The 247,800-nt window shown below is 42.0% G+C and overlaps 1 protein-coding gene and 4 long non-coding RNA genes across 5 annotated transcripts; 3 read left to right on the top strand and 2 right to left on the bottom strand.

The window, feature by feature from the left end:
• Window positions 1-50,786: 50,786 nt before the first annotated feature.
• On the top strand, window positions 50,787-114,443 carry LOC140845225 (uncharacterized). Its single transcript, XR_012123999.1, has 3 exons — window positions 50,787-50,858; window positions 79,940-80,000; window positions 113,263-114,443. It is a non-coding gene; the product is annotated as an uncharacterized lncRNA (long non-coding RNA).
• A 7,345-nt stretch (window positions 114,444-121,788) lies between these two features.
• LOC140845224 (uncharacterized) lies at window positions 121,789-140,494 on the bottom strand. The gene is made up of 3 exons (XR_012123998.1): window positions 137,940-140,494; window positions 129,534-129,604; window positions 121,789-128,446 (listed from the first exon to the last, which is right to left on the bottom strand). It is a non-coding gene; the product is annotated as an uncharacterized lncRNA (long non-coding RNA).
• Window positions 140,495-149,047: 8,553 nt separating this feature from the next.
• On the bottom strand, window positions 149,048-160,556 carry LOC140845223 (uncharacterized). The gene is made up of 3 exons (XR_012123997.1): window positions 157,996-160,556; window positions 154,517-154,646; window positions 149,048-152,407 (listed from the first exon to the last, which is right to left on the bottom strand). It is a non-coding gene; the product is annotated as an uncharacterized lncRNA (long non-coding RNA).
• A 54,942-nt stretch (window positions 160,557-215,498) lies between these two features.
• LOC118968158 (uncharacterized) lies at window positions 215,499-230,156 on the top strand. Its single transcript, XR_005055663.2, has 2 exons — window positions 215,499-223,354; window positions 229,939-230,156. It is a non-coding gene; the product is annotated as an uncharacterized lncRNA (long non-coding RNA).
• Window positions 230,157-239,196: 9,040 nt separating this feature from the next.
• CLDN23 (claudin 23) lies at window positions 239,197-241,163 on the top strand. Its single transcript, XM_017643579.3, has one exon. The coding sequence runs from the start codon at window positions 239,731-239,733 to the stop codon at window positions 240,607-240,609; it is 879 nt and encodes a 292-aa protein (XP_017499068.3). The 5' UTR covers window positions 239,197-239,730; the 3' UTR covers window positions 240,610-241,163.
• The last annotated feature ends 6,637 nt before the right edge of the window (window positions 241,164-247,800 follow it).

The raw sequence follows: 247,800 nt of genomic DNA, 5'->3' as shown, positions 1-247,800 counted from the left end.
CCAAAAATTTGTCATCTGAGAGCAATTCCACTCTCAGATACCTACCTAAGAGAAACGAAAGTATGTCCACACAAGAACTTGCACCCAAATGTTCATGCAGCATAATTCATAATAGCTGAAGAGCGGGAACAATCCAAATGTCCATTGACTGGTGAATGAATAAACAATGTGTGATATATCCATACAATGCAATTCTAGTCAGTAATAAAAAAGAATGAAATGCCGACACATGTGGCAACATGGATAAGCCTCAAAAAATGTTATACTAAGTGAAAGGAGCCAGACATAAAAGACTGCTTAATATATGCTTCTATTTAGAGCAAATATGCAGAAGAGGCAACTCTACAGAAATAGAACGTAGATTAGTGGCTGCCTAAGGCTGGGGTTGGGAAAGAGGAATGGGGACAAGGTTTAGCTGTCAATGGGCACAGGAAACCTCACTGACTTGATGAAAATGTTCTAAAGCTGGGTTGTGTGAATGATTAAACAACTTGGCTAACTTACTAACAATTACTGAACTGCATAGTTAACGTGGTTGAACTTTATGGCATGTAAGCTATATCACAATGAAGTTGTTATAAAAGAATGGAATATTATTCACCTTCAAAAGGAAGGAAACCCTGACACCTGCTACCATGTGGATGAACCACGAGGACATTTTGCCAAGTGAAATAAGTCAGGCACTAAAGAACAATTGCTGTATGATTCCACTCATATGAGGAACTTACAGGAGTCGAATTCTTAGGGACAGAAAGTAGAACGTAGGTTGCCAGTGCCTAGGGAAATTAATGTTTAAAGGGTATAGTTTCAGTTTGGGAAGATGGAAAGTTCTGGAGAGAATGGATGGTGATGATGGCTCTATAATCACGTGGATATGCTTAATGCCATGGAACTGTACACTTAAAGTTAAAATAGTAAATTATATGTCACATATAGTTTATACAATTAAAAGAGAGAGACCACCTATATCTGTGTAAGTGAACTGCCTGCTTTTGAGAGATGATACAGCTCTAAGAAATGTCTTGTTTTCTTTAGATCAATGAGCTTTAGTCATTCAAAAGGCCATCAGATCCTAAGCTCCTGTAGGAAATACAATTCATAATTATAGAAAACTACAGAAACTCCAATGCTGTTGCTACCCAAGTCATGGATGAGAAAATGTCACATGCTTTATGGTGGCTCAACTGTCCCATCGCTGAACATCACGTTCCTCTTGTCTTCCCCAAGGCAGCTTTGGTTTCAATTTTACTAGGGCAATAGGCTTCTCAATGTCCTGACCTCTGCGTTGTTTTGCTGTCTTCCACCCAAAGGCTTCTGCATAATAGTACCTCTGAGACTAGTTATCATTTGCCAAAACCCAGCTATGTGAATGTCATTACATGGATCATATCTTAGGGGCTTTTTCTTACAAAGGTAAGCCAGCGCTCTCAATTAAGTGTTCCTGGGATTGTTCAATGGTCGAAAACAAAAGGTTTCTATTTATCTAAAAAGAACATGACATTTGCCATCTGTTGTAAAGTTTTATAAACCTGTTGAAAAACAAAGTGTTTCCTTTGTTTATTCAACCTTAAAGTGAGGTGGCCTTCTCTCTTGCCTTCTTTTTTTTCGTATGGTTCTCAAAGGAAATATACCATAAGAGGATCTTAAGACAATCTTTTGGACACTTAGAGCATTTTACGAATAACCATCACTGGCCCTTTCCACAAGTAAATTCCCATTTTGATACAGCCCAAGTAACTCTGGGGAAATGTCTTATTTTTCTTCACGGACACCACATGGTGAAACCCAAATAAGACTTTCACCTGCTTCCTCCTTTCTGAGAGCATAAAGTCAGTGAAGAGACAGATGGTGCCTGATTTCTGAGCAGGGCGGGGTGGGGCAGCGTGACATGGGGAGCAAATAAACTTTCCATCTAGGACCTGCATGTATATGCAGGCTTCCCTCAATCCCAGGTCCACAGTACATAATTGACTAGGTTATCTATACTATCTATGCCAACCCCAAGGCCTTCTACAAACACTGACCCCTATTAGCAAATTACTTCTCCCCAACTCATAATGTCATAGAGTTAATATTCCTATTTTGCATCTCAGTTAAGTGACACAGGGTGGACCTGCATAGATCAGTCAGTCCTCAAGTATAGAAGATTGAGTGACGTCTCTGTCTTCCAGATCCCCTGTTTAAACTCCCAGTTGGCGTCGTGCAGTCACTAGGGCCGTACTTTGTGGAGTCAGGGTGATCTGCTTGTTCATTTACATTCCTAACAGGTTCTGACATAGAGCAATGGTGGCTGCGAGGCTCCCAGAGGGACACTTGGTAGACTGTCCAGTGGCCACACAATGTAGCAGAGTCAACAAGCTTTGCAGAGACCAGTGAATGGGGGAAGGGGACACCATGTCTGGAAAGGGGGAAGGGAGCAAAAGCTTGAACTAATTTACTGGAAAGCCCCAGGCCTTGTTAAGGAGTCTTTAGGATAATAGCTCTTTTGACTGGCTGTTCATTTTTTTCCCTTTTAGAAGTAGCAGGGATGGTTGGCTGGAGAGATGTGGAGAGAGCAGGGTAGGAAGGGGGTCAAAAGACACGTGATGGGGCCGATTAACAAATAGGCTTTGTAAGCAGCGGCCTGGGGGACACCTGCAACTCTTGCAGACACACTTGCCCAGTAGGGGTTGTTTGAATGAGAAAACAGCTTCCAAAAAGATGTAACACAAGAACATAAAAGGAAAAGAAAAATGTGCATTTGTGAGGCGAGGGAACTATAGAGTTTTATCTCTGATTCTACTCTAAATAAACCTTTTATTATCTGATATTCTCACCCATGGGTCAGGGATCACAAGATAAGGACCCAGGACTTGTTACAAGGGTGCAGAGCTGGTATTTTGCTCAAAAAGGAATTTGGTTTCAAGCAGACATGTGTTGGCTAATCTCTTTTCCTTAAAAAAAAAAAAATTAAACAAACACGAAATCTCGTCCAACTCAGCTGACTAAGTCTGAATGGGGATGACAGCAGCATTCACATGCATGATCCCACAGAGCTAGTGTCCAGAGTGAAAAGAAATGTGACTTTTCATATCAGGGTATAATGTTGCTTTGTGTGTAATTCAGTTAAAAAATGGACACTACAATGCTATTGTAGGACAAAGGAAATAATAGAGAGACCCACGTCTTTTGGGGTTCTAATACAACTAAACCCATGCTTGTCAGATTGGCATCAGTATCTTGAGAGAGTCAGAAGGGGAAGAAGGTTCTTGGTTCCCAAGGGGTTACACTGGGGCGGGGGGCAGAGGGGCCAGAGAGCAAAAGGAAATAAATCCCCATACCTTCCTGGTCAACCAGCTTAACCCAGATCAATTCCAAAGGTTATGACTCATATTCATTAATACTTCCCATGGCTAATAGAACCTTGATGAGTATGAGTTGTGTCATCATATATGTGAGATTATCTATCTATCTATCTATCTATCTATCTATCTATCTATCTATCTATCTATCTATCTATCTATCCATCTATCCATCCATCCATCCATCCATCTACCTACTTTATCTAATGAGATGCTATGTTACCAGATAAGATCAAACACTTAAATTTGAAACCTGGAAGGAATCAAGTGGGGTGGCCCCATCGTCACCACTGGAAGGCCTTCCCTGCCTCCGGAAGCTGAGTTGAATGTCCCTTCTTGGTGCTTTCCTTGGATTCTATTTCCTTATCTATAAAATGGAGTGAAATTTTCCTTAGAAGTTTGTTTGAAATTAAGTAAGCTAAATTATGTAAAAATGTCTAGTTCAGGACCTGATGACTCATCGGGCTGCTATAACAAAATACCGTAGACTGGGTGGCTTATAAACAACATTTACTTCTCACAGTTCTGCAGGCTGGGAAGCCTAAGATCAGGGCACCACCAGATTTGGTGTCTGGTGAGAGCCTGATTCTTCATCCTCAGAAACGTGTCTTTTTGCCGTCCTCCCCTGGTGGAAGGGCCAAGGGAGCTCTCTGAGGTCTCTTTCATTGAAGGCACTAAATCCATTCCCATCAGGCTCCACCCGCATGATCTTATCACTTCCCAAAGGCCCCACCCCCTAACACTGTCACCCTGAGCTTTAGGTTTCAATAGATGAATTTGGGGGAACCCAAACAATCAGTCTATAGCACTTGGCATATGCTATGAGCTCAGTAACTGATGAGTGCTATTAGAGCATTCACCAGAAAGTTAAATCCATTCATTCACTCACTCAGCATGTTTTTACTGAGGACACAGCCTGTGCCTGGCTCTAAGCAAGGCCCTCAGGATGCAGTGATGGGCTAAATATACTTCCTGCCTTTCTGAATCAGACAGTATAGGGGTGGGAGTCGGGGCACAGCCAAATAGGACCATGCATTTTTGATGGCAGATTGTGATAGGTGCTCCGACAGGACAATACTTTGTCAGGTCATAGAGCAGGAGCATTGTCTATGGGGTCAATATGATCTTCTCCATGAGTGCTCATTGTTCTGAGATTGTAAGGATAAGGGCTGACACTTGGAGAGTAGGACATGGGACAGAAGCAGGATGTGGGAAAGGCTGTCTGTTCTATTGTGGTTTAATGTCATATTCTTGCAGGATCAGGATATTTATTGGCATGAAATTGCAAGAATAAATTCCAGTACTTTTTCTGGCATATGAACTGTTACCCTCTGATGTGACAGGGAACACAGACAATGCAAGGAAGAAGGTTGGGGGTCTGCAGGGAAGATACCTTGGGCAGATTATGGAGGCAAATAGGAAGGCCCCGACAGGGTCCTGGGGTCAACACAAGGAGCCGAGAGTCAGGAAAGCTGAGCCCTGCCCCTGGCTTGCAGTCCTAGTGTACAAATGAGAAAACTGGGGGTCAGAAAGATTGTGTATTACCCAGGATATACACCTTGTGGGTGGTGGAGCTTAGACTAAAACCCAGGCTTTTTCATTCCTGAGCTCTTAACTATGCCGCAAATGGAAGATTTGAGAAAATAACAGCTAACATTCCTTCCAGGTCTAAAGTTCAATGTTGTGAACGATCCTGTGGTTCTTCCCCCACAGTTAAAAAGAAAGAAGGAAAGATAAGGTCAGTAAGGAAGGAAAGAAAGAGGAGAGAGGAAGGAAGGAAGGGAGGGAGGGAGGGAGGGAGGGAAGGAGGGAGGGAGACAGAACGAGAGAGGAGAGAGAAAAGAACAGAGAAAGAAAGAAAGAAAGAAAAGCTAAAAGAAGGAAATTCAAAAATCTCAAATTCTGTTTATGACTTTACAACTTTGGAATATACACAATTTAATCATTTATAGAACCATTAAATCCCCATCAGAGCGATCACCAGATGTGTGTTCTGTCTCCATCCCACTGTAAGGGCAATCACTAAGAGAGACATGCACTTACACTGACTTCTCCACCTTATTATCATAATGGTTATTTCAACCAATGCTTGATTATCTGGTGCCAAATGTAGGGCAGGCCGTGGAGACACGAACCCCTCAGAGAGTTCAAAACTGTTCTGCGTCATTAGCTCCAATATCCTTGCAGCTCCCAAAGCAGGCAAGCTTGAGGTTTCCTTCCCTTAACCACTTCCATGCTACTGTTTTGAGCCTATAGGTTAAGAAATTAGAAACAGCACACAGCGAAGAAACCATTTAGTTCGTACCCAGGGCAGACAGCAAGTTGAATCACCAGGCTGACATTAGCATCTCCAGTCTCAGCAATGCTTTGCCTTTTTATTACTTGCTCCAAACCATCTTTTGGCCTCTCCAGGTAAACAGCAAATACACTTCTCCTGAAGGCCTTTTCGGCATTTCCTTTATTCCCTAAGCCGCAGCGACTGGAGACACTTTTTCATGCCAATGTCCATACCACTGCCCTCCCCTGTCACACACACAGGTTTTCTGTTTGCACTTTCCTAAAAAATTTGTGTTGCCAGTTAAACACAATATCAAAGTCTCCCGGGTGTTTATTTCTGTTTTTCTATTAGAAGAAAGGAATCATGAGAAAAATTGTGCTTCATGTCTCTAAAGGAACTGAAGTCATTTGCAAATAAAAGGTTGATAAGAGACACATATCTCCTCCTCACCAAAAAACTCTCATTTTATAAAACAAATGTTTAAAAAAAGTAGGATCTGCCTTTTCTGTGGAAAAGACTCAGGAGTGACATTGAAACTTGTTATTAACGATATGTAGCAACAGCTCCTGACTTTTCTGTGGTGCAGGAAAAGAAAGCTAGTAACTAAAATTGAGATGCTCTGATGTGGTATTACATACAAAAATAAATCATCTATGAAAACAGCATATTAATAGCATACTTATTTTAATCAAAGTTACAGTAAAACAGAAGGATCTTATCAACACTTTACCCAAATCCCATTATGCAAGACTTTTGGGAACAGTGCCAGAGGACTATCTAGAAGGTACATACCGGACAGTGCAGTAGATTTATAAGACTATCAAGAGAGAAGATAAGGTCAGTTCTTATTAGCATTTGAAGTACTGCAGAAAAAACTGGACACTTTATAAGGAGCATGTGACCCTATTTTGAGGAATGAGGCCATTAGAAAATGTTTCTGTTCAGAAATGTCATCGGTTTGTCACAGGATCCCCAGCCTAAAATGTAACTCAAGACCACCTACCTACATTGGGTCTGGTCACTGAGCATTCAGCTCATTTACTTTAGAAAATATCTTGTTGCCTTTGTGATGGTAATATCAGTTCAGGATGCAGGTACATTCCTAGATTCTCTTCATAGAAGCGTGTATCAACTATGAGTGTATAGTATATTCACACTTTTAAAATATATATATATAGTCTGTACCTTTTAAGGTTAACATGTTCTGTAAGATTTCTAACACTTTGCAAAGTAGTATTATTTTTACATGCTCCAAATGCTGTCATTTTCTATCTCCAAAAAGTAATTCTACTACCTTTTCAGAACAACTTAGTTGGGCTCACACAACCATTAATTTGTTGAGCCTGGATTTGAGTCTAGGCCTATGTAATGTCTTGGCCCTTTTCTCAGATCTCAGGGCCAGCCCCTAATCATATATCCTGAATATTTTTGAAAGATTGAAGACGATGTTTACAGCTGCCCATTCCTTGTGCAAGAAATGGCTTGGCTTTGCAAGGATGGAGCCGTCTTTGCCTAGTGAGCAGGGACTCTGGTTTTGGCCATGTGTGGGTGTGGCTTTGAGGGTCAGCTCTGCGCTCTGAATAGTTTAGTGCCCTTCAGCAAGTCCACAAATTTGTCAGGTTCTCTGTATCTTTATCTGAAAAATGGGAGTGTCAATAGTGCCTTCCTCATAGGGCTGTTTTTAACAATGAATGAACAATGCATGGAAAGCATCTAACACAGTGCGAACATAGAAGTCAGTTTTACACGTTATGAAAATACATGTGCTTTTTTTTAAACCTTGTATCTCTCTGATCTGAAGGGAGCTCGTGGGGTCCCAAGATATCAGTGAAGAGCCAGGTTATAGGGAAAGACCACGGGAAAGAGGAGGCATGAGCAGATTGATCCTCAGAAACTAGGCTTATTAGTAACAGTGGCACCTCACTGGCTCCAGCTAATTTCTTTGTTAAAGGTTATTCTCTATAGATGGTTCCGGTGATCTTTCCATCTTGCCCTCAGTGCCTAGCACAGAGCTAAAATGCTCTGTGGGTAAAATTGTAATATTTCCAGAATATCTTGCCTGACTTTAGTGCATCTGTGTCCTCAGGGATGGAGAGAAGTATGGCTTTAGTGCATCTGCATATCAATAGGCATTCCTCAGGGGTGGAGAGCAGTAGGTTATCTCCATGTTAATAGGTAATTACCTGAGCAACCAGGGCTTATCTGAACCTAAGAGGTTAAGGGGAGGGCTAGTTTTGCTTCTGCCAGAGCAGGAAAGAGAGATGGCCCCAGACTGCAGTTTGTAAGCAATAAATGGATTTTAAACTTTATTTCTCCCTTTGACTGATTTCAGTTTTAGAGGTGTTTTGCCCTGGGATTTCCTTTCCCTGGACTTATACGCTCACTGCCTGGTTTACCAGGTTAACGGTCTCAGCTGTGGGAAGAAAAGCACACACAGCTTTGAAAAGGCAGGGGTCTGTCACTTATACCAGGTGACAATGACGTGCTGTATTTTTCTGAGTATCTCTGAGCACAGTACAGACTGCAGTCCTACGAAAGCCAGCAGTACGTCAGGGCTGCTAAAATCCCTTCCCCACATTGCCCTGTGAGGAGGATGCATCGTGTGGTCTAATGACCCTCTTTTGTAGAAAAGAAGACAGATGTCAAACCCCAGCAAGTGAGGGGCATGCTCAGCACTAGAAAAGGAGATCTTTAAATTATATTCTGGAGGTAGCAACTCCATCACTGTGGATTTAATTCGAGATGCTCCCTTCCATCTAGAAAGACCTAGATGTCCTTATCTTCTGTTCACTCCCTTTCCCACCCTGTCAAGCCTCCTACTTCACTTCCCCTCACCTTCTTGTGACAAATGGGATTTAATCATACTGTTTTCTGTCTCTGCCTTTGAATCCAAATGCAACTTTGGCTGGCACTTTGGGTGACACATTACTGTTCCTGAAACTCCTTTCCTAACTTATTCTGGCAACCTTCTCCCACCATTTTTTTTTTAGTTCTTCAAGGCAAATAAAAGACTTACCTTTTTTTGTTTGCCTGGTATACGTCCCTGAGGTGCAGTCCAGAAACAGAAAGAGGGAAACTAAACTGACTCGGTTAGCATCCCTTGAGTGCCCTCATGAGAACATCTCTGGACTGGGAGCTCCCCTTCCAGGGAGATCTTTCCTACAGCATCTTCAAGCACTGAGAAGGTTTATGTTGACTTGATGTTTGCAAACTTCAAATAGATAGTGAACATGTTTAAAAACCAACCAAAGCCCTGGCAAGTCTTGGCAGAAGAATTTCAAACTGGATGGAGAACAGGGCTTATACCCTGCAGTGTCCCTTCCTCCTTCCTTCCAAGCCTGTTGTTCAGTGTTCTTACTGCACTGCTGATCTGAGCTCTTGCAGAGCACAAGGGTGAGTGAGGCTTTCACAATTGCCATTCTTTTCCCTCTAAAACCGTTTCCCAGGAATCATTGTCTTTTTCTCTCTCCAGACATTTGCATTATCATGCATCTTTCTTTTTTAGAAGTCACATTTATTAAGGCATCATTTATACACAGTAAATTCACCCTTTTCAGGTGTTGCAGTTTTATGAATTGTGACAAATTATACATACAGTCAGGCAGCCCCCACCACAACTCAGACACAGAATAGTTCCATCATTCCAAAACCTTCTCTCATGCCCTTTGGTGGTTAACCCCTTCCTACTGTCTCTAGGCCCTTGGCAGTCACTGATCAGACTCCCATCCATACAGTTTTGCCTTTTCCAGAAAATCATATTAGTTGAATCACACAGTATGTAGGGTTTTGAGTTTGGCTTCTTTCACTTAGCATGAGGCTTTTGAGACTCATCCATGGTGTTCCATGGGCTAGGAATTTGCTCTTCTTTATTGCTGAGTGGTATTCCATGATAGGGCTCTGCCACAGTTTGCTTACCCATTCACCAAATGATGAACATTTCATTTGCTTCTGGGTTCTCCTGATGTTGAATAAAAGTTAATTTCAAAAGGATTTTTTGCAAGTTAAATCAATTGTTTTGTAGCAACTTACCATAACATACTCATGTAGCGATCGGCAATTGGACTTTTAGTTCGATTTGGTAAGAACGCATTATCTCTTGCTTTTGCAGCTGAAGCATTTGTTCTGAAATAATGATCAAAAACAAGGCAGGCTGACTGTGGGAACTCGTCATCCGTCTTCTTTCTGCACTTGCCATTCCAGACTTTCCCCATGGAGAACAGAACACCATTTTTAATCCATATCTGAAAAAGACAAAATATTTTACTGGCTGAAGGGACTCAGAAGGTAATGGCTGAAGCTGCCAGGGGCCCTGTAGTCCCTTTTGCAATCAGGCAATGATGTAAATATTCCTATGTGAGTGGGTTTTCCACATCCCCCATTGAACCAAGTTTAGTTCTTCAAATTCTGTTACATTTTGAAAATTACATACCTGAGAAATAAGAATAAAAGTACATGTGAAGACATCAAAGATCTGAGGTACATTAAGTGCTGATTTGTTATATAGTGCATGCACTTAAAAATGGAATTTGCCTTTTAGATATATTTGCCTCTGGCACAATAGTGTTGCAACATGCTGGGGTATCACATTGCAAAACTTGCTAGTGAAACTTCTCTCTCTCCAACCTCCTTTTTCCCAGAGAAAGGGGGGAAAAGATGAAGGAGAGAAAGAGGGTAGAGAGTGGGCAAGAAGGAAGTAGAAACCCTTTTATCTGAGAACCTCAAAAGTTGTTTTCAAAATCAACTCACTTGCTCTTAACTGATTGTCAGGGCATGGGAAACTAGGGAGGAACTGGAAATAGGTTTCTGTGGAGAATCACAGTGTGATGGTTCATTTATGTACCCACTTGGCTGGGCCGTGCGGTGCCCAGATACATGGTCAAACATTATATTTAGTCAAACACCCACAGGTGTTATTCTGGGTACACACACACACACACACACACACACATCCTGTTGGTTCTGTGTCTCTGGAAAACCTTGACGAATGCACAACGCAAGTCAGTAGTAGATGGAGCACAGTGGTTACTGACAGGCTCGGATGCCAATTATCTGACTTCACACTGAGGCTCTGCCAATCACTGGCTGTGTGTTCAGTCTCCATATCTGCGTGGCAAGTCTCCCTCCTTTAACCTTAAGGAAATGCAAAGGATCAAAGGCTCCAGAAGCGTAGCTATACTTTCCATTATAATTAATATCTGAGTCCCAGGAGCACTTGCCTAGGAACTGCCCCACGCTGCCAAAGAAATATACTGCTTCTGAACACAGCCGCATTAGAGTTTTGGGAGGCCAGAGCAGTTAAAACTCCGCAAGCATTTCTATCTGCCAGTGTTTGGGTTCATTTATCTACCTGTTGTTGTGTGATTGCAATGCCTCTATCCCCTTGCAGAGTAGTTTACCTAATTCAGTCTTTGAAACAAACACACAAGGTAGGCATTATTATCCCAATTTTATAGGTGAGGAAACAGGCCAGGGAGGTGAAGACACTTATCTGAGGTCACACCCCAAGGCCATAGCACAGACCTTGGGGAACTTGTCACCACAATACCAAGCTGAAAGAAACACACACACATTTCCTAAAGAATCACAAAACTTCTGCATTGGAGAAAATATTAAAGACAATTTTATTCCAACCCTCCCCAGCCATATCTTTTCTCTAGCATCTACCTAAACACATGCTGAGCCTTAGCTGAATATTTTTGCCGGCCACTGGAACAACTACTTTTATTTTTGGAGAGCTCTCACTGCTTCACGTTGTGTTGTTTTGTTTGTTTCTTATAGTCAAGCGCAATCTATTTCCCAATGTCTTCTATCCTTTGACCCAATCCCCTATACCTGGGAGCCATGAGGGTTATTTGCCCACAGGTGTATATCTCCTGTGTCCAATTCATCTTAATTGGAATGAACTATGTGGCAGAATAATTTTGAAATATCAACTAGTTTTGTTGGTGTGTTTGTTTCCACCACACATCCATGTTCGCCCTTGTCCTTCCCCCATAAATCACCTAGCACCTTCTTGCCTACTGTCCCAGGGAAGGGAAGACAACATAGAAGACAGTCAATTCTGGGTACCTGGAAGGAGCAGGGACACAGCAGAAAGAGGCTGCATCAGGAGTGGGTGCCTGGATAGCAGCAAGGGAGAGGACGCATGGACCCATGGGCCTGGTGACCAGGGCCAGGCAGGACAATGGGACTCCCATGGATGCCAGCTAGGATGGCTGGTGACCAGAGTGTATGAAGCCCCGGCGCTGTCATGCCTTAGACACAGTGATGGGGCAAGAAAGGGACACGGCCATTGGCTGCGTTTAAGTCTCTACCACTGAGTAAAGGCACAAAACAAAATTTTAGTTGGGTTATAGAAATATCTAGTTACATTTCTTACACAGTGTATAGAGTGACATCTACACTGGCTTTTATGAATCACTGAAAACAAGCAAGAGAAAATGATTGAGTGCTCGATAATAATCCTGTCCCTGGAAAGGTCTGAATGTAAGGGTGGAAAATCATGGCCCCAAGGAAACACCCTGAGAGTTACAGGCAGGTGCTCAATCTTACATTGGTTCCCCAGTACGTTACATCCAGTTACCAGTATTCCTTCAAAAGACATTTATTAAATGTTTGGGGTATGCTAGACACTGTGTTAACCATCGGAACCCCAAAGACAAAAGAGCTCTTATTCTTAGGAGGAGAACACAAATGTGAGCAAGTGCAATTAAATGACAATATTTAACATTTTAAAAACATGTCAAAAGGAGCTCAGGTTCCTTTCCTATGCCAACCTGTGTAAAGGCGGTGGTTACCTGAATGTTCATCCTTAAAAGTGATCATTAGGTAACCAATGTGCCATGAATCTGCATCTTGAAACTTGTGAGACCCTGAAGGAGACAGCCAGGAGATGGAGATTCCAGGGAAATGAGCTTCCTAACGGTAGGGACCACCTGGAGAGTGAATTCATTCATAGTTCACAGTAGGGGAGGCAGTGCATGGCTTCTCGGTGATGATTAGGGCATTTTCCAGGACAACGTCAATGCATGAGATAGATAACATAATCTGACAGTTGTGTTCGGTGCTTGACACATATTATTTTATTTAATCCTCGCAACAACCTATGAAATAAGTACCCTCGTTAACCTGTATTATTGATAAGGAAATTGTGGCTTAGAAAGTTAAGTAACATGCCTAGCACACAGATAATTACTGACAGAGCAAACATTCAAATCAACTCTGATCCAGAATAAAATCCTTTACCCATTACATATTAGGGTACCCTGAAAAAGTGCAGGACAGGCATTTTAAAACCCAGAGAGTTAGAAACCTTTTCTTATACTTCTGCTATATCATCAGCTATAATAGGGATCAGCAAATCCTTTGCTTGTTTTTGTAAATACGGTTTGATTGAAACACTGCCATGGCCATCAAAGCATGCCCATTTGTTTACATAGTTTCACTGGCAACTTGTACGCAACAGTGGCAGAGTTAAACAGTTGTGACAAGGACAGGGTGGTCTGCAAAGGTGAAAATATTTACTATTTGGCTCATTCTAGAAGTAGTTTGCTGACCTCTGAACTATGATACGGGAACATATTGCAGTAATATTTCACAAGTCATTTGACTAGATGATGTTTTTTAAATCAAGAAGCACACTCTTCCACATCTGTGTTGAAGTTGGTCTCTTGTATTAGGTTTAAAGGATGTCAAAGGTATCAGACAATCCCGCTAGGAGGCCTCTATGACCCAGGGTATCACGTTTGAGCAGAAATTAGTCACCCCTACATCTTCTGGAGTAGTATGCTTCTGAATCTATTAAAACTGCTAACATCATGAGTAACAGACTTCTCAAGAATCTCATTTTTTATTAGTTTGGGGATTAGTAATATGGCCTAACTACCTTTGAGAGAAGGACAGGAATAATTATTTTAAAACTTGGAACGTTATCTGGGTTTGGGAGTGACAAGGTAAGTGATTCTGCAGGGATTGTCTCTTTTGAATGAGTGTCAGTCAGGGCATACCAAGAAAATTTCTCTCAAAGCAAAGGAAGTGTGTGTAGGGTGGCTGGTACCCTCCTTTGCAATACAGTTATATGCTGTGTGCATAGCTGTGTATCCACACCTATGTACACACACACATTTCAGCCACTCTCGTCTTCTCCCTGTTAAGATTTATTTTATTCTAATTCCTCTATGGCTTCCAAGGGACCACAGTTAGCCTTGTCTTCACACTGTGATACTTCTCTTCTAACCCAAGACGGACTCCATTGGCCTTGACCTGTTGCCTCTCGTGCTGAAATCCACACTGGTGACAGAGCAGGTTACATTCGGTCTTGCAAGTCATCCCCCCAAGAATTTCCTGCCACCTCTCATTGTTGCTATTCTCACTTCTCTTTCAAACTGTTTCCTGGACAAGTGCTTCAGCAACGGCCCCTGGAACTGTCACTCACTGCTGGAGTCATGGTACCCAAGGAAGAGTCAGGGGGTGCCCTTACCCCGAGGGTGGTGCCTGTTCCAAGATGTGATGCGAACATGGGGGCTGGGGATGGGGACAACTTGTTATCCCTGCAGAAGGAATGTTTCCAGGCAGATGTGGCATCTGATTAGAATCTTAAAGGATGAGTGATGGCTATTCCCTAGAGAATGAAGGTAACAGCAGGGAACAGGAAAGGAAGAGCTGGGCTGAGGGTGCAAATTCTGAGGGGCCATGGGAAGATCTGTGAAGCCATCCTGTAATGAGGAAGTGCCTTCTGACCTCTGACTTCTGTTAAGCCCTAACTTCTGTTTGTTGCTCTGGTAACAGGACCTCGTGGTAGGAAATACTATCAGCTTTTCCTCCACACACCTGGCCGGTAGGCACACCCTGGGTGGTGCCCGTCATAGTTACTCCACGGAACTCTATCTGGACTAGATTAGAGGCATGATCTGCTACTGGTGCTGGTTAATCAAAGCACTGCCTTCGGGACTTTCCTTACATAGTGAAACTATTGTTGACAAACCAAAATGGCATGCAGACTTGCACCCACAGTTTTCCCAAGCCAGGTAACACACTAAGGGCATTGAGTAAGTAGCAACTTCTTTCTTTTTCAGAAACTGTTGGCCCTGGAAAGGAAAGTTCAGATGTCAGCTTGATAGTTTCCTTAACATCTTCAATTAAGATTCAATGCTAGCAAATTTTCTACAGGATCCGCTGGAGACATCCAGTAAGGCACAGTGGGGCGTGTGTAATTTACATGTACATATTTTTTTTTTCCTCTAGTGTTCTAAAATTTAGAAATAGCTCTTCCTGGATTAAAGAATAGGTAAGGATTTTAATCAAAAAATTCCTTGAAAGTGTTCAAAAGCCTACTGCTATGTTTGGTGACTGCAAGACAGAGCTGATTAGTAATTGCAGAGCATGCATGTCAGTGTTTACGTCAGCAGGTGGCCCTTATCTAGCAAACATAAAATAGTTTTGTGCAGGGTGGGCGTTGCCTTTCCCAGTAATATTGTTGTCTGAGAATCCAATCCGGGGAGATCTCCCTGTGGACTAGATGAGACCTCAACCTGGAAAAGCGTTCTTGACTCTGATCAAGAAAGAATTCACAAGCAGGTTGAGCAGGTACAAGAAAAGAGTAGTTCGGTAAGGCAAAAATCCACACTCACGGAGGGAGTGCGGGCGTGCTGGAGAGGTGGGCAGCACCATGGGGTTCAGGTTGGGGGGCCTTATAGAGTTGAAGCAGGGGGTGGAATCTTCATCGGGATAGGAGGGGTTTTCTCAGAGTAGGGAGGGGATTTCTGGGAAGTGGAGTGATGCCCTCTTTTTGTCCTTAGACGGCCTACCTCAGAACTGTCATGACACCAAGGGGATTCATTTTTAGTACGCTCAGGAGTGTATAGTGTATTTGCAATTAAAGTCAGGGCCAACTTCTCCATGTTTGACCCAGTCAGTCTTGGTAGGTTTGGTATCTATACCCTCACTCCCCACATGCCACAAGAACAGTTTACATGGAATGTTTAGAATATAAACAAGCATCTAACCTTATGTAAACACCAGCCAAAGTCCCCAACCCCCTCCCTGCTCATGCCTGGCTATCTACCTATGACTGTAATACTGTGACGTGAGTCCGTGATATTCAGCACATTTTGGAGCAAAAGTGGGACACTACAACCCTTCTGATAAGCTTCCACTTTGCCCCTTGCAGGTTTATAATGAGGAGATTCTTTTTCCAAGATAATCATTGAGACCAGCACTATCAGATTATGTAAGCTAGTTATCACTTTGGGTTGATGTAAAAACCAGGAATCCTTAATCATTCACAACTTTAAAAGGACACAGCATTATCAGGGAAGAAAGTTTTAAAGAAATATATTTTTTAAATATTGCACAAACTTTCTAAACTCTTCAAGCAATCTGGTTTTCCACTCAAATATTTGGCTAAATAATATATGAAGCAGTTAAACTTGATCACTTTCCTAAACCCCTTCTGTTTTATGTATTCAATGTGGAGGGGGCCAGAGAAGAGAAAGAATTTCACTGCTCTTTCCAGGATTTATCACATACATCTTGTTTTTTACTTACAGGAAGTATTACAAAGAGAAACTGGGACATGACAAGATAGAAGTCTTGATTGATTCCATTGCATCTGATGCATTTGTGAATTGATTGGAATGATCAGATTTCAGATAATACCTAAGGGCAGAGGAAACAATCTCCTAAAAATGATAGCTGAGTGCTGGGTGAGGGAGGGGACTATGGACAGAGGACCCCTGACCCCAGAGTAACAGCCTCTGTCCAGTGATCCCATATTATAAGCATCCTTTGCATATCTCTAGCCTAAGATTCACATAATGAGTTTTAATTATCTACCCGTTGCTAAATCCTGGCCAGAGTAGATGCTCAATAAGCATTTTGAAAGAAAGAAAAGAAAGAAGGAAGGGAGAGGCAAAAGTTCTTTATAACATGTAGAACATGTAGTTTAGTTTGTGGTATCATTTTATTAATAACCAGCATTGATTTACTTAGGATTAAAACACAAGTTATAATTTAACTTGTGGGCCTTAACATAATGAAAAGTTAAGTGTAAAACATTTTAAAAGGCTTTCAGTTACTAAATATAAAACAAACTGATGAGATTTTTCATCTTCAGGAATTACATGGGATATTAGATTTGTGAAGAATAAAAGGTAAAAAGGGAGAAATTGCCGAAGTCAGGTGGATTATTTGCATAAATATGTACAGTCACCATAAACTTCCAGAGGATTTTAAAATCAAACAAGGAAATAGTGCTAAAACAAAGCAGCTTTACTTAGTGTCTTTGTACATTATGAAAACAAAATATTTTAGCAAGTCTTACTGATAAGTGGTTGATTTAGTTCTTGGTAAATGAAATTCCTTTTTTTTTTCAACCTGGATAATGTAAATATGTTAGTTAATCGTTAAAAGACTCCCAGGCTTGGTCTTTGTTCCACAGCTTAATCAAGAAGAAGATTGTAAATCCTTGAAATTTCCTTAGAATTATCGTAGGTAAAGTCCAAAGTTTAAGGTAGTGTTTCATAAACCACAAACCTAGCCACCAAAGTACCCCTGACGGCAGAGAGGATTCAAAGACATTCTGGAATGGTCCTTTCTCAGCTTGACTTCAACCTGTTTCTTTTAAGATTCATCATATTTGGTGTTTTATCCCATGACCTAGCTAGATTAAAAAAAAAATAAATCTTTTATGTTAGAACAGTTTTAAATTTATGGAAAAATTGCAGCAATAGTACAGAGTTCTCATGGAGTCTGTACCCAATATTCCCTGTTATTAGCATTTTATATTAGTATGATATGTTGGTTACAATTAATGGATCAATATTTTTATATTATTATTAACTAAAGGCATGGTTTACTCAGATTTCTTTAGTTTTTAACTAATATTCTTCTCCTGTCTCAGGATTATATCTGGGATACCACATTAGAATTATCGAATTTTCTTAGGCTCTCCTTGGCTGTAACAATTCCTCAGACTTGCCTTGTCTCTGAAGATTTTGGACAGTTTCAAGGATGAGGTTAGGTATTTTGCCTTTCCAGGCAAAATTATAACTTGTGTTTTAATCCTAAGTAAATCAATGCTGGTTATTAATAAAATGATACCACAAACTAAACTACATGTTCTACATGTTATAAAGAACTTTTGCCTCTCCCTTCCTTCTTTCTTTTCTTTCTTTCAAAATGCTTATTGAGCATCTACTCTGGCCAGGATTTAGCAACGGGTAGATAATTAAAACTCATTATGTGAATCTTAGGCTAGAGATACGCAAAGGATGCCTATAATATGGGATCACTGGACAGAGGCTGTTACTCTGGGGTCAGGGGTCCTCTGTCCATAGTCCCCTCCCTCACCCAGCACTCAGCTATCATTTTTAGGAGATTGTTTCCTCTGCCCTTAGGTATTATCTGAAATCTGATCATTCCAATCAATTCACAAATGCATCAGATGCAATGGAATCAATCAAGACTTCTATCTTGTCATGTCCCAGTTTCTCTTTGTAATACTTCCTGTAAGTAAAAAACAAGATGTATGTGATAAATCCTGGAAAGAGCAGGGATTTGCCTGATGTTTTTCTCATGATTAAACTGGGGTTATAGGCTGTTAGGAGGAAAATCACAGATAAAGGGCATCACTTATCACATCGTATCAAGAGAACTGCTGTTAATGTGACCTAACAGTGTTGATGCTGTTCTTGATCTGGTTGAGGTAGTGTTTGCCTTTTCTCCACTACACAGTTACTCTTCTTACTCTGTTCCAGACTTTTCTCTTTGGAAGGAAGTCACTACACGCCACCCACATTTAAGAAGTGGACAGTTAAGCTCCAACTCTTAGAGGGCAAAGTACAGAAATGGTTTTTCTGCACAGCAGACGTATCTCTTCTTCCTCATTTATTTATTTTTGCGTAGACTTACGGATATTTATTTTTCCTGTAAGTTATAATCCAACTATTTATTTTGCTGCTCAAATTGTTCCAATTTTGGCCATTAGGAGTTCTTTCATTTGGCTCCTGTGTTCCTTATACCCCTATCATTTATTCTTTTTTTTTTTTTTAACACTTTCTGTCACTGAAAGACTTCAGGCTCATCTTGTGTGTTTCCCGCTCTGGTTCTAGAATCAGCCATTTCTCTGAGTCCTGGTAGCTTTTATTGGCAAAAGCTGTAAGCAACCTGAGTTTTATGTAGGCTTGGTGTCCTTGCTTCTAGGTCCTCTCAAGCTGACAGAGTAAGGAAATATATATGTGAGTGTACTGATCAATAAATATATACACACGCCTATAAATATTTGCATGTGTAACCAAAGTATATACAGATACATCTGTACCTATATTCAGCTAAACATAAGTTCATACCATGTTTGCAATATGAATCCATTAACACGTGGATCATTCTAGCCTTCTCCCTGTGCTTATAAACTCTCATTGTGAACTCTCTTTGTAAACTCTTGTTGCAACACTGAGAAATCTGACTCCCACCCCTGGTCATCCATTTACTTAATTGTTCATTTCCAGTGTATAACAGTATCTGAATTGTTAATCTGTACCTCTGCAGGAAACAACTTTATCAACTAGAAAGCAAAGCTTGTGTACAGTTTCTCTTGTCTTTGGTCTTACGGATGCCACTTATTTCCGAAGTTACTGAGGTCGGCACCATCCTCCCCAACCCCGACTCCGCTCAGTGAGGATTGCTTCATACATTTGCAAGCCAGTTAGATTGTTCTATCACCTTCTGCATTCCATCCCTGGCATCCCTGATCTCCTGGATGATTTTTTAAAATTTGTGTACATTAAGGTTCATACTTAGTGTAGATTTGGCTTAACATCGAAATAATGTTTTAAATGACTTAACACCCAGCAAAACTGATAAACCCTGGAGATTTACTCATTCAAAAGATATTTCCCAAATGCCTGTCTTGGGTCAGGCCTCATAACAATGTTGCTCTGTGGGGCTTTACCCTGTGGTTTCCTTGGAATATTCCTGGTATATCCCTGCATAATCAGGGCATAGGGAGCCCAGTTTAGGAAGCACTGACTCAGGAAACTGGATTGTGATATTTATGGCCACATCTCTGAAATTCTAGGATTCCTTAAGTTTCTGCAGCCATGTCTCCCTCAGTGGGCCCAGAATCTGCAAAAATAACCTATTTGGAGAACTGCCTTTATATAAGGTTAGAACTGTTTTTTTTCTTACTGCTCTTTTACTCACAGTAAAAAAAGTAATATAAACTGCAGGGAGAATAATTGCTACTAAAGTCAATACTAGCTTTTGTCTAAAACCAGTGCCATCAGCACAACTTAAATTATAATCCCCTTTGTCAATCTGGGTTTGCTGAAAACAACAATTAAACTGCTGTACACTTGCAAGTGATCTACTATTTCGGTGTTTTTTATGGGGTTTATTTGTTGCACCAACCACATTATCTAAACAGCTAATGAAATTGCATGTTTAAAATGATGTCGATAAAAGAAGGAAAAGGCAGTTGGTGTTGGTTGCTCTTATCATTGGGAGTGGAGGTGGGGAAAGGGCTCGCTGGCCATAGCAAATGAGCAAATAGATTATCTTATCTTCCTGAAGGACATGAATGCCTTGTAAATCTTTCCAACTTCATCCTGCCTAACTCCTGGGATGCCATCTACACTCTGATGGTGTAAGGTTGTCCCCAGTAGGGATTAGTTATTTCTACTGCTGCCCCAACAGGTTATAAGGACTTGGTAACGTTCTGGAGTTATATGATTGAGTTGAAAAGTTTAAGAAAAACATACCTAAAATCTTAAGATTTATGTAATAAGACACTGGATGGTATCTTTTGATGTGCAAAACACTGGAAAGATGCAAGGGCACAAGAGACTTACTCTCTCTGTCATTCACAGTTTGCTCACACACACGTCTCCAGCCCCTGCTACACATGCATGGTCCAGTTCTCAGCCACGGGTCGGACCCTCCTCAATTCCAAAGATCCAGTGGCAGCAGGGGCAGGAGGGAGTCAAGTGGGAGTGGGGGGAGAAGTAGCCCAGTTCACAGGTGGGCTCTCCAGGAAGGGGGTGCAGAGAGCAGGGTGGGTGGGATGACCAGGGGTTAGGGAGCACCTGACAGCTGCATGGAAAGTAGGGTCCTCGGCTCCAGGTAGACGGAGCACTGCTGGTCCGTCTCTATGGAGCCTTTCTGAGCTAGGGTAGAGCGTCTAGGGAGAATGGGGACCTCCCATGCCATATCCTCTCTGCTGGGGTCGAGGACTGGCTGGCAGGGCAGGGCTCAGCTCTGGGACTCTTTGGCAGCCACAGCGTCAGGCTGTCTCCCAGCAGCCACATGATGAGGGCCCGGTCTTTGCAGGAGTCTCTGCTGAGAGTGTGAGGTCAGCCATGGCCTGGTCAAAGGTGGTCTTGGCCCATGAGATGGCCTCCTCAGGACCGTTGGTGATCTCATGGTGGGAGACAGAAATGTCCGGGCCAGGCCCAGGCGGTGGGGCTGGTGGTGCAGCTCCTGGCTGATGTCCATGGCCTCTGGGTAAGCCGAGACGAGCATCCACGATGTGCTTCCTGTCACCAGGGCCAGCCTGGCCAGGTAGCGGTACTCATCCCCCTTCATTTTCAGGTGGAAGACCTGGCCTTGGCATCACCGGCCTCTGACGGGGTGGGTGCGCAGCCGCCCGTGCACTGTGTTGCACTCGCCTGGACACCATCTCCACCTTCTCCTGGGGCTCTGGCACCCAGAGCCTCCTCTTCCAAGCCCTGCTACTTACTTTTCTGCTCAGTACTGGCCAGGCCCTTCCAGGATCCTTGTGGGCCAGAGAGCAGGTTTTGCTCCATCGTTTGGTATACTGGGGACACAGAGCTTCCACTTAGTTTTTGTCAGCTCCTTATCACTTTTCGATACAGTTTCTACCAGGAAAGGTATGCTATTGTTGCCCATCAGGCATAACTTTAGTACCTAATTTGAAAAAACAAAAAACTAGTATTTAAAAAGAGAACAATGTTACAAACATTTTAAGCTAATGGCAGGTTACAGGGGCCCCACGGCCCCTTCCTCTCTTCGCATTGCCCCTAAGGTATGTGCGTTCCTAGGCACACACTTCCCTGTTCTCTCTCAAACATCCTCAGCACAGGAGGACTTGCGTCTGCACAGTGCTAAAGCCTCTGACCATAACAGAGGTACTAAAATGTGCAGAGGAAAGCTCGCCAAACTTTTGCAGAGGGCGCACTGTCATAAGCACTTTAAAAAGATTTGATCTTATCTGAATAACATTTTCCTGCCGGTATAACTGCATAAATGTCCTCCTTTTTAATTTTATTTGTGAACAAAGGGATGTATACAACAGCTCATTTGAAAAGACCAGGCAGATATTAGTTCCTACTAGCTTTCTTGATTTAGCATAGAGGAGAACTCTGTTCAGTTTCCTTTTCTGGTATCACAGACCTTGATCTTTACACAAATGCATGAAGCGGAGCTCTGAACCGAGAGTGGAAGGGAGCTAATCATTGACATTCGAGACACTTTGCTACTTGACACACTTAAACAATAAATGCCCAGCTGCTCTGCAAACGAAGTTCCTAGTGGGGCTGGGTGTTAACCCCTTTAGGGCCGCACAGCTCTGCAGAGGTGTTTGGCAGACTTCAACCTGTCTGCTTTTTCTGGGTGTCCCTTGAGTGTCCAGCTCAGGGACTGGCAGAGGGAGTGGTTACTGTGTAATTGTTGGCAGGGAAAAAATAAGGTCATTGTGCCAAAGAAGCAGTTCCTCAGTCCCAGGTATTTGCTAGCAAACGACAGAGTAATTCTTATTTGCCATGTGATATGTTGATCATAATCCTATTTCACAGGTGAAGAAACGAATGAATGCTTTGCTATGGTAAGAAATATGCATTTGGTCTTTGTCCTCTGTTCCTGGCACTGAGCTCCTGACATCCTTGTAATTTCCTGAGCAATAGGGGTGATAAGAGCAGCTTTTGTTATGATATTTTATTTTAAGTCCCTGGTTCTAGACACAGAGCTTCCTCGTTCTTGGGATCTCTTGAGTGATAAGAAGGTCTTTTTGTATGGCTAATGAGATGACTAGATAGCTTCAGGGCTGGTTGCCACAAAGACCTGGGCAGAATGAAAGGGTTGGAACTTTTTTTTTTTTTTTGAGAGGGCATCTCTCATATTTATTGATCAAATGGTTGTTAACAACAATAAAATTCAGTATAGGGGGGTCAACGCTCAATGTACAATCATTAATCCATCTCAAGCCTAATTCTCGTCAGTCTCCAATCTTCTGAAGCGTAACGAACAAGTTCTTACATGGTGAATAAATTCTTACATAGTGAATAAATTCTTACATGGTGAACAGTACAAGGGCAGTCGTCACAGAAACTTTCGGTTTTGATCATGCATTATGACCTATAAACAATCAGGTCAAATATGAATATTCGTTTGATTTTTGTACTTGATTTATATGTTGATCCCGCATTTCTCCTATTATTATTATTATTATTATTTTTAATAAAATGCTGAAGTGGTAGGTAGATGCAAGATAAAGGTAGAAAACATAGTTTAGTGCTGTAAGAGGGCAAATGTAGATGATCAGATGATCAGGTGTGTGCCTACGGACTAAGTATTAATCCAGGCTAGACAAGGGCAGCAAGACATCCACGGATGCAGAAGATTTCTCTCAAAGCAGGGGGGGTGAGGTTCTGAGCCTCACCTCTGTTGATCCCCAAATTCTCACCTGATGGCCCCCCTGCGACTGTGCCTGTCTTAGGTTGTTCCTCCCTTGAGGAATCTTACCCGTCTCTGGCTAACCAGATCTTCTGGGGCCATACAGGGAAATGTAAAGTTGGTAAGTGAGAGAGAAGCCATATTGTTTGCAAAGGTTAGCTTTTTACTTCTTTGCAGATTTATGCCCTGTGGCTTCTATGCCCAGCACTTGTCTCGAGGTATCTTTACCATCTGGAGGAATTATGATACTCGGTAAATTCGATATGAGGCACGAATTCTATTTAAGGGTTGTAATTAGGAAGGAAGAAGAAAAGCTATAGATGTAGCATATGAAGGAAACATGGGAGGATTGGTTATTTCTTTGACATATCTTCTTGTAGAGTACCTTAAGTATGTATAGGTTTTAAACTACTAACTAATTTGCACACACATATTAACATAATAGGAATACGGTGACATAAACAAAGCAAATCTATAATTACCATCCATCTCCAGTGAAGCCAAGAAAACCACTTAGGCACCCTAGGCATTTGTGAAAATTTATCTATGATATGATGGATATTGTCCAACTGTACTTGAACCATCAGACAAATTAAAGCAGCCCATTTCTGGGATCTGTTCACATCCCATATGTTCTTTTAACCATAGATAGTCTATAGTCATGAGATTTTGGAGTGCTACAACTTGCAAGGGGTTGGAACTTTAATCCCCAACCCTTGACTCCTCCTGGGGGAGAGTGGTGGAGGGAGAGAGGTAATCACCAGTAGCCATGGCCGTGATTTAATCAATCAGGTCTGGGTAACAAAACCTCCATGAAAATCCCTAAACTAAGTGGGGTGAGGCAAGGGTCATAGATCCTCCTGGTTGGTGACCATATCAAGTTTCTGGGGGGAGGGGGGTGCTCCCAGAGAGGGCATGGGAGCCCCAGGCCTCCCTCCCCCTGTATACCCTGCACTGTTTCTCTCTTCCATCTTGCTGTTCCTGCAAATGTTGTATTCTTTATAAGAAGGTGGTGATATAGTGAGTAAAGTGCCTTCCTGAGTTCTGTGAGCCACTGTAACTCCGGGGACAGGAAATCCTGGGGGCAAAATACCTCTAAAACCGAAATCAATCAAAGGGAGAAATGAAGTTTAAAATCCACTTACTGCTTACAAACTGCAGTCTGGGGCCATCTCTCTTTCCTGCTCTGACAGAAGCAAAACCAGCCCTCCCCTTAACCTCTCAGGTTCAGATAAGCCCTGGTTGCCCAGGTAATTACCCATTGATATGGAGATGAACTACGGCTCTCCACCTCTGAAGAATGCCTATTGATATACAGATGCACTAAAAATCATACTTCTCTCCACCCCTGAGGATGCACTAAAGCCAGGTGAGATATTACAATTTAGAGAGGGCTTAGGGGCTCAAGGCCTCCCTCCCCGTGTATACCCTGCCCGGCTTGTCTCTTCCATCTTGCTGTTCCTGCAAATGTATTCTTTATAAGAATCCATTAATATAGCGAGTAAAGTGTCTTCCTGAGTTCTGTGAGCCGCTCTAGCAAATTATGGAACCCAAGGTGGGGGTCATGGGAATACCCAATTTATAGCCAATTGGTCAGAAGGATGGGAGGCCTAGAACTGGCACTTGGCATCTGAAATGGGGTCAGTTTTGTGGGACTGAGCCCATAATCTGTGGCCTGATGCTGACTCTGGGTAGCTAGTGTCAGAACTGAATTGAACTGGAATGTAGGACTCTCAGTTGATGTCCAGAGAGATGGAGGATTGCTTCATGTGGAAATCCCACATTTGGGGCAACAAGTGTTATGAGTAAAAATGGTTTATAGAGGTTCAGAGGGGTTAACTTGTTTAACTTCACACAGCATGAGAGTTGGCATGCTGGAATTTAAACCAAATTCCCCAGATTTTTATTCTGTAATACCATGTTATCTACTGTTTTATCTGTTTAACTTTGGGAGCACTTGTATGAATGCTGGTGCTGAGAAAAAAAATGCTTTTAAAGAGAAACCCACAGTACCACTTCAAAATGAACATTTTTTACAGCCTTTCTCAGAGAAAAACAAAACCTAAATACAGCACTGAATGTCACCGAGAGTTAACATGGCTGGAGCACTCTACCTGGAAATTAAGGCTCTAGCACCAGGTTCATTATAACTAAAAATATTGCTTCTCATAAAATATGTGGTCTCTCACTTTGGTTCATGTTCTGCTACTCGTTCAAAACATAAGCAACTCAGTATCTGTGTTTTTGCTTCTGACATAATGAAACTTCAGGAAACCACGTTGTTTCCTTCAGTGGCACCAGTTGGGAAAAGGGGTGACAGAGAGGTGAAAGGTCACACTCACTAACAGATGTTCCTCTATCACGGATGACATTGTCATCACCATCAGCAGCAGCATCTGATTTTCTTAGGCTACCACAAATGTGGTGATACTCTCTTCCTTATGTGAATATCACATTTATGATTTTCCTTTTGCTGAGAAGTTATATTCCATAATTACCCATGCCTGTTCAAACTTCAAATATTTTTAATGGGACTTTGACAGGATACAGACTTTTAATAAGTAAAAACAAATATCCCAGCAGCATTAATGGCAGAGGTAGTTTACAAACTTCTCTTTGATCGCTCAAATTCTTCTCATTGTTTATTGCAAGAGGTCGGCTTCAAATATGTCTTTGAAGTATGTTTGAATATATGCTTTTTCTGAGTCATCTCCCTTCCATCTCCCAAAACTTGTACATACACACTTGTTTCTATAACATTTAGTTCTCGCTTATGAATTTACATTATACAAAGATTTCCCTCATTGCCTGTTTTCAAGGTCCTAGGTTAATACTCGGTATGACTAATAAATAGGGACCAGACTTTGCTCTCTACATTGTAGCTTCTAATCAGTAATGAACTGTAATTGTAACAATAACCTCTATGTTTAAAAACTTAACTAGCAGATATGATTTAAGATTAATTTCCTTAACCTATTAGATTTTTTTTTAGGCATTTTTAAATTTTATTAAGGTATGATTGATATACACTCTTATGAAGGTTTCACATGAAAAAACAATGTGGTTACTAAATTTACCCATATTATCAAGTCCCCACCCATACCCCAGTGCAGTCACTGACCATCAGTGTAGCAAGATGCCACAGATCCACTATGTGCCTTCTCTGTGCTACACTGTTCTCCCTGTGATCCCCCACACCATGTGTACTAAACATAACACCCCTCAGTCCCCTTCTCCCTCCCTCCCTCCCCACCTGCCCTCCCACATCCCTCCCCTTTGGTAACCACTAGTTCATTCTTGGAGTCTCTGAGTCTGCTGCTATTTTGTTCCTTCAGTTTTGCTTCATTGTTATACTCCACAGATGAGGGAAATCATTTGGCATTTGTCTTTCTCTGCCTGGCTTATTTCACTGAGCATAATGTCCTCCAGCTCCATCTATGTTTTTGCAAATGGTAGGATTTGTTTCTTTCTTATGGCCAAATAGTATTCCATTGTGTATATGTACCACCTCTTCTTTATCCATTCATCTACTGATGGACACTTAGGTTGCTTCCAGTTCTTGGCTATTGTAAAAAGTGCTGCGATAAACATAGGGGTGCATATGTCTTTTTGAATCTGAGAAGTTGTATTCTTTGGGTAAATTCCAAGGAGTGGGATTCCCGGGTCAAATGGTATTTCTATTTTCAGTTTTTTGAGGAACCTCCATATTGCTTTCCACAATGGTTGGACTAGCTTACATTCCCACCAGCAGTGTAGGAGGATTCCCGTTTCTTTGCATCCTCGCCAGCATTTGTTGTTCTTAGTCTTTTCGATGTTGGCCATCCTTACTGGTGTGAGGTGATATCTCATTGTGGTTTTAATTTGCATTTCCCTGATGATTAGTGATGTGCAGCATCTTTACATGTGTCTGTCGGCCATCTGAATTTCTTCTTTGGAGAACTCTCTCTTCATATCCTCTGCCCATTTGTTAATTGGGTTATTTGCTTTTTGGGTGTTGAGGCATGTAAGTTCTTTATATATTTTGGATATGAACCCCTTGTTGGATATGCCATTTACAAATATATTCTCCTATACTGTAGGATGCCTTTTTGTTCTGTTAATGGTGTCCTTTGCCATACAGAAACTTTTTAGTTTGATGTAGTCCCACGAGTTCCATTTTGCTTTTGTTTCCCTTTCTCAAGGAGATGCGTTCAGAAGAAGTTGCTCATGCTTATATTTAGGAGATGTTTGCCTATGTTATCTTCTAAGAGTTTTATGGTTTCATGACTTACATTCAAGTCTTTAATCCATTTCTTAACCTAATAGATTTTGAACACACAAGCAGATATTGTCCTTTTCTGAATGTCAATATAAAAAGTCTCTAAGAATCTAACTGAAACTGTCCTCAAAGTCTGTGACATGTCTTATTTTACAGTGGCAAACCCTCTCTATTCAAAATGGATTTCATTTTTGAAAAAGACCTCATTCAGAGGCAGGCTGTTGAGTAAAGGGAATAATCAAGCTGAATATTCAATTGTTTTTTGGTTTTGGTTAGTGATAAGCTTTTACTAAAATTTAATGCAGTGATTCTCAGTGGGGAGTAAGAATTCTGGGTGATGCTTTTAAAGTCTATTTGCAGATTTCAAATTTATTTGCAAAATAGAAAAAATCTTAGTTTCCTTAAATGAGCAACAAAAAATAAATTTCAACTTGAAACTTTCTTGGGTATGATCAGTGATAATGGAGTTTAGGATAGAAAATAGCCCATGATCTTTTTTTCTCACATTTCAAAAAGATAGATGAATTTTAAAAGGTATTGTTAAATATTTTTTAAAAAGTTAATAAGACTGTGTTTCTTGTGTGACTCCTAACCTGACTCTAAAGGCAATTCACAAAATAAGACTCCAGAAATATTTTTGAGAAATGCCAGCTGCATTGAAATACAGACGTAGCCTTTGAGAATGACTCTGTAGAAGATTAATGCTCATTTTAATATTAAAGTTCTATTGTTCTTGCTTAAAATTAGGTTAATACTTGATAATCATCTTTCTTATCTAGATGTTTCCTCCAAGAGATGAAGGGTTTGGCAGATTTTAGACTAAAATTTTCCACAATCCTTATGAAAGAAGAGCAAGTTGTATAATATCTCTTTATACGGGTTCCCAGGTTCTCTAAAATTTCAGGTCGTAGAGAAATACGAAATGTAATTTACCACATTTTTAGTTGTTTTCATGGTTGGCATTTTTAGCCAGTACCTAGCCCCAGGTATTACATTTAAAAAACTGTGATCTTGCAACTTTTGTGGAAGTATGTAAATGCGCTCATGGTTTCTTCTGAGGGAAAGTGGATTTCAGAACCATTTCCCCGGGCTTTTCCTGCCCAAACAGAATCACCTGCTCTTATCAAGCACCATAAAACACACTGTAACAAAATTTGAGTAAAGAAAGTCATCTGTGCAGGTTCCTGCAGTTTCTCTATTGTCTAATCAGAGACATGCTTTTCCACACCCAAAGCAGAAGCACAAAGGTATTTCCTGTCCTGCGCAACTCCCCTATTCTGGACATGCAGGCTTTGCCAATGCCTAGTTTCTTAGGAAAAGAGCCAGTCCAATGTAGGGTCACCAGTGACCAATGTTTCTAAAATGGAAGGCCCTTTGTTCCAGTGCTGTGTGGCAGTTTTGAGCTGTTCATGCAGCTGTGCGTTCATGGCAATCCATTGAAGTCAGATGTTGGGAAGGAATGCCCTGATTGGGCTCAGAACACAATTCAGCTATTTTTAGGGCTTCAGCTGTTGACCTTACCAGTTCTGCATGATCTAGAAGTCGCTCTACTGCTTTCTATTGGGATAATTTGGGAAACGAATGTTTGATGGCATTATAGTCTCTGCATGTATTGCTATTGCTGCTTTAAAACAAACAAGCTCTTAGAATTCTTTCCACCAGACTGATAAAATCTAGTGGCTGCCTCAGTTTGGGGGGCGTAGGAAATTATGGGAAAATCAACTAAAGTGAGTTGAAAATCTCGAACCTCACTGCTCTCATGATTAAGTCAAAGAGTGAGCCTTCCCCTGGGCCCCCTTGCATCATAGATCTCACCTGGGCTCTGCTGAGCATCACTATAAAGGATGACAGATTGTGAGATTATGGGGTGGCCCCAGCCTCTGCATCCCTTGGGGTGCTTATGAAGATTTAGACTTTCAGATGCACCCAGACCATCTGTTCAGACTCTTCAGGGGCAAGAGCCAGTAACCTGCAACTTTTATGGACACCCTCCACTCTTGGGTGATTCTTACAAACATCAAACTTGAGAACCACTGCTGACTACAAGTCCACAGACCTAGCAGTTGGAAACTGGGGTTCTGGGCTGCCCCACCCCCATTTCAAATTTATCTATTTGGAATCACCCAACTGAAATCACCCCACGGGATCCCCCCATGCTTTCATTCCAAGAAATAGTTGTATAGCAAAAACCACAACCAAAAACTTGAGAAACAATTCCTCCAGCCTGAGTACCTGAGAGCGACCTTCTCATGCTGACCTTCACTGATGATGTCTTTCTGGGTAGAAGACAAATGAAGGCATAAGAAAGTGATTTTGTCTAGATAACTTTAGGGCCCAGAAAGCCACTTGCTTCATGTACAGCAAGGACACAGTTCTGCACCTCCAGCTGCAACTGATTTGCACAGATTAGGGGTCCCTGAAGACCCCTAGGGGTGTTGGCCTGGGTATCTGGGATTCATGCTTTACCCCTGGTCACATACCCAGGACCCCACTCTGAGCCAATACTCAAATCTGGCCTTCAGCCCAAGAGTTCCTCATTTCAGACAAAGATTAGGAATGTGACATATGCAAACATGATCACAGAATGCATTCCACGTGCTGGGTTTTAGGTCACGCAGAATGAAAACATTAAGAACATGCTAATACAGTTGCTTGTAAAGACAATTTTGTATCGTGCTTTTTGCTTTCCTAAATGCCTGAAGTATGTCTTTCCTAGTGTGTCAGATTTAGTAAGCAATCTAGAAGATGAAAGAAACCAGTGGACTTTCAAGTATTAACACATCCAAAACTCATATAACATTCTATTGAGTTTCATATGTTATAAAAACTCATTAATATGATCCAGATAAGTTTGGCAGTATAAAACACTTCAGATCCATAAGCTATGGTATGTTGGAACTCACATATGTTAATTTATTCATAAAGCACCTACTATGTTCAAAGCTCCACACTGTGTGTTTTGTGAGAACTAGAAAAGAAATAATACATGTGAGTCAGGACTTCAAGAAATGTACAATCAATCTGGGTAGAAAGGAGTAATGCTCATGCTATACTCTACAGCCAATGCAGAGCTCTGCTACCATACAGGAGAGAAGGGAACATACAGGAGAGAAGGGAACAGCAAGGGTAGGGCACACTGTTTAAAGATGGTATATTTTGCCCTGGGTTCCTTGCTGTATTTGTGTGTGAGTGTGTATATGTCTATCTTCCTGAATATTTGGTTCTGTGTATGTTTTTTCTCCTGCTTCTGTTTTATGAGTTTTTAAAAGAAATCTTCCTTTTGAATATATAATGCACTAGAAAATTCCAAAGTTAACCCAAAGACAATTGCTGTTGTCAAGTTTTCCATGTAGCTTTCAGAGATATCCTATGAGAAGAAGTACAAGCCAAATGAGTGTGTGTATTTTTTTGGTCCCTTCTTCTTTTGGAAAAACAATAAATAGTAGCACATGATACATACCATCTTTGCTTTTACCTTGGAAATATTTCAAAGAGATAAACAATATAGCTACTGCATTTTTAAAATGACTACACAGCTTTCTAGTATCTGAATTCTATTCATGAATTGTGCTATCCAAGATTACTTCAACGGATTCTCTACTAATAGTCATTTATAATGTTTCCAATTTATTGCTATTTGTGTAAATTCCTAGAAGTAGAATTGTTGAGTATATGCATTGTATTCCTTTAGTGGTGCCTTGGAAATTTTTAATATGTATGTAAACTTAAAGTCTGAAATTAATCAGTATCTTTATCACCCTCCCAAAAATCCAATCTATAAATAAACTCCAGTAGCCAACTCCTTTCTTCTGTACCAATGTTGTATTTTAGTTTTATCTTTTTTTATCTCTGAAAGAAGAATATATCGTTATTGCTTTCCACATTGAAAGTTTGCTTCTGTGTCCCACAAATTTACTGTTTCCTTTACACATCACTCTTTCTCTCATCCCAGACCTTTTGTGTAGAATTAGTTTCTTCCTATATGAAATGCTTATTGACAGTTCTTGAAGTAAGGGCCTGTTTGTTGGAAACTCTTGTTAGTTTTTATTTATCCTAAAACATCTATTTTATCCTCATATTTGAATGATAGATTTGTGGGTATAAAATTTTTAGATCTTGAGTTATCTTTTTCTCAGCATATTGAAAATACCGTCCACTGTCTTCTGATTTCTCTTGCTGCTGATAAGAAATCACTGTTAATCCTTTATAGATATTTTTTTCTGCCTGCATTAGAGACATCTCATTTCTCTTCTTCAATTTGATGATGATGTCTAGATTTTTTAAAACTTAATCTTCTTTGAATATTTTCATCTTTTTAATATTAGTATTGGAATCTTTCAATAGTAGCAAAAAATTCATAGCCATTTTCAATTTGAATATAGCCTCTTCTCCATTCTCCTTATTATGTCCATCTGAAACTGTGATTTTGTGATTCTACAATTCACTCTATACTTACGATAAGGTAAGTAATGACTTTCTAATTTTTTCTACCTTATTTCTCTCTGTGCTGCATTCTGCGTAATTTCTGCTGAGCTAGTTTCCATTTCACTAAATCAATCTTTAACTGTGTTTTCTGTGTCACCTGAATATTGGTCTTTGTCTTTCCATTTTGATGTTTTTGGTTTCAGACATTCTTTTGGAATCTTCTTGATTGATTCTGTCACTTCTCCCTCTGATGCCTTTTGTGTATGTATTTGCTACAATATTGAATGTGAACTTCATGTCCTTTGGGAATTTACCTGTAGTAAATTTCGAAGCCTTGGTTGAAGGTAAGTTCCTTCAAAGAGAATACGCATTTACTTGTTCCTGGCACGTGCAGGGCATTCCAAACCAGGGGCTACTTTATTCTGAGTTTGAAGTGGTGTGAATTTGGGCCAAATTTCCCATAAAATATGGGTTACAGTTATGAATCCTCGAGAGAGAGATTTTCCCCTTCAACCCAGCTCTGAGGTTGAGAGGAACAAAAGCTTTTAATAGTCCCTCTATGGGTTCTTAGCTGGTCTGATGTTTCTAGGTTACTCACAGGTATTCTTCTCAGACTCTTCTCTTTGGTTGGGCTTGAGGATTTGTTTCATGTCTCACAGCTGGCGCAGCTGACAAAAACAGGAATGATCAAAATCTGAGTGATCGGGGCTTAAATAATCCCCCCAGAGCAGAAGCCAGATTCAGCGCTTAGTTACCTATATGTGTTTCTACTTCTAATTAACTTTCACCCTTCATTGATTTTTTTTCTTGCTTGCTCATGAATGTATTTAGAAAGGGGGTTATTTAACAAACAAGCAAACAAACAAACAAACAAAAAAGGCAGCCACCCTTTTGTATTCAATTGAAGAGCAGATTACACTGTATCTTTAAAATGATGTCAAGAAATGGTAGTCCATAAAATTCTTAAGAGCAGAGCTTCAGTTTCTAATTATTTTCCACAGACACTTCAATTCTTGCCTCTCTGTGGCACATATTAAAATCATGATAATGGAAGCAGTTACAAGACAGCACGGCACGGAAAGAGGCACGTTTCTGATGGAAAAGTGAGGGTCTGCACCTGTCCTGAGCAGCAGGGCTGCTGGCTCAAGTTTGGGAGATGTTGTCTGTGTTCCTCATCCTTCCAAATAGTTCTGGCACTGCTGAAATTTGTTACCTGATGCTAATTTTATGACCAGCTTTGAAGAAAACATTTTTATGTTGAATGACTATATATATTTTTCTGTGTTTATAGAGTTCAGGGGTACGGGAATAATCTGGAAGATTTCTGAGAGTGCCTACGTCTGCTTGGGCTGCCAAAACAAAATACCACAGACTGGGTGGCTTACACAACAAAAATTAATTTTCTCACAGTTCTGGAGGCTGAAAGTCTCAGACCCAGGGCTGGCAGGGTTGCTTCCTGAGAGAACTCTCTCCTGGGTGTGCAGATGTCTGCCATCTTGCTGGGTGCTGCGGTCTTTCTCCAGTGTGAACATGTGGAAAGAGATCATGAGCTTTCTTATGTCTCTCCTCATAAGGACATTAAACCTATCTAATCCAATTGAAACAGACCTTAATTACTTCCTTAGAAGCCCCATTTTCCCAATATCGCCACACTGGGGATTAGGGCTTCAATATATGAACTTGGTGGTGGGGGGACAAAAATATTCAGTCCATAATAGAAAGGCCCTTATGAATTCACTTATATGAACACAGGTTATAATGTGAGGCAGTGATAGACAATTTCAGTGTTTCAAGGGACTTTGCTGTGATGTCTACTTGCTTACTAGGCCTATGATTCAAAGCAGGATGCCTAAGTCCCAAAGGGGAAGGGATAATTTATTTTTAAAAATACTATTAGAACTTTGTTTATAATTATTCTACCTCATCCTTTTAAAATGTATGTTTGAGGTTTTTTATAATCATGGGATGTATTAGTATAGTTTTCCACGTATGCAATTTACATAATCATAAATATACTATAACAAGGAGCACGTCTCGAATAGTTACTGATGAGTATGCAGTCCCAAAGGCTCAGAGATCCCTTGTAAGAAACAAAGATGGTCTCTTTCATGGTGTGGGAATCCATGAGCCCAGTTAAGATCCTAAATCTTGATAGCAAGAATAGATCACAAGAAAAACACCATCAAAGAACTAGACAGTGTTGATAGGAAGGAATGAAAAGGTAAACCATACCACCTCAGCCCTAGAAAAGAAGAGTGACATGAGAATGAAGTAGGCATTGTTTTTATTTCCCAATATCTTTTAGCTGTCTGCTTTGTTTGCCCTACTTATTCTATTTTTTTTTTGAGAGGGCATCTCTCATATTTATTGATCAAATGGTTGTTAACAACAAAAAATTCTGTATAGGGGGGTCAATGCTCAATGCACAATCATTAATCCATCTCAAGCCTAATTTTCAACAGTCTCCAATCTTCTGAAGCATAACCAACAAGCTCTTACATGGTGAACGAATTCTTACATAGTGAATAAGTTCTTACATGGTGAACAGTGCAAGGGCAGTCATCACAGAAACTTTCGGTTTTGATCACACATCATAAACTATAAACAATCAGGTCAAATATGAATATTTGTCTGATTTTTATACTTGATTTATAAGTGGATCCCACATTTATCCCTTTATTATTATTATTTTTTTTATTTTTAATAAAATGCTGAAGTGGTAGGTAGATGCAAAATAAAGGTAGAAAACATAGTTTAGTGCTGTAAGAGGACAATTGTAGATGATCAGGTGTGTGCCTGTAGACTATGTGTTAATCCGAGCTAGACAAGGGCAATAAAACATCCACGGATGCAGAAGATTTCTCTCAAAACAGGGGGGGTGAGGTTCTAAGCTTCACCACTGTTGATCCCCAATTTCTCACCTGATGGCCCCCTGCGACTGTGCCTGTCTTAGGTTGTTCCTCCCTTGAGGAATCTTACCCGTCTCTGGCTAACCAGTCATCTTCTGGGGCCATACAGGGAAATGTAGTTGGTAAGTGAGAGAGAAGCCATATTGTTTGCAAAGGTTAGCTTTTTACTTCTTTGCAGATTTATGCCCTGTGGCTTCTATGCCCAGCATTTGTCTTGAGGTATCTTTACCTCTTGGAGGAATTATGATACTTGGTAAATTCGATATGAGGCACGAATTCTATTTAAGGGTTGTAATTAGGAAGGAAGAAGAAAAGCTATAGAGGTAGCAGATGGAGGAAAACATGGGAGGATTGATTATTTCTTTGACATATCTTGTAGAGTAACTTAAGCATGTATAGGTTTTAAACTACTAACTAACTTGCGCACACATATTAACATAATAGGAATGCAGTTACATAAACAAAGCAGATCTATAATTACCAGCCATCACCAGTGAAGCCAAGAAAACCAGTTAGGCACCCTAGGCATTTGTGAAAATTTGTCTGTGATATGATGGATATTGTCCAACTGTACATGAACAGTCTGAGAGAAATCAGACAAATTAAAGCAACCCATTTCTGGGAACTGTTCACATCCCATATGTTCTTTTAACCGTAGATAGTCTGTAGTCGTAAGATTTTGGAGCACTACCACTTGCACTTCTCCTAATTCTTGGTTGAGTTACAACAGTATAGATCCAGTCAAATTTGTTGTTTTACTGTATGCACAGGCCAGCTTAGATATCTCCTTCTTCATTCCAATGGCAAGTCCAGGAAATGGTGGGATGGATGCAGCTACAACTGCAGCATCACCTGGATCTTTGTGGAGGTTTTTTGATGATCATCTTCTGGTATGAGTCTTCCAGAGAGTGCTGATGTTGGAAGTTCTTCTTCATATCGTATCTTAGTTCATTTTCTGGGTAGCCAAATTAGGCTTTGATCTTCTGTATAAAAACAAACAGACCCTTTGCCCACACTTTGATATGCCCTTAATACAATTGTGTAGAACTCATTGGAGATCACCACACAGGAACTGCTTTTTTTTTTTTTTTATTAAGAGAAAGGAATATTATCAGAAAAGTGTACCTCCATAGCCGATCATCTGACACCCTTTAAGTGATCAAAATTAAGGATATTTAAAGCATGCGTTAATCTTTGATTTACCATTAGTTTTATCCTATCAAGGAGTAATCCCCCTTTTCTTTCTTTCTTTCTTTTTTTTTTTAATCTTTAATCTACACTTAGATGAAGAATACTATTTTTACTAGGCTCTCCCCTATACCAGGTCCCCCCTATAAACCATATTACAGTCACTGTCCATCAGCATAGCAAATGTAGAATCACTACTTGTCCTCTCTGTGTTGTACAGCCCTCCCCTTTCTTCCCCCCACCATGCATGCTAATCTTAATACCCCCTTTCTTCCTCCCCCGACCTTATTCCTCCCTGCCCACCCATCCTCCCCAGTCCCTTTCCCTTTGGTACCTGTTAGTCCATTTTTGGGTTCTGTAATTCTGCTGCTGTTTTGTTCCTTCAGTTTTTCCTTTGTTCTTATACTCCTCAGATGAGTGAAATCATTTGGTATTTCTCTTTCTCCGCTTGGCTTATTTCACTGAGCATAATACCCTCCAGCTCCATCCATGTTGCTGCAAATGGTTGGATTTTTCCACTTCTTATGGCTGAGTAGTATTCCATTGTGTATATGTACCACATCTTCTTTATCCATTCATCTACCGATGGACATTTAGGTTGCTTCCAATTCTTGGCTATTGTAAATAGTGCTGCGATAAACATAGGGGTGCATCCCATGCTCATGGCTAGGAAGAATTAATATCGTCAAAATGGCCATCCTGCCCAAAGCAATATACAGATTTGATGCAATCCCTCTCAAATTACCAGCAACATTCTTCAATGAACTGGAACAAATAATTCAAAAATTCATATGGAAACACCAAAGACCCTGAATAGCCAAAGCAATCCTGAAAAAGAAGAATAAAGTAGGGGGGATCTCACTCCCAACTTCAAGCTCTACTACAAAGCCATAGTAATCAAGACAATTTGGTACTGGCACAAGAACAGAGCCACAAGTTTCTCAAACTTGGTTGCTGCATTCTTAGGGTAACTTCCTAGGAGTGGAATTCCTGGGTCAAATGGTAGGTCTGTTTTGAGCATTTTGATGAACCTCCATACTGCTTTCCACAATGGTTGAACTAATTTACATTCCAACCAGCAGTGTAGGAGGGTTCCTCTTTCTCCACAGCCTCGCCAACATTTGTTGTTGTTTGTCTTTTGGATGGCAGCCATCCTTACTGGTGTGAGGTGCTACCTCATTGTAGTTTTAGTTTGCATTTCTCTGATAATTAGTGATGTGGAGCATCTTTTCATTGTGTCTGTTGGCCATCTGTATTTCTTTTTTAGAGAACTGTCTGTTTAGCTCCTCTGCCCATTTTTTAATTGGGTTATTTGTTTTTTGTTTGTTGAGGTGTGTGAGCTCACCTCATTCTGGACGTCAAGCCTTTATCGGATCTGTCATTTTCAAATATATTCTCCCATACTGTAGGGTTCCTTTTTGTTCTATTGATGGTGTCTTTTGCTGTACAGAAGCTTTTCAGCTTAATATAGTCCCACTTGTTCATTTTTGCTGTTGTTTTCCTTGCCCGGGGAGATATGTTCAAGAAGAGGTCACTCAAGTTTATGTCTAAGAGGTTTTTGCCCAGGTTTTTTTCCAAGAGTTTAATGGTTTCATGACTTATATTCAGGTCTTTGATCCATTTTGAGTTTACTTTTGTATATGGGGTTAGACAATGGTCCAGTTTCATTCTCCTACATGTAGCTGTCCAGTTTTGCCAGCACCATCTGTTGAAGAGACTGTCATTTCGCCATTGTATGTCCATGGCTCCTTTATCAAATGTTAATTGGCCATATATGTTTGGGTTGATTTCTGGAGGCTTTAATCTGTTCCACTGGTCTGTGGCTCTGTTCTTGTGCCAGTACCAAATTGTCTTGATTACTATGGCTTTGTAGTAGAGCTTGAAGTTGGGAGTGAGATCCCCCCTACTTTATTCTTCTTTTTCAGGATTGCTTTGGCTATTCAGGGTCTTTGGTGTTTCCATATGAATTTTTGAATTATTTGTTCCAGTTCATTGAAGAATGTTGCTGGTAATTTGAGAGGGATTGCATCAAATCTGTATATTGCTTTGGGCAGGATGGCCATTTTGACGATATTAATTCTTCCTAGCCATGAGCATGGGATGAGTTGCCATTTGTTAGTGTCCCCTTTAATTTCTCTTAAGAGTTACTTTTAGTTTTCAGGGTATAGGTCTTTCACTTCCTTGGTTAGGTTTATTCCTAGGTATTTTATTCTTTTTGATGCAATTGTGAATGGAATTGTTTTCCTGATTTCTCTTTCTATTGGTTCATTGTTAGTGTATAGGAAAGCCACAGATTTCTGTGTGTTAATTTTGTATCCTGCAACTTTGCTGTATTCTGATATCAGTTCTAGTAGTTTTGGAGTGGAGTCTTTAGGGTTTTTTATGTACAATATCATATCATCTGCAAATAGTGACAGTTTAACTTCTTCTTTACCAGTCTGGATTCCTTGTATTTCTTTGTTTTGTCTGATTGCCGTTGCCCTACTTATTCTTAATAATCTCTGTGGTGGCGTGATTCCAACTAACCACAAATGATGATCCTGTGTAAGTGTTTTCATTTGCAGGGTACAATGATTTCTTGCAGAGGGCTCTGAGTTGCTCGCAGAGTTTATATGGAACCATCTCTGTGTTTTCTTCAAAGAAAGAACAATGTTTGGCCTTGACCCAAACATTCTCCCTGCTGGTTGATTAGCGAATGGAGAACCTGAGTTAACTGCTCTTCCATGGTACTCTTGAGGTACAGGAAAACCCATTAATTGTTTTCTCTGGGAAGGTATTTTAAAACTCCTGAAAAGAGGAAAACCAATCAAGTGACTGGCTACCCTGGAGTATTAGGGAAGGAAGGAGTCCTCTAAGGGCTTATAAAGAGGCTGAGAGCTTCAGGCCTCTCCTACCTGGCCCCCACAAGGCTTGTAGAGTTTTATGTGCAGCCCCCAAATTGCCCAAAAATCAGAGTGGCAGCTTCTAATCAGCTCCTGCAGACACTGTCGGTGCTTGTCTCTCAGAGGCAAATGCATATACACAATTCACAAAGAACAAAGTCGTTGTTAGCAACAAGCATTTGCAGGAAATCTGGATTGTATAAAGGGGAGAGGAAGATTTTCTATCTCTTATGGGAGCACAGAGACATATGGCTGCTGGGGGCTAGCGTGGGAGCAGGATGGGCCTCATTCAATTAATTTATTCTCTGCTAGTAGTTGAAGGTACAGAAATGAGTAAAGCAACTTCCCTTCCAGGAATAATTCACACATAGTACAGGGCTCATAATTTGCCTAAATTTGTATGACAAATGTTATGTGCATGTGGGTACATGCATTTGGTTTTTCCAGGCAGGTAGACATAGACTGCAGAAGGTCTGTGACCCCCCAAAGTAGTAAGAATGATTGTACTTGAGGAATTAGAACCCCACAAATATTTTGTCCTGGGCATCTTTTCATCCAGAAGGGATTATACTTCTGAGAATTAGAATTATTAAGGGCAGGCAGAGTGAATACATGGAGTGGACACACTTTTCCAGGCCTTCTCTTTCTCCACTGCTGAAGGGCATGATAAAAACACTTCCAGACAGATGGAGGCAGGGGCACTGGTGGTAGTGGGAGATTCTATTTCTAAAGACTTCTAGGCTTTTCTATTTTTTCTCTTTTTGGCATTCACATGGATGACTGATAGACGGCTCATCAAAGTCAAAACTTGTTGAAGCTCAGCATAAGCACTTTGAATAGAAAGAGAAGTCTCCATCATAATATTTTAAAACTTTTCTTTTTCCTTATACATCTTCAAGGAAGATGATTGTACAATAAGAATAATGTGTGTGGCAGGGTGTTGATTAGTGAGAAGTGGTCATGGTTTCATGGTTAAGGTCACAGACTCTGGAGCCAGACTGCCTGAGTTGAAGTCCCAGTGCCTTCCATTGGCTGCTACTTAGCCTCGATTTCTTCATCTGTAAAGTGGGAATAAAAACAGGGCTGCTGTGATTTAATGAGGTAACATGGGAAGCCCTTTTAGCAGTACCTGATTCATTGTACATGTTGTCTAGTGTTTGTTAACATTCCTCTTGACGCTTCTCCCTCCAATCCCCTCTTACACACTCCCCCTTCTCCCCATTCAGTGACTAGACTATGAGAAGGGATCATTGACACAGGGATGGGATGTGACAGGAAACTTCAGGAGGAAAAAAAAAATCTCGGTCGTGACCTTAGACTCTGAGGAAATGGAAATAGGACCAACAGAAAAGATTGGTAGGTATTAGGTGAACAGGAGGAAGGCACCCCTAAAACACGCTGGCTAGAAAAGGATGTCATAGCCGGGAGGAGAGGGAATTGAACGGGAGAGTTATGACAGCATACATGCTGGTGGGTCCCTGAAAAAAGAGGCCATGAATGCTGGTTCCCATGTCACATGTTAGGGATGCTGGAACTAATGCCAGACCAGAGCCTGCACCACCCAGCCAACCAGAAAACCCTCACATAAAAGCTCATAGGATCTGAGAACAGAGCGATTGCATGTCCTCTCTTTAGGGTCCTGGAGAAATGGCACTGAGTGTATAATATCGCTTGGCTGATGTGCCTTTAGTCAGCCTGCAATGTTCCCCAGGCCCCACCATATTTTCTTGGTTCCCAGATGTGGCAGACAGGATGGGAATGAGGCCCCCTCAGCAACCAGCAGGTGGACAATGATATTAAACAGGATGGGGCTCCCCAGTGGGGACTGAGATACACTGAAGATGAGGACTGGGTAAACTTCACCCAGACACCATGTAAACTCCAGGCACGCAGATACCACACTAGGGAAAGTGGAGAGGAGAGAGAACAGATTTGGCCACCCTCGGGGGAAAAAAATGGGACTTGAAACCAAAATTAAATTGAGTTATGAAAAAAAGTCAAGATATGTTTTTTCTGCACTTCTGAATTTGCAGCCAGCGAGTCATACCTGCTCTACCTGTTTTCTCCGTGACTCAGACATTGCCCTCATTCAGGGAAAATGAAGTAAGTTTTGGTTGGAAAGATTTAGTTCACCACTGACAACATGCCAGTTACCAGGGTGTCTCACTGCCTATCAAGGTCTTGCAAAGACGAGCAGACTGGGAACTTGGGAGCAGCTGACATGGTGCCGTTGGGGGCATAGCACATCAGGATGGGGACGTGGGGTGTGAGCGTGGGCTGGGGAGCTCTCCAGTGTGAGGATGGGGCAGGGGGACATTGCTCAGATTGCTATGTCTCCAATCAAGGCAGGAGCTATGGTAATCGCCATGCCTGTAATACTGGAATACTGTAATCCTATATGCTTATTCTGTTCCAGCCAGGATTCTCTAAATGAACATTGATTGATGTCTACTATATTCCAGGCAATGTGTTGGATGCTGGGAACATTCCTGGCTGAATAGGACATGGTCTCTGCCCCAGAGTGTCCATTCCAGGCTCACAAAGAGATTCTGCAATGTCGAGTGGGCAGTAGGCAGGCAGGAGCACAAGGTGGGGAGATAGTGTCCAATTTGAGGGCTCCAGAGCAGTTCTTAGAAAAGAGAACTCCTCACAGGGTCTTGGAGGATGAATTGGCGTTTACAAAGCAGACAGAGATGGGTGGAAAAGAAACTTCTGGCAGTGGACACAGTCTGAGCAGACGTGTGCAGGTGAGGAGCAGCAGAGAATTCACAGAAAACAAAGCACACAGCATCTTTGCACGGTCCAGTCAAGTCACTGGGTGGAGACAAGTGGGGTGTCTGGGCAAGTCATAGAGGGCCTTGAAGGTTATGATTAGGAATTTAGCTTTTATTCGGTAGCTGATGGGGAGCTACCACACTGACAGCTTTCCAGCAAGATAGTAGTATAGTTAGGTTTATGTTTTGCAAAGATGCATCTGGCAGCATTTAGGGACAGATAGGAGGGGATACAGTGGGTGGCAAGAATGCTAGTTATGACTGACCACTCGCTGACCAGCTCCAGCAAGTCCCCAGATTGGACCACAAGCTTCGGCGACCCATCCACTCAGTCTTGCTTGTCCAGGGAGGTCCGAAGCAGGTTTCTGACTAAATGGGAAATAGTTTAGGCTGAGGCGTATCTGCACCAAGGGCTGGTACTTAGGCTGGCTTCTAATGACTGGGAAGAACAGCAGACAGCTCTCCTTGGCCTGTCTCCTCTCCGGCACAGCAAGATCTTGCTTCCCCCACATCACTGCCTCCTGAATGTGCTGCTTTGTGGAGTTTATGATCCTAGCCCTTCTGACCATCTCTGTCCAGCTGCACCCTGCCCCGAGTGACAATAATATTCTTGGAATAAGCAAGCTGGCTGCCTCGCCGTCACTGCACTAGCTGGGCAGTGCAATGGAAACAGGCGAATGTCTTTCTGCACCTTCTAGAGCTCCAGCTTCAGCCTGAAAGCAGGGTCTGAAGCTTCAGCCTGCCTTTGGATGACTGAAGATTCTTACTTAGTCGTAACTGCATTTTCATAATTAAGTGTGTCTGGGGGATCCCGGGGGATTGCAGTAACTCGATACCACCTCTCGCTAAATCATTTGGCTGCATTTCTGAAATACTGTTCTCAGTTCCGACTGGCTTCAGTCTGGCTCCCCCAATTCATTATTCATGCCTGTGCCTCGGATTTTCACATCCTTACAGTCATCGGTGGCCCCACGACATGGGCTGGAAATGAAGAAGTGAGAAAAAGTAAGGGGAAATGGGAAATTACAAAGGAAAATCATGCCCTGGGTGGTGGGGGCACACGGCAGTGGGGCAGATCTGCAGGGATGGAAAGGTTAAAAAGGAGTAAGAGGAAACAAAGCCTGGCAGATGAGAGAACAAGGCAGAGAGGAGTGCAGTGCGGCCCTGGAAAAGGAAATTATGTGACATGACTGCAAGATCAAAATGCAGTGCTGACTATTGGTTAAATTAGTTTATCTCTGCCACACAGCTCTGGGCTGCAAAAGAGAAGTCCTAGCTGGGTGTGAACAGGGAAATGAGCTGCTCTGTGGAGGTCCAGGGAAAATTGTAGTTTTGCTGCAGGCCTGTGGTTTTGTTAGGAGCCATGATGCTTCATTTCAACAATAGATCCTGCCCTCTCCTCCCTCAAACCCCACACTCCCTAGGTTTGGGCAGTCCAGCATGTTGCAGTAAGTGCTTCGGCAGATGCAGTTGGAGCTGCAGCTCTAATACTTAGGCACGGGGACCGGTGGGCTGGGCAGGGGAAAGCTGAGCAGACAGAGCTGATCTGGGAGCCCCTGATCTAACAGGAGCAAGCCCAGCAGAGCTGGCCCTGGACGGACCTGGGTCACCTAGCTTCCCACTTCCCCAGCCTGGCTTCACCTACACGCACTGCGAGCCATTAAAAGAAATAACCGTGACTGGGTTCCACCCCTGGAGGTTTAATTTAACTGGCCTGGGGTAAGGCCTTGCATCACTATTTAAAAAAGAAAATCAAACAAGTCTGCTGTGCAGCCAGGCTGCAGACCCCTAACTTGGTCCAAACTAAGCTCCCAAGGTAATGCTTGCCCCACTTTTCACAGCTAAGAAATGCAAGGGTCCCCTAATCTCCCAGGCCAATGCTCGCTCTGTTAGGCTAGAGGGCTCTCAGCATGAGTGCCCTGTTTTGGCTTAACTTCTGACCCTTCCAAGGAAGATGTGACTGAGTAGTTACTCCCTAACGTGTCCATTTGGGGCTTAACCTCCAGAGAGGTTAATTCTAGCCTGCTGAATATTTTCTAACAGTCTGAAGAGAGGTTAGACATGTAAATAATCCCTTAACATGGGAGCACACACACGGAGCATCCCTCAGTCTCACACACACGCACGCAGCCTTCCCTTGTATTTGATAGCAGGTGGCTTCCTTTCTGAAATGTTGTCCCTGCTAACAGTAACAAACATGGAGTGAAAGACTCAAGTGGAGGGAGCTGCGCTGCTAATAGTCCCTTCCTGAAGCGTTCTCTTTGATTCTGGCTGGGGCAGGGCATTTCTTAGCAAGCTTCAGACTTCACAAAAGTGGCATGGTACTACTTCTATCGTAAAAGTAAACACTGATGTGGGGAACTTAGGAAAAAGGATGCATGTTTCTCTTTACAAGAAAAATTCAGTTTATTGATAGTTTGCAGGATTTCAAATATTGAACACACTGTATAGCTTTCTCTTTTTTTAATTTTTTAATTTTGTGACTTTCTGTCTCAAGTTTCTATTTTTATTTTGGTATCATTAATCTACAATTATATGAAGAACATTATGTTTACTAGGCTCCCCCCTCCACCAAGTCCCCCCCACAAACCCCATTACAGTCACTGTCTATCAGCATAGTAAGATGCTGTAGAATCACTACTTGTCTTCTCTGTGTTGCACAGCCCTTCCTGTCCACCCCCCCCAACATTACACATGCTAATCGTAATGCCCTCTTTCTTTTTCCCGCCCTTATCCCTCCCTCCCCACCCCTTCTGCCCAGTCCCTTTCCCTTTGGTAACTGTTAGTCCATTCTTGGGTTCTGTGATTCTGCTGCTGTTTTGTTCCTTCAGTTTTTCTTTACTCTTATACTCCACATATGAGTGAAATCATTTGGTGTTTGTCTCTCTCTGCCTGGCTTATTTCACTGAGCATAATACCCTCTAGCTCCATCCATGTTGTTGCAAATGGTAGAATTTGTTTTCTAATTATGGCTGAATAATATTCCATTGTGTATATGTACCGCATCTTCTTTATCCATTCATCTACTGATGGACATTTAGGTTGCTTCCATTTCTTGGCTATTGTAAATAGCGCTGCGATAAACATAGAGGTGCATCTGTCTTTTTCAAACTGGGCTGCTGCATTCTTAGGGCAAATTCCTAGAAGTGGAATTCCTGGGTCAAATGGTATTTCTATTTTGAGCATTTTGAGGAATCTCCATACTGATTTCCACAATGGTTGAACTAGTTTACATTCCCACCAGCAGTGTGGGAGGGTTCCCCTTTCTCCACAACCTCGCCAACATTTGTTGTTGTTTGTCTTTTGGATGTTGGCGATCCTAACTGGTGTGAGGTGATATCTCATTATGGTTTTAATTTAGCTTTCTCTTTTTAATGTCAAACTTCAAATGGCTTTTTTCTTCTCTCCTTTTACATGTTTTTTAATAAATAGGATAGCTTTGCAGCCTAATAATAGTCAGGATGAATATCCTCTGATAAATTATAAATAAATACTATTATATATAAATATATATTATAGTTATAATAAGTGAATTTATATTTGAATATTATATGAGCGAATTACATTTATAATAAGTAATTTGATTTTATACAAGGATGCATTCCATCTTGAAAGGTCTTTTGGTCACATTTAAGTGACAGAGGAAAAGATAACAAATGAAATAGCTTACCAGGAAAATAGAACATTTTCAGATATTTGTTTTAATTCACTCCTAAATCCAACTGAATATGATGTAGAGTAATGGTTTTTATAACAGAGAATTGGGCAATCCCCCTCCCCTGTGGAATGTTTCCAGCTACATCCTAAGCCTCAGATGATAGCGATGGATGATAAAAATAGCATCTCATTACACACCTGTTAGGCGGCAGCATTCACTCCTGGAAGAAATCTCTCCCCTAAATATTCCAGTGGGAGGCTTCATTTGCACATACCATGGAAGTCATATTCATGTGTGCTCCATTTAGGCCTTGTTATGTTTACAAATCTTTTGTTGAATGAGAAGTCAATGATCAGAGGAACTATAGATGCAGAAGTACACAAAAAATAGAGTGCATCATCCATGACAATAAATGCCAGCCTATATGTACAGTATTTCGGAGTTGAAAACAGTGACAAGCATCGAGCTAACTTGTGCAGTTACATGAGGGTAAAATTTGCAAATATTTATCTTAAAAGGGGATGCTGGAAAGTTAAATTGTCTAAAAACAGACACCTGGTGGGCACATTATTGAGATTTTTATGGGTTCAGTGGGCAGTTTCAATACTCTCTCAGTTTTCCAGGTAGAAATCTTTCCCAAGTTCTGTGAGAAAAAAGAGCTAAATCTCACACATGGCAGACCTCCAGGGGACCTCAGGGTCAGTGCAAGAGATGAGACATTACCTGCAGGCGGAACAGGTAATGTTATATAAAGGTGTGCCTCATGTCTCATCACTATGCATTTTTATCATTATAACCACTGTCATTTAGAAGTTTGAAACTTAAGAAAAAAAATTTTTTTTTTTTACGATAGTCTACCTTGTAGAAGCTAGGAACTATTGGCATAAATTTTGGGCTTTGATGACCCATTTGTGTTTTTTCATGTATTCCCAAAGTTGTTTTCTAAGGAATGTCTTGGTTCTCCTTTGTATGGGACTTTCTCTCTCTTTTTGGTGGAGGGGACACCTATGCAGATATAATTCCTTATTGTGCCCCTTAATTTTCATAAAATAATGCAAGGCCCCGTGAACCTTAATCAACAATGTTGAGTTTCTGCTTTTCAGTTTCTCACCCCAAAGTCTAAATCTGCATGTTTTCTCATCTGCTGAGATTTACTGGACCGTCCTACTTGAAACACCCAAGCTCAGAGGTGAGCAGATGATCCAGACCCTGCCAGTTATACTCCTTCATCGTTTTAGATCCAGTGATTGTCCCAGCAGGTCGGGACATGACCCACACTGGCCCAATTTAGACCTCATCTATGGGTTTTCTAAATTTGAAATGGGGAATTTTTTTTCTCTCTCTCATTGTGCCTCTTGGACCCTGAAGTGCCTGGAATGGTGCCTGGCACATACTGAGTGTCTCTTCTTATTATTGTTATCAGGCTCCCCCTTCAGAGTGGCTAGTGGCCTTAGCCCTATCCACGTGAAATAGCCTGAAAGAATGAGGGAAAATGAAACCAAAAGCTAAGATGAGAGGTGAAGAAAAGTTTCATTCATGTGAAACATCCTTATTATGGTCTGATTCTGTGAGCCAATACATCCTTTTTAAATTTAATCTCAATCTGAGTTTCTGCCATTATAATAAAAAGTTCTAACAATAAAAGTACTATGATTTTTTTTTTTTGCCAAATGCCTAGAAGTTTGGAATAAAAAAGGCTAAAGAATGATGCAGGAGTCCGTAGGATGGCCTCAGGGACTAAGGCAGAAAACACAGGGCGACAGGTTTGTAGATAAAGAGTTTTATTTTGGACATATTGAGTTTGAGGATCTTTGTATTTTTCCATGTGGAGCTGTCCTTTAGGAGTTTGGAAATCTGAATAGAAAACTCAGAAGAGTGTTCAGAGATAGGAACATAGATACGTGAGTCAACAGAACAGACTGTAGTAAAGTCCAGGGCACTAGATGAGGTCTTGAGTGAGACTGGACAAGGCAGAGGAGGAGAAACAAACAGGTGATAATGGAGAAAAAAGAAGAGAAACAGGAGGTGATGTGGCCCAGGGAGAGCAGGACAAGGAGAGTCAGGATCCACAGCATGAAAGAGCTCAAAAGAAGGTAATTCTATTGACACTCTTAAATGTTGCAGAGAGACTGGGATGGGCAAGAACCTAGAAAAGCCATTCAAGTTGACAAGGAGTTAATTGGCCGCCCCTGAGAGAAGAGCTCGGGTTAGCAGGAGCCAATCCCAGACTGTACAGGGCTGAGGAACAGGTGCAAGCAAGGGATGAGAAAAGCAGGGTGGGGGGGCAGCAAAAGGAGGGCAAGGGGTGGACACCTCATAATTTCGGTGGAATCAGGTCACCTCTTTTGTTTCCTTAAAAGCGGTTGTGATTTAAGAATATTTGTATGTTGAAGAGAAATCAAAAAGCAGAAAAAAATAAAGTCAAGTGGGTAATGACGGGAGAAGCAAGTTAGAAGAGGAAGTACCAAAAGATAAAGGAGGAAGCCTCAGAGAGGAGGAAATGTATTTCCTTATTTAAGAGAAGAAGGTGAGAGAAAAATGACGATGGTGATGTCGGGGATATTCCATGCAGAAGAGTGAACGCTGGCTGCCATTTCTCAGATGGTGTTGAACTCAAGAAGCTGGACCACAAGGTCGTGGGCTCCATGATGGGTGGGTGAGTGACTTAAGTGTGGACAGAATTTAGAACTTATGGGAAATACCAAGTTGATTATAATAATTTTGCAGCAGCACTGAGGTTAGAAAGAACAAATTGGCAGTGGATTCAGTCAAGTGCTGCTGGCCGCCCAAGATAAAGAATGGCAAAACCTGAAGCTGCGTTTGCTCAGTCCAGTGGAAAGTCAAGGAAGGAGGAAATTAGGGAGCTGGTGTCACTGAGTTAACGGATGACGTTTGTCTCACTTATTAGCTTGTCTTCCTGTGGGTGCCGTGGAGCACAGTACCCAGCACTTAAGGGATGTGCAGTAGGGATTTATTTCATGAAATAAAAGGCCTTTCTTATGTTTTACGATGTACTCTTTCATCTAGTTTCAGCTCTGAAACACAGGAATTGCTTTCTTCTTCACATTTATCCTAGAGGTTTGATTTTTATAAAACAAGATGTTTTGGGAATCATCCTGGCGGAGAGATAGGGTAGTGATGGACATGGAAAAATGTGAAGTAGAAATGCAAGAGAAATAAATTAATGTATTGTGTCAGCATTGAGAGGAAGGAACTCAGGATGTCTAATGCGAGCGTGTGTGCGTGCATGCGTGCATGTGTGTGCGTGTGTTCTAAGCACAAGTGCTGAGGGTTTGAGATGAGGGAGTGCATGAGTCATACAGAAAGGATTTATGAAGAAATAGATGGTGAGCAAGATCTAGGCAGTATGTAGAATGACTCACTGTCCCATTTTGCACAGGATGGAAGTAGATGTGGGACTTTGAGTGTTAAAATGTTAAAGTTCCAGAGAGGTCAGGATGATTAGTTATCCTAATATGTGCAAGAAACATGGGCAAATATGGTCAATATTTGTTTCTCCTGGAGACTTTGTGGAAGGCAGCACCCTAGGAAATCCCCTGAAAAGGAACACTTAATTTATATTGGCAGACTAAAAACTATTAACTCCTGCAACTGTGTGCATTTCTAAATGGAGCTTCTTGAAAGATTTCTAAAACTTTCAAGCAATTGATCTGAAGCTAAAAGTGTAAGCCTAGCCTTTCTGATGGCTTAGATATACTATCCTATTGTCCCATTTAAAAATAACATTTTTATTAGGACACATAAGTGTGGGTCCTAAGGCCTTTCACCAGCTTTCTGATTAGAATAGACTGATTCTCTTTTCCTCTCTACCCTCCCCAGCTGAAGAAACAGTGGTGAGGACCATCCATTGTCTCCAAAACTAAATACTATACCGGGTAAGATGTTTCAAAGGCCACAGAATACATGAGCCAGATGGGGCCTTATTTACATTTATCCCAGCTTCAGTGCTGATCTGAACCAAAGACTGAATAAAATTTATATATGTATCAAAACACTATAGGCAAAATCTGACAGAGACACACATATGACAGAAATACAATTGTCTTTAATTTGGAAACTCACAGATCCTAAGGGCCTGGAATGAATGGAGCCTCCTCTGGGATTTTCCTGAACATTAGTTGGTGAATTCAATAATGTTAACAATTCGATGGTGGCTGTGGTAGGTGAATGCTGGGGAGACAAGTGAATTCAGAACTTCTCTTGGGGGTACAGAACCTGCAGAGGACAGTTGAGGAAGTAGTGGTGGGAAACACAAACACGAAAGTTTTGAGCAAAGGAAATGCTCAGCATTCTGAGTCGACTGATACTCTCATACATTATACAGCATTTACACAAATGGTATGAATGACTAAATGCTTCATTCAAACTCTTGCTCCAAATCAGTAGACCCCATGCTTGGCTGCACATTGAAATTACCTGGGGAACCATAAAAAAGCTGGTGCCTGGGTCCAATCCAGAGATTCTGATTTAATTACTCTGTGTGGTAGACTTGGCACTGAGCTGCTTCTGTGCAGCCAAGACTGATAGCCACTGTGCTATCAATCAGGAAATCAGGAAAAATGGCCCAAGTCCTCAGTTCTCGAATTGTTTGTGTCTACGAACTGCCTGGAGAGCTTGGTAAACAATTTCCTGGAGCCTGTTCTCGGATGTTCCGATTCAGCAGGTCAGGGTGGGACCGGAGATTCTGCATTTTTAACAGGCTCCTGGCTCCTGCTGGTGCCAGGACCATGCTGTGAAGACCAGGAGCCCGGGTGAATTCTGCGTTCACGTGTCCTGAGACAACGAAGCCATTCAGCTTTTGTTGTGCATCCCCCAGAGCCGATAGGGCTCTGTGGACCCCCCGGCATGTGCCTGGAGGACACATCTGGTGTAACTTGTCCCATTCCCTTGGGCTGATGGGGGCCAGCCTTTCCTGTTCCAGCCCAGAAGGATAAGGGCTTTATTCTCCGCTGCTCTTGTTAATTTGTTGGAAGCCATTTAATTATCACTGTGGATGGCCAGTCATCCCGGGGACATGGTGTCCTGGACATGTGCCAGTCAGCTGCATGGAGCCCCTCAGACCTACTGGCACAGAAATTAGCCGGGGCAGCCTCTCTCCCTGCACCCCTCCATTCCAAGTGGGGGCCCCTCTCTGTGCTCCGGCCTTGCCCCAGTGCAGCAAACAGGGCCCACGGTGCCTTTGGAGTCCAGGCCGGGATGAGGCCCACTGCGCTCCGGGGCACAGTGGTGCAAGGCCCCTTAGGCCCGAAGTCATTTTCCGCGGTTTTATTGCCACAGAAGCAGAGGATCCTCCTCTGGAAAGTCGGTGCATGCCTAGCTCTACGTCACAATGCTGCGTCACCAGCGTGCTACGTCACAATGCTGCGTCATCCTCGGCCCGTGAAGGCAGTTCATACTCTCACGGCACCGCAAGAAGCAGGCTGAGTCCAGAGCAATAAGGTATTTGGAGAGAGAAACAGACCATGTTCACATGGCTTCTCTTACTGCATATTATTACGTTTGTTCTACTTTACTATTAGTTTTTGTTGTTCATCTCTTACTGTGCCTAAATTATAAATTAAACTGTATCGTATGTATGTATAGAAAACAACAGTATGTACAGGGTGTGGTACTCTGCAGTTTCAGGCATCCACTGGGGGTCTTAGGACGTGACCCCCTCCCATAGAGGGGGACTGCTGTAATGGTAATAAACCGTAGCTACCATCTGTGAGGCACTTCTGCTTCCTCTGCCAGACAGTGTGCTGGCACGTCACACACCTTATTTAATGTAACCCTCACGTCAGCCTTGAAAGATGAGAATTCTTATGCCCATTTTATAGATGAGGAAACTGAGGCTCAGAATAGTGAAATCCCTAAACCCTTAGAGTTAAGGAAGGGAGACGGGATGTGTGGCTGTGTCTGGCTCCAAAGGCCGTGCTTTACCACCATACCTTTCTGCCTCCCTTGCTACAGGTGGAAAAGTGTGGTGGGAAGAGCACTGGCACCCAGCTGGGAAATGGCCTGGCTTCCATTCCCAGGGGCAGCTGAGTGACCAGCAGCCCTGGACAGGTTGCTGCCCTCCCCCTCCCCACACAACCAGTGCCTCAGTCCTCAGATCTTTATTTATGAAATGAGGGGGTTTGATCAGATTGCTAAGTTCCGTTTCCACTCCTGTTCTCTCTGCCACTGAGGCAGCCGTGTTCCCTTGCATGGGACTCTGCCCTGCCTGGTGACCACATCGTGTGTTCTGCACACCCGTTTCCAGGGAGAGCCCATTCCGAAAGTCCAGGGTGGGTTATTGTGGCGCCACTCAGCCATGGTAGCTGTAGGTTATGTCAGCCTCTCTCAAAGCCTCTTGATGACAGTTAATAACCCAGTTGTAAAATGTGCTACCTGTGGTAAAACTTGGCGTTCAGTTATCTGGGATGGTACTGGAGGAAAGCTGCTCACCTAAAACCTAAGGGAGAGGTGGATGGAAATCAGACACACTGCAGTGCGTGCCCCCCTTGCCTGTCAGCCCAAGAGGAGCAGCCTCGGGGTGCCCTCCCAGAGGGGGCCAGGGATATGGTGGCACATTCTGGCGTGCTGGGCTCAGCTCCCTGCCACCCCTCCTCCAGGTCCAAGAGGTTGTTCTTACAGATTTTTTTAATGATCATTACCAATATTACGACTTACTTCTACTAATAGGATACAGAATGATGTGCTACTTTCTTCCCCCAAAAATGACATTAGGAACTTTAAATTGGAGTTGACTCTTCTGTTCAAATGGGCCCCACTTCTCATCAATGTGAGAGACACAATTGGCAAAATACAGAGCAGTGAGGGGATGGATGCTAGGAAGCCTGCTTTCTAAATAGTCAAGTCATATAATGATTTCTTTTTTCCTATTGACTATTTATATATTTATGTTTTAAATTGTAGCCAAGTACCATAACATAAAACTTTCAGTCTGAACCATTGTTTAGTGTCTGGTTCAGTGGCATTAGGTACATTCACATTGTTGTTACCATCACCATCGTCCATCCACAAGACATCTTTATATCTATAAAGATTTGTCAGCAATGTTTGCAGAGCACTAAAAATAGCATCGCAAAAAACAATAGTAGTTTGAATTTGTAAACCTTCTGTGTAGGAGGAATTTAAGGCATTTCACAAACATTATCTTATCTGTCTTCTCAGTGACCTTATATAGAAGCAGAGAGAATGGGAGAGTGGGCTGATCACACAGAAGGGAGGAAAAAGAGAGGGAAATGCAATTTGCTCAGTTTCACAATGACCCGCAGAGGCTCAGTGAATCACCTGATGTCTGACATCTCAGAACTCAGATACTTGACTTTTCGGTTCAGTTTTCTAAGATTGTGGTTGGGGCGTCAACCAGAAGGGAAGAACATGTCTCTAGGGTTTCAGGACAGTGGGGGCTCGCAGTGCCTTGGGAGGAGGTTTTCTTCAGGGATGCATTGCTAGGCTGGGCGCGTCCTTCTGGGGGTGGGGCTTGGGGAGGGCAGGCATGCTTTGGCAGAGGCGCCGGGGGTGCATTACTGTCTCTTAGGTTCTGCTGGTCTCTGGTGGGCAGCAGCTCATAGGGAGCTTTGGGTAGAAAAAACTTACTTGGTTATAAGGCCTTGAGAAGAGCAGTCACAAGTGTGAAAAGTTTTACGGCCTGAGAATTAAAGCTATACAGCTTCAGTTGTGCGTGCGTGTGTGTGCAGGTGTGTGTGAGAGAACCAGACTGAGCAAGCCATGTGGGATTCAGATAAAAAATATACGTAAGAACAAGTGTGTGATTTTTTTCTGGCTGTATATGAAGGATCAAATGGAGAAGTTAATCATCAAAGTCAAATGCATTTATTTTTTTCAACTTTCTAAGTCTTTTACAAAAAGTGATATTCCTTGTTGAAGAAGAAAATTGTAGTCCTGTAAAGGTGTGTTTCAGTTAGATTCATCCTTTTGGCGACTAGAATGTTTCCAGGAATAAGAACATGTCACTGTTCCCGGTGCAAAATTTAAATCCAGGGAACAATCATGTATAAACTGTGATTAAGAGACAGAAATGAACCTAAGAAACTACGTGGCAACTAGAGCAAAGCAAATAGCATACTGTCATTCAGCGTGGAACATACTTTTCAAAATATGCTGGGGGGAAAGAGGCTGCTTCTTAGTGAACAGAGTGTAAAGAGAATTGGTCTGGGGGTCTCCACTGAAGCCCTTACATATTTAATTGGTTTCTCACTGAAAGCAAATAGAAGCACACAATAAATACTAGCTTTGTTATTGTTGGTTTCTAAGTTGGCCACATTCTGGTGGGTCTAAAGGGAGGCCCAGAGTAGTGGGCTTCACAGTCTTTACTCTGTTTATTAAGAACCTGCTTTGAAACTGGTACTGTGTTAGGAACTGTGGGACGGGCTTTCAGTCTTGGCCTTGGCTGAGTTTATAGACTAACAGGAGACAGATGTGTAAATGTATCAGTGCAACTGAATATCTTTGGTGCTGTGAAAAAGTGTGTGAAAAAGTGCTGTGAAAAAAGTGGTTGGTCAAAAGATGCAAAGTTCCGGTTATAAAACAAGTAAGTCCTGGGGATGTAATATAGTATGGAAACTATAGTTAACAATGTCTATTGTATATTTAAAAGTTGCCAAGACAGGTCTTAAAAGCTCTCAAGACAAGAAAAAAAATTGCTCAACTGTCTATGGTGATGGATGTTAACTAGACTTAATTATGGTGATTGTTTTGCAATATGTACAAGTACCAAATCACGTTGTATACCTGAAACTAATATAATGTTATGTGTCGATTATATTTATTTTAAAAAAGTGTGTGCAGGAAGTATGATGAAGAAATTGGTTAACTTATTTGGATGGTGTATAAGGAACCAGGGAGAACTTTTGGAAGCGAGGACATCTGAGCTGTGTTTTAAAAAAAAAAAATTGGAATTCTCCAGTCAGGAGGCATTTGGGAGGATAGGTTAAAAGCACCGAAGGGAGAGGGGAGCAGCTGAGTGAAGGTTCAGGCTCCCTATACAATCTCTACAAAATTACCAAACAGAATGGGTCACTGCAGTCTGTACTGGCCGAAGGGAGCTGGCATCAGATCCTTAGAAGAGAAGAGGAAGGACAAATTGAATAATGGGAGAAAGGAGAATGATGGAAAGAAAAAGTAAATGAGAAGAGTTGAATGGGAAAAGAATCAAGACAAGTAGAAAGATTTAAATAAAATTGTATGGTAAATCCCAAACGAAGAACTACCAAGTGGTCAGAATTAGGCCTCTTATGGGATGAATAGACAGGTCTTTCCTGCTTAAAGCTAGGGACAATGTGGCCCACATCAGACGGAAATCCTAAACAGAAGTGGGATAAGGTGGGTGCCATCTAGGTGGCATAGTCTTTGAAGACCAGAAGCCATCATTTTCTGTTTATCAGATGCAGTCTGGTCCCAATGCCTGGTGGAGCTGCACCCTGCAAAGGCGGGAGGCCCCCATAGCTCCAAGGGGCTGCCTTTACCCTGTGCCCATAAACCACCCCCACGTCCTACCCGTGGGTGGGTATGACAGAGGGGGCCGGGTGGCCCTGATGCAGAAAGCCCCACTGGAATGTGGTTGCCCCTGGGAGACCAGTTGCCTGTGACCACTTCCCCTTATCAAGTCTGTCACAGCAGTTTGTTCTAGGACATAAAACCACAGAACCACAGAACTTCAGTGTGAGAAAAGAACGTGAGCATCTCCTCTAATTTAATGGCTTTCAAACTGTTTTGATCATCTGCCCTAAGCCATAAAAATAATTTGAGCATGTAGCCTCAATTTATGTAAATTTGTTCATTTTAAAATGTCATACTTATACTTCTATACTAGTATATTTATTTTAAAGCATATACAAAAATTATGCTTAAATGTAAATAAATAAAAGTTATAATATTTTCTTCTTTTATCCTAATGAATTGTTTTTGTCCCCGCTGGGCAACATGAAATCTGTTTTGAAGACAATTCATCAAATTCAACCAGATGTGTTCATCTTCTCTTTTTAACTCTCTTCCAAAAGGAAATAGAACTTTTTCTTGAACACCTAGAGGGACACCATTTAGTTTTTGGAAACTTTTAGGCGTTTTCTGGTTACCATGTCCCAGATGGCCAAGGGAGAGGCTTCCGTACAGAATCCCACCGGGAGTTTGGGCCAGAACGGAACACCTCTCCGGGCGTGCAGAGGGCAGGAGCCTGGCTCCGCATTTGGCTCTGCCTTGTTCTCGCCACAGTCTAAGAGCCAGAGCTGTGAAGACAGCAGGAAGGGCCTCTAGCTGCCACTGTAAATATTATCGTTGCCTCTGGTATGCAGAAAAGCAAGAGGAACAGCATTTGCCGCGTCCAGGTGGCAGACAGACAAAATGAGGGGAGGGGAGGAGGAGCTGGAGGGGTGTCTGGGAAGAAAGAGATCAATAAAACCTTCCTGGTGTGCAATATTTACCATAAACAGCCAGGGTTGTTTGGGGTGGAGAAAACAGTCCACACAGATCAGTCCTTTCTCAGTGACTGCGAGCAGGTGTTCCAGAGGGAGGGATGAAGATGGCAGGCCTGGCGGGGTCCGTGGTCAGACTGACTGCAGCCGAGTCACTGAAGGTGGCTGGCATGGCCTGGCCCGCTGCCACAGCACACCGGGCCCCCTGCCCCTTTTTAAACACACATTTCAAGATCCTCCATTAACGCAGCAGCATGTACATACTTTCAGATGATGGACTAGTTCTTCAGTTCTTTAGCAGTTTTTCCAAAGCACACAAATACCAGTGGCAGAGCTGTTTGGGGCCCAGCCACCCTTAACTGACGAAGAGTGCAGACAGGCCCGGATGGGGGAAAACGCCGGCATAGCCGACTACAGCTCAGGATGCTCAGAGGACCAACAGGAAATGCCGGTCCGCGCAGCTCTTTGGGAAAGCATTCGAGAGAGACTTTCTTAACAATTAAGCTTGTGGGGATGGAGGCTATTTCTGGCAATTTGAGATGAACTTTCTCCCTCTTTACCCCTCTCTTCCTCCAACTCCTTTCAAATGACAGATGAAGCTGGATCATGAGGCTACCTTTAAAATTACTGTGACTTTTAGTTTGATTTTTTACTGTTTGATAATGAAAGAATGATATTCTTTTTGAGGTGAGTGCCCTGTGTAGAAAGCTGCTCTGAGTTTGGGGGAAAGACAGTCTTCAGGGTCCAGAGAAGAGGATAAAACTCAGGAAAAGCAATCTGGTTTTTAGGCTGTGGTAACGGCCATTTTTGCTTGCCTAGAAAGGCTTTTCCTAACTCCTCCATTCCCAAGACATGCCCTGCCGCCCTGGCTGCAGGCGTTAAGTGTGTGTTCCAGGTCGCCGATCATATCCCATCTTCCTGACAACAGTGACCGGCCCAAGGATTGGACCCATGACCCTAACAGGGTCTTGCTAAGGACTTATACATAAATGTGAAGTACACTTTCCTGGTTGCTAAGTGGGGAGGTATGGATTTGAGACATCATGTTATTTCCTGCTGCATGGAGAATTAGAATGAAGCCAAGAGACAGGCAGAGAGGAAAGCTGGATGGATGCACAGGGAGGGACAGAGTGCTGGTAGCTTGGAATAACTCTCCTTGCAGAGTAGAATCCCTCCGTGAGTCCTTTTATCTCTGCCTGTGAAATAGAACCAGATGCTGATGCCCTGATGACTCATCTACACCAGACAACCTTAATCCAACCAGCGCAGTATCTCCCCTAGAAAGTCGCAGTGACCTCTCACCTGTTCTCCTGCTCCCACTTTGCCTCTGCAGGCCATCTGCCCTACAGCAAAGAGGGCATTTGGTTGGTTGCTTGCACGAAGTTTTGAAACCTTACTTAGATCCCGTCACTCGTCTGCTCAAGCCCTCCAAGGGAGTCTCACGTCCCTCGGAGTAAGGCCAAAGTCGTCCATGCTTTCCTCCAACCTGCCGGTCTCCCCACGGCTCCGGAGCAGTTCTGGGCCCTCTGACATGGCTGTTGTTTTCTTTGCACACTATGTACTTATCGCTCCTTTTTTTTTTTCTTCTTTAGGTTTTGAGAGAAATCAGTGCTTTTATTAGCAAATGGGCTACGTGAGGGGTATGAAGTGGGAGGCGTAGGTGGCCCTGATGCCGGGCCAGCTGTGCTTCACCAGCTTGTAGGGGTTGGAGAACTCGCCTGCCCGGGTAGTGGCCCATCATCTCAGGCTTGATTTCCACCTGGTTGAAGGTCTTGCTCTCTCTGTTTTTATTGTGGTTTTCATTGTAACCCGCATGTCGGGGGGACCCAGAACATAGGGAGCACCGTAAAGTCTAGACCTGGTCTCCAGGGCGCTGGTTCCTTCTGTCTTGCCTTCATCCTGCCGGCTTTCCCAGAGGCCCTCCCGGCTACTTGAGCTTACAAACTCCTTTATATGCTTCAGCTAGTTTGAATTGTGTTGGAGTGATGCTGTTTTTAAACATGGAAATTTGGAGCAGAGCTGTGAATCTCTATAAAGATGACATAAATTGATTTTCTCCCAAGTTTTGATATTGGTTCAACCTAAGGGCTCTAAAGATGCCAATAGTTTCACCTCCAAAAAACTTAGAGCTTATTAATTTTATTCATATTTTTATGCTTAAATTGTGTGCTCTTAAAATTTTGCTACATGCTTAAGCCTGAGTCTTACTGTGTTTTACAGTCAACTTTCACCTATGGGAATTTATGTCTGAAATCAAACTTAATTCAGTGAACAAATCAAGTTCCATTTGGAAAACTGTGTATAGTTAACTTCCAGATGGGTAACCCTTTTGTAAAATTAGAATCACTGTGGTGTTAATGTTCCATTTCTCTATCATCTGGATGGTACAGAGCTCAAATGGGGTGACTGACAATGAAACATTCAGAAATCATCTATTTTTCTAGCAATAGTTTTATTCCCTATTGCTGCTTCTGGGCTGTAGACCACTGGCTTTCCTTTACTGTAATTTAGAATTACCTGAGTAGCTTTTCAAACTCCCTATACCTAGGCTGCTCCTCAGATCAATTAAGTCAGAACTCTGGGGGTGGGAGAGTAACAACAATGAAAACACTAGGTCACATTTTTTTGAGCACATACTGTGTGCCAGGTTCCATGCTATGTGCTTTATGTGCACCATCTCATTTCGGCCTACAGCTCTTCTATAAGGTAGTACCATTGCAATCTCATCTAAACATGTAAGGGAATGAACCCAGTCACACAGAGCTTAAGTAGACCGCCCAGCATCCTGTAGGGATCCAATGAGAACTGGTTACTAATCTAGGCAGTCTGATGCCAGAGCCTAAGCTCTGTCATAATTTGTTTTATATTTTTTATTAAAGTTTGAAGAGTCAAATAATTCTCAAAGTTCGTTACCAAAAATATCAGTTTATCAGTCCCCTAACACCAACCCCCAGCTATCCTGTTTCCTCGTTCTCAAGGCTACCCTATCAATTTATTTTACATTTTCTTTTCATATTTATGTATATGTCTGTTATTATTTACAATGTGACTTTTGCTTTTTTAAGTTTTAAGCATTAGCTCTTATCTTCCCACGTGGAAGGTGAAAGCATGATTTCATTGCCCACTACTGCCTACTTCTCCCGATAGAGTTGCATCACACTTCTGATTATATGATAGCAGATTACATTGTTTGGATTATGTAGGTACTATTTATGGCTCAGCTGTGTAGTACGCTTGTTACATGGTTATGCTCTCCTTTCTTAACTCTATGCCTGTTTCTAAGTTGTAATGTCTGTTATCTCTCTGAGAGTAATAATGGTAGTTTTTATTTGTTTTTGACAAGGGTGGGGAGTAGTTCTCATGTGCTTGCACAGTTTCTGTTTGCACCAAGTTGCTTTTTTCTGTTTGTTCTCAAATCTCCCTTTCATATCTGAGACTGGCCTCAACCACCCTAATCCTTGGCTGTCTGTCCCTAAGGCCCAGAGAGGACTGCAAGTCAAACTGGGAGCTATGTGCAAGGGGGCGTTTGTGCTAGCTGCACCGGGCATTCCCCCAGGCAAGGCCAAGGTCAGCAGCTTTGGGCCTCTCCTCAGGCTGATCACACTCCCCAGAGAAGCAGGAGGACTGTGGTTGCAGCAGCCACCCAGGGAGGTGGGCTGGGAAGAGGGGTGGAGACTGGGTGACGGGGTGCCCACAAACTTGGTACCTCCCACGCACTGACAGCCTTAGGATATCAGAGCCCTAAGACTCAATGGTTTCTTAGAAAATGCTGTTTAGAGCACAGGGGTCACAGGTGGTGACTAGAGGGACATTCTGCTTGGTTTCTAACCCTGACACTGTTGCTTCCAAGCTTTGGGCTCTTGTTCCAATTACATAATTCCTCTATGTCTCAATAGCTTCATCAATAAAATCAAGATAGTGCCTAATTCCAAGTTCCTAACTCTGTAGGTGTCTGAAAAGATTAAATGAGTTAATGCATTCACAATGTGCCTGACGCAGAGTTAGCACTCAAGAAATGTCAGGTAATATATGTGTTTGTGAATTGCCTTTCAACTCTCCGCTGTCCTACATAGCTGTCCTCTTTCTTCAATCATGATGGAAGATGTCAATAGAACATACTTGAAAGTTTTGGAAAATTCCACTCAACTTCAAAGCACTTTGATGAATGATCATATAATTCCTGCCTTCTAACGGACAGAACTGAACTTCCACAAGCCATGGACAGTGACTGGAGCAAAACCCAGCCAAGGTGAACAGAAGGGAATCCATGCAGGGCTTTACCTCACTCCCCCAGGGAATTGACTTCTTTTTGCAAGTTAATGATGGAAGAGTAAGAGGGGAATTGCTTTTACTAGGGAGGGTTACAGCTTCACTACTAGAGAGGAGGTTTTCCTACTTGCATAACCCTTAGCCAAGATCCAGCAAGAACATAAATGGCAAAGACTGGGAGTGGCCTGAAGCAGACTGAAGAGAAACTTAGCTTTGAAGATGCGATAAGAGTTGGAGGGAGAGGGTGGAAAGGAACAGGGAGGTAGATTTACACAAAATATTAGGGATGGAAGGGGAGGGGGTGAACAAGGATGCATGGATCTTCTTACTAAGGACAGGTCCTTTTATAATACAGAGCTGTTGCTCAGGGCCCCAGGGACCTACATCCTGGGCAGTGGCAAACAGATGGGGCCTGGAGGGTCTGCAGATGACTCTGGGGAAGCTTCAGCTGGTGGCAGATGCAGCTGAGGCTGGTGGCCACCTGTGCTCTGGCGCCCACGCTACCCACCTGGCCCGTCTGCATGTACTCAGTCCACCAATTAAATCTTCAAAGCCCCGTGGGCTCCAGATCAAATTCTAGATGGCTGACATCAGACCCAAGGAAGGAGTGCTTCCTTTCTGTTCACATTCTAATCTGCAGTGCAGCCCGTGGCAGGCTGCCCTGAGTTGCAGAAACTGCGAGCAAAGTGCGACGGGGCTAAGTGCCCCCAGTTCTTCCCTGGATGTCCTGCATCTGTTTACTGTAAGCCAGATGTGTGAGCCCAGCCAGTGGCAGGAGGGTTGGGGTTTGCCTCACATCCTCCACCTTGCTGAAAAATAGCCCCATGCTTCCTGGAGGAGTGTCATTTTCATACGTAAAAGCAGGACATGGAACACGGCTGGGCATGAACCAACAAGAAGGAAGGTCAGCCTGCCTTATATTGGATATCTACAGCATCCCAGACTTGGGATCATAAAACACTTTGACATGAAAGAGGTAGATTGCTATCCCTTCTCTGTTTATCAGCTGCCTCAAGATTTGACCTTTAAAAGAAAAAAATTGGTGTTTTACCAGAAAACAATGGAGAAACTAGATAAGCCTGTTAATGTTACTTTTAAAAATCTGAGCACATAAAAATAAAGACTTACTGAATGATTGTGACACCAGTTGTGGGCCTTTGTCAAAATCCACTTCTATTCTTGTGATTCGTATGCTGTACTGTTAAAAAATTATAGTTCAGTAAAATATACAAAGAAATAAAAACAGTTAATGACTACTTTTGCATAATCCTACTCCTCAGTTTCTCTCCTTTCTGATTTAACAAGGAAGACGAGATCTGTGTGTGCACCAACTTTTTTTTCAGATTTTGTTCTCACTTGTTTAGCCTGTGCAAAAGTCAAAGGAGTAATAGCTAGAGGGACTGCAGAAATTTTCACCAATTTAATGTTACCTCTGGTAAGAAGGGATGGGTATGGACTTGCTATGCCTTCTGCTGTGTTCCTCTTAAAACATGGAATGCACTGTGATTGTTTCAAATAAACAGTTATGTACCACATCAAAGGACTGAACTGTGAAACCAGCTACCAGCCAAGGTTCCAGGCATCTCAATGGTCACAGAGCCTTAGTGAAGGGCAGTCTTGCTTCTGTGAGATTTTCTGTCCAGGCAGCAATTCACCAACCTCATCTTCTCCTGTTACAACCAGCTCATCCATCATCCAGGAGCTTAAAAGATGAATGGGTGGCCGAACACTGTGCAGTCATCTGTCATCATAAACTGAGCCTAAAAGGGGTAAACTGTGGTCGTGGATGGAGCTCTTTTTCATACACTTACCTCTTTAGCAACAATAGCTTTGGAGATTTAAAAATGGAACAGGTTGCTTTTCACATACAAAAGGAAGGCCACTGACTCTGGCTTGCTTATGAGTCAAAAGATAGATGCTGACTTGTCTTCTCTTTCTTGATCTGTTCCCCAAGGGCAATGGTTGGGTTTACCGACCAGGGTTCAAGGATGAGGACAGTGCTGTGGACTTTGTGATGAAGGTTATAGCCCCCAGCCAATGCACTGCTCCTGACTGTACTGTACTCCCGGGCTGGGGGATCTGTCCCTGGCTCTCTTCGTTACACTGTGTAACAAGGACTGTCATAATGCAATTATAAGCATAATTACCATTTCAAATTTGTGTTACCCCATATCTCTGTCAATTTATGCTCCCAGTTAGAGGGGATTGAGAGATTCAGCTATCTGATGGCCATGGACATAGCCAGCCTTTCATAATCTAACAATTACCCTGAGTAGCTAAGGTTTCTTACCCTTTCATTCCTGATACCTGGAAAGCATTATGGGGTTTTGCCTTGGGAGCTGTCTACACACTTGTTTTCATGAAGACAGGTACTTCCTTTCGAGCTCAGGTGCTCCACACACCTGTACAATACGTTTCAGATTCTCAGAGAAGTTGGATGATCTGATAGCTTTGAGGGAAGGAACAAGGACACAAATAAAAGTAGATAATTAGCAATTATACCAGGAGATGTCAAAAAACCTGAAACGTTCTCAGCTGGCTTTGGATGCTCAAGCAGAAATCTAACTCAAACTGTTCCTTAGCACATTTGTAAAATGGACATGCCCGTGACCACTGTATTTTTGTTTGGTTTGGTTTTCTGCTTGTTACTGTGTGACAAGTTGGTTGGGCCTTGAATCAGTCTGTTAAAGGCAGGCAGGAAGGAGAAGAATGCTTTCTGCTGTAGTTCGGGGCCACCCCTCGGGCTGAGGGCGGTGCCAGAGAGACCATGTGGCCCTGGATCAGCAGACTGGGAGAAGCAAACCTGCATAGAGCACAGGCCAGGACTCGTCTGGCCACAGCTTGCAGTCCTGACGCGGGAGTCTCTCCGTGTAACCACTCCCTTCTGAGGAGTTCAAATGCCATGCAAGCCCTCAGCCTCAGAAAGTATCAGCACTCACATTAAGAAGGGATGAATGCCTCAAGTATTAATTCAGAAACTCAGCACTTAAGTGACTATGCAAGGCATCAAGCTAGATGGCAAACACAATTTATATAAAGCAGAAATTTTACCCACCAGAGACTTATGACCTAATATGTCCCATGTAAGCAAAAGGTGAAAATACAGTACAGTCTTTCTTCTCCTGAGATTAGACTTCAAATGTTGACAAGGAACATGTAGGTAAAGGAAGACAGCCTTCACTTCACTGCAAATGTGGAGATTTGCATCCTGTCACTGACGGTGATGGAGAGCTGGGGATGTCAATGTTTACCTAAACAGTGGGCAGGGTCACTGCTTGTCTTTCAGCCTCTGGCACTTTGTCGCCTCTAACTTCCCATGCTGGCAGCAGAACTCAGGAGAAATGTGGCTGAAGACCGTCCCCTGAGAGGGTTAAGTCATTGCCATCAAAGGCATCAGTCCCCTCAGAGGAGGAGAATGCCCAGTGGCATAATCTAGCACCCTACATTAGAAAATACCTGTAAGAATCCAGGGCCTTTAAAAGTGAAACTCTATAATCAACAAAAAGAAAGACAAAAACCACATGATCATCTCCATAGATGCTGAAAAAGCATTTCACAAAATTCAGCATCCATTCATGATAAAAACTCTCAACAAAATGGGCATAGAGGGCAAGTACCTCAAAATAATAAAGGCCATATATGATAAACCCACAGCCAACATTATACTGAACAGCGAGAAGCTGAAAGCTTTTCCTCTGAGATCAGGAACAAGACAGGGATGCCCACTCTCCCCATTGCTATTTAACATATTACTGGAGGTCCTAGCCACGGCAATCAGACAAAACAAAGAAATACAAGGAATCCAGATTGGTAAAGAAGATGTTAAACTGTCACTATTTGCAGATGACATGATATTGTACATACAAAACCCTAAAGACTCCACTCCGAAACTACTAGAGCTAATATTGGAATTCAGCAAAGTTGCAGGATACAAAATTAACACATGGAAATCTGTGGCTTTCCTATACACTAACAATAAACTAATAGAAAGAGAAATAAGGAAGACAGTTTCATTCACAATAGCATCAAAAAGAATAAAACACCTGGGAATAAACCTAACCAAGGAAGTGAAAGACCTATACCCTAAAAACTGTAAGACACTCTTAAGAGAAATTAAAGAGGTCACTAACAAATGGAAACTCATCCCATGCTCCTGGCTAGGAAGAATTAATATTGTCAAAATGGCCATCCTGCCCAAAGCGATATACAGATTCAATGCAATCCCTATCAAACTACCAACAGCATTCTTCAATGAACTGGAACAAATAGTTCAAAAATTCATATGGAAACACCAAAGACCCCGAATAGCCAAAGCAATCCTGAGAAGGAAGAATAAAGTAGGGGGGGATCTCACTCCCCAACTTCAAGCTCTACTACAAAGCCACAGTAATCAAGACAATTTGGTACTGGCACAAGAACAGAGCCACAGACCAGTGGAACAGAATAGAGACTCCAGACATTAACCCAAACATATATGGCCAATTAATATACAATAAAGGAGCCATGGACATACAATGGGGAAATGACAGTCTCTTCAACAGATGGTGCTGGCAAAACTGGACAGCTACGTGTAAGAGAATGAAACTGGATCGCTGTCTAACCCCATACATGAAAGTAAATTCGAAATGGATCAAAGACTTGAATGTAAGTCATGAAACCATAAAACTCTTAGAAAAAAACATAGGCAAAAATCTCTTAGACATAAACATGAGTGACCTCTTCTTGAACATATCTCCCCGGGCAAGGGAAACAAAAGCAAAAATGAACAAGTGGGACTATATCAAGCTGAAAAGCTTCTGTACAGCAAAGGACACCATCAATAGAACAAAAAGGCCTCCTACAGTATGGGAGAATATATTCATAAATGACAGATCCGATAAAGGGTTGACATCCAAAATATATAAAGAGCTCATGCACCTCAACAAACAAAAAGCAAATAATCCAATTAAAAAATGGGCAGAGGAGCTGAATAGACAGTTCTCTAAAGAAGAAATTCAGATGGCCAACAGACACATGCAAAGATGCTCCACATCACTTGTCATCAGAGAAATACAAATTAAAACCACAATGAGATATTATCTCACACCAGTAAGGATGGCTACCATCCAAAAGACAAACAACAACAAATGTCGATGAGGTTGTGGAGAAAGGGGAACCCTCCTACACTGCTGGTAGGAATGTAAATTAGTTCAACCATTGTGGAAAACAGTATGGAGGTTCCTCAAAATGCTTAAAATAGAAATATCATTTGACCCAGGAATTCTACTTCTAGGAATTTACCCTAAGAATGCAGCAGCCCAGTTTGAAAAAGACAGATGCACCTCTATGTTTATCGCAGCACTATCTACAATAGCCAAGAAATGGAAGCAAACTAAATGTCCATCAGTAGATGAATGGATAAAGAAGATGTGGTGCATATACACAATGGAATATTATTCAGCCATAAGAAGAAAACAAATCCTACCATTTGCAACAACATGGATGGAGCTAGAGGGTATTATGCTCAGTGAAATAAGCCAGGCGGAGAAAGCCAAGTACCAAATGATTTCACTCATATGTGGAGTATAAGAACAAAGAAAAACTGAAGGAACAGAACAGCAGCAGAATCACAGAACCCAAGAATGGACTAACAGTTACCAAAGGGAAAGGGACTGGGGAGGATGGGTGGGAAGGGAAGGATAAGGGCGGGAAAAAAGAAAGGGGGCATTGCGATTAGCATGTATAATGTTGGGTGGGTATGGGGAGGGCTGTGCAACACAGAGAAGTAGTGATTCTATAACATCTTACTACGCTGATGGACAGTGACTGTTATGGGGATTGTAGGGGGGACTTGATGAAGGAGGGAGTCTAGTAAACATAATGTTCTGCATGTAATTGTAGATTAATGATACCAAAATAAAATTTAAAAAAAAAGTGAAACGCTAGAGTGGTGTGAATTCTTCATATATCTTCCCTGGTGAGCAAAGTGTCAGGCATCTCTTACCTTTTTAATTGGGTACCAATGAGTTTTCTCATGCATACTTGTTTCATAAGTCCTCACATCTCTCACCTCTCCACTTCAGGGATCTGCTGCAAATTTCTGCACTTGGAAAGGCGGTTCACAGCGTAGCAGGTAAAGCAGGAAATGTCAGTGCCAAGTCAACATACATTTATTTATTATAGACCTGCCATGTGTTGGTCCTTGTGGTAGAAACTAGAAGGATATATGGCCACACTCCCAAAGACTACATTAGGATTCTCCTCAAGGTGAATCTCTTACAAAATATAAGAAGGCTTCACTGAAGAAGGGCCAGAGCGCTTCTTTGTTAAGTACAGCTAGACCTCAGCGTCCACTGAGAGTTCCTTCATGGCTGTGGAGAATTGCTGCAGTCAATTCCTTTAAGGACAGGATGTTCTCGGTTATATTTTGCAAGTCATTAATAAATTCAGCCTGCACTGAACAGCCTCTGAACACATTTTATTCACATAATCAGAAATCCTAACATATTTGTAAGTAAAACTGTTATTTAAACCAAAATGAGTTAATGAATCCTGTGTGGTATATGGTATTTTGGGCTAGAAGAAAAACACTACAAGCCTTTCCAGCCCTCAGGGTCATACTTGCATTTTGTATGCTGTTATATTTAAAATATTTATAACTCATTTTTTAAATTAAACTTATTTTGAGATAATTATAAATTCATGGGCAGTTGTAATAAATAACACAGAGCCATCCCACATATCCTTTACCGAGTTTCCCCCAATGATAGCATTTTGCAAACTGTGGAACGGTGTCACAACCTGACAACCAATATAGAAACAGTCAAGACACAGAGCATTTTCACCATTACAAGGATTCTCATCTTCCTCCCACCCCATCACCTGTTTAGTCTCTGGGAACCACCCATCTTTCTTTCACTGTTATAATTTTCTCTCTTTAAGAATTATGCAAATGGAATCATACAGTAAGCAACCTTTTAATTACCTTTTCACTCAGCTTTATTCTCTGGAGCCCCCCGCCCCGGTTGGTTGCATGTATCAGTATTTCCGTCCTTCCTATTGTCAGGCAGTATTCCATGGTATGGGTGCACCATAGTTTGTTTAACCATTTACCTGCTGAAGGACATCTGAGTGTTTCCAGTTTTTTACTTCTAATAAAACAGCTATAAAACATTCACGTATAGGCTTTTATATGAACATAAATCTTCATTTCTGTGGGATAACTCGCAAGGAGTGTCACTGCTGGGTTATGTGCTAATCCATATTTAGCTTTTGAAAGATTTATAATATTTAGCCAAGCTGTTTTCCAGAGGAGCTGGACCATTTTACATTCCCGCCAGCAATGTATGAGTGATCTAGTTTCATCATATCGCCAGTATTTGATGTCATTACTGTGTTTAACCATTCTGATAGATGTGAAGTGATATCTCATTGTGGTTTTAATTTGCCTTTCCCTAATGGCTAATGCTGTTGAATATCTCTTCGTGTGCTCATTTACTATCTGTATATTCTCTTTGGTGAAATATCTGTTCATGTTTGGCCCATTTTCTAATTGGATTTTGTTGTTTAGTTTTATGATGAGTACTTTATATAGTCTAAACACTAGTCTTTCATCAGATACATGGCTTGCAAATATTTTCTCTTAGCTTACCATTTCATCCTCTTAAGAGGGTCGTTCACAGGACAAAGCTTTTAATTTTGATAAAGACCAATTTATCAGGTTTTGTTTTGTTTTTGCTGGGATTGTGCTTTTGGTGTCAAATCTAGAATCCTTTAGCCCTTGAACTTGAAGGTTTTATCCAATTTTTTTTCCAAAAAATTTTAAGTCCATGATCTGTTTGAATTCATCTTTGTGTAAAGGGTCAAAAATTTGCCTAAGGAAGGTTTATTTGCATGAAGAAGTCTCAGATTTGCCTATATTTGCTTAAGGAAGTCCAATTGCCTTAGACTGTTTGAATTGCTTTTGCTTCTCTGTCAAAAATCAGTAAGGTGCATTTGTGTGCATCTATTTCTGGATTCTCTGATACATCAGTGTGCTAGGGCTACCATAACAAAGTACCACAGACTGGGTGGCTTAACCAACAGAAATCTATTTTCTCACAGTCCTGGAGTCTAGACATCTGAGGTCAAGATGTCGGCAGGGGTGGTTTCTTCTGAGGCCTCTCTCCATAACTTGATATGTGTCTTCACATGATATTCCTTCTGTACATGTTTATATCCAAATTTCTTCTTGTCATAAGGACATCATATAGGAATAGGACCCACCCTAACAACCTCACTGTAACTTAATTTCTTCTTTAAAAGACCCTATCTCCAAATAGTCACATTCTGAGGTACTGTGGATTAGGATTTTTGATGGTTAATTTTATGTCAATTTGCCTGGGCCACAGGGAGCCCAGACATTTGGTCAAACATTATTCTGAGTGTGTCCGTGAGCGTGTTTTTGGGTGAGATTAACATTTGAATGGAAGCCTGCGTAAAGCAGATTGCTCTCCCTAATATGGATGGGCTCCATCTAATGAGTTGAGGACCTGAATAGAACAAAAAGGCAGAGTGAGAGGGAACACCTGCCTGACTGCCTTAAGTTGGGACATCAGTTCATTTCCTGCCTCTACACCAAAACAATGGCTCTTTCTAGTTCTCAGGTCTGCTGGCATTTGGACTGGAAGTTTGCTGTTGGCTTTCCTGGTTCTTAGGCCTTAAGACTCATACTGGAACTACACCCTCAGCTCTTGTGGATATCCACATTGTGATGGAGATGTTGGGACTTAGCCTCCATAATCCTGTGAGTCAATTGCTTATAATAAATCTCTTACTTTTCTCCATATATGTATATGTATACACACACATACATGTATGTGCATGTGTATATGAATATAGATGTATATATATGTGTCTCAGGCCTTTGGACTTGGACTGAATTAGGACACTGGCTTTTATTTTCTAGTTTGCGGACAATAGATTGTGGGATTTCCTGGTCTCTATAATCATATGAGCCAATTCCTATAAGAAATATATGTATTTGCAGCCTATTTCTGTTTCTCTGAAGAACCCTAACTAATATAGGACTTCAGTGTATGAATTTTTTTAGGGACATGGTTCAGCCCTAATCTGTTGCACTGATCTGTGTGTCTGTCCCTCTGCCAATGCCACACTGACTTGATTGCTGTGGCTATACAGGAAGTCCTGAAATTTGGTAAATTGTGTCTTCTCACTGTTTTTCTTTTCCAAAAATTTTTTATTCTAGATCCTTTGTCATTTCATATAAATTTTATAATAATTTTGTCTAAATTTAATGAATTTGAGGAAGATCAATTTATTGAGTCCTCCAATCCATGAACACAGTATGTCTCCCATTTATTCATCTTTGACTTCTTGTACCAGTATGGTGCAGTGTTCAACATACTAATCGCGTATATGTTTTATTAGATTTATGTTAGGTATTTAAATCTTTTTTGAGAGGATGAAAATGGTGTTTATTGTATTGCTACTTTCAGTGTCCACGTGTTCATTGCTAGTATATGGAAATACAATTAATTTGTGTATGTTTGTCTTGCACCCTGTGTTCTTGCTAAACTCACTCACCCTAGGAGATTTTGGAGATTCTTTGGGATTTTGTACATAGATAATCATGTTATATGCAAACAGAAAGAGTTTTCTGTCTTTCTAATCTATATACCTTTTATTTCTTCTTCTTACACTAATTGGCTAAAACTTCCAGCACTATGTTTAATTAGAGTGGTGAGCAGACATTTTGCTTTGTTCCTGATCTTGGGAGGAAAACACTGTTTTTCAGTGTTAAATATAATGTTAGCTGCAGCCTTTTTGTGCATAATCTTTATCAAGTTGAAGAAATTCCCTTCTGTTGTTACTATTTTGAGAGTTTTTATCATGACTGAATGTTGAATTATGTGAAATAATGATTTTTTGCATTAATTTGTATAATCAATATAATTTCTTTAGCCTCTTAATATGGCATGCTATATTGATTGATTTTCAAATATTGAACCAGCTTTTCATCCTTGGACTAAATCCCACTTGATCATAGTGCATAATTCTGTCTATATATTGCTGAATTCTATTTCTTAATATTTTGTGAAGGAATTTTATATCAATAATGATAATAGATATTGGTCTAGTTTTGTTTTGTTCTTGTTTTTTGGTGCTGTCTTTACGTGATTTTGGTATCAGACAAAGTTAATTTTACCTTCATACAATAGATTGAGACATGTTCATTCCTATTGTATTTTCCAGATGAGATTGTATAGAATTGATGGTAATTCTTTAAACAACTGACATTATTTTCCAAGTGAAGCTGTTAGGGCCTTGAAGTTTATTTTTTGGAAGTCTTTTTAATTATGAATTCAATTTACTTACTAGCTATAGGGTCATTCAAATTATATATTTTATAATGGGTGAGTTGGTAGTTTGTGGATCTTTTTTAAGGAAATTGGTTCATTTCCTCTAAGTTATCAAATTTATGTGTGTATAGCTGTTTGTAGTATTCCCTTATTTTCCTTTTGATATCTGCAAGGTCTGTAGTGATATTCCCGGCCTTATTCCTGATGCTGGTAATTTGTGTTTCCACTTATTTTTACTTTGTCACACTTGATAGAGGTTTGTCAATTTTATTGATCTTTTCAAAGAACTACATCATTGTTTTATTGCTTTTCTCAGTTTCTATGATTTATGCTGTTCATTTTTTTTTTTTTTTCTGGTTGTTGCTTTGGATTCATTTTGCTCCTCTCTAGATTCTTGAGATGGGATTATTGGCTTGAGCCTTTTCCTTTGCTAATGTATGCACTTAATGCTATAAATTCCTCTTAGTGCTGCTATAACTGTACCCCCCAAATTCTAATATGTTGTATTTTCATTTTTACTCAGTTTAATATATTTTGCTATTTCCCATGAGATTTCCTCTTTGAGCCACCAGACTCCTGAAGTTTCTTCTTTCATTGTGTCTTTTCTGTGTAGAAAGCTTCCTTTATCCCTTATTTTTAAGGTAGTCACCTGACAACAAATTTTATTACTTTTCCTTCATCTGACAATGTCTTCATTTCCTCTTCATGATTCAAGGAAGTTTTTGCTGGATACAGGATTCTGGATTGACAGTTGTTTTCTTTCATGGCTTGAAATACATTGTGCTACTTCCTTCTGGCTGTATGGTCTCTGATGAGAAATATGTTGTCATTCTAAGTGTTTTTACATAGGTTAAGTGTTGTTTCTCTCTTGCTACTCTCAAGATTTTTTCTACTTATTTATTTTTCGTAAGTTTAATTATGGTATGTCATTGTATAGATTTATTGGGGTTTTTGTGTTTGAGTTTCACTCAGGTTCTTAAAATCTGTAGATTTATACCTCCTGCCAAATTTGGAAAGTTTTCTGCCATCATTTCTTTAAGTACATTTTGATCCTTATCCTCTTTCTTCTCTCTTTTAGGATGCTAATGACATGAATGTTAGATCTTTTTAGAGGACCCACTTGGATTGCCATGAGTGGGGTTGGGGCTGCAGTCTTTTCTGAGGTGTTTGGCTGAAGAAGAAAGGTTGTTGTATACAAGTTTTCTGTCTTGCAAGGTTACACCTTTCCTGGTCCTTTGGCTGGAGAGAGCAGGCTGTTGTTGGGGATTTGTTTTGTCTACACCATTGGGCATTTCTGGGTTATTGCCTTCTTCAGCATCTAGTTTAGGACATATGAGGCCAAAAGAAAACCCCCAGAACTTAAGGACCTCACATTCTGAGGCCCCTATTTCTCCTCTTTATTTTCACCACCTCCAAGGCCTTTGCTTGTTTTAGTTGTACTTAGCAGGAGGAAGAGAGAAAAGACTTCATGTTCCTGGAAGTGGAATTCTCTGTGCTACCTTATTTTTTTAAACATTTTTTAATAATCAAAACTGGAATATCTCTTTCAAAAATTCTCTAAAAATTAAGCTTTTTCATTTACATTTTATTCATTTGTTTACTTAAATATTGAGCACCCAAGGTATGCCAAACACTGACCAAGACAGACAGGCCTGTCTCTGAGGAGCATACATTGTGGTGGAGACAGCCATTAAGCCAGGAACTGCACAGTTGTTCTGATGTGATCTGGAAAATAGAGGTCAGCATACCCCATGTGAGTTATCATCACTGCATGAAAAACATTATCATGAAAAAACATTCATTTGGGCCCTGTGGCACATAAGGCTGTAAAAGAAAAAAAAAACAAAACAACCAAATGTTAGGTTCTACTAATCTATGTAAGAAACAATTTTAGTCTTGGTCATGTTGAAAAAGACTGCTGCAAAGGTGACTGTTTTCTTTATACATCTAAATATAATGCCAATGAAAGAAGCTGCTACCCACATTTTATGACAAAATTGTCCTTAGTTACTTAGTATTAACCACTGAAAGCATGTAGATGATGCCCACCCCTGCTCCCTCGACCCACACAAATACCAAAATAGCCATTTTTTTTCCAGTCGTCCCCATTTCTGCAAGCAGCATCTCCATCCCCTGCACTGTTCAAGTTCCAAATTCAAAACTTCTCCTCTTTCCCTCACCATCGCCCTACCAGCATCTGGCCAGCAGCAAAACTTGTTAGCTGCACTCCCAAAATATCCTGGATCAATCCCTTTTCCCCATCTCACTGCTGTAGTTCGGACCTAATTACCACCTCCTCTGGTCAGGCTAGCCGCAAGAGCTCCCAGACTTGCCTGCCTGTGTTAGGTCTGCCCATGCTCATTCTCCCATGGCAGCAGAGCGTTCTCTTCTCATCTCCAGTTAGGTCATATCACTTTCCTGCTGAAAACCCTCCTAATGCTTGCCTAACACACTTAGAATAAAAGTCAATCATCTTACCATGGATTTCCAAGTCTGCCTTGAGCTGACCTCTGCCTCTCTCTCTCTCTCTTTCATCTGGAGCCTCAGTCCCCTTTGCCCACAGTACTCAGCCACAGGGGCCATCTTTCTGGTTTTCAAATACCACCATGCTTGTTCTTCTTCAGAGCCTTTTGCTACCTGGTCTTTCTGCCTGGGATGTTCTGCCTTCTAACCTTTCATGGCTGGCTGCTTTTTGATTTGAGATCTCAGCTTAATGTTATCTCCTCTGGGAGATCCTTCCTGACCATCTAATTTGATACAACCCCTCCAGTATTCTATATCAAGTCCCCTTTACAAAAATACAGTACAACATGTATCATCTGTTCTTTTTCTTGTTGATTTATTTGTTTGTACCCTATTTTGCCCAGTAAAATAGCTCCATGACAGGAGAGGGCCACTCTCATGTCTTTTTCACTGTCCACAGCAGTTGTTCAGTAAACTTTGTGAAGTGCATGAATGAGGAGTCTGGGCCCTTTTCTCATTGACGTGGAATACCAGATAAAGAGTAGACTCAAATGGCCATGGGAGATATAAAGAAATAGGAAGCATTTACTAAAAGCAAATGTTATGAGACAGTAAAATATATTTCCTTTGAAGAAAATGAAATCTCCTTGTTTAGTCTGTTTTATAGGATAGATGCTTCTCTTTTTAAAAAAAATTTCTGTTGTGGAAAATGCTAAGCAGAGAGAGTGGTAAAACACAACTCTATATGCTCATCACCCAATCTCGTCATCAAGCTTTGGCCAATCTTGTTTCATATCACCACCCACTATGTGCCTCGGTTTCCTTATCTGAAATGGGTACAGTTAATAGTGCCTATTGCATGGGGGCAGCTATGAGGATTAAATAGGTAAATATGTGTTAAGCATCTAGAGCAATCCTTAGGCCATAGTAAATGTTTATAAGTATTAGCTATGATTATTTTCAGAGGCAGGCAAGTGGGTAATATGCCCTGTCAAAGTCTTTTCAAGTTCTACAAACTGAATGAAATGTGAATTTAAATTTTATTAAAATTGAATGAAATTTGAAGGTCAGTTGAAAATGGATTTTGCCTCTTATTTCTCTTCTTAATACATACAATGGAACCAAGAGTAACAGGACTTTAATAGTGAAACTTTGGGCTATGCTGTGACTGTATTTTAAAGCCTTGAGAATGTCACTTAAAATCCCTCTAAGCCATTTCTGAGATGGGAGGCAGCATCTGTTACCCTTCCCCGCTGTGAGGTTTTGAGCAAGGCTGGTTCTAGGACTGTTGCTGCAGGGGGCAGACACCCGCATAGCTGGCATCCCCTTCCTTGGGCTCTAGGTGAGCTCTGCCTTCATCTGTCACCACCATATTACCCGCTGAAATGTGCCCTCAGGAAAGTACCAAAGGAACTCGCTAGGATGGCAGTGAGTGACTGGGGTGGCTACACACATTAAAATTACCAGCATCGTTTGGGTTTCCGCTATTTCAGACTTTCCTTTTGGCAGAGCCTCAGTCATTCATAAGACATACAAGCCTTCTCAGCATACCTCAAACCCAGGCTCTGTGCTGTGTGCATAGACACTTGCCCCCATTGTGAAAGCTATTGTGGCAGATAGCCCAGAAGAGCAGTCCGAACGGCAGACCTCCTCCCTTCTAGGACCTGTGCTTCTCTAGGGCTGGTGTGGCAGATCCTCACAGGTCAGCAGCCACACGTGCAAGGACAAGGGCAGCCACACTGGGAACGATGAAGGGACTCAGAGGAGTGTAACCTATATGACACTTTGCTGGAGGCCTTTGCTTACAGTTTACAAATACAGTTAACCTTGAACAACATGGCTTGAACTGCATGGGTCCACTTGTATATGAATTTTTTTTGATAAATGCATTGTAAAATATCTTGGAGATTTGTAACAGTTTGCAAAAATACTGTTTTTTCTCTAGCTTACTTTATTGTAAGAATAGACATATATGATACATGTATGATACATACATATATATGATACATGGCATATATATATGATATATATAACATACAAAATATGTATTAACTCTTTATGTCATTAGTAAGGCTTCCTGTCAACAGTAGTTGTTAGTAGTTAAGTTTTTGGGTCAATGTTTTACACAGATTTTTGATTGCACAGGGGTTCAGTGCGCCTAACCCCCAAAAGGCTCAAGGGTCAATGTATTTGAAAATGTGAGAGGGATTTTAGATATAATCATTCCAGTCATGGGTACAGTTAGCTTCTCAGTAGCTCAGATGATTGCATAATGGCCACACAGAGGGCTTTTAAAAATAAGTGGAAAGAAAAATTTAAAGTGTATTTTGTGGAAGCAAATGCTGTGGAAGTAAAAGTAAGGGTTAGGTCTTCCAGATTCTTACCACTCTTTCCTCTGACTGTGAAGGCTCACGGTACAGAAGCTGAGCTGGGCAACTCTGTGGATCAGAGGAGAGTGTTTAACAGGGAAACACTTTGCAAGTATCTGTTAAGCACTCCCTGCACAGAAAGAGTGCATGCTGTTTCTTCAGCATGACTGTCTCCTATCATGAAATCCAGTACCAAAATTAGCCCAAATTACCCTCAAAATTAGCCAGATCAAGGAGCTGAGCTTAGATCATATCTTCAGCAGAGTTACTAGCAAAAACCTCTTTTAATAAATCAATGCTCTTCGGGGACTTTGAAGGTCTATTATTAATAATAACAACAATGACAATAGCAACAATAATAAAAAAACATTTAGTAAGCACTTACTTGTGCCAGACAATCTTTCTAAGGATTTCATTATTAATAATAATATAAGTTAATACTTATGTTACATTAATAATAATATAGGTTAATATTAGCAAGTTTATATAAGTTAATATGTGCCAGTCAGTGGTCTGAGTGTTCTACACATATGAATATATTTAGCCCTTGCATTAGCCTTGATAAGGTAGGTGCTATTAATATGCCCACTTTGCAGATGAGGAGACTGAGGTCCAGAGAAGTTAACTGACTTGCTTAAGATCACAGAGCTAGTAAGTGGCAGAGCAGGCTTTGAACCCAGACATAATAACCCCAGAGTCTGTCCTCCTAAGATTATAAACTGCAGCCTTATAGCAACACAAGGCTTTTGTAACTGGCCCCAGCGCCACTCACACTGCTGCTGTTGTGCACACAGCACTGTTGTACATGCTAGGAGGTGGGGCTCTAAGCAGGGGAAGGGGAAGACAAGGCATAGTCCCTCCTCTCCAAACATGAACAATGCCGTGGATACCTGAGAGAACATTTAAGTCTCACCTCTTAACATCGCATGTCAAAAAGCATGGACCGAAAGTTTTCATATTTGCGGTCCAAATTCCAAATAGAGGGTTTTGAGCCTCTAGCTGTACCAACCATTATCCCTTGGCTGAATAATGTCTCAACCATATATGTACTACTCTTTTTAAATGTATGCAGATGATATGATTATGAAAATACTTAAAAGTTACTAAATTCAGGTAATCATTATGATGATACATTTTCTCAACTAACAGATATTAAAAGGAAATCACTAAGTAATACATAGAATTTTGTCACTAGAACAAAGGCTGGGAACCAGTGACTTAGTAAGTGTTTAGCAGTGCACAGGGAAATGAGAAGCTTTTATTGGCTGAAGTGCTTAAGAAGGCTTCATGAGAGAGAGAGGGAAACTGAACTGTGATTTCTGTTATATCCATCAGAGATTCCTGGTTCATAAACCACTCCCGAATCTCAGTTGTATAATATAATAAACATTTCGTTTGCTCACACCTCTGGGTCTGTCGATCTGAGCTGGGCTCAGCAGGGCTCACTCGCACATCGGCGCTGTGCTGTGGCAGTCCGGCTGGTTTTGGTGATCTTGGCTCTCTTCCAAATCTGGGGCCTTGGCTCCGCCCACAGTGCGAACTCTGCTCTGCTCCCTTGTCCCAGTCTCCAGCAGACCAGAGGGGCATGTTCTCACTGTGTCATGATGAGGGCAGAGGAGCTAGAGACAGCAGAAGAGTTCAAGGCCTTTTGAGGCCCAGGCTAGTAACTGTCACATTGTCCTTCCCCGTGCATTCTGTTGACCACTGTGAGTCATTAGACCAGGCCAAATTCAAGGAGCAAAATGGCCCCATCTCAATGTGAGCATCTGCAAAGTCATACATACTACAGCGAATGTGGATGTAGGGCGCTTCTTCAGCTATTTTTGCAGTTGATGTGCTGCATTTATTCAAACCAACTAGCTCATGTGATGATTCAGCATTTACAGGTGTTTTTGGTCAGTGAGAGTAGTGTGCTTTCTTGGCTACATTTCATAAACAATATGGGTTGGGCTGTGTGGCATGGGTGACAAAGAGGACAGTGAAGAGCCTCTGTCCAGAAAATCTTCCATTCAACATTAAGAGCCCTTCAGGTGCGATAGACAGAAAGGAATGCCATGTGAGGATTCTGGGGCCTTGCTTGGGCTCAACCAGAAAGAGGCCTTGGTTACTCAATGGTTGCCCATGGGAAAGGAAGGCAGGGGGGACCAGCAGTTGTGCCAGGCATGTGCCACATCTTTGGCACTTCCGCCTTGGGACATCTCTGTTTGAAGTACTGTCCTCTTATCACTGTTAAGAAAGGAGTGGCTATTTCCATGGGAAGCAAAATTCCACAGTGGCAAGATCACAAGGTCTAATCTCATTCTAAGATTAGAACAGAACCAAAGAACAAAGATTTTTGTGTGTATGTTCTGGTCATCATCTGAAACACTCACACACAGTGATCATATTGTTCAAAGCACATTTTATTACCCACAGTCCTAGCCATGGGTTTCTTTTTTAGAACCGTCTTTGTTTCAGATTTGCTGAGTATTCAGACTATTTAAAAGCTAAGGGCATGTAAGAGCCCTAAATCAAGTCATCTGTCTCGAATATTTCCTTCAGAGAAAGCTCCTTTTTTCATTCTTTCTGTCACTCTCCCCAACCTATTCTTAAAAAAAAAAAAAAATAGGAAGACTTCAAAAGGTAAATTGCTTTATTTTTCTTCTGATGACATCCTGAAAAGAAGAGGCAGCCTTTTGAAATGCACGTCTCTCTGTGAATGCCAGAAAAAAAATGTGCACAGTTGTTATCAGCTCCTGCCATCAAAATTCTTTAATTTGAAGAACTATTCAGCTGTCTGAAATTAGGATGCGAACTCTGGAGTTGAGTATCTGGTGGGTGGTATTAAACACCATTTAAGAACTGATACCAACCCAGGATTGCCAAAAGTGCAGACAGTGAAGGGTAGAAGGTTCACTGCATTGGGAGAGAGGGGAGGGTGGGTGCATGCATAGGTGAGCGGGTTAGAAGGGAAGGAATTGCCCCCAGAGCAGCAATGCTGTGACTCCCAGTTCAGACAGGTCACAAGCCATGTCGCCTCCTGCTGTAGATTTTGCTTTCGGTGTCTAGCAGTGGATAGAGATGCCTTTAAGCTTTCTCAAGGAGAGACCAAATTATGGAAAAGTGTTAACCCCTTCCACTCAGACCATCATTCCAATTTTTCTCTCTAGCTACTGCTTTAAAAATGTCATGTTATCCTCCAACAAGGGCGGTTTCTCAACCTCACTGCCGTGGACATTTGGGACTGTATAACTGTTGCAGGCAGCTGTATCATAGGCTGTTTACTTACCAGCATCCCTGACCTCTCTCACACTAGCAGCATGCCACCCGCTTCCAATGACAACCAAAAATGTCTCCAGACATTACTAAGTATCTTTGAGGCGACACAGTTGCCCCAGCTGAGAACCACTCCTTTGACACATTGAACCACAGACTGCTGAGAAAACACAAATTGCTGAGAAACCCTAAATAGGCAGGTTGAAATCATTGCTATCTTTTTTTTTTTTAACCCACCCAAGGAAGGAAAATATACAACCGGAAATAGATTAGTTCCTTTCAAATACAAGAATGATATAGCAAGGCAGTGTGTAGATCTGTAAGAAGTGTTGTGAACTCTGTGCCTTTTGGTTGATGTGGAATGAGGGAGCATGCGTCAGCCACAGCTGGCAGTTTTCAGGGAGAAACACAATTGTATGAAGAGCTTCAGGATAGTAGCTGGAACCCACTTCACTCACTCTGCCCCTGGGGTCACTGTTACAGTTCCATTTATTGTGTTGCCCTTATAACTGAGTCAGCATGTCACCTTGAGATACCGAATGGACCATTTGGTCCAGATGTGTATCTATTACCAGCACCTGTAACAGTTGATCCTCCCCACCCCTAAACATATTGTCCTTCTGTTGAAGCATCATCTCCCCAAGACCTAGAGATTGGGTCTTATTTTACTAGCACAATGCCAAGTAGGCCCTTCATCTAAATGATTAAGCCCTTATAAACTCACTATAGGTAGATCCCAACAGCCACAGAGTTCTAGTGTTTTATAAGTTACTTCCAATAGTAAATTAATACTTCACAGGTGGTGCTGTCTAAAATATGTTGGAAATTATAAACACAGATAACTTACATGTGGTAAATACACCCAAAGCAAGTAAAATGGCTTCCAAATCATATCTATGTGAAGACCTAAAATAGACATATATTTGTGAATATGTGCCTACCGTGAATATATCTCATAAGTGTGAGGGTAGTTTGTGTTTGAGCACTATTCATTTGCTTGTTCCAGTCAACGTGTTCTGAAATGATATGCTTTCTGAATAATAAGACAGTGCAATGAATACCTATCTTTTTATGCAAGAAAAGACATTTTTGGAGCATAAGATTAATGTTCTTTGTAAAAATACATATTTTTTCCCTCACATCCTGCATTTACTTACATCGCAAATAAACCCAGGGAAGTAAAATACTAGCTTACTGGGAAATCCTTGTCACATTCTTAGAAATCTCAGGAGAAAAAGTTCTGGTAAACCATAAATATGACAGCTAGTTTCAACGGCTACTGTCAACTACTACGCATGCTTCATTAACACAAGACGCTGAACTGGGAATCTGCGAGACTGTGACTGAATTAATAAGCCTGGCTTCCTTTCATGCTAATAACGTGGCTCCTTGTTCTATTTCAGATAGGGATTGTCAGCACAACATTTGAACTAAGACCTAAGATGTGAAATGGCCTATGCACTTGTAAGTTCTCCAGCTAGCTCATTGGTATATGTTTGAGTCTGATTACTGCACTTAAGCATTTAATGAAATAGGTGGGCCAAGTGGCCCTTTCAGCTGAAGGACCCTTTCAACCTCCCCCCAGGGAGTTACCTGTTCCCCACCCTGCCCCCCTACATCCTACTGCTGCCCAAGTAACTGGGGGAAAAAAAATGCTAAAATCATCTCCAAAAGTAAATCATGCTTTTAAAGTGTTTTTTTTCCTTAAGCGGATTTATAATATGATGGTAGGAAAGCTCAGTTGGTATTTGAATCATTGGTATTGAATCACTGAATCATTAGAGCTTCCATAGGCCAGGCGATGGCAAGTCCATCACAGGACGAGGGCCTCTGCCCCACAGGGTGAAGTTGAACCAGAAGCTGCAGGTATGCACAGGAAGGTGTAGCATTAACTCAACGTATGGTATAGACAGCAGTAGGGATGAGGCGTGGCCTTAAACTAGAGGATTCTAGAAATTCTGGCTGTATGAATAGGTGAGCATCTGTCAGGAAATACCAGGAAACCTGTTTCAGAGTAGATTTATTACATGAAAAATCTAATAAATATCCATATTACACAAAGATTCACTTTTGATTTTTAAGGTTTTATGTTCCCTCCAGGACATTTAAAATGCAATTGATGAAGCAGAACAGGAAATTTTCTTCCTTCAATTCTCTGCCTGTTTAATATTTTTTTCTGAAGTACACATATTACTTGTTTAAGGGGGAAATATCAAAGTTATTTTAGAAATACAGTTTAGTTTACAAAAGGGGCCTTTCCCCATACATTTTTCTGAAGTAAATTTTATTCATAGAGTCTTGGAGCTGGTGCCAGCATCCCCTGTGACAGCTGCTGTGTGCTCCCCATGCCTGACTCTAGCCTTCTCAAGGAATGAGGCAGCCAGGTCCAGGGAAGGCGAGCAGTGTGCCCCCAGACTAGAGCAGGTGGGCTCAGAAATAGGGCTCCTTTACCCAGAGGGACACACTGAAGTGAGAGGTAGAATGTAAAGGATGGTTTATGCTACACCGAGTTGCCAGGTTCTAGAATGTTTCTATTGTTATCAGACAAATCATGCCACCTCCTTGGTCTCTTTGGATGTCCACACGTATGTGTGACATCAGATGATAAGTAGTACTAACACCATCATGTTCATTAGCAGCTACTTGACTTGAGTACCTGAAACAATTACAATTAAGCTTTTCCTTCTTGGGAAAAATTTCAGCAGCGTGTTCCGTTTTCTCTATTGTGTATGCCAAAGCGGAGTCTGCAGCCGTATTATGTGATACAAATCAATTCACCAACACCTCCAACCTTAGTTTTCATGGGAAGAAAGCAATTAAGATTTAGAACAGGTGCTGCTTTGACTATTTATGAACCCCATGGAACACATTGAAGTGTGCAGTATAATTCTGAGGAACATCTCATTTTAAATTAGAAAATGTTTCCTTGCTTTTAAAAGGGGATGGTCTTTAGGCAAATTCAAGGTATAAATATTTAATGTATGTATTAAAAATGTGAGGCTTTCTGAAACTTAGGTTCTGAAAGGACTCAGTTCTATTAAATGACACCAGGAGTGAATACGAGGTTGGCTACTAGTCTGATCTGGCACATTAAAAATTTTCACATTCATAATCAAATCAAAGCAAAGCAAAGCAGCCCAAGTAGAGAGAGAGAGGGCTGTTGCCCATGGTGGGTGCGGTTCTGAGGTGTTCCCAGCTCCCAGGGGATACAGGAAAGAACAGAATGAAATTTGAGATACTGCAGAATGGCAGTGGGACTGGTTTCCTTTGGTCCAGTGTGGGAGCAGTGAACATGGGCACTTTGGTTCCAAGAAGCAGCCCCTGCCCAGGGGGCACGTGCAGTACCAGTTACTGACTAGTACAGCACCTTGAGAGCGCTCTCTGCCTCTCCCCCTACATCACCAGAGACACAGAAAGGCATAATATATCCAAGTAGGCAAGATAGTCTCAAATACAAATGTGAGCCCGTGCCAGAAGTACCTACATATGAGGTAAATAAACAACCTGAGAGAGACACCAAAACTTAGACACAAAGGAGCTCAAATGAAAGAAAACAGGGCTGATAGAAAAAAGAGGTGGGAACATTTAAAGAAATGTTATTATAAATAGTATCTATCTTTAGAGGGAATAAGAAAATCACATATCCCTAAAACAAACTTCGGTTATATGAATATTAATCAGGGAAACTGAACGTAAAAAATCATGATCATTGAAATAACAATTGCAACAGAGGTTCTAATAGTAAAAGACACAAAGCTTAAAAGCAGTGCACTGGAGAATAGAGCCAAGGAATTGTCTGAGAAGACAGTTCAAAAGGACAAGGAGAGGGAAAATGGGAAAATGAAAAGTCATAGAGAATGTCTCCAAAAAGTATAACATCTGTGTTGAGGAAGATATTAGAAAGAAACATAGGGAAATAATCTAAAAAACAGTACAGGAGTATGTCCCTGAGTGGAACTATAACATCAACTGGTTATAGTTTATTTCTACTCTCAGAAATTAACTCTATTAGGATAAAATAAGTGGATTACATTCACCAACTAAATATTCTCAGATGGGGTGAAAAACAAAAACAGGATAATTCAACTACAGGCTGCTTATAAGGGATACAGGTATAACACAGAAAGAAATCTTTGGAGAAAAGATTTACAAAACAGATGGCAACAAGAAAACCCCAAGTGTGGCAACATAATATCTGACAAAATAGAATTCAAAGAATTCAAAAGAAAAAGGCATCAAAAGAAAAAAAAGGATATATTTCATATTCTGAAGAGGGGCAATTATCCAGGAAATTACAACATGAATCCTGATGTAACCAACAAATTGCCTTAGCTCTATGAAGCAAGAACTTGTATAAGTACAAAGAAAAATAAAATTCGTAATCCCAAAGGGATATTTTAGAACATTTCCCATTAAAATAGACAGACAGATACAGATATATAGGATTCAAGTCATACAATTAATAAACTTAAACTAGTGTGCATGTATTATTGGTTACAAAGTATTACACAAAAAACAAAGTTACCTGTATGTAGATATAAAACATATACACATACTTTTTTTTTATTTTTTGAGAGAGCATCTCTCATATTTATTGATCATATGGTTGTTAACAACAATAAAATTCCATATACACATACTTTTTAAATATACATGGAACATTCCTAAAACTGTCATGTATTAACACAAAAAAAATCCTAACAAATTCTGTAATTTCTAATCAAGCAAAAATTAAACCACAGTCACTGATTGCAATGTAAGAAAATCAACATCAAATAGAGAAACAAAAAAACAAATTTAAAACAATCCAACAGGAATTAAAATCTCTGAAGTCTTTAACCTAAAGGAGAAATTAGGATAGAAATTGCTAGCTATTTAGAAATGAAGTACAATAAGCAAAAATGTATCAAAACCTACAGCATACAGGCAATGCTCAGAGAAAAATCTATAGATATATCTTTATCAGAAGACAGAGTAGGATTCCTTAATTTACAAAGGTCTGAAACCCAACTCAAACTTGCTTAAGCAAATGGGAAAACATACTGGCTTATGTATTAAAAAGTCAGACATGGTTAGATCCAGGAGCTCAAAAAAAAATATCATTAATTGTTGTTTCCTCCATGTTGCTTTTATTCTCAGGTAAACTCTCTAGATGTGAATGTAACATGAGGGTCACCTATAGTGCCTGGTGTACACACTCTCAGTTCAGCAACTGCAAGAGGGAGGGAGCCTTTTTTGCCAAGAGGCAATAATCCTCAGACTAAGTCCTGTGTGACCACTTTGAATGAGGAGTGGATCTGGTCCACTCCTGACAGAAATATTAAGTAGGAGTGGGTAGGAAAAAGGTCTAATTCAATAGGAAAGACTGAAAATAAACAAAGTATATACTCAAAGAGTGATAAAGATAACAAAGCAAACCCTTAGAAGGAAAAATGAAACAAAGCAACTCATTAAGCAAAATGTTATGAATATGAAAAAGTAGTGGGATTGACGAACAGAGCAAAAACTTAGTTCTTCACCAAACAGAGAAATCTTTGGCGAACCTGTTAAGAACAAGCGTGAAAACACATACACAAGCAAAATTAGGATTGAGAAAGAACAGAGCTCAAGAAATCTCTAAAACCATAAAGGAATACTTTTTGTGACTTGGTCTGAGATACAATGGAAAATACAAGTGCAAGTTATGATTTTTTGTGGAGATAAAAAATATTAGCCAAAATTTGGTCTTCTTCTGAGTCCTGAGATGCAAACACCTACACACACACTCAAAATCTGAAAAAGGCAAAGATATGTTCCTAATAAATGCCACTAGGTTTGGAATTTTGAAAAGTACATTCTAACAAGCTTTCAAGAGGAGATACCTCTAGTATTGTGAATACTGTTCCAGAGCTTAGAAAGATATATGATCCCACTCATTTCATTTTATGATTTTTGGCATAACTCTCATGGCGAAACTAGGCAAAGAGAACATGAGAAAATGATACGCAATCTCACATACGAACAAAGGTGAAATTCCTAAATAAGATACCTGCAAATTGATCCAGCAAGATATATACATTAAAGATTTACGTAGAAGTGAAGATAACATTAGACTCACTGGAACTAACCAGTTGAAAATTTCAATAAGACTCTTACTTTCAATAGAAATACTAAATAAAATCCTTAGGAATATCCTAGTAAGAAATATGCAAGATCCAAATGGAAGAGTCGATAGCACTTCCAGAAAGGCATGTACTAACAACTGAACAGATATAGTCCAAGTTCTTGTACAAGAAGAGGAAGTTCACCATCTTCCCCTTTAACCTGGTGCCTCTTCTAAAACTAGCTGTCTGAAGATGAGGAAATTACCTCCTCATCTGGGTGATGCTCCGAGCTTAGACCGTTGGCCCTCTGCTTCCTGGGGCTATGCACCCTAAGACCAGCAGGGTGGTTCTGCTGGCAGGTTCTCCTTAAGTATATTACATCCTCCCCATATCAGATGTTCTCCTTAAGTATATTACATCCTCCCGGTATCAGATTGCTCTGTTCTCCCCAAGAAAGCAAAGTCCTCCTATCCCCCTCCCCCCTCTTTTCTTAAAGCAGGTCTTATGTGAGTAATTTCTATTCTCAGATTTCCTGATTTCCAACAATTACATGCACATTTTGGGGTAAGGGGATTTCTAGAAACTGTTACAGGGACCAAATGACTCTCCTTTCTGCACCTTATCACTCCTTCACCCTTCAGCTATTTCTGATATCAGTAAAGAGTAGCATGAAGGGGTGCCGAGGCCCTTTAGTTACCCCGTGCGGTTCTTTTGAAGCAGTCAGGCCTCTTCTGGGCCTCTTGGTCACGCTGCAACAGCTGACCAGCACCCTCAGTGGACGGAAGGGAACACCTAGCTGCAAAGGCGACAAGCATCAGACATCCTCTTGGCCTTAAGTCCCATTTGCTACCCTTCAAGTCCCAAACCTAGAGAACTGGTCTGACCATCGGTAAAAGGAATGTTGTCTGGAACAGGGAGAAAAGGACCCCTGGTCTGTTTGCATCTAGATAAGAATTCCCCAGAAATTCCTAAGCAGGCTGGGGACTATACTTTGTGAAGACTGTTATCCACTGGCAAAGAAGTTGGTTTTTAATAGTCATTAATAGTCACTGTTATGGTCACTGTGCTTCTGCCCCTATTTTCCCTTTTCTCCCTTCTCCCCTACTACTGCCCTTCATTCCTCAACATTTTCAGCTCTTCATCTTTCCTACCTGCTTCTCCATTTTTTTCCTGTGCTTCTTCAACCCATGCCAGACTCACACCCACACTGCTCTTCCTGTTCTTTGTTTTCATTTTTAGTTTTACTTATGCTTTCTTGGTTCCTGTATCATGGTCTAACTCAATTCACAGCTTCTTGAATTGAGGCCAATAAAGATGTTGTCTTTGGATCATCCATTCTGCTTTCCTCCTAGCCTACCCTTCTCCCCAGCGCCCCCACCTCACTTCAGGCTCAGCTGTTTTGGGAGCCAAAGAGCCAGAACAGGGAGAAGGCTGGAGGGGAGGCACAGGAGTTGCAAACTCAAATAGCCACAGGGTCCAGGCAGGTGACGTGAGTTTGTGAATGGGCCAGATGGCAAACTGGCAAGCACATGCCCAACAAAGGGAGCAGCTGCTACTCAGCTCCCCTGATTGGTGCCAGGTGGGAGTGCCAGCCTAGAGCTGCCAGAGCTCTCAACTGGCCATCAACTGATGATTGTTGAAGCTGTGAGACGGGCGTACATATGGGCTGCTTAAATCATGTCTTATCTCTATGCTTCTGTGTATATTTGAAATCTTCCATAATATAAAGTAAAAAAAAAAAAGAAAAAAAGAAATGCATCCTTTTTGCAGCAGTAATTGCAAGTAAAAGATATTTTCATGACATAGACTAGTTTCTTAAGTCAGCAATTATCAAGCCAAGGACCAAGTATTCTTCAGGATTCCTGAAAATTGCATTTTCTTTGAAATAGATACATATAACTTTCAAATACAAGAAATGCCAAATGCTACTATATTGTTAAATATATACTAATGTAACATAAATGCTACCAGAACTTTAGGAATACTGGAAATCTATTTCTTTGAAGTTAGAAAGGATAAGGACCTTTTTTTGGATTTTCACTTATGTGGGTGGGTGGCAGAATTCTCAGACCATGCAACCAGATAGCTGTTTATACCTCTAACATTCAATAGAGTAAGTTCCAAGACTGCTCTCAGTTTAACAAAATGTGTTTGTCCTGGACGTACCCACTGAACTGGAATGTACAGGACTGGAAATCTCCTCATCACTCCAAAATGTTGGGCACAGCAATGGTGATGGCAGTGGGCCCTGACTTGTGTGTAAGCTCAGAGGAGGATATTACTGCAGGCTTCCTAATGAGAACATGTCCTGCCCCGGAAAAGCAAGCATTGCCACTGGCTGCCCTCCGAGCATATGCATGGTCGTCATCTCTATATATGTTCTGGCCTCCAAAGGCAGAACAACTTTGCTCCTCCAAGAGCTTCCCGTAACTGGGCCTAATGAACAGTCAAGGGAGAGGAAGAAGGAAGACAGCATAGTAATTGCACAGTATGTGAAAGTTGGACAGAGAGAAAGCATTGGATATGGTAGGTAGTGGCAGGGCATAAGGAAGTGCCCTTGGGTGGCACTTGGTAGAATTCATGCTGTAGATACAAATGCTTCCCAACAGTATGTCCAAGGTGGAGGTAGACATTCATGGATGGTCACCTTCACTGAAAGCAGTCATGCTTGGGTTCCAGATTACTTTCAGGTGACATCAGTGTACTGTACAATGCTGCCATTTGTCATAAGTAGCACGATCTGAAAAACATACTATATAGAACTTTTATTTCATTTGCTCAAAAACAGCCAACCAGACCCAAGAATCCATTGCATTAGCTTCATAGAGGGAGGGCTCCAGCTCTCAGCCTGCAGGCCTCCCTGGGGTCTACAGGGAAAGGACTCGGTGCCATGCTGAGTTCACGCTACCCACATACATCACCATGTTGAGACAGGCATTGTGTGTGATTGGCAAGGCACATTATTATTTTCTCTCATGGAGCTCTGCCTACTAGATTCTCTATAAATATGATTAGTTCACTGTCGAAGCTACACCCCATAACTCAGGTAGTGTCCTACCAGGAAGACTGAGGAATAGTTTTGTATCTGTTAAAATACTTTAAAATATTTATGGGGGAAAAAAATGTGTAGTCCCTTTAAACATTATTTTTTATTATTTTTTATTTTTTATTTTGAGAGGGCATCTCTCATATTTATTGATCAAATGGTTGTTAACAACAATAAAATTCTGTATAGGGGACTCAATGCACAATCATTAATCAACCCCAAGCCTAGTTCTCAACAGTCTCCAATCTTCTGAAGCATAACGAACAAGTTCTTAGATGGTGAACAAATTCTTACATAGTGAATAAGTTCTTACATGGTGAACAGTGCAAGGGCAGTCATCACAGAAACTTTTGGTTTTGATCATGCATCATGAACTATAAACAATCAGGTCAAATATGAATATTCTAAACATTATTTTTTTAAACTCAGCTTTTGGATTGGAGATCTTGGTTTCTTTTCTTTTTTTCCCTATTAAACATATGAATGATTTTTAAAAACCTAATCAAGCTATTAGGAAGAAAAACATTTTGGTGCACAAATAGTAATTAATCAGCAAATACAGTGAGCTGAAATACCTCATAGAGGAGGGAAAAATGATCCCAGCTGACTAGGGAAAGGAAGTGGGCATGTACTAGATAATGTGTGTGATCCTATATCTATAACATGCCTCTTCTTGGATTTTATTTTGTTTTGTTTTAAACAAGGGACTATCCATGATGAGTATAACAACAGCGTTGGATAGCCAGGAGTAAGAGCTTGGAGGAGGGAGCTGGCAGCAGCTGCCTGGCATGGATTCATGGTCATGAGATTAGCAAATTTCCAGAAGGGATCTGCAGCACAGTCCAGTCAGCCTGACTGCTTTGCCGCCACTGGTTTCTCTGCCATGATTACATTTGTTAGTGGGCCCAAGGCCCTAGACATTCATTCTGCAGCAGTTCAGGGAGGCAGACAGGGAGTAGAGTCCAAATGGGCATGCCAGGGAGCCCCCAACCAAGAAGGGGCAGAGATGCATGGACTAAATGAGCTTCTAGGGATTTGAATCAAGAGGGAAGGAACAGGCAGGAGGTGGAACCCTAAAAAGATTCACCCCATTGTCACAATAGTGCCACCATGGTGGGCTGAGTATGGATGTTAGCCACCTCTGCCCCAGTTCTTGGTGGGTGTGGGGAATCTAGAGGTAGCAAGTGTGTGCTCACACTCAGAGAGGGACAGGGCTTGCTGGGAAGACCTCTGGGCCACTGGGACAGGACAGAACATATACCTACAGGTAACAGAGATGGGGAGGTCTTTTAGCTGTAAGTTCAGAAGGACAATGTGGCCTTCCTTGCAAGATCCAAAGAGAGATTTCCTGTTAGAAAAAGACTAGATATTGTCTGTAGCAGTACTTCTTAAATTTTAATATGTGCACAAATCACTCAGAAATCTAATTAAAATGTGCAGTCCTGATTCAGTAGCTCTGGGGCAGGCCTGAGATTCTGCATTTCTGATGAGTTCCTTGATGATGCTGGTGTTGAAAACAGTGTGCTCTGACCAAAATGCCAAAATCTAAAATACTCCCAAGAAAGATTTTTGAGTTTAAGAGAAGTCAATTAGTAAGCTAGTTTTACCTTGGTCCTGAGTATGACCAGGACTAGATTAAGTAATGATTTTTAACAGGTTGAGAATTGCTTCTAAGCGTAACAGTTTGTGCCTAGGTGTTTGTATTTATCTTTTGCTCTAATAGCAATTAGTTTGTGGTAATATTTTTATGTCATTCTTAGTTCAATTAGAAAAGAATTATGTTCTTAGAAAATTGGTGCACAGTAGGTGTTCCGTGAATATTTATATTTACTGAATAAACAAACAAGTGAAAAATGCATTGTGTATTCTGACTTAGACAAGCTTATGGGAAACACCTCATTTCCAGTTGTAATACCATAATCTACAGCTTCTCAGGGTCCTTCCCAGCCTCTACATTCTATTGAGGTTTTATCTGACTCAGAAACAGTAAGAGGTGTCTTGGCTTTGAATTGCAGCCAGAATCAGGGGCCTTTGCCTCTGCAGCTGTGGGTGCTGCTGGCCAACCTCCACATCCCCGATCATCTCTGAGCCTCCCGAACATCCCTGAAGATCCCTGAGCATTCTTAGCTTCCCTGAACATCCCAGAGCATCCTGAGCACCCCTCAGCATCCTGAGCATCCCTACACATCCCTAAGCATCCCTGAGCATTGCTGAGCTTCCCAGAGCATCCTGAGCATCCCTAAGCACAGCCCACTGGGCTCCTCATCAAGCGGGGAGGTGCTCCCTCACTCCCCTAAGGACTCTCCCCATTTCTCTCTCACCACCTTCAGTTTTCACCTTAGCGCTTACCCCCTCTGACATTCCACATATTTACCCTTCTGTCTTTTGTCTATCCTCCCCTCTGGAACATATCTCCATGAGCACAGGGACTTTGTCCACTGCTGTATCCCCAGCTCCGAGAGGAGTACCTGGCACACAACAGGGGCTGGAGAAATCTTTGTCAAATGGATGAATAAGTGAGAGAATGAAATGGGCTAATTGTGTCTGACCTTCCTGTTCCTTAAGACAAGTGTCCAGGTGACTTCTCAGTCCCACTGAGTAAATGAATTCCATGCAGGCTTTTCCCACCAGACTTGTCTGGATGCCTGTAGGGACCAGAGCTTAGCTGGAACCTCCTCCTGGCCCAAACCATTCTGCTTCATCCCCACCCTCTCATCCCCCCTAGTGATTTCCCTGCGCATGCCAAAGGCCCTTAACTTTTAGCCTTTTGTCTCTCTGGCCAGAAAAAAAAAAAAAAAGAAGTAACTTTGATTTCTAGTATCCACTGTTGTCTCTTTTAAGAAAAAAAAAGGGTGTGTGTGTTGGGGAAAACCAAATAGTAAAAAAGAAGTAAATGACCTAGGGAAAGCATCTAAAATTTTTATTTTTCTCTGAGTAAAGAGAAGAGAAATTTGTCAGAGTGAAGGAGACAGAAGAAAGGCAGTAGTTATCCAGAGAAACCATTATTTTATTTTAAAAATAAAGTATTGTTTTATGACTATGGTTTGGAACCTTCTCATTAGCTTGTTTCCTTGGCTTTGTTTGCTGAGTTTTGGTGTAGCTTAATCCCCCCCTGATCTCTGTAGATGATAACCGGAGTGCCCCCACACGTCGAATAAGACAATCTGTGACTTCCTGTACTTACCCGTGTGTGCATATTACCTGTGGAGACAGGCCTGCATGTCTCTGTAAAAATCTATCTATAAAATTCAAGACCTGAAAGCTGCAGATATGTAATACAACCAGAAAGTGTAATTTTTTTTTAAATTAGAATATCTGAAACATTTAATTGTTCTTTTCACACTACCCCTTCCGTACTCCCCTCTGTCGCCATAAATATTTAGATATGGAAATGTGCTATCACAGATGCCCTAGTTCCATTTACTTATAAATATACATCTGTTAGCCTGGGGACTTGGTTAGGGAAAGAGCATCTGTCTCATGGAGGAAGAAAAATATCTCCAAATGATTTCCGCAAAGGAGCAAAAGTCATGCTGAAATTTTGTCACCCGGGCCTTCTGCCCAGCATACCTGCTTGAGGAGCCATCGTTAGTCTTGGTGTCTAAAAAAGACCATGAGGAGTTGTGGGGCCAGCAGGAGGCTGCCCTGACAAAGAAGGAAGGGGAAGGTCAAGTCTAGGGAGAGAACAGCTCTGCTCACCCAACACCGGGAACTTCATACACATAGGCTGATTTCTTGGAGGGGTTCTGCTCTCAGAGTTATTTTTTAGGGAACCGTTGCAACACTGTATCTGTGCATTAACATGGGTTCTTTACACACAGACCACCCTTGAAGTTGCTAGGCCCCTCATAGAGACAGTCTGTGTCACAGTGCTGGCCCAGGCAGCGCAAGCCCCTGCCACCACCTTCATGATTGGAAGATTTCAGTCAGAAAAATGCAAGCCTGCCTTCACGAGTAAACAAGCAGGCCAGTAAGTCAAAATTAGCAAGAGATGTTAGAAATTCAGCCAAGCCAATGAGGAATTCCCCCCCGAATCCTCTGCCAAAATACTTTTATTCAGTAACATAGAAATGATATTTTTAAAAAGGAAGAAAACATGAAATTTTGGGGAAAATTATCTTTGCTTTGGTAAGAGATGGTGCTGTTTTCATCTTTCTAAGTGTTGAAAGTTGCCTAAGAGTTGACTTTTCCCAAGCAATGGAAACATTCACATTAGAATCTTTTGTGGATAGAATTCAAATGATCTGACACTGACCTAGGCCCATGGTTCTCAGACCCAGATGTACCTCAGAAGAGCTGGTGGCAGAGCTTTCAGGTAACACGGTCCCAAATTCCACTGCAGCCTTAGGATCAGAATCTTGGGCTCAGATTGGCCTCAGCCAGTGGTCCCCAGTGTGGGGGATACATTAGAGAATCCACTGCAGAGGGAGAGAAAAAGATTAGAACTTTTATCTTTGTATATTTATCTCATCTTTCAAAGTAGTATTTATTATATATGCTCATAAATATTAAATATATATTCAGGCTTCCCCCAATATCCTGAAGTACAGCTTTCTTATGAAACCTTCCATAAGCCAAATGGCATAAGAAGCAATTACCTTTAATTTATATGGAAAAAAATTTGAGGATTCCCAGACCCAAAAAATAACCTCTCAGGCTTTTTGATACCTTAGGACACATCTTCCTAACAGATGCACACAATAAATGGAGGTAAAGCCCAGAAGCTCATCACACAGTTCAGAGCCGTGGCTGGACCTGAGGTGCTGAGTGTAGTTCCTAGGGAAGGAGCTTGGCAAGCCTCTCTCAGTGCACGGGGCACGCTGCCTCTACACGGGCTCATTGCAAAACAAACCCTGAATGCTGTTCTCTCTTCTTATTTTTTTTTTTTATGAAAATGAAAATCCTCCTCAGATTTCTTTATGGTAGTGAAAACAGGTACTAATGAAGCTCTTTCATAAAAGCAAAGTGGTATAACATGAACTTTTGAAAAGTGGAGGCTACTTGTATCCATGTATTTGAATTATAAATAATATCATTTATTTTATATCAAAATACACAGCAGTGATAAAATATCACTTATAAATAAATATTCACATTTTGGGGTCCATGTTCAAAAACTTGCCGACACGGGTGTATGACTAAAGTTTTGAAGGTCAGGGACTTACATTACAGCCTTATTTGGTTGACTTCTATTCAACATTCACAGCTCAGTCTGGCTGTTGTTATTTTACCTGCTGGGCCACCTATCTGTGTGCTCATAGCCACCAGACTTGCCACTATAAGTGACTGTCATAATGCACAGTAACTGTCCTATGATACTGTAAACTTTTGGGCAGGTTTATCTTACACTGTAATTCCAGTGCCTAGCATATAATAATAGGTTATTATTCTACTCTAAGTAGAAACTATTCCATTGTCATTTTTCTAAACAATAAAAGTGGGTCCTCTTTGGGTAGTTAGCCCACACCTCCCGACATTTGATGGTCTCATACCAAGAACAAGGGAATTCACAGTTTCTGTGTTTCCAAATGCACAATTCCAGGAGATTAATTGTATAATCAATATAAAAACTAGAGGATGTGTGAATGAGTCTCTCATCCAGGCCACCAAATCTCATCAAAGGATATTTTGACCATTGGAAATAATAAAAGAAAAAGGAGCAAAGGAGGAGCCATTTCAAGAAAGATCTATGTCCTGTTCTTTCTGGAACCTCAAAGACTACATAAAAGTTATTATTTTGCAACACTGTATTGTACACCACTCACCATGTGTCAGTTAGTATAGAAAGGTCATTTAAAAAGATGGCCAACAGGCTCACTTCCCAGCCAACAACAGTTTATAAGAATGTAAGACAGACTGCCTCATGTCCACCCAGGGTGGAGCCACCGACTCTCATCCAAGACATTGTCGTGACTTTCTAGTTTATGTGGGAGACAGGAGCAGAGGTTATCAAGTGACACAAATAAAACAGCATGCTTGAAGCCCATCCAATCCCAGAATATCATTCCTTCCATGGTTTTCTGACATGAGAAGTCTATATCCAAATGGGTCAAAATTCCCCTAACTGAGTTCGCATGGGCTGGAGACCCGCCCACGGTTTGAGAGCAGCTCCCGCAGGACTCTCAACCCTGCATTCCAGCTCTATCACTGCTGAGGGAGCAGCGGTCTCGGGACCTCCATTCCACTTGGTGACGTGCTCGGGGCCACAGCACTACACTGCCTGCCCATCCATCTCCTCAAGGACACATTCCTGTTCAGTTTAATCACTGCTCTAAGTCCAAGTATGGTACCCCTGCTGTCATTACCAGCTTATCACATCCCCATCTGATTTCCCTTCTGAACCAAACTCCGCCCATTCTTCCCCCTCAACCCTTTCCCTGTGTCCCCTGAAGTTCCAGAAGCCCCACAATACCTTCAGTCACATCACCGAACGTGCTCTTGAGTTCTTGGCCTTCTCAGAAGCCAGTACTCTGGGAGCACCGCTTCCTCTGGTGGCCAGCCCAGTGCAGGCAGTTCTCCCCACAGCCCCCTTCCTGCAGAGTAGGATGGAGAGCTGGTGACTTCCTCCAGGCGCTGGCTGCTTCCGGACCAGTGCTCACCATATTGGTCTGGTTTCTCAACAGCCAAGCACAGAAACAGGTACCAGTATCTGCCTTTAATTCCAAGGAATCTTCTAGGGGGTTTCCTTTTGAGAAGAACAACACAGGAACCAAGACTGGAGCAAGTGTGTGAAGTGGATCACTGCATATAGGAGTAAGGGGTGTCATTCCACTTCCCTGCTCTGGTTCCCACTCTTATTCTGTCTCCGGGAGAAACAGCTCTGTGCACATTGAGTGACTGTTTCCCAGTGTTTGCCTGTTGTACCAGGAAACGATTAATAGTGCCCCTTTACCTCTGACATTATGCTGTCCTCCAACTACTTAAACCTGAACTCCTGACTCCCACCCCACTCTGACCTCAGGTGCGTCCTTTTCTCAGGGTTTACCATCTTGATAACCAGCCCTCTATCCATCCAGTCACCCCTGCCTGAAACCCGGGTGTCTTTCAGAGCCTCTCACTCTCCCTCATTCCCCGTGTTAATCACTGACCAGTTCCTCCTCCCAAATACCTCACGAACCATCTGTCTTCCTGTCTCTGCCGGCACCTTGCCCAAGCTGGCCCTCTCTCTCCCTGCATCACTGCTGTGGCCTCCCTTAGCTCTCCTGACACCTGCATTACTCTTGTTGTCCACTCACATCCAGTTACTTTCTCTATGCAGCTGAAGAAATCATGTTGACAAGACAAGGTGGGCGGTGCAACTCTAATGCTTACAGCTCTTCAAAGGCTCCCCGTTGCATTTTGAGTAAAATCCAAATTCCTTCAAGGCCCTGGAAGATCTGGGCCCTGCCTGTCTCTTCAAGCTCACCTCCTGCCAGGATCCCTTATGCCCAGCAAACTCGCTCAGCACTGGCCTGCTGTCAGTCCCTAAATCAGGGAATGCAGATTCTCTCACCTCAGGGTCCTAGCACAGACTCTTCCCTTTCTTGGAAGTCTCTGGTTAATTGAGGCGCCATAACTCCGTCCTTCAAGTCTGACTTACCATCAAGCTCCTTGGGGGGCATCCAAGTTCGGGACCATTGTTCTCTTTTACTGTGCCCTGTATTTTTCCTTTAGGGAAATCACCACAGTTTGTAATTATACATATTTTTAGATTGTTTGTTAAGTGTCTGTCTCTACACTTGAGTGTTCCAGGTCAAGGGCCCTGTTTGTTTTGCTCTGTGTAATTTAAATTATCTATCCTGATCCTAGCACATAATAAGGTTTAATAACTCTTATTAAGTTCATAAGTCTGTTTGATATATAAATTGTGCATTCAAAATGTTGAAATTCCTTCAGGAAGTATGTATTGAAAACTATTATGTGTGCAGTGCCAGATGCTGTACTAGGCATTGGAGACGCAAGGGGAACACATCTTCGTTCCTGCCCTCAATGGGCTCCTCAGTGGAGAAGGACTGGCTAATGGTGTGATATGACTCATTAGAGGAAAAAACTCAGATCTCTACATAGCCCAGAAGAGCAGCCAGTGCTCTCTTGGGGAATCAGAAAAGGCTTTCCAGGGGACGGGATGTCCAAGATACATGCTTTCAGGCAGGACAAGTTACACAGTTGGCAGGACCCAGTGCAAAATGAAAATGTGAGGCCCTTTGCTCAAAAATTATTCAGAATTTCAAGGCAGTGACCGCAGAATATTAAACGGAGCGTAGGCCCTTCTGAGTATAACTGATGTGTAGCCCTGCTCTCAGGGTCCCTCGGACACAGACGAAAACATGGATAAGCAAGAATCAGTCAACTACACAACCTGAGATTTTAGAGATTGTGTCCAGCCTCCTATTTGAGTGAGGTGGTAGGTATCCTCTCATTTTAAAGTACAGCTGACCCTTGAACAAAGTGGGGCTTAGGAACGCCAGCCCCCAACCCCTTGCAGTCAAAAATCCACTTACAACTTCGCACTCCAGAGATGGCAGAAGTTGCCTCCAGCAGAAGTGTTGGCAGCACTTGCCTTTGCTCACTTAGTGTCCTCCCTCCATTGCATGGCCTTCTGACCCTCCCCAAGGAATGAGGAGGTAAGAGGCTGAGAGCTTTTCCTCTGGGCCTTTGAGTCTTTTAATAAAAAGATCAAAAGTAGTCCTTCATGCTGGACTCCTGGGTCTGCTTCTGTCACGTGCCAACGAGGATGGAAAGTGCTGGCTTTCCTCAGCAACTCAGAGATGACCTGAAGGCAAAGAAGATCGTGGTGGTGGGAGGCAGACACATCTGTGATGCAAGAAGCCTTCGAGCACCCATCCTGCTGCAGAGGCAGCCACCCATTGCCCATATTCACAGGCATGCTCTGCCTGCAGAAAGAGCACTAGTCTGTCTCCTCAGGAGACTTGTCTGGGACTCGTGGACATGCCTGGGGTCGGCTGAATAAGACCAGCCAATGTGAACAGAATGAGCCAGGACATGTCAGTGGAAAGACTGGGCTGGAGCTAGACTGGGGACTGCCAGGCAAGTTAGGCCACCCCTTCCTCTTTGGGAGAAATGGAAATCTCTCAGAGGACAAACGTCTGTGAGCATGGATGCTATGATCTAAGAAGATGCATGCTTTTGTCTGGGGGCTGCAGGATTCTTTGGGGTGCCAAATAGGATGAGGGCAGACTGTGGCTTTGGTTTAATTTAATGGAGACACAGGAACTTTAAGCTTCAGGCATGTGTGAGTATGTGTTTAAAATTCTGTCACACCCAAAAATGAGTGCCAGGAAGGAAACTTCACATTTTCCATGCCCTGCAGCTTCTTTGCCCTAAGATCATCTCTGAGTTGCCAAGGAAAGCCAGCACTTACCATGCTCATTGGCACGTGACAAAAGCAGACCCAGGACTATTTGGTGAATGCATGCATGCATGCATGAATGAATGAATGAATGAATGAATGAATTTATTGCTGCTGTACTTGGCCACCAACAGCTGGAAACATGAAGGTGTAGTCTGTCAAAAGCAAGTTGATTGCTCCAGTGAGGTACTATATTGACTCTGAGAAGGCTGAACTTCCTACAAGTGCTAACTAGATTGCTCACATTTTTGCATAGTAATAGACTTTTGTAGTCTATTATATAGTGTATATATTAAAAAAGAGGAATGCTTTAATTAACATTTACCTATTTTATTGTTAATGATATAATGTGTAAAATGCCTTGGGATTCACTAAGATGAAAGCAAACAATTAAAACATGAGATATTATTATGTTTCTTATAATTACAACATGTGTATACAGCACTTCATTATGAGCACCCATCAAACAAAGTAGCCTGTCATACTGCTGTAACAAAGGGCAATTGTTGGAAGGGTTCAACAGGGCCAGAGGATGCCATTGTAAAAGGATTTGGGTTGACTCACTATTTACAGGAACACGTTGGTGAGTCAGGAGCTTCAAATTCCATTGGTCCTTGAACATTGATTAATCTTTAACAAATTCAAAGAATAAAAATCAGCTCTTCCTAAACTTCCCAGGAATATTCCTTTTGTACCTCCCGAGGCAGAGAGCACTTAAAGCATGGACAGGTCCCCATTTCTCTCAGGTGTAGCCTGAGTCGTTTCCAAGCCGGAGATTGGGCATGGAGACGGCAGTCAGCCCTGTCCATTCCTCGTGGTTCTGTGGACCCATCTTGCATTGACCCTTCATGTGAGTTTTCAGTGAAGCCAATATGTCCCCCAAGGTAGCAAAAAGTGATTTTGGAGGGGAGCAAATAAATTCTTAGCTTTTTGATGTATAAAGCACAGGTGTACATATAGTATTTAAGAACAGCTCTTAATGTTTCTGTGGTATTAACATTTCATGGAGGAGGAAAATTAGGAAAAAATTTTTTGAGGTTCCTTAGCCGAGTGATAATGAAGAAAATGGTGAAGAAACATTGCTCTCTCTCTAAGAAGAGTTTAATTAATAGTGGTTAGATACCCAGTTTCTGCTTTCTGTGGGAGGCAAGCCACAGGGTGACCATGGAACCCTGGGAAGAGATAGTCCTCCTAGGAAACCATCAGCCCATTATTTAATGGAAACCTGGCATTTCACGATTATGGGTTGTTTTCTTCTAACCTAAATTTGAAATCCTTGCCAAAATGCAAATATGTCTTGAGTATGGTAATACTTTAAATTTTATCATCCACTTATATCTTGGCATAAAGATCTATCAGTTCCTTTCCTGACATCAAATTTTAATAGGGGCAGGGGAGACTCTGAGGGTATTTGGCACTTGGTAGGGGGGAAGGGGGCTCAATTGAGGGCAGGGGGTATATGAAAAGGAAAGGTTGAAAATGACTGGGCCAGTTACAGAGCTCGGTCTGCACTCTGTTCAAGAAATGCATTTATTTTCTAGAACTCTACTTAAATTTTTAAAGATTTCATTCTGCAGGGGAAAAAAATGACAATCAATTCAAGGTGTCCTACATTTTCTAGAATTGGGCATGAGTTTCCTGGCAATTGTGTGGTGCTAGGGCTTAGAGGGTAGGGCATGCTGGAACCTGTCTTCAGTATCATCTATCATCTCATCTGGGTCAGGTCCTCGGTACATGTAGGTCAATGCTGAGTCACCCTCTCCAGGTCTTCCAGGCTTACTTGGTCTCTGCTGGGAACTTGGTGAGATTCTCTGGCCCCATGAGTTGAGGTACACCACATTCTTCCGATCTTCCTTCCTCTCTGGGTTTCTACCCAGGAAAGGGCACAGGGCTTTTCTAATTCCCAGTATCACCCCAAACCTACCTGGGGTTTTCATCCTTTACCCCCACCTATGGGAGGCTCAGTTTGAAAAGAGCACAAAGGGGTGTTGAAGCCACCAGCCGCCCCTAAGCTCTCATCACCCCTCCAACCTCCCCCCTCCCTGCAGCCAAGGAGTGGCCATCAGCTTTCCAGGCTGAGGACCATCCTCAGCAAACATTCTTCCAAATTCATTACTGATGCATACCTGTCCTTTCTGGCTTCCTGAAGTCCTTGGCTGTTGAGTCAAAAGCTCTGAATTGACTTTTTTTGCTGCTGTGTCACATGTGCCCTGAAGCAATGTGTTCAGAAGTGCCAAGCTGATGGGACAAGGACAAACCAAGAGGAAGAAGGAATTGAAGAAGGAAGCAAAAATCAGTTAATATTTCAAAAATATCTCACCTCCAAAATAAAAAGAAGGCACCATTTCACAATTTGTAGGTTGATCCGCTACCCCAGCACTGTTTTTGTGGACTTCCATCCTAGACTGCATGCAGAGAAAATGCTGCGAATTTTAGTCATGCAAGTGTATCCTTCATACCACAAACCTTATGAAAGTTGTCTCTCCTTTTTTGCTGAAATGCACTCGTGGAATTGTCATAAGTTTCACAGGGATAAAATAATGAAATTGGGGGTTAAGCTCCCAAGGTGAGATTGGCATTAAAAAAAAATCATTCAGGTGACTAACATATAACAGTTTTAAAAGTCTATAATTATTTGGGTGTGAAATAATTGCTATTGAGATAAATTATTTTAGGTCTGATAAGAATAAGCCGCCTTTAAATGTCGCTTTGAAGAATAGGTTGATCATAAAGCCATTGTAGTGATCCAAGTGGAAAGCTTGCTCATCATTCTGTCACATGGGAAGCTACTATTGCTCCTCGTGTGAGGTGACATCTGTAAATGCAGTAGACACAGAACCAAAGTTTTTAACAGCATAAGCTAAAGTATTTTGACTTAGCTTTTCTGTGCATGCAGGAATATTTGTTATTGCTGGGAATGCTGTAATCACAGGAGAAATCTGACATTCACACAGGATGCTTTCAATTCACTTATTGAATTTTTTTTTTTCCTTCTAAGTGATACTGTAGATACGAGGTGGGGGAGATAGCCTGATTCTTGTTTTTCACAGTCTGATATCCTATATATACAACCCACGTGTGCTCCTGAGGAGGAGTTTGAGGTATTTTCTGGTATGTCATCTATATTCCTGTATTCAGAGATATTGATGGGGACCGGAGGCAACAACCATTTGTAAGAATTGTGAACATTTATTTAAAGAAGAATAAACATTTTGGTACAGTGCAATTTCTCTTTCATGGCCATGTTATGAAACTGAGCAAAATATGTTTTGGTAATTCTTCCTTTCACTCTCACTCCTGAATCCTGCAATCTTCATAAAGGTTGGAGTTTTTCTGATTCCTTTTCTCCTTAGAGCTTATCTGGTTAACCAACAAAACAAAACAAAACAAAAACTAAACCTAAAAGACAAAAAAAAAACCCCACCCATTCTTCTGACAAACGAATGATTTTTAAAGTTTAGCTTTTTTGCCAACTCACTGTTCTTCCCACTAAGGTGGAATTAGAATGCAGTGCTTGGAAATAGTGCTTGGAAAAGCTGGCAAAAACAAGTGTGTCCTCCCAAGTTACAAAGAAAATAAAGGCACTAGAGAAGCCTCACCAAGTTTTAGCATGTGGAAATAGAAATGCATTGAACCAGATCTTTGGAGGCTAAATCAAGGGGGATAAAGCAATAGAACAGCTCACTTCCATGTGACAAACCAGCCCTGAGAAGTCAGATAAGGCCTTTGCTTCATAAATGCTACAAATCTGTTTTCTGTTTTCCTGAAAGTCCTGGCAATTATTCAAAGCCAACACATGAAACAGACAGGAGACCTGTTTCTGGCCATAGTCTGTGACAGCAGAGGCTCTTTCTCCAGGCAGTATCAACAGTGAGCATCTTCTTTTGGGGGTGGTTGACTGACTTCTCCCGTAGAACCCACTGTAAGGAAAATAATTTCTAGCAATGAGAAGCTAGCTTCAAGACAAATCCACTATCAGGTATGATAATAATAGCTAAGACTTATTGAGGGTTTATTATATACTAAGTACTGTTCTATGCATTTTACATGATGCTCTCCCCTATTATTTGCAATCACCCTATGGGATGGGACTGTTCCTGGGTCCGTTTTACTAATAAGGTAAATGAGGCCCAGAGAGTATAACTAGGTTAAAGGAGTATAGTTACTAGTAGATCACCTAGGAGCTAATACTCTCCCCTACCTAGATGCTAGTATGAATGTGACATATGTAAGAAACAAAATGTCAACTTGTGGCATACTTTTAGAACACCTTAAATACTTGAACCATCATTGAAAATGAATGTTGAAATTTGAGGGGTAAAAGAAGTAAGGTAAAAACAGTAGCCAAACTTTTGTTGGAGGACATAACTGGATGATCAAAGTATAATTTTCAAAGGGTTAAAAAACATGACTTTCATACAACTGTAAAGTGAAGACGTGCACAAAATTTTATTCAACTTATTAACTAATGAGGGAACCAGAAAGATATTAAAACTGGTCAAAAAGGCATTTAGAAAGCTCCATATACATAGGCAATTTAATAAACTGCTAGGTTAGATATAGAGCTGGTTAATGTCCAATTCAGCTTAAAATGTAACCTTTGGGGTTATCTGTTCCACCAGAGAGAAATTACTTACATCTCTACTAGACAAAAATTTATAAGTTGATCTCTGTCTCTACAAAGGTGCAAATTAGATCAGTAAATAGAAAGTCAAGCCTCACACCATGCTGAAAAACAAACAAAAACAACAAAACCCTATCCACTGTTCTCTTTTATTTATTTGCAAGTTCATTTAATTTTTCTGATGGTTCCTACTGAGGTAGAGAACCAGCCTTGTATCTAGCAAGCTCAAAATTGGGGGAGTGGGGGTGGAATATGCTCCTAAAGTAGGTAAGAAGTATTCTTTAAAATTCCTTAATAAAAATATTATTTATCTAATGATCAAAAAGGAATAAGCCACTGGCATATGGGAAGGGGACAGGAAAATAATGAAAAGAAAGAGCAAAAATCTCAGTGCTCCATCGTGCTTTGGCATAAAGTACAAAAGATAATCTGGTTATCTAGGCAGAGAATGATTGGTGATCAAATTTTAAAAGAGGGAGAAAAGATTATAAGAAGTCAGTATGCTTCTAGCATATGTCCCACTATATCCTTTTTAGTCTCTTAACTACCCCTCCAATGCCATTTCATCCCCTGATCAAATTAAGTCTTTGTTTCTACTTATCTAAGGAACATGAAATTAAATAGGTTCATTTACCCAGGGTGATGTAATCTGATAATAATTCAAATCTCTTCCTTGAACTAGTTCTCACTTTTGTTTGTGTTACGGGTAAGGAAGAAATATGAGGCTTTTCAGTAACTACTGAAGAATTTGCTAATTCTAAGGGCTTAACATAAGCAGACTCATGATGTCAATACTATACTCGCAGACTTTTTAGAGAAATCCAGGAGATTTTTGAGGTTGGACTTTTAAGATGCCAATTGCTTATTCCTATCCTTATAGCTATGACATAACTACAGTGGCCTAGGTTTTATTCCAATTACTAGGTAAATATCTTCATGCTTTTTTTCTCTCAAGTGAATGAAATGCCTCCCAACAAAATTCCCTCCCCCAAAAATAAAATCAAAATGTCCTACCATAGAAAACTACAAATGGGTCAAACTCCCATCAAACAAGGTTAATGTATACTTTCTTAACCTAGAAGAACTGGACATCAAATCTTGTTACAAGCATCTCTTTTTCTCTCAGTTCTGTGAAATCTGGAACTAAGCTTGAGAAAGAAGATTAACTTGTCAATTCAGTTGCCTTTTTTGCCTTTTCAGTAGGAAAACATAAGTTGGTAATGTTCATTTCTGTAAGATTTCAAGGCACTTTTACTGTTTTTTGTACTGAAATTTAAAAGTTTTACAGTAAATATTAAGTATTTCTAAAATGAGAAAATAGGCCCATACCACTATTTTCACCTATTTATTCCTTATGAACTTAATTTTTAAAAAATTTTATTTAAGACTTTTTTTTTTAAAGCAACTTAAAGTTCTCAGCAAACTTGAGAGGAAGGAACAGGGAATTCCCCTACAGTACCTCTCCTCCCACGCACAGCCTCTTCCATATGAACATTCCCACCAGACTGGTACATTTGTTACAGTTGATGAACCTACACTGATACATCATTATCACCCAAAGTCCGTAGTTTACATGAGGGTTCACTCTTGATGTTGTATAATCTATGGATTTGGACAAACATATATAATGATATGTATCCACCATTATGGTCGCTGCCCTAAAAATCCTCTGTGCTCTTCCTATTCATCTCTTATTCTTACACACAATCCTGAAACCTCTGGCAACCACTGATCTGTGCACTGTCTACATGGTTTTGCCTTTTCCAGAGTATCATATAGTTGGAATCATGTAGTATGTAGGTAGCCCCTTCAGATTGGCATCTTGCATTTAGTAATATGCATTTAAAGTTTCCTCCGTGTTTTTTCATGACTTGATAGCTCATTGCTTTTTAGGGTGGAATAATATTCCGTTGTCTGGATATATCACAGTTTGTTTATCCATTTACCTACTAAAGGACATCTTATCTTGGTAGCTTGCAAGTTTTGGAAGTTATGAATAAAGTTGTTATAAACATCCATGTTTTTGTGTAGACATAATTTTTCAACTCCCTCAGGTAATAACCAAGGAGTGCCATTGCTGGATCATATGTTAAGAGTGTGTTTAGTTTTGTTAGAAACTGTTAAGCCATCTTTCAATGTGGCTGTCCCATTTTGCATTCACACTAACAATAGGAATTCCTATTGCTTCTTATCAGCATTTGGTGTCAGTGTTCCAGCAACAGTGTTCTAGATTTTGGCCATTCTAGCAGTCTATCACTGTTTTAATTTGAAATTCCCTGATGACATATGATGTGGAACATCTTTTCATGTGCTTATTTGCCATCTGTTTATCTCTTTGGTGAGATGTGTTAAGGTTTTTGGCCCATTTTTTAATTAGGTTGTTTGTTTTCATATTGTTGAATTTCAAGAGTTCTTTGTATATTTTGGATAACTGTCCAAAACCAGATGTGTCTTTTGTACAGTTTTATATTTGGTGTTTCTTTTTCATATTGAAATAATTATACCTAAGCATTTCATCTATACCTAAGTATTTCACTTCTACCTAAGTATTTCATTTTTTGGGTGCCGGTGTGAATGGTATTGTGTTTTGTTTTCTCAAATTCCGTTCCTACATATTCATTGCTGGTATATAGGAAAACAATTGACATTTGTATACTCACCTTATAAGCTTTTTAATATGGAAACTTTCAGACATGAAAAATTAGAGTAACTATTTACTCACATCAACCATCTTCTCTCCATCGTCAGATTTATTTTGAATCTCAATATCATATTATTTTAGCCTCGTTTCAATAAGCCTTGCTAAAAGATAGGGACTCTTGAAAAATAAGTAACCACAGTGCCTTTTTCACAATCTCTCCTCAGCTTAACAGTAATTCCTCAGTATCAGCCACTACTCAGTCGACATTTACATTTTCCATGTTGTTTCATAGTATCTGCTTTTTTTTTTTACAATTCATTCAAATCAGAGCTCCATATGGGCTATATATTGTAATTGATCAATATGATTTCTAAGTCTCTTTCAGTCTATAGACTCCTTTTCCTCCTGGTCCTCCTCTTCCTTATTTTTTCCCTTGCAATTTATTTAATAAGGAAACTTGCCTTCTGTATTTTGTTGACTGAGTTGTTCTGGTGTCACTTAATATGTTCCTGTGTCCTAATTTCCTTCGAATTGGTGCTGAGATCTGGATATTCTATAGGACTCAGGCTCAAGTTTGGCAAGACACTTCATATATGATGTTATGTATTTCCATCAGGTGCCAAAAATATCCAGCTGTCTCTTTATGTGTGATGTTAGTAGTCATTGATCTTTACTGCCTACATCCTTTAATTCACTAAGAATTGCATAATAGTGAGATTCTGATGATATCATTCTTCCTCCTTCTCAATGAGTTCTCTGTAATGATCAATAGAGAGAAAATTGCCCTAATTAACTATTTGGTTACTATGTGGTATTAAAGGAGATGCTCATTCCTTTTCTTTATTTACCACTTCCCAGAATAATGAGTTGGTTCTCTTAGCAACCTCCTAAAGAGAGGATGTTTGTTTTGGGTGTCATTATCAGCTAATAGATTCAAATGTATTTGAAGTATTTTGGTCTATTGTAGTCATTATTCTTTTGATTCTTAAATTGTCTCAACTTTGACCAGTGTGGTCCTCAAGTTTGCCTCTGTGTCTTTTTGACACTCATAGCTGTTCATGGCTCACTTGCTTTCCAGTTCAAGATATTCCAGGCTCATTTTAGTGGTAAATGGTATCAAGAGACCACAGTCTGGGCCCCAGGAAGTGTATTTTCTTTTTGAAAGAAAAGGTTTCCCATTTTGCATGGTCGCTTTCTTCCTTTGCTTTCAAGGAAAAAATGAACTGTCATTGGACAGACGGGTGTTGGAGTAATAGTAGAGCTGCACAGTGCAATACAAAAGCAAATGTGGCCTGTGATGTGCTTTCTTTCTGAGTATCATTTTCCTGTATGTAATTTTTGATGAACTAACAGGGCAGATGAACAGGGCTTGCATTCTAAAGTGAGGCCAGGGAAGTGAGAGATGAAGACAAAAGCTTCTGCCAGTCTATTCAAAGCCCCATGGTAGACAGCTGGTCTCAAGGACCATTCTTGGCTATGGCTCTGTCTTCCCCAGATCCTACACTTCCTTAAGGCAGGCCCTACTTCTTGGCTGGTTGTGCACTCTTACCTCTAACCCCTGAGGACTAAAAGGTCAGTGAGATTATAAAAGTCCTGTCCTTTCTTTTGAACTTCCAGGTAGAAGAGAAAGTACATGTGTCTGCTTGGATGCCTAAGAGGAGGCGTGGCAGCCAGGAAATGAGGCCTGGAGTTTGGGCTGGCTGTGCCTTCACAGGGGTTAAGGGGGTGGGGGAATAGACGGTTGTGTGTGTGTGGTGGTGGTGGGGGGCGGGGGTGGAAGGACCTTGAGGTTTCTTCAGGACCAGTCCAACTCAGCTGTTTAGGAGAACTGGCAAAGTTGAAGGGCAAAAACCTTAGCCAGGAATAAAATGCAGATATTTGATTGACTATGCCCAGCATAATATCCCTCAGGAATCATTTTCTGATTGTATATGAGTATATTAATTACAAGCCCTGCCATGTGACTTTCTTGATAACATCTGGGTAGGAAGTACTCAGGGCTGGAGGTGGCATGCAAACTCACTGGAGAGCTTCCAGTGATAAAGGCAAGAGTAGGTTCATTTTCCTGGGACTTTATACGTAATGCTGCAACATTAGCAGGGTTTCTTGATTTGGGTGTAGATACCATTCTAACCTCAGGCAGGTTTGAGATTGCTAACATCAGTGATGCTGATGAGGCAGGGCAGGGACACGGGACAAGCATCATGATTAACTTTTCCTGCCTCTGATTAAAAATGCTGTGATTAATAGTATAGTAAGAACAGGAGGAACTCTATCTTAACGCTAAGATTGCATTTTAAAAACCAGGCAATTAGGAGGAGAGATTCCTAACATATTTTATGGTAATCAGCCAATAACCAACTCTATCTTAGGGCAGAGCAAGTAGTCCTAAATGATATGTCCCCACTGCTTGAGGGTAACCACTACCTTGGAGAAGAACAGGATCAATAAATTCCTTGTGTTAAGCTTATTTTACAGAAGATCGAGAGGACAGACTATGGATGGTAACATAATGTCTCTCACTGGAGAGAGAAATCATGAGACAGTATGTCAAGCCTATGTCGCCCCCCCACCTTGCCCTTTGCCCCATTCTTGAAAACCTTAAAAGACAGAATCCTAACCCTTTAACCACACCTCCTCTCTGAGGCTGCCCACACTTCCCTTTTTTCGAGTGTATACTTTTTGCCTTAAATAAATACTTCTCACTGCTTAACTTACTGTGTTTTGTCCAATGGTGAGTGTCTTTGTTACTTTGCTATTACATTCCATTTTCTAGACTTCAGCACAAGTCTTCACAAGTCTCTGTTCTACTTCAGACAAGTAGGGAAGGGCTACTGAGATCTCTGATTTGAGTTCCCGTTGCCTGGATGACTCAGACAGAACTGCAGCTGCATGATCGTGCTCTTTAGCAGCCTGTCTGAAAATCTTTCTTTGCCTTTGGAACGTTCTCAGAACATAGTCTCACTGCATCCAGTGCTCTGTACCTCCCCCAAATCCTGGGGTGGTAGGGGCTTAGTTCCCACACCATGCAGGTTCAAGGGGACACTGGACACCAGGTGACCCTGCCTTCAGGAGTTGGCAAGGGATCTGCCAAATGCCAAGCGGGAGTTTGGTGAGCTTCCCTTTCCTCCCCCTATTCTTCCTTACTCTCTTGCTGCCTGCATGGCTGCTGCCATTCACTGCTACTCTCGCTTTAACAAATTCCTTCCTTACTCTTACACTCATTCAACCTGCTCGAGAATTCTTTCTCAGTCAGAGTCAAGAACCCTCCTTTGTCCAGGTTGAAGTTTCACCTAGTTGTGCAGGGGAGACCTGCCCCAGATGCAGCCGCCCAACAGCATTGATATATGATATTGTATACGATGATATGGCCAAGCTGTTTCTGCTATTGTTACTGTTATTAATATTGATAATGATATTAACAATAAGAGGCATGACTTGAGTACTTATTACATGCTATAATCTCAGTACATATGGAGAAACTGAGGCACAGAAATTAAGCAAGTTGTCCAAAGTCATATAGCAAGTAAGTACCAGAACTGGATTTTTAATCCAAATTACTTGAAATCTCCCTGGTTCTCCTCTTTAGATATTTCTCAATGGAGGTTTCAATGTGTAGTTTAGGGAGTTAACCTCTTCTCCCTCTTTTAAGGGCAAGCTGACATGTTAGTTACATCTGGAACCAACAGGGGAGAGGCAGCAAGAGTGAGTTTTATAGGATTCCAGTGGTTTATCCACAGATTCTCAAAGGCACCGGATCATGAGTTCTACATGTTCAAAGACTGAGATTTTCTTATACTAGACTGAGAGTAGGAATATGTTGGGAGAATATACAAAAGGTGTTCGATTGTGACCTCTACTGCTGGTAATACACAGCCAAAGGCATCTTCCCCTTCCTCAGCCAAGGGTCCTCCTGGCTTCTGAGTCTCAGCGAAGCTTAAGTAAATCCTGGTCAAAGGGTGGAATCAAAATATTTAGCATAGAAGCCTTGAGCATTTTTCATTAAATCAGTGAACAGGTATTTAAAAGGGTGTCTCTCTTAAATGGGGAATTAAATGTCTTCTAGGTGGAGGTTAAGTAAAACTTCAAGGAATTCATAAAACTTCCAAGAGCTAATGAAGAATTTTAAAAAGCTTATCCATGGGACACCCTGTTTCTGAGAATTAGGTTTTTTCAAAGCAGACAAGTCTTGTTTTCTGTGGATAAGACAATTTCAGAGCCTTCACATGAACCCAGAAGCAGTTCTGAGGAGATAGTTGGCTTTGGAAAAAGAACAACACATGGAGAAAAAAATGAGATTGGTTATAAAAATAGAATTTTATTTTACAGTTAAGACAGAAAGAGTGGAAACATGAAACAAAATGGGAAGGAACAAAATAAGTTTGGGCAAAAGTCTTGAAGATAGAATTTAGGATTGTATGTGTGTGTGTAGAGGTTGTGGTAGAGATCAAGTGAGCTTAGCATGTGCTAGGCATACTACTAGGTGTTGGGAAATGAGGGAGTCCTGAGAATCTAGGGTGATAGCCAGGTTTCTGATGTGGCAAAGGGGTTGGATTAAGTTATCATCCACTGGGTAGGACAGTCTTGGGAAACAGTTTTCAGAGGTAGCTCTAGTTAAGAAAAATGTAGAGGTGATTTTTCAACTGCTAAGGGTAAAAAAAAATACTTATTTTTAAAAGAGAGAATTCTCTAAGATTTGACAGCTGCTAATCTAAGCTCCCAGCCAGTGCCAGAGGCAAAGAAGGATGCTCAGGAGGAGGCTGTGGTGGTGTTTGGGCCCTGACAAATTTCTTGTGCTCAGACTGAAGTTTTTAATCTCAAAGTGGCAATTGCTGGGTTTTGGTGGCCATGACTATCAGTGTTGACTGCAGAGGATAGGTGAAACATGACTCCAGTTTCATAGATGAGACACCAAAGCGTGAGAAGTCCAATGATCACAGGGGTTGACGGCAGACCACAGTAAGAGTCTGTGGTTGGAAAGTTTACTTCTCATCTCAGAGATACACTCAGACAACTTTGCCCTAGCAATTGTCAGATTTTGACATGATGCATGTAACTCCGGGGGGAAAATCCCGGGGCAAAATACCTTTGAAACTGAAAGCAGTCGAAGGGAGAAATAAAGTGGGAGAGATCTGTTTATTTCTTACATGCAGTCGCCCACTTCTGCTCTCCCATGTCTCCTGCGACCCAGCTACAGAAGAAGAGACCCCACCCAGCCTCTCAGATACAGATATGCCTTCACTCGCCCTCATAATTACCTCTTGATATGGAGATAGATTACTTCTCTCCACCCCTTGGAAACACCTATTGATATGGAGATGCACTAAGTCCTAGCAAGAGATTCTGGAAAATTGCAATTTTACCCACAATGCAAAAAGGCAAGCTGTCATAGTAATGTACACTTGTATTACTAAGAACTTTTCTATAGTAGTGAATATGAAATAGCTATGAATTTAAAAGCCTGATGCAATTCTTGACTATATTCCTTACTCTTGGTTAATAGATATCCGTCTGGCCTTTTCTCTCCCTCCATCTTCCACAACTTCTCATTCTTCTCCATCACTACTTCTGTTCCTATGCTCATACCCTCCTTCTGCATTTTGCAGACCTAAAGCTCATTACTTCCATGGTGAATAAGCAGACATATTAAAATATTCCCAGGGCAGCTATTCACTCCATTTGATCAGATGTAAAATGTCTGGAAACCAGATCAGCATTGCAGCTCTGGAAAAGAATTTCCAGGAAACCCTGACCGAGAGTTTAAAAGTTAATGCATCTGAGCATTCCTCTGGACTATGAAAATGGAAATAATCCTATTCCCCCAGGATTAAAGAACATCCAGAATGTCCTCACAAAATCATCAGATTTTCTACAACACACTCACAGTTAAGCGCATGACCCCATCATTTAGTGGGATCTTGGTGGATTTTCTGAATGGAGGCTAACTCTTTGTCTGAGCTTGTTCTTTTATTCCTATGGATGAGCAGCTGCAAAGATACAGCACAAGTCCTGCTTCCCCAATACTAAAATACAATCTTGAAACAAAAGACAGGAAGAGACAGGGTTGAGCTCTCAGCCTGGATAACTTTCAGGAGAGCATCCTGTTTAGAGTGGCCCTGGCCTTGGTTCCAGCAGGGATGGGATGTTCCACTACTGACAGGGCTAGCACGGTGTGGGACCTGTGGACAAAGCTGCCACAGGTTAAAGTGATCAGATCAAGGATCATGCCCAGAAGACGAGCTGGGGCAGGTCAGAGACCAGGTCAAGTCGGGACACAGACTTCAGTTCATTTCAGCAAGTCATCCCAATCAGAGGGAAGGCTGACGGTGGTAGGCCAGTGGGGGACAAATTACTAAAGTGCTCTCAGAGACCATGGGTGAGTGCTCTGGGGGGTGGGTGCTTCCCTGGTTCGGGCTCCTCCTCAAATTTTTTTGTTTTCATTTCTTAATTTGATTTAATTGGCCTCTGGCTTATTCTTAGTAGAGCCAACTATTCTTAAAGATTCAAGTTTGTGTGCAATGTGCACAAAGGACTTGCTGACTGACCTTGACTTTGACCCTTCTTTGGATTTGGGTCTAAGGAAGAAAAAGGAGAAACCTTTTTAAATTGCCTAATACATTTCAGTTTTCTTCTGAATAAATCCTTACCTCAAGAAAATGGAAAGTAAATATAATCATCCCCACTTCAAAACATGGTGTAGCCAAGGGTTAAAAGGTTAAATAAGTAACCAAAAATCGACCACTTGTAAGTAGGAAATCCAAAATTGAAAAACAACCTGTTTCAAAAATCATGCTCTTTCTTCCCTGCCATGTTACTTACTACATCTTCTGGAGGAGCAGTTTTCAATGGTTATGGTTTCAAACATTAAGGTCTACTGCTTTACCTTCTCAAAAATTGCTGAGGTCCCAACACAGGTTTTGTTTATGTGGGTTATATCTGTCAATACTTGTCATACTAGGAATTAAAACATATGTGTGAGTTAAAGTAATAAGCCATTACATGTTACAATTTTTTTGTGTGTAAAAAATGACCATATTTTCTAAATAAAAAAAAAATAGCAGAGTAGCATTATGCATTTTTGTAAGTCTTTTTAATGTCTGGTTTAAGGGAAGACAGCTGGATTTTCCTATCTGCTTCTGTACCCAGTCTGTTGTGCTATATTGTTTCGGTTGAAGTATATGAAGATAATCTGGTTGAAAGAGGGAGGAGTATTTAAATAGCCTATCAGACAACTTAGGGTATTTTTATTTGAAGACTGTTGGAATGTGGACCCTGAAACCATATCAATGAAGATTCTATACTATGTAACATTAAAATCTCCTCTTTATCTCTTTTCAAAATATTTTAAAATCTCTTTAAAAGTCTGTCTTGCACTTTGAGTGGATTTCTTACACATGCTTTGGTCATTTGGTCATTTGTAATGCTTTGCTAACTCATGCCAATGGTAGCACATTTATTACCTACTGCTTAAAAGTCACAATTATTAATACCAACTCTGATCACTTCAAAAAGTTGTTAAGAACTGGGAGGCAGTGAAGCTCAAAGTGGCAGATACTAGTTTTCCAAAATTCAGTTTTCACTTGAATGGCCGAATCTTATCACTGGCAGCAAACACTGTCAGTTTTTCTTGAAGTGACACATCCTTTTCATTCATTTTTTGAGAACATGTCTGCCAGATATCCAACTCCAGTAACCACAGTCTCCCTGTCAGTCATTTTTTTTTTTCAAGTGAAAAATAGTGTTCCATGAAAAAGCAGCCAACTCAACTCACAACCCAGTCGTGCAGGTGCTTTTCCTCAAGACGGCAGCCAGTTACCCCCAGGCCTGTGGCGGAGTGCTTCACGTGTATTCCTACTCAAGATTCCTAGTCTAATAGTCCTTGGATATTAAAAATACACGTGTCGCAGGGTCAAGATCTTTAACATGAGTGGCTTTTTATGGCTTTATCAAGGGCATTTGTAAGTGAAACTGGCATCTTATTTTATTTCCTTTTATTTTTACTGCGAGTATATGACTAAGGAAAATGACTATAAGTATAGCGTGTTGCACCATCTTGATGCATATTAAGGTACCAGCGATTTTTACCCACCTGTAGCTTTTAAATGTTAATTCAGTAAAAAAGGAAAATTATTATTAAAAAAATTAGACATTGTGAACCCACTGAAATGGTCTTGGGGACCCCAACAGGGTCTATGGATTATACTTTGAGAATCCCTGTTCTGGAAGCATGGGATGAGTGCTCAGAGCGTGTCAAGGCCGTTTCCTCCTCCTGTGATCAGAGTCCAGTGTGCCCAGTCATCCATGTGCAGCTGGGGGCAGGGGACCCAGGACCGGAACACAGTTCTCGGCGGGCTTGGTCCTGACGTATTTCCACTTCTCAAATGATATCCTTTTCTGTCCTCATGGAATTTACAGTGGGGAAAGACAGGCAATGAACAGAATGAATTAAGTAAACTGTATAGTGTATCGGAAGGTGGTAAGAGCAATAAAACGAAGGGGGCTGAGGTGGGGAACAGTTTTGATATTTTAAACGGTGTGATCACAGAAGCCTACCTTAGACCTTGATTTAGCCTCAATCACTTGATGAGGCAAATATTATTCCCCTTTTTGAGCTGCGAAAACGGAGGTTCAGCTAGACTGAGGGATTTGTTCGGTGTTCCATGGCATCCAGAGTGTCTGAGTTGCTTCACTGGCACGTTATTCTCACAGGTCCCTAACAGGTCTCAGACGCTACAATGACATTTCTAATTTAGAGACCCAGCTTCAGAGTTCTAAATCTCTTTAGGGAAAAGAGATGACAATTTTCCAAATAAAAAATTAAAAGTGAGTGAAAAGGCACAGTAACTTCAGAAGGCACCAACATGTGCGCTCCAAGGAAAATCGGGATTTTGAATGGGTTTCTTTCTAGACACTGAATTTCTTTTCTTCATTTTTTTCTATAAGTATTTAATAAGCATTTTCTTTGTGTCATGCCCTGTGGCAGGTGCTGGGAGCGGAGAGAGTTCCTGGGCTGGAGCAGCTCACAGCTTTGGAGGGGAGGGAAAAGGAAGAGAACGTTCCAAAGGCAGAGAGAAACTCTTGAAGCAGCAGTGTCAGAAGGTGAGTTTAATCTGGGTAAAGGTTAAACACAGATGCGTGTGTGAACATGTACACCCACGCACACAGCTCATTCCCATGTCTGAGATCTAGGACATCCTGCGCCTGTATTGGATGGAACTTTTAAAAGGACAGAAATGACTGCCCCCTCTGCACGACCCACTTTCTCCCATTCTGTGGATCCTTGTGAAGAGGTTGAAGCTAGACACACCCTTTTTAATTCTAACAGCCATAGAAGGAAGAAATTATTTGTATTTTACAGATGAGGAAATAGAGGCTTACAGGGATGATTTCCTCTATTGTATCCCATTGCTTCAGGCCTACACAATCACGTGAATGTCCCCAACACTCATAGAGAGAATGAATTTACAGGCTAGTGCTGCAGTCTTGCTCACAGGAGGTCCCTGGGCCCAGGCATCTCGTGCCCTCTTAGCTTTTCACTTTCTGTCTGTTTTCTGTTTCATCACCGCTCCTACTCTCTCTGGCTGCACCTTGCGTTCCCCAAACACTTGCTCACCTCTTACAAGTGATGCCACGTTTGGTTCTTCTGGCTGAACCCTCTGTACTGTGTCCCTTACCCTTTCTTTTGTTTGGGTCTCCTGGTTTCTTTTCAGCCTTCTATTTTTGCTGGTTCTCTCTGCTTCTGGTGACCTGAGGTCAGCCTCTCTCCACCAGCCACACCCCCTTAGCCCCCAGAGTTGGCCTCCTTTCAAAGCCCTGATTCTCTGCCTCTCTCAGGGCCCTGCAAGTGCAGGGTTGCTCCGACAGTGAGGCCTCCTTAAATACTACTCCCTCCCCTTTGCCTTGCTCCTTCCTAGTCCTGGCCTTGTGAAAACGGGGTGCTTAACATCAAGAACTCCCAGGGATTTTTTTTTTCCAAAAATTATATTCCCCTGCAATTACTCACCCAATAGAGGATTTGTGTGTACAAAATTACCAGAAAGAGTTTAAAATCAGCACAACCTTCTCTGAATCATAATTGGTTGTTCGCATGCATTCATAGGCATCCTTGGATTCTTTTCTCTGAGCCTATTTTCCTTCTCCAGTAGACAATATTTTTAATGAGTCAAGAAGCATAAATCATTGATTTATTCATTAAATTATTCAAACGTTTATTAGCACTTCCTATGTGCAAAGGTTTTTGACTGCTTCTGTTTTTATTGTTCAATGGATAACTGAACAAGTAGGATTTATGAAGTGTGACAATAAAAAGTTTTATAAAGAAAAATTATATTTTCTTCCTCACTTCTTCACATGGGTTGTATTTATTGTTGGGTCCCTCCCTTGATCCTGGATGTAAATTTGGGGAGTTCCATGACTTTCCTGATCACTCTTAAGTAAAAAAAACCCAATAATCAATTTAAATAAGCTTCAGGTTTTAGGGTGTCTAGTACAATGTATATTTAACACTTTGACCTTTATTTCAAAGAAAAACTCCATCCTCCCTCCCCTGGTTGCAGATTAGTCAACTGCCATCTATGACTCCTATGGGACTAGAGCAGGAGAGGTGAACGGGGTGACAGGTCCCACTTGACTGTCCTAAGTGTGGAACTGCACACTCACTGGCCCTGGAAGTTCTTAAGAAGGACTCTGTCATTGCCAGGTCCTTCCTTGGGCAACTCCCTTGTCTGGGCAGGGCCTCTGTTTTGGGTGGCTGCTCCTGCCCCTCTCCAGCTCCTGCCCCAGGCAGGTTGCTCAACAGTGTATTATCCATTCTTCCTCATAGTGTATTATCCATTCTTTTGTTGTGGGGTAGGGGCAGATCTTTTCAAGGTTCTGACATTCTGTAAGGGTGGTACGATGAACTGTCATGAGGCAAACGATTTTTACATTGTAAAAACAACTCTTCAGACTTCACCTTCAGCATTCTTTGCTATACATTTGCATGGATTCTAACTTTAAGCTGTTTTAGTGTAAATTTAAATCTATAAACTTTTTCTTCCAAGTAGTAGTTGCATTTTAACTATAGAATAAATGGTTTTGGTCCCAGTAAAGAAATTTTTAGGCATCAGTGAGTAAGCTCGGGTTATTCTTCCGTCAGAGGGACACAGAAATCAGCTGTTTCACAAACTGTAATTTATAGGTGATGCTTGTTTACAAGTCAGGTTTTTACCATCTGGCACACTCATTCTGTTAGGATTAGACTTGGCTCAGTTGTTCTGTTAGAAACAACAGAGAGAAACACAAAGTTTACATGTGTTTAACTTCTGCCCTAAGGAAAAAGTTGGTACATTAAGAAAGAAACTGGTGCAAGACTCCTTGTACACTTACAGAAGACTACAAGATTGAGGGAGTTGGCTGAACCAGGGCTCAGGTCTTGCTGGGGTCTTCAGGAAGACGTGAGTTAGTCCCCCTGGTCAGCAAGTGCTCTGTACCTCGAGGTCCTCAGCCCTGTGGCTTATTTTACTTAATTCCACAATTGTAAGCATCTTCTCCTTACTTTGCTTTTTGTTGTTGGTGGTGGTGGTGATTTAGCTCGATCCTGTCCCCAAACATTTATTGAGCATCAGTTAATGCAAAGAATTTCTTGAATGAATGATATATATGAATAAGATAATACTTGCCACTTACAGCTCTGATGTAATTGAAGAGAAAGATAAACAACTAATTCTAACAGAAGGCAGAATTAACCATGTATCAAATAGAGGTGAAAACTATGGCTCAGTGGGGAGAGTCATCAGTTTGTTCCAGTGGATCAAGATAGTCTCTGGAGGAGTTGTCAGAATTTTTTTTTTGGAGTATGAGTGGTATTTCTAGAAGTAAATAAGTAAAGGAGCACACTTCATTTTCAGTAACACAGCATGAGTAAAGGCAAAAAATATAATAGTATACTTGAGGAAAAGTGGATTCTGAATTAGGCTAGAGATAAACTGGATTCTAGAGGTGAGCTCCTCAATCACTAGCCACCAGCCACATGTGGTCACTGAGCAACTAAAATGTGCTACGTAAAATACACACCATATTTTGAAAACTTGGTGTGAAAAAATAATGACCTTTATGTTAATCAAATTTTGAAATGATACTTTGGATATATTGGGTCCAATAAAATGTACTATTAAAATCAATTCCACTTTTTTAATGTGGCTACAAAAAAATTAATATTACCACTGTGATTCACATTATAATTCAGTTAGATAGTGCTGGTCCAGATATGTGAATACCATGAATTTTAAGAGGAGATGGAATGTCCTCCTCTAAGCAGTGGAATCCTTTGATTATTTTTGAGCAAGTAACATGCATTGTATCCCCAAATCAGTAAGGCATGTTTTCTATATCTTATATATTCTGATCCTCTATAGGTATTTAATGCTTGTTTAACAAATGTCTTCATTGAATGTACACATTTTATCCAAATGATTCTTGATAAAAATTAGCCTGCAAAATTCTTTATTGTAGCTTTTTCTTTATTGCATGTTCATTAAACTCAGAAAACTCAGCTAAGCAAAAAGGATGAGTTAAAACTCACCCAGAATCTACCAAGTCAGATAGCTACTACAAATATTTTAGTATATACCCTTCAAATACAGGATCATGCTTAAATAATGTTCTTAAACAGCTACATTGAATTAATAGTATGGTGTAGTTTCCCATAAGAGATTTTATTCTGCACAAGATTTTAATGGCTGCATAGTATTTCATTGTATTGCTATAGCCACATATTTAAGTAATCCCTGTTGTTGGACATGTGTTGCTAATTTGCACTATGTAAATATTTGTCAATCCTGTATTTCAATTAGTTAAAATCAAAGGAAAAGCAATAAAAATAAAGCTGTTAACGTAGACTTTCATCTCTCTAAAGACATATAACAAAACAGGTGCATGGAAGTCAACAGCTTCCTTAAAAGCCAAGGCTAAATTTGGTAATGAAGCAGCTTGTAAGTGTTCTCATAGGCAGAGTGATCAAAGGGATTCTAAATCATGGGTTTCCCTCCCTCTCTCTCTCCCTTTTCATGTGTATACATTTATGGGTCATACAAATAAAGCATAAGACAACTTTTTCTGGCTGAGTTAGTGCTCCACTTTCATTATTCCTGTTTGAAAAACTCACATACCTCTATAAAAGGTAGAAATAAAGTACAAATAACTTTTTTTCCTGAACCATTTGAGGGAAAATTTCAGACTTAGCACTAAGTCACTGCCAGATAATGTAGTGTCTATTTCTGCAGACAAAGACATCCTCCTATGTAGCTATAATAAAACCACCAAATTAAGGAAATTCTTTTGATACAAAACTCCTATCTAATCCTTGGACTCTACCCAAGTTTCTCCAGTCCTCCCAACAATGCCCTTTATAGTAAAAGGACACAGTTCTGAATCACATTATGCATTTAGTTGTCATGTTTCTTTGGTTTCCTTCCATCTTTCCTTGATTTTCATGACCTTGACATTCTGATTACATGCCAGTTATTTTGTAGAATCTCCTTCTGTTTGGGTTTGTCTGAGATTTCCTTGTGATTAGATTCCAGTTATGCATCTTTGGCAGGAACACCACGGAAGTGATGCAGTGACTTTCTCATTTCATCCTATCAGGTGGCATGCAATTTCAATTTGTCCTGCTATAGTGACATTCACTCTGATAGTCCCTGGCTTCTCCACTGTAAAGTTACTCTCTTCCCCTTTGAAGTTAGTATTTTGGGGGGAAGTACTTTGAAACTGTGTAATTGCTTGGGCCCCCCTCAAACATTCAATGTATTCATTCACTTATTTATATCAATATGAACTCATTGTTTCTTATTTTATTCAATTTGTTATAACCTGTTACATCATTACTTATTTTGATGTTCAAATTATGTCTGATGTGGCCAGTAGGAGCCTATTCAAGCTGGCTTCTGGGTCCTCTTAATGTCCAGTCATTGTTTGAGCATTTCTTTGCTTTGTGGTACATTTTAGACTCAATGCGTATTTACCCTGCCTTAGCCTTGGAACCAGCCCTTACTTGTTTTAATGGAAAGTGGTGTCTAGAAGCCAAGATCTGAGTACTAAGGATGCTCATTGCTATTGCGGTATCATGGTCCCAGGTCCTCCCAGTGGACAGAGCTAGGAGCACACATAATCACAGACAATGACCTCTATGTTTATTTCTGTACCTATCTTGTATATGGAAAGCGATGAGTTCATCCTGATTTCTCTAATTCCAATCCAACACCACAGGATTCATTTTGTTTTCTTCCTTTCTATGTTTATAATGCCCTTCTCTTGCGGTAAGAAACAGGGGTGTCATTATTTTAACTATTTATATATGTGATCAGTCTCCCTGTATGTACACAGTTTCAGTTATTGCTGACAACTCCTCTCTAATTACTGAAGACTGCTTACTCTCCCTCTTGGGCCCTTACACCCATGCCAGGTTCCCCTCACTCTTGGGGACTCCCTTCTCTCCTGCTTATGCTCTGACTTCTGGTGCTGAACTACCCGCCTCCTGATTGCCCTCCTCACCCTGCTTGGTCTCCACACCATACCAGGTTGCCACTCTCTATTTGAGCTTTGACACCCCATTATGGGCTACTGTGAGCCCCCACCCCACAGCTCCTCTACCTACAGACAGCTTACCTAATGACTTTAAGGCTGAATTGCACAAGAACAGAAGGAAAAAGAAAGGGATGAGGAAGAGCTCTATTATATTTTTTAAAATTCCCTATCCTTCTGACCCCAGTGGAAATGTATTACTCAAATCAAGGTATAAAGAAACAACCTTTCTTGACTGGTAGATATAATACAAGACTCTGTACTTTTCATTTGTCCTTATTACTCCTTATCTACTATGTAATTTGTTAAATGAGGGGAAGAAAGTTTAAATTCCCATATACCAGTAATAGCAAAGGAGAGGAAATATTCAGCCTGAATGGCATTAAAGAAAGGATAATAAGATGAATATATTCCATCCTTGCGGTCAGCAGATCTGATATATTAATTTGATTATTACGATGTCACAAAAGAAGACTCATTGCTTGGAATCTGTGCACTTTTTAAAGCCTCTTAGCAGGCTTTCAAGGGTTCCCAGAGCTATTCTGACAGGCCTCTTCCATCTCAGATTCTGTAGGTCACAGACATCCGGCACTGCCTTCTTTGCTGTAAGGCTGTGCCCACTAGAATGTGCTTCCTGGGCTCTCTTTGACCTCAGTAGATAGCTCTGTTACCTCACAGACACAGTATGGAGGGGGAAAGCATTCTTGTGTGCATGATAGTACTTAGGAATCAGTCTAAGCTCCACCGATGCAGATGTGTCATCCCCACTGCCCCTCCTCCACATTCTCATCCCCTGTCATTCCTTCTGAATGCTGAATTCAGAGGAGCTGGCCTGGAATAGGCAGCCACACAGCTCCTCACTATGACCTGGTCAGTGTCTACAGTGTAGGGCCTTATGACATTGAGTTTGGTCAAGTTGCCAGCATCAATGGGTACCAGTATGGGAACCTAAAAATAAACCAAACAGAGGAAGCTTCAAAGACTTCCTGGAAGGTGAAAGGGACTAGAAGTTACAGAGGGCAGTGGGATGACTTCTATTGGTCCCATGGCAGCCATCAGGAATTCTTAAATTTCCAGGAATGTCATTGAATACTGTACATGCTGTCTCAAGTGGGGACAGGACTGAGCATAGTGAATATACTAGTTTTTCAGAATTCAGAACATTGAAGCGTGTGTGTATATATGCGTGCGTGTGTGTGTGTGCATGTAGAGAGGGATGCCTTGTGGTGTCTGCTCTCCAAGGAGAGTTTGATGTAGTCAGATCTCAGGCCTTGATATCCTCAGAGCCCAATTTCATCAAGAAATGATTTACCAGTTTTTCATATCCAGTAAATACCTGACCCTAGGTTTGGTGTGCAATTCCACCTGCTTATTAAGGCTTTCCTTTTATCTCATGATGCCAAACTCAGTATGTCTAAACCAGACTCATGAATTTTCCTCACAAAACCACATGAACCCTGGGCTTTTTCTTTGGCAGTGATAGTTACACAGACTGAAAAATCAGGACTCACGTTCTATTCTTTCTTCTCTGCCAAGGTCTCTCAGTACCAACAACAGGTGAGTGTTTTCCAACATCTTTGCCATCAATCTTTTAATTTCCTACTGCCTGGTTCTTAGTTCAGACACTAATTGTCTCACACCGAACTGCTCTAACTTAGCCTCATATTTTAGCAAATATTTTTTATTTAATGGAGAAATGTTTACACCTATTTATTAGAGCATTTCTGTATACTGGTACTATAACCTATGGGTCAGTTTTGGGTTAATTCTTCACAAAATTAGAATAATTAGCATAAAACCATTTTCTCCGTTATGTTATGAAGTTTTATGTGCAGTCATGTTCTATTTTGGAATAACAATTTATATAAATTTTATGAAAATCATAAGGCATATAGGAGGGCCAAGTTTTCCCACTCAGCAGTGCTCTTAGTCATTCAGCCAAGTGTGCCTGGGTGAACTGAACCATAAGAGGAAGTGGGAGGTGAAAGGGGTTGCCAGTAGTTACTGTTTTTTTCACTTGATCTTGATGCATATCATATATGTGTTTATGGTTAAAGGCTGCTGTTGTCCATTATAACCAAATGAGTATAGTCTTTATTGGAATCTGGCAATATTTATCAAAAGCAATATAAAGATCATAAGTCCTGATTGTAAAATAGCATCTTCCCTTATAAAATCTGTTTTAGCTTTACAAGCTAAGTAACAGATGTGGAGGAACATAGAATGGATTGTTTGAGGCAAATGAAACTACCTTAAACTCACATGAAAAAAGTAGAAGCTGCTGCTTCTTCCTCATCACGTAATGCTGAGCATTTATAGTGTCAAGAAATATTTAAGAGGTAGAATAAGGCCTGGTGGTGGATTTGAATGGATGGCACAAAATAGAAATGAGGTTTTTTGGTTTTGCTTTTATTTTGATTATGAGAAATAATACTGAATCATCATCATAATAGAAACAAACTTGTTTGGAAATCCATCAGCCCGTCTAGGCACTTAAACTCTGTAATGAAAAACCTTACTCCTTCTAACTCTGCCACTCCAAGTGCCTTTGGAAAAATAACTTATTTACATTACATAAGACATGATCACATTCGCCACCAGATATGATTGCAAAATTCTTTTTGACCCTTTATGAAAAGTTCTATAGAGACATAAGAAATGAAAACATCCTAGAGTACGCAAATATTTAAACTACTAGAAAAAATAATCATTTGCTTCACTTAAGTTGTCATCAGTGCATTTATAAAGGATTATAAGAATTTTTGTAAGTCGCAATGGTATAAGTAAGTATCTAATATTAAAAAAGTAAATCCAATTTCATTTAAAGTTAAAGGCAGGAGGTGAAATATAATGGAAATACTGCATAACTACTTTAATGCTTTTTTAAAAAGCCATCTTTATATTTTAGCTAAATACTTTCTAAGCTTAAACAGTTGTTATTGTAAGTCCCTAAAATACAAATGGCTTTGATCTTTTAGGATATTGTTTTGAATTTAGTTACCACTGTAAACTTTAAGGGTATGATTTTGTTTCTTATTATCAAATACCTCCTTCTTTCAGCCTTATCATAAGAAAGACACAATCCTTAGCTCCAATATCAAATAGAATAAGTATGACCATAATTTCATACAAAGAGTGAATGACAAGGTCAGATTTAAAAGCCACATGGAGATTAGATTGGCACAAATGAATGTATGCGTGTATTATATTCAATTGAATAGTTGAATTCTGTATATGGTGTATGTGTATCAGTGGGTACTTTTGGAAAACTGTTCTCTTAGGTAGCAATTAGCTGTGGTTGACTGAGTTTGCAAAGTACAGCAAGGTTAGTAAATAAACAATACAGTAAGACATTCTGCTTAACCCAGATTATAAATGAAATCAGTCACAGGCTGTTTATATTTGTGATGTGGGAGGCATACTGATAAAGAGAAGAGATGAACAAGGGTTACTGCTAAGCTTGCGCTTTGGTTATTCTACAGAAAGAGAGAGAGAGGCAAAGACAAAAACTGACTAACGGCGTGAGGTCCGTTCCTCAAGGAACCCAAATCACAAGTGCTGTCCTAAAGCTTCCCCGCTGGTTATAGTTTTAAAAGAGCTCAGTTACCTTCTGGAGCTGTCATCCGGCAGGCAGCAGGGTCTGTGCAGAGGGAGAACAACCGCAGAGCAGCGCAGACCACAGCACTTCCCAGTACCACAGCCTGCCTGGGACCAGGGAAATGCTTCGGTACACCAGTTCTGCACTTCCGCACAGTTCATTCATAGGGTTTACACTGAGAAGGGGGTAGTTAACAGGGATGCGGCCATCTGTGCAAGGGGAAGTCTGAATATATCAAATAGTCAAAGCATCTTGGAGTCCGTTGGTCATATGCTTTCTTAGGAGGAGTTTGTCAAGATGGACTCTGATGAAGTCAGGTTCTTCTGTCTGTGGGAAATAAAATGGAAGGTCTTGTTAAAGAGACCTCTAACGTCAACTTTCCTCAAGCCTGGAAGCCCTCAGTGATGGGGTGGGGCCGAGGGGAGGGTGTCAGGGTAATGGAGATTCACTATCAACTTTCTGATTGATGTGCATCTCTCCTTAAAGAGGGAGTAAATCAACCTTCAGTTAAAAAACAAATGCAGTACAGACCTTGGTAGTAAAGAAAAACAGAACCTGTCAAGTCCTTATCCCTGAGATATGAAAGTTGAGGTTCATTCACAACTAGTTTGCTCATGACTGACTTCCATCCTGATGGCAAAAGTCTATTCTGACCAGTTGAGTCTCACATACCAATTGTAACTGTGTTGACCATTTTTATCTGCTGGAATTTTTGCCAGCCTATGGCCGTTAAGGAGCCTAGGAAGTTCACAAAACTGTTAGCTGCAGTTACTGATTTGGAGGGATGGAGAATGAATTGACCATACATTTTGGATCCAAAGATGCAAAGAATTTAGCCATATTTTTTTCTGGGTAGGAAATGAAGTATTTTCCTCCAACCAGAGCCAAAGGCAAGAGAGGAAGGGTCTGGGAGGATACAGTGTCTGTGGTGCGCTCCTCCTAGGCATGCCCCGAAGGAGTGCCGAGTGTTTGAGCCTTCCCCTCCCTCATCCGTAAAGCACTTCCCTTCAGATTAGTTCTAATCCTTTGCTCCGTAACATATGCTGCTTTTTACTACTGGTTATAATTTTAGAAATGTGTGTGTGTGACCCTTGATGGTAGAGAGGAAACATGTCTTATTTCCTGTTGCCTTTGTTTGCCACACCTTATATATTGCATCACTTTGTTGACTGATGAATTAATACAAATAAACAGTCTTGCCCAGGGGATTCCATTCTTTCTAAGCTAAGACTCCAGAGAAATAACCATCTCCCATGCCCTCCTCTCGTATTCCCTACTTTTTCCTGAAAGATGAAGGCTCTGCCAATGACCTCAGCAGGCCCCGGTGTGTGGTTGAGTGGTTCTGCAGTGGTCAGCCGCAGTTCCTGCTGTGGGGAAGGCCGTGGGGACGGGAACATGGCCGTCAGTCCACACATGCCAGAAGAATGACTAGTTTCCAGGCAGAGAAGTGGGTGGGTGATTATTCTTTGCTTATACTTTTCTAGGGGAAGAAAAAGGACTGACAAGCTTCAATGAACTAGTTCAGCTTCCAGTTAACCTTTTATACAGAAAGTTCAGTTTCATGTCCAATCAGAATCATTGTACCACAAATTAAGCCAAATTTTTCTGGTTTTTCTAGAGATAAATCAGAGGTAGGTGCCACCCTGCATTTTATAACTGGTTATGGATTTAAAATGCATGGGACATCTCAATTGTTTATTTAATGACATTTTATTAAAATGAGTATTTTACCAGGAATCCCACTTGAAGTCTTTACAAGACCTAGAGAGGAAAAAAGAGCTCACATCTTGTGAAAGTGTATTAAATTCACAAAGGGGAGAGGTGTCATGGGACGATCTTTTCTTTGACATGGCTTGGGTGTTCTGTTTTGTACTGTTTGGGTAGGTTATGTGGGAGATAGGGTGGATTTGTTCAGCTGGTTTAGATGTTTGAGGTGGGGATGTGCGAGGGATTGAGTGAGACTTCGGTGTGATAATGCACAGAGAATCTTAAAGCTCTCTCTTCCTTACCTGCCTCTATGGAAAAGCACCCAGTCAAACTCAGTCATCAAGGCAGTGACTCTAAGTCAGACAGGAACCACAGGAAATATTTATACAGGATGGTCTGTTGTGTGGAATCTGTGGAAACCAGACCACCCTTCCTATGGGTCGGCTGCCAAAGTCCTGAAATAGCTGGAAGCACCGGGACCTTACCATTCTGGTATTTAGCCTTGCTATGCAGCACAGAACTGGGGGGAGGGCTTCACTCGCATTGTGCTTCCCTGTGGTCTCTCCAATCCCCAGTTTGTTACCATCCCTTCATTTCCTCTCACACCCTTTCACCTGTTTAAACGTGGGAGAAAACAAGGTAAGAGGAAAGACAGGAAGGGGGATCCAACAGGCCTTCATCTGAGAAGACAGCTACCTGCATCGAGCGCTGTTGGCGGCTTCAGGCCTTCCCCGGGCAGCTCCAAACACCTCCTCCAATTGTTGACTCTTACAGAAAGTTCTTTTTCCCTGTCACGTCCAGATCTCCACCATAGATTTTGTCATTCCTTGTGCATTGTGTTTATGTAATCAATTTTATTTCCCTCACCTCTCTCCCCTATATACAGACACAAAAATCCCTGTAAGATATTTACCTATATTTTAGAATTATAATAGAAATGTACATCACTCTAGTGAGTACTCCTCAAGACAGCACCAACTAGATGGAGTTTAAAGGTGATCTAGGACAACCCTCTCCTTTAAGAGGCCCAAAGCTGTAAAATGACCTTCCCCAAATCAAATGCATCCGAAACAAGGGAACCCAAAGTAGAATTAGTACAAATGCTTTGTGTAGGACTGTCTGTCAGCCATGGCCCCGCAGTCAATCAATGAATGACCAATAATTGCAATGTGGCTTTGAAACAAGGTATTCAAACTCTCTAATAATCAAGAATGATGAGGACAAAGATGAGGAAGGGCAAAGGTGCCTCGGGCTCAGGTACACTCTGAAATGTTAAGTCTGCTGAAACCCACAAGAATATTAATGAAGGGAGCTTTATTCTGGGGCAGAAACAGCTAGATAGCTATTGTAATAGTCAAGACAAACTCCTGACCTTTCCATCTGTCAAGTTTTATTGCCATGATTTAAACATTATGGATCTGTGTGAGCCGTCATCTGCATCTCTCTTTGCTGTAAATCACACTGAGAACGTTCTGCAGAGTTACAAGAAGGAAAAAGGAGCAGCTATCAGTAGGACAGACAGCTTGTTGTTGCCAAAGCGTTTTTCAATAACGGATAAAAATTCAGTCCCCCAAACCACATGTGTCCCTGCTAGTGTTCCCCATTACATCCTGCTGCCCCAGTTCAGAGGATTACCCACCAGTGACAGTGATTTGTCAAGTTCAAGTGTGACATGTTGAAAACCAGGGTACAGACTATCAGAGCTTTTAGGAAGTTGCACATGCTTTTGTAGAGATGCAGATTGTTGGAGGGGCTTCTCTTAGCAGTGTTCTTTCTGTGGAGTCCTAATGAGAATGTCTACTGCTAACAGTTTCTTATATTAAAATATTCCATTAATTTTTTTAAAAAGTGTGAGCAGCAATGAAAGGGAATGGATTCTTTCGTCTGATACCACCCTGAATTAAGAAAGACAATAAGGCAAATGATGCTATACTTCTTTCATTTTTCAATGTTCAGAAATTCTTGAGCTTAAAATCAGTATATTACATTATTTTGATAATCAGTGGTCATGCTTTCTTATAGAGGGCCTTTAATTTCAGAGATGAAAACAAATGTTAGGGGATACATTGGAACTAAATCACTATAATCTAGTCTTCATAGATCATTGAAATCCACATTTTTTTTCCAACTCTGTTATCCTGGAGTAATCAGGAGGTACTGTCAATAAATTAATCTCCTGGCCAATCACATATATTCGCATTGCTTCAAATCAGTAATTCTGATTGACTTATTTTTCATCTCCTTAGTGATCCAATCCAACCTTTTGTCAGGGGTACGATGGCATCAAGAGGATACTGTCTTAGGGGCCAGGGCATATGGGGCCAACTCCTAACCTTGAAATGGACTAGGGACCTCTGACAAGTCAGTTTACCTCTGAATCTTGTTTCCTCCATCTGTAAAATGAAAGCGTTGAATTAGACAAACTATAAATTTTCTTCTAGTTTTAGCATTCACTGTGTCTGAAATGGAAAGAAAAAAAGCAGAAGAAGGGAGCAAAACAGCAGGGATAGGCCACGTGATAGATACTTCATGCCTGCATAGCTGGCAGTGAGCAGCACCAGAGAGATGAAATCCTGCCTCTGGCGTCATCTTAATCTGGAGTGAGAGCACCCACTTCCTTGCTAGGACCAGATCTTCTTCCATATCAAAGATTACAGTTCCTTCAAAAGCTAAATTTGAATGAGTCATAATGCAGGAATCCCAAGGTATAATCAGGATTGGATCACAAGTCAATCACAGAGTTGATTGCTGTATCTAACCTCTTCCAAGATCATTTTCTATACTCGTGCATGAATTCTCATCTCTCTCATTGTCGCTTTCCAGACAATCATTGAACTAGGTTTTAAAATAATGAACTAACCTTCTGCAATTGCCTACTCTGATATGAGGTACATTTTAGCTAAGGGTAGTTTTTCTGGTCATTTAGCCCTTGGGTGAGTTGTGCTCAGTCATATTTATGTATAAATGCTCCATCATTTTACACTGAGAAACTCATGCCTGGTGAATGTCTCATGAAATTAATTTTGCAAATTAGCTGTATTTCTGGCAATCCAACCCAAAATAGAGGGCGCCTTCGCAGAGTATGAAATGGGGGTTAGGGCAAGTGGCATCTAGTGGGCTCTCAGAATCAGAGTTGCCGAAGAGAAAACTTGCCTTTGGCATTCCTGAAGTGGGAATACACCATATTTCTGTCAATGTCCTGGGGCCTTTCTATCATGGAGACCCATGAAGTTCTTCTTGAGAGGTTGTGATAGCTAAAACAAGAATAAGAATGTGACTTTTTTGACACCAGTGACTACATTCCCTTGGATGGGGTCCAAGATTGCTTGGTAGCAGGTTATGTCATAGTGAAGCCCCAATGGATTTGCCACTAAGATTCTCAGCAAGCCATCCCTACACCATTGGCAATCATTCTCCTGCTCTTGATGGCAGCATGATGTAACAGGGCACATCTAGTTGCACAAACCCAGCAAACTTTACTGGGTACCTGTTTTGCATCAGGCAGATTAACTTAACTGAAACCGTTAAGTTAATCACCAGTAATCTTTATCCCTTAAGAGCACTAGTTCAAATCTGGGGTCCACAGAAACCTTTCTGGAGCAACTGATGCCTTCAGTGAGACTTAAAGGAGGAAAAAGAGTCAGCCACGTGGACAAACCCAGGGAAAACTTTCCTAGAGAAACCTAGAACAGGGCAGAGTCTGGAAAAGCTCCACCTCTGCAGGGAAAGGCAAGCAGGCTAGTGTGAGCAGAGCATGAGGCAGCACTTTTTCTGTAAAGGGCCGGCTAGTAAATACTTCAGGCTTTGTGGTCTGACACTCCTGACAGACTCAGTTCTGTTGGTGTAAGAAGAAAGCAGCCATTTGCAATGTGCCAGTAACATTTTATTTCCAAACCAGGCAGCTGGCAATATTTGGCCCAGGAGCCATCATTTGCCAGCCCCTGGAGAAGTGCATCAGTTGCTTGTAGGCAGAGCAGTATGGTGACTGGCAAGGCCGAGGTCTGTGGTTGCAGGACTCCTTTGCCAGGCCAAACAGCCTGGATTTGCAGGACTTGAGAAGCAGTTGGGGCCTGAGCTGCCCATAACGAAGCCGAAGGCTAGGTGGTCTTCTTAGCTCTTGCTGAGAGGAAAATAGCAAAGGTGTTGGCTATTTATCTCTTCTCACAGCATGCCCAGACTTCCTCCAAGGCCTTGCTTGCTCAGTTGGCACAGTAGGCGGTTCCAGGCGGGGCCAGGCTCTTTCCTGCCTGTGACTGTAAGCACCAGTGTCTCTTTCCAGTTCTCTGCAGGCATCTGGAGACTGGGGCATAATGGGATTTTTTATGACATTTGTTCAGCTCAAGAACAGGGGAAGGGGAGCAGGGGCTCTGATAGCACCAGGGATCTTTTGAATACATGGACTTTCTTCACTCACACAGAGATTTAGGAAATCACAAGCATTTATGCAATCAGCTCACTGTCTCATTGTGTGACAATTTGGCTAGCTCCCTGCCACACGGTCATGTACCTGAAGTGAAATCATTTCTGTGCTCTTCTTGTAGTTCCAGGTAAGAAGGGAACTGCAAGGTTGTCAACTCTCAGAGGAGCAGGACAGGGTTAGACCCAACTAGACAAGGAAGGCTTAGGGAATGAGTTCTTTGGGTAATTAAATTCTCCATTTAAAATAAAGGGTCCTACAACCAGAGGGAAGGGAAAGGGGAAACCAACACTATTACCTACGCTGTCTTATTTGATGCTCCAGACAACCATGGAAGGAGGTACGTAATGCCCCTATTTTCTGATGAGGAAGCCGGGCCTTTGAGATGGCTAAGCTAGGCTTCAAAGCTAGGCCAGTAGCACAATTATATTTTCAGCATATGTTTTTGCTTTGACAAATTAAAACAGTTACTAAATTTATGAGCCAGTATCATGAAGACTGAGATAATATCGAAAGGTGATTGGCATGCAGTTTCACAGTATTACTAGAAGTCAAGTCTGTATCATAGCCTCCCAGGGAGGAAGAAAGGTTATCTAAGCTAAGCATTAGTATGGGGTCACTGGAGCCTTGGCAAAGCTGGTGGGCACGTGCTGGTAAGCCTGTGAACTACTCTACCGTTAGAAATGTTAAGTGGTGGTATGGAAGCAGTCCAAACTATTTTGGGGTTTGAAATAGAAACTTGGCTGGTAAAGGTAGCAGTTAAAAATGACCCTTCGGAGCACTGCAAAGGATGGTAGGAGTTTCAGCCCATGGTACTTATAAGTATCTTTCAGTATTTCAAAGCTTGAGATGATTGGGAAACTAAATAATCAGCTTGAAATCTCTATACAGTTTCTCAGGGCCTCATGTGAGAAATGTCACCTCTTCAATTATAAAAGGATATAGTGGGACCTACCATAAGGTCACTTACCCCTAGATGTGAGGAATGCTGACTCCATAGTGAATTCTGCCTTCAGATAACTCCCAAGTCTTCAACTTCAGCTGAAATGCCATGGAAAAAAATTTTTAAAGGGCATGAATATAACTGTGAAAGAAATCCCTAAAATACATGGGCATCCACAAACAGTGAAGGCTTTTTGAAAGACTAGAGAAATGTTTCACAGAATATAACTTTAGACCTTGAGTTTATCCTCAGGCCGCTCAAAAGGGTACACTTCCTCCAAGAGATAGAGGGGATGCTCACATTACTGAAGGTAAATGCTTCCTCCAATGTCAAGGAAACTCGGACTCTTGTAAATTGTTTTTAAAAATGGTCTACACATAAATATAATTCAATTCAACAATTATGAAATGAAGGCTGGGATAGGTTCATAAGTTTTAAGACAACCTTATATATCAGCTATTGGTCAAAAGTCTCTGTTAGTGCTAATTAAATCTTTAAAGGATTAATCATCTGTTGAATTCAGTGTGACCGTTAGCTATGAAAATAGTCACCAAACTGAAAATGCCTAATAGCAAACCCCAAATGTGAAGTCTCTTGTTAAACTAGTTTTTAACCTTATCAATTGCAGTTGATAAAAGGATAAATTGATGTTAAAAATATAAATGAGCCCCAAAGCAATATGCATATTTGATGCAATCCCTATCAAATTATCAACAGCATTCTTCAACGACCTGGAACAAATAGTTCAAAAATTCATATGGAAACACCAAAAACCCTGAATAGCCAAAGCAATCCTGAGAAGGAAGAATAAAGTAGGGGGGATCTCGCTCCCCAACTTCAAGCTCCACTACAAAGCCACAGTAATCAAGACAATTTGGTACTGGCACAAGAACAGAGCCACAGACCAGTGGAACAGAATAGAGACTCCAGACATTAACCCAAACATATATGGTCAATTAATATACGATAAAGGAGCCATGGACATACAATGGGGAAATGACTGTCTCTTCAACAGATGGTGCTGGCAAAACTGGACAGCTACATGTAAGAGAGTGAAACTGGATCACTGTCTAACCCCATACACAAAAGTAAATTTGAAATGGATCAAAGACCTGAATGTAAGTCATGAAACCATAAAACTCTTAGAAAAAAACATAGGCAAAAATCTCTTGGACATAAACATGAGTGACTACTTCATGAACATATCTCCCCGGGCAAGGGAAACAAAAGCAAAAATGAACAAGTGGGACTATATCAAGCTGAAAACCTTCTGTACAGCAAAGGACACCATCAATAGAACAAAAAGGTACCCTACAGTATGGGAGAATATATTCATAAATGACAGATCCGATAAAGGGTTGACATCCAAAATATATAAAGAGCTCACGCACCTCAACAAACAAAAAGCAAATAATCCAATTAAAAAATGGGCAGAGGAGCTGAATAGACGGTTCTCCAAAGAAGAAATTCAGATGGCCAACAGACACATGAAAAGATGCTCCACATCGCTAGTCATCAGATAAATGCAAATTAAAACCACAATGAGATATCACCTCACACCAGTAAGGATGGCTACCATCCAAAAGACAAACAACAACAAATGTTGGTGAGGTTGTGGAGAAAGAGGAACCCTCCTACACTGCTGGTGGGAATGTAAACTAGTTCAACCATTGTGGAAAGCAGTATGGAGGTTCCTCAAAAAGCTCAAAATAGAAATACCATTTGACCCAGGAATTCCACTTCTAAGAATTTATCCTAAGAATGCAGCAGCCCAGTTTGAAAAAGACAGATGCACCCCTATGTTTATTGCAGCACTATTTACAATAGCCAAGAAATGTAAGCAACCTTAATGTCCATCAGTAGATGAATGGATAAAGAAGATGTGGTACATATACACAATGGAATATTATGCAGCCATAAAAAGAAAACAAATCCTACTATTTGCAACAACGTGGATGGAGCTAGAGGGTATTATGCTCAGTGAAATAAGCCAGGCGGAGAAAGACAAGTATCAAATGATTTCACTCATATGTGGAGCATAAGAACAAAGAAAAACTGAAGGAACAAAACAGCAGCAGAATCACAGAACCCAAGAATGGACTAACAGTTACCAAAGGGAAAGGGACTGGGGAGGATGGGTAGGGAAGGGAGGGATAAGGGTGGGGAAAAAGAAAGGGGGCATTACGATTAGCATATATAATGTGGGGGGGGCATGGGGAGGGCTGTTCAACCCAGAGAAGAAAAGTAGTGATTCTATAACAGCTTACTACGCTGATGGACAGTGACTGTAATGGGGATTGTAGGGGAGACTTGGTGAAGGGGGGACTCTAGTAAACATAATGTTCTGCATGTAATTGTAGATTAATGATAACAACAATATATATATATATATATATATATATATGAGCAACAGAAAACAGAAACAGTAGGACATTGCTAACCTACAGACAGCACTCTCTAGCTTTATATTAAGGGTCTTGGAATACAAGTTTAAGAACCAGGAAACAGGTCATCATCAAGGTTCTTGGCTTGTGCTTAACTGCATCTGAGACTGTCAGCTCTCACAACCCAGAAATCTTTACAACTCAACTCAGAAGTTGTGAGTGGTACCATGAACTCTGGCCCAGGCTTTTCTGGAAACCGATTTGGGTACCCTACTTTCACTCTGTCATCCTAATTTTTAGAGACACATTCAAAATACCATAAATTAACCTACCTCATTTAAGATATGGGCAAATGATGCTGTAGGAAAGAAAGGATTCAAAGTATAGCTACAGCATCGCAGCAATTTCCTAAGACGTTTAGCTTAGTTCTCAGTGCTGGGATTATGGATTATTTTCTCTTCTTTTTCATGGTTTTCTACATTCAACAAATGCTACTTTAATAGAAAAACACTTTTAAATATTCTGCAATTAATAACACTTCTAAGAGAAAGTAAAAGAGATAAGCTTGAGAAGTATTTAAACTTACTGGTAATTAAAATAATATTATATCATTAAACTGGCTAAATAAATAAAATGTATTAAATCCAAATTTTGGCAAGGCTATTTAGGAACTGACAGGTTCAGACATTGCTTTTAACAGTTTAAATTGATAGGATATTTGCAGAAAAAAATCTGTAACAAATAAAAATGTTCTTAACATTTGACTAAGTAATTATAATGATAGATACTGTCCTAAGGCAAAAATTATCCTTAGGAATTATCCTAAGAAAAAAAATGAAAAAATGAAAAAAAAAATAGGCACAAATCTTTTATTATTTTTAAGAACAAGAAAAGTGGAAAAATATGTGTTGTGACATGTAACTTAGTAAAATAGTAAGTAGCCACTAAAATATGAATACTAGGTGAAAATGTGAAAATTATTTATCATAACACTAAATTTGAAAAATGAAAAGATGCCCACATATGATATGGTTAAAACATGTACAATTGTGTATACTTGTGGATAAAAAATAGAAGGAAATCATGATACCTGTTCTGGTCCAGCCATCCGGTTTTCCCTGTTTCTGCTTTAATCAGTCCACCCAGAGGTGAGCATGATTGCCCACCAAGGAATTTCTTTGTATGTCAAGAGTGATGACACAACACATCACAAAGGAGTATGAATAAAATGTATTTAGTATTCGCAACAAGCTGGGGTTTCTCAGGAAAAGAAATTTCACTCTGGGTTTGTTGAGGGAGTTGACCAGGAGGGTTGGGATGGAGATGGGGCTTTGAGCTTTTATTGTGGGTGATGGGTAGAGCTGGGTTGGGACCATGCACTGAGCCAGAGGCCACACTGTTTGAGATTCCTGGCTGACCACAGAGGCATAGAAACACCCACAGGTCTTCTTAAGTTGGTTGCCTAGATATGGAACAGGCAAGGAAGAAGGGTGGGGACCTCAAGGTCGGCAGTGGTCGAACATAAACAGTGGACTCAGTCTCTTCATTGCCAGCCCTTTGTGTTATCCTGGTTTTCAGTCCACAGAGCTGAATCTGTGAGATCTCAGGAATCTTCCACTGGATTCCTCTTCATATTAAGTTAACCAGACTTGATTTCTGTTGCTTGCAATCAAGAATCTTGATTGATACCAGCAGAACCAGCAATTTTGGAAAACTTTACATGCCATGTCGGAGTAAACAAATGGACAAACAAAAAACTGTGAAAAAAAATATATTTCCACAAATGCATGTTCTTTGTGTAGCAGCAATCATAGCAATTCTTAGGGATCACAATGTTGGAAGACATCTTAAGAGGTCATTTAGTTCAGTCTTGGGCACAAAGATGATTCAGATGCATGGAATCCCAGAGCTTGAAAAAGCCCAAGAGATTAAGAAAAACCTTTCATTTACTGATGAAGAAACCACCACCAAAAACAAAATACTTTACCAGTCATATCAGACATTAATGGAGGATCAGACAGCAGGCATTCAAACTTGTAGTCAAGGGACCTTTTATCATAGCTAGCAGCTTCTCAGAATTCAATTCAAGAGGGTTTCTCATACCTCATGCCTTGGTGCTAGGAAGAACAGAATCTCTCTTCACAATATATAAAGGCTTTATTCTATATCAATGCCACATTGCTCTGCAGCTGCCTGGCTCATTTATATAGGCTAATGTATTGATGAAGTCAAGGTCATAGGCTGGAGTCAGGGAGCAGCAGCCACTTAGGCTCATGTTCTGTCACAGTGTCTGAACACTGGCCATGCTGTGCAAATAGGGCCTGGTTGGGGGTACCTGGGCAAGTGTGTGTGAATGACTCAGTGAGGTCTATGACTGCTGATCAGAACACAGGGCAGAAGCATGCACCCAAAGGGGTTGAGATGAAGACAACAGCATCAGCTTTAAAGAGAGATGTAACATCAAACCCTGTGCTTCAGGAAAAAAGTGAATTTGACAGAAAACAGTGACGAATTCCATTTGCTACAGAAAACAGCTTTGCCACTTATGAAACTTACTTTCTGTTGGATAAATGTCAGGTATTTCTTCCCTTGGAACTTTCCTATTCCTCCTCTGCTGCCTGCTCCAGATCATGCCTGCCATTTAAAAGGGAACAGGGGAGCAGCCCTACGAATATGTCATTGCCATGGCCCTGCATTGCCAGCACCCACTCACCGATGTCTTATTGGTGGGATGCATTTGGAAAGAATCAGGGACACCAAATGAATGCCTATAACTGACTTAGTAAATTTCAAACAAGGAAGATGTCACTCTGGGATGACCTAATTAAGAATTATTTGGCTGGTTCTTAAAGAATGGGGAGGATTTTTACAGAGACAGAGTGGAGTGTGGGAGACATCCCAGTACTGGAGGAGCCGTTTGCCAGCAAAGGTGCAGGGGAAGGGTGGGCCAGCATGTTCCGGCATCCTTCAGGGAGCTGACTGAAGAGAAAGGTGCATTTAGGAGAGTGGGAGATGGGCGTGAAAACAGCAGGCTGGGGCCATATGGTAGGAGCCTGCAGTGGCAGCCTAAGCAGTGTCGCCTTTACTCTGTAGGCAGTGGGAACTATTTGAAGCTTTTCAGGCAGGGGAGGAATGAGGATCAAAGCCATGTTTAAGGATGAGGAATCTGACAGTAGTGTGTAGGCTGTATTGGAGATGGGCGGCAGGGAGCCTAGAAATAGCAATAGTTCAGGCAAAGTGATGAAAAATGATCTAAAGTCTTGAGGGACAGTTGGTGATCCCAGGTCTGCAGCCCTGATGGGTCATGAACAGAGAGGGAGGAGAATTTACTCATCTCTGTTAGGAAGCAGCTCTGGTGTCCTGATTGAGTTCCAGAAGATGTGACCAAGACACCAAAGACCCCTGCTCTGTTCAGCGAACCTGGCCCTGTGTACACAGGCAGGCAGCCAAGCCAGTGTGATCCCAAAGCAGACAGGCCACTCTGGACCACACAGTGCGTGGCAATGGTATGTACTTAATGAGGCTTTGTTAGATGAAAAGTTCTGACCGAAAACAGTGTGTTTGAAGAAAACAGTGAGGAATCCCACAGATGCCTTCATCTACCTTGCCAGAATCTACTCAACCAGATAGGACCTGAGACCCATGAAAAGCAAGTTCATTTCCTGCAGGGTGATGGGCTCAGCGTTCCTGCCCCTGGTCCTATTGAGCCTGGCCTCCCAACCTACTGTTTCCCTACACATGAGAAGCTAATTGCACCTGTTACCAGGCTACTGTGGCTGCCGGACCTGTCCTAACACCCCTTCCCCACCCGACTCCCATCTCACACACACAGTCATATGGGGCTGGGATGGGTAAGAGAGACATTCACATTTTAGTGTGAAATCCTTTAACTAAACTATATATTGATATTAAGAATCAGGGTCACTTCCAGTCTGTGTTCATTTTGGTCTACTAGTCAGACTATTTTGTCTGAATTAAGCAGTCTTCTGAGTAAAGCAAGTGGTCTAATAGATATTTTATAGAACCGACCAAATAGTTTACCGTATTGTCTGTACAGTTCCTATTACTGAAAGACAGACATTCCACCTTCCTGAATATCTGTAGGAAGACTCAGACCTTACTATCTTACCACCACATTTTTAATAATGATCTTTTTTTCTTTTTTATTGTTGCCTACATCCAACACATTTATGTGTAGCAAGTATATCTTCCTTGTCAAAGAGCTTTAAACTCACTAATCTGTTAGTTCATAAGCCAAAAGGAGAAAACAGGTTACCAGCCTTGACAAAATTAGTAAGGGAAAAGCATGAGACAAGGGAATGCAAACATGTTTGTGATTTGGGCATCTTACTGCAGCCAGTGTACACCCAGGGCTCAGGAGACAGAACAAGGAGGTCCCTGGGCATTGGCTCCCAGACCACAGAGCAGAAGCGAAGGGACCAGCAGACCCCGGAGAACTACGGGCTGCTGCGCACATCCTTTCCTCCTGGGTAAGCAGGTGCCGCAGGAGCAGCAGCCACCTCCTTCTGTTTCTCTCCCCTCTTCTGGCTGTGGAGGGTCCCGAGGAATGCTGGGTCTCCCGGCCCACTTCATCAGCACTCCCGCCGCCTACCCCACAGCTGAGAAACTGCAGATTTAAGTGGCAGGAGCGTTTCTGGCACGTGCATGGAGTCAGGGGAAATCACTGCCTGCTCAAGTTTGCTGGAATGTTCAAGAGGCTGGTTTCATTTGATTAAAAGCTCCATCCACCAGGAAAGGAGCCAGGTCAGTGGGAGCCTAACTGCTAGCAGAATTCCATAGGGAAGCATGAAGACAAGTGACAGGTTTGGGCTTGGCCGCTACCATTTTGCCCCAGAGAGCTCTGAGCCGTTCCAACCCCAGGCCAGTCCTCAGCTCTCCCTCTGTGCTCCGGGCACAATCTGTGAGCCTTGTGAAAAGCCAACTAAGAGCAGGCAGGTTAACTCCTGGGTGATCTTTTCTAGGGCCATAGTTGGGGAGCATACTAGGCCCAGGCCCAAGAAAGAATGGTGCTTTTTAGCCTGGTATATCTTATGTATTCTCTGTTCTGTGGAGTCAAGGAGGCTGGCAAGGGAAAGGGCCCTCAAGCAAGGCTCTGCATCCTGCCCTGCTTCAGGCAGAACAGCTCCATGGTGTCCTCTGGGCCCTCCCGGCCCTTTGAGAGTTAGGTAAGATTGCCTAACTCCTTAGGCAAGGGGCTTTCGATTCCAAAGCCTTCAACTCTGCAAAGTCCTCCCCTAGATGTGTTCAGATCCCTGGAGGATTTGCAGTATTGTGGTTCTCCCTGCTGAGTAAGATCCTGCCTCCTTACAAAGTTCTGCATCATTTTGCTGAAGGCAGGAAAGTAAGCTACTCCTCTGATTTCCATGGGGAAAAAATAAACAGAAATAAACCCAAAGCCTCAGCCATGAGAAGCACATGTGAGCACAGCAGATTTTTAAAAAGAGCTGGAAATCACAAGGAGAGGTAAGAGTGTACCCAATATAGCAGCAAGAAATCCTGAAACTCTATATCAGACATTCCTGTTTTTGAAACACCATTTTGGTCTCCCTGTTGCTGGGATCTGCTCTCCTGGCCCTTTGCTGAAGCAGCCCCTTTACTGAAATCATGTCCCTTCCCACCAACAGCTCCTCTCTCCTCTCCTTCCCTTCTCTTTCCTCCCTTCTTCCCCCTGTCTACTCCAGTCCTGTAGGAACACAGGCATTTCTGCCTGCGGCCCTAGAGTTTCACCACCAAACTGATGGCACACATCATCTAGATATTTTTCCAAAGATACAATTGATTCTTGTCATTCCCAGTAGTTATATTCTATAAAATCATCGCAAAGTCAGTATTGATGAGCTCTGAACCACTGCTCCTAGGAGAAATACAGGGCCAGGTTCCTGCAAGCCTCTGGCCACACATTTGTCAACCAGTCAATATATAACTTTGTTTTATGTGTGTGTCTGTAAAGACACCACATAAGCGATGCCAATGCTTCATTAACAGTTCATTAACTATTGAACTCATGGCCAGCAGCACTGTAACTTACGTCTGAAGGAAGCTTGTCTAACATATATTTTCTCTGTGAGGCACGTCACAGGCTTCTTGGGTCTAGGAACAGACAGCACTTGAGCACTATGCTTGGGGGCCATTTTAAACAGCAAAATCCCCAACAAAAAGCACAAAAATGCAAAAAAAAAGCAGGCGAGGAGCACTAACTAGCCCTCTAAAAGGACACCTTGTTGATCGTATCAGAGCCAAAATAAGAAGGCAGAGCATGGCCTTGTTCCGTCTCAGCTGGGAGCGCACGTATCGGGTGACTTCATTCTTCCGCTGCCCTGCAGACATCTGAGAAGGACCGCGAGGGCATTCCAGCTATTGATTTTAGAGCTATAAATACATTTTAGCAAGCAGGTGAATTCACGAACATGGAATTGGCAGATCATTGGAAGCAACTTTTCTAAGAAGCATAATGGTGCCAACTGTTGAGATAGCAGTTTTAACATTTTATAATACACGTTTTGGCATATGATTTCATTTGAAAAATCAGTTCTGCTATTTGAAGGAGATTTGAAAGCCAGTGCTTTAGGAAACTTGATCCATGGTACATTTAATTTGGATTATCCATCTTGTCTAGTGACAAGGACTTGATGAAACTTGTCAACCAGATTGAGTCTTGTGTCTACAGGGAGAATAACCCACAGATGAGAATTTTACATGAAGCAGGGAGGCTATATTATTATGTAGATTTCTATGTGATAGAGAAGATAACCACAAGGTCATGTTTTTATTGCCCTATAGGACATTAACCAGTTTTGTATCTAACATAGGATTCTTATTCTAGAATCCCATTTTTTCCAAAATGCCTATAAGATGGACCCTAAGAGTCTAACCTTGCTCTTCCTTAAGAGCATTCTTGAGATCTTTCAGAGTCTCCAGGCATATTCTGCACGTTGTCACAAACCTTGGGAACATCCTGTCATTTCAATTAAAAGACAAGAGCTACTATAATGAACTCAAGTGTAGGTGTTTGTGTTGAAAATCAGCACCAATTTCTCCATGTGATAAGTTTACCCTGAGGCCCTGGGATCATCCCTGGGTGAAATGCAGTAAACTCAGGTTGATGATAGGTTTACAGCCAGAGATTTTATGTCTTTGGAGCTTCCCCAAGGTTCCAGGTATCTCACCACGAACTGCTTCCACAGCTCCCCTCTGTTTGCTCTCAGCCGTTAGACATAGTTGCAGGACAGATGGGTGGGTGTGCAAGCATGTATGCTGTTTTCATTTTAGTTATCTGAACAGCATTTATAAGCCTCAGTCTTCTGTTGTCCACAAGGCATGATTCTTGGCTGTGGAAACCTGACACTGGCCCATTCTCCGGCAGCTGACCACAGGCTTGTGCAGCAGTCATGTTTACAGATGGCATTTCAGTCACACCGCTTACACCTCCCTCCACTGACACCACCATTCTGACAGAAAGGAGTTGCATTTACTCCATTTTGCAGAAGGTGAACGGCAGCAGTGGCCTGCTAGGTTTTATAGAGTTGGTGAGAACAGCATCTAGTTCAAGGCCAGACAGACAAAGAAGTAAGTGATTGCAGATGTGAATCAAGGAGACCTGTTATAATTCGAGAATTAGTTGATACTTTTTTAGTTTGTTGAGAAAAATTATTCCAAACTTAGAAATAAACCCAAGTCAAGCACATACACTCACCATGTCATTTTGGAGCATTATTTAACACGGTCACCCAAAGGTCTTTAATTATTTAGGGCAATAAGTTTTAAGCTTCTCATCACCTTGGAAATACCTGTGGATCCTCAAAAAATACAGATGCCTGGTTCCTCCTGGACATTCTGATTAACTGATAAGGGGTGATATGGTGGGCCAGCTAAGGCCCCCCCAAAGATGTCCATGACCCAGTCCTCAGAACCTGTGAATGTATTGCCTTACATGGTCAAAAATTTTGCACATGTGATTGAGTTCAAGATCTTGAGACAGGAAGAGTGCCCTGTTATCCAGGGACATGCAGTGTAGTCACACGCACCTAAGAAAGGGAGGCAGGAAGATCAGCATCAGAAAGAGAAGATGGAAGCAGAGGTCGGAGAAGGTCAAGAGGACCCTCTGCAGCAGGTTTGAAGATGGAGGAAGGGGCCACAAGCCAAGGAATAGGCGGCCTCTAAACCTGGAAATGGCAAAGAATGGCTTCTCCCCTAGAGCCAGAAGGAACACAGCCCGGTGAACCCATTCTAGACTCTGACCTCCAGAATTGTAAGAGAATGAAGTGTTGATTTAAGCCTCTATGTTTCTGGTAATTTATTACTATGAGAAACTAACACAGGTGGGACCAGGTTAAAAAACATCAGAATTTTTTAAATCTCCCCAAGTGGTCCTCATGTGCAGTAAAGTTTGGGAGCCCCACTGACCAAACAAAATGTACCTGCGTCTGGCTTTGCCATTAACTATTTGATCAGGACCAGATACTACCATGAGGTTCCATGTTGCTCTCTAGATTTCTATTTGTTAGAGAAGATAAACTCAAGGTCATGATTTTATTTCCTCTAAGACTCTAGCCAGTGTTGTATCTAATCTCTTCATCATATTCCTTTTTTTCCAAAATAGCTATAGATATCTAGTTCTTCAAAATGCATTTGGAACCAGCTTTACCATGCTACCTCCCTCAATAGTTGGATACATTTTTGACATATATTCTATACTTCTATGAGTGTCATGCTTTAAACTCCTTTAAAACATACTTTTACATGTTTAATAAGTATATGTGAGGAGGCAGAAAAATGGCATGAGGATACCAGTTCCTCCACTGGGCAGAGCTTGCAGGAAGGTTGAAGAGTTGCTTCCAAAGCTCTGGAAATAAAGCCAGATCAGTCCCTGTCACTGAGGCCATGTAGGTTGGTTGGGATAAAACCATCCCCTGCAGCCTCCTTCCTGATTCTCAGGATCTGCTGTCAGGCAGGGCTGGCCTTAAACCCTCACTGTGCTGCTTAATAGCAAAATGATCATGAAAATCTCTTCTTATAATCTCTATTTATTCATCAGAAAAATTGTGATCGTCTACATCATAGCATCATTCAAGTTATTCAGGGGGCGACTGCACCTAAAGCATGCAGCCCAGTCCTGGCACCTGGGTAAGCCTCAGTGCTCACATTGCCCAGACCACTGAGTGGCGCTGGCCGCAACTCCTACTTTCTTTACCTCAGGCTGTGCCAATGACAGTAGTGATGCCACTGACCACTGCAGGGGTGGGTGCATTACATTAAGTGGCTGAAAGAGTTTGACTCCCAGAAGGTCTAGACTGGCCTCATAGAAATTTCAGCTCAAGGGAGATCCTGACTCCATGTGCAGGTGCTCTCAGGCAGCCTGCGGGGCTTTGCAAGCTGATGGCCTACATTTCACACTGGGGAAAGGATGCCATTGTTGGCCTTCTTCCCCTTTGACATTTCTGCCATTCACATACGTTCCTCTCACTGATGTGCTGGGCTGGCTTCAGATTACATGCTGTGGCAATTACATGGCAATGAATGGGCTTTGCATTTCTTCCCGTAATTATCTGTCAACATGGCTGAAATAGTGGGCACTGGGTGCACAGGAAAAGATTCTCTGGCTATACATTGAGTGGACAGCTGAAGCTGCTTGAGTTTATAACCCTTCTTTGCTTGGCTGCAAGTGACAGCATGTCCACACACATAAAGATATCCAGGTCCTCATCAGGGCTGAGACTCAGGCACCTCGCAGTTGAGTCTGCAAAACTGTCCCCTGGGCAGCTGAGGTTGAGGTCCGGTTACAAAGGCTTGTGCCTGCAATGGGAAGGAAGTGGACCCAGCAAAGTCAAATGATTAAGAATCTGGAGAGATTGATTTCAGGGCTTAAATACCTACTCTGTTAGTTGATCTGACTGTGAATCAAGAGAGATAGGTATGATAACCATGCGAGGAATGTTGACCAGATAAAGTGCTAGATAGGTAAGGCTCTCATTAAAGGTCACCCAGAGGTTACATGGAAAATAGGTGAAGCAAGACTACAGCCATCACTAGAGAGGAGAACAAAAACGTGTCATGTACTGAACGTACTGAGCATGAATGAGAACAGCAGCCCCTCATTGGAGTAAATTATGTAGACATTAAGATAGCTTCATTTACAGGTATGAAAAATTCATTAGTTAATTTAGTTGGTCAATTTTTCAACAAACATTTACTGAAGGTCTGCAAACACCAGGCAATGTGCTGAGCAAAGATAACTAGAAAGCACAGCCAAGCTCAAGAGCATTGTCTGTGCAGTTAACGTAATAAATACTACTGGAGGTATAGACGTAGTGTGGCAGAGCCCTAGCAAGGCGTGATACCCTGCGAGAGGCTTTCAAAAATTTATGGTTGTTTTATGTAATGGAGCATCTCCTTCTATATAGTTAGGTAGCAAACTTCTTTCACTAGTTCAATTTTAGGAGACTCTCTCAAAACAGGAAAAGAGAGAGAGCTCTGAGCTGTCCTTCAGTGACTAGCAATCAGCAGCTGTTCGGTTGCAGCCAGAGGATGCTTTCAGATGATGGAAGCACAGTGGGTAATAGACTTAGTTTGTTTCCAGGTAGAAGGTGTGTCTATTATATTATTTGAGGATATTCAACTCTACTATAAAAGATAAGCACACACATAGGATGGAGGAAACTCATAAGATGTGTTAGGTATTGTACCATGTTGAATAGTGCCCACCCCCAAAATTCATGTTCCCTTGATGCCTGTGAATGTGACCTTATTTGGAAATGGGGTATTTGCAGAGATAACTAATTGAAATGAGGTCATGCTAGATTAGGGTGGGCCCTAAATCCAGTAGCCGGTATCCTTATAAGAAGGCCACATGAAACACAGGAGACAGAGAAGGCGGCCACTGAAGGCAGCAGCAGAGATTAGAGTGACATGTCCACAAGCCAAGGAACACCAAGGACTGCCAGCATCCCCCAGAGCTGGGAGAGAGGCATGGGACTCTGCCCCAGAGCCCACAGAAGGAACCGACTCTGTTTCAGTCTTCCGGCCTCCAGAAATGTGATACTGGGGCACGACACAAGGTTTGAATACCAGGAAGCAGGGATCCTTGGGAGCCTTGTGATGGTGGTGGCCACAGAAAACAAGTTAAACAGGTGAATCTTCCCCAAATCATTGTCCTGTGGTTTTTTATATATTCATATTAAGATTAGTAAGCCAGTTTTCCCAGTAGAGACTTCAGTCAGCCGTAGACTCAGAGCCATCAACCTGGGACAAAAAGTAACATTAGGAGAACTAGTATAGAAATACATTCAGTTGAAATATTCTGGTGTGGCACTAAGAAAAGTATCCAGTACCAAAATTAGTTGTGAGGCAGAGAGCATCAGTTTTTTTAAAGGAAATATCTGAAAACTGGTTGTACAAGTTGAGCTTCTCACCCAAAGGCCATTCCTACAAATCAGAAGTATAAAAAGGTCAGGAGAGGGGAATTGGGAAGAATATGTGAGGAGGGTTTGCTGGAGTGAGCACTATTGCTATGCATAGTCCTACCTAAAGGAGGTGAGCAAGAGTCACTTAATGGATTGTTGGGAGAGCTTGAAATGTGTTCTCCTTAGTTGGAGGCCAAAATGGATAGATGTCTGACTGTGCTCAGGAAATCTGGAAGTCAAGCAAGATATGCCGGTGAATGTTGGGTATTTTGTGCAGAAGAGTTGCCAGTTTGGGATTGCTCTGAACCTCCGGAGTCTGCCTGGGCAGAGAATGCATGTGTTCTTTTGAGCAGAAGAGGTCCTGGGAGCAGAGTCATCCTGGATCCCTTTAAAATCCAGGTAGAGGCCCATCTTCAAGAGGAGGAGACCAAAGGAGAGATTCTGTGTTGCCTGAAGCAATAAAAAAACAAGAGCTGAGCGAGGAAGAGCCAGCTGATGAAGCACTGTTGTCCATTCTGCAGGAATGGCAGCCAAAGACACAAAGAGAAGGAATTGCCAAATAACCCACAAAATGGCTTATGAGAGTCAGATTCAGATATCTACTGGCTCAGAGAGTGAGCCATCTTAGACCAATATGAGCTGAGCAAGAACTTTCTGATACCCCAGGCTGTCTCCCTGCCTGGATGGCAAGCTAGGGCAGTGGGCAGGGGAGACCATCAGGCAGGAAAAAAGAGAAAGAAAACCCTTTCTTCACGCCACACTCCAGCAGCCAGGCAGTTCACAGGAGGTCCTAGCGAGGGAGGCAAAGTTTAATGGTAACTCGGGTTTGAAGCTTATTACCCGACACTAGACACGCCAAATCATTGAAGTTATACTGTGCGTCTTAGGGTGGTTGAAGGACTGTCTCTTGTTAAAAGGGTAGTCAAGTGTTTTATTCCAGAGGCAGGGTTGTAACAGATGCTAAGAGACAAGATAAAGTTATTTATATGATTCTATCCTATGATCTCTTCTTGTTCAATTTCTAAGTTTCACTAGAAACCGCCTCTGTATTTGAATTCGGATCATTTTAACTATGAGGCTCTGGCTCCTTCCGAGGTGAGTTACAGCTAGCACAGACAGTATTGTCATGATTATCAAGCTCAGAGCTTGGCAGAAAAACAAGTGAACTTGACAGTAAATGGAGCCCAAATGTCACTTGTCACATGCCTGTAGGCCTGAGACTGTGACTTCAGTTCCTCTCAAGGCCTTGTGACAGGTTCTCACTCCCCCACTTCAAGTCCCATTCAGCTACTGGCCCTTCACTCATCTGTCCACACAACCATTTATTCCCTCAGTCACCCTTTTCAGAGCTTCTGCCACATGCCTGGAACCCTCCCTTCCACTCCTGAGAAAACTGTGTTTTGCAACTAGTTCTTTCCTCTGCCGCCAAGATTTCTCCCAGGCTCATCAGCTCATCTGCACTGAGCCGGTGGCAGCTTTCCTGCAAGAAATATTTGGATAGGTTTAGAGAAAGTGAGTATTATATGTAAGTGTGATATGACACGGGCTTGGGAGGTCTACCATATACATAATTATATATGAAGATGTTTTTAATACATGTATAGATATGTACATCTATACATATAAATAGACAATCATGTTTACATTTACATAGATGCATAGATATTCTTAGTGGTACAGTTAGACTTGCAATCTGGGAGTTTAAGTAAAAATAATATTTTATATATTCCTAATACTTTACAGAATGCTAGCTATTTTCTTCCTAAGAAAGCCATCCTCTCTTTTATAGTCCAACCTTCTCACAAACCAAAGATCCCTAATCCATGTTGGTGAGTAGCAAGGAGGCTGGACCATTTAACACTTTGATAAACTAATGCCTTCTGCTGCATAGAACATTTTAAATGACATTTTTGGGCCTTTTTTAGGAAGATTCTTTCCATAACTAAAAAGATGTCTTTTTTCACATATATGATATTTATGTAATATTTATATAATAAAACATCTAGATATTTAATATTTCTGAAATTAATTTGGATATATATAATGATAGATGAGAATGCATCATATCATGATTTCAGACATGATAGCCACATTTTCTAACACCACATATTGAGTAGTCCATATTTGCCCCACTTATTTTGAAAGGAAATCTTTAACAAATTCTTTATTTCTGTGGCTCCATTCCTGTATTCTGTTTGGCTCTATCTCCATGCTGGTATAAAACTTTGAATTACTGTAGCAGCACAGCCAATTTTGCTTCCTCGTAGCTGCTCAGTGTTCCCTGAACACCTTCTGGCCCAAGCTTCTCCCCTCAACCAGAGTGCCTTCACCTCCTCTCCCAATCACCCGTCTGTGATTTAGCTCCAGCAGGGGACACCTGGCTTTGCAGCAAGTTTAGCTGGAAGAGACACAAGAGTTTTGGGTTGATCACAAGCTTGCTACTTATTTACAATGCAAGGTGTGACTGTAGCCTAAGGCAACATTAGGCTATAGGAATAGATGAATTGTACCTGGAGAATGATGAATTACGGTCACTAGATCTTTGACCAGGACACAGCTGGAGGGCAGGGCTCAGGGCAGCAGCATTCCCTGACTAGAACACAGCCAGAGGATGACTGGATTCTGAGTCCTGTGGGGAAGAGGGAACGACAGCTGGTCAGGAGAGAAAAGGACCCGGGGCTGCTGGCAGTTGTCTTCAAGTCTGAAGGGGGTTAGACAAACTCTCTTTTGTCTGGAAGGGAGAAAAAGGAAAGGAAGTTAAAGAAAGCTAAATAACAGCTTTATATTAGGGAGAATTTTCTAGAAAAACAACGTCCTTAAAATAAACGGGGTTGATTTGTGAGGTAAGGGATACTTGGTACCAAAAGTATTTTAAAAGAAGTTTGCTGTGGAAAAAGGGTTTCTGTTTGGGACGAGGATGCACTTGATGCTTCTGTGGGTCTCTCCACCTCCCAGCATTCCCCTTCCCTGCCTTGCAACTGTTCGGCTCACAGTACTTGAACCCTCTTCCCAACGAATATAGAACTTCTCGCCTTCATGCCTCTGTCTTTCAACACTTCTTAAGCTGATTTTTCTCTTCAGTTAAGATTTATACTGTTACTCCTGTTTTCCTTTGAGGGCAGAGACTCTTTCCCTTTCCCTGCGCCTAGCCCAGTCCCTTGCCTCTGAAGGTCACTGGATGGCCGTTTACTTACTGTTCAACAGCACGCTGACTGATGAGCTGACTGTCCTGCCTCCAGGCACCAGGAACTTAGTAACACAGGTTGGCAGGGTTCTGTTTCAGAAATGCCCAGCTCCTTAGGTGACTCTGTCATTTCCAGTCCTCATTCATGTCCCCCACTCTGTTTGCCTTCCCATTTTTTTTTTAAAGGAAGAATGATCTTTTGCTGAAATTAAACCCTTTTGTATGCATGTGTGTGGTCAGAATCATAGACAGGAGGAGAACAGATGGCAGAGTTTTAAGGAGACAATTCCAGGCTGCTGAGGCTTAACAAAACTAATAAAAGGTCATTTACCAAAGACTTAGAGAATCGCTGGGCATTTGAGATTCTTTAAAAGCCCCAAGCCCACTGCCCTTGCCAACGCCTCCCCACTACCCTCCCACAGACCCTCTGTCCTACCGCAGATGTGAGGTTGCCAGGCTGCCACTGAGGTTCCATTCTGAGGCTCTGCTCTCCCCAGCTCATCTGCTGGGCTGTCTGGGTAACAGGCTTGGGCACCATTGTCTTTCAGCTGATGATCTTGGCACCATTCAGCTGCCCAGGCCATGGCCCTGTGCACCTGGCTGGAATCCCAGAACCCCTGGAGTGAGAGTTGCACAGACAGTATAATGTAGCTTTGGCATCTGTATTTTGCTGTGGGTGGAAGGCCTTGTTTGGATTCTCATTTCATTTTTTCTCCTCCCCAAAGACTCAGCTTGATGCTTCCTACATCTGTTCCTTTGAGCAGGTACGTCCAAAACCTTTTTTTATTCTGTTCCTGATATTCTTTGAATAGAACGCTACAGAATGGCCCCATCTGCTTCTCTGAGACTCTGTCCATGGAGGCAGCCTGGGCCTATGTCAGCCACAAGGGCCTGTCCCTTTGCTGCTCCGCTCGGGCTGGGATTCTCCCGGCCGCAGTCACCCTGCGTGGGGCAGACACCAGTTCTGCCAAGACAAAATGCCATGTGTGCTTTTGTTTTCCTACATTAGGGAGAGAAATACTGCAAAACATACATGACTCACTACAGAATATCCAGGGTCTGGAGGGACACTCGGAGCCCAGGTTGGCTGAAGGAAGGCAGAGGAAACGTGAAACCAGTGGGGAGAGGGTCTTAACTGCAGGGGGCACTCACTTCATCTAACCTCTTTCGGTTTCACTGATGAAAGGTGCTGCTGTCTCCTGAGGAGGATACAGCTTTAGATTCATGCAGACCCAGCTCAGAGCTTTCAAATCAGAGCAGCAAACACTTACGGAACTCTGTTACCTCGCGTGCTGGCAATGTGCTGAGCCCTCGTGTGGGAGGAGAGACGAGTTTATATTTGGTTCCAAAAGAGACAGACATCAGCATGATGTGAGGATTGATGGTTAGGAGGGGGTATGCATGGGAAACTGGGTGCACACCGTAGGGCACTCAGCCCACCTTCTCGAAGAGATGATTTCTAAGGTTGGACTAGAGATCAAATTCCCATCACTCAGGCAATCCAGTGGGTGGGAACGGGACTTCAGGACAGAGGAAGGAAACATGAAACAGGTCATCTAAGACCCAGAATCATGACCCAGCCTGGTGGGTGCAGGCCCCAGCAGGCAGTTTGGAATTATTAAAAGGTAGAGAAAGGCAGGTTCGTATCACAAAAGGCCTCCTGTAGTAAGTGAAGGGGCTGTAGGTAATGGGGCACTGCTGAAGGTCTTCGGTGAGCAGTGACAGGGTCAGGTTTGCAGTCTGTAAAGTTGACTCCAGCAGAAGGATGGACTTAAGAGGAGAGGGGGTGCTGGACGGGGGGAATGCAGTAGTAGGCAGACGGCTCAGGTTGCTTAGCTCTCTACTGTGCCTCCTCTACTTCTCTCACCACAACCCAGCAGTCCTTGTAGCCTTTCCAGAAATTGCACTGGCTTTACTTTCAAAATGTTTCCAGAATCTGTCCTTTCTCACCACCCCAACTGCTACCCTATCCCAGCCAGAGCATCTCTCACCTGCATTAGTGCTACAGCCTCCTGCCTGGTACCCATTTCTCTCCTGGTTCTCCTCAGTCTATTCTCAATATGGCAGCCAAAATGATCCTTTAACAACACACATCTTTTTGAAACATGCATCAGGTCCCATCATTCCTCTGTGCAAAACCTGGCAGTGATTCCTGACCTATTCAGAAAAAGCTGAAGTTCATGTAGGAGACTCTGACCCCATTTCTGACGGCACACAAACCCCACACCCCCCAGCCCCGCTTGCTCCATTCCAGCTGCACTGACCTGGCTGCCTCTTAGCACCCCAGTCACTGCCTCACATCATGGCCTTCCCCACCCCCAACACACATCCCCCCCACCACACCCCCACCTTCCCCCCCATCCAGCCATACTGTTTTAAAGGGCACCGCTGCAGCCTCCCTGCCTCCATCCCTCCCAAAGCTCCTACTCTATTCCTTTTTTCCATATGATTTTTTAAATTTGCTACATAATTTATGCATTTATTATGCTCTTATTGTCAGCCTTCTTCTTCCCACTAGAATGTAAACCTTCATGGGCAGGGATATTGGTATATTTTGTTTGCTAATTGCGCCCCAAGTTCCTAGAATAGTTCCTGGCCTACAATATATCCTTAGCAAATATTTTTTTATCAGTAATTATCAATAGTTCAAATGAGCGATGATAAAGGACAGAACTTGGGCAGTGATGTGGGGCAGAAGAGGAGAAAGACTTTAGGTACATTGATGATACTTTCTGACTGATTGAAAATGCTGGGTGAGAGAAAGAATGGTCAGGAATGAATGTCGAGCTTGGATGAATAACTGGGGCAAAGGGCGACCCTGGTGTTGGGGGAAAGGGAAGATAATTAGCCGCCTTTCAGGACATTTTAAGATGGAGCTAGCTGTGGAATACTCAAGGAAAGACCCAGCAGGCAGTTAGAATTCAAGCAAAAAACTCACTGGAGGGATCAGAACTTGGGTGCAGAATTTGGAGTCATTGGCATTGGCACTGACTTACAAATAAGCTGACTCACTCAAGGGACTATGTTACCAGTAGCCAGAAAAGCCTGCACATTCTGTTACACGCACACACAGCAGAGCGAGGGTCCAGGTAACCTTCAGAACTATATGCAGAGGGGATGGCTAGATTCATCTGTAGTTCAAATTTCCTTCTCAAAGGGGAGTTTTCCCTGTGAGGCATGATCCGTCATGCCCTAAGGTGAAGCAAAGCTAAAGCTGAAACGTTGTTGGAGTAATTATATTTGATTCAACTGAAGATGCTAAACACACACAAAAATAAACTGAATCACATTGTTTCTCTCAGGTAATTACCTAATGTTGCTGAAAGGGCAAAATATCATTTTTCCCTCCAGATGAAAACACAACTTCTGCCTGGGAATCTCACAGATTTTTAAAAGTCATTTTATCAAGGCAAGTAATATTATCTCCCTTTACAGAGGGAGTCAGGTCACAAAAAGGTTAAGGTAATTCCCAAGGATTGTACAAAAAGTCAGAGGGCAACTCCTGGAACAAATCTTAAAAATCTTGGATCCCGGTCCAGGGTCTCCCAAATTGAGGTCATCCTTCCGGTCACAAAGTATAAGGCAGATTTATGAGACAATCAGAAGTAGCAATGATGTAGGATTCTTGGTTTGAACACTAATAGTTCACTGTTTTCTCTGAAGCTTAAAAGCTCATCTTTCACTTCTGTCTTTAAAAAAAAAAGAAGCCTAAACTCTCTTCCATCTGCATCTTCTAGTCCTGGATCCTTCTGACCCAGAAGGATGGGGACAGAGGATGGAGGGGTCTTCACACTCTCTCTGTTGTGGGAAAAGTACTCCCAATTTTTTTCTAACAATGTGAAGCAATGGGATCAAAACCCAGGAACCTGGAATTCTGGGCCCAGCTCTGGCCCTAAGGATCTGATTGTGGCTGGGAATATTGGCCCTATAGGCCCCAGTTTCTCACACTGCAAAATGAGGGAGCTGAATGCCATCTTTTGAAGTTGTTTCTTCCTCCAAAAGTCCATAACTCTATGTTAAATTAATGTCTGCTTGAATGATATATCAAAATGTAGCCAATTCCATTCAAGTCAACCAAAATGACTAAATATATTTCAGTCAGTGCTATTTTTGTTCTCCAGAAACCTAGGAATTCCACTGAATGGACTGAACACAGTTGAGTTGCTCCCCAACTGAAGGGAGAGTGAGGGGTGAGGCCAGGGAGCCTGCAGGGTCAACACGTAGCGGGGAAGGTCATTCATCCGGTAAATGGGCTTTGGGAGGTGTAGGCAGAGAGACGTGTGCTACACAAAGGGACTTTTCTCTATGACATCATGAAATACAAAGAGAGATTATATTGTTCATGAAAAATACAGAAAGGGCAAGGCTTTATGTTCAGCTTTTGATCCCAACTTGACTCAAGGTGGTACACCAAAGAATCCATGGGCTCAGAAAATAGGAACGGGAAAGCAAAAGGAAGATCTAGAATTGTGAGGAGGACTCTGATGTGCTCCAGCCCTAGAATAAGAGTTAGAATCCAGCTTTACCTAAATTCTTGAGGAGCAAGGTGGCCCTGAGTGATATGTAATGTCATGCAATGCATTGTATGTATATAATACATTAAGAAATATTTTAGACCAAACCTCAGAACTCTGTGCCCAAAATACTAATATAAATACTGTATCCAAGGAAACTTGAGTCCTAATTTAAACATAAAGTTAGGCAAAATAATTAGTATTAATCACTGCAGCTTTGCTCAAACCTAGTACTAAAACAATGACATACATAACGTAAAACATCCCTAAAATCAAATACATGAAGTCATCACAAATGTTTATGTATCTCTGTATTTATTGACAGGGGAAAACAACACAAGGTAGCATTGAAAAAAGAAAACCAATACAAAACCAAACCCAGATGGCATTGCAATTAGCGTGAATTTATTTTTAAAATACCTGTGTGTGTGTGTGTGTGTGTGTGTGTATTTGCTTGGGAAAAATATTGAGAAGGATTTATATGATAGATATAGTACTGTCTGTCTCTGCATGATAGGATTTCAAGTTTTATTTTTAACAGGTTTATCAGCGTATTTTAACATTTTTACTGTGTTCATGTTTAGTTTCAAAAAGTTCATTGCAATCTGAAAAAAGTAAAGTTGAAGGTAATTCCTCTTTACTGGCTTCTTTCCAAGGAGGCAGGGAAAACCTTCTATCGCAGCACCGCTATCCTTATAAGAACTCAGACTTGATTCCCGAAGCCAAAAGCCTACAGCTTACAAAAAACTCAGTATAACCTACAACAGTGTCCAAAAAGAGTGAGGAGAGGAAGCCTTTCTGGCCCAGGTTTTTCTCTTCCTGGTCTGTCCCTTAAGACCGTAGTTCCCTGCTGGGGACTAAATAAAGTTTCATGTTCCTCATCATCTCCAGGGAACATCTTGGGTTAAGTGCCTTCTTATGTCAGAATCTGTTCTTCACAATGAAAGGAAAGGAAGCCACAGAGTGGGAAAACTGGATGAAGAATGTGGGTAAAATATAAGGTTGTGTCTTTGGAGGCCCATGGAAACATGAAAAATAATGCAGCCTTTCTCATCAGATTTTGAGATCTCTCAGGGTCAAACAAAGTGTCTCATGTGCCTTCAAGGAGGCGAGGACTTGGGCTTCAAAGACATCGAAAGCCCATGGCTTATCAAAACAAAAAGAAGAAGTGTGGTTTGGGGTTATTTCTGGGCCGCAGCAGGGCCAGTAGTCATCTTGGATGAAAGTTCCATATGGCTCTCACTTCAAGCAGAGCTAATCCATTTGAAATAGTCAAGGGCATTTGTCAGCAATCAATCAGTGAATATTTATCAAGCATCTTGGACAGGAACTGGCTTTCTTGTTTAAAACATGTATGAAACACTCTAAGGCCTCATCAAAAAGGGTTTCAGAAGGAAATCTGTAAGGAAACAGGGAGATGTAAAAGCAGCCTCAACTCAGCCCTACCCCCAAAGCCTACAGAAGTTTATTTTTCCCCTAAGAATTTCAATTACTCCTACTATCATAAAGCCTAACTCCACCCCTTTAAGCCCCTGGTTCAGACTTGGACAAAAATGCCTTTTCTTGGTTCCCTCAATAAAACCTAGACAGCCTGATATTGGCAAGAACAACTTTACCAAACTTTACCAAATATGGGCAGACCAGAGAAGAAGTGGTCATGACCCCAAAGGGAGCCCGTGAGACCACGGCTGGCAGGCACAGCTCTGGAGTCATTCCACAGGAACTTCTTCCCTCCTGGCTCCCTGGCGGCAGCCTCCGGCCGCCGCCGAGCCTTCCTCGGTCTGCTGCCCAGGCGATGTCTAAAGACCAAGGTTCTTTTGCTTCCATGTTCTATTCCCTGTGGAAGCACAGGGCCTGTTTAACTGAGGCCATGGCAAGTGTATAATAGTTTGATATGTATTAAAGAACATCGGTCTTGCCTCCTGGCCTTTCTCCTCATTTTTAATATGTTATACAAACTGAAGACGGAACTTAATTTTTGAAAGAGGATGGTTGACACTTCTAAAAATCTTAGTCCAAGCCAGACCATAGTAACAAATCCTAAGCTCAGATAGTATACATACAGTTTTTGATTAGTAGGAATTGAGTTCAAGTCAACAACTATTTATTTAGTAACCACTGTTAGGCTGGAGGAAGGAAAAACAAGGACATGCCAACAGAACAGAGAGATGCCATAGGGGGAGAACAGACCAGACCCCAAAGTCCGTGCTGTATATGGAAAGGGCACAGCTCTCCCTGAATTCCATCCTGATGTGCCAACTAAGACCCGGATGTCAGCCTCCTCCCTCTTGGAAGGAAAAAAGTTTCTAGTTGTCTATCATGTCACCTTTAGCCAATCATACCTCTCCACACCCCCTAGGATAGCTTGCCCCCTCCTCCCCTCCTAATCCCTGATAAGCCCCCCACCTCCCCAACTGGGGGTGACTTCTCTGGCCTGTGACAAGAAGGCCACAGAACCTCACCCGGGGGTATCCAAATAAATTACCTGGCCCTTTGTTGCCTCTCTTTGCCTGCTTGTTTCGGCTAGAATTTATCTTACAACCACTCTGTGCTAAATAATGTATAAAACATAGAAAGGCTTCTAAAGATAAGTATAACATAGCTTTGTCCTTCGAGAAGTTTATAATCTAATCATGGGAACATGACAAGTATGGGCTTGTCATGCACCGAAAGTCTCGTGTGTGCAAAAGCAGCTTAGAGGAAGAAGAGGAGACATCCAGCTGGAAGCGGAGGAAGGACTTCTGAGAAGAATCAGCCCTGGAATGAGCGTTGAAGGATGAGTGAAGAGGAATGAGAGGCAGTCCAAAAAGGAGGAATATTATTAGCGCGGCCCAGGGTTGGACAGGCATGGCAGTACTCACGCCGCTGGGCGTGTGGGGGAGATGAATCCAAGAAGCATCTGGAAAGCAGATTCAGAGACAAGAGCTGTGCTTGATTCCACAAGCAGCAGTAGATGGCTAAGGATTTTGGAACACGGGAATGCAGTGATCTGAGCTGTACATTAGGTGAAATAACTGAACATAAACATATAGGACTGACCGGATGGAGGCAGGACTCAAAGCTGGGCAGTCAGCTGAGGTCAACTGCAATGGTCTAGGCGAGAAGAAATAAAAATCTATAAACAAGGGAGGTGTCAGAGGGCACGAGAGACGATGAGCATGAGGGCCCAGGACAGGTAGTAGCATCTGCAGGACTAGGAAACCATCATCACATGTGGGGGGCAAGAAAGAGTAAGAAATCAAAATGAGCCCAAGGTGTCTAGCCTGAAAGGCTGCAGGGGGTCATCACCAGCCACCGTGACAGGGAAATCAGGAGAAAGGACCCATTTGGATATGAAAACTTTAAAAAACAAGCAAGCAAAGCAAGTGAAAGAAGACCTTAAAAGGAACAGAGTTCTGAGACTTGATCCCATTGCTTTGCTCTTTTTCATTCCATGCAGTGTTCGAACACCGATAATTTCCTGATTCCGGTACCTTCTGTGGGGGAGGGGGGGGAGCTGGAATGAGACCTTGTAATTGGTAGTTGCCAAACATTCTTTCCATCTGTGATCAGGTTTGAGGCTCTCAGAAGATTTGATCCTCTCAGTTCAGCTCCAAGGATCCTCTAATTGTTGAAAAAGGTGAAATGCAACCTAGAGACTGGGGAATCAAAGTATATTTAAGAAGTCATTGATTTAGAATCTTTTGTGAAACAAATCCACTGGGCAGAAATCTAATTTGCAAATAGAGTTCTTAAAGTAAGAGTCCAAGCCCAGAACCAGGCAGCGTACAGAATGCTCCCGATTATGTGCTTTGGAGGTGTACTGGTGAAGGCTGGCTGCCTTCCAGAATGCTCCAAATTCTTGCTCTGAAGTCTGTGGTCCAGAAAATAAGCCCCTGTGCCAATTTTACAGAGAAAAACTGTCCTCCCAGTGCTCCTTCCTAATGTCAGTGAGAAGCAGGGTACCAGATGGTCAGGCATTCGGGAATCTCTTTTTGCAATTACAGCAGAGAAAACTGCCTCTGGGGCAGCCCCAAGCCAGTACCGTCTGTGTCCTTAGCGTCTCCTTGTCTCATAATTGCCTTCAATTACTGTCCCTCTTCTTCAGACCACCTCAGTTTCCCTGGGACCACCCAGGTTTGGGCCTTGATCCCATATCATTTTTAAGTTAAAAGTTACATATGGGAAAAATATAACCCTTGTGTCTAATTCCATAGGTTTTGACATATGTATCCATCTGTATAAGCAATAACACAAGATATAGAACATATTTCTATGATCCCTCAAAGTTCCCTTATACCCTGGTCCATTCAACCCTCCCAGCCCTGCAACCCCATGCCACACACACTCGTATACAGGCAACCACTGTTCTGATTTTTATCACCACAGATTCCTTTTTCCAGATTTTGGAGTATAAATAATCTTCATATAAATGGAATCACAAAGCTTGTACTCCTTTGTGTTTGGTTTATTTCACTCAGCATAGTGTTTTTGAGATTTTCCATATTGTTTTATACCCATTCTTTTTAATTGCTGGGTATATTTCATTCTTGATAGGCAAGTTCACTGTTTACAGTTTGGGGAAATTGTGCATAAAGCTGCAGTAAACTTTTGATACAGTCTTTCCAAAGGCATATCTCTCATTTCTCTTGGATATATATATACCTAAGAATGGAATTACTGGATCACAGGGCAGGTGTGGGTTTAAGTTTTTTTAGGAAGCTGGCAAACAGTTATCCAAACTGAATGTTTCATTTTATACACTTACATGTATCATATAGCAATATATGAGAGTTATAGTTACTCCACATCTTAGCCAATATTTGGCATTATCAGGTTTTTAATTTGGCTATTCTAGTTTGTGTAAAGTAGCACTTAATTATAGCTCTTACTTGCATTTTCCTAATGACTAATGCTATGTGTATGAGTATCCACATTTTTTAAATGAAATATGTGTTTTAAGCTTTTGTCTATTTTTTAGTGGGTTGTTTGTTTTTATTATAGATATATAGAAGTCTGTTACATGTTATTGATTCCAATCCCTTATGAGATATTAATGTATTGAAAAAATTATCTCCCAATCTTTGACTTAAATTTTTGTCTTCTTAATACTGTCTTTCCAGAGGCAGAAGTTTCTTCATAATTTTTATTTTGAAATACAGAATGTTACAAAGATAGTATAGAGATACCTCTGTATTCTTCACCTAGCTTCTCCCAATGGTTGCGTCTTAAATAACTATAGTGCATATTGAAACAGGAAATGGACATTGCTACAGTGTACATATATAGTTTTATGCCACCTTTATCACAAGTGTAGATTCCTGTAATCACCATCACAATCAGGGTACAGTACTTTTTATCATCACAAAGATGCCACTCATGCTACCCAGTCACACCCACTGTCCCCTCTCATCCCATCCCTATCCCTTGGCAATTTGTTCTCCTTCCTTATAAATTTTTCCTGTTAAAAAAGATCATATAGTGTAGAACCTTTTAAAATTAGATTTTTTCACTCAGCATAATGTCCTTGAAATCCACCCAAGTTGTTGGGTGCACTGACAGCTCCTCCTCAGTAACATTCCATGGTATAGGGGTACCATAGTTTGGCCTACTGAAGGACATTGTAGTTGTTCCTAGTTTTGGGCCGTACAAATAAAGCTGTTGTCAACATCCATGTACAGATTTTTGTGTGGACAAAGTTCATGTCTCCTGGATAAATGCACAGCGCATGGCTGACTGTGTTGAATAGGCCTTAAAGAAACAGTCAAATTGATTTCTGAAGTGCCTGCACCATTTTACATTCCCACTAGCAACGTATGAGAAATTGTCACTGTTTTTAATCTTAGCTGTTCTAACAGATGTGTAGTGACCTGACACACCTAGTGTTGTGATCTTAAAATTTTCACGTGCATCTTTGCCATTTGTATATATTTTATGATTTTCAAATATTTTCTCCTAGTTGTAGCTTGTACTTTCATACTTTTAACAGAGTCTTTCACTGAGCAAACATTTATTCTTGATCAATTTCTTCTTTTATGGATCTTGTTTTAGGTCTGTAAGAACTCTTCACCGTCTCTGGTTCTGACAGTTTTCTGATGATTTTTCTCCTTTTAAAAGTTTCATAGTTTTATGTTCTACATTTAAATCTATGATCCATTTTGTATAAGAGTTACATAACAGAAATAATGAGGAGCTAGTGTTCAGTGGATACAGGGTTTCAGTTTATGAAAATGAAAAAGTTCTGAAGATGGATGGCGGAGATGGTTTCCCATGTGAATGTGCTTAACGCCATTGAACTGTGCACTCAAAAATATTTACAATGGTCAGTTTTATGTCATGTATATTTAACCACATTTTAAATCCTGTGGTGATCCAAAAGTGGGTTTATTTCTGGATTTCTGTTTTTTTCCATTTGTCTACTTATCTATCCTTATGCCGATATAGTACTCTCTTAATTACTGAATAATACATGTATTTGTGTAGAAGTATGCCAGATAGTTCACATATATTATTTCACAAAATATATATATATATATATTTATATATATAAAAGAGGAAAGCCTTCCAGGGTGAATCCACGATTATAGCTGTCACTGCGATAAAGACTTACCACAAATGTCTCATTGAACTTTCACAACATCCCTATGAAGGGATTTCTCTTAACCCAGGAAAGTAAGAGAGAGAGATTACTACCTTGCCTGAGGCCAGGCAGCTGGCAAATGGCAGGGCTGAAATTCAAATCCCTGCAACCTGACCCTAAAACATTTGTTTTTAACTGTGATGCTTAACTGCCCATCTCCTCATGTGGAAAGCAGATAGAAAACAATACAAGTTTCTCATAGGAACTTGATCACAGGGATGCAGGTGGAAGAACCTAGATCTCTTATTACTTCAGCCATTCACCTCAGAGCTACCATTTATTGAGTGCTAACAGAATTTTCCTGAAACACTTTACATACATGCCTGTTTTTACTCCTGAAACTGGCTTTTCCCATTGTCAGGTCTTACCTTACTGGCTCTGAGCATGACTTCAGTGCCATCTGTGGCCCATTTGGTGTGGATGCCCCTCCTGAAGCTTATACTGAAGATTCAGCACATTCGCAGTTTCCCTGCTTTGCTCACTCCTGGGTTTCTGAGAATCATACCCTTCCCTGAGGACAGTCCAGTCCCATCCTGGGTCCTGGGAACCCTGACCACTGGAGCGGCTGAGACTGAGCCCTCACCAGTGCAGGGGGGCAGAGGGTGAGGCAGTCTGTGCCAGCGTCTTCAGGAGCGTGCGCTGGAAGCAATGTCTGTAAACATGCACAAAGCATTCTGAACTTTGTACAGTGACCTTGTGCTCCTTTCTACACCAGCTCTGGGTGGAATCCGGGTCACTACCCGGTGGGGCAGCAGCCACACATCCAAGGCAACCTGAAAGAGCACACAAAAATAGTATTATTCACTGGGTTTCAGACAATATAGCCAGGTGCCGAGTGGAGGGACAGTCTGAGGTTTAGGTGAGAACCAACATTCAGGTCTTGAGTTCAAGTCATGACTGATAAAATTTTGTATCGGTGGGTGACAAAGAAAAGAGAACATGAGATCACTCAGTGCGCCTGAGATAGAAAACTCGCCAGCTGGGACTTCAGCACCATTTTGTCCCTGATGTAAATTTTATGATCTTCTCCTAGTGTGTCTTTATGGATGATTAGAGGCCCTTGATAATGGTTTGCAAACACTTTGTAAGCTGAAGCTTTGAGCGGAATACTATGTCAGCAGCAGCCAATATGATTTCTACATACTATTTTAGGATTCTTCAGATTATAGTTCTTCGAGCAGCGTGCCTGAGTCTCACTTTCACAGGGAATTCTCTCTGAAGTGTTTGTGGGCTCCTTGTAAGTTGATAGCACAGAGACATCACGACAAATCAGCCCAGTGATTTAGGCACCTTCAGATCCAGAGCTCCCGTAAAGGGAGCTTGAAGGGGCTGAGGGGATGAATACCAGACCTGCCCCTGTCCTCTGGGCAGAAGCTGATTATTTCCCACAGTCTCCTGGTCCAGACACAAGGCCTTTAGAATGGAGCCAGGAATGTTTCCTGGAGTTTAATCATGGGTGTGATGTTGCACAATGACTAATGACAGGGAACACTTAGTCAGGATTATATTTAATTTATACTTAGGTGTTGGCAATGTCTCGTAGACAATTATTTCTCCAGAACATCTCCTCATCGCCCCTGAACCATATGCCTGTTACTGCTCCATGTGTACTTGGGATCTGGGCCTTCAGGAATAGTCAGTGGAAGACAAACAGGACTGCCAATGTGTCCCCTGCTGCCACCTGTCCCCTATTGTTCCTGTGTTCCTCTCTATTGTATTTCCTCAAATGGTGTCACTTTCCTCTATTTATAGAACTGTTCAGCTAATTGAATACTATATATAAAAAAAAGCATAACACAGAACAAAGGGAAAAAATGAGTGTCCTGCTTTATCTGTGTTCAAAGTCAGTGTGTGAAATGTGCCCTAGGATTCTGAGTTACTTTACCTTAAAAAGCCATTCCTTGACAATTTTAGACTTGGCTCAAAATGTAGATAATAATATCAATCCCTTACATTTAAAAATAAATTTTGATATAAAAATCTGAATCTCTGGCTTTGCTTTAAGGAAACTGAACGTTTCCCTATTTACTGAAGTTAACTTGTTTATTTAAGTAAATAAGCAGCAAACAAAAAATGATCATGGGGGAAAAATCACTCTAACATGATCATATTGACTTGAAGATGAAAATCCTGGGACTTCTATGAAAATAGGTGATCTTCCTCTCAGTGCTGTGGCCAGGCAATGCCTACAAGAATTTAGTCACACACAGTACATCCTGTCTTTTATCTACCCAAGCTCATGCCGTTACTTTATTCTCTTAATATAAAGAGGGTAATCTAGGGTTAAACTATAATTGATTTAGCTGTTTCCTTGTTCACTGACCTATGAGTTGAGAAAAAAAATCAATCTCTAGAAACCTGAGTCAAATGCATCTTATCATCTTCTCAGAAGTTAGGTTTGATCCAAAGCCCTCCTGCATGTGTACTACATCCTGGGGAAAATAAGGCCAACTCTTTAGAAATTAGTACTTTAAAACTGGCTATTTTATGCTTGAGAATAGTCAGTTGTCCAAATAGCATCCTAGGCTTAATTCTGAAATTAGACTCATTATCATTATTGAAACTGGAATTTCTGGATTAATTTTAAGTAACTTATTTTAGTGTATCTTGTGCCATGAAAAGATAGACATTGCCTACTATAGAAAAAATGGAGTACATCTCGATTGCCTTCAGAAACTGGCATATTAGGCAGAGAATCCACAGTACACTAGAACATAAGCAAGACTGCCAAGATTCTTGGAAAACAAAGAACTGATTTTTGTTTTTATTTGTGGCCTTGTAGAACGTATCTGAGTGATTTAATTAACCTCTCGGAGCATAATTAAAAAATAGAGCTAACTCGTTCATTATAAGGATTAAATAGGAAGATGCTTGTACTGGACACATGGTAAGCACTCAATAAATATTAGCTATTAATATTTTTTTTTTTTTTTTTAGAGGGCATCTCTCATATTTATTGATCAAATGGTTGTTAACAACAATAAAATTCAGTATAGGGGGGTCAACGCTCAATGTACAATCATTAATCCATCTCAAGCCTAATTCTCGTCAGTCTCCAATCTTCTGAAGCATAACGAACAAGTTCTTACATGGTGAACGAATTCTTACATAGTGAATAAATTCTTACATGGTGAACAGTACAAGGGCAGTCATCACAGAAACTTTCGGTTTTGATCATGAAATATGACCTATAAACCATCAGGTCAAATATGAATATTCGTTTGATTTTTGTACTTGATTTATATGTTGATCCCACATTTCTCCTATTATTATTATTATTTTTATTTTTAATAAAATGCTGAAGTGGTAGGTAGATGCAAGATAAAGGTAGAAAACATAGTTTAGTGCTGTAAGAAGGCAAATGTAGATGATCAGATGATCAGGTGTGTGCCTATGGACTAAGTATTAATCCAGGCTAGACAAGGGCAGCAAGACATCCACGGATGCAGAAGATTTCTCACAAAGCAGGGGGGGTGAGGTTCTGAGCCTCACCTCTTTTGATCCCCAAATTCTCACCTGATGGCCCCCCTGCGACTGTGCCTGTCTTAGGTTGTTCCTCCCTTGAGGAATCTTACCCGTCTCTGGCTAACCAGTCATCTTCCGGGGCCATACAGGGAAATGTAAAGTTGGTAAGTGAGAGAGAAGCCATATTGTTTGCAAAGGTTAGCTTTTTACTTCTTTGCAGATTTATGCCCTGTGGCTTCTATGCCCAGCACTTGTCTCGAGGTATCTTTACCACCTGGAGGAATTATGATACTCGGTAAATTCGATATGAGGCACGAATTCTATTTAAGGTTTGTAATTAGGAAGGAAGAAGAAAAGCTATAGATGTAGCATATGAAGGAAACTTGGGAGGATTGATTATTTCTTTGACATATCTTCTTGTATAGTACCTTAAGTATGTATAGGTTTTAAACTACTAACTAATTTGCACACACATATTAACATAATAGGAATACGGTGACATAAACAAAGCAAATCTATAATTACCAGCCATCTCCAGTGAAGCCAAGAAAACCATTTAGGCACCCTAGGCATTTGTGAAAATTTATCTATGATATGATGGATATTGTCCAACTGTACTTGAACCATCAGACAAATTAAAGCAGCCCATTTCTGGGATCTGTTCACATCCCATATGTTCTTTTAACCATAGATAGTCTGTAGTCATGAGATTTTGGGGTGCTACAACTTGCACCCCTCCCAACTCCTGGTTGAGTTCCAACAGTACAGATCCGGTCAAATTCGTTGTCTCACTGTATGCACATGCCAGCCTAGACATCTCCCTCCTCCTTCTTATGGCAAGTCCAGGAGACGGTGGGCTGGATGCAGCCACAACTGCAGCATCGTCCGGATCCCTGTGGAGGCTTTTTGATGATCATCCCCCGGCACGAGTCCTCCAGAGAGTGCTGATGCCGGAAGCTCCTCCTCATATCGTATCTTAGTTCATTTTCTGGGTATCCAAGCTAGGCCTTGATCTTCTGCGTAGAAACAAACAGACCCTTTGCCCACACTTTGACATGCCCTCTATACCACTGTGTAGAACTCATTGGAGGTCAGCACACAGGAACTGCTTTTTTTTTTTTTTTTAATTAAGAGAAAGGAATATTATCAGAAAAGAGTACCTCCATAGCTGATCATCTGACACCCTTTAAGTGATCAACATTAAGGATATTTAAAGCATGCGTTGATCTTTGATTTACCAATAGTTTTATCCTGTTAAGGAGTAATCCCCCTTTTCTTTCTTTCTTTCTTTTTTTTTTTAAATTTTTAATCTACACTTACCTGAAGAATACTATGTTTACTATGCTCTCCCCTATATCAGGTCCCCCCTAACAACCACATTACGGTTACTGTCCATCAGCTTAGCAAAATGTGGTAGAGTCACTACTTGTCCTCTCTGTGTTGTGCAGCCCACCCTCCCCTTTCTCCCTCCCCCCCATGCATGCTAATCTTAATACCCCCCTTCTTCTTCCCCCCCCTTATCCCTCCCTGCCCACCCATCCTCCCCAGTTCCTTTCCCTTTGGTACCTGTTAGTCCATTTTTGGGTTCTGTAATTCTGCTGCTGTTTTGTTCCTTCAGTTTTTCCTTTGTTCCTATACTCCTCAGATGAGTGAAATCATTTGGTATTTCTCTTTCTCCGCTTGGCTTATTTCACTGAGCATAATACTCTCCAGCTCCATCCATGTTGCTGCAAATGGTTGGATTTTTCCACTTCTTATGGCTGAGTAGTATTCCATTGTGTATATGTACCACATCTTCTTTATCCATTCATCTACAGATGGACATTTAGGTTGCTTCCAATTCTTGGCTATTGTAAATAGTGCTGCGATAAACATAGGAGTGCATCTGTCTTTCTCAAACTTGATTGCTGCGTTCTTAGGGTAAATTCCTAGGAGTGGAATTCCTGGGTCAAATGGTAGGTCTGTTTTGAGCATTTTGATGCACCTCCATACTGCTTTCCACAATGGTTGAACTAATTTACATTCCCACCAGCAGTGTAGGAGGGTTCCCCGTTCTCCACAGCCTCGCCAACATTTGTTGTTGTTTGTCTTTTGGATGGCAGCTATCCTTACTGGTGTGAGGTGATACCTCATTGTAGTTTTAATTTGCATTTCTCTGATAATTAGCGATGTGGAGCATCTTTTCATGTGTCTCTTGGCCATCTGTATTTCTTTTTTGGAGAACTGTCTGTTCAGTTCCTCTGCCCATTTTTTAATTGGGTTATTTGTTTTTTGTTTGTTGAGGCGTGTGAGCTCTTTATATATTCTGGACGTCAAGCCTTTATCAGATCTGTCATTTTCAAATATATTCTCCCATACTGTAGGGTTCCTTTTTGTTCTATTGATGGTGTCTTTCGCTGTACAGAAGCTTTTCAGCTTAATGTAGTCCCACTTGCTCATTTTTGCTGTTGTTTTCCTTGCCCGGGGAGATATGTTCAAGAAGAGATCACTCATGTTTATGTCTAAGAAGTTTTTGCCTATGTTTTTTTCCAAGAGTTTAATGGTTTCGTGACTTACATTCAGGTCTTTGATCCATTTTGAGTTTACCTTTGTATATGGGGTTAGACAATGGTCCAGTTTCATTCTCCTACATGTAGCTGTCCAGTTTTGCCAGCACCATCTGTTGAAGAGACTGTCATTTTGCCATTGTATGTCCATGGCTCCTTTATCAAATATTAATTGACCATATATGTTTGGGTTAATTTCTGGGGTCTCTAATCTGTTCCACTGGTCTGTGGCTCTGTTCTTGTGCCAGTACCAAATTGTCTTGATTACTATGGCTTTGTAGTAGAGCTTGAAGTTGGGGAGTGAGATCCCCCCTACTTTATTCTTCTTTTTCAGGATTGCTTTGGCTATTCGGGGTCTTTGGTGTTTCCATATGAATTTTTGAATTATTTGTTCCAATTCATTGAAGAATGTTGCTGGTAATTTGAGAGGGATTGCATCAAATTTGTATATTGCTTTCGGCAGGATGGCCATTTTGACGATATTAATTCTTCCTAGCCATGAGCATGGGATGAGTTTCCATTTATTAGTGTCCCCTTTAATTTCTCTTAAGAGTGACTTGTAGTTTTCAGAGTATAAGTCTTTCACTTCTTTGGTTAGGTTTATTCCTAGGTATTTTATTCTTTTTGATGCAATGGTGAATGGAATTGTTTTCCTGATTTCTCTTTCTATTGATTCGTTGTTAGTGTATAGGAAAGCCACAGATTTCTGTGTGTTAATTTTGTATCCTGAAACTTTGCTGTATTCCGATATCAGTTCTAGTAGTTTTGGAGTGGAGTCTTTAGGGTTTTTTATGTACAGTATCATATCATCTGCAAATAGTGACAGTTTAACTTCTTCTTTACCAATCTGGATTCCTTGTATTTCTTTGTTTTGTCTGATTGCCGTGGCTAGGACCTCCAGTACTATGTTAAATAAAAGTGGGGAGAGTGGGCATCCCTGTCTGGTTCCCGATCTCAGTGGAAATGCTTTCAGCTTCTCGCTGTTCAGTATAATGCTGGCTGTGGGTTTATCATATATGGCCTTTATTATGTTGAGGTACTTGCCCTCTATTCCCATTTTGCTGAGAGTTTTTATCATGAATGGATGTTGAATTTTGTCAAATGCTTTTTCAGCATCTATGGAGATGATCATGTGGTTTTTGTCTTTCTTTTTGTTGATGTGGTGGATGATGTTGATGGATTTTCGAATGTTGTACCATCCTTGCATCCCTGGGATGAACCCCACTTGGTCATGGTGTATGATCCTTTTGATATACTGTTGAATTCTGTTTGCTAATATTTTATTGAGTATTTTTGCATCTACATTCATCAGGGATATTGGTCTGTAATTTTCTCTTTTGGTGGGGTCTTTTCCTGGTTTTGGTATTAGGGTGATGTTGGCTTCATAGAATGAGTTTGGGAGTATTCCCTCTTCTTCTATTTTGTGGAACACTTTAAGGAGAATGGGTATTATGTCTTCTCTGTGTGTCTGATAAAATTCCGAGGTAAATCCGTCCGGCCCCGGGGTTTTGTTCTTGGGTAGTTTTTTGATTACTGTTTCAATTTCTTTGCTTGTAATTGGTTTGTTTAACTTTTGTGTTTCTTCCTTGGTCAGTCTTGGGAGGTTGTATTTTTCTAGGAAGTTGTCCATTTCTTCTAGGTTTTCCAGCGTGTTGGCATATAGGTTTTCATAGTAGTCTTTAATAGTTCTTTGTATTTCTGTGGAGTCTGTCGTGATTTTTCCATTCTCATTTCTGATTATGTTGATTTGTGTTGACTCTCTTTTTCTCTTAATAAGTTGGGCTAGAGGCTTATCTATTTTGTTTATTTTCTCAAATAACCAGCTCTTGGTTTCGTTGATTTTTGCTATTGTTTTATTCTTCTCAATTTTGTTTATTTCTTCTCTGATCTTTATTATGTCCCTCCTTCTGCTGACTTTAGGCCTCATTTGTTCTTCTTTTTCCAGTTTTAATAATTGTGATGTTAGACTATTCATTTGGGATTGTTCTTCCTTCTTCAAGTGTGCCTGGATTGCTATATACTTTCCTCTTAAGACTGCTTTCACTGCATCCCACAGAAGTTGGGGCTTAGTGTTGTTGTTGTCATTTGTTTCTATATATTCCTTGATCTCTATTTTGATTTGTTCATTGATCCATTGATTATTTAGTAGCATGTTGTTAAGCCTCCATGTGTTTGTGAGCCTTTTTGTTTTCTTTGTAGAATTTATTTCTACTTTCATACCTTTGTGGTCTGAAAAATTGGTTGGTAGAATTTCAATATTTTGGAATTTACTGAGGCTCTTTTTGTGAGCTAGTATGTGGTCTATTCTGGAGAATGTTCCATGTGCACTTGAGAAGAATGTATATCCTGTTGCTTTTGGATGTAGAGTTCTATAGATGTCTATTAGGTCCATCTGTTCTAGTGTGTTGTTCAGTGCCTGTGTGTCTTTACTTATTTTCTGCCCGGTGGATCTATCCTTTGGGGTGAGTGGTGTGTTGAAGTCTCCTACAGTGAATGCATTGCAGTCTATTTCCCTCTTTAGTTCTGTTAGTATTTGCTTCACATATGCTGGTGCTCCTGTGTTGGGTGCATATATATTTAGAATGGTTATATCCTCTTGTTGGACTGAGCCCTTTATCATTATGTAGTGGCCTTCTTTATCTCTTGTTACTTTCTTTGTTTTGAAGTCTATTTTGTCTGATATTAGTACTGCAACCCCTGCTTTCTTCTCACTGTTGTTTGCCTGAAATATGTTTTTCCATCCCTTGACTTTTAGTCTATGCTTATCTTTGGGTTTAAGGTGAGTTTCTTGTAAGCAGCATATAGATGGGTCTTGCTTTTTTATCCATTCTATTACTCTATGTCTTTTGATTGGTGCATTAAGTCCATTTACATTTAGGGTGACTATTGAGAGATATGTACTTATTGCCATTTCAGGCTTTAGATTTGTGGTTACCAAAGGTTCAAGGTTAGCTTCTTTAGTATCTTACTGCCTAACTTAGCTCACTTATTGAGCTGTTATATACACTGTCTGGAGATTCTTTTCTTCTCTCCCTTCTTATTCCTCCTCCTCCATTCTTCATATGTTGTGTGTTTTGTTCTGTGCTCTTTTTAGGGGTGCTCCCATCTAGAGCAGTCCCTGTAGGATGCCCTGTAGAGGTGGTTTGTGGGAAGCAAATTCCCTCAGCTTTTGCTTGTCTGGGAATTGTTTGATCCCACCATCATATTTAAATGATAGTCGTGCTGGATATAGTATCCTTGGTTCAAGGCCCTTCTGTTTCATTGCATTAAGTATATCATGCCATTCTCTTCTGGCCTGTAGGGTTTCTGTTGAGAAGTCTGATGTTAGCCTGATTGGTTTTCCTTTATAGGTGACCTTTTTCTCTCTAGCTGCCTTTAAAACTCTTTCCTTGTCCTTGATCCTTGCCATTTTAATTACTATGTGTCTTGGTGTTGTCCTCCTTGGATCCTTTCTGTTGGGGGTTCTGTGTAATTCCATGGTCTGTTCGATTATTTCCTCCCCCAGTTTGGGGAAGTTTTCAGCAATTATTTCTTCAAAGACACTTTCTATCCCTTTTCCTCTTTCTTCCTCTTCTGGTATCCCTATAATACGAATGTTTTTCCTTTTGTATTGGTCACATATTTCTCTTAGTGTTGTTTCATTCCTGGAGATCCTTTTATCTCTCTCTATGTCAGCTTCTATACGTTCCTGTTCTCTGGCTTCTATTCCTTCAATGGCCTCTTGCATCTTATCCATTCTGCTTATAAATCCTTCCAGGGATTGTTTCACTTCTGTGATCTCTTTCCTGACATCTGTGATCTCCTTCCGGACTTCATCCCACTGCTCTTGCATTTTTCTCTGCATCTCATCCCACTGCTCTTGCATTTTTCTCTGCATCTCATCCCATTGCTCTTGCATTTTTCTCTGCATCTCTGTCAGCATGTTCATGATTTTTATTTTGAATTCTTTTTCAGGAGGACTAGTTAGGTCCGTCTCCTTCTCAGGTGTTGTCTCTGTGATCTTTGTCTGCCTGTAGTTTTGCCTTTTCATGGTGATAGAGATAGTTTGCAGAGCTGGTACAAGTGACCGCTGGAGGAGCTTCCCTTCTTGTTGGTTTGTAGCCTTTTCCTGGGAGAATAGCGACCTCTAGTTGCTTGTGCTGGGCAGCTGTGCGCAGACAGGGCTTCTGCTTCCTGCCCAGTTGCTTTGGGGTTTATCTCCACTGTTGCTGTGGGCTTGGCCTGGCTGGGGCTGTTCCTCCAAAATGGTGGAGCCCCGTTGGAGGGGGAGCGGCCAGGAGGCTATTTATCTCCATAAGGGGCCTCTGTGCTCCCTGCTGCCCAGGGGGTTAGAGTGCCCAGAGATCCCCAGATTCCCTGCCTCTGGTCTAAGTGACCTGTCCTGCCCCTTTAAGATTTCCAAAAAGCACTCTCCAAACCAAAACAACAACAGCAACAATGAGAGAGGGAACAGAAAGAAAGAGAAAAAAAAAAAGGAAAAAACAAGCGATTTTTTTTTTTTTTTTTGTCCTCAGGTGCCGGTCCCAGGCTCCCGCTCACTGGTCCTGCTGCCCTGTCTCCCTAGCACCAGGGTCCCTGTCCTTTCAGGGCTTCCAAAAAGCACCCACCCACCGGTCCCGCAGGGAAGGAACGCTCGATATTCTTTGTCCTCAGGCACTGGTCCCAGGCACCCGCTCACCAGTCCCGCCGCCCTGCCTCCCTAGCACCGGGGTCCCTGTCCCTTCAAGGCTTCCAAAAAGCACTCGCCAAAAAGAGAGAAAAAAAGGGGAAAAACGCGCGATTTCTTCTGTCCTCAAGTGCCGGTCTCAGGCACCCGCCCACCAGTCCCGCAGGGAAAAACGGGGGATATTCTTTGTCCTCAGGCGCCGGTCCCAGCCACCCGCTCACCAGTCCCGCCACCCTGCCTCCCTAGCACTGGGGTCCCCGTCCCTTCAAGGCTTCCAAAAAGCGCTCGCCAAAAAGAGAAAAAAAAAAGGGGAAAAACGCGCGACCTCCTCCGTCCTCAGGCACCGGTCTCAGGCACCCGCCCACCGGTCTCGCAGGGAGAAACGCGGGATATTCTTTGTCCTCCGGCGCCGTTCCCAGGCACCTCCTCACCGGTCCCGCCACCCTGCCTCCCCAGCAACGGGGGCCCATCCCTCTAAGGCTTCCAAAAAGCGCTCGCAAAAAAAAAAAAAAAAACCGCTCCGGTTTCTCTCCACCCGCCGGGAGCCGGGGGGAGGGGCGCTCGGGTCCCGCCGGGCCGGGGCTTGTATCTTACCCCCTTCACAAGGCGCTGGGTTCTTGCAGGTGTGGATGTGGTCTGGATGTTGTCCTGTGTCCTGTGGTCTCTATTTTAGGAAGATTTTTCTTTGTTATATTTTCATAGCTCTATGTGTTTTTGGGAGGAGATTTCCACTGCTCTACTCACGCCGCCATCCTGGCTCCGCCCCCTAGCTATTAATATTTTTTAATGAGGATAGATCAGTTACAGCCTATGAATAGATTCCCTCTCTCCATTCCAAACTGTCACATATAGGGTGACTCAAATCATACTTCCCTTGAAATTGAGGGTCATAGTCTTTTATTCCAAAACTGCCTGAAAGCCCCATAGACTGAAGTCAAAGGGCCATGAGTTCTCAAAAGATTTTGGCCCATTGAAAATGATTCAGGGTGACCTTTCTACTGAGTCTTGGTAAAGAAAACCCAATGTAAGTTAAGCAGCGATCCATCACAGCTAAAGCTTACTTGCTACTCAGTTCTAAGGCACATTTTTTGTTTTAGACATTTTAGCATTTTATAGATCAGTTTGCCTTAATCAATATAGCTTTTAATCAAGTTTGCCTTTAATCAGTTTAGAGCTTTTCTCTTCTGCCCCACCCCTTTTTTGAAATGATGGCATGCCCTAGAATCAATGTTGATGTAAATTAAGTACAGTATGTGGGTATGTGGGCATATGTTATAATTTACATTTCTTTACAAGTTTTGTAACTTCTTTAAAAGTACCAATTTCTTTTGTAATAATAATTCAGAGATTATTAGCACTTATTATGATGTTTGTTATAATACCGAGTTGATTCTGATGGAAAATCTTGATTGATTACATCTTGGCCCACCTTTGCTTAGTTATCCATGGAAAACTCATGTGGATGAGCTGGGTCAGCGCTTTTCTGAATCACAGGAGGAATGTCTAGGGGGAAATCACACTTCTGAAATGAAGCCTTGCAGTCCCTGGAATGTTTCTCAGTGCCAGCTCAGCTGATGACCCATTATGACCTCACTGGCTGCTCATGCCAACTCCTGCCAGGCAAAACCCCACCCCGGCGGGGGACTCTCTCGACTCTGCTTCTGCTAATCCCCTTATGCTGGGGCCTAAGAGGAGTGAGAATGGTTTTCCATGAAGGCAAGTATATGAGGACAGAGCAAGATTTTTCTGGCTTAAAATATTTACCATTCCTTTCTTTCAGTATTAGCAAATCTTGGCTTTAGATGATAGTAATATGTATGGGTAAGAAATATATTATCATTGTAAGCATCTTGATAAATATTAGCCATATCAACTATGAAATATATCAACTCTATATATCTAATATATTAAATAATATATTTATATTACTAATATAGTAATCACATATGTTTATTTTTATATCACCATCAGCAGAGTCTACACTAGACTCCAGACATTACATAGATGGGTACATTTTGGAATTATAGATTGTTAATCATATAGATCCATATATATTCTTTATCATTTGTCAATTAAGTGAGGGTCTGGCTTAGATTTGTTTTTTATTAATTTGAACTCAATTTTGAAAGTGGAAGGAATTAAAATTATCATTCAATGTTAAAGTAAGAAATATGATGTTTGAGAATATTGCTATTATTCTTGACTATAACCTTTATAAGTGGCAGACTGGCTAATTTTATAAGGAGTACAAGGCCCTTGTTAGAATAGAAAAGAGACACCCTTCCTATTCCACTTGGCTTAAAATTTTCACTTTTTGGGAGCAGTGCCTTGGGTGAGGGCAAGAAAATTACAGATATGGAAAAATACTTTGATAGAAAAGTAGAATAAGGGTAAGAGATAACAAAAGGAAGAATACATATTATGGTCAGTTCACATATGAAAATGTAAACTTAATAACCGGAGCAATGCGATAACAATTATAATTTTAAAGTATAATTTTTGCCTTTCAAACACAGATGCAAAAAAATGTATTTTCACCTGATGAAAATATTTTTCTTCATGGTAAAATAAACATTCTCATACACTCTCTAGCCCCTTCTATTTGGACATTTTACAATGATTATTAAAAGGCTTAAAAATCTTTAGGCCCTTTGACCCAAAAAATCCACTTCTAGAAATATATACCAAAGGGAAAAACAAAAAGAGATGCATATATATATATATTTAGATATATAAATATTTAGATGCATGTAAACACAATATTATTTATAAGAGTCAAGTACAATATTATTTATTAAGAGTCAAAATTAGAGGAGTTAACACATGTCCCACAATGGAAAAATAAGCAAGTTATAGCATCCACCTGTGAAATAGTATATAGTAATTAAAAATAATTTTTTCAAGTGTTATTTAATGACATGGGAAAATGTTAATCATCAGTGAACTGATATTTGTGTGAAAAAAGCAGGGATATGTACCTATCATACACTCTATTTCCAATTTACTACACAAACAAGTGCCCACAAATTTGCCTGGGACTAACACTGTGGCCATATTTTTTAGGGACACGGGAATTGTCACACGGGTCAGATCCAAGTTCAAAAATCCAGAGAGACTCCAGGCCCCATTTCAGGAGGACAGAATTGTCCTTCCTAACAAATGTTTTCCAAACAGTTTAGGTTTAATAACAACAGCAAAAACAGCTTCTTATTCTTATGAAGCACTTCACAGTTTATGAGATTTTTCAGATATATTTTCTCTCTGGATCCTCAAAACAATCTTTGAGGTTGGCCATACAGTAGCATCTCCATATTACAGATGAGAAAATAGAGGCTGGGGGAGCTGCAGAGCTGGCAAGACAGCTGTACCATTACCTGGCCCCCCTTTTCCGTATCAGCCATTTCCTCTGGAGATGTGATTCATTAACACCTCCCGTCACTGGTGGAGCTAGTTTCCATTATGAGCGCTTCCTCTTCAGAAAATGCATCGCTTACATTTAGTCTGCCATTTTTATCCTAAAATTGCCTAGTTCCAATGTCCGTGGTAGAGAGTAGTTGTATAATTCTATAATGTACAATAGACATAAAGTGTAGTAAGGGTGAATCTGATTAGACCAATCACTACCACCAGCGAACATGTTTGCAGCCCCCTCTCTAAGGAACATAAGAGGGATGGCAGGAAAAACACCCATTTAAGAGAACTTGGGCTCAGGAGAACTTCCAGGAGAGCCCTGAGAATCAAGAGTCCTTATGAAGATGTGCCCGCCAAAAGTTATAAACCAAAGCTGAATTCGGCCTCGGTATGAGGCCCACAGGACATCTTTTGTCTCCCCTGGTTATTCTGTCCCACCCCATGGCTGTCTAGGTTAGGCTTCTCAAGTTGCATTGTGCAGATGAAAATCACTTTGGGATCTTGCTGAAATGTGGGCTCTGATTCAGTAAGTCTGGGTGGGGGCTGATATTTTGCATTTCATAGAAAAGTAGAATAAGGGTAAGAGATAACAAAAGGAAAAATACATATTATGGTCAGTTCACATATGAAAATGTAAACTTAATAACCAGAGCAATGCAATAACAATTATAATTTTAAAGTATAATTTTTGCCTTTCAAACACAGATGCAAAAAAATTGTATTTTCACCTGATGAAAATATTTTTCTTCATGGTAAAATAAACATTCTCATACACTCTCTAGCCCCTTCTATTTGGACATTCTATTTGGACAAAAAAAGCAAAGTCCTCAGCGATGTTGATGCTTCTGGTCCAGACCAAACTTCCAGTAGCAAGATCTAGATCACCAGAACCTGGCGTGTTGAAACCGAGATTCCACTTGGTTCTCATTCTGTAGGATGCTTTTCTGTAGCTAATTCCTCTTTGTTATCCTGGTATTCCTTTCTAGTGACTCTCAATCTTGGCTCTACATTATAATCACCAGGCAAGCTTTGTAAAACTTTGATTAATGGGTCACACATCAGTAAAACTAAATCAGAACCTCTTGAGGTATGATCATGGTTAGTCCCTCATCAGGAAGATGAAGAAGACGGAGAAGAACCCCATAAATTTGGCTGCAATTTCTAATGGACAGTGACTGCAATGGGGTATGGGGGGGCGACTTGATAATATGGGTGAATGTAGAAACCACATTGTTTTTCATGTGAAACCTTCATATAGAGTGGATACCAATAATACCTGAATTAAAAAAGGATTTGACTGCAATCTAACTGCCAGCATTTTTAAGTCTGCACCTTTCCTTTGTCTTTAATGCTGACCCAAAAGTCGGCTGGAAGTAATTCCCTCAGAAGCCTATTTGCAAAGACAAATTCTCTTCTCTGGAAACAGAAGGTCATTTCAAGAAGATACCAGTAGAGGAAAGTCCCTGTGGGAGTTAGAAGACTAAATTTTTCCTTATTTCTCTGAGTTAGAACTGTATCATAAATTCATTCAGGATTTACCTCTCATTGCTATATGAACCTATTCTTTGAATCATTTTGGAAGAAGTGAATGATTTTGTTTTTCTTTAAGAAGGCACAAGCACTTTAAGACAAAAGTCCAACTAATTATCCAGGTAATTAAATAATCACAACCCTTACAGATACCCAAGGAGCACCATGACACAGGGTTTCCATAGATGAATTATTAAGGAGAGAAAAGCCTTTTGCCTTTGAAGTTGGTTCATTCAAGCAAACCAGAACAACAGGAGCCATGTTATTTTAAAAGTAAAATTGAAACAAAGAATAGTTTAAAGAAACATAAAACCATGATATTTATCATAGTTTTCCATCCATCTTTTTAAGTATCTAATGATTCCCTGATTATTGTGATTATGCTGCTTGCAAAGAAAAAAGAAGAAACTCCTTTTCTACAAGTCAACCCATATGTGATACATACATTAAATTCCTATAATTTGTTTAGGAGTTTTTATTCTTATGACCTTCCAATTTTTTTTATAATGTCCTCAAGATATAGGTACCTAGGACATTTGTCCCCACATAACAGGGAAATACATTGGTAGGGAAACAACCACACCCAGGCTGAAAAAACCAGGCTCATCTCAAGAAATTAGAGGAGAGTTCGCAGCTCTGAGCCAATGTGTTGTTCAGCCCACTAAGCATCTCTAGCAATGATTGTCACTTGATCCTTAAAAATTAAGTTTTCAGAAATGCCCCCAGAGCATATTCACTCATTCATCCATCCATCCATTCATTCAACAAGTATGTATTGAGGGCTAATTATGTGCCAGGCACTCTTAGAAACAAAATAGAGAAGTCATTCCCTTGTCCTCAGGAGCATAGAGGGAGAAGCCATCTTATAAGAACAAAGAGGCAGTGTGGTATAGCAATGAAGAAAGCAGGCACAGTGGTCAGATAGATGAATATTTGAATCCCAGCTCTGCCACTTTCTTAGCTTCACGATTTTAGGTTATTTACAGCCTAAGTTTCCACATCTATAAAATCTGGATAGAAGTACCTACTTCAGAGTGTTGTGCTGCAGGTCGAATGAAATCCACCCTGTAATGCCTTTTAGCCCAGCACCAGCCATATACTAAGTAAGCCAAGAATGTGAGGCCATGTACAGCTCAGTGGTAGCACACACAGAAACAGGAGAGATTGATCTGCCTGCATGGACAGAGGCACTTCTGTTTTGAGACTTTATGAATATAAATAATAACTGTGTTGAAGCCAGCTATGCAAAAACAGGGGGAAATGTCTACAGTAGCTCTGTAGCCACAGAACATTCAACTTAAGAAAGACAGAGAGACCCAGTTATCTGTGGGGCTAAAAGCAGAGAGGACTGATTACACTCAGGGTGCAATAAGATTTGATTTTTCCTCTGTCCTTTTGAACATTCAAATCCTGATAGTATATACTTCCTGTACATGCTTATCTTATTAGAAAATAGATATCATAAGGGTCTTATCACAGTGTGAATACTGTCAAATAAGAGAATGCATGTGAACTTCTAAACAGTAATGCATTGTACAAAATATATGATTGCACTAATTATGCAAGACAAAATGAAGTCCTCTCTCCTAGAAGCATGCCAGGCAGTCCTGATAAAGCACCTCCAGACCTTTTCCAGAGCCATCCAGCTGACCTCTGCTCTTCCTTGCTTGCCCCCAATTCCCCACCTACCTATATCTGAGTTTTAAAAAAATCATAGCCTTCTCACCCAGAGAGTCCTAGGCACAGCTGGTAGAGGGTTGCCCTGAGAATACTAAGAAAATTCAGTTAGAAAGAATGAGTCAAGGAAATTCCACAGACTGTCATAAGTAGAAAGGGCTTAGGATCCAAGAACCTGTCTCCCTAAGGGAAAGGGAAAATGCGTAAGGAATGCATGGAATTGCCATTTGCCCGAGGAGGGTAAGTCAGAGATTAGAAGATAAGAAATACACTTGCCTGGAAATGTAGAGATGGGCACACACTGGCCAGAGTAACAGGAGTTAGGGTGGCTCAAAGAGCCTATAACCAAATGAATGGGCATGTGACATTAAACACACAGTGCTGTCCTAGACACCATTGTGGACAGGGTCCCATATGTGGGCTTTGTCTTCTCTGCCTGCCTGCCATCTGATACCTACAGGAGATCTATCATTGAGTGAATCTTGGGATGAGAAGTCTCTAGGATTCTGAGGTGGGAATGAGTGAAACAAAGCAACACATTTCTTCCCTGTCTCAGTGCTGGGCATGCAGTGACCAGTGACAATAATGGCATGTCCTAACCAGCCTACTTCTGTGCTGGACCTGGGCTGAGCCTTCAGCCACCAGCTGTTCTCTTATCTGACCTGGGCCACTGGCCTGCGCAAAGACACATTTCTAAGAGCTGCCTGCTCCCTCAACCTTTTTGCTCCACCCCCTTCACCTCTAAGGTGACTTTTTAGACTTTTTTAACTGCTTAATCAGGCCCCCCACTCCCTAGAATTTTAGTACCACCATATCCAGTGTATCTGTTTATACACTATGGCCCATTGTAGAGCTACAGACCATTGTGATACCTAAGCTTTTGTCCGCTCTGCCAGAAACAATGTTCACCTGCTTTCTGGGCAATATTGCCCCCACTGAGATAGCATGTAGTCAAGTCCCCTTCTGCTTACGTGGGCCGGAGTCAGTCTTTCGTATTTGCAGCTATGAACCTTGATAAGTACACCTTACTTCTTGCTGTTAAACCCAAATCCATAAAGCTGATGTTGCTCTCTCAATATCTTACACCACAGCTTTATAGGATTGTTGAAATTCAAAACTTTGGAAATTGTTTTTTAAATAAAATAACAACAGCTCACTCTGTGTGTATCAGGCCCTGTGCCAAGTATTATACCCGTTACCCTCATTTGGTCCCCACACCACTCTAGGCGTGCGTCATTAGCTCTGCTTTACAAGTCAGGACACTGGAGTTCAGGAAGGTCAATATCTGAGTCAAGGTTCCTCTGCTTATCGGTGGCAGAGCCAGGAGGTGGGTCTTAAACCGCAATGCTGTGTCCTGGCAAGAGGGGAGACTAAGGCTTGCTCTCCTCACCTCACTTCATACGAAGTCTGAGAGCTGGCGAGGGAGCGGTTCTTGCAGAGGAGTAATTGTTTTAAAAATATGCCTGTGGTTTCTGATATGCAGATCGGTGCCCCTTACTTTCCCCTAGGCAGCCTGAGATAAGGAAATGGAGTAGGGGTGAAATTTCAACGGTTCCAAAACTAGAGCAGTGCAGATACTAGACAGTCAAAACAAATCAGTCACCTACCAATCAGAACAGACTGGGCACCAGCCAATCACGACAGCCTAGGGCAGGCACTCAGACCTGGGGGCCCCTCTGTACCTGGTGTTACCCTCCCCACTTCCTCCTGAGGGAAGGGCTTGTGTGGAGGGGGAGGGACAGGAACTGGGCTTAGAGCAGCAGCTAGTCACCTACCCATGTGCAAGCATCTTAATATTCACCTGCATATGTTTGTATATATGAGGGAATTAGGGTTACAGAGACCCTGCAGGGGATGAGCCCCACACCGTTTCCATGCCCTTCCATCTCTGCCCACCACCCTCTTTAGCCCCCTGGGTCTTAGTGCTTGCTGGCCTCTTTTAGCTCAAAGGAAAGACTCTGACATTGGTTATTTGTACTGTATTTCAAATTAGGGCAGGCACTGTTCTTAATTATTATTTATATACTTTTTAATATTGCTTTATTATTTTATTTGATTATGACTTAGGAGATTTTTATCTAATGTTAAGGTTATACACCCTTTGCAGATCTCCTGAAGTCCCAGTGCACAAGCACTCGGGCTTTTAGCTGATTTTTTTTAGGCTGACCCTTATAAAATTGCCAATATTCAGTAGTTTTTGTCTTACAAAATGGCAGTTTCATAGAGTCCAACCAAACAGCATGCTAGTGTCACGAATTTTCCTTCTAGGAATCAACTGAGTGACCATAAAATATTTATTAAAAGTCAAAAGGCCAATTTTAGATTCTTGTTTTTATTAAGGAAAACTATAGATATGTTGTGCCCTTCCCTCCTCCCGTTGCGCACAGTGAACTGATCCCACCTATTATTTGTCGAAAGTGTAGAGAGAGAAACTTTTAAAGCACATCCCTTCCCCAGTTCAGCAGAGCCACATTTAAATATTACAGGGGAACAATTTTATGAACCATCTTTTACTTCTTTCATTTATCCACTCTGGAGTAGGGATTTTTTTTTTAATGAGTTTGAATTCTCCTTCAAATGGAGTGATAATGAATAAAATCAGACTTACTCTTCTTTGCACAGAGCTGGCGGAGGGAAAACAGAGGGAGATTAGAAACCATGTTGTTAAGCTGTAAAGCAATATATATGCCGATATTAGGTCAACCACAAGGAGTTACACGTTTCTCCCTGGCTGTCGGTGAAGGCAGAGCCATCACAACTCCCTGATGTTGAAAAGGGTGTTTACCCTTGATTTTCTAATGTGATGGTGGAAATATTGTCAGCCACTGTCAACTTTAAAACCGCCTGTAATTACACTTACTGCAAGAGAGATTCTAATTGTGTATTATGTGCCAAAGCCTTGTCCCCAAATGCTATTTCATGGTAAATCAGAAGGGAGGCCAAAGCAATCGCTAACATAAGGAATGTGTTAGGCTCCCTGAAGAATTTTCCTTTAATTGATGAGTTAGATGCCATATGCCTCTGATGGAGGCCATCTTAATCATTTTTCTTTTTTACTGGAGTGAAAACCTTTCACGTGTGGGATAAGTTCAACATTGGGGAGTATTGTCAGTGGAGTTACTAAAGTTCAAACTCTAAGCTGTCTACCAAGTTATGTCACATTTTTGAGGTTATAGACACAGGATACTCTATCAGTATAACCAGAAAGTTCTGATTCCCTGTGACTCAAGACTGTCTTAGAGATTATGCTTAGCATTTATTACTATTTCTTCCACTCCCTTGATACTTAATCAAAAGTACCTTGTGATATATCTTGTTGTGTTAATTTCTAAAATTTCTCTTACATTGTAAATCCAGTGAGAGAAGAATCCATGTGCTCTACCCCAGAGCACCTCTTTCAGTGCTGGACATAAATACGTGCCTGTTGAGTAGTAAGTGAACCTTCACTCACAATTAGGACTCCCTACAACTCCAAGAACCCAGGATAGGCCACAAGTTAGCACTGTTGCTAGGAGGTATTGATTTGAACCCTGGATTCAAATTCCAGGCATTAAACTTGATATTTTTCTCAAAATAATGGGGGATTTTGAGGAGCAAATGCAAAGAAAGCTTTCTACATGTGGACATTACAGAGAGGCACACGGGCTCCTTAACCAAGGTTAGATGATTTTCAAATGCAAGAGGAAAAGGAAGGCAGACCACTAACAGTGTGTCCCCTGTGTCCTCCCTCAGAAAGGAGCCCCGGGCTTCTGGCCTTTCAGCATCTCTCCCGCTCACAGTGCCTGCTGTGTGCTACAAAACGGATTTTGCTCCGGTCCCTTGGCAAGATCTCTTCTCGTGAATTCTCTGATAATGTCTCTACAAGATTTCCGTACACCAAAGAAATAGAAAACCAAAGCTATCACAGGAAAAGTCAGAAAAACCTTACCCTCAGCTTCACCCCTGGGGACCAAAAGTTCAATGTCAGAGTTTGGCACTTTAAAAAAAGGACGCGTTAAAGAAAAGCCAACCAAACCAAACAAAAACAGCCCACTGGTTCTTTGTCCCTTCCTGATCTTTCTTTCTTTGAAATGAAAATGGCACCTCAGAAATAAAAAATAAATAAAATAGCCAAAAAACATAAAATTCTCCTCCATTCGCTTCTAGCACTGAGCCTCCACCCAGTGCCCAATGCTGCATTCAGCAGATAACCCCTTCCAGCAGTAAAAAGCTCCACACCCCGACAAATCAGTCATTCTGAAAGCTGGGGCTTCCCACAGGGAACATCAGAGATTATCGGTCAGGCAGAAATGTTCACATCCATTTTCCCATCATTGTGAGGCCTTTTGTTCACGCAGCTTTGTCTTTGCAGAAAAGGCACAATGCCCTGCTTTATGGGGACATTTTATGCAAACAGCGGTAGACTGTGTGAAACGACTCATGTCAGTCACTGTAGCCCAGGAAAACACGCCTTACGGAAGGATTTTCACTCCACTACCAATCACTCCACTACCAAGTCACCTCACGCGGCCGTCAGGCCGTTGAAGGGTTGACACCACATATCTCCACCCCAGGTGAAATGATCAGGCTGTGAGCAGGCTGAGCTCTCAGTGGTCACCCAGGTTATGGGGGTGGGGGAGGCTCTGTCCAAGGAACTCCTTGTCTCCATTCCTGAGGGTGAAAAGCGGGTCAGCTCCTGGGGCCAATCTAACACTAGGGGCCATGGGATTTCAGAGCTGGAAGCGCCATCACAGTCTCTCCCCTTACATTCATAAGGAAACGGAAGCCAGGGAGGGTCAGGTCGTGGTCCTCGGTGGGAGAACCCATTCATAGTGAATCAGGCCCAGAATCTTTATTTATAGGCCACATATTTTCTGTATCCATTCATTTTCCTTAATAAGTAAAAATTAGTAAGGTCAGAGCACTATGCTGGCCTCCAAAGAGATAACAACGTATAAGGTACAATCTCTACCCTCAGAAGATGCTCGCAGTCCAGAAGGGGAGGCCAGAGTGAAAAGACAGTCATGGAGAAAGGCTGAACAGCATCAGTGCCTATCACCAAGGAACTGGTTAAATAAGTTGTGGTACATCCATATTGTAAAATAGTGAGCAATTGTTCCAGCAGTCCTGGGTGGATCTTCCTACTAATGTGGCGAGATCCCCACGTCATATTGCTGGTTGAAAAAAGCCAGGTCTGTATTTCTCAAAGGTAAAAATGAGAGGTTGGGATTTGATCAACAGCATTTCAACCGGATTTTAAAGTTATGGTAAAATACACATAACGTAAAATTTACCGTTTTAACCAATTTTAATTGAGAAGGCTTGAAAACCACTAGACTAGATAACCCCTGGGCACCTCCCAGGTAACAGGCCATATTTACATGTAAATAAACTACCAAATAAAATATAAATAAAAATACTACCAAAGTGTAATCTGCATAAAGGAGAAGCTAGTTAACGTGAAGAAATGTTCATCAGTTTATTTTCCAAAGGCTTTCTGTGAGGCTCACTTCCTTCCAGGAAGACCCTTCAGTTTAACGTGTAAGTCAGATGTATGCAGTACTCTTCTGAAACCCTGTGACAAGTTTGTCTATTCATGTGTGACCAGATTCTTGTAGTGAATCTGAGTGCTCAGCAGACCCTTTAGTGCTTGGTTCAGTGTGTTCATAGGGTTTTTAAAAAAATAATTTGCTATGGAAATATTCCTGTAGTACATTGATTGCAAAATTTTCTATAATTTCTTCCCTAAATGTGACCTTGCAGCTCCTCCCATCAAGAAGTGGCATTTGTTCTCCATTCTCTGAGTCTGGGCTGGCCTTGTGATTTGCTCTGATCAACAGAAAGAGGGAAAAGTGGGGTTGCCAGTTCAGAGCCTCCTTTCTGCCCTCATTCTTGGAATCCTGTCTAGCCACAGTCAAAACAAGCCTGGCCTAGTCAGCCTGATAATGAAAAACACATGGTTCTGTCACCTTGTGGCCCCAGCTCATAAGCAGCCACAGCCACACATGTCAGTGAAGCCATCCTAGCCAATCGAGCCCCAGCCACTCTACCCAATGACCACAGACATACATGCGAGCCCAGTGCAGGTCAGGGGGACTGTCCATTGGCCCATGGCCTCAGGGGTAATGATGGATGCTTCTTGTTCCGGGTCACTGAGACATCGAGTGGTTTATTACACAGTGATACCTGGCTGATATTATCACCAACTACTTCTTTTTATTTATTTGTTTGTTTGTCTATCTATCTGTCTATCTATCTATATCTATCTATTTATTTATTTATTTATTTTCATTGAGGGGTTATTGATATACACTCTTATGAGGGTTTCACATGAAAAATAATTTGGTTGCTACATTCACCCATATTATTGTGTCTCCCCCATACCCACTGTAGTCACTGCCCATCAGTGTAGTGAGATGCCACAGAGTTGCTATTTGCCTTCTTTGTGCTACACTGTCTTCCCCCTGACACCCCCCACACCATGTGTGCCTACCATAATACCCTTCAATCCCCTTTCCTTCTCTCCCACCGGCCCTCCCTCTCCCACCCCTCCCCTTTGGTAGCTGCTAGTCCCTTCTTGGAGTCTGTGAGTCTGCTGCTGTTTTGTTCCTTCAGTTTTGCTTCTTTGTTATACTCCACAAATGAGGGAAATCATTTGGTTACTTGTCTTTCTCCACCTGGCTTATTTCACTGAGCATATCTTCCAGCTCCATCCATGTTGTAAATGGTAGGATTTGTTTCTTTCTTATGGCTGAATAGTATTCCATTGTGTATATTTACCACATCTTCTTTATCCATTCATCTACTGATGGACACTTAGGTTGCTTCCATATCTTGGCTATTGTAAATAGAGCTGCAATAAACATAGGGGTGCATATGTCTTTTTGAATCTGAGAACTTGTTTTCTTGGGGTAAATTCCTAGGAGTGGAATTCCCGGGTCAAATGGTATTTCTATTTTTAGTTTTTTGAGGAACCTCCATGTTGCTTTATACAATATCACCAACTATTTCTTATAATGAAACCCAAAATGACAAGAAGGTGGTAAAGAAGAGATAGCAGTCCTGGGATCTTACTGGATCCTCTATAATTTCTCTCTCTCTCATTCTTATTCTTCAACAGGTACTTACCTTTCACTCTCAAAAGGCAACATTACAACTTGAGTTTAAGGGGGTTTGCATAAACCACAAAAGGGCCTGGAGGGAATTTCTCACTTCAGAATATTTAGAGATGGATGGAAGGAAGATCTGGGTCTAGCAAGAACATAGGCCTTGGAGGAGTTGGGTCTCATAATCCCATGTGCTGCATTTGATAAGCCACATTTCTTTTCTTTCTTTATTTTCTTTTTAGCTTGTTGAACAGAATCAGTTCTAAACATCAAATCAACTTAGAATTCAGTAAGTTATATTTAAAACATTCAAACTCATCACCCCCTAATTATTTGACTACATTTTACTATCAATGTTTTTGAAATTATTTATGTGTTTTATCTGTATGAGGGAAATACCACATAATGCTGTCCTACTGTGCCTTTCTCCTCAACTCCACATTCAATCATGTCATGCAGGTAGCTTGAAATTACCTATGGTGGGAGTATTTACACCATGGAAATCAGTAAGCCACATTTCTCTATCGTATCCTGAAGCTTCACCAGCAGTATTTCAAGAAAACATCTAAAGTGACTTCAGGTAACACACGCATTTGTTTCTCTTTGACTATAGTGAAAAACAAAAAGCAAATAAAAATAACATGATATCTAATGCTTTTCCAAATCAGAGAGCACAGGTCTACAGTACATTAAATATTCAACATCCCCAAATACGTGCTGTCCCTGCAACAGAAATCGAGGATCCTGGAATCTGCCTTCTCTGTGGGGCAAACAAGGGTCCCTTCTCTGTGTCAGTAGTCCAGTACATTCCCCTGCGGTCACTGCCATGGTTAATTACAGGCCAACGCTCCTCAGTGTCAGATGGTCACCACCTCTCAGGCTTCTGGCCTCCATCTTCTCAAAAGCTGGGAGGCCTTCCTTTTGAGAAAGAGTTTAGCAGGAAGAAAGAAAATGAGACTAATCTATGCAAATGTATGCAACATAAATCAGATTGTGTCTGCCAGATAGCACAAATCACTGGGGCAATTTAGTATGTTCCCTCTGCACAGAAAGAGTTCCAGACACCAGCTCTTTAGTTTGGGGGCTGTGTATCTGGGCCACCAGCTATGTCTCACTACAATTTGTTTCTTTACCTTTAAAAATAAACAGGCCCAATTCAATCTCCCATCCAACTTGAATAAGTAAATGCACAAAGGGAGTTGCAGTGTCTAGAAGAAATTAACTAGGCTTGCAGAAAGGTAGAATCAGGGAAATTTTTTTTTAATCATTAATCTACAATTACATGCAGAACATTATGTTTACTAGACTCTCCCCTTCACCAAGTCTCCCACACAATCCCCATTACAGTCACTGTCTATCAGCGTTGTAAGATGCTGTAGAATCACTACTTGTCTTCTCTGTGTTGTACAGCCCTCCCCAAGCCTCCCCCGACATTATACATGCTACTCGTAATGCCCCCTTTCTTTTCCCCTGCTCTTATTCCTCCCTTCCCACCCATCCTCCCCAGTCCCTTTCCCTTTGGTAACTGTTAGTCCATTCTTGGGTTCTGTGAGTCTGCTGCTGTTTTGTTCCTTCAGTTTTTCTTTGTTCTTATACTCCACATATGAGCGAAATCATTTGGTACTTGTCTTTCTCTGCCTGGCTTATTTTACTGAGCATAATGCCCTCTAGCTCCATTCATGTTGTTGCAAATGGTAGGATTTGTTTTCTTCTTACGGCTGAATAATATTCCATTGTGTATATGTACCACATCTTCTATATCCATTCATCTACTGATGGACACTTAGGTTGCTTCCATTTCTTGGCTATTGTAATAGTGCTGCAATAAACATAGGGGTGCATCTGTCTTTTTCAAACTGGGCTGCTGCATTCTTAGGGTAAATTCCTAGGAGTGGAATTCCTGGGTCAAATGGTATTTCTATTTTGAGCTTTTTGAGGGACCTCCATACTGCTTTCCACAATGGTTGAACTAATTTACGTTCCCACCAGTAGTGTAGGAGGGTTCCTCTTTCTCCACAACCTCGCCAACATTTGTTGTTGTTTGTCTTTTGGATGGTGGCGATCCTTACTGGTGTGAGGTGGTATCTCATTGTGGTTTTAATTTGCATTTTTCTGATGACTAGCGATGTGGAGCATCTTTTCATGTGTCTGTTGGCCATCTGAATTTCTTCTTTGGAGAACTGTCTGTTCAGCTCCTCTGCTCATTTTTTAATTGGATTATTTGCTTTTTGTTTGTTGAGGTGCGTGAGCTCTATATATTTTGGATGTCAACCCTTTATTGGATCTGTCATTTATGAATATATTCTGAATTGGAAATTTTAAGTTAAAAAAGTAGATTAAGAAAGAATTTTGAAAGCAAGTTTCAAGAACATGCTAGTAGACAGAGACTGAAAGTGCCAGAGAGAAAGGGAACAAAAGATGATCCTAAAGCAGGCAGGGTGAGATGGGATTCATGTTTAAGATAAAGCAGATTTTAAACTTACCCCTCAGGTGTTCAAACCTATAACTTTATCTCCTTGTCTGCAATGGAGCCCCCATTTCAACTCAGTATCTGTGTCATTTTTGGTTTAAAGTTGGGTCAAGTCACGATTTCAACTCAGGTCGTTGAACAGTACAGATTGTCTTCCTCCTTCTTCCCCCCACTTCCCCAGGGGATTCTGAGCTTCCCAGAGGTCTTTCTGTGTCCTGGTACCTTGCCTCCACCACAGTGTAGCCGGTTATGCTGGCCCTGAGCGTCATCATGCCGTGGCGCATGCTCCTGGTGTCTGTCATCCCGCCAGTTTCTGTCTCATGTTCCATTTACTCTGCATTCTCCTCAACTGGACCCCACAGGGACTTCCATGCTCAACCACATTCTGGCAGACAGGACCCTCATCTGTCCTACATCGGGCTAAGGGGCTGCTCTCAGGCCCACCTACTCACCACACCCCAGCCATTGCTCAGCCATTGCACACATATACGCATGAAACTTCTCTATGGGACTGAACTTCTCTATGGGACTGGTAGAATCCCCAGCTAATTCCTGGTAAGCCCAGGAATTGTCCCTTCTGTCTGGACTCCCTTAAACTTTCCTGGGGTCTCCGATGGTCACCCATGAGCCAGCAGATGCAGGGAGACTCCTTCTCGGGTGATACCCCAGCCATGAAACTCCAGCTGTTTTCCCTCCATCCTCCCATTGGAGCTCCCATGGCCATTCCCAGTGGGCAGATATTGTTGCTTGGATTTGGAGGAAGGTATGCTCATGGGCTTAGTGTTTTTATTATTTAAAAATACTGACAATGACTGACTATGAATTGTACTCAAGAATCTAGAACAGATACAACTAAATAAAAGGTTGGAAAAGAGGCATTAGTAAAAGCAGTGGTCAGCTTGTTCACTGCCGGTTCCCATGGGCTTCCTTCAGGTCCCATTCACTCGCCCTGGAGACCCTCAGCCATCCTCTTCCAGAAAGCTATGTCCCTGTTGGCATCCCATCTGTGTCAACACAACTGTTAAGAACTGTAAAGAGTCTGAGATTATATTCTCCTTGCAAGCTAATGCATTAACCTATGACAGTTTCATGAATGTTCTCAGAAGACAGGAGACTCGTAGGTCAGAGACAAAGAATTTTACTATAGCAATAGCAGTAGCTAGAGCATAAGCATGTTCTTTATTCTCTAAGGCTTATATCTCACAAAGGACATGAAGACGGCTGGGTGTTTCCTTCAAATGCTGTGGATTGAGTTATCGGACAGGATCCCTGAGCTTAGGGAACTCAAATTTTTTATTATGGGCAGTAAGCATGCCTGCTCTTTGTTCTGTAGGGAAATATTATCTCTATCTTCCAATACTGTTTACTATACAGACACCCTTGAAAATATTGTCCAAAACAGATGCAGTCTGGGTCTCTGTTCATAAGATGTGCACAAATGCAAGAAACCCATGGAGAATTGTCTCCCAACAGGGTGGTCCCGTCTCTACCATCAGTAATCTATAGAATTTTTACAATTACATCATTTCATCATTTCATTGAGAACTTGGGAGAAAAAAGGAACCAGGAGTATGTGTTTGGAATGTCATCTTTGTCTTTAAAATCCTGAAAATTGCCTGAACTTTGCTATAATGATAATGGTTTATTTTCAAAAAGAATTATTTTCCTAATGTACATGATAGAATTAAACGTCGCACAGGTTTTACTATTTCATTCTGTGTGCTTATGATTTCATTTTAACTAGATGGCCCTACTGAACATCACCTATCATCTTTATTGCTGTAACTGGAGGGAGAAGTTGAGAGAAGCTGCTCTTGAAATCAGAAATGTTGTATGGAAATATAGCAGTCTTGTATCAGCCATGCTATGGGAACAACTGTGTCAGATGTCCCCATTTGAACCAAAATTCTGTAGGAGAAAAGTCTCCCCAGGACACAGAAGAGAAGCTCTTGTTTCCAAAGACAGCATCCCCAGGGGAAGTTGAATCTCTGCTTTGGCCAACCTGCCCTTTCACAGGATCAACCCCTTCCTCCATTTTTAATATGGCAAAAATCTTGATTTGATTTAAAGAGAAAAAGTGGCTGTGTTTCCATCATTCCTTCTAAACCATCTGCAGTAGCTTCTCCTCTGACATCCCTGGAATGTTAGGTTCTCTAAATTCCCATATCCAGACTCTTTTCTTTTCAGTCTGTCTCATTTTGGTTGGACTTAGCTACTCCCAGGCAATCAATTACCTTGTGCTGATAGCTACAATGTATTCCAATGTAGTTGCCCCACTGAGCAAGATACTGACATACCCAAGTCACTCCTATTTCAGATGACCCACCAGGGTTTAGGCTGGTTTGATGATTTGTAAAGGTTGTGTCATATAGCCCTCTCTAGATCAAAGGTATTAACCTTTCATGCATGAACTTCGGCATATGATGGGCCCTTCATAAATATTTATTGAATGAATGAGTGAATGAGCTAGTTAAGAATTAAGGGACCTAAGCTGACAGTGGTTAATGATAATATGTCTTTATTTATATATAGTGTTTTTATATATTATAATTTGAAGTGACCTGTCCTTCACACATATATATGTGCTCCTGTTCCACAATTAATGCAATTTTTTCCTCCCATGCTGGCGATGAAATTTATGGCAAGTGGTCTACCATTACTCTTTTACTGGTCGTCCTTGTAAAATGATGGCACATCCTAATGGATCAATAAAAGAAGCTCTCCTTACACACACCAATTCAGTTCAGGATAAGGTAGTTTGGTTATGAAGCAGAACACAATTAACTGTGTCACGGGGAGCCTGAAATCCTGACCTCATGTGTATAACACTTGTAACCAGTGAAGAGATGATTAATCTTCGCATTTGCAAGAGGCTAAACCCTCAGTCATTAGAAGCATGTCTTGGGAATGTGCTCCAAGGCTAGACAGGTAAATACTCTAACTTTTTACTCGCAGCCAAATTTCTGAGCTTTATACTCAGTTATCGGTTGTAAGGAAAATCTTGAAATATCACCGAAGTTGCCTAAATTTCCTGAATCTGTAAATCATGTATCAGACAGGAAAGAGAGAGAGGGAAAGAAGGAGAATGTAATTGAACTGAAATTTTCATGCATTGTCTGTATATTCTACAGTTTCTCTCTTTTGGCCAAAATTACTCTCAGAAAGTATTAGTTCTCTATAGTCAGCTTAAAGCCTTCCTGGAATATCATGGCTAAAAATGAATCAAATTCCTGGCTAATTTCCTGCAAGGCAAGACAGTACAAGATGACATTACACTGCTTGCTTCTGCCTAGAGCTCCTCCTATCTAAAAATAAATAAGTATATTTAACATGAAAGAAATTCTAACCCCTAAAGAAATCCTGGTTTTACTTGTTACATGAAACTCTTGCTTGCCTACAATCAGCTATATTGGTCTTCAGTTTGTCGTGGTTTGAGGCTTCTAGGCATTCCAGAAACATCTTGCTTAAATTACCAATGTTCTGTGCTTTTAGGAGACACTGGATTAGGAACAAGGCGCCTCCGCCAGCCTCTTCCTGCTCCCTCTGAGCATCGGTCAAAACCTCCAGACAAGCTGGCAACTCCAAACAAATGTCAAGTATTTGAGAAAAGTGGATGCCATCTCTTCCCTGTTGTGTCACTCAAGCCTTAATATTGAGGCATACTTTTTTTAACTATATTTTTCTGTATTCTTTATATTTTCTGTGTATTTTATATAGAGAGACAGATTTTTTATATATTTTTTTCCACAGTTTGATATATGGGCTCTCCATTCAGTTAATTTGTACCTTAGTTTGGAAAGCAAGTTGGTACATATCCCAAGTCTTCAACTGTTCATAGCTTTCCTCCCAGTAAATCCATACCTACGAATCTTTCCTAAACCAAGCATTCTAAACATCCCAAACATTATTACAGCAGATATTATAATATTGATATATTGAAAAGGATCCAAATGTCCAATAGGAAGCTACTAATTAAAGCATGATTATATTTACAGAAGGTTTTTAATAATATTAGCAAATGTTTGTTATTCTAGTAACTGAAGAATTAGATGCAAAATGATATTCCCTATATAATCACAGTATACACAATGCAAGCTCAGTCCTCGTACATAGTAAGCATTTTAAAAATATTTGTTGAATGAACAAAGAACTGATTCACAACTATGTTAAGAAAAACTCGTGCAAAAAGGAGGCTGAAACAATTGTTTTGCAAATATTATTTATCATAATCATACCTAGCCTTTACTGAGTACCTAATTATATCAGGTGCCCAGAGAATTCTGTACCGCTGTTGTGTGGGTCTCAGCCTGTTGATAGTGATGCTGTAGGCTAGGAATGCCTGAGACGCTCACCTGAGCCTGAGGCGGCCCCAAAGACATTTCCCCATCCGGAGCCAGTGTTGTGGCTGGACTGGCCCTTGCAATTCTTGCTATGATTACAGGACGCACCTCAGCAAACACCGTAAAGGAAATCTGAAGAACAAAATGTATTACTCACAGGTCCTGGAGGACTTCCAAGGGCTACACAGCGAGGTCACAGGTGTTAAAGAACGCAGCCCCGAGCTCTGCCTTTATTAGGGCCAAGGGTAGGGTGCCAGGGTTTCTTGGGTTGGCTCTTTACTGGTGAATGTGAAGCATAAGAGCAGAAATTAGGGCGCAGGAAGGGAGAAGCAGGGTGACCAAGAGGTCAGCTGTCTAGGTCATCCAGGGCTTCCTAAAAGGGGACCTTCGTGGGTGGGGCGGCCTGGCTTCCCCTCTAGACAGTGTGCTAATAGCTGTGTTATACCACTGGCGATATGTTTATTCAGGATGGATATCTCTGAAATGGATGCACCAGCCATCAAAACCTTAGTGTCAGGTACTTCCATTATAGTCAAAAAGCTTAGTGACAGGCACTTAACGCTACAACCACTTAATTTCATTTAATTTTCATTTTGCTCATTCATTCAATACATTTTTTGAGTACCTACTAAATATAAGACACTGTTTTTAACATAGGAATATAAAAATGAGTAACAAAGGGTCTTTTACCGTGAAGGAAACAAGAGGAGATTTTACCTTAATCAAACAGGACAGTGGTGTTACGGGTGCTGACAGACATTTGTGGGGACACAGGAGGTCTCTTCATATCCAGGTTAGAGGTGAGGGTCACAGGAAGGGCTAATGAGGTTAAACTGCAGGATTAAATCAAAGCTGGTCCTGGTGGAAGGAGAGGAAGCAAGTCTGGGGCAAAGGGCCAGCCTGGAGCCACGCGACCTGGCTCCTTCTCCGGTGACCACGGGTCGGGAGCCGGGCTCTCCCCAGCTCCCTGAAGGCTCCCCGTGCAGACATTCTAGAGATTTCCATTTTCATATATATGCTTTTGTACTTTCACGTGCCATTTTACCAACAACATGCTGGTTTACAATCCTTTCTTCTCTCCTTGTAATCCTCTATGTGTATTCTTAAAACACATGATTAAAAAAAATTTTTTAAAATTTTGATATCGTTAATGTACAATTACTTGAACAACATTAGGGTTACTAGACTCTGCCTATTATCAAGTCCCCCCCACATACCCCATTACAGTCACTGTCCATCAGTGTAGTAAGATGCTATAGAATCAGTACTTGTCCTCTCTGTATATACTGTCTTTCCCGTGCCCCTCCCCCTAAAAACCTGCTTCCATAATGACATCAGATCTTGCTGACAGGCCCCTGTTAGATATTTAAATGAAATGGTTTCCTTAAATTAAGGGAGTAGGAGAGAAAAGGGTAGAAGATGGGTGTTTCTGCAGGCCCTGTGAAAAACCTTAGAGTGTAGCAAAACTATAACTTCTTGAGACCTAAGTTTATATTGATTATTAAATATATCTAGCACTGACCACACATTCAAGCTCATTTATTAATGATGACAATAATACTACCCAACATTTAGAAAAAGCCATCTGTATGCCAGGCACTATTCAAAATTCTCGACAAAAATGGCCACCTTCTAATCCATGGCAGAAACACCTTCTAATCCTCATTCGCCAGTGGTTAACTGTAAAAACTCCATTCGTGTTAACTGTTTTCATTAGCCATTTGATATCTACAGTAAACAAAATCAGACATGCTATAATGAGTGAAGCAGTTTCTAAAGAAGTGATTTAATTGCACGTCAGCTCATATCTTCTGCTTAAACACTGAGGATTCTCCTCCAGTGATCAGAATCCACTAACTCTAGTTAACTACTTTCATGTGGCAAATATAACACCTTAAGCCTGGGAGACATTAACAGCGTCTTTATATATTTGTAAAACATTCTGCCTGTTAATGTGCTGTCATAAAAATATTCTCACAGGGATCCGTCTTCAAAGGACGTGGGCCTCCAGCAGTGACCCCGGCAGAAGCAAGTGAAAGAGGAGGGGTCAGGCACTCCAGAGGGGTCCTCACCACTGCTGTTTGCAGCGATGTTACCTGGGGGCCTTCCAGTTACTAACTCTGGGCTGTTTTCAGGGACTGCCAAGTACAGAATTGAGGGCTCTCCCTGTTCCTATGAACTGGATTATAATGGTGTCCAGGATTAATACACAAACTCAGAATTTAGGACAGGAAGCAGCTAACATATTATAAATCGTAATGCCCATGACTTTGCCATCTAAATAAATAATGGTATTTTTCCATGAGATGGATTTTAATAGTCCCAGCAGAATGGAGTTTTTAAGGAATAGAATCCCCTTGCCCTTGGGGGTCCTTCAAATCCTTGAGGCCCCCTCCAGTTCTTCCTGCAGGTAGAGGAAAAAATAGTAGAGCTCTAAAGGTGCCTAAGGGTCATCCGGTAAAGTACAAGTTCTTCAACAGACAGATGGGAAGCTAGACCCAGGATTCCAGGAGTCAGGCTGCTATGGAATGAATAGCTGACCAGCTTCCTCCTTGATTCTCTTCACAAAATACTACTACAGGGGATTTAGAATCTGCTACTCCCAGAGCAAGGTCCTTCTGTTAGACCCAGTAACCGGTGAGACAGATGATGGGAAGGGAAATGGAGACTTCAGACGTGGGCCAACAAAGAGCTTGAAACAGTTGTCCATTCAGAATCAGAGATTCTGATTCATTTTTGATGGGCAAGTGGCAAAAAAAAAAAATGCCGATCCTGTTTGTTATTTGGTCTTTACAGGATGTATGTTCTTGATGAAGGGATGGAAATAAATAAAACCTACATGTGTCAGTGAGGGCTTTTTTTTTTCACCTTTACACACAGGAGATCCTTTAAAATGTGTTGACCATGCTTCTAATCAATGAAAATCAAAGATAGCCAATGAAATCTATTTGAGAAATCCTAATAGAGCTTTTAAAACATCTTTCCTTTTATAATTCCATTTAGTAGATTTACTTTGAATACCAAGCTGGTATATTTGCTAGCCAGTAACTTACCAGTAACATAATGATCATAGGACTTAAGTTGTCCCTTGAAATAGGAGCTGGATGTCTGTTGGTTGGTGGGTCAGCTAGTTAGTTAAGAAATTGTGGTTAATCCTCAGACTTTTCACCAAGACTGTAAAATGAAGAAAGGTAAATTGAGATTAAAATAAGGCAATTATTTATTTATCCACTTTGAAAAGGGAGGTTTGTCATCTGCATGCCCTTCACAGTAAACGTGCATTGAGTACCTATGTGCAAGACACAGCTGGCCTAACAGTACTTGATGAACGAGGTCATGGCCAGTTGGGGAGAGAGCTGGCCACCCAGAGAGTGATGAGGGAACGGAGTGAAGATGCCGTGAGCGAGGCAGGTGGCAGAGACAGCCTTGTACCACTGAGCTGTGTGCTGCGGGGAGTCCAGCATGGGGAAGCTATGCTCATCCTCAGGCCGCTCGAGGGACTTAGTGCCCTGGCAGAGTTTTGGTGAGCTTCCTAGCACTACACCACAAGAGTGGAAAACTAGATCTAAGGCTAGAATTCACTGTTCCATCAGTGCTGTAACTTTCTTGGCACCTACAGGTGGTGAGTGTGAGAAAGGAAATGGCTAACTTGCTCATCAGGAATGTCAAGGAGCACTTGCTAGTATATATAGTATGATAAAATAGGTGGCACTTATTGAGAGCTTGCCTTGTGCTTTATATAATCCCCAAAATTCATTTAACCTCCAAAGTAATCCTATGAGGTAGGTACCCCTATCTCCGTTGCATAGATGAGGCAGCTGCACTACAGATGTTAATTTACATATTGCAAAGAGCATGGTCTTCTTCAAAATCTGCTTTCTGAACCTTTCTGCTGCTCTGCACATTATTAAGACCAACAAACACCTACTGTAATTAAAGTAATACTCACACAAGCAACTTCTATAATCAGGCCTTTCTTAGGTCTCTGCTTACTAACTACTTATTTTAAGTAACAGTAAATAAGAGAATGTTGTAATGTAATCAGAAAAGCCTATGATCTTTGGATGTTCCTAATAATGGGATTTGCATTATGGCCAACCTACTCTACTTGGTCAGAAAGAAGTCAGGGCTGGAGGTGTGATTTACTTTTTCCTTGGACAGTCAAGGCACTCTGACAAAATGAAACCATCTAAACTTCAGGTCAAGATGTTTGACAAGCTCTTCCTGTCTCCTCTGAAATGTAATTTTGGCAGCAATTTTTGACAGGACATCAATTCAAATACATAAATAGAAGGACATGGATTATCAATCCCAAAGAGGACAGTCGTGAGCTCAAATATTTCCTATTTATACAATACATTTCTGGCTTTGCAGCCACTCAGCTGGTGGTCCTTTGTTATGGCAGCCCTAGCAAACTAATGCTCCCACCATCCCCCAGAAGCAGAAGCTGTCCCACCGGAAGAACCCTGGGTCCTCCTCACACCTCCTCGCGCCTGCTTTATACAGAAAGGCCAACCAGAGTCATGCCGGTTTCATAGATGGGCAGACATGGCCCAGAGAGATGGAATGGTTCATTTGAAATTGCTTTCTTACAAAATTCTTTAAAAGAATGAAATTGAGCAAAGTTAGCTCTGTTGCCATGTTAACTGTCTGCCAACTGTGAGCTCGCATCTGATGTCCCTGCCCTCCTGAGGTTGTGCCCTTGCCCTGTTCTTGGAGGTGGAGTGGCCGCATAAGGAGCAAGTCCGGGGTGATGAAGAGTCATGCTGAGCTGAGTCTCATGAGAAGCTGAAGGACCCATTTATGTCAAACCTGCCAATAGAGAAGGGAGTGTGCACCTGAAGTATTTGTTTTCATGCTATGCAATGCCAACCACTGCTTTGGATTTAACAACAACAACAAAAGGATTTTCCATCTAGAAGGCGGAACTCTCTGGGTTCCCGGTTCTTACGCAAGTATCTGGATCACAGTCACATATTAAGAGCGCAGCCGTGGGGGATTAAACATACAGGGCTCTGAATACAGGCTACAAGGATTGAGGACAGAGCAGCACCCTGGAGCCGAGGTGCGGTTGGCATTCCAGCTCTGCTTTTATGAGGGGCTGACATTGGGCAAGACGTGTTCAACACCTCTGGTCTCACTTCTATGAGGGATGACCAACCGCACCAAGTTCCAGAGGGCTCCAGTGGACTAACGTGTACGGAGGTGCTTTATGAAGGGCGAAGTCACTAAGTAGCACAAGATGTGGTATGAGGACAATTCAGAATTCCAAGGCCGCACTGGGGAGCAAGCATCCTGGTGTCGACCCCTGAGCTCACGTGGAGATGGGGCTGGAGCTCCTTTTCAGCAGCTCTGAGGCAGATTTCTGCCTTAGAGACCTGGACAGTAGAAAGGATTTGGGAGAGCCAAATTTGAAATTTTTGTTTGCAAAAATGGATGTAGGTTCATTTTTCTGGGGAAAGAATCCATGGCTACAGGGGTATCAGGGGTATGTGGCCACTCATCCTTCTTAAAAAGGGTGTGGGGGGTGGGGGTGCCCAGGTAAAATGGGAGGGAGGAAAGAAGCTGGGCACCTTAAAAGAAATACAAACAACAGCCTGAGACCTGTATTCATCAAATCAAATCAATCAAATCGAATCAAACCAAGTTAAGTCGATAATTCCCTCTTCTGGTCTTCCCCACCTGACTGAACAGCCTATATGCCTCCCCTCCAGCAGCGGCCTTCCTGGGACTCCTCTTTTTCCTCAAGGTTTGTGGGGAGGGAGGGGAGATGACACTGGAGTACGTAGTATCATTTGCTTCCTATATATATATATATCCCCCTTACTGAGGCTGGGTGCCCTCTGTACACCCCTTGGAGGCTTTGGTGTCAGAGGGCTGCTGCCACCCCTTTCCCTCCCCTCCCCCAGGAAGAGGTGTGAGAAAACCTGAACACAAGAGGTTGATCCTGCCAAGCTTCGTGTGTTTGTGGGAGAGTTAGAAGGATATCGGCTGGGAGCTGGAGTAAGGTGGGCGGGAGGGAAGGAAGGTGAGAGGGCTGTGACTCATTCTGAAAGAATTGTGTTGTCTAAATTTATAAATGCTCAGGGGCTGGGAAAGCAAACACAAATGACCTCAAATTTAGCTTGTAGAGAACATTGATTCCCTTTATGCAGTGCAGCCAAATGCATTTAGCTTCCACTTAAATATTGCCAGCAAGTATTTTTTAATTCTTACGATAAAATCTTCTTTTTAGGTCACCTTTAAAATTTCCTATCTGTCCCTTTGAGAAGCTGCATTCAGTGGTGATGTCTCAATTCAGGAAGGCATCTGAGTGTTAATTATACTTCCATTATGCATTTTCCTCCTTCCTTTTTTGGAGAGTAGACAGAAAAAGACACTAATTCTTCTAGAGTTATTTTCTTGTCCTGTGTTTATAGCACTACTGCATATATATGAACCCCTTGCTGGCAGTCTGCCCCTAGGCTTACCTGTCCACCAACCATTCGGCCAAGCCCAACAATGGTATGTGTCAGTAGCAGCAAAGTGTGGCTTAATACCAGAAACAAACAGAGAAAGGAGAAAGTATTCTTTTTTCTTAGCTTCCCTGGCTGCACCGCATCGTAATTCTCATTTCATATTGCCTCTATAGTCCTCTAATCTGACTATAGGTGACAGTACAGCAAGGAAATGATACTTTTACTCACATATGCCTTAATATTAAAATGTATATAGAGTCCGTGAACTGACAATTATCAGAAACCAAAGAATATTTTATTATCAAACTAGTTATCATTGTTATATTTAGTCTCACAATAGGAAATTTTCAACATCCCTCCCCTGTGGAAGCTGTCTAGGAAACATATCTCAACAGTTTGAGAAATTCTCATGCCGTGGGTGTTCCTGGCTTCCTGCGATTTCCTCACTCCTGCGCCCCTTTCCCCCCATGCTAATGAATATTCAGCCTGCATCCTTCAACCAGGATTTTGAATAGGATGCTTCCTGTTTTTCCTATTAGAGATTAACTGGGTAAAAGGGATTGTTTGGTAAGACCTTGCAGCTGGGAATTCCTGTTTATTTTTTATTGTGACCCTGGTACAGGGGCAACATAGGTCCCATCATTTCAAATAATGCCTTGTCTATTCCAATGTTTTGTTAGCCCTGACTCTATACTGCAAATATGTATGTCTTTTAAACCTACCTACCTCTTCTATCTCACTGTGAGCAGTTCAAAGGCAGGGACCAGGTTTTATTAATTTCTCTTTTCTGGTGCCCAAATAGTGCCCAGGACAGAGCAGAGGCTCAATAAAATCTGTTGAATGGATGAAAAGGCATAGTGATTATAAGTTCCAGAGAGAGTGGTCATAATCATCCATCTTTGTCCTTAGGCTAGAAAAGGATAAAGAGAGATGAAGATTCATTTGTGCCTATTGTGTGTACTTCCTGGCAAAGCCGTCATTACCTGGGCATGCTGCAGCACGGCCCATTGGGTCTTGCAATTGGGTTTTATTCGGTCTTTTCCAGCAGTGGGTTTTTCCATACGTCTCCCAAGTGCTTCGTAGCTGCTACAGCTTTCCTCTACTGGGTCACAGGGGCCCCTGGGTCATGGCTGCTGCTCCTTGCCTGTTATGTACCTGGGGAGTCAGTCACTGAGGGTGCTTTTGAGAACCCTCGGTGGTGGTTATCTGGGTAGACTGGGGATGAATTCACAGACAGGTGATGGTGATGTCATTTTACAAAGATTTGTGAGCAAAAGCAGGTGTGGAAGTAGGATTCTACCAAGGCAGTGTGGACCTAAAGTGCGTAGACTTTGGATCTATGGCTTGGGCCTCATGGGATTAGCCACGAGGCAATGTCCGGGGTCCCCTTCACAGTTGCAGGAGATCCATGGGTTTCTTCCCTGAAGACCTCATGATGATGTTTTGCACTTACCATCTGGGGGTGGAGACATAAACACCTGGCATTTCCTTCTTACCCATTTTTAAAAGCTGCAAATGTACTTTACAAACATTACTTCATGAATCCTTAAACCAAGGCTCTCTGCTCCTGGGAACTAGTAGACACACTTAACACTCACTGACACCTTTCCATACTGTCCTTTTGCCCTGGGCTAAATCCCTCCCCAGCCAGCCTCTGCCTCCACTCTCACACCCTCCCGGCACTCAGCCGCGGCAGCTGCAGCGCTCCCCAGCCCTCCCTGGCCTTCAGCCTTCCGTGCCACTGTTCCTTCTTCCAGGAATACTCCTTCCCCTGCACCAGGTTAGGTCCCCTGGCTATCTGCTTCCTCACAGAGGGAGCTGCAAAGAGAAACTAAAAGCCCACCATGCATATATTTTCAAAGTGTAATCACAACATTTTTAGTTATTTTAGATTGTCTCCCAGTCCTGGAGGCCAGAATCCACCCTGGAAGTGTCAGCAGGGCTGTGTTCCCCCCAAAGGCACTAGGGCAGGCCCTGTCTAGGCGTCTTGTAGGTCGCTGGCTTTGTGCAGCCTACTGGCTTGTTCCAGTCTTCCCATGATGTGTGCTCTCTGTGTGTCTGTCTCTTCACATAGCATCCTTTTTTTTTTTTCCTTGTGAATGTTAAGGAGACAGGGACCCTGCTGTGAGAAAGAAATAAGACCAAGAAAGTACTGTTTAATAATATGACTTGGACAGAAAAAATATTTTATTTATTTTGTTATCATTAATCTACAATTATGTGAAGAACATTATGTTTATTAGGCTCCCCCCTTCACCAAGTCCCCCCCCACCCCTCATTATAGTCACTGTCCATCAGCATAGTAAGATGCTGTAGAATCACTACTTGTCTTCTCTGTGTTGCACAGCCCTCCCCATGCCCCCCCCTCACATTATACATGCTAATTGTAATGCCTCCTTTCTTTTTCCCCACCCTTATCCCTCCCTTCCCACCCATCCTCCCCAGTCCCTTTCCCTTTGGTAACTGTTAGTCCTTTCTTGGGTTCTGTGAGTCTGTTGCTGTTTTGTTCCTTCAGTTTTTCTTTGTTCTTATTCTCCACATATGAGTGAAATCATTTGGTATTTGTCTTTCTCCACCTGGCTTATTTCACTGAGCATAATACCCTCTAGCTCCATCCATGTTGTTGCAAATGGTAGGATTTGTTTTCTTCTTATGGCTGAATAATATTCCATTGTGTATATGTACCACATCTTCTTTATTGATTCATCTACTGATGGACACTTAGGTTGCTTCCATTTCTTGGCTATTATAAATAGTGCTGCAATAAACATAGGGGTGCATTTGTCTTTTTCAAACTGGGCTGCTGCATTCTTAGGGTAAATTCCTAGAAGTGGAATTTCTGGGTCAAATGGTATTTCTGTTATGAGTTTTTTGAGGAACCTCCATACTGCTTTCCACAGTGGTTGAACTAATTTACATTCCCACCAGCAGTGTAGGAGGGTTCCCCTTTCTCCACAACCTCATCACCATTTGTTGTTGTTTGTCTTTTGGATGGTGGTCATCCTAACTGGTGTGAGGTGATATCTCATTGTGGTTTTAATTTGCATTTTTCTGATGACTAGCGATGTGGAGCATCTTTTCATGTGTCTGTTGGCCGTCTGAATTTCTTCTTTGGAGAACTGTCTGTTCAGCTCCTCTGCTCATTTTTTAATTGGATTATTTGCTTTTTGTTTGTTGAGGTGCATAAGCTCTTTATATATTTTGGATGTCAACCCTTTATCAGATCTGTCATTTATGAATATATTCTCCCATACTGTAGGATACCTTTTTGTTTTATTGATGGTGTCCTTTGCTGTACAGAAGCTTTTCAGCTTGATATAGTCCCACTTGTTCATTTTTGCTTTTGTTTCGCTTGCCCGGGGAGATATGTTCATGAAGAAGTCACTCATGTTTATGTCCATGAGATTTTTGCCTATGTTTTTTTCTAAGAGTTTTATGGTTTCATGACTTACATTCAGGTCTTTGAGCCATTTCAAATTTACTTTTGTGTATGGGGTTAGACAATGATCCAGTTTCATTCTCTTACATGTAGCTATCCAGTTTTGCCAGCACATACGGCATCCTTTTTATAAGGACACCAGTCATTATGGACTAGGGACCCACCTACTCCCTCATGACCTCTTCTTAGCGAATTACAAATGCAGTGACCCTATTTCTAAATAAGGTCACATTCTGTACCTTCATAAGATCCTCTTTCCATGTGTCTGAGAATACGAGAAAACTCTTGGCCCTCCCCTCCTTTCCCAACCCCCAGGAATCCCAGGTCCTTGCAATCAGTCCACCTCGGTGAGTCACACACTTGATCAGGTCACCCTGAGGGTGACCATAGCTGCTGGGGAGATTTGTTCCAGAATCCAGGCAGGTCAGAGGTCAGAGAAACTCAGGGGGCCACCTGAAACAAGGATATAGCCATTCAGCTGCACCCTGTCACCTCCTAGCACAGACACACACACACACACACACACACACACACACACACACACACACACACACACAGGTCAGAGAAACTTAGGGGACCACCTGAAACAAGGATATAGCCATTCAGCTGCACCCTGTCACCTCCTAGCACAGACACACACACACACACACACACACACACACACACACACACACACACACACAGGTCAGAGAAACTCAGGGGACCACCTGAAACAAGGATATAGCCATTCAGCTGCACCCTGTCACCTCCTAGCGCGCACACACACACACACACACACACACACACACACACACACACCCTCTGCACTGAGACGAGCCAGAGAAGACTTTCAGTATATGGAGCTGCCATCTGCTGTAAAGCTGAGATGTTAGGGCCTGCTATGTGCAGTACAGTGCTAAGAGTACTCTCCCAAAACTTTCTGCCTGCTAGGATTTGGAAGTATATCATGAGTTATTTTGGTAATTCTGTCCTAAGAAACACACTTGTAGAAAATAGTTCTATACACATACACAATATATAGTTGACCCTTGAACTGTGAGTTCACTTACATGGATTTTTTTTCAATAAATATATTTAAATCATTTTTGAAGATTTGTGACAATTTGAAAAAACATTTTCTTTTCTCTAGCTTATTGTAAGAATACAATATGTAATACAGATAACATGCACAATATGTATTAATTGGCTGTTTGCATTATCAGTAAGGCCTCTGGTCAACAGTAGGCCATTAGTAGTTTAGTTTTGGGGGATCAAATATTATACCTGGATTTTCAATGGCACAGGAGGCAGTGGCCCTAAACCCCATGTTGTTCAAGGGTCAACTGTATGTATGTGTCCAAAGGTCAGCAGTATGCATATGTACAGTATGTATGTACATATACCATATGTATATGTCTGTCTATATATGTAGAAAGGTGTTCACTGGCACTTTTCTTTAATGATAGGAAAAATTAAAAGGCTAAGTGTTAGCAGTAGGAAATGATTTAAAAGGAAATATGAGACAGCCAATTTAAAAATGTACTTTTGCAGATTTTGCAATGTTTTTAGAAAATGCCTACAAAATAATTACTTAAAAAGTAGCCTATAAAACTATACTAAAACAATACAATTCTCCAAAGGGTTAGTGGCGTTTGTCCTTGAATTCTAGCATTATGAGTGTTTTGGTTTCCTTCTTTAGAATCTTCTGTGTTTTCTCAATTTCTGATAATGTGTTGTACTTTAAGATATAAACTGACAATAATGGCAGCATAGAAGATCCCCGTGGGTCTTGCTTTCCCTTAAGCCCTCCAGTCCCTGCCCTTGGCCTCCTGAGGTGGAATTTCCCAACTTTTTTCCCCCCCCAAGGCCCTCCTGAAAAGCAAACGGCTCCCACCTGATACCAGGGTCGGACTTGCCTTTCTGCAGTAAGAGGAGATGCTCCGGCGGGATTCCTCCCCTCCCACTGCGGTCTCCCACCGAGCCGCCACCAGAGCACCCGTTAGCCACTGCGAACAGCAGCCTGCCCTTGGCACCATGGCCCTCAGAGGTCCAGGTTGTCTCAGCCAGAGTTAAATCCCACCAGAGGGAGAAAGACAGGACGTGGGGGGAGAAAGAGAGCTCAAGTACAAGAAAGAGCCAGAGAGAGAGAAAGTGCATCTGGAATTCGGGCTTCCTGGGTGGAATCTGTCCAGCAGGCCACCTGAGCCAGGAAGACAGGCCCTGTGCCGCCGTGCCCAGGCCCAGCAGTGCATTCCCTCTGACCTCCTGGTGGACTGCATGAGGGAGGGTGCCTTAGCCGAAGGAAGTGGCACAAGTTTATTTATTTATTCGAGTCACAGGGTGCATCTGTACCCCACCCCTCTGAATCAGCTGGATTGATGAATCAAAGGCACCTCCAGACAGCTGGGTCCCTGGTGTGGATGGCTGGGTGGTGTGCAGTGTGCATGAAACTGCACAGCTGGAGAGAGGAAAGGCCAGGGATTAGCACTCAGATTTCCACCTTCCCACGAGCTTTAGCCCATCACACAGAGCGAGACCCATTAAAAGAAACCATCCCAAAGGCGGCTCTTCACATTCTGGTTTCCTTTCTCTGCCCGCACCCACCCCCCTCCCTGTCTCTCTTCCCACAGACCATAAACCACTGAACAAAGGACACAGCTTTGTTGTACCTCTCACCTGTTCAAATACGTCGTAGGCTGAAATGCCACAGGGCCCATCTCTGATGTGTATTAGTATTCAGCCTCTCTCCTCCCAGCGTCAGTGTCTCCTCCAGACCTCAGAAGTCAGCCTCCCCTCCCTGCCACACCGCTCCAGGTCCCCTTTCCCACACCCCACAAAGGGCTCATTCCTGCTTGCCTTCCTCCTTTCCCAGACAGAGGCAGTGTGTTCATGCGTCCGCACCCGAGACAGTGGAGCCTTTGTTATACCTGCAAGATCCTAAATATTACCATCATTTAATTGCTCCCATTCTTCCAGGCCAGCTTCTTGGCAGCAAGCTCCCCTCTAGTTAAACAGGCTTTTAAGTTTTCCCAGGGAGGCTGCTTTAGAGGGAATTAGTGAATGGAAGCTAATTTGGGGTGTTGCTGCTGGTTTTAAGGAGGTGACTTAAAAGAAGAACTGGGAGAAAGGTCATGCATTTCCTTCAGGCATACATCACCTTTGGAAACAGCGGCCACCACTCTTAGATCCAATGTCTTGGGCACAAACCAGTGGACTACATTATTAACTGGCCCAGACTCAATTCTTTCTTTTTTCCCCAACACAAGTTGGGCTGGGTCATGTTCACTATGCCTTTGGGTGCCAGGAATTGTGCTCCTGCTTGTGTGCTTAGACAAAAGAACAACTTGACTTCAGTCTTCTGAAGGCATGTCAACCCGGAGTGTCTGGTTGGCCCTAAAAGGTGTCGGAACCTTTCACGCTCTGAAATGTCGCTTTACTATGAATGACCAAAGTAGCCCACACCTGAAATGACAACATCCCAGGCAAATCGGCCAGCTCCCGGCCTTTGAATGGGAGCCCTGGGTTGCTGTATTCATTAATTACCATGGCTCCAGGAACACAGGCGCAGCTCACACTGCCTGGACATTTCTAACTTTATTTGGTCAGGCCATAGCCCTCCCATGTCCTTATGATGTTCTCCTGGCAAGTTTCTGATTTCGGATTTCTTTAGTGCTCCCCGCTGGAGTGATTCTTCAGTTGCACTCATTTTTAGCCACCTAAACTGGAAAAAAAAATCACCTTCTCTCCCTGACCATCCTTGATATTGGAGGATGGGAGAGAATTAACACCTGCATGCCAAGCGTTTCTCTCTCCATACTAGTCTTATTATTACTGAGATACAGTTGACATTGTATAAGTTTAAGGTATACAATGTGTCGATTTAATGCATTTATATATTACGTTATGATTACAACAGTAGCCTTAGCTAACACCTCTATCATGTCACCTAATTATCATTCTTTTCTGTGATGAGAACAATTAAGATCTACTCTTCAGCAACTTTGAAGTTTATAATACAGTACTGTGGACTATAATCTCTATGCTCTGCCTTAGGTCTCCAGTACTTATTTCCCCCAAGAAAATAGTGCAGCAAGATCCCCTTACAACAAGACCAGCCATGGCCACAGAGCCCTAGCAATCAGCTCTTTGTGCCTCATGCGTAAGTATGTACAGGCAGAAAGCCAAGGATCACCAAACGTTTGAGGAAATCATATAAAATAAAATACAAAGACTTAATCCATGTTTCAAAACAACTTGGAGGAGGCAAAGACTATGTGGAGGGTAAGAAAAAAAGTATTGAATATTAATATTCTCAGAGATAAAGCAATATATTAGATCCATAAAGCAAAAATAAATAGGCTATGAAATGAACATTTATAAAAATTGTTTATTTGTACAATAGAATTACATATGGCAATGAGACTGAATAATTACTGCTGTGATGAATCTCACAAATATGATGTTGAGTAAAAATGCCAGATACTAGAAAAGTACATCTCTGTGATTCCGTTTATATAAAGTTCACAAAAAAGGCCACAGTTTTGGAAGTCAGCATGGCAGTTACTCTTTGGAGGAAAAGTTTGGAGAAAAGACTTCCAAATTTCCAATATGATAATAAAAATAAATCAGGTTTATACAAAGGATCAAAAATCAGAATGGCATTAAGTTCTCAATAGCAACTGGAAACTGGAAGACAATGAAGCAATGCCTTTAAATTTCTGAGGAAAAGGGATTTCCATATCTAGCCAAATTATCAATTCCGAAGCACACTAAAGATATTTTCAGGCATGTGCAATCTTTAAAGGTTTGCCTTCCTTTTACCTTTTCTTAGCAAGCTACTGGGAGCTCTTGGAAGCTGGAAACACTAGAAACATACCCAGAAAGAGGAAGACAAGAGGGCCAGGGAACAGATGCAACAATAGAAAAGAGAAACAATAGCAAGTCCCAAGATGATGGCTACGGGAAAGCCTACGGCAACAGGTGTATGGCAAGCCGAGAGAGCCAGCAACCAGCAACATGGGCTAGAAGGCTCTGAGAGAGATGTCCTCAAGAAGATGAATTGATAGAATATAGAGAAGGGAGATTTACACAATTAGAGAACAATTAGGATTAAGTAGATACATAGATATATTTAAATTGCATACATATACTATCATAACTAATATTATACACATTATAAAACAAAATATAAATAAGAGAAGTTTGAAGTAAAAATAAATATAAGTAAGAGTTCTATTAGTTTTTCCCTAATGCGTCTTTGTGTTAGTTGATCAGATTAGCCAGAGGAGATCACGCCTTAAGGAAATGGGCCGCAAGAAGGGTAAATGTTGATAACTGGGAAAATCAGACAGGGGTAGAAGCCAAGCTCCACTGTGGTGGGTCTTGCTGGACCTGGGGATCAGAGTCATAAACTCTTGGGAAAAACAAGTGCCTTTAAAACCATTTCAGTTATATCTTTCATTTTACCAGTGAGAATAATTTACACTTCAGAAATCTTGCCTAAATCTAGTTTTAAATCCATTTAACATATCTGCCTTTTATGGATGCCCAAATACGTATATGAAAAATAAGTAGAAAGAGATACTATGTATGTTTAATGTCCTGTCCTGGTCATCTTCCGTGGCCCACCCATGGTACCATATCTCCATCTGCTGCCATCCAAGGCGTGAGCCTCCCCCCCTCGGTGACTCTGCAGCTCTCACACAGGCTCCCCCGGAGCTGGGCAGTTTCTTTAGAAAACATTCTCTGAAGTAATTTTGAAGAGCTTCACAGAGTTCTCCTTATCTAACAGACCAGAAATCTGCCTGCAAGTGTGTGTTTCTTTTCTGTTCTATCAAAAGAAAATAAAGATGAAAAGCCTTCTTATGAGCATTTATGTCTTATTAAGACATTTTAAAAGTAAATAGCTTTAGTCATAAATGTTATATGCAGTCTGCCTAAACAGAATGTATATTTAAGTGGCTAGATTTAATAAATTCCAACTTATGAATTGAACTCATTGCTTGCAACAGTAGGCACTGAACACAGAGACTAGCATAATTGTGATTGTAACTCTTATTAGTATTCATAAATAAAATTAGAGCCATTTATTGGACTATGTTGGAAAGACTCCACTGAAATTTCTCTTGGGAAGACATGAACAGCACACGACCTTATGCCAGGAGCAGCATCATACTTCGGGGCTGGACTGGCTCTGGGGCTTTTAACCTCCTCATGTCCCTCCCATCAGCGCAACGCTGTGTGACTATTCAATATGCATGGTAAAGATGCACTGGCTGAGGAATTCTGCGTCTAAGATGGAGTGACAAGGGCAGATTTTGCCTGTTCCTACGACATACACACACACAAATAAAAACAGCAAAATATATGACACAACAGTTTTCAAGACACTGGCAATGATCTCTGAAAGACAGGAAGCAAATTGAGCTCAGCCGTCGCCCCAGCCTTGACAGTTTCCAAGCTGCAGCACAGGGTACGGGGCAGAGGCTGGTGGACCACCCCCAGGTGAGGAGGTAGGGGGGGGCAGCCCAGGCAGACCACGGCAGCTGGAGCGTACAGAGCACCCACGAGGAGACAGCTGCCCAGGAGGAGAAACCTGGAGATCCGGAGGAGGTCCCCACGTGTTCAGCGGAGTTCTGATCATTACGTGTATGTGAAGATACTACTCAATGCCAGGGGCAAAAACAGTCAGACAGGATTAGATGAAAGCATCCAGTGCTCGCAAAAGGCCAAGAATATAGCCTGTTCCCACCAGTCAGCTTGGAAGAAAAATCAGGCTTTTCAGGACACTGGGCAGAATACTCACGAACATTCAGCCGCAGTTAGTGAGAAATACTTAAGACTCAGAGCAAATGCTGCTCCAGACCCGCCTTACAAATCAGAAAACGGACCTGAGGAGCTCAGACTATTGAAGTAACATAATTGCATCCCAGAGGAAAGCTCAAGAATAGCTCCGAGGAAACAAAATATCCAGCATCCAAAGAAGGTAATAATCACAACAGCTGGCATCCAGTCAAGGGTTATAAGACATTCAAAGTATAAAGAAAATATACGTTATAATGAAAATGATCAATCAATCAAAACTGACTCAGAATTGGCACAGATATTAGAAGTAGTAGATAGGGACATTAAAACAGTTATTTAAACTATTCCAGATATTCAAAAAGTTAAGTATATGCTTATGCTTATACATACATATATATATATTTATTTATTTATATACTTATAACACATGTAAGGATTGTTTATTTAAAAACACACTCAATTGAACTTCTGCAGATGAAAACTACAATACCTGAAATGAAAAATTAACTGATGGATCAATAGTAGATTAGACATTGCATAAAATTACATTTGTAAACTTGAAAACTTAGCAACAGAAACTATGCAACATAAAATACAAAGAGAAAAAAACTAAAAAATTAAAAGAGTATCAATTCAAGCAGTCTAATATATGCATAGTTGGAGCTGCCAAAGGAGAGGGGAGAGAGGTGATGGGACAAATCAAATATCTGAACAAATAATGGCTGAAAACGTTCCAAATGTTATTAAATCTATAAATCCACAGATCCAAGAAACCCAACAAACTCCCAAGCAAATTAAGCATGAAGAAAATTACCTTAAGGTCCATCACAATCAAATTGCTAAAGAAACCATTGATAAACAGAAAGTTTTTAAGCAGCCAGAAAAAAAAAAATCCAGACGTTGCACAGAGTCAAAGGAGGAGATTTTTCATCAGAAACAATGTGAGCCGGAAGGTATCTTTAAAATACCGTGAGACAGAAACTCTCAAGCTAGAATTTTACACCTGCAAGATTACCTTTCAGAACCAAAAGTGAAATACAGATGTTTTCAGACATACAAAAACTTAAAAATTAATTGGCAAACCCATATTACAAGAAATTTTAAAGAAAGTCTTTCAAGCAGGAGAAAAATGATACCAGATGGAACTAGGGATCTACACAAATGAAAGAAGAGTACCAGAAAGGATAACTATGTGATTTTTTTCTTATTAAATCTTTTTATGTGGTAATTGTTTAAACAATAACAGTGTATTGTGGAGTTTATAATACACATGTATGTAAAATATATGACAACAAGAAGGAAGGAGAAAAAGAGCAGAAGGGGGAAATAGAAATACTCTATTTTAGGGTCCTTCTACTATGCATGAAGTGGTAGATTATCACTTAAAGGAAGGCAGTGATAAGTTAGAGTCTATATACTATATATTATAAAGTATATACACTATATTTTAGCAGACATTAAAATAACAAAGATTTACACCTAATAAGCCAACAAGGGAGATAGATGCAATCATACAAAAATCGGTTAATCCAAAAGATAGCAAAAAGTAGGGAAAAACAAATAAAGAACACTTGGGACAGATAGAAAACCAGCAGCGAGATAGTAAACTTAAACCTAACAGCGCAAGTAATCACGTTAAATGTAAATGACCTAACCACCTCTGATTAAGAGGCAGAGATTGTCAGTTTGCCTAAAAAAAAAAGACAAAAATGAGTGCTCTCTATAAGAAATGTGCCATAAATATGGAGACACAGACAGGTCAAAAGAAAGCTGGAGTAGTAATATTAATAACAGGCATATAAATAACAGAGCTTCAAACCACATAAAGCAAAAAGTGACAGAACAGCAAAAAAAAATAAGCAAACCCAAAATGATAGTCCGTGATTTCAAGGGTCAGCTCTCAACAATTGATAGCCAATTACAGAAGCTGTGACACAGTCAGTGCTGTTGTTTTACTTCTGTTTTTGTGGTAGTATGTTGCGCCGCAAAAATCTAAGGCACTTTTATCCTACCTGGAACATTGTTTCAAACAGGAAGTCTAGGTACTCTATGTCTGAACAAATGTTAAGTGCCGAGACCATCTCAGAATGTTTCCTAACAAAGCTCTTTGTTGGTTTTTGTTTCTCTGAATTCCCAGTACAGAATTAGGGAAATGCCTCCAAGTTTCAAATCTGCTCCACACCAACTTTCCAGCCCTGCTGAATGTGGCCGCTCATCTCCGTGCCGTTACCATCTGCTTCCTTATTTCATTTCCTTTGCCCCTCTGGTTCATCAAGCTCACTGAGTTTTAGGGAAGGAAGTTAATCAGATTATATTATTACATTAATATTTGCCCATGAATCACTAAACTTGGACAAATAGCAAGTCTGGTATAATTAGTCAGCTCGAAGCAGCAGCCACATACAGCCACCCATCAGGCCACGTTAATGTCGTCATAAACTGACAGGCTGTTTTTCCCCAGATATGACAGTTGTCAAAAGAAAGCATGATTTCCTGGTGGGGTAGGAGAGGCACCACACACCGCTAATCCACGTGTGAGGAGATGGGCCGCGCAGGGGCCTTATCTCTTGGAAAGCTCTTTGAGAGAAAAATCTATTGTTTGAGAAACACCAGATAGAAACAGGCCCCCTCTTTGATGCTTAAACACTTAATAAAGAACAATCCTCATGCTTATGTGAAGCCATCATAAGATTGCTTAACCATGATACTTGAATTAAAAAAAAAAAAAGACAATCCTAGTTTGGGCCGTAAGAAACCTGTTGATTTAGTTTATGGCAGATTTTTCCCAACTTATTTGCTGTGTATCCTGTCAAAGTTTCATAATGGAGTTCAGTGGAGGTCAAAAGAGGTGTGTGTTCACTTCACACAGTAGGCAGAGCCATATCTTCGGCACACCTGTTAGTGCCTGGAAACTCAAATGTTTTTGTTTGGAAAATATTTTGGGGCATGTGGATCTAGAGATTTACATGCATTGTGTGTCTGCTTATCCTGTTCCTTCTTCCTGGTGGTACTCGACTCGAGGTCAGAGGTTGATAACATGTGAATTGGTGAGAAAAATTCCTAGCATAACTTCTCTCCAGTAGAAATTGCCACGCTAGCCTCTCCTCAAGCTGATGCGGAGCGCTAGTTCGGTCCACAGTCTCCTGCGATAAAACGCATCCCCTGAAACTCAAGAATTCCAGGCGTCACTCATCCATCATGGTTTATCACCGCACAGCCTTCAACAGACATCTCAGCACCTGCTCAGGGGAGGTGCTGTGCCTTACCAGCAGGCTGGCGGCACACCAGTTGTGTAAGGCCATACCACAGAGGCATCCAGGAGCTGTGACAACTCGTGGGCACTTCCAGGGATGACGATGGGCACCCAGCTGGAAGTGACAGTCAGGCCCAGTGTTGAGGAGAAAGCTGCCCTGATGGCTGAGGGGCCCTGGGTAGGCCTGGAGGAGGGGGAGGACTCACCCCCAGAAAGCAAAGCCGATTTGTAGCAGACTTGAGGTTCAATCAACCCCTGATGGGAATTTCTTCTAGTTAAGAGCAAAGGAGTAGGGAAGAGGGAAATATAAACAACACAACTGACAAATCATTTACCATTTTGCACTGATTCTAAGGTGCCTTTTCCCCTCACATTTTAACATCTCTGAACTCTCTGAAACTGAGATGCAGCTTATGACCCAGAGCATCTTACAGGCACTGCCCTGCAGCCATCAGCATGACGCACTGTCGTTGTCCACCTGTGCCAACGTGCTCACAGCTGTTGTCCTGTCATCACCTGAACGGGATTACATGCATTGCTGGTGTGACAGGGGCCCCGCTTTAAGTACCATGTGAAGTGTTTCCAGCAAAGTTACACCATGACTCAGTGTTGAAAGGAAAATGTACAATGTGTTCAGAAAGACAAGGAGACAGAGCACTGGGGCATAAATTGGTTATTTGTGAGGTGAATATTCATTAGAGGAGAGTGAATGCAGTTCCATTATGTCTTGGAAAACAAAACAAGTGCTTTGGACTTGCTACTCAAGGTGTGGTCCGTGGACCGGCAGCGTCACCCGGGAGATTGTTAGAAATGCAGAATCTCAGGCCCTGCCTTACCTACGAATCCCCAGGTGACTGACCTACACTTAAGTTTGAGCAGCACTGCTTCAGAGGACATAAGGTGAAGCCGAGTTACCCGGAATTATGGAGACACATGCAAGGGAATGCTCATCAGAGCCAAGCCGTGCAGCTTTATGAAGGCAGAGGAAATCCGATGGATTCAGCACAAGGAAAGGCCGCTGTCACCAGCCCACTCGCCGGTCAACACTGTCATTAAGACACTGTGTCATCAAGACAGTGTCTCCGTGTCAGGGCAGGTTCTCCTTCTCTTTGTGGTACATGAAAGAATGACTTGACTTTAAAAGGAGGGCATTTTAGATTCAATTAAATGTGGCAAGTAATTGTCCAGGGGCACTGTAAGAAATTAAAATCAAGGCATATCCTTGAGCGGTGAGGAGCTGGGAGGCGGCAGAACAGGACAGTGCCTCTGAAGTCTGAGGAAGCCAGGACATGGAGAAGGCTGCAGGCCGCCAGAGGCCTGGTCAGGGGGAGGTAGGAGCCCCAGGGGTGCTGCTGGGGGGCACCCCGCCCTCCCCTGCTGCAGCTGTGGGCTCTAGGGCTGCAGGACCCCCCACTAATGACAATGACGACAGCTGACTACTTATTCTTTCAAACAAGTTTTATGTCCATTAGTTTGTATTTCTTTCTTTAACAACTCTTACTGTATTTCAGCCCCTTGTCATCTCTTTGAGCCCCACAGCAAACCATAGGGAGAAGCAGCATGAGCTAGAAGTCTCAAGTTAAGACAGTGTTGTCATTTCCATTGTAGAGATGAGGAAAGTGTGGCCAGATTTCTCTGCAGGTGGACAGCAGATTAGGGATTAGAGTCTCGGGCTTCAGACTATACTCGGAGAATTCTAATAGGAAGGTGGGTATCTTGGCGTTTTATGCAAGAAAACCTGAGGCTCAGAACTCAAGTGACTCATGCATGCAGGAGACTGTCACAGCTGGGGTCAAAGCCCAGTTATCCTGCATCTCATTCACTGCTCTTTCTTCTACTCCCAGATAGTCGGCAAAATCTGCTTAGCTATTAATGATTTGAAGAGCTTTCTGTTTTGACTTTAAGGTAAATAATTTAATGGTTATGTTAACTTCATTAACAAGCATACATAGTGCTCAAAAATACTTAGGGGAGTAACCAGGTATCACTCACATATACCTTTGCAAACACACTTAATGCAAGGAGTATAGTTGGTGAATAGCCCATACCCGTCACACCTTTGACCCACCTCAGCTTTCATACCAAAGCCACGCCACAGAGAATAAGTGACCAGGGCAGGGATATTCTGGAGCCAGGCCATTCCTGCCCAACCTGGGAATCCTCCGTTGGTCAGTCTCTGCTCTGCAGCTGCCCACCAGCCTGGCCAAAACTTTCTCAGAGGTGTGGACTGAGAGTCCTTCTACCCACCTCCATAGGTGTCAGACCTGCATTAGGGTCTGAAGGTCTCTGCTGCTCCTGCCTCCTCCCGGATAAGTCTCTCCACACCCCTTTCCTCCATAAACCTCTTGCATATAAATTCCATCTTGGCACTGCTTTTCAGAAGACCTGAATTAAAACACTGCATCTTAAAAGGAAACTTCCTATTGAATATGATTGTATGCTAATCCCATAAGTAATTACAATCATTAATATTTATTTCTCAATTCACTTTTCAGTTCTTCTCAATTTTTTCACTAATTTATTAAGAAATCTATTTTTTTTCTCTGAAACCATTGGTAGACAATAATATACAAACCTCTGGAAAATGAAAGTCAAGAGGGATACTAAAAATTAGAAAATGAAAAAATATATATGTTTCATTTCCTGAGCTTTGCTGACACCTGCTGACAAATGGAAGGGCGGTCCTGAGTATGTTTTCGGTCAAAGGCCCTGGGATGCTGCTGGGCAAAAGCTACAGGGCAGAGGAGGCCCACCCACACTTCACCAGAGACAGTGAAGATAAAAGCAGAGAACGCTAGGAACGCACCAGGAGAGCTGAGGCTGCCCGAAGGTCTCAGGCTAGGCAGTTAGAGGCACAGGATCTGCATTCGTGCTACATAAACATTCTTCTGCCCCGTGAGGTGGTTTGACTTGACACAAGGTCGAATGTTCTGTGTTCTGAGCTGCAGGGAAAAAGATGATTCATTTCTAACAATGCAGGTGAAAAAACTCAATGAGTAACTGAGCAAATTATTCCCACTCTTAGCCTCTACTTTCCAGTAGCACTCAGACTTAGATATACAGGACACGTTTTAGAGTAATTGTGACTAAATTCTTATTGATACAAGGTATGTTTAGATTTATGACAAATATAAACACACAAAAACGCCATCCCTTCTACTGGTAACAACTGGGTCTAAACTACCAGGTCTGCTGGGTTTTCAAGAGACTGCAGTACCATTAGGGTCCACTAGATGGAGCCAAAAGATCAGTAAAGCGTATTTCAGGTGGGCTTTCCAAGCCCTTGACAAGTATCTTCCGGCGCTGCTGAGCTTTACATTTGTTGGGATCAGTGAACAAGGTGATAGGGAGTCGGCATCCGTCTGCCTCATTCACAGTCCCCCCACATCAGCCATCCTTTTATTCATAACTTACTCTTCCACCAAAACCACCTCGCTGTGTATCGGCGAGACTTCCCACCTCCTGAACTGTGCCTCCCTCCCGGTTGCCCTCACCGCGTCTCCCTCCAGTCTCAGGCCTAAAATTGCCAAAATCAAGGTATAAAAATACTACAGTGTTCCACCCCACAGGTGCTACTTCTCCCTCAACCGTGCTGACAATAAAGAAAAGGGAGTAATGTTTATTGTATCTGCTGTATTCCAGGCATTTCCACATCCCACTTGATCCCAGTAATAACAGTAACAATAATAGTTGTTGTTTGGAGAGCATGTACGTGAGCCAGGTACCATGCTGAGTGCCGGCATATATTATCTCATTTAATTCGCTTATGCCTACTAGGAAGTGGTGTCATCATTCCTACCTGACAGCTCCAGAGACCAGAGCGGTTGGAGGAATTCCAGCCAGTCGTGAAGTCCTGGCTGCCCGGGGGAGAATGTGATTCCAGAAGGACAGAGTGGGCACTGTACAAATGCTGCTCTGAGGGACAGAAGGTTGACCAGAACTTAACAGATGGAAGTCACTGATTGTTGGGAGCCTTTTCCACGGAACACTAAGGACCAAGAGCCGAGAGCCCATGGGACTGACAAGGGTGGGAGTGGGTGAGAAGGCAGGCCTTGGGGCAGCTCTTCTGAGACTTGGTAAGAAGCCCCGTCCTGGGGCTGTACCTGAGGGGGATATACATGGTGGGTTTATTACCTCAGTGCTTATGATGGCGCTGTGATACAGATAATGTTGTCCTCATTATTAAAACTAACATGCTAATATTTACTAGACCTGAATGATTTCCTCTAGATCCTAACGCCTCCTATTAAAGTACAAAAAGGCAAAGCTTAAGTGCTTCTGTTTTCCTGCTCAACACAATGACACAAGATGAATGCCACGCAGTATAAATGGCCTTATTTTTATCTTCATATTGTTTGTTGACTTTGAATCTTTCCTTAAATACAGAAAGGTTTTTTGTTTTGGTCACATTAAATCGCCATTCCATTCGGTGTTTGCCCTGACCACGCTGGAATCTGGTTTTCAGCTGGCGTCTTCCTTCTAGCTTTACCTCCTGGATCTTTCATAGGAAGTGACATGCATTTTTAGGTCATCAGAAATTTTTGTTGTATTGCTGCTTAAATCCTTAAAATTAGTAAGCTCAGTAACACTCTAGATTTCAAGGCTCATGCAGGTTTGGAAAGTCCAGTTGTGTTTTTGACCACGACAGATTTCCCTTATGAGGCATGACTCAATCATTAATTTTGCTGAAGTTAAAATTCAGTATTTATTGATTCATTCATCCATCATTTGCTCCACACCAGGGGCACTGGAGGAGGACCTGAAGGCCCTGGTGCCTTGTCGGGATGTGAACAGGATGCCCCGCGAGCAGCCAGGAGGATGGGGCCAGAGAAAGTCGGCCGAGGCCGCAGTGCGTCAACGGCGGCCTGTTCGGTATGAACTGAGAAGATCCTTCTATTGCATTTCCGTGCAAAAGAGCAGATCCGTTACACATGCTGAGGCAGTAACATTTTCATTTGTTTCGAATTGTCCTAGAATTGATTTTTTTTACTGAGTTTCTATAACTTTTACATTAAATATTATATACCTATAACCATTCAGAACATAATACAAATAAGCTATATATATATATATATACACATAAAACTGTGTTTATATTAAGTAGTTTTCATTTTAGATAATAAACTTAAATCAGTCATCTTTGGGAAGAAGCCACAAACCTCCAGTGCTGGAATTCCAACGGACAACTAGGGCCCCGCCCAGCCGCTGGCCTCACGGGGAACGCAGCTGGGATTGCTCTGTGCAGCTCCATGGGGTGCGTCTCAGGGACACTCAACAGAGACAGGGTGTGCCAGCGGGAGTGGCTTTATACAACTTGCTCTTGAAGCGTGGCTGTGACCAGCCTGCATTCTGCCAGCTCTGTACGGAGCCGGCGGGCACCACGTTGGCTGTATTCCCCTGGCGTTTGGGCATCCCAGGCACCTTCCTCATGTCCCTGCTCCTTCCTCTGGCTCTGCTCTGTCCTGACCTTCTTTTCTTTCAGCTCAAGTCAAGTGGTCGACATTTAAAAGGCGAAAATTCTAGGAGGAATAGCCAAAGTAATTCGAGGCTAGCAATGGATGAAATGCCTGCGTCTCAGGGAGGGATCCCAGGCCGCAACTCACAAGGGCAGCGGAGGCGGCTCGGAGGCCCTTAGCTTTCCTCACAGAGGGGCCCCGTGTGGGTGGGGGTGCAGCAGGAGCGGACAGCACCGCATCCGAGTGTCCTGGGGTGGTGGTTGCCCGGGCCAAGGAGCCCCTGGGAGTGGGGGTAGGGGGTTGAGGACTCTGCCTAGAAGACCACCCGAAGGAAGCGGGGAGATGGCAGCGCCCTGACCTACTGGAGTCAGAATGGGTACCAGTCAGAGGGCTGGGCGGGGCAGTGTAAGTATAGTGACCAGCAGACGTCTCCGCGACCACCAGGGGCCCCCAGAGACTCCAGGCCCTCTCTGGGCATCTGCCACACCTCACTGGACAGGTCGTGACCCAGTCAGAGCCAAGCTTTCGGCCCCTCAGCCCCTCGCCTTCTCTTCCTTGGACCCCAAAGGAGCACAGTGAGTCTGGGGAGAGGAGTAGAAAGTCAGGGTTGGGGGAATGCAAGGAAGTCAGCCCTGGCCAGCCAGGCGGCCTGCTTCCCAGCCTGGGGCAAGACGGAGGGAAGGAAGCAAACAGCTGTAAATCAGGGGTGTTGCAGGCGCTCTGTTAATGGGCTGCGTTGGACTGGTTCATTTCCAAAAAGGACAAGAAAAGCCGGGGACTTGGAAATCCATCCGGGGGCCGGGATGAGCAGTTTGGTAGAAAAGCATGAGGACAGCCAGTGCTGGGGAAGAATCTCCCCCTGCGGGGTCCAGCTGGCAGGAGGGGTCCTGGGGGTGCCGGGCAGGGGGAGCAGCCCTCATGCCCTCCGCCTGCCAGCTTCAACACTTGGTCTGGTGTGGCCTGGGGGGGCGGGTGCAGGTGGCAGAACTGGTTCTGCAGAGAGCGTCTGGCACCTACTGTTCTCAAGCTTTGAAGCCTCTGCCAAATACAGGAAGAGCACAGGAAAACTCGCATTCAGCATCCTGTTTGGAAAGGATCGGGTGAGTTGGTGTGAGCGAGTGTTTTGCACTGTGCCTGGCACACAGTAGGCATCAGGAAGTGGTAGGCATCCAGGAACGGGGCTCCCCACACTGTGGTGTTAGGGGCACCTGACAGAATACACATGTGTGTCCAGGACAGTGGTGGGTGGGTGGGTGGGTGGGTGGTGCCACTCAGGAAAACCAAAGAAACAGCAGGACAAATTTTTTAAATGGCAAAAATGGAAGCAAACTAAATGGAGAAGAAAATAGTCATAGAAATGAGAAGAAGGAAGCAGGTATGACAACGTGGACATAGTTTTAACTCACAAGATAAGGAGAGGAGGTGATTTCGCATCCTTTCTTTCCAAATGGCTTGCTGTGACATTCTATCCAAATTTACTATAAGCACTGAAATAGCACAATGAAGCCTTTTTAAAAAGGGCCATTTGTGTCCAAGTTCACCAGGAACAAGTAGCTTGTCAGGTGTTCAGAAAAGAACCTGATTTCCTTAATATTCTCAACAGTGCAACGTCTGAATGAGGATGTGGGCTAGTAAAAATAAAAACAGTGTTTGATACATTTTTTTCCATCTATCTGCAGGGATGAAAAGCTTAGCTAGCCTGCAAGCTGGCATTTTAAAACTCCCAGGAAACACCCTTCCTAGTTACATATGTAGACAATGAGGAACGCCTGACTCTGGGCCAAATTCCAGCAAATGATATTCAGATACACTGCAAGCAAGTTAAAGGGCGTATTTCGATGACAAGCAGGAATGTGGTAAACAGACCAAGGGTGAAGCAGTAGAGCCCTCTTCTGCCATCTTCTGTCCCGAAGGAAATACATCAGTTCATTTCACAAGGGCAGATCATCTCCTGTTGGGGATTATGCTCCCCTGTCCCTTAGTATAAAATTCATCAGCAGTGAAATTTATATCATATTAAAGAGAAAACAGCAGAAAGGCGACAAAGTCTAAATTCTAACCCTTCTAGCGAAATACTACAAAAGGTGTCCTTTTAAAAGTCACAGACTGCAGCTGGAACTTCTTGCAAAAAGGATGGTAAGGAGTTGGGATTGAGAAGAGCTGCAATTGGGATTCTCTGGAGGAAGGCAGTCCGAAACGGACCAGAAGGATTCGGTCCACAGAAGGTAAGGCAAACCCCGCCAAGACCGGCCATCACCAGGCAGGACAGCGCTCACACCTCCCAGGCGAGGCTCGGCCTGCACATTTCTGGGCTTTTTGCTCCTTCCATCTCTGCCTAGAATGTTCTTTCCTAACCTACTCTGGCTCGAAAATATCTTACTAATCCTCCATGGCCCAGTGCAAATGTCACTTCTGTGACACACTGTGACCCCATGTCCCCGGAAACAGCACCCTGAACCTTTCTAATCAGGGTTTCTCTCTCTGCATGACTGAGTACTTCTAATTCTCCTCTAAACTGAGCTGTGTCATCTCTCTGTCACCAGCAGTGGGCTCGGCACTCCGGGAATGCTTGGCGAAGGGCTGAATACACTGATGCATTAATGGAAACTACATTTCCGCACACAAGCCTGCCGATGTCACCCCTCACCTAACCTCTCCACGTATCCCTTTCTCAGCAGGAAATGCGATGAAATAATTGCTCCAGGACTGTATGGCAGTGTTCTTCTGTGTCAGTTCATTGTCTGCTCGACAAACCACGCCAAGAACGAATGGTTTACTATTTATGATTTCTGTACAGTTGGTTAGTGGTTCTCTGCTGGTTGTGTCTGGGCTCACTCACAGCACTGCCTTCTCCAGACTGAGATGGAAGGGCCAGGAGGGACTCTCACGGGGAGGGGCCCCGGGGCCAGCTCTCACCTGGGTGTCCTGGTTCTCTGGCAAGCTTCCTCTCATCCTCCATGCACTAGACTAGCTTGCTTACCTGAATGGGGCCAGTGAACGTGCATATCAAGCCCCTTCGATGTCGTACCTGCCAGGGTCCCACTGGCCATGGTAAGTCACGTGGTCAAACCCCAGTCAGTGTGGGGTGAGGGAAGGGGGGGACTTAGACTCTAGCTTTTGATGGACAGAGTGACAAAGAATTTGTAGTCATTTCTAACCCATTACAACATGATAGAAATCCTATTAAGTTGTTGCCACCCTTGTGAATTGGATTTATTTTTTCCTATTTTGCTTCCTTCTTGCAATATTTCTACCTTTAAATTTAGGTTCTTATCTAATTTCATGTGTGTGTGTATGGTGCCAGGCATGTGTGTGTGTGTGTGGTGCCAGGCATGTGTGTGTATGGTGCCAGGCGTGTGTGTGTGTGTGGTGCCAGGCATGTGTGTGTGTGTGTGGTGCCAGGCGTGTGTGTGTGTGTGTGGTGCCAGGCATGTATGTGTGTATGTGGTGCCAGGCATGTGTGTGTGTATGTGTGTGTGTGTGTGGTGCCAGGCATGTGTGTGTGTATGTGTGTGTGTGGTGCCAGGCATGTGTGTGTGTGTGTGTGTGTGTGTGTGTGTGTGTGTGTGTGTGTGTGTGGCTGGCAGGGGGTGACGGCCCTGCATACAGACTGTCAGTCAAGCCCAGCCTTCCCGCCCCCCTTCTCCTCCCTGGCCCACTGTTAACATGTGCATCTGCACTCTCCAGTACAGTGGCGACTACCCAATACAGCTACCGAGCCCTGGAACAGAGCGAGCCTGAACCTGGGTGGTGCCGTAAGTATAAAGTACATATTAGATTTTGAAGCCTTAGTACAAAAAAAATGTTAACTCTCTCACTAAAAATTTTTATACCAAGTACATGTTGAAGTGGCACTATTTTGGATATACTGGGTTAAATAAATCTGATAGTAAAATTAATTTCATCTGTTTCTTTTTCTCTCTTTTTAATGTGGCTACTAGAACACTTAAAATCACTTTTATATTTATGAATACATATATACATATGTAATTACATGTATCTGTATGGACAGTACTGATCTAGATGAATTCTATTCTTTGATTGTAAATATTCCTCAGATATTTTGATAATCCCATTCAAAGATAGCCGAACAGAGTTGCGATAGACGGTTGGTTCTCATCTGTACCCTTGCCCTGGGAAGATCCTCGTCGGCACCCACTCTGGGCTCAGCCGGGTGACTGAGCTCATGTGAATGAACAGAGGCCTGGGAAGGAGGCCTTGTGCATTAGGGCCGCCCTTTGTTGCTGCTAGAACCAGGAAACCCCCTGTGAAGCAGCCCCAGGCAGATGTGGGATCCTAAGGAAGGCTCCCAGCCGAGCCCAGCCCCCAGCCCAAGGTTTGCAGACATGGCCACGGGACAGAGCCCCGGGCAGGATCAGAAGTACCACCCAGCCCACCCACAGAATTCAAAGAAATAACAAATGGTTGTTTGAAGCCATGAACTTCTGATGTAATCTCTGTGCAGCAAAGGCCAACTGATTGGGTACTTTAAGATAGAAACCATGTTACATGTATGGTGAAGAGTGGTTATCATTGGATGTAATTATATGTAAAAATACACATTGCCCAAAGCTCTAAAGTCTCTTACAAATGGATTTTAAACTAGCCAAATTGGTCACCAGAATGTCGTTTCTTACCAGTGTCCTTCCTCGCCTTCACCTGCCTTGTCATGCAGTCCAAAATTCAGACTTTATAGGTTTCTCTCAAGGCACTTCCTTCTCCCCTGAGCACTTACAGATAAGCACCCTTGCCTGTGGGAGCTAAGTTTTATTGTCCCTGCAAAAAGTAACTTTTCAGAGGGGATGTGGCCGAGGAGTGGCCTGGGCAGGACTTGTGAATCCTGTCGTTACTTCCCCTGGGGAATCTCCCAGCTGAGTGATTCTTTGAAGCCAGCCTCATCCCAATGGGAGCGGAAGGTATTCCCCTGGCAGAAGAGGGGGAACAGCTTGCAATTAACTAAATCTGTTTTTTTCAGCAGAGCCGGCAGCCAAGGAACGTGATGACTAGAACTGTTCATGAACTGCACTCCAATAAAATCAGTTGTCCAGGCAATTTAAAACATGTTTACATCAAAAACACAAATAACATGTGGCTGGGGTCTGATAGTAGCATAGGGGATGGACTGGTTATCCTTCCTGGCTTCTTAAAGAGAGATTCTAATCCTAATGTGTTCACTTTCTTTTGATTCTCTGCTTTCCTCATTGTACTGGCTGTACTTTAACACAGTGTCATTCAAATTTGGAATTTTATATTCAAATCATCCAATTGCCTATAAGCATCCTACTTTCAGAAATGCTCCATTATGTTTTCTATGCTGAGAAAAAAAATTTGCTTAGCTTTAGACTTCTGTGTCATAATTGGCCAGAACCAACTTCTAAAATTTTAGGTAACTCCTGCAAAACTAAATCAATTAAAAAACCATTTAGACTTTCAACACTTGAATCCAATTTACAGAATAAATAGCTTAGGTCTAAAGACACATGGAACCAAATGTTCCGGGTATTGTTACTGCGCCGTGCTCTACGCTGATCTGTAGACCAGACGGACTTGTGTTCAGGCCACTGCGTCATTTGTTGTCTCTTTATCTTATACCCCATAATGACAGAAAACCAGGTACACCTAAATACTGCCTTTCAAGTCCTCCCACATCACCAACATGGACACACTACTCTCCATCACACTCTTACAGCTTCTCATTTTAATGTAAATTTTTGAAACACTAAAGTGTGTATGATGAGGTTTAAGCACCGTATCACCCAAATATAGATTAATCCAGTTTAGTGAATATTAATAAAAGACACCAATTTTAAGTGCCTGCGATGTTACCTGTTTTATAGAGGTCACCTCATTCATCCTCATAACAATTAGGTTGCGTAGTAACGAACTGCTCCATTTTATAGTCGAGGGAAAAAGTTAAGACCCTGAGGGCTCAACTGGCCCAAGGGCAAGCGGTGCGAGGCAGCGCCAGGTTGACATTCGGGGCTGTTCCTGGCAGAGCTGGCGCTGATCACCCTCTACCCTGTCAGTCTGAGAGCCGCTGCTGCCCCCTGCACCTCCCAAGTCACAGCGGGAGAGGAAGGAAGTTAGAGTCCATATCTGTCTGGACAGCCCTCTACTGTTGGTTTTTGTCCAGGGCTCTCTGAGGTGTAACAGGGTCAGGAAATGCAGTCTGCCCATTGCTGTTTACACGATATGTTATTGCTGATCCAGGTGAACCGAAAAACTGATAAAATGCCTGACTGATGGCATCTAACTTGAGAAACAACTGACAAGTTTTGCAAGTTGAACAGGTTCTGTTTTGAGCTGTTTCTGCAACACAGAGGTGGCAAAGAATACAGAGATGAAAACAGGGTCTTTCCCAAATGCTTAGGCTCAGACATTTGTCTGTTCTGACATTCCTCCTGTAGCTCCTAGATGAAACAAATCTCACACCAATCATGAGGTGAGTGATAGGCATTTCTGCGTGTTTCCATAGGCTGTGCGTGTGAAATCAGTGTCTAGATACTAGTGATGTACAACTCCCCTGTTCCTCATATTGTAGTTATTTCAGTGAACTTCACCCCATTCTTATCATTTGATGGGAAACAGAACTGTGAACAGGAGTGAGACAGGCCAAGGAACTTTCCAGCACAGTCTACACTGTTTCCTACTCTTAGCAATAAGTGGCAGAGAATGAACATGTCCTGTAACTCTGCAGCCAAGGGGAATCATCTTTGCTGTGAAAATAAGGAGGGAAACACATTTTTTAATACTCCTTTTTTCATTCTCAAGTTCAGAGGATCCATCAGTCAAAACAAATGCTTGTTAAATCTATTAATATTAACTTTATCCAAAAAAATTAAATCCTATGGGTTTGGGGTTGGGGCTATAGTTCCCTTTAAACTAATTCCCTTTAAACTAGTTCTCTCTAGACTAAAATTTCTCCTTTAATCTAATTTAAACTTCCTTATTGAAGTTTATGGACTAGCAGTATATAGTTTTTGCCTGTGTCACTAGGTCTAATACGTATATTCAGAATTCACATAGCATGACATTGTAAACATAACATTACGCCACTCATAGTATTGTGTTTGTTACCTGCTTAGCAACCACGGGGAAGTGTGTTTAGAGTTCCAGGAAGAAAAAGAGAAAATAAGTTTCTTAATATTTCTAAGTATATGGCATCACCAGTAGTATGAACATGATATTATTAAAAATGACCTTCTGAAGGAAGAAATAATATAAAAACGAGAAAAAGGGATGTATAGTCATTGTTTACCAGTTTGCAACATATTTGCCAAACAAACTCTTGAAGTTCAGAATCAATGCCAAAGGTGAACTTTGAGACTCATGACTGATTAATATGCTGGATTTTGCCCTTGCTATTTATTTCTACCTAAAGTAATCTCTCTATAGAATGAATAAACATGAAAAATACTTGGCAATACAGAAAAATACAGCCCAATTTTCTTCCTAGAAGATGTGCATATTGTTTATTGTGCATGCATTTCTGACTGACTTGAAGTTACATCAGAAGAAAATTCAGCTCTTCTATACTTTCCAGATAAGATGGTGCTATTAAAGATGGTACATGAATAATTATGGAGTAAAAATTTGTGTGATAAGAATATGGAACTTGACTTCAAAGTCAGAGAAAATGAGAAACTTAACTGGCTGTGACCTTACAAAAGTAATATTTTCAAATTTTAAAAATTCTCAGGAAAGGAGATTTTGAAAATTTATAAAATGTCAAAGAAAATAAAAATCAATTGCAAATCCCATCACTCCAAAAACAGCAAACTTTCTGATGTATCTCCTTCTAATATTTCTATAGACATATTTTTAACCTAATTTGTTTCATGCTGCAATATTATTTTATAGTCTACTTAGTATAAAGGGCACTACAGTGAATATCCTTACAGATAAATCTTTCCATGTACTCTTGGAGCAAATACCTAGAAGGGTAATTGAGAAATCAAAGGGAAGGCATGTATTTCAGGCTTTTAAAAATAAATCGTGATACCATCTCAGAAATATACTATTTACCCTACCTCCACTTTCCTTGTTTTATTTTGCATTTAGGTGAATAAAAGGGTCATTTAATTGATCACTTTTTAGTAAGCTTATTAGATGTTTATTTTCTTCTGTGATTGTGCATTTTCATTGCCCATTTTTCACTGTGATATTTAATGTTTTTCCTGCTTTGTCAGAGAGATATGAAATATTAACCTCTTTTCTGCCACTGAAAAGATTTGTCCTGGTTTTGTTTGAGGCATTGTGAAATAAAAAAATGTCAAGCTTCCATTAGGTAAGTCTATCAAACTTTTTATCTATAATTGCCATCTTTGATGATTTGCTTAGAAAATCTTTCCACATCCTATGTATTTATCTCTCCTTCTGCTTCCTTTTAATTCTTCTAGGATTCTTTTTTATATGTAAGCGTGCACTCCACCTATTTTGTGATGTAGGAACTTATATTTTTTCTTCTCCCAAAGTTAAGCAATTGACCCAACACTACTGAATTGTCATGCCTTGCTCCATGATTCGAAATTCTACTTTATTATGTTATAAATTTCAATATTATAAGAGTCTACTTTTTGGTCCCAACTGTGTTTTATTGATCTACCTTCCTAGTCTAGTGCTTACATCACAGTTTAAATTATTACAGCTTTATGTTACATTTAACAGCTGGAGTGTGCAGGCCCTTTCCTCACTGCGCCTGTCCAAAGTTTCTTATTGTGTTTCAGTCATTCATTTTTTTCCAAATGAACTTTGAAATTACCCATTTAATCCCAGTATAACTTTTTATTGGAATTAGATTGAATCTTTACATTAGTTTGGAAGGCATTATTATCATAATAGCAGTTGGTTTTTCCATGCAGGAGTTTGCCATAGTTTCCACGTAGTATACATTTTGGGGGGAAAAAACTTGTAAAGAAAGAAAGCATCAAACTGAAAACTGCCTCAAAGACCTTAATAACCTAGTCTATGGCATGGTAAATATTTTTGCTCCACAGAAGACAGGAATGGACAGTTGAAGAGAAACAGGCTGTGTAAGACAGTGACAGCAGCTGATTGCCGGGAGCACCGCCCCCCCACTGTGCATTCCCACGTTTATAAAGGAGGCAGCCGTGACGCTAAGCCAAGAAGGGTTTGAAAGCTCTAGAAGGTAAAACTCAAGCAAGTTTTTTTTTAATAACGTGGCATGATATCACGATACTTTCTGGTAGTATGATATGGATGGTAAGTAGGTTCTTGCTGTAGGTGGCCAATCACCATACAGGATGAAATAGAATAAATTAGAAATAATGTTGTTATCATAGCAGCATTATTCACAATAACCAAAAGGTGGAAGCAACTCAAGTGTCCACTGATGGATGAATGGATAAACATAATGTGGTATATGTGTACAATGGAATATTATTGAGCCTTAAAAAGGAAATTCTGACACATGCTACAACATGGATGAAACTTGAAGTTATGCTGGCAGAAATAAGTCAGTCAGGATGTATATATAAGTCATTAAGTCAGTGCAGGGTAAATAATGTGTAATCCTGCTTATATAAGTCACATAGAGAAATCAAGTTCATGGAGACAAAATATAGAATGGTTGCAGAGGCTTGAGGAGGAGCGAATGGAGAGTTGTTTAATGAGAATAGAGGTTCAGTTTTGCAAGATAAAATGTTCTGGAGATTGGTTGCACAACATTGTGAGTGACCTGGGTGCTACTAAACTGCACACTTAAAGATGGTTAATGTGATAAATTTTACGTTATGTGTATTTTACTAGGATTTTTTATAAACGATGAATGTTGTATTTTCTTTTTGTGTTACTATGTAGAAATCTGATGAAACTTCCTTCATTTACATAACACATATTTAACTGAGTACCTGCTGTGGGCCAGGCACTCTTCCAGGGGCTGAGATAGAGCCTCAGACAAGACCAGCAAGGTCCCTAGTGTTTGGAACTTACAGTGCAGGGGGAGAAGCCATATAAATGGCCCTGTGCCAACAAGGGAAGCCCATGAAATGTTGAAGGGCCTCAGTTGATTCCGGCTGTGTCAATACCCTTTTAAAATAGAGAATGATCATAGTACCATGGTTTTTCATAGTCAAATTTTGTTCTATAACCTATCAAAGTGGATTTGCCATTGGAAGACCAGGGACAGTGTTTAGGACCTTATTCTGTGGAAAGAATTAAAGACAAAGACCTAGTATAGAGACTCTAAGGATGCCTCCTAACAGCGCACTGAGTTGTGGGCCCCTTTGCCCACCAAAGTTGGTAACATGACTTCCACCATAAAGTGACTGCAGGAGATGGGAGTTTGTATGAGGTGGTGTCTGAGCCCCAGCCTGTGCAGGCTGCCAGAGGGCCAGCAGGAGTCCCCTTAAATCAGTCACTGGGAGCCACCGTCCATCTGGAAATGGGGCACGGTGAACAGATTTGTGCCTTACCATAGGGCCGTTCTTCCACAGCTGGGCTTTCTGGCCTTTTTCTCAGGAAGGGTTGATGCAGCAAAGAAAGCTATTAAGAGAACCTGGGTATCTGCTTACACAGACAGGTACTAATTGCAGCAGTAATTCATTCCCACCACACCATGATTCGTGCTGTTTGTCACTCACCTTACCATGAACTCAGAAGAGGCAGCTGCTGCAGAGTCCCTGAAAGGAAAGGAGCGACACACAGCAGCAATTCACCGGAGAGTTCCGCTTTATTAGGGAAAGGTGCTGGGTTATATAGGAAGGGGCATGAATTGATTGAGGTGTCACTTCTACGGGGCTGGTGGCTGTTGGCTAGGTGCTGGGATTGGGAGGGGGGCGAGAGGTGATTGGGCTTCAGGTGGCGCCTGCGGGAACCGAGGACCCCGAAGAGAAGCCGGAAGTTTGCCATCTTACTGGTGGGGGCCCTTCAGTCCCGGTCTACAATTAGATGTATACTTAGTGCAACCATCCCTCCCTCTTATTACCATAGAGAGTTACCCCCAAGGACTATACTGCTTGGTCATAAATACCTGGAGCAGGTTACCTATTATCATACTGTTTTCTATGCTGGGGAAACCAAACATTCAAAAAAAAAACAAACTTGTTTACCGAAATGCATTAACCATCTCTTTTGGCCCAGCAGTCATAGGTGACAGAATTCTGTGGATACAGTTGATTTGTTGAGTGTCTTCTGTGTGCCAGGCACCAAGGATTCCAGGGCAGGGCAGAGCAGAACTTGACGGAAGTTATCCCTGCAGACAGAGATTTACAGCCTAGATGATGGAGGTAATGAAGGACTGTAGCAAGGGTTAGGGTAGGAGAGGGAGTGTGTGGAAGTACACAGCAGGGAAAGGGAGCAATCTGGGTGGGTGAGAAACCCTCTCAGAGAAAATGGCATCTTAGCAAAGATCCGAAGGGGGCGTGGGATTGGGAAGTGTAGGCAAAATTACAGTATTTCTAGAAGCTCTTAACCAGCTTTAGTGCATCTCCGTATCAGTGGGTAATTCCCTGGGCAAGCAAGGGCTTATCTGGACCTGAGAGGTTGGGGGGTGGATTCGTTCACTTCTGCTGCGGCAGGAGAGAGAAAGATGCCAGATGGCCATTTGTAAGCAATACACAGGTTTTTTTTTTATTGAGTGAAACTTTATTTGAAAAATATTCTTAAAATTATAATGCTATGCTTACTTGTATTAGGCAGGAAAATAGAAATGAGCAGGGTAGAAAGAGAAAAAGGCCAGAAAGTCCACTAAAAAGACCCAAAATTAATCGATCAAAGCTCAAAAAGCCAAGAGCAACTTGGCCTGGAATGTTTGAATATTTCCCAGATAAACGAAGGTACCTCAACATAGCCCACATCTTTATTGTGTTAAGCATGCAGGCCCAGTTTACTTTTTAACCTTTACCTATATGTTGTTTTTTTTCTCCTTCCAGCCCTAATTAAGTAGTTTATAACCTAGGCACCTAATTTAGCTTGCAGGCCCAGCCTTAAACAACGTAGTGAAAGGCAGGAAGGATTCCATCTTAAGGATTGTATTTTAAATACCCAGGAAATTAAAAATGTACGATTCTTAACTTACTCTTTAGCAAACAGACAATAACGCAGCCCACCTTGGGGGCTGGGCAGGCAAGCTGTTTGATCTGCTCCCAGACCAAGACGCCTGTATCCCAGGGAGAAATCAGAGCAGGAAGTTCCTTGTGTTAATTCTAAGTATTCAAAGATCACCTAACAAGTCTGCACCCCCAGCGCTTAGTCACATTCCTAAAGAATCCTTAAAAGGCGGAACCCCCAGCTTTCTGGCGTGTTCCTCTCTCTGAGGTCTCCCGCATTTTCTGAGTGCGTAACCTTTTCACTTTAAACTCTTTTCAACCTTTCAGGGGGTGCTCCACTCTCCGGGGTCACCCGCACTTTCTAGGTGTGTATCCTTTTCATCTTTTCCCAGCCTTTCAGGGAGCCTCTTCTCTGGGGCAGCCCACACTTCCCTTTCTCCAGTTGTGCTCTTTTTGCCTTAAATAAACTTAAACGCACTGTCTCTGCTCCTTTCCAGTAGTAAGTGGTTTGTTACTTTGCTGTGTCATCCTAATCCTCCAATCTCTGGCTTTAAACTCACTCTATTCTACCTCAGACCAGTAAGGAGGGGCTGCTGAGAGCTCAGACCTGGGCTTGCAAATTATCGCCGCCTGGGTGGCCGGGACCTGCAGCTCACAGTCATGCTCTTTAGTAACCTGCCTGAAAGTCTCCCTTCTTTACCTATAAGAAGCTCGCAGAACATGATCTCCCTCCATCCAGTGCTCTGCGGCTCCCCAGAGCCTGGGGTGGGAGGGACTTAGTTCCCACGCCCACCTTGCAGATCCAAGCAGATGCTGGACGCCAGGTGACCCTGGCTTACAGAGTTAGCAGGGGTTGTGCCCCACGCTGAGTAGTTGCTCAATGAACTTCCTCTATTATTCTATTCTGTCATTCCCTAACACTCTCACTTTAATGAATTCCTTCCTTACTGTGTCCTCTGACTTCCCTGTGTCACTGAACCGAACTCTCCCTAACACTTGGATAAGGGAATTGTAGTATCAGTTAAATAACAGTAGCTAAACCCAAAAGACATAAATTAAAATTATTTATTACAGAAACACCTGCAGAGCTGTGCCGTGGCTGTGGGTGGTCAGGACCCAGCTGCCGTGAGCTGAATCACAACTGCAGGTCACCCCTGCCTCCTGGGCCTTCACGGTGACACCCTCCTCCTTCTTGGGGGGCCCTGAGGATTCAGGGGATCCCCAGACACGTTGTGGCCTCCGTGGGCTGCAGGTGGAGCAACAGGAGCAGAAGTGCCACTTGGGAAAGGCTGCAGGTGGGCCTGGGCGTCGGCCAGCGTTTGTCTGATGCTGTCTCCTTCTCTTAGCTTCGTGAAGTTTCTCTCGGTCTGCACGGCTGCCTCCCAGCTTTTCTGAGCCCTTTTCTCATGCAAGAAAAACTCCATTTGGTAGAAGGACCTGGTTCTCTCCAATCCTTTGCCCATGTCTTCAGCTATCTTCTTGTGCAGCTAGAGAATCTGAAACTTGGAGTTCCAATTTCTGAACAAGTCGATCAGTTTCTTCTCAATTTCTGCACACCTCTTTTCCTCCTTAGTGATTTTGGCAACCTGAGAAGGTTGCGTGATAAGGTCCTGGTGTAGTTCAAGCAGAATCTGGAGCTTCAGCTCAAATTGACTCTCTCTTTCCAGCTGTAGGATTTGCAGAGATGTTTCCTCTGCCTGGAGGGCGGCTGTTTGTTTTCTCAGCTCTTCATTCACTTTTGTTGCCTCAATGATCTGGCTCTCTCAGGACTCTGAGGGGACACAGGGGAGTCAGCATCGTGCATGTCAGCCTTCAGTGCCGCTTCTGCCCCGGGGACGGGGTGTTTGCTGTTTCCCACTTCCCGCTTTTGTTTGACTTCCAGGCTCCCGCCATCCAGGAGTCTCAGGGGCGCAAGTGCGAGGACGGCGTGGAGCAGCGTCTCAGCCACTGACAGCAGTCGGCTGACTCCCTCTTTCAGGACCTGCTCCGCATGCGCTCCACCCCAACAGTCCTTCCTCCTCCTCCTCCTCCTCTTCCTTCAGCTTCTGCCTGCATCTTGCGATGTTCTGGGCGAGCACTTCTGCCCTTTTCTGGAAAAGCAGTGTTTCCATCGCAATCATATAGCTTTTTCTTCCCAAGTTGTTCTCCATCCTTCTGTGATGCACGCAGGGTCAGTTTCTCATCAGTGGCCCTGGGAAGTGTAGGAGGCTGGCTCTCCCATCCCTTTGCCAGAAGGCCCAGAGTGATCTGAAGGGACAGCATCAGGTGTGTGGCCACCACTGCCAAGCTCAGGCTTTGTACGGTGGGAGGACTGGCCTCCCGCGCAGGTGGCCTGCCGGTGTCATCGGCTGGAGTCACTCGTTCTGCAGTGTCTCTGCAGTGTCTCCACGGTCTCCAGATCCTTCATGGTGGGCAGAACAGCTTCTGCCCTGAGCCCTGGGGCCTCGCGATTTCCATCCTCTGCTTACCATGAAAAGCAGCCCCTCACAACAGGCCAGGGTCTCCCAGGGGAACCCATGGAGTCCTGTTGGGCATCCCCAGCTCTCAGCGATCGCCAGGAGAGGCCCCCACAGGCACTCCAGGATCAGCTGGCACATGGGTCTTGTGGCAGGCAGCAGGCCCCCCATGGCTGTGGGGCCTCCACAGCTCAGCCTCCGAGTGCCAGTGTCTGTGGTCGGAGGGGACTGCTTAGAACCCTGTAGAGTTCCGTCGCTAGGGGCAACAGGGGCCCTGCCCAGAGGGCAGGTCAGTTAGGTGGTGGTGGGGGGGGCGGCCCGCCAGGTTCTAGAGCCCTGCTCTGCCTCCCTGCTTTGCCGGAGGAAGTGATGTCACCTGCGCAGGCACGTGGGGCAGGAGGGAAAGGCCTTTCCCAGCCGGAGCCCTGACACTCTAGGCCCACCTGGCCCTGCGGCCGACCTAGGTGACGCGACAGGGCCAGGCCAGGGCCCTCTCTGTGTGTGAGGGCCTGTCCAGGCAGAGGTGCTGGGCCACGTTCCAGCTGAGGCCCTATCTCTTGGTCTTACATTGTGTTCTGCCTCAGGGATTTCCACTGCTGTCCACCAGGGTCCCAGCATCTCCCTCAGCCGAGGCTCCCTCCCTCCTCGTGTTGGTCACTGTGGGTGTCATGTGAACATGTTCCCAGCCACTGTTTATGGAAGGGCACACCACCGCCATGCTGTCTGCTGCTCAGCCCAGTGGTGGTCTGGGTTTCAGCGGCACATGTCCACAGACTAAAATGTGTGTGCCCATCTTAAGATGCGCTTCTCAGGGGTCCCTCAGGAAGGGGTGGTGGCCACACAGAGACAGGCCTGACTACGTAGCCTGCCTGCGGACGAGGGCTCAGGCCAGCCATGGGGATGGTGATCCTGAGTCTGACTTGGGGCGCTGCTGAAACCTCCACCTGGACGGAGTGGGGGTGGGTCAGGAAGCAAGATCACGTTCACACCCATCACTCAGGGGGCAGTGTGTGTAGTTCAACCCAAGTGTCTGAAGTGCGGGGATCGGGGAGGACCTGACCTCCTGGTCCACAGCCTTGCTCTGCGTGGTACCCCATGTGTGGGTGCCCAACAGTGTACCAACATCCTGGGCACCATGGAGGTCACCAGAGATCACCTGGCCTTAACCATGACCTCCTGTGCACTGGGGGCTTCACCAGGTGCAATGCCAACCCACGCCCCTCCCAGGAGGAGTCCATGGGGCTCACTCCCTCTCCCTCCCTGCACAGGACTTGGACACCTTTGCTGTCTGAGGTCGGAGTTGACATCTGCCAGTCATCCTGTGAGGGGTGGACTTGCTCCTGGACAAGGCCGGAAGGGCCTTAATTTCAGATCTGGAAGGTGGTCTTCATCCAGTGTTTTGAACATTGACAGAATTTTATTTTCCAGTTCACTGTTTCTCTCTTCAGCTGTCTAATCTATCCATTAAACTATTAATTTCAGTGTATTTATTTTCATTACCATAGTAGTATTGGTATATGTATAAGTAATAGAATTGGTTCTTTTTCAAATATGCCTGTTTTCTTTTTCTATAGCCTTTCATTACTTGTTCATATTTTAGATTTCTTCTGTTATTTATTAAGAACCCTGTTGTTTTTACTGCTGACTGGTGCTCATATATGTAGTTGGATTATGTATTCAGAATCAGCAGGATTTCATCTCTAGGAGTCTTGTGGGGCCTGTGTTGATGATGTTTGTGTGCAGGGAATACTTGTGTGGGGTTTTTTTGTTTCTTTCTTTTTTGTTTTTTGTGTCTTTTTTTACCAAGTACCCTGGGACAACTTTGTTTATTTCTCAGCTTGGGTTTCCTGCTAAAGGTAATGTGAATTCAAAACCCAGACTGAAAAGGCAGGCCTATGGTCACAAATTCTCGGGGGAGACTATTTTTCCCTACAATCTAGAGCTACGGTGAAGACAAGTCTCCTTGCCACAGTTTTTTACATGAAGGCTTATTTGTTTCCATCCATGTCTTTCTGGATGTCTAGCCTTCCAGGTCTTGGGTTTATCTGGAGACGTTTGTTCTAACTTCTCACTTCACGTTGGCCTAAAGCCCTCATGCACATGTTAAATCCATCTTGACCATCAGAAGGCCCCAAGGTACCCATAGGGTCAGTGCCAACTAACCTCCCAGGCTTCTGATTCCTCTTCACATTTGTTCCCAGGATATTCCTTATACTTACTTAGTCACTCACTCAAGCATTTAAAGGAACTTTATTATCTTTATTTCAGCAGATCTGGGTGTTTTCTTGTAGAAATATCAGAAAACCGGTTCCAGTGTTTCCAGAAATGAATTACAGATCCTATTCTGTAATCAGTTCTTTGGGGCTAGAGAGTACTACCTTTAGACTGGATGGAATGGACAATACCTGTAAGTCCGGGGAAACATCTGGATCTGGTAGATTAAGACATAAACATGACAGAAGTGGTGCTGCTGTAAATGCCCTGTAACTTACTTGTTTCAGTGTTAGAGAAGCTGCCTGGGTTCAAATCCCCAAAAGCTACTTAACCACTCTGTGTGTCAGTTCCTTCAGCTTATTATAATAGTTTCCCCTTTGCAGGGTTATGAGGAACAGATGAGTTCATACACACGCAGTGCTTAGGACAGGGTCTGGCACGGGGCCTTTAAAGGTCCTTCATACACTGGTGATATTTTTATTTTATTATTATTAAGGTATTATTGATATACACTCTTATGAAGGTTTCACATGAAAAAAACAATGTAGTTACTACATTCACCGATGTTATCATGTCCCCCCCATACCCCATTGCTGTCACTGCCCATCAGTGTAGTAAGATGCGTCACTATTTGCCTTCTCTGTGCTACACTGTCTTCCCCCGGCTCCCCCCCACACCATGTATGCCAATCATAATACCCCTCAGTCCCCTTTTCCCTCCTCCCTACCAGCCCTCCCCTCCCCTTCCCCTTTGGTTGCTGCTAGTCCTTTCTTAAAGTCTGAGTCTGTTGCTGTTCTGTTCCTTCAGTTGTGCTTCATTCTTATACTCCACAAATGAGGGAAGTCATTTGATACTTGTCTTTCTCCACTTGGCTTATTTCACTGAGCATAATATCCTCCAGCTCCATCCATGTTGTTGCAAATGGTAGGATTTGTTTCTTTCTTATGGCTGAATAGTATTCCATTCTGTATATGTACCACATCTTCTTTATCTGTTCATCTACTGATGGACACTTAGGTTGCTTCCATATCTTAGCTATTGTAAATAGTGCTGCAATAAACATAGTGGTGCATATGTCTTTTTGAATCTGAGAAATTATATTCTTTGTATAAATTCCTAAGAGTGGAATTCCCAGGTAAAATTATATTTCTATTTTTAGTTTTTTGAGGAACCTCCATATTGCTTTCCACAATGGTTAAACTAGCTTACATTCCCACCAGCAGTGTAGGAGGGTTCCCCTTTCTCTGCATCCTTGCCAACATTTGTTGTTCTTAGTCTTTTCAATACTCGCCATCCTTACTGGTGTGAGGTGATATCTCATTGTGGTTTTTATTTGCACTTCACTGATAATTAGTGATGTGGAGCATCTTTTCATGTGCTTGTTGGCCCTCTGAATTTCTTCTTTGGAGAATTCTCTGTTCATATCCTCTGCCCATTTTTTAATAGGGTTATTTGCTTTTTGGTTGTTGAGATGTGTGAGTTCTTTATATAGTTTGGATGTTAACCCTTTGTCGGATATGTCATTTGCAAATATATTCTCCCATACTGTAGGATGCCTTTTTGTTCTGTTGATGGTGTTCTTTACTGTACAGAAGCTTTTCAGTTTGATGTAGTCCTGTGTGTTCATTTTTGCTTTTGTTTCCCTTGCTCAAGGAGATGCATTCAGGAAAAAGTTGCTCATGTTTGTATTCAGGAGATTTTTGCCTATGTTGTCTTCTAAGAGTTTTATGGTTTCATGACTTAGATTCAGGTCTTTCATCCATTTTGACTTTACTTTTGTGTATGGGGATATACAATAATCCAGTTTCATTCTCTTGAATGTAGCTGTCCAGTTTTGCTAACACCAGTTGTTGAAGAGGCTGTCATTTCTCCATTGTATATTCATGGTTCCTTTATCATATATCTACTAATTGACCATATATGCTTGGGTTTATATCTGAGCTCTCCAATCTGTTCCATTGGTCTATGGTTCTGTTCTTGGGCCAGTACCAAATTGACTTGATTGCTGTAGCTTTGTAGTAGAGCTTCAAGTCGGGGAGCATGATTCCGCCAGCTTTATTCTTCCTTCTAAGGATTGCTTTGGCTATTCGGGGTCTTTTATCATTCCATATTAATTTTAGAACTATTTGCTCTAGTTCATTCAAGAATGCTGTTGGTATTTTGATAGGGATTGCATTAAATCTGTAGATTGCTTTAGGCAGGATTGTGGGAATAATATATAAATCAAGTATAGAAATCAAATGTATAATCATATATGACTTGATTATTTTTCCTGCAATTCCTGATAAGTGATCAGGAACAGAGCAAACAAGACCAAAACAGTTTTGGTGACCTAATTGCCCTTGCTATTGTTTCAATACCATGTAAGATGTCGCACCCCAGGAGACTCCGAGGATTAAGTTTAGAATTAGTTAATGGTTGTCTATTAAGTCCCCCCCACAGAATTCTATTGTTGTTAACATGTGTCTGCTCAATAAACACAAAGGGTGCCCTCTCAGAACCACTCTTGCACTGTTATACCTCGAGTTCCCTGGCTGGTCCTTTCAGGTCTTTGATATCTCATCACGTCTCCTCCCTTGTCTGTGGGTCAGAAGCAGGAAGGGGACCAACACAGGATGGCCATTTTGACAATATTAATTCTTCCTATCCATGAGCACAGGATGTGTTTCCATTTATTGGTATCTTCTTTAATTTCTCTCATGAGTGTCTTGTAGTTTTCAGGGTTTAGGTCTTTCACCTCCCTGGTTAGGTTTATTCCTAGGTATTTTATTCCTTTTGATGCAATTGTGAATGGAATTGTTTTCCTGATTTCTTTTTCTGCTAGTTCATCATTAGTGTATAGGAATGCCACAGATTTCTGCGTATTAATTTTGTATCCTGCAACTTTGCTGAATTCAGATATTAGATCTAGTAGTTTTGGAGTGGATTCTTTAGGGTTTTTTATGTACAATGTCATTTCATCTGCAAACAGTGAGAGTTTAATTTCTTCCTTACCAATCTGGATGCCTTTTATTTCTTTATGTTGTCTGATTACTGTGGCAAGAACTATGTTGAATAAGTGGAGAGAGTGGGTAGCCTTGTCTCGTTCCCAATCTTGAAGGAAAGGCTTTCAGCTTCTCGCTGTTAAGTACAATGTTGGCTGTGGGTTTGTCATATAGGGCCTTTATTATCTTGAGGTCTTGCCCTCTATACCCATTTTGTTGAGAGTTTTTATTGTGAATGGATGTTGAATATTCTCGAATGATTTTTCAGCATCTATGGAGATGATCATGTGGTTTTTGTCCTTCTTTTTGTTGATGTGGTGGATGATGTTGATGGATTTTCAAATGTTGTACCATCCTTCCATCCTTGGAATAAGTCCTACTTGATCATGATGAATGATCTTTCTGATGTATTTTTGAAGTCAGGTTGCTAATATTTTGTTGAGTATCTTTGCATCTATGTTCAGCAGGGATATTGGTCTATAATTTTCTTTTCTTGTGGTGTCTTTGCCTGGTTTAGGTATTAGTGTGATGCTGCCCTCATAGAATGAGTTTGGAAATATTCCCTCGTCTATTTTTTGGAAAACTTTAAGGAGATGGGTATTAGTTGCTCACCAAATGTTTGATAAAATTCAGCGGTAAAGCCATCTGGTCCAGGAGTTTTGTTCTTAGGTAGTTTTTTGATTACCAATTCAATTTCATTGCTGGTAATTGGTCTGTTCAGATTTTCTGTTTCTTTCTGGGTCAGCCTTGGAAGGTTGTATTTTTCTAGAAAATTGTCCATTTCTTCTAGATTATACAGTTTGTTAGCATATAATTTTTCATAGTATTCTCTCATAATTCCTTGTATTTCTGTGGTGTCGGTAGTGATTTTTCCTTTCTCATTTTTTATTCTGTTTAGGTGTGTAGACTCTTTTTTTTTTCTTGATAAGTCTGGCTAGGGGTTTATCTATTTTGTTTATTTTCTTGAAGAATTAGCTCCTGCTTTCATTGATTCTTTCTATTGTTTTATTCTTCTCTGTTTTATTTATTTCTCCTGTAATCTTTATTATGTTCCTCCTTCTATTGACTTTGGGCCTTGTTTGTTCTTTTTCTAGTTTCATTAATTGTGAGTTTAGATTGTTCATATGGGATTGTTCTTCTTTCCTGACATAGGCCTGTATTGCAATATATGCCCTCTTAGCACAGCCTTCACTGCATCCCACAGATTTTTGCAGTGTTGAATTTTTGTCATTTGTCTCCAAAAATTGCTTGACCTCTGTTTTAATTTGATCATTGACCCATTAGTTATTTAGGAGCATGTTGTGAAGCCTCCATGTGTTTATGGGCTTTTTCATTTTCTTTGCATAATTTATTTCTAGTTTCATACCTTTGTGGTCTGAGAAGCCGGTTGGTACAATTTCAATCTTTTTGAATCTACTGAGGCTCTTTTTGTGGCCTAGTATTTGATCTAATCTTGGCATGTTCCATGTGCACTTGAGAAGAATGTGTATCCTGCTGCTTTTGGGTGGAGAGCTCTGTAGATGTCTGTTTGGTTCATCTGTTCTAATGTGTTGTTCAGTGCCTATGTCTCCTTACTGATTTTCTGTCTGGTTGATCTGTCCTTTGGAGTCAATGGTGTATTGAAGTCTTGCAAAATGAATGCAGTGCATTCTATTTCCCCTTTTAATTCTGTTAGTATTTGTTTCACATATGTAGGTGCTCCTGTATTGGGTGCATAGATATTTATAATGGTTATATCCTCTTGCTAAATTGACCCCTTTATCATTATGTAATGTCCTTCTTTGTCTTTTATGACTTTCTTTGTTTTAAAGTCTATTTTGTCTCCTTTGTCTCCCAATTTTTTCTCCTTATTAGTTGCAAGAAATATCTTTTTCTATCTTCACTTTAAGTCTGTGTATGTCTTTGTGTTCAAGTGAGTCTCTTGTAGGCAGCATATAGATGGGTCTTGTTTTTTTATCCATTCAGTGACTCTGTGTCTTTTGATTGGTGCATTCAGACCATTTACATTTAGGGTGATTATTGACCGGTATGTACTTATTGCCGTTGCAGGCTTTAGATTCTTGGTTACCAAAGGTTCAAGGGTAACTTCCTTACTATCTAAGAGTCTAATTTTACTCACTTCGTATGCTATTACAAACAAAATCTAAAGGTTCTATTTTTTTTCTCCTCCTTTTTCTTCCTCTTCCATTCTTTATATATTAGGTATCATATTCTTAGGTATACTTCCATTTATAGCAGTCCCTCCAAAATACACTGTAGAGATGGTTTTGGGAAGTAAATTATCTTAGTTTTGGCTTATCTGGAAATTGTTTAATCCCTCCTTCAAAGTTAAATGATAATCTTGCCGGATAGAGTATTCTTGGTTGGAGGCCCTTCTGCTTCATTGCATTAACTACATCATGCCACTCCCTTCTGCCCTGTAAGGTTTCTGTTGAGAAGTCTGGTGATAGCCTGATGGTTTTTCCTTTGTATGTGATCTTATTTCTCTCTCTGGCTGCTTTTAATAGTTTGTCCTTATCCTTAATCTCTGCCATTTTCATTATTATATGTCTTGGTGTTGTCCTCCTTGGGTCCCTTGTGTTAGGAGATCTGTGCACCTCATGGCCTGAGAGACTATCTCCTTCCTCAGATTGGGGAAGTTTTAAGCAATTAATTCTCAAAGACACTTTCTATCCCTTTTTCTCTCTATTCTTCTTCTGGTACCCCATAACATGAATGTTGTTCTGTTTGGACTGGTCACACAGTTCTCTCAGTATTCCTTTGTTCCTAGAGATCTTTTATCTCTCTGCCTCAGCTTCTTTGTATTCCTCTTCCCTAGTTTCTATTTCATTTATCATTTCCTCCACCGTATCTAATCTACTTTTAATACCCTCCATTGTGCTCTTCAACTGTTGGATCAACGTCCTAAATTTGTTCCTGAGTTCTTGAATATTTTTCTGTACCTCCATGAGTGTGTTTATGATTTTTATTTTGAAATTGTTTTCAGGAAGATTTATTAATTCAATCTCACTCACTCTTTTCTGTGGTGTTGAGATTTTGCTTTGAACCAGGTTCCTTTGACACTTCATATTTGTATGTGGCACCCTGTAATGCCCAGAATCTCTACTCTCTGGAGCTGCTCAGGCCCTGGAGTGGTGTCAGGGGTTGCAGGAGAGTGGTGCTGGTGCCTGGGGGGAGGAAAGAGCTGTTTCCTATTTCCTGGCTGTTATGCCTATCTCCACTGCCAGAACCAGTGGGCTGAACACACAGGTGTAACCTGCTTTGTGTTTGTAGCTGCCATAGACAGAACTTCCCTCTGGCTGGCCTGACACCAGGACAGGGTTTGCTGGTTTCCAAGACAGGTGTGGGCTGGCTGGAAGGAAGGCACCGCAGGCTGCAAAGCACTATGGGGGGGCCTTGGAGCTGCATAGACAGCCAGGGGAATGGAGTGCTGGAAAATCCTGAAAGTTCCCAACCTGCTTGGCAGAGTACACCTGGACAATTTTATCTACCTCTCCTTTCTTCCAAGCAGTAAGCTCTGTGCAGTCCTTGCCCCTTTAGCAGCCCCCTTGCTTTTAGGATGTCTCTTAGACTGCCTACCCAGAGCAGCTGGATATGGATCCCCGTTTTTCACAAGCAGCTGGAATCTCAGTCTCTCCAGGTATTCTGCCTGTCTTAGCTTTCCAACCCCACTAATCACCAGAGCACCATGCAATGAGGGTTCATGCTCCCAGAGCAGATCTCCAGGGCTATGTGCTCAGCAGTCCCAGGCCTCCACTCCCTTCGTGTTCTATTTCTCTTCCTCCCGCCAGTGAGCTGGGGTAGGGAAGGGCTTGGGTCCTGCTGGGTCATGGCTTTGGTACATTACCCTGTTCTGTGAGGTCTCTTCTTTTCTCCAGGTATATGCAATCTGGCGTAGCCTTCTTTCCTGTTGCTCTTTCAGGATTAGTTGTATTAGTTATATTTTCATATTATACGTGGTTTTAGGGGGAGGTCTCTGTCTCACCTTTCCCACTGCCATTTTTAATCTTCAATACAAACTTCAAACTTTAGACTTTATTTCTCCCTTTGGCTGATTTGCTACAAATGGATGAGCTTTGAGGACATTATGCTAAGTGCAATAAGGCAGGCATAAATACCATGATTCCCCTTACATGAAGTATGTAGACTTCTCAAATTCACAGACAGAAAGTATTGGGGCCAGGAGTTGGAGGCGTAAGTGTGGTAGTGGAATGGGAAGTTATTGGTAAAATGGGTAGAGTTTCAGTTTGGGAAGATGAAAAAGTTCTGGAGATGGATGGTGGTGATGGCAGCACAATGTGGATGTACTTAATGACAGTGGGCTGCACACTTAAAAATGGTTGAGATGCTAAGTTCTGCATTAGGTGTATATTACGATTTTTTTTTAATTAAAAAAATTTCAAAGAACAAACATACTGATTCTTATACTTAATATTGTCCACTCTAGAATGTTCAAAATTATTTCAAACCAATGCTTAATTAACTTTGACTTTTAGAAGTTGTTTTCATTTTAACCACCTATAAAGGCAATAGACTTCCATTGTAAGAGATACGGAAAATGAGAAAAATATTGTTCAAGGATAATTTTTAGAAAAAAAGTAAAATCATGACTCTCACACAAACATAACATGAACATTTGTCAAATATTTTATTTAACATTATTAATTAAAGAAACAGTATGATGTTACAAGCTGTTCAGAGATGCAAGGAACACATACACCGTTTAGGCTAACAGGCATGGTAAAATTTATTTACAAATCAATGTCAAACTGGTCAGTATCCATTAGGCGATGATCATTTACATTCAACTGGCAACTCATTTGCATTCCTGTGGACAAGAGTTACTTGCAATGCTACAAGTTTTCTACAGTTTATAGAAATAGCTCAAAGACTGTAAGGTCACAGGACCCTATATACTTAGATAAACCTGAAAAGTGTGCTAGGCAGGCCAGCCAGTAACACCACTCCCATTTTTGTCCTCTTCAAAATCTTTCCCAAAGTTAAAAAGAAGAAAATAAAATGCCCTGTGACGCCTCACTCCAGATACACACTCGCTTTGATTCTTTCGAGTCAAGCTTAATCCGGAGTACGCAGCCTTGCTAAACACACTGAAAGGGATTATTAAATGGAACATGGGCCACACTGGGGGACACTCTCGGTCGCGGGGCGGGCCCTCCGGCTACACCTGCCGCATCTCTCGGCGCGGGGCGCTGGCGCCGCCCCCTCGGCCGCAAGTGGCTGCGAATCCACAGCACAGAACTTCGAGGTGCCATCGGATCCCCGCTGGCTGTGGAGGGAAGAGAGGCCACATCCTCAGGGCCGACGGGCAGGGACTGGACAAAAACTGTGGCAACCAAGATCCGCCGAACGCTGGGAAGCGGCGCCGCCTGGAGCGGGGCGCGGCCGTCCGGGCGGCACCGCCTCTTCCCTTGCCCAGGAGCCGGGGGCGGGGCGACCTTTGCTCGGCCGGGAGCCGCGGGGTTGCGGCGCGGAGTATCGGCGCCGCCGGAGCCCGTAGCCCCCCGAGCACCCGCGCCGCGCCGCTCCCTGCTCGCGCCTCCCGCCCCGCCCACCGGGGCAGGTTTGCTGCGCGGCCGACCCTGGACGCCTGCACCCGGCCCGTGGTTTCGGTCAGACACGCCCGCGAGCTGGTTTCGATTGGGGACGGCCGCCCGGCGGGGGGCGCGGAGCGGCCGGGACGCGAACAGGCAGCTGGGCGAGCCGCGCAGTGGGGACGGTCCTGCGCCGGCGACGGGGAGCGGCGCGCAGGACCCCAGCCGCGGCGGCGCCCGCGCTGACTTACCGGTGCCGGACGGAGCCCGAGGCGCGCGAGGGCCTGAGACCGCCCGGCAGGTGCGCGGGATGCGGACGCCGGTGGTGATGACGCTGGGCTTGGTGCTCACGCCCTGCGGGCTGCTGCTCAACCTGACGGGCGCGCTGACGCCCGGCTGGAGGATGGTGCAGGGCTTCCTCAACCAGCCGGTGGACGTGGTGCTGTACCAGGGCCTGTGGGACATGTGCCGCGAGCAGAGCAGCCGCGAGCGCGAGTGCGGCCAGCCGGACGAGCTGGGCTACTTCACGGCCGAGCCGGTGCACGTGGCGCGGGCGCTCATGGTCACGTCGCTGGCCACCACGGCCCTGGGGCTGCTGCTGGCGTCGCTAGGCGTGCGCTGCTGGCAGGACGAGCCCCACTTCGCGCTGGCCGGCCTCTCGGGCTTGGTGCTCTTCACCTCGGGCCTCTTCAGCCTCATCCCGGTCTCCTGGTACAACCACTTCTTGGACGACCGCGCTGTCCTGCCCGCGCCGGCCAGCCCCGTCACGGTGCAGGTCGGCTACAGCCTGGTGCTGGGCTACCTGGGCAGCTGCCTGCTGCTGCTGGGCGGCTTCTCGCTGGCGCTCAGCTTCGCGCCCTGGTGCGAGGAGCGCTGTCGCCGCCGCCGCAAGACGTCCCCGCGCTGCCCGCGCCGCAGCAGCGTCAGCACCTTGCAGGTCGACTGGCCCGAGCCCGCGCTGCCGCCCGCCATCAAGTACTACAGCGACGGCCAGCACCAGCCGCGGCCCGCCGAGCTCGTGGCCGCCCGCAAGCCCAGGGCCGGCTTCCCCATGCCGCGGCCGCCGTCCAACGCCTACGCCAACCCGGCGGACGTGCTCCACGGGGAGAGGGCGACCAACTCCAGCGGCGCCTCCTTGAGCAGCGCCGGCACCTGCCGCGGTTCGCTGCCCTGCGACTCCGACCTGTAGACGGCGCCCCCGGCGCGCTCGGGCTGGGCTACATCTGGACAAGAACTGGCCCCACCGCGGCCCAATCTTGAACTTGTCTGTTGCCTTGTCGCTGGAAGCGTCTCGTTGGGAGTCGGAACAAAGGACACGTTCGTGTAACTGGTTTGGAGGGCGACCTTTCCTTTCCTGTGGCCTAACCAGATTCCTCGGACAGTTAGCTCAGGTTGGGTTCGGTCTCTTCCTATAGTTTACCTCCCCAGAGGGATTGGGGTCCTCTTGCGGAGTGCCAGGCTGGTCCTACATAAGTTTTAGCAGAAGAAGACGGAGAACAGGGTGACTTCGCATCGTTTTCGCCCGGACAGTAACAAACAAGAACTCAGTCAGCAAATAGAGGTTCAGAAACGATTTAACACCTTGGAACAACCATATTCAGAAGTGCCGGTGACCTTTACACAAATCTAATCACATTTTTCTTTTTCCTGCTGTGTAATTTTCAAGCAAATGCTCAGGAGATCAATATATTTCTGGCTGTGTTTGAATGAGGCTCATAAAATAAAGGTAGAGCCATGCCAATACCAGCAGCTTTAGAAGCTTTTATGGAATGAAATTACCAGACTAACTCATTTATATTTCTTCATGTATAAATAGGATTTGGGGTGGTTTTTTTTTACTTACTTTTGATGTGAAAGTTGAGGTCACTCTAGACTTGCTCTCCTAGAAGCCAGAGGATTCTCTCTATATACCTTATATTGCTGTATTCCTTCACAACCTCACCCTGGACATAGGGAACTATAGATTGAATATTTGGTACCCATTAATCCCATTAAGTTGAAGTACAGTGTATATATATCTTATTTACACTTACAATTTGAAGATGAGTTTCAGTATACCCACAAAAGCTTTTTTTTTCTCCAGTGCAACCTCCAGGAGTTGAATCATTCATTACTAACAACTTCCTGGCTACCTAAGTGCTGTTTCTGAAATCTAGCACTGAGATCTTTGCACTGCTTAGTTTAAGATTACTAAAAGGAGCCAGCCAGCCCCACTTAAATCCCTGATTGCTTTATTTTCAGGTTCGTGCCGTTTTGTGTGCGAAGCCAAGTCTATTGTTGAAAAAACTAGAAGCACCAGTTTCCACATGAGATGAGACTGGAAATCTTTTCCTCTTGTACCAGTGGTGCCTAAAATCCTAGGTAGGCAGCTATGTGTTCGGTGAGCCAGGCTAAACTTCCTGCAGAGACAGCTTTATTCCAGATGGTTGATTTAAGGGTGTCTTAATCTGAACTGAATCTCATCTTTAAAGTAAACCATTGGTAGCCAAGTCAGAGGTAGGAACATTCACTGAGTAAGCACTGACAACAGAGAGCTATAGCAGAGCTAACTGAACAAGCAGTGCGTGCACTTGTTAGCTTAGCCATGGGAGGGATAATAGTTTAGTTCCCTAGACATCATGTCACAGTGTCCTGGAATCACCTTTTTTTGTTTGTTTGTTTTTGGGGTATCAGACTTCAAAATGTGGGCATATCACTTGGGGTGCTCTTTCAAATGCAAATTATGATGGGGGGGGGCGTGTCTGGATGAGGCCTGAAACTGATTTCCTAATTTGGCCCAGGAGACACCAAGGCTGGTGGCTCTTGGCCCTCCCTGGGGCTGCACCTCTCTCAGATTTCTATCCCAGCTGGCAGCGCATACTAGCCCTTTGCGAGCTTGCTGCCCAGATGAGTTAGGGGACTTGCTCTAGGGAGCAGAGCCATTATGCAGAAAAGACGACACTGCTTTCTCAGCTCGCACCTGGAAAGGCAGGCATCAGGGGTCTTTCCTTTTGTCCAGACCTAACAGTGAACACAAAGGTAGTGGACTTCTGGCAAATGCTGAATTCACTGGATCTGGTTTTGGGGAGAAAGAAATTTCCTCCATCCCTCGAGGTTCTTCTAGCTGGTCTAACAATCATATTGACCTGAGATTAACAGGAGAAAAAAAATTAATCATGTGTTTAAGAACAGGGAAGCCCTAGACGTGAGTTCCAAAGACAGGGAGAAAGAATGAGGTGTGTGTGGGTCATCCGTAACCAAGGAGAAGGGGGGCAGGGGCATGAGACTCCAAAGGAAAAGGAATGTAATTCACAGGAATATGAGAAGTAAATGCTTGATAAACAAATGTATGATGGGCCACATTGTGGGGGGCGGGGTGCACAGAGAGGAATTTTAACAGATCGGGCCACTTCCCTCCCTGTCTACCACACCTAGTTTATATTATAATATTGTTATCTAAGGTGCTAGACTCTATCTAAATTCTTTTTACGCAGTTTGGGAAGTGGGAGGTCAAAGTTTCTTTCTGAGTCTTTTTGGGCCTTGGTGTTTTTCAGCTCAATGATCTGCATGTCCCAGTCGCACATCCTGGGGTGGCCTGCCCTTGGTCCCAGGAGTTCCCTTCTCTGAAGCTTCCCTGGCAGTTTTGTATTAAAAATCGAGGTGACAGATGTTCAAACTCATTGAATTGAATAGGTCAGTGCAGTTGAACGATGATGCAGGCATGCTCCCTAAATTAGGCTTATGGTTCAAGTAATCAGGTATTAAGTAAGAGAGATTTCTATGGAAACAAAAGAAAAAGGTTAATGTTTAGAGCAAATGATGAGCCCAGTGTCTGAGTCCTTGACACGGCCAGTGAGATTTCTGGATGACAGGCTTGAAGCATCTTCAGACACTGAGCACAGGTAGTGGTGATGGGGCAGTAGTCCTGGTTTGTGGTTCAAGTATCTCTGGTGATGGTTTTGAATGGCCCGAACAGCAGCAGGCAGGAAGATTGTCTACACACAGGCTGTTGCAGAGATTCCTCTAAACTTCATAACAAGACGTTCACCTTCACTTTCCACAGCTTCAGGAAAAAGGGCAGTTTTAGTTCTCAATGATTCCAAGTCACAAAGATGGGAGAAAAATTGAAAACATTAGCTTGGAGAGTAAGAGCTAGACATTGGAGGAAACTAGAATTCAGGATCCAGTCCAGTTCACAGTGAGCAGTATTAGACTGATAATCCATAAAGGTGTATTATTGAGACATAATTTTTCCCTTTAATATCACCCACATATTTATTACAGGTAGCCATGTTAAGACGACTTTGTACAATATGTTTAGCTTCAAAACACTTGGTCTACTGTTTATATAAGTGCAGCAAGAATAGCAATATGATCATACAGGCTCTGTTAAATGGCCTTTGCTGGAACTCTTCTAAGGAATTTCAGATTGAACTTTCAAAGGCCTCTAAAGGCCAGGAAAGCCAGCCAAGGACTTGCCCTCAGATTTTGCCTGCAATGCCTGTACATCTGGAGTAAAATAGTAACTGTAAATGACAAAAGACTTAACACTGACACTGGTTAAAGATCTGATAGGAGTTTATCATCAATTGACCAGCAAATATGGTTATTTCCTTATTATATAACATTTCAGTAACTATAATTGTAAGTGGTAACATACCAGGGCATAAACAGATTTCTAGGAGCTTCATATAATTTCTAGAACACATTTTAATAACATATTTCTATATAAATATAATCCAAAATTTAGCATCATTTAATTGACAATGTTTCCCATATAATTTGAGGTAACAAATAGATAAGCTTAATTTTGTTAAAATCTCTCTTTTGTAAGAAAATTCTGAGATATATTCCAGGGCCCCTGAGGAAAATCTCAAGTTAACTAGAGCTAAAAAGGACTTTTAGAATTTGATTTTGTGAAGTTTTCAACGATATCAAAAGGTTTGTACTAAGTAAGATCACAGATTATAATGAAATCAGTACTTATTCATTGAGCTGGGCAAAACTTTTCTCTTTTAATGTTAAGATTTTTGTTTCCTTAAGTATCAAAGATTTGATTCAGACAACATGAAGCACAATAGATTATTCTGATAAAACAACTGGGAAAACTTTATAATCTATTGATATTTTAAGAGTAGACCAATAATCAAGGAAACTTTGTCCTTTTAACAGAAAACAGAATTCTAATCTTGTGGCATTAAAACTTCATTTACTTCACTCTCACAGAGATTAACCACACATTAAATTCCTTTTTCACAAGAAACCTACAACTTTCTTTTTTTACTTTTTATTTTTTTATTATTTTGGTATCATTACTCCACAGTTACATGAGGAACATTATGTTTACTAGACTCCCCCCATCACCAAGTTCCCCCTACATTCCCCATTGCAGTCACTGTCCATCAGAGTAGTAAGATGCTATAGAATCACTACTCGTCTTCCCTCTGTTGTACAGCCCTCCCCGTGCCCCCCCAACCTTATACATGCTAATCATAATGCCCCCTTTCTCCCCCACTCCTTATCCCTCCCTCCCCACCCATCCTTCCCAGTCCTTTTCCCGTTGATAACTGCTAGTTCATTCTTGGGTTCTGTGAGTCTTCTGGTGTTTTGCTCCTTCAGTTTTTCCTTTGTTCTTGTACTCCACAGATGAGTGAAATCATTTGGTACTTGTCTTTCTCCGCCTGGCTTATTTCACTGAGCATAATACCCTCTAGCTCCATCCATGTTGTTGCAAATGGTAGAGTTTGTTTTCTTATGGCTGAATAATATTCCATTGTGTATATGCACAACATCTTCTTTATCCATTCATCTACTGATGGACACTTAGGTTGCTTCCATTTCTTGGCTATTGTGAATAGTGCTGCAATAAACATAGGGGTGCATTTGTCTTTTTCAAACTGGGCTGCTGCATTCTTAGGGTAAATTCCTAGGAGTGGAATTCCTGGGTCAAATGGTATTTCTATTTTGAGTTTTTTGAGGAACCTCCATACTGTTTTCCACAATGGTTGAACTAGTTTACATTCCCACCAGCAGTGTAGGAGGGTTTCCCTTTCTCCACAGCCTCGCCAACATTTGTTGTTGTTTGTCTTTTGGATGGTGGTGATCCTTACTGGTGTGAGGTGATATCTCATTGTGGTTTTAATTTGCATTTTTCTGATGACTAGCAATGTGGAGCATCTTTTCATGTGTCTGTTGGCCATCTGAACTTCTTCTTTGGAGAACTGTCTGTTTAGCTCCTGTGACCAGTTTTAATTGGATCATTTGCTTTTTGTTTGTTGAGGTGTGTGAGCTCTTTATATAATTTGGATGTCAACCCTTTATTGGATCTGTCATTTATGAATATATTCCCCATACTGTAGGATAGCTTTTTATTCTATTGATGGTGTCCTTTGCTGTACAGAAGCTTTTCAGTTTGATGTAATCCCACTTGTTCATTTTTGCTTTTGTTTCCCTTGCCCGGGGAGACATGTTCATGAAAAAGTCACTCATGTTTATGTCCAAGAGATTTTTGCCTATGTTTTTTTCTAAGAGTTTTATGGTTTCATGACTTACATTCCGGTCTTTGATCCGTTTTTAATTTACTTTTGTATATGGGGTTAGACAATGATCCAGTTTCATTCTCTTACATGTAGCTGTCCAGTTTTGCCAACACCAGCTGTTGAAAAGGCTGTCATTTGCCCATTGTATGTCCATGGCTCCTTTATCATATATTAATTGACCATATATGTTTGGGTTAATATCTGGACTCTCTATTCTGTTCCACTGGTCTGTGGGTCTGTTCTTGTGCCAGTACCAAATTGTCTTGATTACTGTGGCTTTGTAGTAGAGCTACAACTTTCTTTTTATATTCAGATTTTGTCCTAAGTTTTCCTCTTTAAATAACCAGGCTTTCATCTTTAAGACAAAATTACTTATTTGACCCTTAACAAAACTACTTTCTATACCTAAAGCACATACCCTAACTTTTCTTGCCTATGGAGATGTTTCCCTTATTATTTTGAATAGCTTTAATTAGAATTAAAAACCCTTTGAAACTTTAATTTCTGGCCAAAACTAAGTAAGCAATTGTGAACTGTTACAGGAGCATTCTTTAGATGGGCATATTTATGAATACAGTCCATAATATCTAGAAACATTTTCTTCACAGAACCATCTTTCATTACCTGCAAAACATATTTACTTACAGACCCAAATTATCTTTAGTTTCTCTGAACTTATTAGCATACTAAAACTTTAAGGGTTCAGGTAACCAAAAAGATTTTCAAGCTGTTTTACGTACATACACTTTAACACATAATTATTACTGAAAGTTTACCTCTTAAACCTATTTAGTTTCTTTGCTCCCAACAAACCATGTCTAGATTATTCATAAAAGCTTCCTAAGACTTCAGTCAGCCTTCCTCATAAGCCTTTTTTTGAAATATTTTAACTGATAACATCAATTTAAATGACTTTAAGTAAACCCAGGCATAATAAAGTTTTAAAATTCTAATGCTGATACCCTTAAAGACCTATCTATTTTAATTAAACCAAACTTAAACTAGTTTAATTTACCAGAGAGTATTCATATCATATGAACATGAAAAACAGTTGTGTTAATTTCTATCAGAATTTGCTGGTTTTGGAATGCCCAGTTCTTACAAGCGCTTGTCTTTAAATCAACTAATTTTAGCAATACCATCCGGAGGTAGAAAAATCTCTCCTAGTTATAAGGACACATACACAGACATACAAATGGCGGCAAACAAAGATTCTCTAGTTCTAATATGTGTGAAGATTATATTTACCCAATTTCTATTTTCTGAGTACTTCCTTTCCTTTTTTTTCCTCTGATGAGAACCTTTTTCCTGAAGTTTGTATTTTAAAGGTCCTTACGAAGATGGAGGTAGAAAATTTGTATCACAAAAGTACAGAGAGTACCCAGGTTTCCTTTCAAGGTTGAGGCCTGGAGCAGCACAGGGTAGCTGGGGGAACTTACTTGCCTATATTATCAGAGGTCTGTCGCTTCATATTTGAATGTTTCCTTTCATCAAGTCCAAGACAGTCTTGTTTTCAAATGTCCTCATCTTTCACAATATTAACAGGCATTTTAAGATGAATAGGCAAGGCCTGATTTTTAGGTAGAGATAACCTGGGCTTTGAATTGCTTTTAGACTCCCCATTTCATGTCTTGTGAGGGCTCAGTTTGCATTAACAAGGACTGATATATCCATCCGCCTCTGCTGAAATGGTTTTCTCCCCCTCTGGGGACATTTAGCTTAGGGGAGAAGCCTAAAAAAAAAAAATTCTATCAGTATCTGAATATCAATTTCCAGTTCGGCAAAAATGCTTTCATAGTTACTAAATTCCCCTAAAAATATTGTCAGATTTCAGCTGGGACACACAGTAAGTATTTCTGGAA

Source organism: Manis javanica, chromosome 12 (genome assembly GCF_040802235.1).
Source record: "Manis javanica isolate MJ-LG chromosome 12, MJ_LKY, whole genome shotgun sequence".
Classification (NCBI taxonomy): Eukaryota; Metazoa; Chordata; class Mammalia; order Pholidota; family Manidae; genus Manis; species Manis javanica.
The sequence above is the reverse complement of the archived record's forward strand: the minus strand, read 5'-3'. Positions and strand labels throughout refer to the sequence as shown.

Excerpts from the sequence above, each read along its gene's own strand:
- CLDN23 (XM_017643579.3), top strand. The coding sequence starts at position 239,731 with ATGCGGACGCCGGTGGTGATGACGCTGGGCTTGGTGCTCACGCCCTGC.